Raw genomic sequence first — 288358 nt, forward strand, 5'->3', positions numbered from 1 at the left:
ATCTATCCTTCCGGTCTTATTTCTTTTTTTATAAGGCCATTCCCTCTACCTTTGCTCTTGACCATCCCTCCTGTGTCACCTGGGACCTTACTGCACCTGTGATTCCCCTTCTTCCCAAATTGGCAACTTCTCCATCTGTATTGGTTCCTTCTTCATATCATGATCGAGTTTGTTGTCTATCTTAAACAAACAAAGTCTGACCCTGACCTTGCATCTCCCTTCCTTTTCTTATCTTCTGAGCCTAGAATTCCTGCTTCTTCGCTTTTATCTCCACCTGCCACTCACTTACTTACGTAACACTTACAGTCTGGCTTCTATTCTCCCCTAGTCTATAAAAACCATTCTGGGAAAAGACCCTGACACTCTTCTCACAGTTAAACCTACTGCACTATTTGTTTGACTATATCATTCTTGACCTTGACCCAGTATTGCCCATTAATGGCCACCCACTTTGACCACCCCCTCCTCTATCTCCTCTCTTTGCTTCCCTCCTTGTTCTCCTCCTACCTCATCACCAGATTCTTCTCCTGTTCCTTGCTGACACTTCCCTGTTTACCCCTTAAGTGTTGTGTTTGCTATGTATATTTCCTCCTTGGGCCTCTCTTCACTTCATGCTGTCTCCTAGTGATCCCTTCTAATCAACTGGTGTCAACTTCCCAGTACCTGCTGACTTTCAAAATGTGTCCTAGCCCACCCTGCTCCTCTGGGTCTCAGCCCATCTACCTTCCCCTCAGGCATCTCAACTTGCTCTAAACTTAAGTCATCAGTTTTCTGCCAGAACATGCTCCTCCTCTGTATACCCTGTCTTGGTGAATGGCAATATCATCTGAAAACTTGGATGTCATCATCTATTCTTTTCGTTTTCTCACCCTGACACCCAATCAGTCACTAAGGCCTGTCAACTCTATTTCTCTAACATCTATTAGATCTGTCCTCTCCTCTCCATTCCCGCTGCTCCTGCCTCACAGTTCAGGCCTCATCATCTTTTATTTGACAAGGACAATTCAATTACCATCTGATTTCCTTGCCTTGATAGTGCCTCTGATTTTATACTGCTCTGCACTGTGGCCAGGTTTACCTTTCTAAGATACAAATATGATTTAAAACAAAAGCACAGACAAAACCTTCTGTGGCTGGCCATTGCCTACAGTGCTTGCCAAACTATAAAGGAGTGGTTCAGCAGAGCCACCTGGGGTGGTACAGGGAGAGGGGGTAGAAAGGGTAGTTAAGGACTTTGAATTTAAGATTCCCTCTTTCTGTCTCCTGCTCTGAGCCCAGTGTTGTGCTGCAAAATGTTTATCAGCCAGTTCTCAAAACAAAACAAAACAAAACAAAAAACCCTTATTTGTGGAGTTTACTGATTTCCATGGTGTAAATACTCCCACTACAGCCAATTTCCGAGTCCCTGGGTGATGCAATGGCTAAGTGCTTGGCTGCTAACTGAAAGGTTGGAGGTTCAAGTCCACCTAGAAGTGCCTTGGAAGAAAGGCCTGGTAATCTGTTTCTGAAAAGCAACCATTGAAAACCCTATGGCACACCTGTTACATACCAGGCTTCTTCATGGGCCAGGGATAACAATTAGGTTTTAACTCATGAAAACTCTGATAAACTGGTAATGGCTTTCTAGAGGGCTTCCAAGAGAAAGATTTTTAAACTGCCTCCAGGCTCAGGGCACAGAAACCAATTAGTAATGTCTGCCAGGGGCATAAGGCCCTGTAGTAGCTACATTACTACATATTTACTATCACCGTTATAGGTGATGACTTGAACAAAGGATTCCTAAAAAAAAAAAAGCAACCAGAAAATAGTTTGAAAACTTGTAGAACAAAGCCAGGGCTCATTATCCTGGAATACATGGTCCTCCACACTCTGGCTGGTGCCTAAATCTCAGAGGGTTGAAGAGGTGGGGATGGTGGTGCCTTATCTTTGGCTACTGTCCCACATGTTTTTAGGAGGGACCAGTCCTTGGAGAAGGACATCATGCTTGATAAAGTGGAGGGTCAGTGAAAAAGAGGAAGAGCTTCAATGAGATGGATTGACACTGTGGCTACAACAATGGGCTTAAACATAACAACAATTGTGAGGATAGCAGGACTGGGTAGTGTTTCATTCCGTGGTACACAGGTGTGCTATGAGTTGGAACCAAGTTGACGGCACCTAACAAAAACAACAACACTCCCACAATACTCTAAGGTTCAATCATATTAAAAAAGTGTGGGTCGCTGAAAATGCCATGCTTTTTCACATTGTACTTGTACTCACCACGGTAACACTGTTTGGTGTACGTATTTTCACTGTTTTTCCGTCTGGAGAATACTACTGTGTTAGTAATGGTCCCCAGAAAAATTTCTCTTGAGCTACCTTGACTTTTAAGCAAAAGTCACCTTTTAAAAAGGTTTTTCCCTTTTTCCTCTAGGTCACCGAACTCTTCCCTAGAAGAACGAAGTTGACTTTGTGACAAAGTGTTTTAAATAACGTAAGCTTTGTTGTTGTTTTTGTTAGCTGCCGTCAAGTCAGGCCTCCGACTCATGGCAATCCCATGTACAACAGAACAAAATACTGCCTGGTTCTGCGCCATCCCCCTGATCAGTTGGGGATTGGACCATTGCGATCTGTAGGGCTTGAATCGACAGGCTTTTGGAGGTAGATTACCAAGCCTTTCTTCCTAGTCTGTCTTAGTCTCGAAGCTCCTCTGAAACCTGTTCGTCATTATAGCACCAGGCAAGCCTCCACTGACAGATGAGTAGGAGCTACGCGTGAGGTGCACTGGCCAGGAATTGAACCCATTAAGAGGATGCAACTTTGTGAAGCCTCAATAGCTTACTTGCGGATGCCATGTGATCAGAGACTTTTCATGGTTATCTGCACAAATGTGCCTGGCTTGAGGATGTCTGGCTGCTCTTGGTACGAGCTAAGACATTGGCTCAAAGTGACACTGGCTCGACACAGTGCAAAGTGACACCTAACTAGCCCCATAAAAGGAGTACACTGGTCTTCTCTGAACACCTACACACATATAACAAAACTATGCTCTGCACCGTTTCTCCCTTATTCTGATCAGGAGAAGTGGACCCAAAGTTCCTTCTCTGCCAACACCTTGAGCTCCTATGATCAGCATGTGCTGCCCTTCCCGCACCCGAGCACTGGGGAGCCTTCCTTCCTTCCAACAGGATACGGGAGGAGTGATTAAAAAAAACAAAAAACAACCTATTGCTGTTGAGTCAATTCTGACTCATAGCAACCCTATAGGGCAGAGTAGAACTGCCCCATAGAGTTTCCAAGGAGTACCTGGTGGATGCGAACTGCTGACCTTTTGGTTAGCAGCCATAGCTCTTAACCACTACGCCACCAGGGTTTCATTGATAGTAAAGCTTGCTTTTGCTTTGCACATATTTGGCAAGTTTGGGTTCTTTGAGTAAGGAAGAAAAGAATGTGCCCTTAGATACGCCTTCTGAGCTAGGTTATTAGTTTTTAAGTAGACTATACCACTTATTTATCTTCATCTGTAAAATGGTGTTACTTACTTTTTATGCCTGTCATGTGGACATATGAGACATAAGATGATGTTTGTAAAGTACTTAGCACAGAGACTGACACACAGCGACTGACTGAAAATGGCAGTTGTAATAATAAAAAATAACCATTATTATCTTTCAAGATTTTGGCTCAACTCATACTATTCTCTTAATTAGAGTTGGTTCCTCCCTTCTTCAGGCATCTGCAGAGCCCTGCCTATTGATTTCTCCATACCAACAAACCAAACCCAATGCCTTTGAGTTGATTCTGACTCGTGGCAACTCGACGTGTTACAGTGTAGAACTGTTCCATAGGGTTTTCTTGTCTGTAATCCTTAGGAAAGCAGATCTCCAGGCCTCTCATCTATGGTGCTGGTGAGTAGATCTGAACCAGCAACCTTTAGGTTAGTAGTTGAGCTAAAAGTGTTTTTGTCACCCAAGGACCCAATTTCTCCATGAACCAAAAAATCAAACCCTTTGTCATCAAGTCAATTCCAACTCACAGCGACAGGTCTCCTAATTTCTCCATAGCGATTGTTAGTTATTTAAAGTAATAGCATTTGTTGAGAACTTACTACATGCCAAAAATGGCGCTAAGTATCATGTGTATAATTTCTTTCCATCCACATGATAACTATAAGACATGATAAAAACGGAGGTGCTGAGAGGTTAAGTAGCTCTCATTTCCAAGACTGCTTCTACCCTAAGAGCTAGGAGCTACTTGAAGTGAGGTATCTTTTTCTTCTTTATAGTTTTAGCACCTTTTACAATGTCTGACTTGTATAGGGTTGCTATGAGTCAGAAACAACTCGAGGACAGTGGGTTTGGTACAATGCCTGACATTATTCACGGATGATGAATAGACATTTTGAATGGACAGAACAGGTAGAAAGGAAGGTATTTTGTTACAAAGTCAACACAGTTCAAAGATTCATTGTTGTCGAAAACAGTCATTGAATTGCCCCCTCTCCCTTTCCCAACTCATAGCAATCTCATGCACAACAGAACAAAATGCTGCCCAGACCTGCAATATTCCCATGATAGGTTGTGATCCATAGTGGCTGGTTTTTTGGAAGTAGATCAGCAGGCCTTTCTTCCTAGTTTCTCTTAGTCTGCAAGCTCCACTGAAACCCGTTCAGCAACATAGCAACTTGCAAGCCTCTACTGACAGACAGGTGATGGCTACCCATGAAGTGGATTGGCCAGAATAGAACTGGGTCTCCAGCGTGGAAAGCAAAAATTCAACCACTGAACCACCAATGCCCCTGTTCAAAGACGAAGTGTGTTTTTATCTTTTAGAAGGATTGACACCTTGCTTTCCTGATGTCCTTCTACCCGCTCTTTTTAACACGGCCTCCATCATAGAGGTATCTAGTCTGTGGAAAGAGAACAAGAGCTGTGGTCTAGAAAGATGTAGCCATAATGTTTCCCTGGCCACTTCTGCTTCAGTGTGGGGGAAGCTTCTGCAAGCCCCACCTGGAATCAGCAAAGCCCCGGATGAGCACGGGCCTTACTGCGTATGGACTGTGGTGGGCTTCAGGAAGAGGCGATGCCGGCAGGAACTCAGTGCAAATTGAGGAGACGTCCAGGCTCTGCGAACAGAAGACGAGGTGGATTCGACGCTGACAGCAACCACAGGTGGTTGCACACATGGGTGTCCACTTTCCCATACAGAGAGCAGGCATCACAGTAAAGGGCTGCTCTTGCTAACAGGCTGACCCACCACCATGGTGATGCCCAGCAGCTGGCCGGCCTGGATGCCACTGTTCCCAGGTGCCACTGCCTCTGTTCCCTAAAGCAACAGCTTTTTTAGAAGTGTGACAGGATGGATTACTCCTTTCTGCACAAGATGCGTGTCATTGTCAACATCAAAAACTTCCCTGTTCTGCTCTGGCAGCAGCCATCTTTTGAATCGCGTGCTTCCAGGTCATCTCACTCACACAAAGCATTTAAACTTGTCTGACTTCAAAAAGCAAGGTAAGACAAGCCACGTCGAGCAGCAGAGCGCTCACCTAATGTGATTATTTCTCCTCTTTCTGGTGATAATAGACTTATGCAAAAGCGCCCTTGACCTAGTAAAGAGTTTTCTCTTCAGAATGAAATCTCTGCTCTCCCCTGACTCACAACCTCCCCCTCAACCCCCACCCCTTATTGCTCTCTAGACACTGACTCTGTAGAACATTCTTCCTTTCTGTACCATCCTGCAAACCAAGAGTTTCTTATCCTTAAAGTACAGCAAAACAATGGAAAATAGGACAAACTCATTTAGTAGGTAACTGATGAGGGATTAAAAAAAAAAAAAAAAAAACTTTCTTAATTTGTTCCAAAATAATTTTTCATTTTCTTCAGTGTGACTGCAGTCAGCTCGCATAGCTACATTTAACTTAATGTGTGAGTTTTTTTTTTTTAAAGCTGTCTCAGGACTCCCCCTTTCTCATTCCCAAGTTTTCTGGATCCTGGGAAGAGGTAGGCCCGTCACTGGGCACTAGCAGCAGTAACAGGAAACAGTTGCTTGTCAGTGACCAAAGTAGAGCCCTGAGAGCGAAGATCCAAAACGAAACAGTTTTCAAGAATCAACTGGCTCCAGGCACAGGGCGTGTACTTTATCGATGCACCGTCCCAGGTAGAATGTACCTGTACCTAAACACCTTGTAAGTGAGGCATTATTAAGCCTTTTTCGGGCTGGGAAAATGAGACCTAGAGGTTAGGCCACTTCTCCAAGTTTACGCCTGACTCAACTGAAGAGCCAGGACTCTCACCCAAAAATCAGTTGCTTTTTTTTCCAATCCTGCATTTCACACATGACCAATCCTCAGAGTTCACGGTCACCTCATAGGAAGACAATATTTGCCTAATGGGGGTGAGACAGGCTATTTGGTTTGGGTGTTAGGTAAAAGGCAAGAATAAAATGAGAACATTGAGGAGGGACTTTGGGAAATGCTTGGAATGGCTTAAGAGAGTAGTAGATTCTGTTGACTGTGGAACTTCTAACTGTCTTCTCTAAATACACGAATTAAGAAAGGGCATACATTCTAAAGGATGCTTTAGAAGGAACAATTCTTCTCAGGCTTCTGGGATTATGAACTCCTTGGCAGCAGGGTAGTAAGGCTGCCTCTGAGTCTCCATGCAGGAAGATACTTAAGCACGGAGTATCTTTGATAGCAATAAAACAATGAACTGCCATTATTCGGAGCTGTTCGGGTCCTGGGTGGTACCAAACTTTGGGACACATGGCCTAGTAAAGGATTTCTAAATTTATTGGTGAATTACTCAAGTGAAATTTATTTAAAACTATGAAAAGCATTTCATATTTATTATGCATTTTAGCCAAAAAACCCAAACCCATTGCCGTGGAGTCAATTCCAACTCATGGTGACCGTATAAGACAGAGTAGAACTACCCCATAGAGTTTTCAAAGAGTGCCTGGTGGATTTGAACTGCCGAACTTGGTTAGCAGCCGTAGCACTTAAGCACTACGCCACCAGAGTTTCTGTTACTCATTTACTCAACTAATTATTCAGTAGTTAATATGCAAAGCACTATTCTAAGCGCAGAGATTACAACTACAGTGAATGAGACTAATAAGTCCTATGGAGCTTTCATTCCAGCAGGAGTGATACACAATAAACAATAAATTAAATAGTAAGATAACTCCAGGTAGGAGTAAGTGCAAAAATATTAAATAAAAGAGGGTGATGGGATATGGAACCAGGGGGAGAAGAAAAGTAAATATCAGGAATATTTATTTTCAGGTGTAAATGGTAAGGAATCAGCCACTCCAAGAGCTGAGGGAAGAACTTTTCAGGCAGAGGAGAAAGCTGGTGGAGGAAGCTCTAAGTACAGCATTAGCTTATGTGTTGGAAGAAGAAGAAGGCCTGAGTGGCTGAGGTTGAGAGCGACATACACGGTGAGGTCAGAGGGTGGGGAGCCAGGTGATGGAAGTTCTGAAATTCATTTTGAACGTAAGGAGAAAAAATAGAAGTCTTTGAACTGAGGGAGGGGCAATGGGTACAAAAAAGACAAACCAAACCCACTGTCATTGAGTTGATTCCATCTAATAGCGATGCTGTAGCACAGTGGGAGCACAGGGTAGAACTGCCCCATAGGGTTTCCAAGGAGTGCCTGGTGGATTCGAACTGCTGACCTTTTGGTTAGCAGCGTAGCTCTTAACCACTGCTCCACCAGGGCTCCGTAGGTCCTCCAATTCTCCTTAATCTCCTTAATCCTCATCTGTACCAGTCTATGATCTCCGAGAATTAAAAAAAAAAAAGTTGCCGTGACGTCGACTCCGACTCATGGTGACCTCATGTATGTCAGAGTAGAACTGTGTTCCATACGGTTTAAATGGCTGATTTTTCGGAAGTAGATTGCCAGGCCTTTTTTCTGAGGCACTTCTGGGTGGACTCAAACCTCCCACCTTTCAGTTAGCAGCGGAGCACATTAACTGTTTCCATCACCCAAGAACTCCACAAAGAAAAAAAAAAAAGAGGGTCCATACTCAAGCTCTGACTAATGCTAACAATTAATTGTATTATAGAAAAGGACTGATGAAGGGTAACATGCAAATGCATAGTTAAAAAAGTAAAAGGAAAACTAGAAGACTCTTGTATCACAGAAGTCAAGAGAAGACAATGTTTCAACATGGAGACAAGGATCAACTGTGCCAAAACCTGCTGGGGGTTCAGTCAGACTAGCAGAAAATGTACTGTATTTATTGAGATCAATATAATGGTTCTTACAAAAGCATTTTCAGTAGAATGATGGGGGTCACAGTCAGATTGGGGTGCTTATGTACTGAATCAGGGATACAGAAATAAAATAGCGAATGCAGACAAGGGCAAAAAGTCTGATAGTGATGGGAAGGTGAGAGAAAGGAAAAAGATGTGGGGCTGACGAATACATTTGAAATGAGAAAAGAGTACCCCTTCTTTAATGCTTTTTTTTTTTTTTCTTAACTTATTAGCTAGACTTTTCCCACTATCTTGGACAAAGAAACACTGCAAAGATTTTTGCTTGAAGACAAGTAAAAGAAAAAGTTCAGTCGTTCCACATCTCAAGAAAGAGGAAAGCAAGGTTTACTTGGCTCTCTGGAGGCTCATTTAGGTTGCTAAAGAAAAGAGTAAATTCAGTCAGGAAGAAGACTGACTCCAATCATTCCTTAAACTGCGGAGTCATGATATTGTATGAAGTCACACACCCCAACCCCCACCAGGCAGCAGTCAGAAGACAGCAACAGAAAATATGCCTTTTTTCTTCATTTCAAAAACAAGAAAAGGGCTGGGATATTTTCCCCCCAAGCTTCAGGGATCTGTTAATTGGCTCCCCAGTAAAATTACAGAGAGCAGCCTGCCTGATCAGGATGGTAAATGACAGAGACAATCAGGTTTACCTTGTGATGTCCCCAGGGGACTTGCGGTTAGTTTAGTCTGAACTTATCATCAAATGCTCAGGTTCCTTTCTTCTCAGCAGGCAGTGGCTGGACGCATCCTGTGGTCTTTCAAACCTAATTAGTGTTAGGGTCTTTTCTCCCTGCCTCCCCCAGCAGCTTCTCATTCCTCTCACTGGCACCCCTCCCCTTCGCTCCCCAGGACCCCCTAAGCATGCAAATCAATAGGCTGAAGTAAGATGACTTAAGGAAGTCAGGCACTTTTGTTTCTTTCGTCTGGAAGAAACAGCTTTTAAATGTTAAGCTTTGGGTTATCCCTCCTCAGAAAATACACGATCACTAACTGAACTCCAGTTTCCTGGAACTCCTTTACAGTTTCAACGTACTCAGCTTTAAAAACAGCTTTAGGGTTTTATAATTAGAGGTGTTTGGACTGTCCCGTAGATCACAGATAGAATTTAGATGCCAAGAAGCTAAACGCTGTGGGAGACAGTTTTTATTAAAACCAAACTTCAGAACTTTTTATTTTCTGGAAACCGGTGTGTGTGTGTGCGTGTGTATGTGTGTGTGTTCCTTGAAAGCTGTGCTTCTCAACTTTAACGTGCCTATGAATCATTTACAGATTTTGTTAAAATACGGATTCTGACTTACTAAGTATGGAGCGGGGCCTGCTTCGAGGTGATGCAGTTGCTGCTGGCTTTGGGACGACACTTGGAACAGCAAATCTTAAAGAGATTTTCACGTTCTACTTCAGCTTCTTCGTCTTATTCTATTTGCCCCACTCCTCAATTCTGTCCAAATGCTGCTCTGCCAGTTGGAATAAAACACTACATTTGATAGAGGGCATTTTCCCTATTTCACCAAAAACAAAGGATCCGCTATTGAGTAAAGCAGATTCTTCATTTGTGTTCTGCTTTTTCTCTTTGGTTTCCTGTTCTTTCTCTAATTTATTTTTAATTTATCATTAGCTCATTCATTTTTAATTGTTCATCTATATCTGTGTATATATAGTTATAGTTCTAGGAAGTATATTATTTGCACTAATTTGCACTAATTTATATGTATTTTTTTTTTATATGTATACCACAAATACTACTATAGAACATTTCATTGCCATTTAAGTTTCATTATAGCCGTTATGGTTTTTTACTTTATTTTTAATTTGACTCATGATTGATTCAGTTTTATTGCTGTTGTTTATTTTAAAATATGTTTGTGAGGTTTGTTAGGTGAGGTCTGGGTATTTGTTATCAATTTATTTCATTGCAATGTGATTGGTATGGCATCATTAATTCATTGAGACTGATTTTGTTGACTACTGCATAGGGAATTAAAACATACAGAGGTGCTGGAAAAGAATGTGTGTATCTCCACACATCTCCATGAGATTGAGCTAGTTAACTGTGTAGCTCATATTAGTCTATGCTAGAACTAATTGTTTTTCTGCTTAACTATCAGTTTTAGAGAAACGTGTGTTAAAATCCCTCCCCATGATTGTGAACATCTCGATTTCGCTTTGCAATTTTGTCAGTTATAGTTTTATATATTTTAAGACCATGTTATCAGGTGCAGACAAGTTCATAAGTTGTTGTTGTTGTATTGGCCACTGAAGATTAGTATTATGATTACAAAGTGAAATTCTTTTTCTCAGTAATAATTTTTGCTTTAAAGTCTAATTTACCTGATGTTAATAGTCCCACACCACATTTATTGTGGTACATATTTGTTTAGTATCTTTATTTCCTTTCAGTTTCAAATTTTATAGACATTTATATTTTCTGTATATTTGCTATAAACAGCATATAACTATTTCTTAAATATAACCTGAAAAACTCTATCCTTTATCTAACAAGATTTATTTATTTATATTTATTGTAACATCTTATATTTGCATTATTGGCTTTTTATTTTGTGTTTTCTCTATATTATTCTTTTAATTTGATTTTCTGAAATAAATCCTGGCTCCTCATAGATTGATGAAAGACTTTGTAATTCCATTTTTTCCTTTTACTTATTAGCTTTCATCAACTGATTTATAAATCTTACATTCTTAAATATTTCTTTAGATTTTATTCTCAAAAAATGTTTACACCCATAATAGATTTAACAAATACTGAAGTTAATCAGTATCCCTACCGTTTTCCAGAATAAAACAACAATCTTAGAATAATTTTATTTCATCACCCCTCTTTCATGTTTCCTGTTATCACTATCTAATATGTTAGTTTCAACTTGTTAACTCTTCCCAAACTATTACTGTTATTATCAATAAAAAAAAAAACTTTTTTTTTTTTTTTTTTTTTTTACTTATTTATAATTATCTTAATAAAAAAATAAACAAAAAACAAACCCATTGTAGTCCATTCTGACTCACAATTTCCAATTATTTTCTTATCATTGCTTCTTATATTTTTCTTTATCTTTTTTGGATTGTTATCTTCCTATTAAAGTTTATTCTTTACAAGTTCTTTCACTAAGTGTGCAGTGTTCTTAATCTTTGTTAATCTCAAATAGTCTTTATTTTCACTCTTCAATGGTAATTTATATAGCATGTTTATTTTGGGACCTCCATTTCCTGATGTGGCACGGCTCAAAATGAGAATAGCTGCAAACATCCATTAATAATCAAATGTGGAATGTATGAAGTATGAATCTAGGAAAATTGAAAGTCATCAAAAATGAAATGGACCCTCTAAAAATTGATATCCTAGGCATTAATGAGCTGAAAAGGCCTGGTATTGGATATTTTGAATCTGACAATCATATGGTCTACTATGCTGGAAATGATGAATTGAGGAGGGATGGCATTGGATTCATTATCAAAGAGAACATTTCAAGATCTATCCTAAAATGCAATGATGTCAGTGATAGTATAATATCCATATGCCCACAAGGAAGACCAGTTAATATGACTATTTTTCAAATTTAAGCACCAGCCACTAATGCCAAAGATGAGGAAATTAAAGATTTTTATAAACTTTTGCAATCTGAAATCAAATATGTGATCAACATGCATTGATAATTACTGGTGATTAGAATGTGGAAATTGGAAACAAAGAAGAAGGATCTGTAGTTGGAAAATATGGCCTTGGTGATAGAAATGACACGGGAGATAGCATGATAGGATTTTGCAAAACTAATGACTTCTTCATTGCACATACCTTTTTTCAATAACATAAACGATAACTATACATGTGGACCTCGCCAGGGGGAATGCACAGGAATCAAATTGACATCTGTGGAGACAACGGAGATGCTAAATGAGTAAGAACAAGGCCAGGGGCTGGCTGTGGAACAGACCATCAATTGCTCATATGTGAGTTCAAACTGAAGCTGAAGAAAATTAGATCCAGTCCATGAGAGACAAAATGTGGCCTTAAGTATATCCCACCTGAATTTGGAGACCATCTCAAGAATAGATTTGACACATTGAACACTAATGACCAAAGACCAGACGAGTTGTTGGATGACATCAAGGACATCATACATGAAGAAGTCAAAAAGTCATTAAAAAGACAGGAAGGACAGATCAAAACGGATGTCAGAAAAAGACTCTGAAAGTTGCTCTTGAACGTCTAGTAGCTAAAGCAAAAGGAAGAAATGATGCAGTAAAAGAACAGAAGATTTCAAAGGGCAGCTTGAGAAGACAAAGTACAGTATTATAATGACGTGTGCAAAGACCTACATTTAGAAAAAAAGGGAAGAACATGCTTGGCATTTCTCAAGCTGAAAGAACTGAAGAAAAAATCCAAGCCTCAAGCTGCAATTCTGAAAGATTCTACAGGAAAAATATTGAACGATGCAGGAAGCATCACAAGAAGATGGAAGGAGTACACAGTCACTGTACCAAAAAGAAGTGGTTGACGTTTGGTTGACATTCAACCATTTCAGGAGGTAGCACAAGATCAAGAACCAATAGTACTGAAAGAAGAATTCCAAGCTGCACTGAAGGCAGTGGCAAAAAACAAAGCTCCAGGAATTGATCGAATACCATTTGAGATGTTTCAACAAACGGATGCAATGCCGGAAGTGCTCACTTGTCTGTTGAGAAATTTGGAAGACAGCTTCCTTGTCAACTGACTGGAAGAGATCCATATTTGTGCCTTCATGGATTGAACTGTGTGCCCCCAAAATATCTGTCAACTTGGCTAGATCATGATTCCCTTGCATGATCGTATGATTGTCTGCCATTTTATCTTCTGATGTGACTTCTCTAAGTGTTGTAAATTTTATCACTATGATGTAATAAGATGGGTTAGCGGCAGTTGTATTGATGAGGTCTACAAGATTAGATAATGTCTTAAGCCAATCTCTTTTGAGATATAGAAGAGAGAAGCAAGCAGAGAAACATGGGAACCTCACACCACCAAGAAAGCAGCACCTGGGAGCAGAGTACATTCTTTGGAACTGAGGTTCCTGCGCTGAGATAATCCCAGACCAAGGAAAGACTGATGACAAGGACCTTCCTCCAGAGCCAACAGACAGAGAAAGCCTTCCTCTGGAGCTGGAGCCCTGAACTTGGACTTCTAGCCTACTAGGCTGTGAGAAAATAAATTTCTCTTTGTTGAAGCCATCCGCTTGTGGTATTTCTGTTATAGCAGCACTAGATGACTATGACAGTGCCCATTCCAAAGAAGGGTGATCCATCAGAATGTGGAAATTATGGAATAATATCATTAATATCACACACAAGTAAAATTTTGCTGAAGATTATTCAAAAGTGGTTGCAGGAATTATTGACAGGGTTCAAACCAGATTCAGAACTTCAAACCAGATTCAGAACCTCAAGCCAGATTCGGAAGAGGAGGTGGAACAAGTAATACCATTGCTGATGTCAAATGAATCTTTGCTGGAAGCAGAGAATACCAGAAAGATGTTTACCTGTGTTTTATTGACTATGCAAAGGCATTCAACTGTGTGGATCACAACAAATTATGGATAACACTGCGAAGCATGGGAATTCCACAACACTTAATTGTGCTCATACGGAACCTGTACATAGAGCAAGAGATAGTTGTTCAAACAGAACAAGTGGATACTTTGTGGTTTAAAGTCAGAAAAGGTGTGCATCAGGGTTGTATCCTTTCCCCATCCTTACTCGATCTGAGGAAATAATCTGAGAAGCTCGACTATATGAAAAAGAACAGGGCATCAGCATTGGAGGAAGACTCATTAACAACCTGTGATATGCAGATGACACAACCTTGCTTGCTGAAAGTAAAGGGAACTTGAAGCACTTACTGAGGCACATCAAAAACTACAGCCTTCAGTATGGATTACACTTCAACATAAAGAAAATAAAAATCCTCACAACTGGACCAATAAGCAACATCACGATAAACAGAGTAAAGATTGAACTTGTCCAGGATTTCATTTTACTTGGATCCAAAATCAATGCCCATGGAAGCAGCCACAAAGAAAAAAAATCAAATGACGCATTGCATTGGGCAAACCTGCTGCAAAAGATCTCTTTAAAGTGTTGAAAAGCAAAGATAATCACTTTGAGGACTAAGGTGCTCCTGACCCAAGCCATAGTATTTTCGATTGTCTGGGTCATTCATATGCATGCGAAAGCTGGACAATGAATAAGTAAGAGAGAAGAAGAATTGATGCCTTTGAACTGTGCTGTGGGTCAAAAATATTGAATATAGCATGGACTTCCCAAAGAAGGAACAAATCTGCCTTGGATGCTAGAATGCTCCTTAGAAGCAAAGATTGCAAGACTTCGTCTCACATAATTTGGACATGGTTATCAAGAAGGACTGATCCTCATGCCTGGTAAAGCAGAGGGTCAGCAAAATCAGAAAGACCTTCAGCAAGATGGATTGACACAGTGGTTACAAAAATGGGCTCAAGCATAATCACGATTGTGAGGATGGCACAGGACCTGGCGGCATTTCGTTCTGTTGTACACAGGGACACTGAGTCGGAACTGACTCTGTGGCACCTAGCAACAATAATAACAAGCAAAGATAAAACTTTTTGCTCCTCTTTGTCAGTAGGAAGAGTCCGTCTATTGCCTCTTGCACACAGGGGCTGGTCTTTCTCAGGTCATGGTTAAATTGGCTCTCAGTTCTCATCTACATCTCCTGGCTCCACATAGCATTGTATCCCAATGACTGATGAAACGGTCTTACATGGGAGTTCTATACCTCTATTGAGAACTGATGGCACAGTGGTTAAGAGCTTGCCTGCTAACCCGCCAGCCATTCCTTGGAAGCCCTATGGAACAGTTCTACTCTGTCTTATTGGGTCACTGTGAGTTGAAATCGACTGTGTGGCAACAGGTAATGGGTGTATCTCTATCAGACATCCTCTCCGGCTATAACTTCTTTCTTGCTTCTGGATGGGACTTTCCATTTCTTTCAATAGCTACTACATATTTAATTTTTTGTTGCAGTTTACCTAACATTTCTGAGTGTGTGTTATAGGAAGAGAATCTATTTGAACTTAGTCATACTGCTGAAACCATAAGTTACAGAGTGACTTTGGAAAATACAAATCACATAACGTCACTTCATTAGTTAACGTTGTTAAAGGCTTTTCATTGCACTTAGAATAAAACGTAATCTGTTTCTCATGGCCTATAGAGCCCTTCCCGATCAGGTCTTGCCTGTCTTTCCAATCTCACCTCATGTAATTTTTCCTCTGGTGTATTTACTATGCGCTAACCCCGCAGGCTTCCCTTCTATTTTATGAATATGTCAAGTTCCCTTTCCTAAAATAATCTTTCCACAGGATCCTTCTCATCTTTCAATGGTCCCTGACAACTGCACTACCATTATTCTCAATCATGCCATCCTGTTTATTTCCTCCACGGTATTTGGCACAATCTATAATTATCTTTTTCATTTATTTATTCGTTTTCTGCCTCCTCCAACTACAGCGTATGTTCCATATGGACAGAAACTATGTCTTGGTCACTGTCTTATCCTCATCATCTACCACAGCGAATAAATATTTATGGAATAAATAAAGCTGGAAGAAATGTTCAGAATCTTCTAGTTCGACTTTCTCCTTTTCATAGACAGTAAAATGAGCTGAAAAACTAGCTGAGGAAGTTTTAAGAACTTGCCTAGGATCACAAATCTGTAAATATTTAGTGAGAGATGCAAAGTAAGCACTCGGGTTTCCTGATCGCCTGCCTTATGTTCTTTCTGGTGATCACTATACTGGTTACTGAAGACCTAGATCAGGAATTTGGCGAGTCTATTGATAGATTCCAGGGCACTTTATGATCTCTCTTCCACTTGTGAATTTTGTGGACTATATCCATACATATTTTTTTTTTCCCTGGGGAGGGGCCTGTAGCTTTTATCTAATTTTCTGAAGACTCAAAAGATTAAAAAAAAAAAAATCACTGGCCCACATATTGCTTGTTACTTGTTCAGTTCATTGTATGTTTTCTCTTGTCCTTTATAACAATTCTTCTATTAGTAAGTGTGGAATGGTCACTATGAATTAAGCACCCACTATATTGCCAAGAACGGACTTGAAGGCAACAGGTTTATATTGCCAAATATCTGATGTCATGACTCGTATTAAAATGTTGCCAACTATAGCTGAAGGATTTTGTTTAGAGTTACAGAATCCCCAGGTGCATGAGTTTGGGGGTACTCTGCCAATTTTATTTTTCAAGATTGATACTAAGAATGGCCTATAATAATTATATATACCCCAATATTTCTTTAGCCAGGTTTCTGGTACCCATTTCCCTAAAATATTGAAAAATGAAGTATTTATCATTTCAATTTCTCTGCTTTGTTGGAAATGAGGTCATCCATAGCATAAATTTTTACTCTGGAGGGTTAAGGTTGAGATGCTAAACAAATTGGTCAATATGGGTACAGTAATGGATTCATGGATTTTGAATATCTTTATATACTTTATTTTTCAGGAATATTTTGTTTCTATTAAGTCTGTTATGCGTATAAAGTGGGCTGGGGATAGGGAAGAGGAAATAGTACTAAATAACAATAATTTCTCATCTGTCTTTGTAGTAGACTATGGTGTATCTTCTCAGGCCATGCACCATCCTTCCTTCTCTGCAGAGGCACCCTATTCCTCAACCATCAATAGCTGGAAAGGTATGGCCTAAGTTGAGCCTGATACATAGCTTCTTTTAGAAATTAGGATTTGGGGTTCAGACATAGGCCATAAAATCTCCCGTGTGCCTATAACTTTATAAATTTGGAATTTTAGAAAAATATATTTTGCTATGCATATGGAAAACAATGGGCTCAAACATAGCAAGGATTGTGAGGATGGAGCAGGGGCAAGCAAATTTTCGTTCTGTTATACATAAGATCACTGAGTCTGAGCTGACTGCAAGGCATCTAACAACAACAGCAATGTATACGGAAAAACAGAGAAAGACAATCCGTAAAGAGATAGAAGGACGAAGACAACCTAAGTAAGCTTAAAAAAAGGGGGTGTTGTGGGTCCCTGACAACTTTCCTTACAATTACTCTTCTTCCCACATAGATTGAGTTGATTTCACTACAAACAAAGCTCAGCAAATACAACATTTTATTTCCTGTGGAGGAATGTTTTTGTTTTAGTTTTCATTCATTTCTTTTATCTGGCTGTTTGGGGGCACAATGTCTATGAGTGCTGGAGTCAAATAAACCAGGCTTGAATGTTAAGTCTATCACTTAGGAGCTATGTGCAATATTTGGGGTTTATTTTTTTATATAGAATAGTAATATTTTATTTATATATATATACACATATAACTATATATGTATTATATATAGTAGTAGTACAGTAATAGTCCCTGGAGAAGGACATCAAGCTTGGTAAAGTAGAGGTCAGTGAAAAAGAGGAAGACCCTCAATGAGATGGATTGGCACAGTAACTGCAGTAATGGGTTCAAATATAGCAATGATTGTGTCTTAGTGATCTTGTGCTGCTATAACAGAAATACCACAGGTGGATGGCTTTAACAAAGAGGAATTTATTCTCTCACAGTCTAGGAGACTCGAAGTCTGAATTCAGGGTGCCAGCTCTAGGGGAAGGCTTTCTCTGTCTGTTGGCTTTGGGGGAAGGTCCTTGTCATCAGTCTTTCCCAGTTGAGGAGCTTTTCAGTGCAGGGACCCCGGGTCCAAAGGATATGCTATCTTCCTGGCTCTTGTTTCTTGGTGGTACGAGGTCCCTGTGTCTCCCTGCTCACTTCCTTTTTATCTCAAAAGAGATTAACTCAATATATAACCTAATCCTGTAGATTGTGTCCTGCCTTATTAACATGGGAAGCACTAGTGGCGTAGTGATTAAGTGGTACAGCTGCTAACCAAATGGACAGCAGCTCGAATCCACCAGGCGCTCCTTGGAAACTCTATGGGGCAGTTTTACTCTGTCCTATGAGTTGGAATCAACGGCAATGGGTTTCGGGTTTCTCATTAATATAACTGCCTTATTAATAACATAGAGATTAGGATCTACAATACATAGGATAATTACATCAGATAACAGAATGGTGGACAATCACGCAATACTGGGAATCATGGCCTAGCCAAACTGACACACATTTTTGGGGGACACAATTCAATTCATTGTGTGAGGATGACGCAGGACCGGGAAGTGTTATGTTCTATTGTACATAGATAGGGCCAATATGAGTCAGAACAGACTTGATGGCACCTCACAACAATGACCTAGTAATATAATAGATATACTATACAATAGTTATACTAAAATTATATTTGTTATTTATCTGAAATTTTAATTTAATTGTGTGTCTACTATTTTATCTGGCAACTCTATCCATTTCACAGTTTCTTCCTTTGTAAAACTGGAATCAAACCCATTGCTGTTGGGTCAATGCTGACTCATAGTGACCCTACTGCACAGAGTAGAACTGCCCTAGGGTTTCCAAGGAATGGCTGGTGGATTTGAACTGCCCACCTTTTGGTTAGCAGCCAAATGCTTAACCACTATGCCACCAGGGCTCCAAAATTGGAATAATAATACCAAATTAATAAAGATGTTCAAAATGTCAAGGAGATCACAAAAATTATATCAAAGCATGTATAAGAGACACGGCTTATTTTCTTTTCTCTTCCCTTACACCTAATTGTATTCTACTGCACAAGAAGGCCTTTGATTAAAAAGGTCATCGTAAGAGCACCAATTGGGAGTGAATTCTCCCTCCAAGTGCTAAACTTTTGTGGACTATGTTAACAGAACACCTAAGTAAAACAACTTAATTGAAGATGACATTTTTAGAGCATAGGATTGGTTTATTTTGGAACATAGAACATGGGGAAATATTTTACACCGTTTATGTGCCATCTCTCTATTCTTGACCTAGGGAATTTGGAAGGTGATATATTTCAATCTACCTGTCTCCACCCAGGTACCCTGTATCAGGATACTCTCATATTCATTCTTATTAAATACGTACTTTTTTATAGAGCCCCAGGTGGCACAGTGATTAAGAGCTCGGCTGCTAACCAAAAGGTCAGCAGTTTGATCCACCAGGCACTCCTTGGAAACCCTATGGGGCAGTTCTACTGTGTCCCATATGGTCCCTTTGAGTCAGAATCGACTTGATAGCAGTGGGTTTGGTTTGTTTGTTTTATGTGCCGGGCGTATCTCTTGGTCCTAAACGCACCTAGACGTATACACACACACACACATACACACTTTCCAGATAAAACCAACATCTTCCCATCTGGTCTTTCTCAATTCCTACAGAAAGAGATGATGAAAGGAAATGTATGAGGAAAAAGAGAGAGGGTGACATATGCTAGTTTATGGTTTGCCTGCTCTCTGATAAAGAGTGTAAAAATTTTTATTTTGGAGACTGTTCACGTTCTGTCTCCTGGCTCTAGGTCATCCTCATTTTTATCTTGATTGCTTATCTTTCTTGACCTGGAATATATGAACCCACCATGTGGTGATGGACTTCTTTAACACAGTTCAAAGTAACATGTTCTTCACTCAATGGAAATGGACCAATGAACTTTGTTTTTGCAGAACCATTTATCATGTATTTATTGATCATGCCAGATCCAGTTGGGAGTGGATTAGGCTTTTGTCTCTAAGTGTGGGCTTGCTACTCAAGCACTAAGCAGTGGGCACCAAAATGACATGGCTCTATTTTATTTTTCTTCTTTGAAGTCCCCATCTCTGGAGACACCTTGTAAGTAGCGAGGTAGGTGCTTGCAGAGGACATTGGCAGTTCTAGTTTGGCACTGGAGGTTCAGAGACATCCTCCTGTATTATGTCCTTTATGTTTTCCCTTACATTTCCTTTCCCATTTTCACCTAGATGTATCTGGGATGACAGCTTATCACTCTGATATAACATTGTTTGGTTAGGTATAGAAAAGTTGTCCATGGCTGGATCCACAGGCGGCTCTGATAAGTGCCGGTAGTATGGTGCATTCATGTTAACTGGGTTAATCACTGGAGGTTCGTTTGAGTCTAGAATGTTTTCTTGTGTCAGTGGCTCTAGATTTACAGTTTCATATCGTTGTCGAGATGAAACAGCATCTTTGTCATAAAAGGAGGTGCTGAAAGGGATGGCACAAAAGACGAGATCCGAGGGCAGCAGTTTCAGATCTTTGGCTGGCCGGGTAATCACAAACCTGCAAGAGAAGCCAAGATGGGTTCTGAGCCACTGCAGCAGGAACAATGTGGCTATAGGTAATGGCCAAGATAAGGAATTTGTTCTGCTGGTCAAAGGAGGAAATGTTTTGGTTTTGTTTTGCTTTGTTGACTTCTGATTAATAGCAAATATCCATGTGCTTACTATTGATGAAGCCCATCAAGTGGCACAGTGCAAAAGGAAAGGTTCTAGGGTAGGAACTGGGGGGCGGGCTTCCACCCCTGCCTCACACCAGCCATCTCTGACCTTCTCAGTTTTTAATGGGAGAAGGGTAGTGTTGGGGGGCTGGCTTCCACCCCTGCCTCACACCAGCCATCTCTGACCTCAGTTTTTAATGGGAGAAGGGTAGTGTTGGGGGGCTGGCTTCCACCCCTGCCTCACACCAGCCATCTCTGACCTCAGTTTTTAATGGGAGAAGGGTAGTGTTGGGGGGCTGGCTTCCACCCCTGCCTCACACCAGCCATCTCTGACCTTCTCAGTTTTTAATGGGAGAAGGGTAAGGCTGTGGTTGAGACTAATTGATCACTAATGGCCTTTCTGACTCCAGGTTTCTTTAGTGTTAACAGCCACTGTGCTAATAAATTTAATTGGTTAAATACTGAGCACTTAGCCAAAGTTTGTCAAAACCAGAAGAATATATCACTCCAGATATTTTCATTCTGTCCCAGCCCTAGCCTAATGCTTATGCCTTCTCCTTTCATACAGAATATATCCTGGCTAATGGAGAAGAGGAAACCCTGGTGGCATAGTGGTTAAGTGCTATGGCTGCTAACCAAAGGGTCAGCAGTTCGAATCCACCAGGCGCTCCTTGGAAACTCTATAGGCAGATTTACTCTGGCCTATAGGGTTGCTATGAGTCGGAATCGACTCGATAGCACTGGGTTTGGTTTTGGGTTTAATGGAGAAGATATATATATAATGTCTGTGTGTGTGTGTGTGTGTATGTACACACGCATATACACACATATTATATATATATATAAACCCATTGCTGTTGACTTGGTTCTGACTCATAGCGACCTTATAAGGACAGAGTAGAACTGCACCCACAGGGTTTCCAAAAAGCGGCTGGTAGATTCAAACTGCTGACCTTTTACTTAGCAGCCGAACTCTCAACCACTGTGCCACCAGGGCTCACACACAGACACACAGACACACAGACACAGACACACAGATACACACATGGAGCTCTGGTGGCACTAACCAAAAAACAGGTGGTTTGAACCCATCAGCCACCCTGAGGGAGAAAAGACTTAGCCATCTGCTGCCATAAAGATTACAGCCTAGAAAACTATATGGGGCATTTCCACTCTGTCCTATAGGGTCACTATGAGTTGGAATCAACTCAACCGCACACAACAATAACAACTATATACATATATATATAATATATATATATATATATTTAACCAAAGTTCTATTTGAAACCCTGACTGATAAGCAAATAATGCATATCAATATGTCTTAAAGAACAGCCAGAACCTTCATGGAAAGACTGTGCGTAGAAGCAGGGTGCCTTACCACAATCCCGAGTACACAGCACATCATCAGGAAATGTGAGTTTAGCTAACACACCAGTGTGATTGTCAGAACATTGAGGCAAGATAACCTTTCATGACTTGGATTTTGCATTTCTTTACTGCTGCCCAAATGACCACCTCTTCTCTCCTAAATACCCATCTCAGCCAGTACTGACCATCTTTCACCGAATAATCCTCCCACTTTGGTTATCTTTCTCACTGAATCCTCTGTAACCCCTATTCTATTGTAAACAAGGTGTTCTACAATCGCAAACTCTCTTTAAAACAGAATCTCTTTTTACTTGTTTTTTTTTCTCTTGAGGATGTCATTTCCCCTGGGGCTCTCTTAAGTATGGTTTACAGGGTCTCTCCATGGGGCTGGTTTTCCTTGCATGGTGGAGGGATGGGACAGAGTTCAGGCAGAGATTAACCAGCATTATTAATGCTTTCCAATGCTGCTTCCAGAATATCACCCCCACTTCCCCTGCCCCATGGCTAATGCCCTACAGCCCTGTCAGCCTCCAACCAGCTTCTCAATGTCATCTACAGACTTCCATGTTTATATCGGTCTTTGGCACTTCAAACATCCTTTTGTTTCAAACTCTAGTGCCACATCATCTCAGGTGCCCTCAGGGTCCCTGTGGTTTATAATTCCAGCATCCGGACACAGTTCTTTGACTTCCACAACCCCATGATCTTTATCTCCAAACCACTTCCCTGGCCACATCCTGGATGTTGTCATTTCTTAACACTGTCCCATCTCTAAATTTTTAAACTGTAATAAACCACTTTCTGAACACAACTTTCCATCATTCTCTCTTATTCCCTTACTCTGAGTACATCTACTCTGTAACTTCATCAAGACTTCCAATCCTTTGTCCTTCCCCCTTACAAGATGGCATTGCTTCTATAAATCTACAATCTTCCATTCATCTCAGCAGTTAGTACGAACTTTTACGTCTTTATCAACTCCGTACAATACTTTCATCTTCTCTCTTAGCAATGGCTATGCCTGTACTTCCACTGAGAAATTCAGGTGTTAAATAAAAATTCCCTTAACTACACCCCTACCTATAGATATATCTGCCTTGGCATCCATTATTCTTTTCCTTTTCTCCTATGAGTAGAAAATTGTCTTTCTTTCTATTTAACACCACTCCATTTACAGTAGTTTGCCTTCCTCTCTCTTTCTCTTGGAATAGGTTCCATCAGCCTATTTCCACTCTATTTTTAATTCTTCCGTCTCTATGGAATCCAGTGTGAGGCTCTTAGTGTGGAACTCCATTTCTGTGGTGTCTCTAGACTGCACCCTCTTTCTGCCCCTCCTCCCCACCACAAACAATTTATCTTTCTCACTGTTGTCAAAATGATCTTTCTTCAAATGGAAATCTGAACATATTACTCCCAAGATTTATATGTGCAAAGCACAGAAGCTGGAAAAGAGGCATCCAATAAGTATTTACTCAATGAGTCCAGCGAAAACAGGTAAATTTCTTGAATACGGACAGTGGCTATCAACTTTTGAAAGTTGCACCGATATGAGTGCGAGGCAAGCTACCAAAGACCCATAACTTAAAATCTCAGTTTACATTTCATTTTTCACCAGTGGGGAGGAGCTCCATTTTCCTTGTGGTTAATTTTAATTGGACCCTAATCATCAGGCTTCTTGTGGTTTGTACCCATTCTTTCTTATTCCTATACCATTATCCACTTCCCCTGCACACCTCCTTGCAACTGTGGAACCCGATCTCTGGACTTCTCATTTACCGCGAATACAGTAAATTTCCTTATGCTTGGTTAGCACCTTCCCAACTAGCATACTTCCCTTTTGTGTTCTGGGTTGCGGTCCTCTTCATCTATCATGCGGTATAAGCCAAGGCACAGGATTCCGAAATTATTTAATGAGCCACAGAACACTTGCCCAAAGTAGTCTCTTGGCTGGGGAAAGAAGAGAAAAATATATGGCAGCTGGACACTTCAATCAAATATGAACAAGCATGTACTTGGAGTCATCGGATTTTTCTTGTAGGAGAAGTTGAGAAGATCAGAAAGCCATTTCCTAATATCTTCATGGTGGCAGTGTCCAGTGGCTTGGTGATTAGGTTTATGATTAGTCTTAAGACTCTAATCCCAGGAATTGTTTTTATTATTCTGGTCCTTTTAAGAGCCTCTGGTAGGTGTGGTGTGGTGTAGTGTTGTTCTTAACTATTGGTGTTTTGATAATCACTATGAACTAACAATTAGCAGTGGGTTGGAAAATTCTCTTTTCCAGGTACTTAATTAGTTGGGATGTTAAGTGATCTCCAGAGAGTCATCTTCTTATCCCACTCTAAAACAGATCACGGTCCTACCATTCCTCTTGGCCATGCTCTCAGGCGATAGCTAACAAGGTCAAAAGAAGCAGAAAAAAGGTTTAGTTAAGTCAAAAGAGAATAGTTTGTTCAGTGCTGTGATGCCTTGAGGTAGAAGACAAAGTGAGGACAAGACATGAATGGAGAGAGGAAGGAGAGGAATGTGGATCTTTACAGACTAGTCCACTTTCAATTCTGATGCCAGCAAGAAGTTACCATGGTAGTTCCCTAGGCTTATATGCACTCACGTGTCATTGTTAGCTGAGGAACCCAGGACCGAAATGCAAGGACCAGAACATACTGAAGGAGCTTTTGGATTTTTTTTTTTTGCACCTGGAATTCAAATGCGCAGAACACAGGGCTTGCCCTTTTTGGTAGTATAGGCTGAGACATAACCGGCGCACAGGCCTGGAAGAGCCTACTTCTTGTAAAAGTGGTTCTGCTGACGTCCTCCGAGTCAGCAAGATATTTCCTTGTAAAGGCCTTCCTCTCAACAATAACCCCGGGGAGCTGGATGGCATGTCAATCAAACTAAACCAAAAGACAACGCACTGACAACTAGCGTACCCCTTCCCAGTCTGGATTCTGCTCTGATCCCCAAATGCCCAGAGGCCCCACTGGAGTTTTTTGGAATTGTTGTCTTTTCTCCTGCCATAATCTACTGTTCACTAGTCCCCTGGGCTAAGAAAACTTAAATGTTTTCCACTGGCTAGCCCCGCTGGATTCTTTGACCCAAATACAGAATCATTCCACCTCATCTCAGCTGTCCTGATCAGGTTTCCTTAGCAGTTCAAGTACAGATAGAGTAGGCAGACCCTGGGTCAGAGTGACTTAAGCAGACCCCTGCTCTGCCCTGGTAAACTATATGGTCAGGAAAGCACTTGCTTCTCAGAACCTCAGCTGTTTGGTCTGTGAATTAATAGAATTAATAGCCATTCAAAACACTGGATTAAGTGAAAACAACAACAACAGTAACAAAAGCTAAAGCAGCAGAGCCAGCACAGGGAAAGTACTCAGTAAATACTAGCTATTACAATTATTATCAATAACCTTTGTCAAGGAACAAAGTCATTAGAGCTGATGCTTCCTGTAGGCTTCTCTCCGTGTCTGTAAGACAGGAATCATAGCAACTACTTTATCTAACTCCAGGGATTATCGTAAAAAAGTAAATATAGTACAAGTAAAAATGCATTGTAAATTGTAAAATACTATATGAATATGGAAACCCTGGTGGCGTAGCAGTTAAATGCCACAGCTGCTAACCAAGAAGTCGGCAGTTCAAATCCTCCAGGCACTCCTTGGAAACTCTATGGAGTAGTGGGTTTGGATTTCGGTATATGAATATACCCAACCCAAACCATTGCCATCAAGTCGATTCCGACTCATAGTGACCCAACAGGACTGAGTAGAACTGCCCCATAGGGTTTCCAAGGAACAGTGGTGGATTTGAACTCTCTAACTTTTGGTTAGCAGCCAAGCTCTTACCACAGTGCCACCAGGGTTCCGTATGAATATAAGATATTATTAATTTTTTATTTTTATTATTGTTATTATTTCTGTGCTATAGGCTATCCAGGAACCCAATTAGCCTGGACCATTTTCAGAAACCCACAAAGGTTAGGAAATGGAAATCTCTAGTATGACAAGAGTAGACTCACTTGAATCTCTGATAAAATGGTTTTGTTCAAGGAGAGAAGTTCCAGCTTACACCGAGCTCTTGCAGAAAAGAATGTAGCACAGCTGTCAGACGACTCATACTGCTTATCCTTATCCAACTGTTGTTCTAGCTGAGAACTTATTCCTCCTGTCACCAGCATCTGAAGTAATTCCAGGACACGATAGTTGTAGAAGGCCTGGAAAGCAAGGACAAGCCACATGCAAAGTCAGAGAGTCCTAAATTACGGAGGTGTGTACACTTGGAGATCCAGTGGGCACCATTCTTTGAAATCCACATGAGTGCTCAGATCAGTGTTTCTCATCATTATCATCATCAACTAAAAGCTGAAAGTTCAGGTAGGGTACTAGGTTAGGCAAAGCGCAAAGAAAACAGCACTTGCCCAGTTCCTGCCCCCTCGGAGCTTACATTATATGTGAGAAAAAAGAAAATGGGTAATAATACGTACCAAGGGCTCCTCCTTTCCAAAAACGACCAGAGAAGCACGTCAGGCCACAGGGACCCTAATAATTATCAGCAAATATTTAAAAATATATACTTCATGAGACATCTATAAAATTTTCCCTGGAGGACTACCGATAATACTGTCATCTATACTTGAATATTCTGGGTAAGAATCTACTTATTTTCTGTTTGATTGTGGCCTACTTGAGGACAGGTATTAAGTCTTATTGATATTTGGATATCCCATAGCTTGTATCATGCCCTTTGCAAATTTTAAGGGCTGGATGAATGAATGAATTTTTAGACTCTTTGGCAACAAAATGACACCAGAGGAGGAAATGGGGGTCAATTCTTATTTTGACACAAACTTGGGCCTGAACGATCCTAGTCATTTTTTTAAACTCTCTTTCCCCAGGATTTCTACCACATACAATTGTAGACTATGCATTGGCATACGAGGAAATACCATTGTAGCATATTACCCATTAGGTTTTCTGAAGTCTATTGAATTACGTAACATTTTTAATTTTCCACCCTATGTTTTGCCTAAATTTAGACTTTTACTCCAGTAGAAATGAGAATTTATGTGTTTATATAGTACTTACATAGAAATCAATGCTTTTGTTATTATTAAAAAAAAAAAAAATAGAAACAACTTCAATTGTTATTGTCCTAGAAAATCTGTCCTTCACTTTTTCCACCCCCAAATTTAGGGGATCATCTTCTGAGGACTGGAGAATTGTAATGACCTATTCAGTAGTCCCCCTGCCTTGGTTTTCTTCTCATTGCCAATCCATTGTCTACAAGGCTTCCAGAGTGATTCTCCAGAAACACACATCAGATCATGCCAGTTGCCTCCTCAAACCTCTAGCTCTGTACCTCTGCTGTAAAAGTAAGTCCAGACTCCTTACCATGACATTCAAGGCCCTCCTTATCTGACCCCAGCTCCCTTTCCAGGCTCTCTTTCTCCTCCATGAGTTTCTCACTGCAGTATACACTGGTCTGCTGGAAGTTGCTTCACGCCTTTGCTTTTGAACATCTGGGTTGCCTCTCATCAACTTGGTGAACTCCTTCCTGGAACTCCTCACCAGAATGAAGTTTTCCTTTCTTTGTCAGCTCATGGCCACTGGCTTTTATTCTATTTTATTCTTCTGTATTTTATAGTTAGTTATTTATATGAATCTTGGACAGTCACTTCCTAGCTGAGTGCCTTTTGGCAATTCATGTGTTCTTTCTCAGCAACAGTTTTATAATCTTAAAGTTGATATAAAAATCTCTACCTTCTGGCATTATTGGCAGGATTAAATGAAATATACAGCACAGATCACTAAATTCTATTCTCTTAACCATTGGCTCTCATGTACCTGGCTCACCTGGAGTGATTTTAACAAGTGCAGATATCTGGGACTCCAGACCTACTGGATCAGAATTCATGGATGGGAATGGGAACTGCAATTTTAAAAAGCACCCTAGGTAGTTCTGATGCTGAGGATCCTCACGTCACACTCTGAACATCGCTTCTTTAAATTATGGGTTCCTTTTGTTTTGTTTTTTCAGATGAGGGACTTGGTCTACGTACACTGTATGACCCCAGTCATGCTTTGAACAAGGCGGGTGTTCAAAAGTTGTAAGAATATTAACTTCAGTGAACAGCTGATTTAAAGCAAATAAACAAATACTGCCAGTAAAATGTAGAGGCCACTGGGACAAGTTGGCCTAAGAAATAATATAATCTATATAAAGTCAGAGAAAATGAAAATAATTTTTATAATGTTTTTCAGACTAAAAGATGACTTCAGTGCTGTCCCCACCCTCATCTCCAGACTGAAGGCTCTCATGAGTGATGCTCCCTTCCTTATTTCTCTTCTTTGTTCCGTCTCATCACCACCCAGAAGGGTGCTTAGGGAATGGAGGATGTAAATCCAGGTTGAGCCTCAATCCGTTTAAGAACATGAGGCCACGTTGTAGAGTAATCAAATATAATGCCGTTAGAATAATTCCCCACTGATTAAAGAAAGGGCGTAAATTCCAGGGTTATCCTGATGTTGATGGCTCTGGGGAAACATGTGCTTTACATATTTAACTGAGAGAGGCTTAGCTCTTGAACATATCACTTCTTTAGTTTTGACATCAAAAGCAGTACAATTCTATATTGGGGAAAATAATGGGATTTACATGTCATCCTTGCTCTGTGAGTTCATCTCCTATTCTTATTTTTTGGGGCATTGGCCTTATTTGTCTTTCTTTCCTTTCTCTCTCCTTCCTTCCTTCCTCCCTTCCTTCTTTTCTTTTCTTTCTTTCTTCCTTCGTCCCTCCCTCCCTTCCTTTTTGTCTTTTTTTTTTTTTTTTTTAAAGAAAATCTGCTTTTGAAATATTGTAGGATTCTAAACTTGGACAATGTTTCTAATATAATCATATTTATTAGAATTAGGAAGTTCAATGTCAGAAAATGTTGCAGCCCAAGGTGTTTTAAGTCTTAGCTACATTGATGTTTAAGGTCTCTCTCATGACCTAAAATGTTACCCAATTGTGCAGGTACTAACTCCCTAGCTGCTTGCTGCTTTTTATTCTGAGACTATCAAAAGGCCTTAAAACTAAATATTCTTTGAGAAATACTTTTAATTCAGAATGAGGCTATAATGTCAGAAAAATGCAACAAAACAGCCGAGTGACTTGAGTATGTCATGTAACTTTTGTGGGTCTTACTTTCCTCATAAACAAAGGCAAGTGGCTGGGGTGAATGTGCCCTGAGTTCATGTCCAGTTCCAGAGCTCTATTATTTTAAAGCCTTATGTGAATCCTGCTTAGGGGCTTTATTCTCTCTCCGTGTTTTAATTTTCATAGCACTGAAATGATAGAGGATTAAAAGTGGATAGAATTGTACCTGACAGGCATGCTTTGCCAACTGGGGCAAGACTTTACAGTGGAATGGCAGGGAATACTTGAAGCTATGGGGTCCCTGGGTGGCACAAATAGGTACGCACTCAACTACTGTTGGAAAAGGTTGGTGGTTTGAACTCACTCAGAGGCACCTCGGAAGACAGCCCTAGCGCGATCTGCTTCTGAAAGGTCACAATCTTGAAAACCTTATGGAGCAGTTCTACTCTGCATACATGGTGTCGCCATGAATTGGAGTCAACTTGACAGCAACTAACCAACTACTTGAAGCCATCCAAACCCGAGCAAACCAAACTCATTGCCGTTGAGTCTATTCTGACTCATAGAGACCCTGTCGGACAAAGTAGAACTGCCCCATAGGTTTTCTAAGGAGCAGTTAGTGGATTCGAACTACTGACCTTCTGGTTAGCAGCTGTGCTCTTAACCACTGTCCCATCAGGGCTTCACTTGAAGCCACAGTGCCAAAAATATCAGGAGATTTGAAGTAAAAACTCATTATATTGGAAAAAATGTCACTGTTATATCAGGGGATAGGGTGAAAATTTTGCAGAAAAATTTAAAACAAAAACCTCAGTATTTCTAAGCAGTGACAAGCTCACAGTGGGTCGTTGTAGGCTTGTCTGTCTTCTGGATTTACACAGTCATTCTCCTCTGTTTACGAAGGCGCTTTGGAGAAGGTGGAGAAATACACTTGAAGTAGGTTTCTGAGTACACATGAGAAGAAGGCGGTCCTTAAATATTAGGTCGGAAATATAGTTCACCAAGATTGAACTCGAGGCTGAAGTTCTCATCTTTTTTCAGAAACTGCTGAGGCATTACGTTAGCCCCTTTTCCCCTGAGGGAGCCTGTTTTGAATGCATCTTAGCCTTGCCCTTCTGTGTAGTATGGCCATTCAACTCCACAGCAACTAACATTTTGATCCTCATTATAACCTCTGAATGTGCCAGGCAAGAGTTCAGCTAGTGAGCAATGGGAGACAGATCCCTTGGGGCATTAAGCTGGGCAGGAGTTTGGAGCAGCCAAATCTGCTAGCTGTTCTCTGGGGAGGGAATTAAATTAACAGGACAAAAGGGACATGTAAATGGCGCAGAGGACTGATTCCTGCCTCCCTCACAGGATTCCTGACTGGAATGGGAAACCTACCTCAGAGTACAGAACAAGGATTCTGTCTCCTTTATTTTATGCCTCTCTCTGTTGGTCACAGTGGTATTCAAAATCTTCTTGCAAGAGAAGTCTATCTTCAAGACACATCTTACCCAGGAGCCTCATGGATGAAGGTAAGAGTAGAGCTGTTCTGATTGAGAGGAGAAGAGTACATGGTGGGCTGGGATACAATGGAGTGGGCACGTCCTCCTCTCTGCCCATGCCCACACCTCACAGCCCCCGAGCACTCTGAGATGAGTAAGGGTTCCTCTAGGCAAAGCTTGAAATTCACTGCACTGAAACAACACTGATGATCCTAGAAATAGATTTCTGGAGGGGCAATTGATTATGGTAAGGAGATCTGACTCTGCAATTAGAAATATGGGGATCTGAAAAAAACTCAACATGTATAAGCGGTGTGACCTTGAGCATATTAGTTACCCCTCTGTAAAAGCCTCTGTAAAATGAGGCTAATAACTGTGTTCTAATTGGGATGATAATTGGTTCTAATTGGTGGATCGGAAACCCTGTTGGCATAGTGGTTAAGTGCTACGGCTGCCAAACAAAGGGCTGGCAGCTTGAATCCGCCAGGTGCTCCTTGGAAACTCTATGGGGCAGTTCTACTCTGTCCTATAGGGTTGCTATGAGTCGGAATCGAGTCGACGGCATGGGTTTGGTTTTGTTTGGTTAATTGGTGGCTCAGTGGTTAAGAGCTCTGCTGCTAACTAACCAAAAGGTTGGCAGTTCAAATCCACCAGCAGCCACTTCTTGGAAACCCTATGGGGCAATTCTACTCTGCCCTATAAGGTCGCTATAAGTCGGAATTGACTAGACAGCAATGAGTTTTGAGTTCATTGGGTTGATAGAAGAATTAAGCAAGATAAGGTAGGCAATGCACTTAGCAAAGTCCGTAGCACAAGGTAAGTGCTTGAGAGGTGTTATCGTTGTTCCTATTACTGCCATTGCTATTCACATTAATGCTATCTTATAACAGAGCTTATCAGAAGCAGTTGCCTCAATGTCTCTGTGGCAAAGACTTGCAGGTGCTATCTGAGGAAAGAGAACTGTGATCGTTAGTGATGTCTGCCTCAGGCATACATTAGAAGGAATTATGACTGTGAGGTCTATAGCTGCCACCCTAACTTTAATGGGTGAGATTCTCCTATACATATGGAGAATAAAATGGAGTGTTCAAGAACATATTCTAGAGCTACCACAGTGGCCAAAATGTTTTTAGTGGAAAAGGTTAAATGTTACCTTCCTCTCTGAGGCTACTGTTTTCATGTCCACGTGATTGGTTGGCAAGGTCAGGAGGCCAGCCAAGATCAAACAGTGCATGGAAGAGAGGTGACAATGGAACAGGAGGCTAAGGCCTGACCCTTGGGTAAGAAGAGCATATTCCTTCTATGCAACTAGTATGGTAGGAAGGCACCCTCACTTTTACAAGGCCAAGTACAACCAATTCTACCAGGTCAGGCTGAAAGGGAAACATGAGTGGGCATCATTCACTGATTATTTTCAATGATCTGGTTCAGCATCCCGGGGTGGCACAAATGGTTTGTGCTGGGCTACTAACCAAAAGGTTGGTGGTTTGAATCCACCCAGTGGTGCTGGGGAAGGAAGGTCTGAAGATCTACTTCCATAAAAACTGCAGCCAAGAAAACCCTATGTGCAGTTGTACTCTGAAACACGTGGGGTCACCATTAGTTGGAAGAGACTCAATGGCAACAGGTTTGGTTTTTCATTTAGCTTTTTGTGGCCAGAGAAAAGATCAGGATTTTGGACTGAAGCTCTAGATAGTATTAAAGTGTGTTTGTTTTTCCATGCTGTATATTATTCAGGATTCAAATCCTGGGGCAAAAGGCCACTAGGTAGAGATTTAGAAATTCAAGCTGCAAGCCAGTCCCCTTAACATAAAGGATGTCTTTCACCCCAATCTCGGAGAGAGGGGTTCCTCTAAGCAAAGCCTAAAAATCACTGAGTTGGAAGTATACTAATGATCAAAGAAGTAGAGTTCTGGAAGGGCAACCTACACCCCACATTTAATTGACCAACCGCCAGTCCTGAGCTAAGCACTTACCAGAACTCCTTTAGGGCAAGCTAAAAGTCCCATATGGCTTGTGACCTCATGTGACTACCTCCTATATCAATCACAGTATGTGATTTTTTCCTCTCTCTCACAGGCTTTACCATAAGACCTCAGAAAAGAGCCCTGAGATTTTTACAGAGCTCATTTCATTTTCTAGCATGACCAGATGATCCTCTTCCATGGACTGAAGCCCATGGATACAATATCTGAAAGTAGCCCAAGGAGCCCCTGGGTGGTACCAACAATTAACACACCCAAAGTCACCTTGGAAAACAGGCCTAGTGATCTGCTTCCAAAAGGTCGCAGCCTTGAAAACCCTATGGAGCAGTTCTAATCTGTACACATGGTGACATCATGAGTCAGAATTGACTCAACAACAACCAACAACAATAACAAGCTTGGGAGCAACTGGTGGCCTTTAATAATCATTCCAAGTCACACTCATAGGCTGGTGATGAATTGGCACAGAGACTGTCAGCTGGTTCAGGACTCTTTTTGCCAAGTTTATGTGTCCTATGCTGGTTTATATTATGCACTCATCTGGTTTTATTTCTACTCTTCCTGTCCTTCTCTGCCTATCCTGTTCTTCTCACCAACTCTAAATCAAATCTCTGTGACTTTGTTCCTGCCTGTGTGGGCCAGGGGAGTTAAATTTAAGGCTCTGGTTTAATTTAAGGCTCAAAGCTGCCTGCCATCTAAAAATCTCTGAGGAGAACTGGGACCTTCAACCCCTCTAAAATGTATCCTGCAGATGGGTCAAGTTCATCTAAAGTTACCTTCTGCCTGACACTGCACTCATTAATTATAGGCAAGTTAATTGACATATCTGTGACAGAAAGTGATATAATACTTCCCCTGACAGAGCCACCTTCCCAGAAAAGTAACCTGACTTGACTCCCTCCAGTGAATCTCTGCTGATACAGCCAAGGTTGAATGCCGTAACCCTTTAGGAAATTTATAGTCTACTACCTACTTGTTTACTGTTCAACTCTCACTGCAGTCATGCTATCTCTCTGAGAATTCAACAGGGTTTACGAGAACTCCACCATGGCTTACGGAGCCATAGCCCAGGGCCACATAATTCCCTCAGTACCAAATAAGGCTGATGCCATGTGCCCAGTCATGCACCCCCAAAAGTGCAAACTAGGCATTTGAGGCACTCATACAACTCAGGAATGATGCCTTCTCTATAGGGCATTCTAGAAAGCAATAAGTTTATCAAACTCTGCTCTGAGCTTTGTGCATTTAAGCATCTATATATTGATATCCTGCTGTTTTGGAACCTTATCCTTAGAAAATTCGAGTACATGGAGCCTGTGAGATAGCGGGTTACAGGGATTTTCTTTGGAGGTATTCTCACAGTCATTCACAAATGGCTATGCACAGGTTTTGTGAGAGTATAAATTACATTCAATTCTCTTGAACACACCAGGTGTGCTCCCACCTCACTGCCTTTGTCCTTCTTCCCTGTGCCTGGAGTGTTTCTTCCCCAAGGATCTAAGTGTATACTCTCCTGAAGAACTTTACTCAGATATCACCTTCTCAGTGCTGCCTTCCCTGGCGTAGAACTCCTTCCTCAAATCCCTCCTGAAGCCTCCTATCTCCACATCTCCTTAAGTCTTGTAAGTATCTGACATACCTCCCATGTTACTTATCCATCATGTTTATTGTCAGTCTTCTTATGGTGCAATTAATAACTTTTGTGTGTGGCCTTTCTAGCCATGGTCTTGTAACTCCCTCCCAGGTGATTGGGCAGGATTGCGTGATAGGGTAATTGTGACCCACCAAGGGGATTGTTCAGTTTTGCTTTAAAACAGAGACTGTTACAGAGCTGAGAGGTGGAGCCCTCCACCACCAAGGAAGAAGAGACCAGCAGGAGAGACCTGGCAGCAGGAGACGGTGCAATGGGCTTTCCAGCCCACAGAGAGAGAACGCTGAGTGTCTTTGGGTAGAGGCTGAGGGCCAGGGAGAGGCGTGCCAGTGAGCACAGCTGGGGAGAGGCTATCCTGATGGAAGAAGTATATCCTGAGTGTTTCTGGACCTGAATCGTAGCTGCTACTTCCCTATTAAGGCCCATAATTGTGAGTAAGGCCTTTGAGTTCTGTATGGCCATTGTACTGATTATTGAATCCAGTAGAGAGTGCAGTGGGAGGGAGAGTTGGTGTCAGAACTGGTAGAGATGGCAGAGAAAGGAGGCGTGTCTGACCTCAACCTCATAGGAATCAGCCTTGGGCTGTTGATCTTGGTTCTCCTTCCCACTGCCCCCAAGCCGTTTTTACACACCTCCACTAGAATAAGCCCTGATTCATCACCACTGTGTCCCCAGCACCTAGAACCCCAGCATCTGTAACTGATACAGAGTAGGATCAATAGGTATTTGTCCAATGAATCAATTCTACTTATGAGAATCCTATAATCTCTGCAAGGGGTCTGCTTAGCAGTTAAAGAGGTGCTGAAAACCAGAGATCAATCATGTAGTCAAATGAGAGAGGGAACGTGCAGGGAGATTTGACTAAGCCCTGAACAAAACTCAAACCACCAAAGGCAAAAAAAACTTTTCCCTTGAGACCCCTGTGTCCCTCTGTGACTAACTTCTGACTGAGTGGCTGGGGAGATTCTATAAAGAACAGAAAGCATTATCTCCGAAGGTCTGCCGCCAAGGTGGTCAGGTGTGCCAAGATGGGGTAGAAGCAAAAGGCAGGTGCTCTGCCACTTACTCACACATTCCTCCTGGGGTGAGGTGTTTCAGCTCCCAGGAACTTAGGTTTTAATCTTGAAAAGGTAAAACTTTTGCTTCCCTCACCAAGTAGTTGTGAGAAAAGATGAAATAAGATAATGTATTTGAATGAGTTTTTTTGAAACACCCAATGCCGTGGAGTCGATTCCGACTCATAGCGACCCCATAGGACAGAGTAGAACTGCCCCACAGAGTTTCCAAGGAGCGCCTGGCAGATTCGAACTGCCGACCCTTTGGTTAGCAGCCATAGCACTTAACCACTTCGCCACCAGGGTTTCCTTTTTGAAACAACATCAACAAAATAGAGAATCTGGGATCGTCAGATGCTCTCTCCACCTCTCTAGCCCTAACCAACCCACTCTACCCTCTTGGGGTGCCTTGGTAATTGAGGCTCCTCGGCTCAGCTATACTTACCGTGGCCAGGAGGGAATCCAAGAAGCTACCTGAAAAGACAGCGCCTGTGGAAAAGGAAGTGCTGAGATGCAGGTTTGTTCCTGGAAGGCTTCCTTTCATTCCACCAAGCTGTTCAATAAAGCGAACGTTGGAAGGGTTTTCTGCAAGGCAAAGGAGGCAAAAAGAAAAGGTAAGCAGACAAGCTTAAGAATATAGGAACTGCTTTTTTTTTTTTTTTTTATATACAAGGAAACCCTGGCGGCCTAGTAGTTAAGAGCTATGGCTGCTAACCAAAAGGTCAGCAGTTCAAATCTACAAGGTGCTCCTTAGAAACCCTATGGAGCAGTTCTGCTCTGCTCTATAGGGTTGCTGTGAGCTGAAATCAACTCGAGAACAATTTTTTTTTTTTGGGTGGGGGTCCTCTAGGGATCTGACCCTACTTCAACACATTTTTTTTTTTCCTTTCCAAATATCTTCCTCCCCAAAACACATGTCTCCCTCTTGGATACATTTCATCATCAAGGGGACGTCCTTATACCTCAGGCTAGTATCCAGGTATATATAATAGAAAAATTATTATATACATTATATGATATATATTATTATATATGAACATTATATATAATATTTTTTACCTTCCAAACCAGGATACTTTTTTTTTACTGAATTCAAATATAAAATTTATTTCCCCAGAAAGTTAAGTATTTGTAAAAATTAAACAAATAGCTTTGGAAAAGCTTTTACTATGCTTCAGTGCTAACGGACTAAATGAAAATGTGAAAGCTACTTGTATTTCAAGCCATAAAAACTGAATACATCTTAAAATTATTTAGATGCAGTGTAGCCTTTTTGAAGTGACCATCTTAACTATAAAAATGGCTACCAAAGTGATGAGATCATCATGGCAGGTTTTCATGCTACCGTATTCGAGCATATTATTTATAAACCTTGCATATATTGCATAGGAGAAGCTCACGAAAAGTGGTTACGCTCAATTTCCCAAAGTCTGATCTTGAAGTCCTAAACATTTTTTATCCACATAAGCTTTAAGATATAGTCTTAATCGGGTGATTGAAGTAGTAGTACTTGAAGATATTTATAACACTTGTTATATTTTGTATATAAAATCTCAAGTTATAAACACTAAATAATTACACTGTTAAAATAGGCACAAGTATGGGCATACAGTCACCCCCATTATAGCCTTTTTTCATAGCACTCAGCTACAAACTGAAAGATTGGCAGTTCAATCCCACCCAGCAGCTCTGTGGGTGAAAGACCTGGAGATCTGCCCCCATAAATATTACAGTCTAGAAAACCCAATGGGGCAGTTCTTCTCTGTTACATGGGGTCTCTATGAGTCAAAATCGATTCTATGACACCTAACAACAACTTGGCTTGGTATTTTCTTGGGTTCCTAGAGCTATCTAGGCCCAGTATAAGTTAGATCAGTGCCTATCAAAATAGGCTCACCTATTGCAAAGCAGATCCTTACTCACCAGGTCTAAAGTGGAAACCCTGGTGACGTAGTAGAAATGAAAATGAGCTACAGCTGCTAACCAAAAGGTTGGCAGTTCAAATCCACCATGTGCTCCTTGGAAATCCGATGGCGGCAGTTCTATTCTGTCCTACAGGGTCACTACGAATCGGAATTGACTCGATGGCAATGGGTTAGATCTAAAGTGGGGCCTGAGAGTCTATGTTTCCAACAAGCTCTCGGATGCTGCTGTTTCATAGAGCACATTTTGTGTAGCAAGGGCTTAGAAGCCAGGGCTGCAGTGTCTAAATTATCTACTAGCATATCTATACTTGCTGAGGCTGTAACTCAGACCTCTGTGGGCAGCCTCTGAAACCAACACAACCAGTCTTTGCTGGGAGTGTGAGCAGGGCACTGACTGCCTTTGTTCCTATACTATCACTTCAAAGATGTTTGTGTAGAAAACAGCTCTGGAAGGTAGAGATAACAACTCCTACCAGAGCAAAAGACAGGCATGCTTACTGCCCATAATAAAAGATCCACAAAAGATCTCTTTAAAGCGTTAAAAAGCAAAGATGTTACTTTGAGGACTAAGGTGTCCCTGGCCCGAGCCATGGTGTTTTCAATCACCTCATATGCATGTGAAAACTGGACAATGAATAAGGAAGATGGAAGAAGAATTGATGCATTTGAATTATGGTGTTGGCAAAGAATCCCGAATATACCATGGAGCGCCAGAGAATGAACAATTCTGTCTTGGAGGACGTACAGCCAGAATGCTCCTTAGCAGCGAGGATGGTAAGACTTCATCTCATGTACTTTGGACATGTTATCAGGAGGGAGCAGCCCCTGGAGAAGGACATCAAGCTTGGTAAAGTTGAGGGTCAGCAAAAAAAGAGGAAGACCCTCAATGAGATGGATTGAAACAGTGGCTGCAATAATGGGCTCAAAAATACCTACTATTGTGAGGATGGCACAAGACAAGGCAGTGGTTCTTTCTATTGTACATAGGGTCACTATGAGTTGGAACTGACTTGATGGCATCTAACAACAACAACATAAAAAGCCCTGGTTTCCTAAGCTGAGGGGTTCTTTTTCTATAAAGCAACCCATTATGAGTGCTGGTGTCACTTGGCTTTCTTCGTATCACCCTGTGGGAATTGGGCTCAGGAAACCAGCAAAAAAATGATGATACTCTGGCTACTGTTATTGTTGTGAGTAATAAACTATCCTTTATCTATGACCCGGTGGTCCTTGTGTTTTCTGCCAGCATCTAAGAGACTGCGGCAGGATAACTTGCTAGTTTGCAAGTGGGATGAAATTTCAGGCACTTGTTAATTTTTGACAGTCCTATTAAAGATCAAAACAAATCAACTGGACACACAACTCAGAACACATTGCTTACTAAGATTGGCTTATTCCCTAATTCCTTAAGTCATTCCTTAGTAAATTTGGGGGAAATGGCATACCAGTGGTATTAGTGAATCATTTTCTTCCTACCGTAGAAATATGTTTATAAAACATGAGCAAGATATGACTAGTATCAACCCATATCCCCTATGTAATTACTTTTCTCTCCTTGCACTGCCACCCGTCAATACACACACACAAACATGCGCACAAACATACATACATCTCAGGAACCAATGTCCAAATCTTGCTGTGTTATCTCAAACCAGTGTCCTCAGCTTTCCTAGTCACTTTCCTGCAGGTCACCACACTTTCTGTTCCAAAGTGCTGCAGTCAGGCTTGCAGCTCCCATGTCAACGTGACCCTTCCTAGCCAGCCAGAGAAGAAACTGAGCAAGAGGGAGGAAGACTTGTTAGGCTAATCTGACAAGAGCCTCCTTGTTTAGAAGGTTGAACAAAGCCTATAATTCCCTTAAGAGTGAAGCTGGCTGATCTCCTTCCAGCCACTCTAACTTACAGTCTTCTTCTAATTTACATGCTTAGTGTATATACACCTTAGGAGATGCTTCAAATGGAGATAAAAAATGAAACAGAATAAAAAATTACAGCTGACAGCTTCAACGTGGTTATACATACGATGTCCTACTGGCCAGAATCCTGGGATCTGACACCTCCAACACTGAATGCGAAGACTCTCTGCTCCAGGATCCAGGGTAGCCAAGCTGTCTTCCCGTGTCTACACTGCAACTCCCAGATCACAAAGGGGCATCAACCAGTGATCCCTCCCCTGCTTCATTTCTAGGACTAAAAGTTTTGTTCATCTAGTTTGGTGTAAGTCCCACTTGGTTTTGTTGTTGCTGTTGCTGGTTGCTGTCTAGTCGATTCCAACTCATGGTGATCCCATGTGTGTAGAGTAGAACTGCTCCATAGAGTTTCCAAGGCTGTGACCTTTCAAAATCAGATCACCAGGCCTGTCTTCCAAGGTGCCCCTGGGTGGGATCAAACGGCCAGTCTTTCAGCTAGTACTTGAGTGCTTAACCGTTTGCGCCACCTAGGGGACTACTCTAAATCATAAAATCCCCACTAAGCATTTGGCTGTACTATGGAGTCTGGTCAAACCACACACCCAGAAACAGCTTAGAGATCATCTTTAAGTTGGTTTAAACTGTGTAGAGGCACATGTTCCTTTTCTTTGGTCTGCCCCCCTTTTCTCATCGACTACTGTCATATCTAATCCCAGTATGCCGCCTAGTACCCTGCCAACACCTCTTTAAAATGCATATAGACAGCCTTCTTGACCTTTCCCTACCCTGCTTTCTGCTCCCAACCAAAAACAAAAAAGAAAAACCAAACCCGTTGCTGTAGAGTCGATTCCAACTCATAGCAACCCTATAGGACAGAGTAGAGCTGCCCCACAGGGTTTTTGAGGAGCATCTGGTGGATTCAAACTGCCAGCCTTTTGGTTAGCAGCCAGACACTTAACCACTGCATCACCAGGGCCCCAGCTTTCTGCTCCTAAAAAAAAAATTTTTTTTTTTTTTTCTGCTCCTAGAGCCCCTTATATCTAGAAAAGCTTCAGGCAAGTTTATTTTCTATAAATTTTTGGCGAGAAGCAACACTTTATTGTACTATTTCTCCAAGAGGTATTTGCATTTTAGAAGATTAGCACCGAGGTTAGGATGAGGCAAGATAGACACCTTGGACACAAATATATTAGGACCCTGAGAGGGAATACCTCCTTAAATTTTACACCTAGGGGTACCTTACTTACTTATCTCACCCTAATGCTTGCCCAGGAAAGGCAGGTACCTGACCTAAGGACCCAAGATGAGGTAGACAACTTGGTATGGATAGATACTTTCTAACTGTCTGCAAGTCCATGTCTCTTTCCATGGGAGATACCTTTTAAATAAGCCTGACTCCGTTGCTGGTGTCCCTCTCCTAGTAACCGAACGAGTGGTGAGGGTACGTGTTATTCTAATACCCTGACACACGGATCTACCAAACTCTGCTAGATGATGTCACCAACCGGGTAAAAGCCCAATGGAACATCCAGCCAAGCACTTAATGCTCTGGGCCTCATTCTGGTTCCTCAGTCCTTTGACTGTGGATTCTAAAGAGAACTCTGGGATATCAACTTGTGTCACAAAGATTTCTTCCTTCAATTTTTCCCTTAGAACACAACTTACTCAATTCGGTTAGGATAGGGATTCTTCGGTATTTTGAAGTCTTACGAGCTTCAGTTGAGTCCTGTGGAAAACACTCTGTAGACACAGACAACAAAGGAGAGGAGAGATGAGAAATGCAAACAAAGTCTCTCGCAAAACTAAACAAGGATGTAAAAGCCCATCATGTAGCTTGGGACTTTACCTTAACAACATTTCTCTCATTCCTAAATCCTTTTCCATATTTAGAAAAAAAAAAAAAAGTATTTGGGCCTCCTCAGCATATCCTTTTGAGAAGCATGTGGTGTATGTGTGTGTGTAGCTTCTAAATGGCACTTCAAATGCATTCAGAAAAGGCAAAGCTCTCCCAGGAGTTGCTTATTGACGTCATAACTAAAATATGATTATTCTCCATGGAGTGGTAGTGCTCGGTAATGGCTCAGTCAGGCAGTGCCTCAAGCCACGTCAATTTGTAAAACTTTTTGGAAGCTGTAAATAAATAGGTGGGGCTGCTCCATGAATGCTTTTGGAGACACTGCAACTGGATTCTGGCTCCTGGTGCCACCTGTCTCTCTGACGTCCTCTCTGGGCTGAAGCACTGCTCATGGCATCTTGCTTCTCAATGAGACTGACTCCCTTCACTCCAATTAGTCTGACCCTATTTGTAATGTGCTGGGAATTCCTTAAAGGCCAGGATGGGGTGTTCCTTGGGGGCTTTGCCCTCTGTACTCAGTTTGTAGGCAGATTTTCCTCCTGCCTCAGAAGGTAAGCCACTTCATTCACCTCTACGAGCCTTAACTCCAAAAGGAAACTGATACACAGAACTGGCCTGCAACATAGTTTTCTAATGTGGGCAGCCATGAAGAGTTTCAAAGTGAAGGTTAACACCACAGTATTGGTTCCCACAGTAAACAAAAACTGCAAAGAAAGAAAAGGGAAGAGAGAGATGGAAAGCTTCAAAAACCCTGTTGCCGTCGAGTCGGTTCCGACTCATAGTGACCCTATAGGACAGAGTAGAACTGCCCCGTAGAGTTTCCAAGGAGCGACTGGTGGATTCAAACTGCCGACCTTTTGGTTAGCAGCCATAGCACTTAACCACTATGCCACCAGGGTTTCCATAGAAAGGTTATGGTCCCATAAAAACAAAAACAAAAGCAATGATTTCCTCAGAAGGTAAGCTTTAAAAGAGTCCCTCAGTGGTGCGAATGATCCAGGCGATCTACTTTCAAAAAATCAGCCATTGAAAACCTTGTGGAGCAGTTCTACTCTGACACTGAGCGGGTAGTCAGGAATTGGAATCAACTGGTTCACGACAATTATTCCATGTTTCAATGCCTCTCTCTAGAAGGGCTTTCCTTGAGAAAAACCAATGAAGAAGGTGAACTTTAAAAGTGTTGGTTACTTCTTGAACTTTTCTGAGAATGTTATGTAACAGGAAAAAAGTGAAAGTTAAAATTCTACTTGTAATTTTAAATTCCTTGCTGCCTTTGAAGAGGGTGAAATCTTTGAGGGCCCTCTGTTCACTGAGCTAGGTAATTAAAGGGGAGGATGGAAGGCGGAATGAATGGAGGTGAACAATGTGGGTAGACTGCCTGAGACATGGGCCAAGGGAGGGAGATGGGGAATTTGCAGCTGAGATAGCGGAAAGGATACAGAAAGCTCAACCCGGGATTTTTTTAGAGGGAATGCTGTCTGCTACAATATTTAACACCTCCTCCACCTCCCCAGGAAACCCTGGTGGCGTAGTGGTTAAGTGCTACGGCTGCTATCCAAAAGGCTGGCAGTTCAAATCCACCAGGCAGTCCTTGGAAACTCTAAGGAGCAGTTCTACTCTGTCCTGTAGGGTCGCTATGAGTTGGAATTGACTCGATGGCAACGGGTTTGGATTTTGGTTTGCCACCTCCCCAAGAAGTATTCAGTAAGATAGCTACTTCTTGTTATTGCAAAGTAAAGCTGAATATATATTTCTGATATCTACAAAAATTTCTGAGTCATATTTCAAGGTGAATACAGGGTAAAAACTGAAGCTCCATATGAAGAGCCCAACACATTTGGTTTAAAGTTACAACCAACAGTGACTTTAGTAAAACCCTTTAGTTTTATATGAGGAAACAGAAGCCCAAAGGGCCAGCCAATATCATAGAGCTATTTAAAATACAGTTGTATATAAAAGGCTAGAAACCAGATATTCTAATTCACCAATAAATCTTACTCACGATGGAATCAGAATACTTTAAACTGTTTATCCTAAAACATTTCTGGGATTTCCATAATGAAGGAAGAATTGGGGGAATTGAGATTCTATTTTACTCCTGGATCCATGCAGGGATATCTGCTTTAATGCCCTTCCTTCCTTCTCTCCTTCCTTTTTCCATTTCTCCCTCTCTTCCTCCTTCCACAAATATTTACAGTATTTACTCCATACTAGGATGTGACTAGTACCTGCCACAGTGGAGATTCCATTCTAGCTTATATACTACATGTTGGAAAGATAAATAATTTCGGATACTATGAAAACAAACAAAACCTTAGGGGTTAGTAATTAAAGTGGGGGAGGCGACTTTAGATGCAATTCAGAGAGAGGCTTCTCTGACTTTGGAAGGGAGTCCTGGGGGATGGAAAAAAGCTGTCTGTTAGGGAGAATGGGATAAGGCCCCTAGGCAGGAAAGATGGGTATAAACTTGATTAAGTCAGAGACAATTCAAACTCCTTACTGACCTGCATGGCCCTAGATAATTTTCTATAATTACCATGGGTCACCATTATAGGAGCCCTGGTGACAAAGTGGTTAAGAGTTCAGGCTGGTAGTTTGAATCCACCAGCGCTCCTTGGAAACCCTATGGGGCAGTTCTACTCTGTCCCATAGGGTTTCTATGAGTTGGAATCAATGGCACACAACAACAACACCATTATAGAAGAAGTCCTGGTAGCACAATGGTTAAGTGCTCAGCTGCTGACCGAAAGGTTGGCAGTTTGAATTCACCAGCTGCTCCACGGGAGAAAAGACCTGGTGATCTGCACCTGTAAAGATTACAGCCTAGGAAACCCTATGGGGCAGTTCTACCGTGTCCTATAGGGTCACTGTGAGTTGGAATTTACTCCACGTCACACAACGATATAGCAAGTACAACACCACTGCTGTTGTTGTTAGGTGCTGTCGAGTTGGCTTTGACACATAGTGACCCTACGTACAATAGAATGAAACACTGCCTGGTTCTGCACCATCCTCATGATCCATAATAGGGTTTAAAACATAATAGGGTTTAAAGTAGAGCATGGACATTATCCGATAAATATTTGCAAAATACCCCTCTGGCTGCTGTGAGCAGTAGACACAGTAGGGAGAAAAGGATTATGTAATTGTCACCTCAAATCTGTGAATTAAGTATAGTTATGACACCTTTGAGATGAAGAAACTGAAGCTGAGGGTTTGCGTATTTTGTCCAAGATGATATGGTTTATAAATGATAAAGAGGGTTTTACACCCTTATCAGCACCAGATTCAAAGCCTGTGCATTTTTCAGTATATTTACTTTTCAGCCCTATTAAAATATCCAAAATTTGACTGGCATTTTCAGTAAAACATTGAGCTCAGACTCCTTTAAAGGGGAAACCCCTCAAAGGGAAAATCCTGCTCTGAACCCCACTTTCTGCTTCCAATTCCCTGCTAATAAGGGGCTTAGGATATAGTGAGTTTCAGAGGCAAAGGCTTTAATTGGCTACATACACATCAATGCTGGCTGCAGCGACTGCTTAAATATCTGCTTCTGGCACTGGCTGAAGGACAGGACTGAATTCCTGCCTTACCTCCATCTTCCCTTGTGGAGCAATGGTTAATTTGAATATATGTCACATCATAGCCTGGGTATATTTTACTACTGTCAATATTTTTGCTACCTAATAGTATACAACACTATACCTGAAATCTTCCAGGCTGGCAGGGTGCTATTACAAAAGATTGCTTAATTGTAGATTACTACTGTACATTTAAATTTCAGTAGCATATTAAGTTGTCAGGCTTAATTACTGTTATATGTTTAGATTATGCCACAGATTATTTAGTTCAGTACCTAGGTTTGCCAACCTGCTCTCCTTGTGACTTGACAGAGCAGTAATTAGAACATTATTGAAAAATTAAAAATTTTCCATGGAGATGTCCAGGAGGCCTGCTGTTCTCACTGATTGCTTGAAGATTCCTCATGCTGTTGCCCCCAACCCTGAAAGTCCCTTGTGGAAACACCATGTGAAATAGTGGTCCTAGAATGGCTTAACATGTAAGTTCATTGTGACCGCGAAGATGTGGAAAAGCCCACTGATGCTGCAGAAGGCTCACAAGGTGTGCCACGGCAAGGTTTCTCAATCTCATTATTATTGACATTTTAGACTGGATAATTCTTTGTTGTATGGGCTGTCCTGTGCATTATATGATGTTAAGCAGCATTCTTGGCCTCTACCCACTAGATACCAATAGCATTTCCCCAACTGTGACAACTAAAAATATCTCCAGATATTGTCAAATGATCCCTGGGGTCAAAATTGGCTCTGGTTGAACCATTGTTCTAGGGGAAGAGAAAGAAAAATGCCCATCAGTTAGTCTCATGTTGGTGCTCAGTATTGATGATGTTATTGCCTACCTCCTGGCAAAGTTTCACTATACTTTATTCATAATCTCAATTCTTCGAAGTAGGTATTCCAATTTCCACAATTTAGGTAAGGTGCAAGAGGAACATTAATATGAAATAGAAAGAACCAAACAGGCTTCTGAGGATTGAGAATTTCTATGTACAGCCTACAAGTAGATTCCTATAATGCTAGAGTAATGGGTGGAGTTTCTGAGTGATGGACCTGTGCTATCCCATGCCTCATACCATACACAAAAACAAAATGAATTAAGGACTTAAATGTGCAGACTGAAACCATAAAATTCTTAGAAGAAAAAGCAGGGGCAACACTATCAGGCCTAGCTTTCAGCAATGGATTATCTAATATAACAACACAAGTTCAAACAGCAAAATGGGACTTCATAAAAATTAAAAAAAAAAACAAAAACTTTTTTTTCATCAAAAGACTTTACCAAAAAAGTGAAAAGACAAACTACCAACTGGGAGAATATCTTCGGAAACCATATATCTGACAAGAATCTAACAAACAAAATAAATATAAAACTTTGATAACTTGACAACAAAAAGACAAATAACCCAATCATAAAATGGTCAAGGGACTTGAATGTACATTTCAACAAAGAGGACATTTAAAGGCTACCAAACACATGAAAAGATGCTCAGCATCATTAGCCATCAAAGAGATGCAAATCAAAACCACAATGAAGTACCATTTCACTCCCGCTAGGATGGCTTAAATAAATAAAAAAAAAAAAAGCAGAAAATAAAAAACGTTGGCAAGGATGTGGGAAAATTGGGAACTTTAACCATTGCTGGTATTAATACAAAATGACACAATCCTTGTGGAAAATACTGTGGTGGTTCCTCAAAAAACTAAAAATAGAACTACCATATGACCCAGCAATTCCACTATTAGGTCTTTACCCAAAAGATTTGAAAGCAGAGACTCAATCAGAGACTTGTATACCAATATTCAGTGCAGCACTGTTCACCATAGCCCAAAGGTGGAAACAACCTAAATGCCCATCAGTGGATGCATGGATAAAGAAAATGTGGTACAAACGTACAATGGAATACTATTTGGCCAGTAGGAAAAATGAAGTCTTGATACATGCTATGATACGGATGGAGCTGGACGACATTATGCTGAGTGAAATAAGTCAATTACAAAAGGACAAACATTGTATGACCTCACTTATATAAAAAGACAAGAAAAGGCAAATGTAGAGAGAACAAAGTTTATTAGTGAACATTAAGGGAGGGAGGAAGGGGGGGTGGTTAACAGTGATGGAAATAACATGTTGATTAAGGGGTAGGGTGCATAACCAATTGTTGTAATTGCTGTCAGTAAGCTGTGTACCTATAAAAAGTTGAATTGGCAAAAGCTCTGTGATAGATATATTTACAACAGTCAAAAAAAAAAAAAAGAAAAAAAGAGTAGCTGCTGAGGCTGCTTACGTACAACAAAAAAACTCACGAAATTTGGTTTCTTAGTTTGGAGGTTTCATGGGACGCCCCCGTTAATTGGTCTAATAACATGTTTAGTGCTTCTGTTCTACCTCCTAGTTCAATGGATAGTGCCTAGGGTCTTGAAAGCTTACACGTGGCCATCCAAGGCACAACAGTTGGTCTCTATTCACCTGGAGCAACAAAGGAAGAAGGAAAGTCAGGAATATGAGGAGGACATGGAAGGTGTGGCTAATTGCCTCCATGAACAACTGCCTCCTTTGCCAGGAGGCCAGAAGAACTGGAGAGTGCCTGGCTACCACTACGGAACATCTTGCTCAAAGATTCGACAGAAGAATCCTGATGAAAACGGGGAAAATGCAGACCAGAATTTCAAATTATCATGAACTTCAGACTTCGTGGAGCTATGAAGGTTGGATAAATCCCTGAAACCATTGACCTGAGATAATCATTAAACCTTAGACCAAAAATATCGCCTGAAGTCTTCTTAAAACCAAACAATGGTTTAGCTTAACTAGTAAAAATTGTCTGCCTTGAGTGTTATGCTCTTTTTAGAATTATCTGTATGGGATCAAATTGACAAGAGCAACTCGAAAGATTAAATAGGAACCTTAGGGGCAGTGAATTTATGTTAATGGATGAGGAACAACTCAGAAAACGAGAATAAGAATGGTTATACAATTTGAATAATGTGATCAATGTCACTAAATGCTACATGTAGAAAGTTGAATTTGTGTATGTTTTGTTATGCATATTCTCAATAACAACAAAATAAATAAAATTATATGTTAAAAAATGTGCTCAAGATGTCACTTTACTGATGGTATGGCATCAGATAAGCAGACCTGACAACCTTTATTCAATGGGTCACTAGAGTCTTTCTGGACCTGTATTTTCCTGTCATATAAATGGATATGATGGCATCCATATAAGGAATGGTACGAGGCCAATACAATACATTTTTTTCTAAGCTTTCCTTTTTATCTTTGGGAAAGCACCTACTCTTCTTTCATTACGATTCAAATACTTTGGTATTCCTTTGTTTTCTCTTCCTTCTCACCAATTCCTTTTTCATCTCTTTTCTATATCCTTCTATCAAACTAGTCAGTTCCTGCTTTAAGGGCCACCTTCTGGCCTATAACTGAGTATCTGACACATCATACAAAATTAATATATTTTTGTTAAATGAATAAATAAATGAAAGCTGGAAGATTACTAGATACATAGGAAATTGGAATTTAGGTTTATATCTCTTAGCCCTTATAAGAGGTAAGATTTAAAAAACAATAATAGGCAACTTACCCAAGCCATGGCTTGTGATGTTGCCCAGTTTATTCCAGGCTCATATTGTGTGGGCATTTTAATTTGTATATTGATGATACTGGTGTTCTCACTGATTGTTTGACTGCTTCTTCTCTGCCCAATTATTGAGAATTATAAGCACACATAGAGCCCTGGTGGTGCAGAGGTTAAGAACTCGTCTGCTAACCAAATCTATCAGCCACAACAGGTTTGGTTTGGTTTTTGGTTAAGTGATACTAATTGTACTAGGCACTAAGAGAAATACAAACTAAAAAAAAATAAAGTAAAATATGATCTCTATCCTGAAGAGATTCTTGCTTCTTTCTCACCAGCTCTTTCCAATCTGAACCCGAAATATGACACTTTTATCCGATAGAAATTGGAGGGGGCCTTAGTGATAATCTCCTCAAATTTTGTATAAAGTTACGTGTTGCGTAACACCCGTTCGGGCAACATCCGACCATATATATGTCCACGGTCTGGCGTGCCCTTCTGGGGGATGCCCACAGCCCTACTCGGCAGGAAGCCAACCCTGCCACCCCCACCTGTGGGAACAGGAGCCCCTGCTGCTGGAAGGAGTGGATGCCCAATCCTGCTCCTGAGCACCCAAGGTCAGCAGGCATCATGAGCCCAGCTAAGTTGGGGACTTGGCTGGGCAGGGTCCCTGAGACCTCTCCTCTGCTGTCCCTGCCTCCCCTCCTCAAGCCTCCCCAAAGTGACCTTCGAGGGGCTGCCAGGCCGTGTGCTGGTTGAGGCCACACCGAGCGCTCACCTGAGGTGTCCACAGCAGGAGCTGCACAGGCTGCTTGCCACATGGCAACCCCCCTCCCATGCACCCTGGGAGCCCCATGCCCCACAGACCCAGGTGTTCACACAATGTCCAAATCACATAAAGTCCTATTTCACAGAACATATTGGGGATGTTAAACAATGCACGACTGTACTGAAAATGCTTTGAAGACCAAAAAATTGTACTTCATTTTCTCAACCATGAAACTAAGAATAGTAACTTGACCATGTTTAAGATCCAATGAGAATGGATTAATAATAACATCACTTATTGATTATTAAGGGTAATACCACTTGCTATGTTCACCATTTCATGAATAGCAACGATAACAATAGTACCTACAATACTGTGATTTTCCTTAAAATGGGAAAGCAGTATATGTCTATTCCATTTAAAGGATGGATATCATTTTTCATTTGACTTAGAATTCCAGGGACTTGGCACAGAGATTAAAAGCTATGGCTGCTAACCAAAAGGTGGCAGTTCAAATCCACCAGCTGCTCCTTGGAAGCCCTATGGGGCAATTCTACTCTGTCCTATAGGGTTGCTATGAGTCAGGATCAACTCAACAGTGATTTTTTTTTTTTCTTGGTAGGCTACTGCCATTACAGTAGTTGGAAAAGATCTTAGAATACATGTGGCTTAACCTTTCCTTCTCCCCAGAATTAAGGTGCTTCAGAGAGAAGTTAATTCCTCTTCTTTATCCCATTCTTCCCAGTTTTGTCCTGTCAGGGATGTTGTTCTCACCTGTCACTGAGGGTGTCTGGGCAGAGCAGCTAATCCGCAGGGACCCAACGTTGAGGGTGGTCATGATGGCCTCTGTGTCCACCAGAGTCTGGCTGCTTGAAGGCTTGTATGGTGGGGACAAGACAGCGCACATGGAACATTCCTCTATATTGGCCGCATGGAGGTCTCCAGAAAAGAGTGCAGATCCCTAATGAAAGAAAATGGGATAGAGGAGGGATAGCACTTATCAGATGGGAGGATTTTATGTCATGGCTCATGGGGGTGACTCTGTGGGTGATGTGATTTCTGCCCAAAACCTCTTCAGCTTCTACTGACTTGATTGTAAAGCTTAGTTTCCTGATATCTGACACAGTTAGCATTATCAATCATTAATATCTTAATCTGAATAAGTTTCACAGACTCTTTCCTCAGTAAGTCTGTATGAGTCAAAGGAGGGTGGGTGGAGAGGAGCCTATGTCCATTTAGAGGACTGAATGGGAGAAGAGAAACAGAGGAAGGGCAACAGTGGTGAAAAAAAATGTTCAGGGAAAGCAGAGGGTATGAATCTAAAGGCAAATTATTAATCCTCACACTTTTGCTAGTGGCTGACACCACTTGCACTATCTGGATTAACTAGTTCAGGGGCAGTTGCTTCTTTCCTTTGAGAGACAAATAGTGATAGATGTAGCCCTGCCTTCAGGAACCTTAAAAAAAAAAAAACAAAAACTTAGATCCTATTATTGGTAATTCCCAATACTAACTGGATCTGGAGACTTCTGGTCATTTTCTTTTTCTCCTTGCTCTGAACTGAAGCAAGAGAGTGGGGACAGGGAACTTTATGGTAGCATAAATAAATACAAAAAAATCAAATGCTTTGATGCATTTCATGATGCATACAATGGACTTTTCATCCAGGGAAATGGTAGTATAGGGTGGGATAGAGGCTTGTGAAGGTTTACTACAAATATGATTACTATAATACCACATATGCATAATTAATACATTTCTCAAAAGTGTAAATCTAATTCTTCCACTTTATACATCTATCGGGGAACATTATGTGCTCCATCAGAAAAACATTAACAAGAGCACATCGAACCAAACCCACTGCTGTTGAGTTTATTCCAACTCATAGCGACCCTATAGGACAGAGTAAAGCTGCCCCATAGGGCTTCCAAGGCTGTAAATCTTTACAGAAGCAGACTGTCACAACTTTCTCTCACAGAGCAGAGTGCTTTTAACAACTGTGCCACCAGGGATTCTGAAAGACCATAAAAACCCACTGCCGTCGAGTCGACTCCGACTCATAGTGACCCTATAGGACAGAGTAGAACTGCCCCATGGAGTTTCCAAGGAGCGCCTGGCAGATTCGAACTGCTGACCTTTTGGTTAGCAGCCATAGCACTTAGCCTTTACGCCACCAGGGTTTCCAAAGACCATAAAGAGTGACCTAAATTAAGGTTAGCCATGAAGTCAGAAAATGCTGCAGAGAAACTGTTATTTGTATAAATGCCATAACATATGGAGTTCCGAACATAGACTCAGGAGCTACAATGTCTGGATTTAAATCTAGCTCCATCACATAACAGTTGTGTGATCTCAGGCAAGTTACTTTACTCTCTCCATCCTTAAATTTTAACATATTTAATGTAATGACCAATAAGATTATTTTGAGGGTTAAATGAGTTAATATATTTAAGGTGCAGAGCTAACATGGTGCTATAGACAGAAGCACTGTGCCATCCCTTTGCAGCAAAGACCAAAAACAATTAGGTAAAACAGATACAAACATCAATCCTGGAACCCTAAGCATCAAATGAAGGGATAAAGAACTTGATCAAGCATTTACTGGAATAAGAAACTGACAGAGAACAGAGAATGAGGAGAGCTATGGAGTAGAGGTCTCTACCAGCTAACACAGCACAGATTTACCATCTTGGACTATAAGCATCAAGGAATAAGGGAAGACAACTTCATGGAGCTCCCAACAGGAGACAGAGCACCTCTTCTCTCTTCACATCACATCCTCTCCTGTCCCTCCTGCCTATCTGCACTGTGTACCGAGTGTTGCTCCCCCAAGCAGCACCAGTATGGATCTCCAGACCCACAGATCCTGTTCAGCACCACCCCCCAGCCCTACCCCAGCAGCCCCAGTTCATGCCACAAACAACCCACCCCTGCCCCTTCCACCCCGCTGAACATACCCTGCTGCACCGTAGCAGACCAACTGGCCCTGACCACCTAGACAAGGTGGTGAGGAGTATCATGCCCACAGATAAGCAAGCAACAAAACATGCCCAGCCGAGATGCTCAGACAAAACCAAATAAAACAAAACAAAACAAAAAGCAGGAACAAACAAATCTTCAATCAATAAACAAAGAAAATAATTCCTGAATGTTCCAGAGACAGCAGATAAAAAAATATTTAAAAAAAAAAGGGACAGGATGACTCCAGAAAGTGACCAAAATAAAACATTAGATGACCTTCTGGTAGAAGAAAAGGTACTGGAAACACCTGATAGGGAATTCAAAAGTCTAATATTCAAGATTCTCCAAGATATTAGGAAAAGGAAAATGCAGACAAAAATAAAGAAAAAGTACAGGGAAAACACAGATGAAGCAATGGAAGAATTCAGGAAAATAATATAGGAACAAAATGTCAAAATAAATAAACAACTAGAAACCATACCAAAAAGGCAATTAGAAATCCAATAGATAAACAGTAAGATCTCAGAAATGAACAGTGCAATAGGTTTTAGGACCAAATTTGAAAAAATGGAAGACAGGATCAGTAAAATTGAAGACAAATTCTTGGATACCACTTTGAGGAAAAATCAGAGAAAAGAATGAAGAAAACCTGAGAACGATGTGGAATACAATCAAGAACAAAAATCTGCACGTGACTGGAGTTCCAGAACAGGGGGAGAAAAAGGAAAACACAGAGAGGGTCATCGAAGATTTGCTGACAGAAAACTTCCCTAATATTATGAAAGATGAAAACCTGACCATTTAAGAAGCTCAGTGAATCTCATATAAGATAGGCCCCAAAAGAAAGTCACTAAAATATACCATAGTATGCTTGCCAAAACCAAAGACAAAGAAAAAATCCTGAGAGCAGCTCCAGAAAAATGAAAAGTCACATACAAAGGGGAAACAATAAGACTAAACTCTGATTACTTCCCAGAAACTATACAGGCAAGAAGGCAATGGAATAACATATATAAAATCTTGAAAGAAAAGAATTATTAACCAAGAATAATATATCCTGCAAAACTCCTGCTCAATTATCATGGCAAAATTAGGACATTTCCTGATAAGCAGAAAGTATGGGTAAAACCAGACCAAACTTCCAGGAGTTATTAAAGGGAGTCCGTTGATTAGAGAACAAACGACATCAGACAACAACCAGAATCTAGGACACAAGGACAACATCAGCCAGACACCAACCCAGGTAATGAACTCTCAAGGATAAAACAAACTAAAAGATTTACAACAGAGAACCAGAGAGGTCAATCTGTAAATAACAACAACGTCAGAACAATAAAAGAGGGAATAAATGGTGTAGGTATAGAACTTTCAAATAAAGAGGAAGTCAAGGCAATATTAAGTAATAAAAGACTGGTTTAAACTTAGGAAGATAGGGGTAAATTTCCAGGTTACCACAAAGAAAGTTAACAGACTTACTCGTCAAAATAAAGAAAAACAAACTCTCAGTAAACACAAAATTTACAGAAATGAAAAAAAAAACAAAAAAAAACCCACTAAAGGAATTCAGCACAGGAGAGTAAGAGGAACAAAGAAAATGTCAGCACCACAAAAAAAAAAAAAAAAATATTCCAATGACAGCAATAAATTCACACCTATCAAAAATTATACTGAATGTACAAGGCTTAAAAATGCACCCATAAAAACAAAGTGACAGAATGGATAAATAAATAGCACTCATCAATACGCTGTCTACAAGAGACACACCTCAGAAACAAAGGCATAAATACATTAAAAATCAAAGACATAAAAAAAAAAAATTCAAGCAAACAGCAACCAAAAAAGAACAATACTAATCTCAGATAAAACAGACTTTAAAGCAAAACCACACCATAAAAGACAAAGAAGGACATTACACAATGATTAAAGGGACAATCCACCAGGAGGACATTACCATAATAAATAGCTACACACCCAATGACAGGGCTCTAAAATACATAAAACAAACTCCAACAGCACTGAAAAGAAAAAGTGACACTTCCACAATAATAGTAGGAGACTTCAACACACTTCTTGGTTAAGGGCAGAACATCTAGAAAGAAACTCAACAAAGATACAGAAGATCTAAAGGCCACAATCAACCAACTTGACCTCATAGACATATACAGAACACTCCACCCAACAGCCGCAAAGTACACATTCTTTTTCAAAGCACATGGAACATTCTCCAGAACAGACCACACCTTAGGCCACAAAGCAACCCTGAAAAAAATCCAAAATACTGAGATAATACAAAGCATCTTCTCTTATCACAGCACATAAAAGTAAAAATAAATAACAGGAAAAGCAAGGGAAAAAAATCAAATACATGGAAACTGAATAACACCTTGCTTAAAAACCACTGGGTAACAAAAGAAATCAAGGATGGAATAAAAAAATTCTTAGAATCAAATAAGAATGAAAACACATCATACCAAAACCTTTGGGGTACAGCAAAGGCAGTTCTCAGAGGTCAATTTACAGCAATAGACACACACATCAAAAAGGAAGAAAGCGGCAAAATAAAAACATTAGCTACACAACTCAAACAAATAGAAAGAGAACAGCAAAAGAAGCCCCCAGCCACCAGAAGAAAGGAAATAATAAAGATCAGAGCAGAAAAAATTAAATAGAGAATAGGAAGACAACAGAAAGAACCAACAAAACCAAAAAGTTGGTTCTTTGAAAGAATCAACAAAATCGACAAACCATTGGCCAAATTGACAAAGAAAAACAGGAGAGGAAGCAAATAGCCCAAATGAGAAATGAAAAGAGGAACATTACAACAGGCCTAACTGAAATACAAAGGATCATAACAGAATACTATGAAAAACCATACTCCAACAATTTTGAAACCCTAAAGGAAATGGACAAATTTCTAGAAGCACACTACCTACCTAAACTAACACAAAACTGAGGTCAAAAATCTGAACAGACCCATAACACGCGAAGGAGTTGAAAAAGTAATAAAAATTTTCCAACAACAACAAAAAGAGCCCTGGCCCAGACAGCTTCACTGGAGAATTTTACCAAACATTCAGGGAAGAGCTCACACCAGTACTACTCAAACTATTTCAGAATTTAAAAAAGAAAGGGATGCGTCCAAATTCATTCTATGAAGCCAGCATAACCCTGATACCAAAACCAGGCAAAGACACCACAAAAAAAAGAAAATTACACACCAGTACTCTCATGAATACAGATGCAAAATTTCTCAATAAAATTCTACATCAGTAAAAATAGTAATAATAATACACCGTGACCAAGTGGGATTCACACCAGCTATGCAAGGATGATTCAACATAAGAAAATCAATCAACGTAATCCAACACATAAATAAATAAAAGAATCACATGATCATCTCAATCGATGCATAAAAGGCATTTGATGAAGTCTAACACCCATTCCTGATAAAAACTCTCAATAAGATAGGTATAGAAGGGAAATTCAACATAATAAAGGGTATCTACACAAAGCCAACAGTCAACATCACTGTCAATGGAGACAGGCTGAAAACATCCAAACTCCCTGAGGGACCAAACTACTGGGCTGAGGGCTGGGGACCATGGTCTGGGGGGTCACCTAGCTCAATTGGCATAACACAGTTTATAAAGAAAATGTTCTACACCCTACTTTGGTGAGTAGTGTCTGGGGTCTTAAAAGCTAGTCAGCAGTCATCTAAGATACTCCACAGGACCCAAAGAATAAAAACAAAGACACAAGGCAAAGATTAGGCCAAAGGACTAATGGACCACAACTAACACAGCCTTCACCAGGCTGAGTCCAGCACAACTAGATAGTGCCTCACTACTACGTCTGACTGCTCTGACAGGGATCACAGTACAGGGTCCCAGACAGAGCTGGAGAAAAATGCAGAACACAATTTTAACTCACAAAAAAAGACCAGACTTACTGGTCTGACGGGGACTGGAAAAACCCCAAGAGTATGGCCCCCGGGCACCGTTGTAACTCATTACTGAAGTCATTCCTGAGGTTCGCCCTTCAGCCAAAGATTAGACAGGCCCATAAAACAATAATACACATAGTTCAACCCAGTATACTCTGGTATGCACCGGGCACACTAGCCCAGGGGCAAGGACAAGAAGGCAGGAGGGCACAGGAAAGCAAGACGAATGGAAATGGGGAACCCAAGGTGGAGAACAGGAGAGTGTTGAGACGTTGTGGGGTTGGCAATCAATGTCACAAAACAATATGTGTATTAATTGTTTAATGAGAAACTAATTTGTTCTGTAAACCTTCATCTAAAGCACAATAAAAAAATGAGTTAATATATTCAAAATGTTGGGAATAGTTTCTGCTATGCAATAAGCACTATATAATTGCAAGCTATTATTATAATTATTACTACTACTACTGTTATTTGTTATCATTATAAATATTCACTATCCCTTATGGAACACTTACAGGCAAAATATATATCTGGGGAAAATTCCGGAGAAATCGCCATTCTCTCTGTAGGTAATCCAGGGACCCAATGAACACAATGTCCTTCAGCTCCTTCGGGGCATAGTTGCTAGCTCTCAAGGGCATTACAAAATTCCGAAGCCCCATCAGAGCTGAGTGGGCATCTCCAAAGACACATGCTACAACGTGGTTTCGAAAATCATGTTTTCTCTTGTCAGATCGTTTCTAAGCATAAGCAATTCAGAGTCAGGTACTTTTTAAGAAACAAAATGAAACAGTCCCTCAAAAAGCGTTCCCTCCCCCCTCATCCCAGCTCTTTTAGGTACATCCACAGCAGTACCTTCATAAGGTTAATATAATTTTGCAAATTGCTTACAAAAATAAAACTTACACATAAGTGGGATGATTATACCTTTCTGTGGAGTTTGTGATTATTTCACTTTTTTTTTTTTTAGATAGCTATTAGCTTGGATTGCTTCAATAAAATCTCAAATCAGCATCATTACTCAGGGTGTAAAATCATTGAACCAAATGGTGGAAATACCTCTTCTTTTCATTATATGCTTTTAGTCTTATATGTACAAGAGTAAGGTTCAGTGAAAGTTTTAGACATTACACATTCCATTACTAAACTTAAGTCTTCTAGTGAGCACTAGACATCAAGTTGGGCTACACGTTAGTAGATTTCATACATTAGTCTGGATTATATGAAATTGCCATTTTTGTGCATCAAAAATAGCTGAATATTGGCAATGTCATGTGGTTGAACCCAATACACTGAACCGATTCAATAGCTTCCTTCCAGAGCCACGGACACTCATCATGCAGTGTCTAAAAGAAATTGAAAGTAAGAAAAATTTTATTTGATCCCTAACATTTGATTCTGTCTCATACTATTACCAGTATTGCCAATTGTTAACATCTCGCCTACATGTCTAAGTTGAAAACAAATAATATATATGACCTAGATTTAGATTAGGTTTTCCCCACATTCATGGGTCCTCATAAAAACAATAAATGGACATGAAAAAAATGACATTCCTATAGAAAGCTTATTTAAAGCCTATCTTGGGTTTATTTTTAGGTAATGGGCCAGTGTCTCCTCTTAAGGCTCTGGGGTATAATAGGACAAGCAATGCACTTCAAACCAGAAGGCTTGATTTCCTCTTCTGGTTCTATCTATCAACTGTTAGCTAAATGATTTTGCACAAATCATGTAACCTCTCTGACTCTTAATTTATTTATGTTTACAAAGGTTAAAAAATATAATACAAGTTCATCTTGGTGTGGAAATGAAATAATACACGGAAAATGGAGCGCTTGGCTCATTAACAGTTGTTTAATAACTATTAATCAATTTGGAATCTTATCAAAGCTCCTAGACTTTCAAAATATGACACTTGAGAACTGGTAGGGAACAGGGGACATGTACTGAAGAGCCCTTCACGTAGGAGTGTGTCCTAGATTGCCGAGCACATGAGGATTCTGATTTCAAATGGATCTTTCATGCTTGCTCATGTCCATCCCTTGCTGGCATAAAAGACAAGCTTCTAAGAAATGGGGTTAATGACATCTATCAGGATAAAAAAAAAAAATAAGTAATATCTGACATCTAAACAATTACAGTTTGTCAAATTAGCATATACTGGGAAATACTTTTTTTTTTTTTCCCAAGGGGTTTCTTTCTATTAGGGGAAATAAAGATACTTGTCTAGAGAATTTTCCTAGAGAGTGATCTGAGTCTTAACCAAATCTATTAGATAATTGTCTCTAGCTAATTCGGTTAGTTTTAACTTGAATAATGAAGCCTCTGACAGTATTTAATGTAACATGCCTGAAGTCCGACAATTGCTCTTCTGAGGAGAACTAAACAACTAGAAACAAGATATATGGCATAGAGCATTAATGGGCACAGCTAAAGAGGCAATTTCTCTAAGGAGCTGAGGTACGAAACTATTTCCCAATTGAGAAAGATGGTGGCTTTGGGGGCAAAGGGAAGAGGCACTATTTATTCAAAGTAACTTAAACCTACCATTTGATCCTTCTGTAAACTAAACTAAGTACAAAGGCTCCCTGGATGGTGCAATCTGGCCATTTCTCCCCTAGGGTAGCAAGTCTGAAAATCCTTATGATTTCTAAGACTAGGAGGCCTTCTAAACTTATCAAAAGATTCAGTTGTTCTTCTGAACTATATTCCACATTAAGGATCATAAGGAAAATACCTAACTGCATGCTTAATAAATAAAAAGAAAATATAAATATGGTCTGATAAAACATCTATTATTTCCATTCCTTGGTCTCCTGGGTGCCTCAATCTGCAACCAGTTTCCCAAGGGTTCCAAAGATTTGCCTCTCACTGAAAACATCTTTGGCTTCCTGCTCAACGGATGTTTATTTTGCTTAGTTCAGAATAAGACTTAACTGCTAAAATGGTGAGTTTCAGCAACCCTATCTTTTTGTTGATATGACAGCTCTGACAATTTCATCCTCCTGATCAAATGGTTGATCGTGGTTTTACAAAAATTGCAACATAGTCTGTCAGGACACTGGCACTGAGCCACAAGGAGGTTGTCAGGGTGTGTGTGTGTGTGTGTAACAGAAAAAGTGAACTAAACTACTTTTGGAAAGCAAGAAAAAATACCAATTAATCATAGATAAAAACTATATAGGGTACATGCGGCATATGACTAATTGCCTTTATTAGTTAAATTTAGTAGCTACTACCTGCAAGGTAAACCACTGAGATTTATACCTGAGTTTTCATCTCTGGAAAATGAGAATAGATGGGGATCCAGAAAGCAGGTGTTAGACCCTGGATTAGGACACAAAGCTTTTTTCATTTTAGTTGCATGCATTTCAGCGGACTGAGTTTGTCTCCTTAAGAAAACAGAGACAGGGACAGGACTGAAATATCTATAAAGATTCACCCAGTTTGAATGTGGGTGAGTGTCTAAATGACATATTCTTGATTAATGTGTTAAATACAAGTGCAGTGTGTTAAATACAAGTACAGCCAGCTTTAAGAAAAAAAAAAAATGTTATAGAAAATCCAAACTTTGAAGCCAATAAATTAGGGTAATGCTTATTTACTTTAAAAAAGGAAAGGCTGCAGAATTCTTGTAAATAGTAGGTTTCCCTGGTGCATTTAAATTAATTAAATTCACTAGCAAGACTGCGAAATTTCAGGAGAACACCATTCTGGATAACTGAGTCAGCTAAACTGTTAAAAGACGGAAGAAGGAATTGAAGGTACCTACTTGTTTTAAACTCCCGCATGTTAGCCGCATACGTAGTCCTTATCAAAAGCCACATCTGTTATGGTTGGTTCATATGGTTGGTGGGGTATGTGTTTCTCTCTCAAAATTCACAGTGTGCATACAAAAGGTAAAGGGCATGTGCTTATGACTGAGGCAAGGATACCATTTTCCCTAAGAGATGCTTTATTTTCTTTTAGATTTCATGCAAGATCACCTACCAGAATCACTTTGTCCAAAGAGATTGCTTTGCACCAGTGAAACATGCCACTGCTATCCAGTCGGTCAGTTTTTTCGTCCTTTTCATATAGAAAAGTCCTGAACAGGGAGAACGGAGAGTTAGTCTGAGAACATTTGGGGTTCCAATGTTCCAAGCCAAGCCATGGAACGCCGAGGCTTGAGCCAAAAGTGGAAAATAACATAAGGAAAATGATCTTAGGCCTGAGAGTCCCCAGAATCATGGTTAGTGTCCAAAGGTACCAAGAGCTGAATGCCCAGACTCCATCATACCTGAAGATACACTAAATACTTCGGGAAAAACCACAGTGGTTTTTTCATTTTACCTTGGATTGTAGGTGCCTTGGAGGAGCCCTGGTGGCTCAGTGCTTAACGCGCTCAGCTGATAACCAAAAGGTTGGCAGTTTGAGCCCACCGGCTGCTCGGCAGAAGAAAGATGTGGCAGTCTACTTCTGTAAAGATTTACAGTGTTGGGAACCCAATGGGGGCAATTCTCCTTTGTCCTATAGAGTTACTACGGGCCGGAATGGATTTGATGGCAGTGGGCATATGTGCCTTGAAAGTAGTTCTTTATGCCCTTAATTTTGCTCTGTTTGCTTGGGAAGACCATGAAAGGTGTTTTGGGCACCTAAATACGGAATTTAAAAAGCTGTGAGAGACTGAGACATGGGAGATTTCTCTCTCTTTAGTCTTTTTTTTTTTTTTTTAACTCTTCTTTTATGGGGCCCTGTTGAAACATTTTTACTCATTTTTGATACTTTCCATTCTTTACAGCTTCTGTCACTGGCCTGCATTTGATCAGACTTTGCTCTTGTCTTGGTCTCAGTCTTGGCCACGCCCTCCGTTAGATCAGTCCACACTGTAGCTGGACACAAGTGCTTACTGCACAGTATGTTCAGTCACCAAAAGGTTTAAACAACCTCTTGAAATATCCCACTTACATCCTAGGGAATGCATACTTGCTTGTTAGAGAATATAGGAAACCCGTCTAGAATCACAGAAAGTTTAGAGTTGAAAAGGATCTATGTAAGTCAGGAGAATCCAGGCTGAGTCTGCAGAAACAACCTCAAAATCCCAGCGGCTTAACATAACACAGGTTATTTCTGACCTGCACTATCTACTTAACCCGTGTGAACAGATGACTCTGCTCCACACAGCCACTCAGAACCTTAGACGGGCAGAGGCTCTGCCACCTTATGACCACAACCCCCGGGGCATGCATCCTTCTCAGTCATCGAGGCAAGAGAAGAGAAAAGCTCAAGACTGGAGAATCAAGTATGGGTTTTTAACTGCCTTTCTCTAAAGCGACACACATCATCTCTGCTCACATTCTGCTGGCCAGGACAAGTCACATGGTTCCTGCTAACTTTATAGGGCCTGGGAGCATATCGTTGATAGTTGCCATCAAGGTGATTTCCACTCATGGTGATCCTATGTGTGTCAGAATAGAACGGCACCTCATAGGGTTTTCAAGGCAGTGACCTTTCAGAAGCAGATCGCCAGGCCTGTCTTCTGAGGTACCTCTGGGTGGGCTTCAACTGCCAATCTTTCAGCTAGTAATCTAGCACTTAACCTGTTGGGCCACCCAGGGGATCCCTGGGGAGCATAGGAACCATTAAAAAAATATTTGGTGAGTATGTCTTTCTCTGCCAGAGACTTTATATGTTATCCTTGTCATTTTACAGGTAAAGGTCAAAGAGTTAACAAATTGTGAAGCTGACACCTGAATATAATGCTGAGGTTGAGATTACTAGTGCTCACAATATCCAGTCTTCCTTTCCTTCCCACGCATATGGGCAGATAGGTGGGGCCACATGACTAGTTCTCTCCAGTGAAATATTGGACAGAAATAACAACTGAAGTAGTGAAAAGCACCTGGGTGATATTTCATACTCTCTCTTAACTGGCTATAGAGATTATCAGCCTGGGTACATGAGTGCCTATGTGGAGCAGAATGCCCTGCCTCCTTGGCCTATATTGGACATGTAACACGAATAAGAAATAAACCTTTTAGTGTTAAGGCACTGAGATTTCAGTACTGTTACCACAGCGTAAGCTCATCTTATCCCAGCTAACACAGATATAATTTCCAAAAACATTTTCCATGGAATATTAATGGGAGAAGCCTGGAGGAAATGTTTTCGGTGGTTAAATAAAGGTTGAGAAAAATAGTTCTTCTTTGAGATTGACACTGAACTTTAGCATAGGAAAGGTCTCGAAAGTCTTTAAGTAAAGACATTGTTTAAAATTTATATAATCCAGTGTTTTCTAAGCTTATTTGACCACAAAACTTTTATCTATCTCCCTATCTGCCTTTCTCTCTCTCTGTTTCTCTCTCTCTCATCTATCTGTTACTATCTATTATTATCCCCCAAAACACCTTTTGGGACATATTATACTATGTCACACTATAGGTTCGGTCTTGGTAATCAGTAGTTTATGACAGCACTCTCCCGTGAGATTTTACTATACATCTTGATAAAAATACACATCTATTACTTTCTTGTGCTGATGGGCTAGGGGTTTTCCTTGTCAATTAATATAGCTTGTTATTTAACATCTGGCCCAAAGACTCAGACATCAACATAATGACAATTTTCCTCTCCTCAACTAGGTGAGCTTCTAAGTTGCTGTCTTAGATCATGATTTACCAGATGAAGGTGCTTACTCAAACTTAGATTTAAGTGTCAGACTTAAACAAATGGGATAGTCAGAAGACTTAGGCAGAGAAGCAGGGTATGGAGGTTGGGGTGCTAGAGAGCTTTTTGGAAAAGTAAAAACATTTTAATGAGATTGGCCAAGACCTTGGTGCAATCTTTTATTTCTCCCCCCACTTAAGACCTACCTAGAAACTTAGCCACTTCCAGTCATTCACCAAGCCAGAAGATGTTGTGATGTAAGCCTCAAGGTTAGCTTGACTAAAATGGGTTACTTTGTCCACTCAAATTAACATGTTTTTTGGTGGTTTAAACATCCATAAGTTACAAGCCCCAACACAGACCTCCAAGAGCCCGTAGGTTCTCTTAATGGCACTAGATAGGACCATGGAGATGGCTTTATGCCAAGCTTGTTATAGCACCTCTCCAGGGAACACACCTAAGACCTTAGTCTGGTTTTGATTTTTAGGAGGATTTAAAGAATTGACTATGTTACTTGTTCATAGAACCTGGCTTTCCTCTGTGTTTAGCTTCCTAGACATTATCCCTCAGAGTTCTCAAAACATACGCTGATATAATACACCCAAGTTGGTGGTGACTGCCTTTCATGGGCACTTTGAACACAATTTGGAAATAGCCATCTTCCTTTAGAGAGGTGACTTCCTGCTCTCTGAACTCACATTCAAGTCCAAAACTGCTGCTACCACTTTTTCCCTTGTCTCCTTCTTCAGCTTTTCCTCCACTATCCCTCCTCTCCTCCTCTCCCCCAATGATGAATGAAGAGTCCTTGGTCCAGTGATTAAATGCTTTTTGGCAGATGGAATATGATCTTCTCACAAGCACATTTTAACTTGACTCAGACTAGCAAATCAATCACTGTACACTTTTCTATCATAATAAAAGCATGATCTATGTACACAAGCTGTCATAGACAACATCTTTCCTCATTCTGATGTTATGGAAAACAGATATGCCTTAGAGGAAACACCTGTTGGAGACCTGCATAAAAGAAAAGGCTGGAGGAGACCCACTTCATCATACAGGCATCCATCTGGTGTCCTTGCCAGAGCAAAACCTAATACAATTTAGATCATCATCCCTTAACTACAGCTCCCTTCTGCCATATGCTTTGAAAATGACATGATCCTTGGAGAAATACACCTTCCTAAAGAGACTAATAAATCATCTATGAGAATGCTTAGCACTAGCATTCTTAGAACTTGGAGCCAAAGAATAGAACATAAAGGCTGATGTTGTTGGAGAAAAAGGCAGCTACAGGGCACTCTCCAGGTCATTCAGGGCAAAAAGAAAATACACATCTTCCCAAGCAACGGAAGGCTCTTGGGAGAGGAGGCTTTGTGGGTGGAGGAGACTAGCAAGATTGTGGTGGAGGTTTTCTGGGTCATGTTTGGAATGACGGTGAGATTGGTTCATTAAGTCACAAGCTATGCTTCTATTTCCAGATCAACAGTGTGATACTCAGCCTGGGAGGATCTAGGGAGATATTGAACCTGGGGATGTCTTCAGTAAGGTCTCTCCATCTTCCTTCCACCTTTGGAAGTTGATAGGTAGAGTGTGTTGGGTGAGAACACCTTTTGCAGCCAGTTCACTTTTACAGAGCAGCCCTGAACAAAGTTTCAAGCTTTGTTTTCCAATGAGTACCTTTCTTCTGAAGACATCTTTGATCTACATGAAGCAAATGTCTTGTGAGCACAAGCTTGAAATGCTTCAGCTAGGGAAGACAGGCTCTTTCCCCTCTTCTTTCTGGAGTTACTCTGAAGAGAACTTTTATTCTCCCATGTTTATAGCAACTTCTCCTGTATGAGCTCTACTTTTTAAGGAAAAATATAAATGAAGAACTCTGTGCCTTTGGTTTTCAATGGCGGCATCTGGTTGGAGAGAGATTTAGACACGTAGGGAAACCTCAGTTTAGAAGGTGGAGCAGGTTTCGTAATGCCAGGTCAGGAAGCATGGTTGCCAAGAGTGTAAGTCTATCACTATTCCTTCCTTCAGTTTACTGATTTGGCTCAGATTATTCTTGAAGATGATCTGCCAGTGAATGAGATCTTCCGCTATTCACAATACCTACTATAAAGTTCAAAATGCACCTACATTTCTTTTTTCTTTTGCAGGCCTCATGTTTTGGATATGTTACACAATCCTAGTCTTGTGTCTATTCCATTTGGAGCCTCTTTAAAACTCCACAGGAGGTTTGCAAAGTCTTACCAGTGAGCTTTCTGACCTCAATGCAGAACAACATATATTTTGCTTAAGACTTAAGTTGAATAAAAATAACAAGTTTCATAAAGTCTTAGCAAGTAAAGACAAGTCCCCTGGCTGAGTACTAGGAAGGAAGGCAGGAATGTGTTTTGTGTCCAGGAGTTTCAGTACCCTTCTTGGTTTAATCTTTTTGAAAAATCCACTACACATGTCTCTTGAAAGTAGTAATCAAGTTCCTACCAAAAATGGAGGAAAACATCTTGTATCCCTGGACAACTTTGGTGCTGCTGGCCATTTTGTATCATGAAGGCTACAGCTGCCTTCTCTTCAGTGACTTTGTTATACTAACCAGTCTATTGAATCATACAGGACTTGGAAAGACTGAGTTATTGTCAATTCTGACTATCACTCTGTGTGTTCTGGGAAAGAGAAAACTACTCCAAAATTTGGGAATGAGCATCCCCACTCAAACCTGCTTTACAGTCCTTTTCTCCATTTTGCACATACTCATACACATGCGCACACACACACACACACACATACTCCTATATGCATACTGAAGTCAAATTTTAGAATTGAACCTGATCTCTATGGCCACATTATGATTTCACTTCTCTGAGTTTCACCTGGTTGGCATTTATTCATTTCAAAGTACTATTTTTTACCTTGGAGGGATATTTAAGATTTAAACAATTGAATAATTTTTACAGTCCACTCCCCACCAGGAACCTGGGCGTGAGAACGCTGAAAAGGATTCCTGTGAGCTCTGGGAAACTTGCAGGACCTGGCAACCAGTGGAAGAATCTGAGGTAGGTGGAGAAGACAAGGCACCTTTCCTGTTAGAAACATTTCTGCCATCACATCTTTTTTCCATGAGGAAGGGAAAGTATGTACCAGGCTCTGTGCTTTCCCTCCAGGTTGGCCAGATAGCCTTTCTGATGGTCTTTTGCTTAGTAACATGGCAGAAAACCTGCCATGAAATCTCATTAGATGTAACGTATGTCGACAGAAGCCTGGTTATCTCCAGAAACCAGGCCCTCGTGGCACTCATCTGGAAAAATCTTAGGAAACTGTTAGGGAAGGAGGGATAGTTACAATGACCAGCTCTTCTGATGTGGCTGGGATTGGGGTTTCCTGGCAGATGAGACTTTGAGTGCTGAAACAGGTCATTCTTCTACCAGAACACGGACACTAAAAATAAAATAAAAAACAAGTCCATTGCTGTCGAGTTGATTCCAACTCATAGTGACCCTATAGGACAGGGTAGATCTGCCCCATAGGATTTCCAAGGAGCGGCTGGTAGATTCAAACTGCCGACCTTTTGGTTAGCAGCCAAGCTCTTAACTACTGCACCACCAGGGCTCCCAATGGGAACATTACTCCCTGCTAATTTGAAAAGCACCTAGGGAAGTGGGGAGGGGAAAAGAAAGAATAAAACACTTGAAACACTACATCCCGAAAACCTTCCTTACTTTCACACTGTGCCCAGGAAACTTCCCGCACCTCTATGTTTTTAAACGAGCTTTGAAATTTTTTTTTTTTTTTTTTTTTTTTGCTGATACTTTGTGGAAGGACAGCTGGGTGATCATAACCTCCCATATTGTAAAACAACCAGTTTCTAGTGAATTGCATTTTCCAGCCTCCTTCTGGTTTCTGGTCTCTCCTGATTCTTTGCGTATTGAAAGTCTTCACAAAGTCATTGCGGAATTATAAACTTCAATAGTAAAGATTGTAGCCATGATAAAAACATCTGTAAATACCATTTTAAAAAATGTGTTAAAATTCAGGCTATCATTGTATTCAGTGCAATCTTATTTCGGTGTACATAGGAGAATGTAAATTGTGTTCTAAGGTAAACCAAATCAGCTGCAAAAAGAATGTTCTATATATATGCCTTTGAATTCTGCTTTGCAGATGTTTTCTATCAAATCCTTAGCCTCTGTTGTCAACATTTACTATCGAAAATCTCCACAAAGACATTTTCCTATCCTTGCTTAGAAGTTGGGCCTGAGGTCAGAGTGGCCCTAGCCCCGGTGAAGGGAAGAATAAGATGGTTTTTCCATTAGATGAACTGTGCTGAGCTCACATTTCAGCATCTCCCTGCTAAGCATTGCTTTACTTCTAATGAGCAGAAACTGACAGCTTTTCTTCAGAGCATTTTCCCTGAAAACATGGACGTAGACATCTCAGAACTTAAACTGTTAGCAGACACAAGATCAAGGAGAAAGATAAAACAACAATGTCCTTCTTCCTCACACATTCCCCAGATGAACCCCCATTTAAATCCCTTTATTCTTTATGGATATTGCATTTGGGATTTCCTACAATGTGAGGACAAAGGCAGCATGACCCGAGCAGCAGGCACCTTTAACAAAGCCCAAAGTCTACCCCTGAGCAGAAGTGCCTGTGGCTCAGGGCAAGCCCCAAACCCCATGGGAACAATTGCTGCAGGCAATCTTCTCAGCAGGCCACTCTCACCAGGTTGTATTTTCAGGTGCTCTTTCTAACACTCAGCTACCCCTCTCAACCCACAACACTTTCTATCAAAATGTGATAGGGAACATACAGGTTGATCTAAGTGAAAAGATTTTTTCCTCTTAGACAGTTTTCAGACACGGTCATTTCTATCCGATGGGCCAGGAACTGGACAATTAAGTCTGTCATTCTGTTGCTTTAAATCCTAAACTATGGTGCTGCAAATAAATGAAAATTTTCAGCAAAAGATTTTTTTCCTCTGACTTTTTTTTGGTGGCATATGGTGGTGGAGAGTAGAAACATGAAATATCAGAAAACTACCTCACTTTTCATTATATCAATACACCTCCCAAGGTTCTATGGGATTGAGTCAGGGTGAGAGATTAACGTGACATAAACACTTATGCAGTGAGATGAGAGGCTTGATGTAGGCAATTACTAACAATAATATCACCCTGAATAAATTAAGATTGGAAAAAATAGCAACCCTCAAATGTTACTGGTATGTATTTGTGTGTGCGTGTGTGTAAGACAGAGAAAGAGAGAGACCCATCCAACTGGAAGGTAAAAACTGTGCAGAGAAAAAAAAGAATAATTATAATTTCAGGATGCATGCATGAATACTATTGATTTTTTTCTACAAATGGGAAGTTATTTGTGAAGGCTTCTTATCCATATTCCTTAGTTTCTCTGAAATCCCTGTGACTGAATGTCGAGGCGGAAATAGTTATGAGTGTGCTGGTGATTACAGATTTGTGGAAACATTGGAAAAACGTAATGATGTGCTGAGGGCCACAGCCTTTTAAAATCCCCTCACATCTGGAAGCTATCACTGGAGGGAAGCTTGCTGAAGAAAGGCATCCTGAGTGTTATAACATTTTACTTAGCACCAGCGACCTGTCAAGAAGCAATGGAGATAATGGAGACGGAGGCCATTTGGGACGACTCATGGCATGGAGCCCCTGCCTCCTCCTGCTTGAAGTGTTACCTGATGGGTATTTTTAAAAAGTGGTGTGTCTTGATTAAAGGTGAAAAGTTAGAATTAAGGGTCTCTGTTGGGAAGAAAAAGTTGTGGTTAGTGTTCTTAATAGGGATGAAAAGTAAGAATCAGGGTTTTTAGTGGGAGGTAGAAGGGGAGTGTCAGGGTGAGATAGCCTTAACAAGGCAAGAACATCATGTGTACTCTTACCTAGATGTTCCCCATGCCTTAGCTGTTTTAGTTAAAGGTTTAAAAAAAAAAAAAACAGTTGCCTTCGAGTCGATTCTGACTCACAGCAACCCTATAGCACAGAGTAGAACTGCCCCATAGGGTTTCCAAGGGGCAACTGGTAGATTCAAACTGCAACTTTTGGTTAGCAGCCAAGTTCTTAATCACTGCGCCTCCTAATGGGAACAGAAGGGGGAAAGAAGTAGGATGTTTCTCTTGCTCTGTTCATCCATAGTTTGAAGTTGAGTTTCTGTAGGTCATCAAGTCCTTGACTTTCCTTATGTGTGACTATATAGGTGACATTAATACCTGGTTTTCTTAAAGTTGAACCTGTTGCATAAGAAACCATCTGAGTGTCCCACCACTTTCCCTCACTGCTTAATTAAGCTCCAGAGGGAACTTTTGGAAGTCATTTATTTCTTTTCCAATGTTTTTTACTTAGTTACAGCCATTTAGATTAGAGTGGTTGAGAGAGAGAAAAAGAGAGGTTAAGAGAGTAGAGGAAGAGAGAGTAAAAGAGAGACAATAATAATTCTACAGACTCTCTGGGAATTTTCCCATAATTAAAAAATGGCTACCAAATATAACTGTTGGTGATAAAATTCTTTCTTATGTCTAACTTAAATGTCTTCTGCATCATGTAACAATGGCGCATGCTAATGAATAGGTTTAAACGTTGATCTTTCTTGCTATGTCTCACACCTGGGACAGGGATCACCCCATGAGTCCATCACTAGCATACAGCAGGCAGAAGTGCATGCATATTCCTCCTCACTGTTCTGTGGACCAAATAAAAAATCCAAAATAGTGCACGATCAAGGTTCTGAGCCAGGTAGTTCTAGCTTTTATAGATTAAAATAAATTGTCTTCTGTATTTACTAGTTGCTGTTGAGTCGATTCCAGTTCATGGTAACCCCATATGTGTCAGAGTAGAGCTGTGATCTATAGTATTTTAATGGTTGATTTTTCAGAAGTAGATCACCAGGCCTTTCTTCCAATGTGCCCCTTGGTGGATTCAAACCTTCAGTCTTTCAGGTAACAAGTAGCCAAGCAGTTAACTACTTGTACCACTCAGGGACTCCTTTTCACACAGCGAGGTACTGCCAAATACTGACAGTGTGAAATGAATATATGATTCTAATTGACCATATTCATTATTTAGAAGCCATTTATAGAATTCTATTATATCCTTTTACATGTCTTTACATTCCTGACTAATCACTTCCAATTGAAGATTATGTGGAACTTTCTCAGTTGCACAGTTAAATGGATTATGAATTGTAGAAATTTCTTTTGGATTTGGATCAAGGTCTGAAAAATTGCTGCTGGAACTGTAGTTTGAGCTCATAAAATATATCCACTGCAAATTTGTGTGAAAAGAGAGATATCATTTTTTTGTTTTAACTTTTAGAAGCATGTCATTACTCCTGATTCAAACAGTGTTAGTTATCATTATGATGGCTTTGCTGTAAAATACATTTCTCATATATGCACTATTTTGTCTTTTAATATTATGCTAAGTTGATTAAGAAAAATTATTAAACCCAAAGCGAAATCTAAGTTTTGAAGTCATTCAGTGTTCAATAACATTGGTTAAGGAGAGTTCTCATTTAGAAAAAAATCAGTTTTGTCCCTAATCTCAAAAAATTTCATTAAAACTTTGCCAAGTTTAAAACTGCTAAGCCCCCAAACTTCTATGTGGTATGGCAAGTCAGGGTATTCAATACCTATTTTTGATAAAACTTCATGGAACTAACAATGGTGAAGTTCAAAAGAGCAAATGAAGTTCACCATTGACACTATTGGGTCAATAAATCATGATCTAGTCAAATATTTTTCACAAAGAACCTGATAGTGAGCAATACAATGAATAACCATAATTTTAAAGCACCTTACTTTTCACAAAATTTGTGAATTTGTCCAACTAGGCCCTTTTCTATGAGTCGGAATCAACTTGACGGCACTGGGTTTTGGGTAGGCTCTTTTCTGCTTCACATATATTTTTATCACCATCAATTTTAACACATCTTAGCAGATTCCACTTCAGATTATATAGAACTGGTGTTATCCAAACTTGTTTGAATATATTCTCATCTGTAGTTGTTCCATGCAGACTATTCAAAGAGGCTAATTATTCAGTTATTTCAAACAGCACTGATTCCTCAAATAAACAATAACTGAGCCATAGCAATAACATCTGTCAACTCATTAAAAGGCAAAGAAAACTATCAAAAATCAGTTGCATTATTTTTTTCATCTGGAGCTAAAGAGAAAGAAAGAAACTAAAGACTGAAAGAAGAAATTAGTATACAGAACTAATAGTCTATATGAACAATGACATCAGCTACCTTGAGACCAGAAGAACTAGGTGGTGCCTGGCTACCACTACCAACCATTGCGACGCATGACTCATTAGATGATCTCTGATAGAATGGGAAAAATGTGGAACAAAACTCAAATTTCTAAAAAAATGTCTAGACTTACTGGACTAATAAAGACTAGATGAACCCCTGAGACTATGGCCCTGAGATGCTCTTTATAGTTGGAACTCAAACCACTCTCAAAGGTCACCTTTCAGCCAAATGACAGATTGACCCATAAAATAAATAATATCACCGTGAGCATTGTGCTTCTCAAAATAATTGTCTAGATGAAACCAAGTAATAAAGATTTACCTTAGACCAAGGACGAGAAGGCAAGGTGGACAGGGAAGCTAGATTAATGGAAACTAAACAAACAAAATGGAAACAACTAGAATGCTGATATATTGTGAAGAACGTAACCAATGTCACTGAATGATACATACAGAAGCTGTTAATGAGAACCTAATTTCCTGTTTAAATGTTCAGAAAAAGCACAAAATATCACAAAAAAATCAATTGCATTCTTTTTAATTGACTATTGACATTGCTTCCAGTGTTCTCAACTTTTAAAGCAACTGTTTTTGTTGAAAGACTAATAATATTAAACAACTTTGTTTTCTCTGGACACATTTCTTTGACTACTGCAATCAAATGCAATTTAATTAACTCATCATCAGTAAGTGGCTTTTCTTTTCTGGCTAACAAATGAGCCACTCAGAAACATACTTTGGTTGCAAATTCTGTTATGATGATATATTATTTTTAATTTTTTTTTAATGATTGATTTACTTTGAGTTGGGAATATTATGATAAGTGCTTACATTGCAAATATTGTGATTAAGTCTAGTAATGTCAAATTATATTGCATTCTTTCAGCACAGTTATAATGTCATGGCAAAATAAACACAATAACTTGCCATTGCAAGCCATACAGAAACAGGGAGTGGACTGGATTTGGCCTGTGGGATGTAGTTTTCTGACCCCTGATCTAGAACACAGGCAAGAGCTTGACACCATTACAAATTGCATTTGAACAGTTCTGATATAACAAAGTCTCCTTGGCATTTATTAATGGTAAATTTTTGCACACATTACCTAAAATTTGATTTTTTGATTTGCAGATTAAAAATATAGTTGAAGAGAGGACTTGATACAGAGAGATAATCTTATATAAGCTCAAGCAACCCCTGAAATTTTAATATGAAGATGACAAACAAATATAAAAAATAGTCATAGATAGAAGCACTTCCAGAATGGCAGAGTAAAGACTTCTGAAAATCCAATCTTCATGAAAGTAATATGACCACTAGGTAAAAACTAAAAAGTTTTTCAGAACTCTGGGAGATGACCCGAGGCCTGCAACAATCTGAGGAACACTTATTTAAGAAAAATAGCAGAATCTTGGTAAAAACAGTAGGCTTTGTGGCATTATAACTTGCTTTATTCCCATCCTTCTCTGTCCCCATCTGCAGTAGCCTGGCAAAACAACAGTCTTGCAATCATGGTAGCTGTGAAATCCAGCAGCATAGCAGCCACAGGAGAGGGGTAGTACAGATGTGCATGTACCCAAAAAGGCTTATTCATAGAAAATTGTCATTATTTGACCTGTCTGGTAGCTCCCTGGAAACATCTACTCAAAGACTTGTCTTTATTTGACCTGACTCAGAGCTTGCTAAGTGTGAACAGCCTTTTTCCCTGCGGCATTTGTCAAAAATGATCAGAGGCAATTGTTTAATGCTTTTGAGACAAGGATAAAAGTTGTGGCAAAGAAGACGATAACCAACAAAACAACCTTAAAAGAAAAATCTGGAGAATTAGATGTCCACAGGGATCTTTGAGACCTTGATATATTACTTCTAGGAATCTAAAAAAACTTGTAACCTTGAAACCCTGTGCAAGCAGAAAATGAAGAATAAGGCACAGATGTAAACTGCTAGAGCACCAGCAGCATTTCTTCTTAACATGCAGACAGGCCCATGTGGCACAGGCGGAGAGACTTGTTGGCTCAAGGCATTTAAGAAAATATCTGTGTAATCATTAACTGATCACAAAGCTAAGCCAGCAAAGACTTCAGTGGCAACATGTGACAAAGAATACAGATTTTAAAAATTAGTTCAGAAAAGTCACTAAACAAACAGCAGGAATAGCAGTAACAACAACAAACAATAACAACAACAAATGAAAAATGGGGGAAGTTATTTCTAGAGTTGCCCCATCATATTATTAAAAATGTCTGGTTTTCAGCAAGAAATTACAAAACATGCAAAGAAACAGGAAAGCATGGCTTATACATACTCAAACCCCATTGCTGTCAGGTAGATTCCAACTCATAGCAACCCTAGAAGACAGAGTAAAACTGCCCCACAGAGTTTCCAAGGAGCATCTGTTGTGTTTGAACTGCCAACCTTCTGGTTAGCAGCCATAGAACTTAACCACTATGCCACCAGGGTTTCCAGGCTCATACATAAAACAAAAAAAAAAAAAAATTTTTTTTCATACATAGGGGGTACAAAAAAACAATAAAAACAGTCACTGAGAAGGCCCAGACATTGCATATACTAGACAAAGATTTTAAAACAGCTATTAAAAATATATACAAAGAGCTAAAGGAAACCATTTCTAAAGAATTAAAGAAAACAATGTCTCACTAAGAACAGAATATCAATAAAGAGAATATAAGAAAAAATCAAATAGAAATTCTGGTGTTGAAAAGTACAGTAATTGAAATAAAAAAAAATAAAAAATTACAGGAGAGGTTCCACAGCAAATTTGAGCTGGCAGAAAAAAATAAAAGAACTAGCAAATTTGAATATAGGTCAATGGAGGTTATCTGGCCCGAGAAACAGAAGGAAAAAAAAAAAGTAAGCAAATAGGAATAGAACCTCAGAGACCTGTGTGACGCCATAAAGTGTACCAACATACACATAATGGGAGTCCTAGAAACACAAGGGAGAACAGGGAAGAAAGATTATTTTTATGTTTTTTTTTAAAGCTTCCCAAATTTAATGAAAAACGTTGATCTACAGATTCAAGAAGCACAACAAACTCCAAGTAGGTACTCAAAAGAATTCACAAATTAACACATCATAATCAAAGTATTGAAGGCCAAAAACAAAAAACAGAGTCTTGAAAACAACAAGAGAGAAGCAACTTATCATGTACAAAGGACACTTAAGATTAACAGTTAACCTCATTAGAAACCATAAAGGCCAGAAGGCAGTGGGAGGAAATATTCAATGTTCTGAAAGAAAAAGACTGTCAGTCAAGAATTCTGTATCTAGCAAAAGTATGCATCAGCAAATATTCCAAGATAAACAAAACTTGACAGAATGGCCATTATCAGACTTTGACTATAAGAAAAGGAGTCCTTCAAACTGATGTGATAGGACAACAGACAGTAACTTGAATGCAAGTGAAGAAATAAAGATCACCAATAAAGTTAATTACCTAGGTAAATATAAAAGACAATATCTATGTATTTTGTTTTGATTTTAACTATCTTATGTAAAAAGTAAGTGTACAAAACAATAATTATAAAACTTTGTTGATTAGTTTATAATGTATAAAGATATAATTTGGGGTGGAAATGGCCTAAATGCCCACAAATGAATGAATGGATAGCCAGAGTGCGGTACATACGTACAGTGGAGTACTACTCAGCTGGAAGGAGAGGTGGGGTCATGACCAGAGGTGTAACTGAGGTATGGCAGGTAGGGCACATGCTCCGGGCACTGCTTGAGGAGGAGCGCTAATGAACAGTTTCTATTGGCCATCACAGTTTCCATTGCCGGTAGTGAGAGATCATTCAGCAAATTAAAACTAACTGCCATTTGTTGTTGTTGTTAGGTGCCGTCGAGTCGGTTCCGACTCATAGTGACCCTATGCACAACAGAACAAAACACTGCCCGGTCCTTGCAATCGTTGTTATGCATGAGCTCATTGTTGAAGCCACTGTGTCAATCCACTTCCTTGAGGGTCTTCCTCTTTTCCACTGACTCCTTCTCTAGGGACTGATCCCTCCTGACAACATATCCAAAGTACGTAAGATGCAGTCTCTCCATCCTTGCTTCTAAGAAGCATTCTGGTTGCACTTCTTACAAGGCAGACTTTTTTACTCTTTTGGCAGTCCATGGTATATTCATTCTTTGCCAACACCACAATTCAAAGGCGTCAATTCTTCTTTGGTCTTCCTTATTCATTGTCCAGCTTTCACATGCCTATAACGTGATTGAAAATACCATGGCTTCGGTCACCAGCACCTTAGTCTTCAAGGTGACATCTTTGCTTTTTAACACTTTGAAGAGGTCCTTTGCAGCAGATTTACCCAATGCAATGCGTCTTTTGATTTCTCGACTGCTGTTTCCATGGCTGTTGATTGTGGATCCAAGTAAAATGAAATCCTGGACAACTTCAATCTTTTCTCCATTTATCATGATGTTGCTCATTGGTCCAGTTGTGAGGATTTTTGTTTTATGTTGAGGTGTAATCCATACTGAAGGGTGTGGTCTTTGATCTTCATTAGCAAGTCCTTCAAGTCCTCTTTAGTTTCAGCAAGCAAGGTCATGTCATCTGCATAACACAGGTTGTTAATGAGTCTTCCTCCAATCCTGATGCCCCATTCTTCTTCATATAGTCCAGCTTCTCGGATTATTTGCTCAGCATACAGATTGAATAGGTATGGTGAAAGAATACAACCCTGACGCACACCTTTCCTGACTTTAAGCCAATCAGTATCCCCTTGTTCTGTCCGAACAACTGCCCCCTGATCTATGTAAATGTCCCTCATGAGCACAATTAAGTGTTCTGGAATTCCCATTCTTCGTAGTGTTATCCATAGTTTGTTATGATCCACACAGTCGAATGCCTTTGCATAGTCAATAAAACACAGGTTTTTTTTTTTTTTTTTTTTTTTTAAACATCCTTCTGGTATTCTCTGCTTTCAGCCAGGATCCATCTGACACCAGCAATGATATCCCTGGTTCCAAATCCTCTTCTGAAACCGGCCTGAATTTCTGGCAGTTCCCTGGCGATATACTGCTGCAGCCATTTTTGAATGATCTTCAGCAAAATTTTGCTTGCGTGTAATATTAATGATAGTGTTCTATAATTTCCGCATTCGGTTGGATCACCTTTCTTGGGAATAGGCATAAATATGGATCTGTCCCTGTCAGTTGGCCAGGAAGCTGTCTTCCATATTTCTTGGCATAGACAAGTGAGCACCTTCAGCACTGCATCTGTTTGTTGAAACATCTGCATTGATATTCCATCAATTCCTGGAGCCTTGTTCTCCGCCAATGCCTTCAGAGCAGCTTGGACTTCTTCCTTCAGTACCATCGGTTCCTTATCAAATGCCACCTCTTGAACTGGTTGAACATCGGCTAATTCTTTTTGGCATAATGACTCTGTGTATTCCTTCCATCTTCTTTTGATGCTTCCTGTGTCCTTTAATATTTTCCCCATAGAATGCTTCACTATTGCAACTCGAGGCCTCAATTTTTTCTTCAGTTCTTTCAGTTTGAGAAACACTGAGCATGTTCTTCTCTTTTGGTTTTCCACCTCCGGCTCTTTGCACGTGTCATTACAATACTTTGTCTTCTTGAGCTGCCCCTTGAAATCTTCCGTTCAGTTCTTTTACTTCATCAATTCTTCCTTTTGCTTTAGCTGGTCGGCGCTCAAGAGCAAGTTTCAGAGTCTCCTCTGACATCCATTTTGGTCTTTTCTTTCTTTCCTGTCTTTTAAGTGACCTCTTGCTTTCTTCATGGATGATGTCCTTGATGCCATTCCACAACTTGTCTGGTCTTCAGTCATTAGTGTTCAACATGTCAAATCTATTCTTGAGATGATCTCTAAATTAAGGTGGGTTATACTCAAGGTCGTACTTTGGCTCTCATTGACTTGTTCTAATTTTCTTCAGTTTCAGCTTGAACTTGCATACAAGCAATTGATAATCTGTTCCACAGTTGGCCCCTGGCCTTGTGCTGACTGATATTGAGCTTTTCCACCGTCTCCTTCCACAGATGTAGTCAATTTGATTTCTGTGTGCTCCATCTGGTGAGGTCCATGTGTATAGTCACTGTTTATGTTGGTGAAAGAAGGTATTTGCAATGAAGAAGTTGCTGGTCTTGAGAAATTCTCATTTGATGTCTGGCAATGTTCCTATCACCAAGGCCATATTTTCCAACTACTGATTCTTCTTCTTTGTTTCCAACTTTTGCATTCCAATTGCCAGTAATTATCAATGCATCTTGACTGCATATTTGATCAATTTCAGACTGCAGCAGCTGATAAAAATCTTCTCTTTCTTCATCTTTGGCCCTAGTGGTTGGTGTGTAAATTTGAATAATAGTCACATTAACTGGTCCTCCTTGTAGGCATATGGATATTATCCTATCACTGACAGTGTTGTACTTCAGGATAGATCTTGAAACATTCTTTTTGATGATGAATGCAACACCATTCCTCTTCGAGTTGTCATTCCCAGCATAGTAGACTATATGATTGTCTGATTCAAAATGGCCAATACCAGTCCATTTCAGCTCACTAATGCCTAGCATATCGATGTTTATGCATTCCATTTCATTTTTGACAATTTCCAATTTTCCTAGATTCATACTTCATACATTCCAGGTTCTGATTATTAATGGATATTTGCAGCTGTTTCTTCGAATGATAGAATTTTGCAAGACCAACGACTTCTTCATTGCAAATACCTTCTTTCATCAACATAAACGGCAACTATACACATGGACCTCACCAGATAGAACACACAGAAATCAAATTGATTACATCTGTGGAAAGAGATGATGGAAAAGCTCAATATCTTCAGTCAGAACAAGGCCATGGGCTGACTGTGGAACAGACCATCAATTGCTCATATGCAAGTTCAAGCTGAAACCGAAGAAAATCAGAGCAAGTCCACGAGAGCCAAAATATGACGAGTATATCCCACCTGAATTTAGAGACCATCTGAAGAATAGATTCGGCGCATTGAACACTAGTGACCGAAGACCAGACGAGTTGTGCAAGGACATCATCCCTGAAGAAAGCAAGAGGTCACTGAAAAGACAGGAAAGAAAGAAAAGACCAATATGGATGTCAGAGGAGACTCTGAAACTTGCCCTTGAGTGCCGACCAGCTAAAGCAAAAGGAAGAATTGATGAAGTAAAAGAACCGGACAGAAGATTTCAAAGGGCCTCTCGAGAAGACAAAGTAAAGTATTATAATGACATGTGCAAAAAGCTGGAGATGGAGAACCAAAAGGGAGGAACATGCTTGGCATTTCTCAAGCTGAAAGAACTGAAGAAAAAATTGAGGCCTCGAGTTGCAATAGTGAAGCATTCTATGGGGAAAATATTAAAGGACACAGGAAGCATCAAAAGAAGATGGAAGGAATACACAGAGTCATTATGCCAAAAAGAATTAGCCGATGTTCAACCAGTTCAAGAGGTGGCATTTGATAAGGAACCGATGGTACTGAAGGAAGAAGTCCAAGCTGCTCTGAAGGCATTGGCGGAGAACAAGGCTCCAGGAATTGATGGAATATCAATGCAGATGTTTCAACAAACAGATGCAGTGCTGAAGGTGCTCACTTGTCTATGCCAAGAAATATGGAAGACAGCTTCCTGGCCAACTGACAGGGACAGATCCATATTTATGCCTATTCCCAAGAAAGGTGATCCAACCGAATGCGGAAATTATAGAACACTATCATTAATATTACACGCAAGCAAAATTTTGCTGAAGATCATTCAAAAATGGCTGCAGCAGTATATCGCCAGGGAACTGCCAGAAATTCAGGCCGGTTTCAGAAGAGGATTTGGAACCAGGGATAACATTGCTGGTGTCAGATGGATCCTGGCTGAAAGCAGAGAATACCAGAAGGATGTTTAAAAAAAAAAAAACAAACCTGTGTTTTATTGACTATGCAAAGGCATTCGACTGTGTGGATCATAACAAACTATGGATAACACTACGAAGAATGGGAATTCCAGAACACTTAATTGTGCTCATGAGGGACATTTACATAGATCAGGGGGCAGTTGTTCGGACAGAACAAGGGGATACTGATTGGCTTAAAGTCAGGAAAGGTGTGCGTCAGGGTTGTATTCTTTCACCATACCTATTCAATCTGTATGCTGAGCAAATAATCCAAGAAGCTGGACTATATGAAGAAGAATGGGGCATCAGGATTGGAGGAAGACTCATTAACAACCTGTGTTATGCAGATGACATGACCTTGCTTGCTGAAACTAAAGAGGACTTGAAGGACTTGCTAATGAAGATCAAAGACCACACCCTTCAGTATGGATTACACCTCAACATAAAACAAAAATCCTCACAACTGGACCAATGAGCAACATCATGATAAACGGAGAAAAGATTGAAGTTGTCCAGGATTTCATTTTACTTGGATCCACAATCAACAGCTATGGAAGCAGCAGTCAAGAAATCCAAAGATCCATTGCATTGAGCAAATCTGCTGCAAAGGACCTCTTCAAAGTGTTAAAGAGCAAAGATGTCACCCTGTAGACTAGGGTGTGCCTGACCCAGGCCATGGTATTTTCAATCACATCATATGCATGTGAAAGCTGGACAATGAATAAAGAAGACCAAAGAAGAGTTGATGCCTTTGAATTGCGGTGTTGGCGAAGAATATTGAATATACCATGGACTGCCAAAAGAATGAACAAATATGTCTTGGAAGAAGTGCGGCCAGATTGCTCCTTAGAGGCAAGGATGGGAAGATTGCGTCTTACGTACTTTGGACATGTTGTCAGGAGGCGTCAGTCCCTGGAGAAGGACCTCAAGCTTGGCAGAGTACAGGGTCAGCAGAAAAGAGGAAGACCCTCAACAAGGTGGATTGACACAGTGGCTGCAACAATGATATCAAGCATAACAATGATTGTAAGGATGGTGCAGGACCAGGCAGTGTTTCGTTTTGTTGTGCATGGGGTCGCTATGAGTCAGAACCGACTCGACAGCACCTAACAACAACAACATGCCTAAGGTTATAATCCCATTTGGGCATGGGTTGTTGTTGTTATGCTAATAAGACAAATTAGTGTAGAGTATGTCTTGAGTCAATCTCTTTTGAGGTATATGAGAGATTAAATAAGCAAACAGAAAAGTAGAGATGGGGGAAATAAGTGTAGAGTATGTCTTGAGTCAATCTCTTTTGAGGTATATGAGAGATTAAATAAGCAAACAGAAAAGTAGAGATACCAAGCCACATGAAGATTGCCCAGGAGTAGAAGCTCAAAAGAGACATTTCTTAAGAGCCAACAGAGAAAGAAAGTCTTCCCCAGGGCCATCACCTGGAATTCAGACTTCTAGCCTCCTAAACTGTGAGGAAATATATTTCTGTTTGTTAAAACCACCTTTATGGTATTTCTGTTATAGCAGCACTAGATAACTAAGACAGTGTTGTTGTTTTCTTTCAACATTTTAAATATTTTACTTGGCTCTCTTGATTACATGGTTTCTGATGAGTTCACTGCAATTACTACCCATTTTTCTCTATACATACAGCAGTTATTTTCCTCTGGACTTTTTCCAGATTATCCCTTTGTCTTTTTTTTTTTTTTTTTGCAGTTTGAGTGTGATATGCCTAGTTGTAGATTTTTTGGTATTTATCCTGCTTGGTGTCCTCCAAGCTTCCTGGATCTGTGGTTTGGTGTATTTCATTAATTTTGGAAAGGTCTCAGCCATTATTAACTCAAGTATTCTATTTCATTCTCTTTATCTTCTCTTTCTGGTATTCTAGTTATGTATGTGTATGTTACACTATTTTTGAAATTGTCCTAATTTTTTTTGAATATTCTGTCCAGTTTTCTTCCTTCTTTTATATCAGTTTGTGGATTTTCTATTGATACATATTCAAGATCACTTAGTCTTTACTCAGTTCTGCCCAGTTTACTGGTGACTCCAACAATGGCATTTTTTTTTTTTTCATTTCTACTACAGTGTTTTTTTTTTTTTCTAGAATATCCTTTGCTCTTTACTTAGATTTTATTTCTCTCTGCTTACATTACCCACATGTTCTTGCATGTTATTTACTCTTACTGTTAGAGCTTTTACCATATTAAAGATCCTGAATTTAATTTTTCTGTCTGATCATTCCAAAATTGGTGTCATATCTGAAACTGGTTCTCATGCTTGCTTTGTGTATTCAAACTGTATTTTTTTTCCTTTCTTTTTAGCATTTCTTATAAAAATGAAACAAGATGTATTGGATAATATAAATTGAGGTTAACAGGTATTTGGGTGATGTTTTATGTTAAACTGACCAGGCGTTTTGCTGTGTTCAGCGTTTGTTGTAGCTGTAGTTTCCGGAGACTTCAAATTCCTTTCGTATCTTTGTTTTTGTTTCTCCTGTTGTCTTTGGATCCCTAAGAACTAGTTCTTAAATAGTCTGCACCTTGTAGCACTGTCAACAGTAATCTGATATTATACAAGAGCCCTGTTGATGTGGTGGCAAGGTATGCGGGGGTATTCTATAATCTTATATTTAAGTATAGTGTGGTAGTGGGCCTGTGTCTTGGGTTGTAACACTTGCAATTGTTTCTTAAGTGAGATAGGAAGGCTAGAGGGAGCTAGAGTAGGAGAATTGCCCCAGGTGGAATAAGATTTTACCCTGGAGAGTAAACCTTTGTTATGGAGAACCCTCTGGGTATAGTTCATAATGGCTACTCTTCCCCAGCCTCTGCCAGAGCCACTGGAGTGAATTTTTTTCTGGAGGGGGGAGGAGGGGCTCTTCACTGCAAAAACATGTTGGGGTTCCTGGAGGTAAAACTCCCCAAAATATAGGCCTCCATAAGACTGTCCTCGGGAGCTTTTTACTCTCATGCTAGTCCACACTCAGCCCCCAGCAATTCAAAAAATCAACCAAACCCACTGTCGTTGAGTCAATTCTGACTCATAGTGACCCTATGTGACAGAGTAGAGCTGCCTCATACGGTTTTCAAGGAGTGCCTGGTGGATTTGAACTGCTGATCTTTTGGTTAGCAGCTATAGTTCTTAACCACTACACCACCAAGGTTTCAACAAAAAGCACCATTTAAAGTGGTCCTATTGGTTTATTGGTTTGTGACTCCAGTGGCTTGTCCTTCAGGTAAGAGGATTTCTGCTGTTACTCTCCGGATTTGTTTCTCTCTCCAGATTTTGTGGTGGTGATATGCCCTGGAACCTCAGTTCTCTGAGGCCAAGAAAAGTATTTGATTTACAATTTGTTCAGTTTTGTCTTATTGTAAAGACAGGAATGACCTTCCAAGGTCTTTACACAATCAGAGCTAAATCTGAAATTCAGCAATGGCTTTCCTTATTCTCTATGTGCAAGCTTCAGAGACTGGTACTTCCATAGTCAGGCAGCTAAATTTTCAAATAACGATTCACATCTCAGCACATCCCATCTACCTGTTTAACCTGTGAACTCCTCTTTCAGTAATTAAATACACTTTCTTTATTGGTCATTATGATGTGATTTATGACATGTGTGTAATTGTCAGAATTACTGTGGGTAATTAAAATATGAAGTGAATGCTGCCAGAGGCTTCAGTCACTCTCTATGCCCTCATTAAAAATCGGAAGCTGACCAAATTATAAATAGACTGGTTTGCACAAGTTCCCAGAAAAACCTAATTATGAAACTTATCCTTATTCTATCAGAACTCACTCCATTAGTCATGCAAATTCTAAAAATGATTAAGTTATTTTATGTGCTAGAATTGCAGAATTAATAATAAAGAGTTAGATAGCAGTAATTAGACATTACTATGAAACTTTATATCAGGTTGCTCTGGGTCAAACTTGCATTTCTTATTAATCCCACTCTGTAACAAACACACCTTTAAGATAGTTCAGTGAATAGTTGAATGGTTTTAGCGAATTTATGATAACAGGGAAGAAGAGAATTTATAAACTCTGCATGAGGTATTATTGCCTTGGAACTGGTGAGAGGAAGAGATGGAAGGTCCTTGGGAAGATGATATAAAAGAAGAAGAGATAGGGGATAAGAGAGTCACAGGTATAGTTTGAGAGAATGGGTCTGGTTTTTGGGAGGAGGCTGCCGTGGCTCTGATTACGGTCTAGAAATCATTCCTAGTAAAGTAACGACTTTGAGAGATGGCAGAGGGAGAGCCTGACATTAAGGGATCTGGGGATGAAGGGATGGGTAATAGAGAAAGATAAACTCATGAAAATGAAGGGTTTTATAGGAGAGAAGGCAAGCATCTGGTTGCAGCATGGTGATTCAAACACCTACCTTTGACAAATGTAGGTAGAGGCCATTAAAGCTTGTGAGCGTGGGTGTATGTGGGTGTGTGTGCGTGTGTGTGTGTGATATTCTTTAGTTTTTCAAAGCAACACCCTAAAGGAAGCAGGAGAAATATTCTAATTCACATTTTACGATGATTAGGAATTAAGTGCCTTCATCCTTTTACTTCCATTGCCCTTACCTTCCAGGAACATTTGCAGAAGCCCCCTCCTCACAAAGATTAATAGATACATAAGCCCATAACTCTTAAATGTTTCATCTATCTATAAAAAATACATTTTGCTCAAAGTTCCAAGATGAGTAGCAATACATTTGGGCTCCAGACACCCAGACTTCGTAATCAGCCCATTATCTGTCTGTCTATAATATGCTGGTACTTTATAGAACTACAGGGTGCTTGGGTGGGGCAAGCAATTAACTCACTTGGACACTAACTGAAATGTTGGAGGTTCCAGTCCACCCAGAGGCTCCTTGGAAGAAAGGTCTGGCAATCTACCCCTGAGAAATGGGCCACTGAAAACCCTACGGAGCACAGTTCTACTTTGACACACGTGGGGTCTCCATGAGTCGGAGCTGACTCAACAGCAGATGGCTTTTACTGGTGTACAGAACTACTCAGAATGGGCATAGTGGTGGGTAGGGAACGTGAGGAGAAGCCACACATTCTTTCCCTCCTCACTTAAAAGTTGGTTGGCTTTTTAGTGGGTTAGTTCTCCTTCCTTCTCAAGTTGTGACAAAGCCTGTGGCCTTTGAGGAGCAGCTCGTGCAACAATTAGGCAGCTCCCTGGCCCCATCGGAGGGAGACAGCAGAAGACTCCCAGGGGCGTACCATGCTACAGCGTGTACAAAGCCCTGGAGACTTCTGCTTCTGCTTCCTTCACGAGGTGCTGAAAACCTCCATGGGGGCGCCTTTCATTCCTTTTCTGTAAACTCCAAGGACTCTGCTGAACGCTCCAGATAGCACGGAATTCTTTGTCCTCCCCCACAGGATGCTTGCACATTAGTCACTCACGCAGACTATTAAATTCTTTCTGCGTGTCTTTCTTCTTCTCCTGCCTTTTTATTTTGCACATTTCCCAGCTGTTTAGGAAGAGGGTTATATGACACATCCACCTCCAAACGTGGAGGCGTCTCGGCTAGAGGCACTCAGAGAAAAGGCATTGGAAAATTGCGTTTGTTTCTGGCTGGCGCCAAGTGCAGCCACCTCCTCTCTTGCTTGAAACCCAAACAGGGTGATTGCCAGTCAGGGATTCCAACCAGCTGGTGGAATTGGCCTGAACAATCTGACAAAAGGGATCCCTTTCCTCAACAGCAGCTTCCCCACCTCTTTCTCTCCCCTTTTTGCTCGAGAACACAGTTTTGCACTTGTCCTTCATACAAATAACTGCAGGGTGGGAATTATTCAGAAAGCTCATGTTCGACACCCCATCTGTTCATTTCTGACAGCAATATATAATGTAAGGCTATAAAAACTTGAAAAATAATGCAACATAAAAAGGGATTGACTCAGCTCCAAGAGGCCATAAATGGTAACAAATACCGCTGGATGATTTATTTCACGCTGTAATCTTTACAGTAAGTCATCTTTCAGACATTTCCTTGTGACAGGTTTTAATAATATTAATGCCCAGAGCAATCCAAATCATTGCCAATAGATGTATTTATCAAGCTGCCAATCCGAGTAAATGAAATTCTATAAGCAATAATGTAACATGTTTAAAGGAAGCTAATAAAACAAGTCAGCAGAGAAATATTACTTCCAAGTATTCTCTCCCTCTAATCCAGCCCTGCATGTTATACAGCCAAAATGCAAATCTTTCCATACTTGATTTATTGCTCCAAAAATACCAGTGACCTTTTCCCAAGCTTCTGTATATTCAGTCTCATACGTTCATAAAGCCTGCAGTGCATCCTCCCAGAGAAGCTGAACACTGGAGTGCTGAGCATTTATTGTTATGTTTGTCTTGCTTTTATGCCGTACTTGATTGGCGGCTGCAGCGAACAACATCTAAGTTTCTAAGCCTTATTAAAATGTAATGGATATCTGAGTCTAAATCCAGTGTCGCAGTGCCCACTTTTGGGAGGTCCTTCCAGGAGACCTGAGAAAGTGACCTGAGCCAAGTCTTGACAATGTACCCGTTACCAGGTAAATTGCATTCCAGAGAAAGCCAACTTGCGTTTCCCTTCAATCAGGTCTGCTTTCCTTTTATTAATTACGTGTTATTCATGCAGATCACAGGATGCCAGCTGCTAAAACATTTGGCATTTCAAATGCAGCTCAAGATCTGCCTCCTGCAGGAAGCCTTCCTTATTAATTTCACTAAGTTTCTGATCTCTAGCATAATTCCTGACCCTGCTCTCAACACAGTTTTCTAATTAAGGAATCTGTGAAAGCACAATGCATATCAAAGGCACTCACTAAATATTAGATGGAAATGTGTGGTGCATTTATTTATTCCATCCATTTTACAAATGATGCCTCATTTTTCTTGCATATCAGACACATATTCCTTGAGGTTCAATTTACCATTGAATGGACTCTTCAAGCATTCGCTACATGACTGTGTGCCCTATAGAGACAGGGCTATATATATATGACATAATATTTTTAAATGTATTTATTGTAATTATGGTTCTTGTTACTATCTGGAGTGAATCCTCTGGGGTGTCTACCAAGCCCATACTGCACCATTTTACTTTCATGAATAAGGCCCTGTCTTGGTTATCTAGTGCTGCTATAAGAGAAATACCACAAGTGGATGGCTTTCCCAAAGAGAAATTTATTCTCTCACAGTTTAGGAGGCTAGAGGTCTGAATTCAGGGTGCCAGCTCCAGGGGAAGACTTTCTCTCTCTGTCTGCTCTGGGGGAAGGTCCTTGTCATCAATCTTTCCTCGTCGAGGAGCTTCTCAGAACAGGGACCCCTGGTCCAGAGGACACGCTATTCTTCTGGTTCTGCTTTCTTGGTGGTATGAGGTCCTCCTGTGTTTCTGCTTGCTTCTCTCTTTTATATCTCAAAAGAGATTGACTCAAGATACAACCTTATCTTGTAGACTGAGTCCCTCCTCATTAACATAACTGCCGCTAATTCCACCTCATTAACATCATAGAGGTAGGATTTACAACATGTAGGAAGATCACATCAGATGACAAAATGGTGGACAATCACACAATAATAGGAATCAAGGACTAGCCAAGTTGACACACATTTTGGGGGGACACGGTTCAGTCCATAATAGGCCCCAGTGGTCAAGTTTGAGCTCTATAACTCCACCTTCCTGGATATGATTCGATGAACCACAGAAATCTGATCCAAGCTAAGCCAATTAGACACTCTCTTTGTGTATAATGAGAAACTGAGATACTGGAACGCCAATCACCTAGTTTGTAGCACTGGAGCTGGGACAGGTGCAGCCATCTTCTGCATCACAGAGAAGTTAAGAAAAAAAGAGAGCACTTCGTACAGGGTGAACCTAAGATGATGGATCACATCACTCAGCGGCAGAGTAAGGCTGAGAGAATGTTGCCTCAGTGCACACAGATTTCACACCTGAAGACCAGCATCACTTTCTTCTTTGTAGTTTGTCCTGATTCCTTATTAGAAATTCTCTTTTCTTTCCTTAGTTTAAACGGGTTTCTGTTATGTGGAATTAACTGAGTATCAATTATAGTATTTATGTTTTGTTAATAAATCACCTTCATAAAAGAGTATATGAAGGTCACATTTTTGTTTTAAAGGAGTTCATGATTCATAAGATGAAAAGCTGAATATCTTTTTGGATATTAATCAAATACAAAGTCCTTTGTTTCTTGGTAATCCTTTTTTTTTTTTTTTTTTTGAGTTTTGAGAACGATTTTACTAGACAAGGATGGGAAGGTAAGCACATTCTTGGCATATGCATAGACCATAAAAGGAGAAGAAAACTAGTGTGTATTTGGGAAGCTTAGAGGCTATAACATAACGTGGAGTTCAGAGGCCAGGGCTAGATGATGAAGTTAAGAATTTTGATCTCATGCCTAAGAGCACTGAAATGCCATTGAGGGAAGTGATATTTTATATTTTCAATTTTGATACAACACTCTAACGGTAGTAAAGGAATGAGTAAGAAAGGATAAAGGCAGATGTTGAGAGAATGATCCAGAGGCTTCTGCTGCAGTGTCTAGGGTGAGAAGATGGCAACTCAGACTGGGATTGGAATTGGAGATGGAAAAAGTGGAAAGATTCAAAACATTTAGGAGAAAAATAGAGAAAACATAAAAATGGATTGAATTTAGGGTAGAAACTTCTCTCACAGCTTACTCACTTGATTCTTTTAACCCTTAACCAGACTGCTAGTTCAGGTCTTAGTAGTTCATAGACCTGGCTAGGTTCACTGTTTTGTATTAGATCAGTGATTAGAATACAGTTTATTCTCTAACTTGCCATATTGAAACTGTTCCAGAACCTAGTCCCTTTTCCTACTTCTCTGCTTTTGCCTCTTCTCACTCCTTCTCTATATCAGTGACTCACACTCCATCATTAAAATCTAGCCTTGTACTCTGTGATTCTCTGTGCAACAATGAGGCAGGCAGGGGTTGTATTAGATTCTTAAAAAAACCAAACCCATTGCTGTCGAGTCGATTCCAACTCATAGCAACTCTATAGGACAGAGTAGAACTGCCCCATGGGGTTTCCAAGAAGCGGCTGGTAGATTCGAACTGCTAACCTTTTGGTTAGCAGACGAGCTGTTAACCACTACACCACCAGCATATTAGATTAGAGGTTAGGATACAGTTTGAAGAAACCTCCTTCTTCTATTCCCTGAAATTTGGCTTCCATGGTTACATTGTGAATTAGTTTTATATTTTCTCTACTCAACAGTATATTTTGATTTGATACTTACACTTAGGAACATGCTACGGCAAGGTTCAGGGGCTGAAACAGTAAAATGAAGAGCAAAGTAGGGGGAAAGGAAGAGAAAAAGAGAAGTTGGGGCCACGCCACCAATCTGAAGGTGGTGATGAGTGTATCTGGTGAGAGAGTGGTTGATTAGGAACTATTTTCATTTAGCCTCCCAGTAGAAGGTTCTAGATGGGAAGCTAGACCCTGAAAGACACTTTGGAAGGAGGAATAAAATCAACGTTGACAGAGATAATCATTTTATGAAGATTGTAAAAAATACATATATATATTTTTCATGTTCTTCTTCCTGGGTCAAAACAACTCTATGAAGACTTAGAGAAGTCATCTGACACAGGCCTTTGACTTTCAATGTCAAAGTCACCCAGAATGGTTTCTGTCTGTTTTCTTTTTTAATATGTTCACCTAAATCCCTACATATTATCTGTAAAAAAAAAAAAAAAAAAAAACGGAATCCATGTAGAGAGGTCAAGTCCTTATGCTACTGAGTTCATTGATTTTTTTGCCTACTTCAGAGGTTGCACTTAGGTGAGCTTACGGTATGCAAGAAAGAAATCAATTACTTCGACTAGGGTGTGGGGAGTCGTGGGCAGGGAGGTGCTAAGAAATGTTTCTGGAAGACAGCTTACAGGCTGAGCAGATATGTGACCTGGCCCCGCAAAGCCTTGCCAGCTGGCTTTCACCTCTGAGTCGTCTCTAAGTTCCTTACAACTGGTTTCCAATGCTGCTCCACAAAGAGTTTCTCAAAAGAATAATACAGAAACTGAGTGAGAAGAAAGGGAAATATTACCCATGGTCCCGGCAACTGAATACTTACACTGTGGGCAAATGCTAATACTAGGGCTATTTAGAAAGGTCCAAGAATACTCAGATTTATCTCCCCAAAAGTGTGAAATCCACACACCAGGTTTGGCTGATTCTTTCAATTGAAGCATATCTGGCTAGTCAGTCTAAAAACGTTTCTCAGAAATTATTTTTTTAAGAACTAGAACTTTTAATGTGTTCTTTACTTGTAATAAAATGAAAATATAAAGGTATCAATCATAATGAGCACATTCAATAAGTAAATAAAAAACTGAACTTTTTTTTGTTGGGAGCCATTTGTCTTGTTTTCAACAAGAAAAACAAGGTATCACAACAAAGCCATATCACTGGGTTAAGACCCTACTTTGAATCAGTCTGTGAAGTTTACCATTCTCCATCTCCATATGTTATTTTTCTACACTTTATTGTATGCATGTATGTCTGTAACATATGCATGTGTGTATGTATGTATGTACACACCCACACACGCACACACATGCATAAATAGGGAGTTCCTGGGTGGCGCAAATGGTTACACACTAAACTACTAACTGAAAGGTTGGTGGTTCAAACCCACCCAGAGGCTCCTCGGAAGTAAGGCCTGGCAATCTGCTTCTGAAAGGTCACAGCCTTGAAAACTCTACGGAGCAGTTCTACTCTGCACACGTGGCATCCTCATGAGCTGGAGTCGACTTGAGGGCAACTTACAATAACAACATATAAATACGATTTACTTTACTGATTAATTCTTACATGGCAACACCAAAACCTTTCCAAAAAGAGTAATTTATCCTCAAAATATGCACTAGTGATTCTACAAAATATGTATCAAAAATTTCTTTCATTATCTAAACTGAACATTTTAGGAGAGGTTTGAGACCGAAAATTGCAGCTTCTTTCACACTTAAAAACTTCTGTATAACTTTTTTTAAAACAGATTTTTCCCCACTGGCACCTTAAAAGCAGATATAATACTACCTAAATTTCATTATAAGGAAACCAGGAAGCAGTGAGGCATTAACCCGGCTTGCTAAAGACTGGAACTGGGATTAGAACCCTAGTCTCTGGAAGAGGAGTTGGAGCCTGCCCGAAACATAGAGGCCACGGCACAAGTGAGGGGTGAGCCCAGCGAGCCAAAGGTACCATGGCTTTGTCGTTTGCATGGGGAGAGCAAGTGGCTAGGATGTGGTGCCATTCTGTGAAATCTTGTCTGAGAGTAGACGTGTGCTCGGCCTGTGACCCAGGGAGTAGAGGAAACTCCAGATTTTAAAACAAAAAACAAACCAAGGGGTTATGTCTTATCTTTCCAGGAGCCCTGGTGGCGCAGCGGTCAAAGTGCTTGGCTGCTAATCTAAAGGTTGGTGGTTCGAACCCACCAGCCACTCCTTGAGAGAAAGAGGCAGGGCAGTCTGCTTCCACAAAGATTTACAGCCTCGGAAACCCTATGGGGCAGTTCTACTCTGTCCTATAGGCCCCCTATGAGTTGGAATTGACTTGACGGCAGTAGGTTTTCTTGTCTTTCCATGAAAACTCCTCATAGAATCCCATATAACAATCTATTCCTATAGAGCGTAAAGGAGTAACAGTTAGAAAATATATTTGATTTTCACACATTTTAAGGAATATGGCTATTGCTTAAAGAGAGGCGAGCTTGTAAATAAAAAAGAATGGTGACTGTTCGCCTTTTCCTGGGGCTTTGAGAAGAACAGAGCAGGTTTCTAGGGAGCCAGGTTATTTAGTTTACTTTTTAGCACTATCTGCAGCAATATTTCAGAGTGAAATAAGTAAAATATCTGTTCCTTTTCATTTGGCAGCAGCAAAGATCTCAGGGAAAAAAATAAATAAGAAATATGTAATCCCCACAGTGTAATCCCAGGGTATGGAAAGTCACTTCTCTTAAATACCTCCCTCTGGCGTAATTGACTTTTCATGTGCATTTTAATAATGATATTTCAGCAGGTTGCAAGAGAATTTCTTTTTTTTCTTCTGTTGTTGTTGTAAATTATGGTTTGGAAAAAAAGTGTTATAAATCTAATTACATTTTCACTTATATTAACAAGTCAGCACAATCTCGCCGCGTGTTTACCAAGCAATTCTAATATTTACAGCTGACCTAATTGGTTGTGGGGTAGAAGCAATGAACAATATTTTATAGTCCTGATAGCTGTGCACGCACGGCAGACAGCTGCTGAGTTGTAAAGCTACCCAGCAACCCTAAAGTTTTGCCTGCCTTGTGTTTGCCTGCATCACTCAGCTGTAGAACAGGATAAGGACAAGGGAGGGAAATGGAAGTGGGTTTTGAAAGGGAGAGGCGAGGAATTTGTTAAAGGTGCGTTTTCTTAACCCTCTCTTGGCAAGGAAGATTTTCCCAGTTATGGGGGGACTGTTATAGACTCAGGGGCCTGGGTGGTGCAGTGGTTAAGAGCTATGGCTGCTAACCAAAAGGTCAGCAGTTCAAATTCACCAGCTGCTCCTTGGAAACCGTATGGGGCAGTTCTACTCTGTTCTATAAGGTTGCTATCAGTCAGAATCGAATCACCAGCAATGGGTTTTTTGGTTTTCAGACTCAGAGGAGTCCCTGAGTGGTTAAAGCACTTGGCTGCTATCTGAAAAGTTGGAGGTTCAAGTTCACCCAGAGGTTCCTCAGAAGAAAGGCCTGACAATCTAACTCCAAAAAGTCAGCCGTTAGAAACCCAACGGAGCACGTTTTTCCTCTGACACACGTGGGGTCGCCATAAGTTGGAGCTGACTTGATGACTGATTTGTATTGTTTTATTTTATAGCCTCAAAACTAACTTGCTCTCAGCAGTTTAGATGAAAAGTTACAGATAATTGCATGAAAGCCAGTAATATATTTGGGAAATATCCCTTACATGAGACGCTGAATGAAGGAGGGCAATTATGATCGTTTCCTTCGATTTCACTACCAGAGCCAGTGTGGTCTTTAGGACCAAAGTACAGGTGTAACTAACCCAGGCTAGAAATTCTTATATTTTCATGTCCTTTGAGAAAGGACGGAGCTCTCGTGACACAGTGGTTAAGCATTTGGCTGCCACCAGCTAGCTGCTCCTTGGAAACCCTACGGGGCAGTTCTACTCTGTCCTATAGGGTTGCTATGAGACAGAATTGACTTGACAGCAAGGGGTTTGGTTTGGTTTTTGGTAGAGAAAGGGCTAAGAAAAAGGATCTACTATCCAGTGCAGAGCTATAGTTTCTAGCAACAAAGTTCTTGGGAAGCCTAAAGCTGAGTATAGCTCTCACATTTACTAAAGTTCAGCTACAGCTTTGCCACTCCTCAGATTTAAACAGAAATGACATTTATCTTTACGTCTTCTGTCTTTCCTACTCATACTATTGGTGTTAACACAAATGTGGAATGCTAATAAAATTTGGGCAGAAATCTACTTTTAGGTGACTATCCAGACCATAGGTTCAATTACTTTACGGGACACTCTTGTCTTCTGTGTGGTAATAATCACTGACGTTTATTTTGAGCACATACTCTTGCAAGGCACTATGCTAAAAGCATTCGTGTAACCTTCTCATCAGTGCTATGAGATTGGTGCTATCCGATTTACAGATGAGGCATCCGAAGCCACAGAATAGTAAGTGATTTGCTCCTGGTCACACAGCATGGGAGTCAGAGCTGAGATCTGACCCTAGACAGTTTACTCCAGGAGCACCCAGCTGAGCCCTCAGTATAGCCTCCTCCTCTAGCTCTCTCTTTGGAGCCTAAAAACCAATATAACATAGCAGGCAATGAGTTTTGAGATGTGGTTTCAGATGTACCTAGGAGGTTGTTGACTAAAATCATATCTCCCCTTCTGGTGGGGCCCTGGTGGCGCTGTGGTTGAGAGCTCGGCTGCTAACCAAGGGCTCAGCAGTTCAAATCCACCATTTGCTCCTTGGAAACCCAATGGAGAAGTTCTACGCTGCCCTGTGGGATAGCTGTGAGTCAGAACTGACTCAATGGCAGTGGGTCTCTTTTGTTTTCCCTTCTGGTCGATGCCTGAATTTCCTCATTTAGGACTTTGTTACTTAGCTGAAAGTGCTGGATCCTTGCTGAAAAACAAACTTCCCTGGAAGGGTTAATATTTTTAACTTCTGCTTGGCAGATGCTGATAGAGATAGTATATAGCTGGGGGACTCTGATCCTCTAAAAGATGCTGGCGAGGTATCACACAGGGCAAAGAGTAGAGAATGAAAGTCTGTAGCACTTAAATATCTCACCTTGCTTCCTAGAACCTATGTAAGTCTTCCCCTAGACATTAAATAGAATTATACTTACAGTGACTAGAGTTTGCTAATCCTCAAGTTGGTTCATCAGCTTGTTGTTGTTGTTGTTAGGTGCTGTCGAGTCAGTTCCAACTCATAGCCACCGTATGTACCACAGAAGAAACACTGCCCAGTCCTTCACCAGGCTCACAATCATTGTTATGCTTGAGCCCATTGTTGCAGCCACTGTGTCAATCCATCTCCTTGAGGGTTTTCCTCTTTTTTGCTGACCCTGTTTTTGCGTACTTTACCAAGCACAATGTCTTTCTCCAGGGACTGATCCCTCATGATAACATGTGCAAAGTATGTAAGACGCAGTCTCGCCATCCTTGCCTCTAAGGAGCATTCTGTTTGTATTTATTCCAAGACAGATGTGTTCTTTCTTTTGGCAGTCCATGGTATGTTCAATATTCTTCGCCAATACCACAATTCAAAGGCGTCGATTCTTCTTTGGTCTTCCTTATTCATTATGCAGCTTTCGCACACATACGATGTGACTAAAAATACCATGGCTTGGGTCAGGTGCACCTTAGTCTTCAAGGTGACGTCATTGCTTTTCAACACTTTAAAGAGGTCTTTTGCAGCAGATTTGCCAATGCAATCTGTCTTTTGATTTCTTGACTGATGCTTCCATGGCTGTTGATTGTGGATTCAGGTAAAATGAAATCCTTGACAACTGGACAATCTTTTCTCCATTGATCATGATGTTGCTTATTGGTTCGGTTGTGAGAATTTTTGTTTTATGTTGAGGTTTAATCCATACTGAAGGCTCTGGTCTTTGATCTTCATCAGTAAGTGCTTTAAGTCCTCTTCACTTTCAGCAAGCAAGGTTGTGTCATCTGCATAACACAGGTTGTTAATGAGTCTTCCTCCAATCCTGATACCCCGTTCTTCTTCATATAGTCCAGCTTCTTGGATTATTTGATCAGCATCCAGATTGAATAGGTAAGGTGAAGGAATACAACACTGACACACACCTGTCCTGACTTTAAACCACGAGGTATCCCCCTTGTTCTGTCTGAATAACTGCCTTTTGATCTACATACAGGTTCCTCATGAGCACAATTAAGTGTTCTGGAATTCGCATTCTTCACAGTGTTACCCACAATTTGTTATGATCCACAAAGTCAAATTCCTTTCATAGTCAATAAGACACAGGTAAACATCTTTCTGGTATTCTCTGCTTTCAGGCGGGATCCATCTGACATCAGCAATGACATTCCTGGTTCCAAGTCCTCTTCTGAATTTGGCCTGAATTTCTGGCAGTTCCCTGTCGATATACTGCTGCAGCTGCTTTTGAAAGATCTTCAGCAAAATTTTGCTTGTGTGTGGTATTAATGATATTGTTCTACAATTTCTGCATTTGGTTGGATCACCTTTCTTAGGAATAGGCATAAATACGGATCTCTTCCAGTCAGTTGGCCAGGTAGCTGTCTTCCAAATTTCTTGGCAAAGATGAGTGAGCACGTCTAGTGCTGCATCTGTTTGTTGAAACATCTTAATTGATATTCCATCAATTCCCGGAGCCTTGTTTTTCGCCAATGCCTTCAGTGCAGCTTGGACTTTTCCCTTCAGTGGCATTGGTTCCCGATCATGTGCTACCTCTTGAAATGGGTGAACATCAACCAATTCTTTTTGGTATAATGACTCTGTGTATTCCTTTTATATTCTTTTAACGCTTCCTGCGTCGTTTAATATTTTCCCTATAGAATCCTTCACTATTGCAACTCAGGGCTTGAATTTTTTCTTCAGTGCTTTCAGCTTGAGAAATGCTGAGCGTGTTCTTCCCTTTTGGCATTCTAGCTCCAGCTCTTTGCACATGCCATTATAATACTTTACTTTGTCTTCTCGAGCTGCCCTTTGAAATCTTCTGTTCAGTTCTTTTACTTCATCATTTCTTCCTTTTGCTTATCTGCTCGACGTTTGTTAACAAGTTTCAGCGTCTCTTCTGACATCCATTTTGGTCTTTTCTTTCTTTCCTGTCTTTTAAGTGACCTCTTGCTTTCTTCATGGATGATGTCCTTGATGCCATTCCACAACTTGTCTGGTCTTCAGTCATTAGGGTTCAACATGTCAAATCTATTCTTGAGATGATCTCTAAATTAAGGTGGGTTATACTCAAGGTCGTACTTTGGCTCTCATTGACTTGTTCTAATTTTCTTCAGTTTCAGCTTGAACTTGCATACAAGCAATTGATAATCTGTTCCACAGTTGGCCCCTGGCCTTGTGCTGACTGATATTGAGCTTTTCCATCGTCTCCTTCCACAGATGTAGTCAATTTGATTTCTGTGTGCTCCATCTGGTGAGGTCCATGTGTATGTTGGTGAAAGAAGGTATTTGCAATGAAGAAGTCGCTGGTCTTGAAAAATTCTCATTTGATGTCCGGCAATGTTCCTATCACCAAGGCCATATTTTCCAACTACTGATTCTTCTTCTTTGTTTCCAACTTTTGCATTCCAATTGCCAGTAATTATCAATGCATCTTGACTGCATATTTGATCAATTTCAGACTGCAGCAGCTGATAAAAATCTTCTCTTTCTTCATCTTTGGCCCTAGTGGTTGGTGTGTAAATTTGAATAATAGTCGTATTAACTGGTCTTCCTTGTAGGCATATGGATATTATCCTATCACTGACAGTGTTGTACTTCAGGATAGATCTTGAAATGTTCTTTTTGACAATGAATGCAATGCCATTCCTCTTCAAGCTGTCATTCCTGGCATAGTAGACCATATGATTGTGTAATTAAAAATGGCCAATACCAGTCCATTTCAGCTCACTAATGCCTAGGATATCAATGTTTATGTGTTCCATTTCATTTTTGATGATTTCCAATTTTCCTAGGTTTGTACTTCATACATTCCAGGTTCCGATTATTAATGGATGTTTGCAGGTGTTTTTTCTCATTTTGAGTTATGCCACATCAGCAAATGAAGGTCCCAAAAGCTTGACTCCATCCATGTCATTAAGGTCAACTCTACTTTGAGGAGGCAGCTCTTCCCCAGTTGTCTTTTGAGTGGCTTCCAACCTGAGGGGCTCATCTTTCAGCACTGTATCATACAATGTTCCACTGCTATTCATGAGATTTTCACTGGCTAATTCTTTTCAGAGGTAGACTGCCGGGTCCTTCTTCCTAGTCTGTCTTAGTCTGGAAGCTCGGCTGCAACCTGTCTGTCATGGGTGACCCTGCTGGTATGTGAATACTGGTGGCACAGCTTCCAGCATCACTGCAACTCACAAGCCCCCACAGTATGACAAGCTGACAGACATGCAGTTTTCATCAGCTAGGTCTTTTATATATAACTCTAGATAGATACAGTCTCATCCCTGCCTTTTAGGAGATGATAATTGAGATAAAGGATGCAAACATGTGAATACTAATTATTTAAAGCAAGTAAATATATACACTCAGTAAATTACCAGTCTTCTCACTTTACTTTTGATTTCTATATTATAAGGGCTGCTTCCCTATCTTACCACCCATCCAAATCAATGGAAATTCTCATACCCTTAATTCCTAGGAGAATCTGACTTCATTTTTCCTAAAGCCTGTCTACAGATTCACAAAGTGGTTTTAAAAAATGCCTTTGTCCCTGTTTTATTACATCTAGTTAAGCTAGTCAAACAGACAGGGTGAAGAAGACCAGAGTGATGGGAAGGATATGCTGAAATTTCCTTAGTCCTACTCTAATGCTTTTAGGAAGCCTGAAGCTATTTTGTCTATTTTTAAGTAATAATAATAAAATATTGTTTGTTAATCTAAAGAAGTCATTCATTGAATGCATATTTGATCAATTATTGTTCCATGTATATTACTTTGCTAGAGCTGTTACACACTGCTTCTCAGAAATCTCACTTTTGCCTATAGATACAAAATAAGAGCTAGAAAAAAGGAATTTAAAGAGTTTTTTTTTTTAAAGGAAAGTACCCATTCATGCTTTTCAAATTCTTCTTCCTCTATTCCCTGTCACTCTCTTTCATCTATCTCTTTCTTTTTCTCAATTTCTAACTCTATTTCTATCTCTGTCTATCTCTATCCCTATTCCATCCCCATCTCTATCCCTTTTTATGTTTACATGTCACCTTACTGTTTTCTTTGGTCTTTCTATTAAGAATTAATGAAGATACTTACTAAAATCCATGACAGATATACACCCCTGCTAATGAGTCCTGTGGACCCAAATAATACCATCCGTTGAGATGAAGAAGGCATCTTTAGGAATTCTGGACTCTTGGGTAGGAAACCATAAAAAGGGTAACGTAAGGCTATTTGGATTCTTGGAGAAAGGTAGATTCAGAAGACACAATGCAGTGTTAGTAAATGTGGATTTCTAGGACACGATTTGAAATGCTAAAGTAAGGATATACTCAATAAAGATATATGAATGAACGAATTAAACAGTGCTTCTGATTTGCTACCTCATAGTGAAAAAGAAATGTCTTTGCTTGCCTAGAAGGAAAGCAGTTTTAAAAGTTAAATATAAAAGGGAGAGGGAGAAAAAAAAAAAAAAAAACGCTGATATTTTTCTAATACCAGTAGAAAGTTCAGATTAAGATATTGAAAGGGAAGAACGGTGATTTGTATCCAATCCTCTCACATCTGGAGGGCGCCTGGAAGCTGGTGAATTCACCCAGTAGGAGTTTGGACATCACTGAGGCTGAAAGATGGTGCTTTCCTTGTCAGGTTCTTCTAGGGCACGGAATTCAATAAGGTATGTGGAACTGAGAGTAAAAGTGGAGGAGGTGCCCACCTTCCTTTCCTAAGCATACAATATGTGTGTGAATGGTGCGGTCACAGGGACAAATGTCTCAGGAGTCAGGCTTGCATACAATGATGTAGGGCTGGAGTGAGTGTGCCAGAAAAGACACATTATGGATTGAACTGTGTCCTCGGAAAATGGGTGTTGTAAATCCTAACCTTTACACCTGTGGTTAAATTCCATTTGGGAATGGGTTGTCTTTGTTATGTTAATGGGGCAGGATCAGTGTAGGGTGTGTTTTGAATCAGTCTTTTTTGAGATGTAAAAGAGATTAAACTAGCAAGCCTGAGAAGAAGTGGGAAGAGAGAGATACCACACCACATGAAGATTGCCCAGGAGCAGAAGTTCAGAAGAGACAAGTGCCTTCCTCTAGAACACAGAGAGAGAAAGGCTTCCCCTAGAGCTGCACCCTGAATTCAGACTTCTAGCCTTGTAAACTGTGAGTAAATAAATTTCTGCTTGTTAAAGCCACCCATTTGTGGTATTTCTGTAATAGCAGCACTAGATAACTAAGAAGCAAACCATTTCTCCCACTTGGTTGGATTTCCCCATGCCCTATGGTCAGTGCACTTCTTATACTACCAAGCTTTCAGCCTGACAGAGGATATCATGGCAGACTTTGTGGATGGACTGTACTTTGCTCAGAAGCTGAAGATTACCATGGGATCAGTGGTGGTGGAAGGCACTGGAGAGTAGCCCAGGAAGAAGTCAGAATTGCCATGAAAGTGAGCGTACTGGAGGGTGAATGGCAGGCTACAGGCAAAGTGGCTACACCAGTGGGAGGTAGTGCATTATGGGTCTTTACTGAAATCCCTGCTGATGTGCTCCATTGGACTGATGGCCTATGCACAGTGGGTGGGAGGCAGTGAATGCAGACTGGGGAGGTCGGGACCCACTCTACTCTCCCTGCAAAGGTAAAAGAAACTGGTTGCAAAAACATGGACATCTAAGAGCCAGGGAGATGAGGGCAGGGGGTGAATAGAAACAACAAATGACAATGACACCACGTTTTCCCGTGCTGTACTTTTTACTATGTATTATTGTTGCTGTTGTCAGGTGCCATCGAGTCAGTTCCGACTCATAGCAACCCTGTGTACAACAGAATGAAGCACTGCCCACTCCTGCACTACCCTCACAATCATGCTTGAGCCCATTGTTGTAGCCACTGTGTCAATCCAGTTCATTGTGGGTCTTCCTCTTTTTTGCTGACCCTCTAGTCTACCAACCATGATGTCCTTCTCCAGGGACTGGTCCCACCTGCTAACATGTCCAAAGTATGTGAGACAAAGTCTCGCCATCCTTGCTTCTAAGGAGCATTCTTGCTGTACTTCTTCCAATACAGATTTGTTTGTTCTCCTGGCATTCCATTGTATATTCAGTATTCTTTGCCAATATCATAATTCAAAGGCATCAATTCTTCTTTGGTCTTCCTTACTCATTGCCCAGCTTTCATATGCATATGAGGTGATTGAAAACACCATGGCTTGAGTCAGGCACACATCAGTCCTTAAGTGACATCTTTGTTTTTTTATACTTTAAAGAGGCCTTTTGCAGCAGATTTGCCCAGTGCAATGCGTCTTTTGATTTCTTGACTGATGCTTCCATGGCTGTTGATTGTGGATTGAAGTAAAATGAAATCCTTGACAACTTCAATGTTTTCTCCTTTTATCATAATGCTGCTTATTGGTCCAGTTGTGAGGATTTTTGTTTTCTTTATTTTGAGGTGTAATCCATACTGAAGGCTGTGGTCTTTGATCTTCATCAATAAGTGCTTTAAGTCCTCTTCACTTTCAGTAAGCAAGGTTGTGTTATCTGCATAACACAAGTTGTTGATGAGTCTTCCTCCAATCCTGATGCCCCATTCTTCTTCATATAGTCCAGATTCTCATACTACTTGCTCAGTATACAGATTGAATGTGTATGGTGAAAGGATACAACCCTGATGCACACCTTTCCTGACTAAACCATGCAGTATACCCTTGTTTGGTTCTAATGACTGCCTCCGGTCTACGTACAGGTTCCTCATGGGCACAATAAAGTGTTCTGGAATTCCCATTCTTCACAATATTATCCGTAATTTGTTATGATCCACACAGTCAAATGCCTTTGCATTACATGTTTACTACGTATGAGGTACTACATAAGAACTTAATATTTCTTCTCTCATTCAATTCTCAAAATATTTTAATTGTTTAGGTTCTTCTTCTTATCATCATCTTATAGATGAGAAAGCAAAGCTTAACAGTTAAAGAATCTAGGACTCATGCCTGCTATATGGGTTGCTGCTCATGACTGATATTTGTGGGGTACTTGGCCTTTAAAGAACTAAAGAGAAAATAATAATAATAATGACATGCATGGTCTCTGGTTTCTCTAAAATAACATGTGGAGTATGGAAATGAAGCTGATATTATAAATATGATCTCATTCACAGGGATCACTAAGACATAGTGGAGAGGGAAGCTATGTGGAAAAGTATTTAGATGTCAATACTGTCTTTAAGAAAACCCTGGTAGCGTAGTGGTTAAGTGCTATGGCTGCTAACCAAAAGGTTGGCAGTTGAAATCCACCAGGCGCTCTTTGGAATCTCTATGGGGGAGTTCTACTCTGTCCTACAGGGTCGCTACTGGGTTGCTATGAGTCGAAATCGACTCGATGGCAATGAGTTTTTTTGTTTTTGTTTTTGTCTTTAAGAGTTGAATTAAGGAGACTGCCACAGGGAGGATTTACCGGGAAGGGCTGATGTGTCCAATAAATGACAAACCCTTCTATTCAAAATGGTTTCCTCTCCTGACCTAGATCTGTTATACACTGCTTGAAACTTTCTGCTTCTCCTCCATTCACTGACTAAAATATTAACGAATATCTGCTTGAGCTTATAAACACCTTCTTTTAAAAATACCAGATGATTTAATGTGATATGGAATAATCAGTCATTTATACCATGATATAAATTTTTTTTAATAAATTAGTTGTATCTAAGTATTTTCTTTCTAATATTTAATTAAAATCAGTTTTACTGAACAAGTGAGTTTTGACAAAGAAGAGGCAGAGGATGGTAAACAATTGTGGAGCATGTGAAAGAAGGCAGAATCCTTCGAAATGAGAACCCTAAGAAATGTGAACATAGCAGGGAAATTGGTCGCTGAGGCAAACGGGCTCCAGGAGTGGATGAGATGCATTTTTTTTTCTCATAAAATTTTGCACAGAGCCAGCTTTACCCCCTGGAAAGGAAGAGGAAATACTCATCTTCTCACTCTTATGTTACAGGACCCCCTGTTTTAAGGACACAGAACTCAGGCAAACACAGCTAGCGTTTATTTATTTATTCATTCAACAAATATGTATTTAACCATCAATCTGTTAAATAGACTCTTGTGTGCTAGCCTGAGAACCTAACTGCTATTTATAACATTGCTTATTCTATGGAAAAAGACGCCAAGGATGCAAAATAAATGAAATATTGGACTATAACTTTTGTATAAGTTAAGGGCTGTCTGTATTGCTTCATGTACTAAGAATAGAAAATTATCATTTCTGGGCTTAATGGAAAACCCACTGGTGGCCTGAAGACTGTATCTTTAAAAGCATCAAACCTATTGTCAGCAAAACTATAAATAATACTATGCTGTTTTTGGTATGTGAATGCAATACTATTAACACACCAAAATTGGACCACAAACAGTACAAACCACACGTTTTACATTTTTTCCAGTAGTGCCTACTTGTCTCTATTAAGCCATCCAGTCTATTTTACCACCCTTTGTTGTTACCCAGCACATAAATTTGACAATTTGCTTGCTGGAATCATCTTTCCTCTGCAAAAAACCCCAACTATACTACTAAGTGGGAGCAGGGTCTGTCATTGATCCCATTAACACTCTCCTTAAATCAACTGAGCTAGCCAATCTCATTGATGAAATATCACAGAAATTCACCCACAAATGGCACTTATCTATTGAAGTGTATACCACCGTCTGAGACACTCAGCAGCATGGCCCTTTTTTTTTTTTTTAGCCCTGTAGTTCACTGTTTGATTCAAATGTGTAAAAACACCCAAACCAAACCCACTGCTGTCGAGTCGATTCTGACTCATAGCGACCCTATAAAGTGGTGAATTAGGCGTTACCTGTGGAGATGATCATGATCAGGGTGTGTTACTATCTCTGGGCCTTTTGGACTTCTGAAATATATTCAGGGATCCCCAACCAGTTAGAGCTGATGGGCCCAGTCTGTGGATAAGCCAGGCATTCCAAAGAATTGTGTCTCCTTTTAGGTGCCTGCTTTGGTTCATTCCTTTGTATATCATAAAAAATAGGCAAGGGGGAATTAAAGACAATGGGGGAAGATGCCAATAATGTAAATTATTATTATTTTTTATAGCTGTGCTAAAGAAAAATGGGAAAAGCCAGTGAAACTAAATGGCTGAAATTACATTTAAGGGATTTCTGTGGCTTTTGACTCTGCATAGCTTGTATATTCTCCAGTATCACAAAGAAGACATGGGAGAGAGTAAAGGAAAGCATAAACATGGTTGGGTCACTTCACGTGCCATCACATATGCTGTCTTCATATCCTCAAAACTATTTTCAGTTGTGTGTCTGTAATTTTGCCTTAAGATAAAAATGATGTACACATATATACAAATGCATGTGTAATGCCAAAAAGGCAAAAACGTGTTTAAGATGTTATTTCTTATAACGCTCTACCATGCATTTTCACCTCTAGTCAGGGTGACTAGTACATGGAAGGCTCCGCCTTACCTTCATACCTTGTCCGTTGTGTCACACCCTTTATAGGAGCTGGCATTCCTAATCTCTTCTACCTTCCCAAATCATCTAAAGTACACCCCCCACAGAAGCTTACCTGATCTCTCCGTCCTCATTGACCTCTTCTTCCTCTTATTTCCTCTGTATTCTCTGATTAGAGAGTAATCAATGTAGCACTTGAAGGAATGCTGCCTTATTTGGCCTCTGATTTATTTACATGGGTTAGTCTTATTTACCCATCTAGACTGCATGAGGGTTGAAATATGATTTCTAAATCCACAGAAGCATCAAACACAGTGCCTACTTAGCACATAGAAGGTAGTCAATAAATACCTATTAACCAACCATTCTAAAAGAAACAATTTATCTGCCAAACCCAAAGCTAGGCTGCAGCTCTTGTGCTGTGGGATAGAATGAGGCAAAATATGAATCCCTGAAATTCCACAGTGCCTCTCCTCCAAACGGTTCTCAGTCCCTTACCACTGGTTATCTCACTTGGTTCTATAAAATCCGGGAATGAAAGGCAAGGAAGGGCAGGAGGTTTCTTAGAAAGTACATGCATGACGTAGTGGCACCTTTGGGGGCTCAGACATCTGATGGTTGTCCCACCTGTGGGGGTGGTACAACAGAACCTCCATTAACCAGAGCCCCCTGCCCAGAACCCTCATTTACACAGAAGTATGTGTCTTCATGTTTTCTAAGAGGCAAATTATAGCAAAAATAGTATCAAGTCAAGGATTTATTTCAAAATCCACATCCTTGGAAGGCTCTTCAGTCACTGTATATACAGCCCAATTTTGAACACCTTCCTGGATATGAGAATTGATCACTGTAATAATCAGTAACATTTAATGAGCACTTACTATCTGCCAGGAATCAAGCTAAGTGCTTTAAATACCTGATCTCATTCATCTTTACAAAAAGCCTACGACATATTTATTACTGTTGTTCTCATTTATGACACCAAAAGTGAGATATCTAGAAATAGAGCAAACTGCCCAAGGTTACACACACCTAGGAGCCAGCATTTGAACTTACATTGTGTGATGCCAGACCATAATGGCTAGGATCTGCTGATAATAGAATATTTGCTCTTCGACAATCACAGCCATTAATCATTAAGTTGATCTTCCTGGTATATTATATCTACTAAGATTTGAAACGTTGGCAACAAACTACAGAGTTATTTTGAAGAACAGTCTGGAGTAGAACTTTGTGGTCAACTTTTTGTCTAAAATCAACTAAGGAGATTGCCCTTCATCTCCAAACCCACATTCTAGTTAATCAAACTTTTATCGGGCTGGTGAGCTCTGGAGAAAAGAGAGCCTGGGCACGAAGAGTTTTTCACTCCATTTTGCAGAAGACAATCTCATTGCCAATTTGTTGGAAAATGGAGGATGGATTGATAATAGGAAAAAAATTTTTTTTTTGGAATAATGGCCCTAATCCACATTTCTAGAGTTCCTGAAAGAAAACTGGGTAGATATGACTTTCAGTCACCTTTGGTTTTCCTGGGAAGAGGTGATTTCAGGAATGGTGGGGGAGGTATATTTGTTTAGCTTAATGATATGGGGGGAAGTAGGGATGAGTTCAGTTTGGTGAGGAACAATTCCATTGGTCAGTACAGGAGCTGTTAAAGCAGATATTCTGGTCTGAGTCAAATTTGTATTGCCCAGTGATTGCCAGGAAGCCACATGAGAGGAGAGTTCTCTGAAGCACTTACTTGCCGCTGAAGGTGGTGATCAAGCTTGACGGGCTCATGAGAAAGCATTCCTGTGTGGTACCAGAGGATGTTTCCCTTATGCTGCTTTTCACCGCCACCGATGCCCCTGCAATACCACGGCAACCTTAGTGAGCTGGCATGGCGTCTCTTCCTTTACAAGAGATTCTAAACTATCCTCAAGAATTCTGAGATGCTTCTAGGCCCATGACTAGGAAGAAGCTTGGGACCCTCATCTACAGACCCACTCTAAGAGGATGAATTGTGGAAAACACTTGAATTTCCTTCAGTATGAGAGTAGATGGAAAATGATTGTGAGATTTCAATTCCATATGTCATGCTTAAAATAAGTAACTATTGAGCTGCTGCCATGCCTTGCTAACCCAGCACTCTTCCGCTATCATCCAAGAGCGCAGCATCTCTGGAAGCTTTCTGCTACAGGCAGGAACTAGAGCCACACAAGGCTCTAAGAAAACATCAGGAGACAAGCTCCATTCTCCCCTCTGCAGAGACTGCTCAGGCTGCAATTCATTCTCCTTGGATCAAAAAAAAAAAAAAAAACACCCCATTGCCGTTGAGTTCATTCTGACTCATAGCGACCCTATAGAACAGAGTAGAACTGCCCCATAGAGTTTCCAAGGAGCACCTGGCAGATTCGAACTGCCGACCTCTTGGTTAGCTGCCGTAGCACTTAACCACTATGCCACCAGGGTTTCCTCTCCTTGGACAGCATCCCCTTTTATTTCATTTTTCCCCTCAAGGCTTTCCTTTTGGTTCAGTTTAAATTTTGAAGAGTCTTGACCTTACATGGGCTATGTCCCAAAACTTCTGAAAATTTCCAAATTAGAAAATAACAAACAAAAGCATATAATTTTCTCATCTGCAAAAACAGGGCTAATCCCATGAGGACAAATGCAAGAATGTTGGAAATTACAGCTTAAATGAGCAACAAGAAGTTGCTCTGAGATGGAATAAAGTGACACATGGGCCATTACTTATTCTTCCTGCATCTTTGTGTTGGTATTTGTCTTGGTCATCTAAAAAAAAAAAAAAAAAAACGTCATCTAGTGCTGCTAAAACAGAAATATCACAAGTGGATGGCTTTAACAAAGAGAAGTTTATTCCTTCACAGTAAAGTAGGCTAAAATCCAAATTCAGGGGCTCAGCTCCAGGGGAAGGCTTTCTCTCTCTGTCAGCCTTCTTGCCAATCTTCCCCTGGACTAGGAGCTTCCCTACACAGGGACCCCGTGTCCAAAGGAGGCGCTATGCTCCCGACACGGATTTCTTGGTGGTATGAGGTCCTCAACTCTCTGCTTGCTTCCCTTTCCTTGTACCTCTTGTAGGATAAAAGGCAGTGCAGGTCACACCCAGGGAAACTCCCTTTATACTGGATCAGGGATGTGACCTTAGTAAGGGTGTTACGATCCTACCCTAATCCTCTGACATAAAATTATGATCTCAAAATGGAGGACAACCACACAATACTGGGAATCATGGCCCAGCCAAATTGATATACGCATTTGGGGAGCATAATTTAATCCATGACAGTATTCAATCATGCTATTCTTCTGATCTCAGATTCAACCCAAGAGTCCATCTCACCCCAGTGGGCTAAGAAGCCATTGTCGATTAATAAGAATTGACACTTGTTACTGTGATACAAGATAACATTCGAAATGATGTTTTGGAAATTAAACACTTCTATTTCAACCTTGAGGGACTCTGTATTATATGCTTGTCTGAATATTATTGTTGAGTGATCAGAGATGGTGAGATTGAGAAGGAGCTACCAAGGAGATGGACAAAGGAGATAGTGATCACTGCAACTTCTCTTCCCCTACCCACCCAAGGACAAAAGAGGCTGGACCTTTCTTCCTGTCTCAAGTAGAATCATTTCTGTGCCTGGATTCAATAGGAAGCTCCTGTGGGACAAGCCTTTAAACCTACATATTATCTCATTTTTAACACTGACAGAAAGAAAAAAAAAATTGGTATCCTTATTCTTTTGATGCAATTCTTTCTGAATCATTCTAATCCATCAGAAACAGCAACTGAGTCAAAACATGCTTTTGGCAGAAGAGGGATAACCTTCGGATATATGATTTGTCTGTTTAAATCAGCAATAATTGCACCACACAGGTGTACTAAGAGCCAGACTTGGAATAAGACTGCTCCCTACCTGTAATCTCTAGAAGGCTTCACTTACATACAAGGCTTGTCAGGGATTTCAGGTTGACTGATGTTTCCTTATTTTGTGGTTACTTTTTGCCCTGGGGCAAATGGCTTGGGAAGGGAACATCTGAAGAAAAGTGAGTGAGGACTAGTTATGTTACCAACTGCCAGTCTTTAAAGGCTGCCAGTTTAGCACATGTGATGAAAGCTGAGTTCTGGAATGTAAAAGACAACACGCCCAAACTGGCTTAGGTGCAATGGAACTTTTGAGATGTCTGCTTTTCCCTAAGCCTAACTGTCCTGCCAACATTTGCCAGCTATTAAAACAAAAGGGGATGGGGAGGGGGAGCAAGTGAGTGAGATGAATGAACCTTGCTGTGTATGAACCTCTCAAAAGTTTTGCTAAAGCTATGACTCTTCCCTTGTGACCTTTTTAAGAAAATATTTTCTGAAAACACATTGAAGGTTTTTATAGTTTTGGGGGCTTTTATAATTATGGAAGTAAATGCATGGGTAAAGGTATGGGTGGGAAAAGCAGCTTACATGGGGACTGGTGAAGTTTCTGGCTGGGCTTTGGTTACCTTCGAAGGTCAAAGATGAACTGGCCCAGGTGATTTCTTTTGGTCCCTTCCAGCTCTAAATTCTATATTCTAATGACCTTCAAAGCCCAAGAGCGTTGCCATTGAGTCGATTCCTGTCGATTGTATTCCTTTAGGACAGAATAGAACTGCCCCATAGTGTTTTCAAGGAGCAGCTGGTGGATTGGAACTACCAACACTTTCGATTAGCAGCCGAGCTCTTAACTGCCACGTTACCAGGGTTCCCATGACCTTCAAAAGGGAAGTCTAAAAATGTTCTCTATACTTTTCCTCAATTTCAATGTTGGTAAAAAGCAGAGAATAAAAGAAAAATAGGAAGGCAGAGTTACCTTTCTCAAGGTGACAGATAAGTAACTGAAATTGCTCTGATTTCATTCTAAGAGAGTTTGATCATTTTTATTTATTTACTTTGTTATCTATCTGTCTGTAGCTGACAATGCTCACATATTAGTTTTTCGGATTTTAGGCAAGGAAAACTGGAATGGAGTTTTTGCCAGCACTGTCTTGCCATAGCATACAATGACTTCTTCACGGCAGAAGCGGATATCTGGATAAAGCATGGGACATCAAATACAACACGGAATCTGAGCCCTGTGAGTGACTGTAAAAATGAAATCCCTTCTATGTACGGTCAACATTTTATTATCTTTCTCTCTACTTCAGAAAGAGATTTCTTTGAAGGCAAGAGGCACCAGCAGTTTTTCTTTCCTGACACACTTGGTACTACCACATGTTAGAACATACCTCATATATAATTTCCATCTGGATAGCAATAATTCTATTTCCCTCAAGAAATCCTAAGAGTTCAAATGAGTGAAAATAATGGCTACATTATCAGATAATCCTGAAAAGCTAAATTGTTAGTTATTTGAAAAAATTACAAGTATTGTAGCACACCTCAAAAGTGATATTACATATTCTAGATAAGAATATGTTCTCAGGAGCTGAAGAAGTTCCAGGGCAACAAATCAAGCCAATAGCTTTGGCAAAAGTGGGGGTAACAACTATCCATCTATTAATTATTTTATCTATTCATTCATGACCAAAACTTTACTTCAAGAAAATTATTATGACCATGAAAAATGGTCTGGATTGGCATTAAAAAAGACCAGAGCCAGAGAAACCATCTGGGCAGCTATTGTAGTCACTGGGATGAGAAATAAGGAGGGCCAGAGCTGAGATTGGGATGTGACAAGGAGCAGAGGAAACAGAGATCCAAGGTCAGCTGGAGGATTAGAAGAACAGTATCAACTGTCATGAATATGGGAGTACAAGACATTTGTTTAGGGTCTTCGTGGACTTGTTACCAAGTTTCTTTCCTTTAAATTGGAATTCAGTGGACAAGTGGTTCTGGAGCCCTGCTGGGTATTTTCTGCTTTCTTTCCTACCTAAGGCCATTGGTATAAGAGGAGGGGCTGTGACAAAACTTCAGGACTGCTTAGGTAAGCTGTGCTGGGATGACAAGCAGGTGGTATAGTTACATTTCAGCTTCCTGGGTTTGGAATTTCCTTCCATATGGAACATTGGCTGGAGTGACTCCCTTCTGAAGAGATCAATTAATCTTGGATGTTTACAAAAAAAACTGATCCAGACCCAAACCTAAAGAAATGGTAAAGTAGGGTAAATTCAAGTTCAAACCCACCTATTCAACCCGTTTATCATTTCTTCCTGTACCTAACTTCTTTCACACCACTTTTCCAATTTCCTATTTATAATTTACCTTTCTTTTAGGTGTAAATCTGTCCCGGAATATTAGCATTTTAATGAAGATTCTAAAACAGTTCCCAGGGGTGAGGATTAGGGAGATGTGGACAGAGGAACTTCTCTAAGGGTCTTTTTCAAGTTGTCAGTTCTCTCTACTCTATTATACATAAAGATTCCTATGTACTCCTTCCTGCCTTGGTTTAAGACCACTATTCTAAAATCTTAGATCTTAGATGCTTTAATAGAATAATGGAGCTATTCCAGTGAAAAAGCAGACAGTAAAATACATTTGGGGCTGGAAAAGATTTTGTCCAATAACTTGTCTAATTTTGTTAACCAGTAGAATAATTATTTCTCCTATTCTGAAGGCTGGTCCTATTGACCTTCAGGGTGTGACTGGCAAACAAACGTAGAAGGTGTGTGTTATTTGAGTAAAATACAGTAATCAAATAGGACCATCAGATAGGTTTTCTCTACTAATTCATATTGGATCTGTATTTCATTGACGGAAAAAGTAATCATGAGATTCCTTTGAGTCTACATTCCCATGAGTAATAAGATAGTATATATACAGTACTTACTACATGCTAAGCAAGGAGCCCTGGTGGCACAGTGGTTAAAGCACTTGGCTGCTAACTGAAAGATCTGCAGTTCGAACCCACCAGCTGCTCCGTGGGAGAAAGATGTGGCAGTCTGCTTCCGTAAAGATTTACAGCCTTGGAAACCCTATGGGGCAGTTCTACTCTGTCCTATAGGGTTGCTGTAGGGTCGCCATGAGTTGGAACTGACTCGACAGCAGTGGGTTTACATACCTACTGGTCTTATTCTATTCATGCACTCAATTTGTATACTTTTTATGTACTAATATTCTTATTCAATTCTCTTAGGACCCCAGTGATCTAGGTAATATTATCATTGACATCTGACAGAAATATGAGGCTTAAATAATTTGCCACAGAGCTAAAATGTGACTGAGCCAGAATCTATGTTCTGAACCACTGCACTGGGCAACATCTCTAAAATAATAGACCATGAACTTAAGTGGAGAACCTCTGGTGTGATTCTGGCTTAGAAAAATGGAGGCAATCAAAGAGTGATTAGGAATTTCAGAACATTAATATTGAAAAGGGCCATAGAGATGGTCATCTCCTTTTTGGAGATAAGACTGAGATCCCAAAAGGTGATATGTTTCCCCTAAATCACAGTTAATCAGTGGCATAGCTGTAATCAGAATTCAAGTCATCTGAATTCTCATTGAGGCTACTAAGGGGAAGAAATTGGTGAGACCAAGCCAATTTAATAAGCTCATCAAAGAGATAATTATTTGAACGGAACAGACGGGGGATAGGTTCATCTGGGTCTGAAAACATGTGAAAAATTCTACCTGATTTTTTTTTCATCTGGTGCTAATCCAGAGTCGGTTAAGTTTTCTATTTAGTCGTTTAAGAACTACTAAACCCTCTTCGAAAGCTGATTCTCTGGAGAATTTCCAGATCTTATCATGACTTCAAATCTATAAGGCCAAACAGGCCCCTTCTAGAATAATATCCTCCTTGGAACACTTTCACTAGAACTAGCTCACAGATTCAACTCAAGTTTACACTTAGTTTTTTTTTTGTTCCCTAGCCACCAGCCCAGTGAGCATTTCATGGTGCTCTGCTGCCATCAACTGGCAAATTTAAGTCAAGAACACATCTGCTGCAAAAGACCCTTAAAGCATTACAAAGCAAAGGTGTCAGTCACCTTGAGGACTAAGGTACACCTGACCCAAGTCATGGCATTTTCAATCACCTCATGTGCATGTGAAAGCTGGACAATGAATAGGGAAGACCGAAGAAGAACTGACGCCTTTGAATTATGGTGTTGGCAAAGAATATTGAATATAGCATAAACTGTCAGAAGAACTAACAAGTCTGTCCTGAAAAAATACAGCCAGATTGCTCCCTGGAAGCGAGGGTGGCAAGACTTTGTCTCACGTACGTTGGGCATGTTATCAGGAGGGACCAGTCCCTGGAGAAGGATATCACGCTTGGTAAAGTAGAGGGTCAGTGAAAAAGAGGAAGACCCTCAATGAGATGGATTGACAAAGTGGCTGCAACAACGGCCTCAAACGTAATAATGATGGTGAGGATGGCACAGGACCAGGCAGTGTTTTGTCCTGTTGTAGGTAATGTCACTATGAGTTGGAACCAGCTTGATGACACCTGACAACAACAAGCCAAATACAGAAGCAGAGCCTTTTTCTTTATGTAAAAATATTTCCATCTTTATACTAGAGCAGCTTCCTGCTTTAAAATATTTATTTATAGTAGAATCCAATTCAAAAATATGCTAAATAAAGGAGTGATTATTTATTTATATAAATCACTTCTGTTTTGCAAAATGACTGACAGCATTGTACGTATGCATATTATATATAATTTATTTAGAGAAAGTTTGATTTGCTCACTGTGTTTACGGGGCTATGTCTACTTCATGAAACCAGGTTAAATTTGCATATAGGCTTGTATATATGTGTAGTTTGATGATACATTTTATGTATTACTTATTGCTTTCTTATTCCCATTTCCTTTAATGAGACTTTTCTCCTATGTAGTCAGCCTTACCTACCGCCTCAAGGAAGATTTATATTTTTATTGTATACAAGAAGGAAAATCAACTTTTAACTTTTGAATTCTAAAAGAGTTTTGAAGCCCATTTAAGAAATAATATTCTTCAGGTTCTAGAATTCAACTGGAAAAGCCTAGAGACAACAGGGATTTCAAGAAATTATATGTAATTTGACTAGTTTCTTGCCATGCCCGAATGTGTCTTGGATTGTTAAGAAGAAATTGAAAGATACAGAGAAAATAAAAATAGGTTTAACACAGAGCCTGAAGTTCCAGATGAAAATGGTAGCATGAGAAGCTCCAAGGACACACTTCTCAGAGAAAATTTAAAAAATAACATCATTTAAATTTTCTGGAAATTGTCCTAAGGGAATATAACAAATGGAAAACAAAAACATTTATTCAAGAAAATATCCTAAATCTCAGTAAGTCTGTGGAACCTGAGCCGTGATTTGCATCCTCCCTCTCAATCTCAAGGAATGTGATAAAACTTCCACAGTGTGGACACAAATACAGGACTCTGTTTCCCTCCATCTCCTTGTCAAGACTATAGTATTTCTTTAGGAGGGGCAGGAAACCAGTATTTCTCATCCTTCCCAGACCCACGTTGCAGAGAAGTTCCAGGTGAGTTCAGCGAAGAGGTCGGTTGTTCCCTTCCTTCCCATAACACCCCATTGTGGAGCAAAGGCTCTGCCCAGGCATGGTAGGCTGAGAACACTGAAGCTCCAGTTGACCTCACTTCCATTTGCTTCTAGGTCAGAGGTGCCATGCTGGGAGAGGCAAAACAAGAAGACCAGAGGCTCCTCCCCCTGCTCAGTACCCTGTGTGTAAATTAGGGATGTCACTCTGGGATAAATGGACCACTGTCCCTACCCTCTCCCCAGCTCTGGAGCAGTGGCTCAGAGATTTTGCTCAGGGGGAGAGCCTGCCTATAAGACCAAGGATCTCTGAGGCTCTCCCCAAGGGAAATGAATTTACTTGGAAGAGAGTGTGGGGAAGTTCCAGCCTAAGAGTGCTCTCAAAAATAATGAGATTCTGATGCTAAGCAAACAAGAGGAGGTTGGTAGCTCCAAGGGAGCAACAAGGTAAACCAGAGACCAATCAGTTTACCAGAGACAGTCACGAAAAAAGACAAAAAATGCCCTCCCAGATTCAGAAAAAATGTCAAGGACAGGATTAAAAACCTATCCCTGGAAAGGAACCCACATTTAATTGGATTGGAGCATGGAGCAATACATGTTTCAGGACAAGGTACAAAATAATACAGTAATCACCAGACAATTAATGGAGCCTAAATGCTGGGTATCATACCAACAGAGGCAGACATTTTAACAGAGAGGTAAGTGGGGTTGGGGGTAGCATGGTAACAGTTAAAGGGAACACTGCTAAATCCACTGTCATCCCAGTGGAGCTGTGTGCATGTCCAAGGCTCTACCCTCTGACACGTGACAGAGGCTTCACACTGAGGGGGGACCTGTTATTGTTAGGTGCCATGTCATTGAGTTGGTTCCAACTCATAGTGACCCTATGTACAACAGAACAAAACGCTGCCTGGTCTTGGAACATCCTCAAAATCATTGCTATGTTTGAGCTCACTGTTGCAGAATGAAACACTGTCTGGTCCTGCACCATCCTCACAATCGTGGTTATGCTTCAGCTCATCGTTGCAGCCACTGTGTTAATCCATCTTGTTGAGGGTCTTCCTCTTTTTCGCTGACCCTCTGCTTTATCAAGCATGATGTTCTTCTCCAGGGACTGGTTCCTCCTAATCACATTTCCAAAGTACGTGAGATGAAGTCTCACCATCCTCGCTTCTAGGAGCATTTTGGCTGTACTCCTTCCAAGACAGATTTGTTCGTTCTTCTGGCAGTCCATGGTATATTCAATATTCTTCACCAACACCACAATTCAAAGGTATCAATTCTTCTTTGGTCTTCTTTATTTATCCTCCAACTTTGGTATGCATACAAGGCGATTGGAAATATCATGGCTTGGGTTAGGCACACCTTAGTCCTCAAAGTGATTTCTTTTTTCAGATTGGTGATGGGTAGCTAAACAAGGAAAATCTGACAGTTTTATGATGTATGAGGGTAGAAAATGGTAGTGGTGCCTCTCCATTTGTATTCTTGGAGAGTCTAATAACAATGCAGGATAAGCGCAGAGGAAGATATGTGGCAGAATGTGTGTTTAAGCAGAAAAGGGCACCGAAGGTGTTCACTTGAGTTTCCACATCCTGACATACACGAGGGAGATTTGGAAGTCCCAACCAACCAAACCAAAACCCAAGTCGATTCCAACTAACGGCAACCCCATGGGGCAGGGCGGAACTGCCCCACAGGGTTTCCAAGGCTATAATCTTTATGGAAGCAGGCTGTCATATCTTTCTCCCTCAGAGCAGCTGGTGGGTTTGAACCATCGACCTTTCAGTGCTTAACCACTGAGCCACCAGGGCTCCTTCCCAACCAGCAGTGGGGCAAAATAAAAGGCAGAATGAGAAAATTAATGGTGCAGGAAAGGAGGGCTTTTCAGCCCTCAAGATTACAGGCTATGGCAGAGATGACAGATTTCAGGAACAGATGACAGAAGGTGACCCAAAACCAGCAGAAACATATTCATTGATAGCTGGTGATGCGGAGATCACGGAAGTTGACATGGACAGTCCAAAGGGAATGAGACACCTCAGTAGGGGTCAGTGAGGACTTCCATGAAAGGGTATCTTGCCCTTCAGTAGAAGAACAACCATGATGCTAAGCAAGTTTAAACAGCATTTAAATAGCAACCTGGGGAGAAGGATAGGAAAAGAACACTTAAGAGATAAGAAAAGTCCTGATAGAAAATTCAAACACTGAATTGACTGAGTTTAAATCTTGAAACACTGGGGGTTTGCCAAAAAAAAAAAAAAAAAAAAAAACACCCTGAATGTACCTGGCAAGAAACTAAGTTTAAACCAGAAGGGACTAAATTATCATGAACACTTGAAATTAAGTTTTTTTTTCCAGCTATTAAGTGGAAAGGGTTACTGGCAGACCCTTTTAGAGAAAATGGAGCCTGTGTGGTGTAGCGGCTAAGAGCTTGGCTGTTAACCAAAAAAGGTGGGCAGTTCGAATCAACCAGCTGCTCCATGGAAACCCTATGGGGTAGTTCTACTTCATTCTATAGGACTGCTGTGAGCGGTAATCAACTTGAGGGCAACGGGTTTGGTTGGGTTTAGAGAAAACAAGGGAAAGTTACATTTCTGCATCATTGTGTCAGAATGAGTACATTTTAAACTCCCTACAATCCATTAAGGAAGCAAGAGAGTACAAGGAGTAGTCCTGAGGTGGGGTTCTTAGTCAAATAAGCAGTCAGATACAGACTGAATTTTCAGAGTTTGGGAAAACCAGAGCCCTGGTGGCTCAATGGTTAAGAGCTCAGCTGCCAACCAAAAGGTCAGGAGTTCAAATCCAACAGCTGCTCCTTGGAAACTCTATGGGGGCAGTTCTACGTTGTCCTGCAGGGTTGCTATGAGTCAGATCGATTCCATGGCAACGGGTTTGGTTTGGGTTCTGGGAAAACTAGTTTGATGTAGTCAAAAAAGTAATGTGTTGAAAATCAGGATGCCTGGATTGAGTTTGGCAATCTTACCAACTGGCCATGTGACTTTGGACATTACTTAATCTCTTTTGGAACTCATTTGCCTGGCCTGCAAAAGAGTTGAACTAGATAATAAGTAAGGTTTCTCCTAGCTCTAAAAGACTGATTCTTGGGTTTTACGTGCCCAGTGGAGAAATGCCTGCTCTTTTTTTTGCCAAGTTCAAAGAGCCATTGTCTTTTAGGAGATAGAATCCTCTTCTCTTGCCTTGGCCCAGGTGCCTAGAAGCTGGGCTATGGACAGCTAGACATAAAGTGCAGTTACCTCTGATGTTATGTCGATGGCTCTTGGTTTTGCAGCCACATTTTCCAATTAGCTCAGGATTATTCACATCACTGTGACAGGTGGAACAGTAAAATAAGGCTCTGGACAATGAAAGCAAATCAAGAATGACTTATGTGAGGCTTAACACTAGGGAGGCATGGCGCTGACTAAGTCTGCCTGCCATCAAGTTGTATTTGCTTTAGTGCTTCCCCCCGCCCCATAAAGTAATAAAAAAGAAAATTACCTCTTGACTTCCTTTGCAGATTCAGCAATAAAGAACCCTATTGTGTTCTTACGAAGCTTAACTTGCGCAGATGGATTTAGTATCAGACCACTGGAAACAGAAAACAAAAATACAGTCATTTTTTCCTCTGATTTATGCGGCAACATTTGATGTTTCATACTGTCATTACCAGAGTTAATAGGAATCAATCTCCTTTTACTGCCAAACACAGTGGAAACTGTGAATTTGACTATATTTAATTCTTTGTTTGACTGCTGCTAAATAGACCCAGTGGAGTTAGGTAAGCACATGATTCCTGTGGTCCAGGCACGGCTGAGCTGAGGGTTAGTTTCTCCATGATTGTGTCATAAATCTGAGATGATCAAACTAACTCTGTGATACATGAAGCCTTGCTGCTTTAGGCTATGTAATACCAAACAGGCCAAAGGAAAGAGATCACACATTTGGTTGCCTTCCGGTTGTCCTGTCCTAGCAGTGTGTAATCCTTAGGGGCCTTGCCATTTAAAATTCTTAAATCTAAAAGTTCACTTCCCTTAGTAGCTATTTCCTGATTAGCCAGTTTGACTCACAAGTTCCTTTTGTTTGTCCATGCAATTTTTGACGTATATTTCTTTTCACTTCTTTTTTGTCTATCTTGATTGCAAGTGTCTTGAGAGAAGGAACCACATGAATTTTTCTTGTTACCTGAACATTTGGATTTTCTAATTTTCTTTTTTTTAATGGCTTGTGTGTTTGAAAATTTCACCCACGACACTCCTTGATGCAGCATTCCAGTATGACTTTTTGAGTTCCCCAGATTTTTCCCTGGGTTTTTTAGGGTCCCCTATCTTTATTCCCTTGAATTCAGATCTCATCTCCAGTGTGGTAAGGTCCTTTAATCCCATAACTCTCCTCACATCTTTTGTGCATGAGGAAAAATACTCTTTTGCAAATTTGAAATTCACGTTGGAAAGAGGTTATGTCTTAATTATAGCAAAGTTTATTCTGTTGGTTGGGAACCAAAGTAATCTTCAAATTTTGGAGGATTCTTACAAAAATAAAAGGGCTTGGACAACAGAAGCTCTTCCTGAAACTCTAGCCCCCTAACTTTGTGGCAAGAGTAGAAACATGCTGTATACCTGTGTTCAGGTAGATTATCACCTGGAACACTGGGTGGCATTTTCTGAGCACTCACTCACTGAGACTAATGAGTGGCATGATTGACTTTAACTCTGAAAAGGAAAGAACATGGGTTTGCCCCCCCTCCACCAAATATCCTTGGTTGACGTTCACTGACTAGTAATCATGTGCCTTGTTGTGTTTAACTTATGTCCTTTTTGCTTTTTTAAAAGGGGACAGTTCTCTGAGCTCATCTTATAAAGATACTGCCATGATAACATCCCCGGCTGCATTTGAGAGAAGCGTGAACTTCTGTTGAAGATTTTCCCAAATCAACATTACTGCTCAACCCCCTTCATGAATCATGGCTAGTAGCTCTGTACGGGCATCTACCACTGGACCACACTCATGATAATATTGGACTAGGGTCAGATTCAACTTCATCTCTTAGCAGGTGACGAACTGTTCTCTAAAACAAACCCTTATGATATTCCAGGGCCTTGGCAAGTCTTAAAGTGTATTCAAATATATCAATTAGAAGAAGAATTTTACAAAATGATAAAAAATAGGTTTTCATCAAATTTTTAATATACCCACCTAAAGACCCAGGATTAAGATATCCTATCTTTCTTCTATCTTTTTTTAATCTTTCTTCTATCAGTGTTGGTTGTGGTGGATTTAGTACAGCATGGTGGTCAGACACACAGTCTCTAGACCCTCACTGTTTGAGTTCAGATTCTGCCTCTGCCATTCAGGAGTGATGTAGGTTTTGGCAAATTATTTATCCTTTCTGGGCCTCAGCTTCCTCCTCTGTAAAATGGAACTAAATAATACTACCCAGGTCACAGCATTGTTGTGAGGATTCAAGAGTTACACGTAGGTGTCTGAATAATATTCCATTATAAAAGAATTGGTTGATGTTAACCATTCCAGGAGGTAGCATATGATCAAGAACCAATGGTATTGAAGGAAAAAGTCCAAGCTGCACCGAAGGCATTGGTGAAAAACAAGGCTCCACGAATTGACAGAATACCAAATGAGGTATTTCAACAAAGGGATGCAGCACTGGAGGGGCTCACTCACCTAAGCCAAGAAATTTGGAAGACCACTACCTGGCCAACTGACTGGAAGAGATCCATATTTGTGCCCTTTCCAAAGAAAGATGATCCAAGAGAATGCAGATATCATCAAACAATATCATTCATATCACCTACAAGTAAAATTTTACTGAAGATCATTCAAAAGTGGTTGGAGTAGTAAGTACATCAATAGGAAACTGCCAGAAATTCAAGCCAGATCCAGAAGAGGATGTGGAACAAGTGATATCATTGCTAATATCAGATGGATCTCGGATGAAAGCAGAGAATAACAGAAAGATGTGTCCAAAAAAAAAAAAAAAACAAACCCGTTGTTGTCAAGTTGATTCCGACTAATAGCAACCCTATAGGACAGAGGACTGCCCCAGAGGGTTTCCAAGGAGCAGCTGGTGGATTCAAACTGCCAACCTTTTGGTTAGCAACCAGGTTCTCAACCACTGTGCCACCAGGGCTCTGTGGTTTATTGACTATGCAAAGGCATTCGACTTTGTGTATCATAGAAAATTATGGATAACATTGCAAGGAATGGGAATTCCAGAATACTTAATTGTACTCACGAGGAACCTGAACATAGATAGGCAGTTGTTCGAACAGAACAAGGGGATACTGCCTGATTTAAAATCAGGAAAGGTGTGCATCAGAGTTGTATCCATTCACCATATTTACTCAATCTGTATGCTAAGCTGGACTATATGAAGAAGAATGCAACATTAAGATTGGAGGAAAACTCATAATAATCCAAGAAGGTGGACTATAGGAAGAATGCAGCATCAGGATTGGAGGGAGACTCATTAACAACCTGTGATATGCAGATAACACAACCTTGCTTGCTGAAAGTGAAGAGGACTTGAAGCCCTTACTGACGAATATCAAAGACTGCAGCCTTCAGTATGGATTATGCCTCAACATAAAGAAAAAGATTCTCACAACTGGACCAATAAGCAACATCATGATAAAAGGAGAAAATACCGAAGTTGTCAAGGACTTCATTTTACCTGGATTCACAATCAAGTCTATGGAAGCAGCAGTCGAGAAATCAAATGACATATTGCATTGGGCTAATCTGTTACAAAAGACCTCTTTAAGGTGTTACAAAGCAAAGATGTCACCTTGAGGACTAAGGTACACCTGACCAACACTGGTTATTTTCAGTCTCCTCATATCCATACAAAAGCTAGACGATGAATAAGGAAGGCTGAAGAAGAATTAATGCCTTTGAATTTTGGCGTTGGCCGAGAATACTGAATATACCATGGACTTCCAGAAGAATTAACAAATCTGTCTTGAAAGAAGTACAGCCAGAAATCTCCTTACTTACTCTGGACATGTTATCAAGAGGTACTAGTCCCTGGAGAAGGATATCATGCTGGGTAAAGTAGATGGTCCATGAAAAAGAGGAAGACTCTCAATGAGATGGATTGACACATTGATACAGTTGCTTCAACAATGGGCTCAAACACAGCAATGATTGCGAGGATGCCTCAGGACCAGGCAGTATTTTGTTCTGTTGTATGTAGGATCGCCATGAGTTGGGACTGACTTAAAGATACCTAACAACAACATATATATATATATATATATATATCAATTTGTTTACCCACTTATCCGTTAATGGACATTTGGGCTATTTCCACCTTTTGGCTATTAAGAATAATACTGCTATACACATTCATGTACAAGTTTTCATGCAGACATATGTTTTCATTTCCTTCGGGCATTTTCATAGGAGTGGAATTGCTGCATCATATGGTAATTCTATGTCTAACTTCTGAGAATCTGCCAAACCGTTTTCCACAGCAGCTGTACCATTTTACATTTCCTCCAGCAATGTTTGAGGATCATTTCTCCATATCCTCACCAACACTTGTGGTTTTTCATTTCTTGATTGAAGCTATCCTAGTGGGTATGAAGTAGTGTATCATAACAGAATATAATTCAGCTATAAAATGGAACAAAGTACTCATATATGTTACATCTTGGGTGAACTTTGTAAACACTACGCCAAATGAAAAACCAGACACAAAATTTTGCTTATTGTAGAATTCCTTTTGGAAACCCTGGTGGCATAGTGGTTAAGTGCTACAGCTGCTAACCAAGAGGTCGGCAGTTCAAATCCGCCAGGCGCTCCTTGGAAACTCTATGGGGCAGTTCTACTTTGTCCTATAGGGTCGCTATCAGTCGGAATCGACTCGACTGCAGTGGTTTGGTGGGTTATAATTCCTTTTATATGATACATCAAGAATAGGCAAATCAATAGAGACAGAAGACAGATGAGAGTTTACTAAGGTATGAGGCATGAAGGAAAAGAACACTGATTAGTGGATACTGGGTGTTTTTATGGGGTGATGAAAACGTTTTGAAACCAAAGAGAGCTGGTTATTGCATACCATTGTAATTCACTATATATTACTGAATTGTACACTTTAAAATGGTTAATTGTGTGTTATGTGAACTTCATCTCAACTAAAAAATTTAAATGGGAACAAAAGGAGTAAAAAATAAGAGTTAAAATATATAATGTAAATGTAATATGTAAAGAACCTATAGCAGTGTTGGTTGTAAAGTAATGATTATGGAGGAAATTGGAATTATCAATGTCTCTGCCAAATCAGGATTTGATTCCTTTTATTCACTCAAATTTTCAGCGAGAAAGAAGGTTAAGTCTATCTTGGAGGATATCTCTTTTCGTTGGGGGTTGATTTGTGTTTGGTGGTAAATAGCACTGAGACCACTTGAACTATGTGGGAATTAGTTGCTCAATAAACATATTTCTCGTTTGTGATGCCCCAACAGTCATCTTAATGAGTTTAGAGAAATCTAGGATATTAGCGTTAGAAAGCAGTCTAAGAGCAGCAGTAACCAAAAGAAACCAAACCAAACCCTTTGCTGTCAAGTAGATTCCGACTCATATCAACCCTATAGGACAGAGGAGAACTGCCCCTTAGAGTTTCCAAAGAGTGCCTGACGGATTCAAACTGCTGACCATTTGGTTAGCAGCCGTGGTACTTAACCACTATACCACCAGGGTTTCCCAGTAGGAACCAGTAGGTTCCCAATGCCAGTGAATTAACTGACTACATCTTGGGGACCTAAAAAAATCTCAGGCCCTACCATTAGAGATTTTGATTGTGCAAATTCAGAAATGGGGTTTTGAAATATTTATGACTTCAAAACTTTGCAAATAATTGATGCATAACCCAGGTTGTCAAAGTTTTAGGCTGGTCTGAAACTCAAACTGCCTAGTTTATGATTCTAGGACTTTCTGCTTTTCACCATGACTTGTTTCCAGTAGAAAGCCCATTTGTACAAGCATGTACAAATTCAGATGCTGAGACTTCCTTTAGCATGGCAATATTGTTAAATAGAATTTAGTCAACCAGGCAACCTAATTTGTTATTCTTTCCTTACTGACTTGCTTTTTACAGCACCACACTGATTTCTTCTCTCTAGAATATCTTCCACATCCTTTATTCTCTGTCACATCTATTCTTCTTTCCAATCACAGCAAACCTTTCATAAAAGTCATTCCTTGATAGTCGAGCTGATATTACTCAGAATGATTGAATTCTGAATGTTCCCCTATAATTCTGGAATTCCTGGCATTGTCAGTTTTAGAGCTGGAAGGCATTTTAGAGATCAATTAACATGACTTCCTCATTTTACAGATAATGAACAGTGAAGTTTAGGCAGATAATAAGGCTACACATATACCCATTGCCATCGAGTTGATTCTGACTCATAGCGACCCTATAGGACAGAGCAGAACTGCCCCATAGAGTTTCCAAGGAGCAGCTGGTGGATTCAAACTGCCAACCTTTTGGTTAGCAAGCAAACACTTAACCACTGGTGCCACCAGGGCTCTGATAACAGGGCTAGCGAATCATAATTAGGATTGGAATCTGGTCTCTTGACTAAAATACATGCTGAGTGTACATGAGTCAACATAATAATCTCTCTTGCTCACCATTCCATTTAAGCTCCAAGTTTGTCTCTTATTTTTCACCATCTTTCATCTCATATTATTATAGTTCTCTTTTTATTTTTATTTTTTATTCTTTTCTCCCAATTTTGTTTATGTACATTCAGTCTGTCCTGGGTTTTCTTTCTATTACTTGATAAGTTCTAATACTTCTCTTATAATCCATTATTGGAACTCAAGAAATATTGATGGTCTGATAAAATGTTACCTGTTTTTTTTATTTACCCTATCAATAGCAGATTTTGTCCAGCAGGTCAGTCAAATTCCAATTTTGCAGCTTAGTTTTTACAGTTAAAGTTTCTGGGATCATTTTTGCCAGGAAACAGTATCATAGTATTGTTTCTTGGTTAACATCTGATGATATCATTCAGAAGAACAGATGTGACAAGGTGATCACCTCTTCTCTTGGTAGGTCATGAGAGAGAATCGGAGCAGGGCTACAGGCACAAAGGCAAAGTGCCTATCCACTCATCCTAACTCCAATCATCTGAGACAGCATTGATACACCACAGTAGTGGGGGCAGTGGCTCCTGAGTGGCTGACTCAACAAATGGCACAGAGCTTACTTATGGCTTTAACTAAGGAAAGGCCTGAAACTAAAAATTCTCCTCAAAAAATTAAGAGATGAGAAGCCTCATTGATACCTGTGCATGGCAGACTTGTGTTCGATGGCAATCAGCATGAGGTTCATCTTCACAAAGCAGATCCTGGGAAGGAAGGCAAGTAGTTGTGAGGAGGGAGAAAACAGTAGGGTATAGTTCACAGGAATATGACTAACACTTTGTGCTCTGTGCCTGGGAGAAAACCAGCACCTTAGCAGAGGAAAGACATTTCAAATATGGAATTCACTTGTAGGTAAATCCATCCTGAGGTAATGATAACCCCTGTGCCATTTGGGATGGAGATAAAATTGTCCCACACAGACTGTAAACTTCTAGGTTGAGGGGACTCTGACATACTCATTCTTATATCTTCAGTGTTTGTCATGGAGTCTGGCCTAGAGTGAGCCCTCAAAGAACATTCTTGAAAGAATGCTGTTCCATGAAGAAAGAGGGAGAGAATTTCCCTTAACTTACAGTGAAACTTCAGGAAAAGTCATTTCTACAAAGTCATCAGAGAGACGTTGAGTCAGGATTTTGTGCTTCAAACCATTTAAGAAATGTTTTTGCCAGAGCTGTTTAGGAGTCACCTGAAATATACAATCATGTCACTCATGGACAGTCCATACCATTATTTAAGTCCTCATTACTAAAGAAATTGGCTTAGTGCTTGTGATCTAAATGCTCCCATTTTTGAAAGTGTTTAAAAAAAAAAAAAAAAGATAACCATAGAGACGGAGAATAATTCCTAAGACAGTTTTAAAAAGATCAGAAATAAAACAAGAGAACAAAATGGACTGTGGATCTGGGAGCTGAAGCAAGCCACTTAGGTTAGATCTAATCTAAGTTTAAGCTTAAGGCAATGTACCTAGAATCAACCAGAAATGTTTTTCATACTACAATTTCTCATCATATAAGCAATATAATTAAAACACAGGCATTGATCCAAAGCCTTTCCATCTGAGTATCCATAAGTTTTACAAATATTAAATCAATACTTGGCAAAACTTAGGTTATGGGATGGACTCCTTCCATTTTACAGATGCAGAAACTGAGAGCCAGGGAAGATAAAGCACCTATACTGAGAATAAATGGACATAAGACTCTGTAGTCCTGTCCCTGAAACCTAACTTTATTATGGAATCTAAAGTTCTAGAAGGAGCCCCTGGGTACCACAAACGGTTAAGTGCTTGACTACCAGCTGAAAGACTGGCGGTCCAAACCCAGCCAGAGGCTCCTCTGAAGATAGGCTGGCAACCTGCTTCCAAAAGGTCAGAGCCTTGAAAACCCCATGGAGCAGTTCTACTCAGCAACACGTGGGGTCACTGGGAGTGGGAATTGGCTCAACAGCAACTAACAGTACCACCGACAAAGAGCACCAGAACAGAGTATGGCATTCAAAACCCTGGCCGTGATTCAGAGTTTCGGATTTCTGAAGGTGGGACGCAAACTCCACTTCCAAAACAAAACTAGAAAAAAATTTCTTGTGACCACAAACTTTCCATCCCTGTATTCCAAAAGTCATCTTGTGTTGAATATTGACAGGTATAGCCACCACCCAGTGAGGAGCTTACAACTTTAAAAAAAAAAAAAAGAATGAAGATGGTTGTCTTAGTTGCCTAGTGCTGCTGTAAGAGAAATACCCCCAGTGGATGCCTTTAACAAAGAGAAATCCACTTCCTCACAGTACAGCTGGCTAAAAGTCCAAATTCAGGGTGTCAGCTCCAGGGGAAGGCTTTTTCTCTCTGTTGGCTCTGGAGGAAGGTCCTTCTGATCAATCTTTCCCTGGACTAGGAGCTTCTCTACACAGAAACCCCAGGTCCAAAGGATGCGCTACGCTCCCAGCACTGCTTGCTTGGTGGTATGAGGTCCCCCTGTCTATCTGCTTGCGTCTCTCTTTTATATCCCAAAAGAGAACAGCTTAAGAAGTAATCCGATCCTGTAGATTGAGTCCTGCCTCGTCAACACAACTGCTGCCCATCCCACCTCATTAACATCATAGAGGCAGGATTTACAACACATAGGAAAATCACAACAGATGATAAAATGTTGGACAATCACACAATACCAGAAGTCGTGCTCCAGCCAAATTGATACACACATTTTTGGGGGACACAATTCAATCCACGGCAATGGTTTTGCACCTCTTTCTTCCATATTTTCATGAAGGAGAATAAAGAGTTCTTATTCCATTTATTTTCTCCAGCTTTGGCGACTGAAATCATAACTAAAATAAGATACAATGCAGTCCTCTGCCGCTTTCTAAACATACGATACAGGCAAAGTCAATTTCCTTATAAGCTGTTTCCTAGATCACACCCAGTGATCAGCAGGTGAAGCTAAAAACATATTTGCTGTAGCAACTTCAAGGCCCACTCCCTAATGACTGATGGTTACTTCTTTTGATGTGCGTATAATATCTTTTCACATTCATAAAAAAATTACGGAAGAATTCTGTGTGTCCCAAAGTTAGTATTTTGTTTGCCAGATCATCTCCCACCTCTTTTGCTTTTCCTTAATAGTACCAAAGAAATAACAGGAAAAGATGCTAAGGGTTGTATTGAACAGAGCAAATGAAGTGCAAAGAGAGGCCAAGAAGGAAACGCAGTGCAGGACGTTCAGAAGTAAATGGAGAGGAATGTCACCTTCTGGAGAGGCTGTGGACAGTGCTTTCTGGAGTATTTCATGGGACTTAATATTTGGAAGGCCACACTTTTTGTGTCAATGTTTTATGGATTCTGCTCTGAACCTTAGCTTCTGACATCTGATATCCTAAGTTGAAAGGACTTTGTAATAGTGAAACAAGAACAAAAGAGATGCTATAGATGTTCAACCCAACGGCTCCTTTTAGCCCCTTATTTTGTCTCAAAGGTATCAAAGAACATGCAGTGGGGGATTACACCATACCAGGAGCATAGGGCTTAGATATGAGACTGTGGGAAGACAATTACAGCTCTGCTACTCACTAACTTTGTACACAAGCAAGCTAGTTAGCTTCACTGACCCACTGGTGGAATACTACTTTGCAATACTATTGAGAGGCAACATAATGTGTTTAAAAAGCATAGCACATAGTAGACACTCAATATAAGTGGTCACTTACTACATGGACTCTCCCTAACATAACCTGGAAAATGAGATTTTCATTATTTGTATCATTATTTCAAATTTTACTAATATATTTAGTATATTACTATTTTGTACTTAATTTATATTTAAATGTATGATTTCTCCATTAATAATATGACCTTTATCTATATTCCAACTTTCTTTAAATAACTCAGAAAGCTTCTAAATTTATGAATATGTTTATATTTATAACCCCCTGGACTGTCAGTAGGAAGCAGAGTTATGATTTCTACTGTGCAGATAAACACTCTCAGGCAAGAATGAGATAAATGACTTCTTCAAGATCAGTATCGTACCTGGAATTCCAATCTAGAGTTCTCAATTCCTTCCCACCTAAAGTAGATTTCAAATCTCATGTCTTGGGGTCTTCTTACCCTATTCAATTTTTTTTTCTTTCCTATTTCTGATCTTAACAGATGAGATAGGATAGAGGTATGACCCAACATCAACTTACAAGGTTACCTTTGTGTTGAGCTCAACAAATAGAGAGGTTAGGAAGGTGCACAAGCCTGGCACCAGGCAGCCTTGGGCAATAAATCCAAGCTTCAGTTCAGCAAAGCAGATGATGTTGTCCCCAGCTTTCCAGTTCCAGCTGGGGATCTTTGGCAGGTAAACCTGTTTCACGATGGAAAGCAGGCACAGCATTAGGAATAGACATGCCTCGAGAAAGCTCTTTCTGGATAGATGTCTTTCATATAATGTATCTTTCATTCTTCACTCCTGGGCGTGAAAGTAATGCCCACGTCAATGCAAGTGACAGGAACAAATTCAAATTCAGCATTTCAAAGTGGTTAGTGGTCAAATAGGAGTCCCTGGGCGGTGCAACTCTTAGTGACTCATATCGGATCACTATGAATCAGAATCAACTCAATGGCAACAGGTTTGGTTTTTTTGGTTTGGGTTGGGTGGTGCAAATGATTAAGTGCTTGACAATTAACCCAAAGGTTGGCAGTTTGAACCCACCCAGAAAGACATCAGAGGAAAGGCCTGGTGATCTGCTTCTGAAAGGTCGCAGCCATGAAAACCCTACGGATCAGTACTATGCTGCAACACATGGGGTCACCATGAGTCAGAATTGACTCCACGGCAGTGAGTTTGGGTTTTTTTTTTTTTTTTCTTTTGTTCATCTGTTTTTTTGTGGTCAAATGCTTCCACTTTTTAAAACAGATACAGCTAAAGCTGCAAAATCAGGTCAAATGTCTTAGACCCTTAGTTCTTCCCTAAATTCACATTCTTAAGTGATTAACAATTTTAATGTGATTCCAAATTTCACCTACAATTGGCAAAAAACTGCTCATTTAGGCACATTAGAAAGTAATAAGGTTCATCTAGCTTCATGGAATATGCAAGGAGGAGGCTGGTGGCTAGATTATTAACAATACCTTGTTATGGGATTGAAGTATCTGTATGATGACTCTGGTCTTAGGGGAATAGTTCTTGATAGAGAGCACCCTACATAAATAAGAAATATGCTCATCAGTGATGTGTCATAGCCAAATGGCTCTGCAATGTAATTCCATTCAGAGTTAAATTAATGTGTGAGTAACTAGAGGAAAACTTAGCATACCCTCAAGTTCACTGTTAGTTGTTTTCTACAAATAGTGTGCACGATGGTGTGCTATTATTTTAGTGACTTAGGAAAGGAGAGCTATGGAAAGGTCAGGTCTTGGAATTAGGAGACTGTGGTCTTTTGGGAACAGGTCTTTAGGAGGAAATAAACAGTTTCATATGATTTAGACTTTAAGCTCAGACATGTTAGTTACAGGGGAAAAAAAATTGTATTCCTGTCTATAAGCTCGAAGTAACTCACAGACTAATTCAACTTTCTCATTTTACAAATTAAGACACTGAGATCTAGCTCATGTTTACTATAGGATGCATGGCCCAAGTTCTGAGCTCTTCCTTGCTGTTTGTAGGGTCATCTTCAGCTCTAAGCTGTTTCTTACTGTTTGTAGCGTCACCTTCCACTCTGTGGACTTATTTTTCTCTGAGAACCAGAAGTTCAGCTGGATTAGGCACGTCATTGCCATCACAATCATAGTTTGAGTTTCTGTCACCACGGTCAATTTCCTGCTCATAGACAGTCCACGATTAAAGACGGTGACACTAACTCTAGCCTTCTTGAACACATTTGCCAATGGTCACAAGCGCAGCATACTGAACCGTGCATAATTTGTCATCAGAATTACTGGCAGACAAAACCCTAATAAGTAAAGTCTACTAATTAAACTCACATTTTTTAGGGGGAAAACATTATCATTCCCATGATCTTAGTTATAATGGCACTATATGAACAGTGATAAGTTATTTGAATGCTTGCTTTTTAAATTCAGGTAGCTAGCATCCATGTAAAACCTCAGGGAAGTATGTGAAGAAGAGCATATACATGCAAGATATTCTATTTTCACCTTCTTTTTGATCCACCTGCACGATCTCTGAGGGCAAAAACATAGGCAAGCATCTGGATTATGATAAACCTGGATGGCACAAATGGTTTACACTCACCTAATAGCCCAAAGGTTGGCAGTTGCACCCATGCAATAGTGCCACAAAAGAAAGGCCTGGCTATCTGCTTGCATAAGGATTAAAAAACTCATTGCTGTTGAGTTGATTCTGCCTTACAGTCACCTTATAGGACAGAGTGGAGCCCTGGTGGTGCAGTGGTTAAGGGTTTGGCTGCTAACTAAAAGGTTAGCAGTTAGAATGCATCAGCCACTACTTGGAAACCCTATGGGCTTGGAAACCCTATGGGGCAGTTCTACTCTGTCCTATAGGGTCGTTGAGTCAGAACTGACTTGATGGCAATGGGTTGGGTTTTTGGTTTATATGACAGAGTAGAACTTCCCCCACAGAGTTTTCAAGGCTATAAATATTCATGGAAGCAGATACGGCCACATCATTCTCCCGCAGAGCCAGTGTAGGGTTCTAACTGCTGACCTTTTGGTTAGCAGCCAAGTGCTTAACCACTGTGCCACTAGAACTCCTTCTGTAATGATTACGGCCAAGAAAACCCTATGGGGCAGTTCTACTCTGTAATGCATAGGTTGCCATGAGTTAGAATCAACATGAGGTTAGCGGGCTTGGGCTCTTTTTTGGTTTTGTGCTGTGATAGATGACATCTCCTTTTGTTTAGTCCTTTGTGCTGGACTTTGTATTAAAAGAGGTAGGAAAAAAATCAGCATTGGAAAATATAAAACACAGTGCTGGCTTCTTACCTCATGATGTTTGAAGTGTCTTCAGCATACGAATCACTGCACAAAGGGTTGGCTATAATCAGGCATGCTTCTGCATATTCCACCTACTCTTCAAGATTAAACAGCAGCCATCATGTTAATCACATGAGAAATGCTCGGATGTTCCCTTATGGGTTGTCTTATGGTTTGGTCATAAAATTGCCAACAAGGACGAGAACATGGATATAGACCCAGAGCACACTTGGGAAGGAGTGGTGACAAGGATGCCTTTACATCAGGTGCAGAATCCTGCAAACGCTGCCAGGGCTGCAGCTGACAGTCCAAGGGACAGGGACTTTAACGTCGATGTAAGATTGCTTTAAAAATCTTACATTAATGTAAGAAGTACAAAGCCTTTATATTTTTCCTACCATCCATCACCACCAATTTGCACCTGGTGATGAGCAATACGACCTGATTAAGCATCTACATGTATATTTATTTGCCTCTCAGGACAGCAGAGCATGGGGAAGATGGGATTCTGCTTGGCCCAATAAAGAGTCATTCAATATTTGCAGATTCTGAAAATGATCAAAGATGCTCTTTTAGTACCAAGTTGCAGGGGAGAGATAGATTATGCTGGGTCTGTCATTTTCTGCTTCAATTCTTTATGCTAACTCTATAGATTTCTGCTTTAAAGTGAAACCTCTTGGTTTACACGATTCTGTAAAACCAAAACATGACAGGAAGCTGGCTTTGATCTTAAAGCAAAGATGTCTAGAGGGTTGGATCTTGTTCATCATTTGTAGTTCTAACCCTAATGGGATTTCTGCTCTTTTCCTTCATGCTGCTCCTACCATTACGCATATCAGTGTACTTGGGAGGAGGAGTTGGGCTACTAGAAATCTGCCTTTGGTAAGAATTCTATTTAGATGGTAAGATCAAACGTACTTTTACTATCTTGAATTTTTTCAGATCTCCTAGACCAATAAAATAAATCTTTTCTAGATAAATGCAGAATTTAGTGAAAGAAATAATTTAAAGATAAGCATAGGTAAAGAGTCATCAACATAGGGAAACAGTGGAGTCTGCTTGAATATTTTTCAAGGAGTATTTGAGGGTCGAGGTATTGGTGGTTCAGTGGTAGAATTCTCACCTCTCATGTGGGACCTGGTGGGTTCCATTCTGGTCATTGTGCCTCATGCACAGCCACCACTCATCTGTCAGTCTGCCTTTCTGTGGTGACTTGCATGTTGCTATGATGCTGGAAGCTATGCCTCCAGTGTTTTAAATAGCAGTAGGGTTATTCATGGCAAATGGGTTTCTGCAGAGCTTTCTGACTAAAAAAGGCCTGGTAACCTACTTCTAAGATCAGTGAATGGAAATCCTATGGATCACAACTGTCTGAGCTGTAACCAGTCATGAGGATGGCACCATACCAGGCATCAGGTTGTTTCATTGTTCCGGGGCCACCATGAGTCAGAGCCAATTTGATGGCAACTAACAACTAGCAACAAGAACATATGAGGGTCAATTATTACATTTCCTTTATAACCAATTTTGAAAGTTGAGAAGTCACCCCCCCCCCCCATCTTACCGATAAGTAGTAATATCTTTCGACAGGGCAATACAGTCTATCATTTTAATTGTTCCAGCTTGGGGAAGCTACAAGGAGAAAAAGAACTAGATCTTACCGCAACCCGCCTCAGATCCTCCCACTTAAGTGCAGATCCAAAAACAAAACTTGTATAGGCCATGTAGCACTTAAATATGGTTTCCAGTTCCAAAGAAGGAGGGTTCCTGGGCAAAACAGCATAGTGGCAAAGATGAGAAAAAAATGATTAATTTTGATTATAGATATCTTTATACTTACAGGACAGAGTGAGAGGAATGTAATATGCATTTCTATACTTAATGCCTACCACTTGCCTGTCAGTTTATCATACTGTGGTGGCTTGCATGTTGCTGTGATGCTAGAAGTTATGCCACTGGTATTTCAAATACCAATAGGGTTACCCATGTTAGACAGGTTTAAGTGGAGCTTCCAGACTGGGACAGACCAGGAAGAAGGACCTGGTGATCTACTTCCAAAAAAAATTGGACAGTGAATATATAGAGAGTGGCAGAACATTGTCTGATATAGTGCCAGAAGATAAGCCCCTCAGGATGGAATGCAGGCACTCAATATATGACTAGGAAATAGAGTCCACCTTAAATACGTGGATGGACTAAAACTTTCAGGACCTACATTTGCTGATGTGGCATGATTCAAAATGAGAAGAAACCGCTGCAAAAATCCATTAGTAACTGGAACATGAAATGTACAAAGTATGAATCAAGGAAAATTGGAAGTTGTCAAAAATGAAATAGAATGCTTGAAGACCAATATCCTAGACATTAGTGAGCTGAAATGGACTGGTATTGGCCATTTTTAATAGTAAAATCATATGGCCTACTATGCCAGGAATGACAGATTGAGCAGGAATGGCATTGTATTCACTGTCAAAAAGAACACTCAATGCTTCGAAAGCCAGCATAGCAGGGGCAGGGGTTTGGGGACCATGGTTTCAGGGGACATCTAAGTCAATTGGAATAATAAAATCTATTAAGAAAATATTCTGCATCCCACTTTGGAGGGTGGCATCTGGGGTCTTAAACATTAGCAAGCGGCCATCTAAGATGCATCAATGAGTCTCAACCCACCTGGATCAAAGGAGAATGAAGAACACCAAGGACACAAGGTAATTACGAGCCCAAGAGACAGAAAGGGCCACATGAACCACAGACTACATCATCCTGAGACCAGAAGAACTAGATACTGCCAAGCTACAACCGATGACTGCCCTGACAGGGAACACAACAGAGAGCCCCTGAGGGAGCAGGAGAGCAGTGGGATGCAGACCCCAAATTCTCATAAGACCAGACTTAATGGTCTGACTGAGACTAGAAGGACCCCGGTGGTCATGGCCCCCAGACCTTCTGTTGGCCCAGGACAGGAACCATTCCCAAAGCCAACTCTTCAGACATGGATTGGACTGGATAATGGGTTGGAGAGGGATGCTGGTGAAGAGTGAGCTTCTTGGATCAGGTGGACACTTGAGACTATGTTGGCATCTCCTGCCTGGAGGGGAGATGAGAGGGTAGAGAGGGTTAGAAGCTGACAAAATGGACATGAAAAGAGAGAGTGGAAGGAGGGAGTGGGCTGTCTTATTAGGGGGAGAGTAATTGGGAGTATGTAGCAAGATGTATATAAGTTTTTGTGTGAGAGAATGACTTGATTTGTAAACTTTTACTTAAAGCACAATAAAAATTATATATATATAAAAAAAAAGAACATTCAAGATCTACCCTGAAGTATGACACTGACAGTGACAGGATAATTATCCACATGCCTACAAGGAAGTCTTATTCAAATTCAGGCACCAAATACTAATGACAAAAATGAAGAAATTGAAGATTTTTACCAACTTCTGCAGTCTGAAATTGATCAAACGTGCAATCAAGATGCATTAATAATTACTGATGATTGGAACTTGAAAGTTAGAAACAAAGAAGAAGGATCCCTAGATGGAAAATATGGCCTTGGCAATAGAAACAATGCTGGAGATTCCATGATACAATTTTGCGAGACCATTGACTTATGCATTGGAAACACCTTTTTTTCAACAACATAAACAACATGGACCTCGACAGATGGAATACACAAGAATCAAATTGACTACATCTGTGGAAAGAGACTATGGAAAAGCTCAATATCATCAGTCAGAACAAGGCCAGGGGCTGACTGCAGAAAAGACCATCAATTAACCAAAAAAATCAAACCAGTTGCCATCAAGTTGATTCTAACTTATAGGGACCCTGTAGGACAGAGGAGAACTACCCCATAGGGTTTCCAAGGAGTGGCTGGAGGATTCAAACTGCTGACCTTTTGGTTAACAGCTGAGCTCTTAACCACTGTGCCATGCAAATTCAAGTTGAAGCTGATGAAAATTAAAACAAGTCCACAAGAGCCAACGTACCAACTTGAGTATATCCCACCTGAATTTAGAGACCACCTCAAGAATAGATACGATGCATTAAACAGTAATGACTATAGAGCAGACCGGTTGTGGGATGACATTAAGGACATCATACATGAAGAAAGAAAAAGGTCATTAAAAAGACAGGAAAGAAAGAAAAGACCAAAATGGATGTCAGAAGAGACTCTGAACCTTACTCTTGAATGTAAAGTAGCTAAAGGGAAAGGAAGAAATGTAGAGTAAAAGAGCTGAACAGATGATTTTACAAGGCAGCTTGAGAAGACGAAGTATTATAATGAAATGCGCAAAGACTTCGAGTTAGAAAACCAAAAGGAAAGAACACGGTCTGCATTTCTCAAGCTGAAAGAACTGAAGGAAAAATTCAAGCCTTGAGTTACAACATAGGATTCCATGAGCAAAATATTGAATGACTCAGGAAACATCAAAAGAAGATGGAAGGAATCACCTAGAACCTAGATGGAAGGAATACACAGAGTATTTTCCTGATAACAGCATTTTGAATTTCTTTTGGGAAATCATCCATCCCCCATTACCAACCCATATAGTTAGGTGATCTTAACTTCACTAGCCAAATTACAGGGATGGGCCCGTAGCTCAGACTTAATTGATGACAGTATCATAGCCTCTTGGACACAGCAACTGGTTCAAGGACAAGCATGTGATCCAACCAGTACCAACGGCAGGCAATAGGAGGAGGTTCTCTAGGATTGTTGAGAGAGAGGGATGCTTTCTTCTCAGCTGGTCTTAGAGCAGTAAAGTCCACAATCTGAAAATGTTGGGATTGCATGCCTGACTAGGCATTTCAAACTTAACATTTCCTAAAAATCTTTCACTCTCCCTCCTCACCATCAATACCAGCACTCCAAACCTTGTCCTCCCTTAGTCATTCCTGTTTCAAAAAATGATAACAGCTCCTTTCGGTTGCTTAGGCCCCAAACTTCAGAGATCAGTAGAGTCACTAGGGTTGGCGTCACCCAAGTGGTAACTCATGGTGTCACTCCTCTGCCCCATCTTTGCCTGGGTGGGCAGGCCATCCGGCAAACCTCTCCCTGAGGGATGGAATGGTCCAGCCCCACCCCGCCCCCAATCAGGGCCAGCACCCCTCCCAGGCCCAACCCCTGGGGCTTCCCATAGCTCTTCCCCTTTCCTATGGGCTAAGATGGAGACCCTCTTACCACGGTCCAGCCACCCGCACCCTGATTGGTGAGTGATGGTTGACTGCACTGGGTGATGGTTGACACCAACCCTAGTAACACCACTGTCTTGGCAGCCTCTCTTCCAGCGGTGCTGGCCCGCCAACTGCTGCTGCCATGTCCATGGACCCTGGGGTCATTTGGGTGTCACCCCTCTAAGAGTGTCAGGCGGTGCATTCTGCACCCTCTGCAACCCCCTAATGACACCACTGTTAAAGATACCCATGACTTTTTCTCTGACATACCACATCCAATCCATCAGAGGATCCTGTTACCTTCAGAGTATGTCCAAGATCTCTTCTCCCACCTTCCCAGTTACTACTCCGACCTAAGCCACCATCTTCCCCCCCCGGAACACTGCAATGATCTTCTACCTGGCCTCCCTCCTTTTAGCCTCCCCACTACAATCTATTCACAACAGGGTAGCCCAGAGCTGAACCAGTAGAACTTTTGACTTTCTCCCTTGAGTTCAGCCTCACCGGTAACCCATTGCTGTCGAGGTGATTCCAACTAATAGTGACACTACAGGACAGGGTAGAACTGCCCGATAGGGTTTCCAAGGAGCAGCTGATGGATTTGAGTTGTCAACCTTTCACTTAGCAGCCAAGCTCTTAAACACTGCACCACCAAGGCTCCACGTTCAACCTAGGAAAATCGCAGCTAATCATTCCTTTTCCCACAAAATATTTCCTGATTTGGGGGACAATATTGGAGCCATTATTCCTTGTGGTAGCATGTGATGCAACTGGAGTTAGACTCACAAGGACACATCAACTGGGCCCTGAGGTATAAAGACAATAGCCAGGACAATCTTGGAAAACATCTTTTAGGAAAACTTTCATATAAACGAATCATAAACAGAACACAAAAGACCCACGTACTTCCCACTCTTATCTTTTTTTATTAGCCTTTAGTGAATGGTAAGATTCATTGCATCAATGAAGACCCTCCTGACTGTTGTTACTGAAAGTTGTGCCAGTGATTACTAAGAAAGATAATTCAAAATGCAGAATCACTGTGATTTGGCAGTTTTTAGCCAGCTGTGAAAAGATGAAGCTTTCGATGGTTTTGCCCATTTGTAATGTCAATATACACTGATGACGCTATGATATTCTTTGGTCTCAGACAGACTTGGCTCTGGCAGCATTCTTGTCCATTTTCCCACTCTTGTCAATTCTGTAATATTCTTTAGACTTAGACAGACATGGCTCTAGCAGCATGCTTGTCCATTTTCCCACTTTTGCCTTATATGCTGAATAAAACTTGCTTTTTGCTTTACCAAACTTTGTGATATTTTTACCCTAGAACCCTCCTCAGTTCAGGTCTTCAGCCTTAGCACCCTAGCTAAATGCCAGTTTTGGAAGATATTTCTTAACACTGTAATTCACCAGCCCTGGAGTTTGAAGGAGTGGAATGGGGGTGGGGAGAGCAACTGCCCAAGTCTGAACAGTTTCCATCTTTTTTCTCAGCTCTTCACCCTCACAGGGCTTCTGACCATCCTGGTTTTACTCCAGAACCTACCTGAACCATAAATCTGAGGAGATACAAGATGTTAACTTTGAATAGGGTTTTGATAGTTGAAATGGGAGAAACAGAATTCGAGTTATTTAGGAGACAAAATTGATGGTATTGACGATGACATACATTGAGGGAAAGAAGAGTACCAAACATAATGCCTAGTTTTCTGTTTTAAGGAACTGCACTGATGAGGTGCCATTTACTGGGATATAAAATGCTGATTGCTTTCCTTGTTTTATTTTTGTTTGTATGTCTTGTCTTATAAGATGGAAACAGGGACAGAAGACCACAAGATCACTTTTGAAAATATTGAGTATGACAGGCCTTGGGAACACTATGGGAGAAATACCTAGCAATCAGTTCAGTTGATGTGGAGCCACAGAGAAAGTCTGGTGCAGGATACAAGTTTTGGGGTCATAAGGGTATAAATGTAATTGACAATATTCTAGATGAAATACTTTCAACATTTTGCACAATTTAAAAATTCTCATTCATTGCCTTGGCAAGTATATATAATAAACTAGTTCATGAAATGGAATACATAAACATCAATATCCTAGGCATTAGTGAGCTGAAATAGACTGGTATTGGCGATTTTTATTCAGACAATCATATGGTCTACTATGCCGGGAATGATAACTTGAAGAGGAATGGCATTGAATTCATCAACAAAAAGGACATTTCACAACGCTGTCAGTGAAAGGATAATATCCATATGCCTACCAGAAAGACCAGCTTAATAAAACAAATTTTCAAATTTATGCACCAAGCACTAAGGCTGCAGATGAAGAAATTGAAGATTTTTACCACCTTCTGCAATCCGAAATTGACTGAACATACAATCAGGATGCATTGATAATTAATGGTGAATGGAATGCAAAAATTGGAAACAAAGAAGAAGGATCGGTAGCTGGAAAATATAGCCTTGGTGATAGAAATGAAGCCGGAGATCACATGACAGAATTTTGCAACACCAACGACTTCTTCATTCAAATCCCTTTTTTCACCAACAAAAACAGTAACTATACACATGGACCTCATCAGATGGAATACACAGGAATCAAATCAACTACGTCTGTGTAAAGAGACAATGGAAAAGCTCAGTATCATCAGTCAGAACAAGGCCAGGGGCCAAATGCAGAACAGACCATCAATTGCTCATGTACAAGTTCAAGTTGAAACTGAAGAAAATTAGAACAAATTGAAGAGCGCCAAAGTACAACCTTGAGTATATCCCACCTGGATTTAGAGATCATCTCAAGAATAGATTTGATGCATTGAACACTGATGACCGAAGACCAGAGGAGTTGTGGAATGACCTCAAGGACGTCATCTATGAAGAAAGCAAGAGGTTCTTAAAAAGACACAAAAGAAAGAAAAGACCAAAATGGATGTCAGAAGAGACTCTGAAACTTGCTAACAAACATCGAGCAGCTAAAGCAAAAGGAGGAAATGATGAAGTAAAATCTGAACAGAAGATTTCAAAGGGCGGCTTGAGAAAACAATGTAAAGTATTATAATGACATGTGCAAAGAGCTGAAGATAGAAAACCAAAAGGGAAGAACACGCTCGGCATTTCTCAAACTGAAAGAACTGACGGAAAAATTCAAGCCTTGAGTTGCAATAGTGAAGGATTCCATGGGGAAAATATTAAACGACACAGGAAGCATCAAAAGGAGATGGAAGGAACACACAGAGTCACTATACCATAAAGAATTCGTCAACGTTGAATCATTTCAAGAGGTACCATATGATCAGGAACCGATGGTACTGAAGGAAGAAGTACAAGCTGCACTTGAAGGCATTAGCAAAAAACATGGATCTCTTCCATATTTATGCCTATTCTCAAGAAAGGTGATCTAATTGAATGTGGAAATTATTGAACAATATCATTAATATTGCACACAAGTAAAATTTTGTTGAAGATCATTTAAAAGCGGCTGCAGCAGTATATCAACAGAGAACTTCCAGAAATTCAGGCCGGATTCAGAAAAGGACGTGGAACCAGGGCTATCATTGCTGATGTCAGATGGATCCTGACTGAAAGCAGAGAATACCAGAAAGATGTTTTCCTGACTATGCAAAGGCATTTGACTTTGTGGATCACAACAAATTATGGATAACATTGAAAAAAAAAATTTTTTTTTTTTTTTTAATTTATTGAGAAGAACGGGAATTCCAGAATACTTAGTTGTGCTCGTGAGGAACCTGTACATAGATCTGGGGGCAGTTGTTCGAACAGAATAAGGGGATACTGTATGGTTTAAAGTCAGTAAAGGTGTGCATCAGGGTTGTATCCTTTCACCATACCTATTCAATCTGTGTTGCTAAGGAAATAATCTGAGAAGCTGGACTGTATGAAGAAGAAAGGGACATCAGGATTGGAGGAAGACTCAGTGACAACCTGTGTTATGCAGATGGCACAACCTTGCTTACTGAAAGTGAAGAGGACTTGAAGCACTTACTGATGAAGATCAAAACCAGAGCCTTCAGTATAGATTACACCTCAACATAAAGAAAACAAAAATCCACACAACTGGACCAATAAGCAACATCATGATAAACGGAGAAAAGATTGAAGTTGTCAAGGATATCATTTTACTTGGATCCACAATCAATAGCCATGGAAGTAGGAGTCAAGAAATCAAAAGATGCATTGTCACTGGGCAAATCTGCTGCAAAGGACCTCTGTAAAGTGTTGAAAAGCAAAGACGTCATCTAGAAGAATAAGATGCGCCTGACCAAGCCATGGCATTTTCAATCTCATCATATGCATGTGAGAGCTGGAAAATGAATAAGGAAGACTGAAGAATTGATACCTTTGAATTGTGGTGTTGGTGAGGAATATTGAATAAACCACGGACTGCCAAAAGAATGAACAAATCTGTCTTGGAAGAAGTACAACCAGAATACTCCTTAGAAACAATGATTACAAGACTATGTCTTACATACTTTGGACATTTTATCAGCAGGGATCAGTCCCTGGAGAAGGATATCATGCTTGGTAAAGTACAGGGTCAGCGAAGAAGAGGAAGACCTTCATTGAGATGGATTGAGTGGCTGCAACAATGGGCTCAACCATGACGCTGATTGTGAGCACGGTGCAGGACTGGGCAGTGTTTCATTCCCTAGTACACAGGGTTGTTATGAGTCAGAACCGACTCAATGGCAGCTAACAACAACACTAGCTCATGGAAATGCAGCAGGAGATAAAATATGTTACTTTCCATATTTCTAATGATTTCCTCTTTTTCTCAATTGTATTATAATTAATAGCTTCTTATCACTAGTTTCAGCACTTTGTTTTTTTACTATTTTTTAAATAACGTATTAAACCCTGGTGGTGTAGTGGTTAAGCACTACGGCTGCCAACCAAAGGGTCGGCAGTTCCAATCCACCAGGCACTCCTTGGAAACTCTATGGGGTGGTTCTACCCTGTCTTATAGGGTCGCTATGAGTCGGAATCGACTTGACGGCACTGGGTTCTGGGTATTCAAATAATAATAATAAATGTACTGTGAGTTGCCATGCTACAAACTGCTGAAAAGACAGAGACGGCAAAACACTGAAACAGAACTGTCCTGTGTTCATGAATAGCACATGGAAATAGCTCAAAATATTTATTGGTTATCTAGCAAAAGACCCAAATTTATGGTGGGTTCAGCATGTCATAACATAAAGTACAAATTGTAGAACTGTAAAATGAAGAAAGTTGAGTTGATCCCATATACAATCCTGTAAAAGGCCCAAATTTCATTTCAAATCAGACTGACTTATTCGATGAATGATGTTTGGAAAACTGATTAACCTTTTTTTTGGGGGGGGGGGGTGGATAGAAGTTAGTTCTCTGCACATCACACAAAATCAATCACAAAGAGCTTAAATACTAAAAATTAGGATATTAAAACAAGAAAATGTGAGGCGGGGCCAAGATAGTGGAATAGCCAGCTGCTTCCGGTGATCCCTCTTACAACAAAGACCTGAAAAATCAAGTGAAACTATTATATTTATGACAGCTAGGAGGCCTGAACATCAAAGGCATAGTTAGAAAACAGACTGAGAGGCAGGGGGAGAGAGAGACAGTTCAAAAGCGGAGAGGAGCTGCCGGACCTGAATTGCTGGGATCCCTCAGGCACCACTACCAGGAGCGGCTGCAGCAGGGCTGGTGGTAGTGTTCGGCCGCAGTTTCCTCAGGGAGAAGCAGCCGGCTGCACAGCCTACTCACACCTCCAGAACAAGAGAAGTATAGTGCCCTCAGCAAAAGCTAAGTACTTGGATATATTTTACCTCACCCCCCACCCCCAAGGTGGCTTCAGTGGCTGTTGATTTCCCTGGGCCTGAGATAGGCCCAGTTGAGCGGCCTGAGCCATGCTCCTGGACTTGGAGAAGGAATAAATTCACAACAGGGGGAAAAGATAATTTGCCAGCTCCACTAATCTGGGGAGCTCAGGGCAGAAGTGGCTCCTGTCCAGGCAAAACAGTCCATGGACTTTGAATAACTTTTCCCCCTGCATGGACTTGTGTGGGCCTATTTCAGGAGAATAGGCCCTTGTTGGCAGACTGCAACTGTTTAAGCTGTGCAGTAGAGAGGTGGGTGTTTGATATTTGACACCACTTTGCCTATTAAACAGGGTCTTCACCTATCCACATCAGGAGCCTAAGGACTGGTGGCTCCACTCAGATCACCCAGCCACCCATGACAGGGGTCCAGGGATAACTGGTACCTCCCAGTCCTTACAACCAAAAGCATTGGGTGCCCATAGTCCATCTGCAGAACCTGCCCTCCTGAACACTCTACGGAACAGGGATGTACTTTCCTCAGAGACACTCAGGGGATGATTCTTAGCCCCATCCCTTGCTCAGAGCGTGACCCCCTGCTGCAACCAGATACCAGTACCTACACCAAACACCTATGCCCCTCTAAGACTGTAGGACAAAGCCTGTACTACACACTTGATGACCAGCTACCTGGACACCTGAGCTGAATTCTCACAAGAAGAATGAATGGACTCCTAGACTGATACACCTGATAACAGCTCTAGCCATCTGGTGACAGGATGTCAGAACTCCAAAGGTGAAAATAATCAAGCTAGCTCACTCAAGCAACCCATTTGGGCATATCAAAACAAAACAAAGCAAGAAAATAGGATACAGTAAGCAAACATAAAATAAACTAATATAAGAACTTATAGATGGCATGGAGACAACAGTCAATATCAAACCACATAAAAAACCAGACCATGATCACTTCAGCAAGATCTCAAAACAGAGAATCAAAGGATCTTCTGGATGAACGTGCCTTTCTGGAATTACCAGAAGCAGAATTCAGAAGATCAGTATACAGAGCTCTTCAAGACAACAGAATGGAGATCAGGTAATATGCAGAACAAGCCAAGGAACACACAGATAAACAGGTGAAGAAATTAAAAAGGCTATTCAAGAACAAAATGAAAAGTTTAATAAGCTGCAAGAACCCATACAGAGACAGCAATCAGAAATTCAGAAGATTAACAATATAGTTACAGAATCAGACAACTCAACAGAAAATCAGAGGAGCAGAATTGAGCAAGTGGAAGGCAGAATTGGTGATCTTGAAGATAAAACACTTGGCACCAACATATCTGAAGAAAAGTCAGATAAAAGAATTAAAAAAAATGAAGAAACCTTAAGAATCGTGTGGGACTATATCAAGAGAAATAACCTATGAGTAACTGGAGTACCAGAACAGGGAGGGATAACAGAAAATACAGACAGAATTGTTGAAGATTTTTTTGGCAGAAAACTTCCCTGATGTCATGAAAGATAAGAAGATATCAATCCAAGATGCTCACAGAACTCCACATAAAGTAGATTTTAAAAAGGAAAGTCACCAAAATGTATTATAATCAAACTTCCCAAAAGCAAAGATAAAGAAAGAATTTTAAGAGGAGCTAGGGATAAATGAAGTCACCTACACAGGAGAGTCAATAAGAATAAACTCGGACTACTCGGCAGAAACCATGCAGGCAAGAAGGCAATGGGATGACTTATATAAAGCATTGAAGGAAAAAAACTGCCAGACAAGAATCGTATATCCAGCAAAACTGTCTCTCACATATGAAGGTGAAATTAGGACATTTACAGACAAACAGAAGTTCAGGGAATTCATAAAAACCAAACCAAAACTACAAGAAATACTAAACAGAGTTCTTTGGTTAGAAAATCAATAATATCAGGTATCAACCCAAGGCTAGAACACTGGACAGAGCAATCAGATGTTAACCCAGACAGGGAAATCACAAAAAACAAATCAAGATAAAAAAACGCTCAAAACAGGGAAACAGCGATGTCATCATGTAAAAGAAGACAACATTGAAATAATAAAGAGGGACTAAGAAATGTAGTTATAGGTCTTTCATATGGAGAGGAAGACAAGGCGATATAAAGAAATAAAAGTTAGGTTTACACTCCACAAAGGAGACTACCTATCCTACTCACTGAAATAAAATACAAGAAAAAAATAGAGACTCAGCAGAAACAAAATCAAGGACAACAAAGAAGAAGAAAATACAATATATAAAGAAAAACTACACAACACAAAAAATTAAGTGGGAAAAAGAAACTGTCATCACATAAAAAAAGACATCAAAATGAGAGCACTAAACTCATACCTATGCATAATTACGCTGAATGTTAATGGACTAAATGCACTGATAAAGAAACAGAGAGTGGCAGAATGGATAAACAAATCATGATCCGTCTATACGCTGCCTACAAGAGACACAACTCAGACTTAGAGACACAAACAAACTAAAACTCAAAGGATGGAAAAAATATATCAAGCAAACGATAATCAAAAAAGAGCAGGAGTGGTAATATTAATTTCTGACAAAATAGACTTTAAAGTTAAATCCACCACAAAGGATAAGGAAAGACACTATATAATGATTAAAGAGACAATATACCAGGAGGATATAATCATATGAAATATTTATGCACCCAATGACAGGGCTACAAGATATATAAAACAAACTCTATCAGCATTGAAAAGTAAGATAGACAGCTCCACAATTATAGCAGGAGGCTTCAACATACCACTTTCGGTGAAGGACAGGACATCTGGAAAGAAGCTCAATAAAGACACAGAAGATCTAAATGCCGCAATCAACCAACTTAACCTCATAGACAAATAGAGAACACTCCACCCAATGGCGGCCAAGTATACTTTCTTTTCTAGCGCACATGGAACATTCTCTAGAAAAGATCACATATTAGGGCATAAAGCAAGCCTTAGCAGAATCCAAAACATTGAAATATTACAAAGCATCTTCTCTGGCCATAAGGCCATAAAAGTAGAAATCAATAACAGAAAAAGGAGGGAAAAGAAATCAAACACTTGGAAACTGAACAATACCCTGCTTAAAAAGGACTGGATTATAGAAGACATTAAGGATGGAATAAAGAAATTCAGAGAATCCAAAGAGAATGAAAACACTTCCTATCAGAACCTTTGGGACACAGCGAAAGCAGTGCTCAGAGGTCAATTTATATCGATAAATGCACACATACAAAAAGAAGAAAGGGCCAAAATCAGAGAATAATACCTAGGACCTGAATAAATAGAGAGCAACAAAAGAAACCTTCATGCACTAGAAGAAAGGAAATAACAAAAATTAGAGCAAAACTAAATGAAATAGAAAACAGAAAAACAATTGAACGTTAACAAGACCAAAAGCTGGTTCTTTGAAAAAAATAACAAAATTGATAAACCACTGGCCAAACTGACAAAAGAAAAACAGGAGAGGAAGCAAATAATCCGAATAAGAAATGAGATGGGTGATATCAAAACAGACCCAACTGAAATTAAAAGAATCATATCAGATTACTATGAAAAATTGTATTCTAACAAATTTGAAAACCTAGAAGAAATAGATGAATTCCTAGAAATACACTACCTACCTAAACTAACACAAATAGAGGTAGAACAACTAAATAGACCCATACCAAAAGAAGAGATTGAAAAGGTAATCAAAAAACTCCCAACAACAAAAAAAGCCCTGGCCCAGATGGCTTCACTCCAGAGTTCGATCAGACTTTCGGAAAAGAATTAACACCACTGCTACTAAAGGTATTCAGAACATAGAAAAGGATGGAATACTCCCAAACTCATTCTAGGAAGCCAGCATATTCCTGATACCAAAACCAGGTAAAGACACCATAAAAAAGGAAAATTACAGACTTATATTCCTCATGAACTTAGATGCAAAAATCCTCAACAAAATTCTAGCCAATAGAATTCAATAATATATCAAAAAAATAATTCACCATGACCAAGTGGGATTCATACCAAGTACGCAGGGATGGTTCAACATCAGAAAAACAATTAATGTAATCCATCATATAAATAAAACCAAAGACACGAGCCACGATTTTATTAATTGATGCAGAAAAGGCATATGACAAAGCTCAATACCCATTCATGATAAAAACTCTCAGCAAAATAGGAATGGAAGGAAAATTCCTCAACATAATAAAGGGCATTTATACAAAGCCAACAGCCAACATCATCCTAAATGGAGAGTGTCTGAAAGCATTCCCCTTGAGATTGGGAACCAGACAAGGAAGCCCTTTATCACTGCTCTCATTCAACATTGTGTTGGAGGTCCTAGCCAGAGCAATTAGGCTAGATAAAGAAATAAAGGGCATCCAGATTGGTAAGGAAGAAGTAAAACTACCTCTATTTGCAGATGACGTGATCTTATACACAGAAAACCCTAAAAAATCCTCAAGAAAACTACCGAAACTAATAGAAGAATTCAGCAGAATATCAGGATACAAGATAAACATAAAAAAAAAATCACTTGGATTCCTCTACACCAACAAAGAGAATGTCGAAGAGGAAATCACCAAATCAATACCACTTACAGTAGCCCACAAGGAGACAAAATACTTAACGAATAAATCTTACCAGAGATGAAAAAGACCTATACATAGAAAACTATAAGACACTACTGCAAGAAACCAAAAGAGACCTACAAAAGTGGAAAAACATACCTTGCTCACGGATAGGAAGAATTAACATTGTAAAAATGTCTATCCTACCAAAAGCCATCTATACATACAATGCAATTCCAATCCAAATTCCAATGACATTTTTTAATGAGATGGAGAAACAAATCACCAACTTCATATGGAAGGGAAAGAGGCCCTGGATAAGTAAAGCATTACTGAAAATGAAGAACTAAGTGGGAGGCCTCACTCTACCTGATTTCAGAACCTATTATACTGCCCACAGTAGTCAAAACAGCCTGGTACTGGTACAACAACAGATATATAGACCAATGGAACAGATTTGAGAATCCAGACATAAATCCATCCACATATGAGCAGCTAATATTTGACAAAGGCCCAAAGTCAGTTAAGGGGGAAAAGACAGTCTTTTTAAAGAAATGGTGCTGGCAGAACTGGATATCCATTTGCAAAAAAGTGAAACAAGGCCCATACCTCACACCATGCACAAAAACTAACTCAAAATGGATCAAAGACCTAAATATAAAACCTAAAACTATAAAGATCATGGAAGAAAAAATAAGAGCCCTAATACATGGCATAAACAGTGTACAAAACATTACTAACAATGCAGAAGAGAAACCAGCTAACTGGGAGCTCTTAAAAATCAAACACCTATGCTCATCCAAAGACTTCACCAAAAGAGTAAAAATATTACCTACAGACTGGGAAAACGTTTTTAGCCATGACATTTCTCATCAGCGCCTGATCTCTAAAATCCGTATGATACTGCAAAAACTCAACTACAAAAAGACAAATAACCCAATTAAAAAATGGGCAAAGGATATGAACATGCACTTCACTAAAGAAGACATTCAGGTAGCTAAGAGATACATGAGGAAATGCTCAGGATCATTAGCCGTTAGAGAAACGCAAATCAAAACTTCAATGAGATCCTATCTCACTCTAACAAGGCTGGCATTAATCAAAAAAAAACGCAAAATAATAAATGTTGGAGATGTTGTGGAGAGACTGGAACACTTATACACTGCTGGTGGGAATGTAAAATGGTACAACCACTTTGGAAATCCATTTAGCACTTCCTCAAAGAAATAGAACTACCATACAATCCTGCAATCCCACTCCTTGGAATATATCCTAGAGAAATAAGAGCCTTTACACGAACAGCTATATGCACGCCCATGTTCATTGCAGCACTGTTTACAATAGCAAAAAGACGGAAGCAACCAAGGTGCCCATCAACGAATGAATGGATAAATAAATTATGGTATATTCACGTAATGGAATATTACACATCAATAAAGAACAATGATGAATCCATGAAACATTTCATAACATGGAGGAATCTGGAAGGCTTTATGCTGAGTGAAATTAGTCAGCTGCAAGAGGACAAATATTGTATAAGACCGCTATTACAAGAACTTGAGAAATAGTTTAAACAGAGAAGAAACTATTATTTGATGGTTACGAGAGCGGGGAGGGAGGGAGGGAGGGAGGGGGGGAGGGGGTATTCACTAATTAGATAGTAGGTAAGAACTATTTTAGGTGATGGGAAAGTTAAGACACAATACAGGAGAGGTCACCACAACTAGACTAAACCAAAAGCAAAGAAGTTTTCTGAATAAACTGAACGCTTCGAAGGCCAGTGTAGCAGGGGCAGGACTTTGGGGGGCACGGTTTCAGGAGACATCTAAGTCAATTGGCATAATAAAATCTATTAAGAAAATATTCTGCATCCCACTTTGGAGGGTGGCATCTGGGGTCTTAAACGTTAGCCAGTGGCCATCTCAGATGCATCAATTGGTCTCAACCCACCTGGAGCAAAGGACAATGAAGAACACCAAAGACACAAGGTAATTATGAGCCTAAGAGGCAGAAAGGGCCACATAAACCAGAGACTACATTAGCCTGAGACCAGAAGAACTAGAAGGTGCCCGGCTACAACCGATGACTGTCCTGTCAGGGAACACAACAGAGAACCCCTGAGGGAGCAGGAGAGCAGTGGGATGGAGACCCCAAATTCTCGTAAAAAGACCAGACTTAATGGTCTGCCTGAGACTAGAATGACCCTGGAAGTCATGGTCCCCAGACCTTCTGTTATCCCAAGACAGGAACCATTCCCAAAGCCAACTCTTCAGACAGGGACTGAACTGGACTATGGGATAGACAATGATACTGGTAAAGAATGAGCTTCTTGAATCAAGTAGACCCATGAGACTATGCTGCCATCTCCTGTCTGAAGGGGAGATGAGAGGGTAGAGGGGGTCAGAAGCTGGTCGAATGGACACAAAAAGACTGAGTGGAGGGAAGGAGTGTGCTGTCTCATTAGGGGGAGAGCAATTAGGAGTATATAGCAAGGGGTTTATAAATTTTTGTATGAGAGTCCGACTTGATTTGTAAACTTTCAATTAAAGCACAATAAAAATTAAAAAAAAAAAACATGAAAATGCTAGACTAATATTTATTTAATTCTAGAACAGAGATCCCTAAGAACATCAGAAAAGCAACAGATCAAAAAGAGTTGATGGATTCAAGTACATGCAAATTAAATGCATCTATCTGTATTAAAATAAAAGCACAAACAAAATTAAAAAACAAACAAGGAGGAAAAATATTTTCAGCCTAAAGGGCTAATATCAAAATATATTCAGAGTGCTTGTAACTCAATAAAGCAACAGATGACCATCCTAATAGTAAAGAGAATTAAAGCAATTAAGATGAATTTCAAAAGGAAAGCAAAGAGTCAAAACATACAAAAATTGCTCAATCTTAAAAGTAGTCAAAATTGCAAACTGAAAAACAAAAGAACAAGAAACGATTTTGCCTCCCCCTCCATTGCTGTCGAGTCGATTCCGACTGATAGCGACCCTAGAGGACAGGGCAGAACTGCCCCGTGGAGTTTCCAAGGAGTGCCTCGTGGATTTGAGCTGCAACCTTTTGGTTAGCCCCAGTAGCACTTAACCACTACACCACCAGGATTTCCCCCATTTTGCCTACTTAAGATCTTTTTTTTTTTTTAATTAAATATGTGTTTCCTAGCAGTTGACAAAATATTTGACTTGGCTGCTGCTAGTGGAAAGGTAACCTGCAAAGGACAAAACATCATCAACAGCAATCCTTTCTGCATCTATCTGAAATGAATGCTTTCAATTCTGAGAATTAATGGGTAGAATAATAACTGTGAAGTACAACAGGTTTGTGCACAAATTATGGGCATACATAATAATAACAAATGTACCACCATTTGCCATTGAATCGATGGTGACCCCATGTGTGTCAGAGTGTTTTTGTGCTCCTCAGGGTTTTCAATGGCTGATTTTTGGGAAGGAGATTGGCAGGCCTTTCTTGTGAGGTGCCTCTAGGTGGACTAAAACCTCCAATCTTTTCGTTAGCAGCCAAGTGTAATAACTGCTGGCACCACCCAGGGACTCTGATAATAAGTGTAGAATAATTTAAAGGCTAAATGATGGGGAATCCCTTAAATAATCTCAGTACATATGCAGAAAAACATCTGGGAAAATATATTCCAAAATATTTGCAGAGGTTACCCTTGGTCATTAGGTTGCTTTTTTTTTTTTCCTTTTTGCTTATTAGGGTTTCCTAAATTTTCTATGAATGTTACAAGAGTAATCTTTTTCATTAGAAATATTCACACACATTTCAAGCATTAATTTAGAACCCATGAGCCACTTACTCTCCCAGAAAAACGATTTCCGTGCTGATTTCTTCCAAATTATGGCGGAGGAAATTGCTCAGAAAAGCACTCACACTGTCGACAGTGATGTTTCCACAAACCACAATGAACCTAGGCGGCAAGAACAGGTGAAGCAGAAGATCTCAGGAACAGAGGTTAGCTTTCTGTCAAGATTTAGAGATGGGCACTTAGCTTAAACCTAGTTTTAAATAAATTTGGTATTTGAATCATGCAGACATAGAAAACAGAAATATTACAGCCTGCATCTCCAATATATAAAACAAACACCAGATTCCTGTAGTCTCTATTCAATCTCAAGAAGGGTATAACTCCAAACATTTGAATGACATACAGCTTTATTTGTGTCAGGAATACAACAATAACTACCATTGCTAGATTTTACATATTTACTTATAACAAACCTGGATGTGTATGGTATCGCTTAAGTCTTCACTTGTTTCCTGATTCACTGATATATCCTGGCTGCTGAAAAACTGAGGCTCAGAATGGTTAATTGATTTTCCTATAGTCAAATACCATGGCCTAAGTGGCACTATATTCTAGGTTATTTTTTGTTTGCTTTCCAAATCTAAATTGTCTACACCAGCGGCCCCCAAGTTGACTCCGACTCATGGCGGCCCCATGTGTGTCAGAGTAGAACTGTGCTCTGCCGAGTTTTCAGTGGATGACTTTTTCAGATAAGTGGTCCCAAAAAGTGAGTCCAATGGAGAGGCAACAAGGAGAGGTGCAAAATCTATGCGTGTAGCTTTTATGGTAAAAATAGCTGCCAATTTCTTTAGGATTAATATATTTTAAGAAGCTTTTCCCCTATTAGTCCTTTAATTAAACTGAAAACAATTTTAGCTTAAATTAAGGGCAAACTTTCCAGATGTTATTAGCTGATTTAGCATGTGTCCCATATGCCTTTCTTGGGATAACTGGATCAGAGTTTGGCTTATTTAGTTTATTTCATGGACTTTTATTATTATTACTTTCTCATCATTGGCTGCTAACCAAATGGAACTGGAGGTTCGAGTTTACCCAGAGGAGCCTCCAAAGAAAGGCCTGGCAATCTACTTCCAAAAAATCAGCTATTGAAAACCCTACATAAAAAAAAAAAAAAACAAAAAAAAACATAGCACAGTTCTATTCTCACACACACGGGGTTGCCATGAGCGGAATCAACTCAATGGCAACTGGGTCATAAACCCATGGCCGTCGAGTCGATTCCAACTCATAGTGACCCTATAGGACAGAGCAGAACTGCCCCATAGGATTTTCAAGGAGTTGCTGGTGAATTCGAATGGTTGAGCTTTTGGTTAGCAGCGGAGCTCTTAACCACTGCATCACCAGGGCTCCAACCGGCTCACACTCCTAGGCTAATTATAGTTTTCACCCAACTGCATGAGAAGATCACCCAAAGTGAGCTTATCTAAATTGTGCCTCTTTCATGTATAACAGACAGGGACTAAATTAAACAGAACGATATCAAATTTAAGATCTCTAATCCATTCTCAGATGTGACAAAGTACAATGGAAACTGAGGTAACATGAATCTACAGAGAAGCAGGGTCAAATCAGCTCCAACTCGTTTCCCTCCTGGGAACAAATGGCTGTGGCGCCAACAGGGTAGGTGATCTAGCAAGCGTTGTAAAAGAGGGCATAGACATTGCTTCTCACTGTAGCAAACCTCCGCCTTTAACTGAGGCCCAGATCATTTAGGGAGGTTTTGGCTATGGCAACTGAATCGAATTATTTCAAATTTGAACTGTTGCTTTGATTTGATGCATTATATAGCTATAAGTCAATCACATGATGAAAATGAGTAAGACAATTAGTAGTAAGAGAACAGTTAGCGATGGGGACCACAGAAGTATTGCCACATCCAGTAATACTAATTGACAATGGATACAATATTACCTGTCATTTTAGATGACTTAACTGCTCTTATTCATAAGATATAAATATAGCAGCTGTATCAAGTACCAGGAAACACTGGTGGTGTAGTGGTTAAGTGCTATAGCTGCTAACCAGAAGGTCAGCAGTTGGAATCCACCAGGTGCTCCCTGGAAACTCTAAAGGGTAGTTCTACCCTGTCCCATACGGTCGCCATGAGTTGGAATCGACCCGACGGTAACAGGTTTAGTTTAGGTTGGTTTTCTCAAGTACCAAATATCTTCTTATGGATTTTATTCTAGCACAGCCCTCTCTAATTAATGAAGACCCTTGTCAAAATTTTCACCTTTGGTTCCATAGCTAGATAAGGCAATAATATCAGGTGTTTAGAATGAGACAGAATCTCTCAAACTAGAAATTACACGTGAAAAAATACTTACTTCTTCCCTTTGACCACTTCATAGGAATTGGTGTATTTCCTCTTGTTAGCAAAAAGTTCCACAATTTCAGGGACGTATTTTGCAAACAGTATCTAAAATAATCAGCAAACAAGACCTTAGCTCTCATTATTTTGAAGAATACTCCAAAATTCTACGATTATGAAGAAAGAGAAGTTATGTAAAATTTTCTCTCCTCTAAGAGGGACATGACTATGACCTGTATTTTAAAAGGAAGAACATATTTCTTTTTCTTCAGTCTTTGGATTTAGCTCAAATTTCATAAATGCTTTTCAGCTTTCCAAATGATGAAAGCAAAGACTAGCAGTAAGACAGCTCCCCTACCTGCTTTGCTCCTTTCTTCAATTCTAACTCCCCCGCAGACTTCTTGACTTTATATTATTATGGGACCATAAGGAGTAGAGGGGGATTAAGGTGAAATGGTTGAAATGAGGGTTACGAATGGCAGAGTATTAGAAAGGTAGTGTGAAGAACTGTTACGGTCTTTAAGAAACTAAGATTAAAGTCAGCAAAAGAAAAGAAGGCTTCCTTGGTGCCTGCTACACTCTCAAACCAAGCATAGATGTTCACTCGTCTAATGTAAGATACTGGTTTGGTGAGAGCTAGCTCATTTGGGCTGGAAGGAACAGAACTTCCTTTAGGTGAAATCTCAGATGTCCTTTCTCTTTAGAATGAAGACTTTAATCTCATGGTCCAAAGATAAAGGAAAACAGGGTTGCTCAAATCTATTTGCAGGTTTATAAGGACTGTCTGCTCTTGTTTGTCTACCATCCTTTATCCCCAGCAGCCAAGCAGTTACATAATGTGCTCTAGGGAACGCAGTTTAGAAAACATTAGATCTATGTAGCTTTTGTTTTTATTTAACACTTGATCTGAATAATGCAACATTCGCTCTCCAAAATAAATTGCTTTATTTCCAACCACTAAGCAAATTTTTAATTTATTTATGTAGCACAGTGGTTAAGAGCTACAGCTGCTAAACCAAAAGGTCAGCAGTTCAAATCCACCAGGTGCTCCTTGGAAACCCTATGGGGCAATTCTACTCTGTCCTATATGGTTGCTACGAGTCGGAATCGACTTGACGGTAATCAGTTTTTTTGTTTGTTTGTTTGTTTCATTCAAAACAAGATTAAAAACACTCTTCACCAAACTCGCAAGGGTGAAGAAGATGATGAAGGTCCGTCCCAGGGATGTCCGGGCTACCACATCTCCAAAGCCAACAGTTGATGTTGTTGCCACGACTAGGTAAATTGATTCAAAGTAAGATAAATTCTGTGAATTTCTAACTTTGAGCCAAGGATCACCAGAATTTTCCACCTGTCCAAAGAAAGAAGACACGGGAAACATCTTTGAATGAAATACAAGGGGAGGTTTTTTTTAAAAAAGGCTATGCATTGGATTCATTTTCCTTACTTCAACTCAAATGAAATAGTCAGTGATTCTCAGGCTGTTGTGAAGAGTTTGCAAATTGTGGGTAGTGGCTGTGAAGCCTTGGGTTCCTTAATTGTGATTAGTGATGAATGTGAGGGGCATGCATTTTGATTCCAGCCTTTGGAAGACTCCACAGGGGAATGGCTGTCCATACCTCTTTCTTTTCATGTGGGTGCATCGTTACTTCCTGGAGTCACAAGACACCAAGACTCAGGTCGAGTAATTATTATTCATTATCAGTTTTTGCTAGGTCAGGATTATTACTACATAAAAAAAAAGACACACTGAAATAGCATTTAACTTCAGTGAGCTCAAGTATATGAATGCTGGTGTCTGAGGAAAAGTAAATGAATAAGCAAACAAGCTTTCCAAGTTATCACCCACCCCCAACCAAAAATTTTTGAGTGACTTAAAAAAAAAAAAACTCTGAAAAATATTTTGCTCTGATTTTTACCTCTGAGTCATCACATTTTAGAAAACTAAACTTACCAGATTATCTTTTTATGATATTAAATACATGGAGTAATTTAGGCAATTGTAAAATCTATATCTACTTTTTTTTTATATCTACACTTTTCCTTTGTTTTCCTATTTTTAGAAAATTTCCCCCCCAAGTTTACATATTTCCCAGATCTTTTCCATTTCTATTCACAAAAGATGATAAAATGCTAAAGATTCCTGAGCAAAGTAGAAGGGTTTTTTCCTGACTATTTTGCATTTTTGCCTTTTTTTAAAAAATTTTTTTGTTGTTAAGAACTGAAGTGGAAAAGAGAAATCATATACTTTGCACAGATATTTGACCACATTTTAATAGTGATGTGTCAAATGCTGGTTTTTTCTTAAATTTGGTAAGTAGGTTAAGAATGTGGGCTCCTATAGGACCCCACTCCAAAATAAGAAGAGATGGTATGCCTATATAACCGTTATGCCTGGTAGTAGACTTTGCTGGAAAGTCTACTAATCTTCTTTCTCTGACCTCTGGAGTCTTCACTAAAACTCCATATTGTCATTTATAATATCTCAGCACAGGGTTTCAATCATATCCTGGCATAAAAAAATATTGTATATTCTGTGATCACCACCATTACTTTTTATCATGGCGTCCCCATTCTCGAGTTCTTAATATTGATTCACCGCCTGTGTGGCTGAATTTTATCATCAAGATACGTTTTCAAAAGGCTCATGGGTATTATTTCCCCTTGCATGCTTAAAACGACTGGATAGGTTACACTTTCTTTCAAGCAAACATTGCACATATTGCTCTGTCATTTCTGGCATTGATTTATGCTGCAGAGAAACCTGAGGCTAGTTCATTTAACTTGATTTGCTGTTGCTGGCTTCTCTCCTTATCCCTGAGGTTCAGTAACTGCTTCAGACCATAGCTGGAGTTCACAGTTTAGGGTCATTTTTCCTGGGATGCTGAATGCTCTTTAATCTACAGAGTCAAGACTTTATTTTATAACACTTTTCTGGTACCATTTATGGTTTTCTCTTCTTCAGGAAGACTAATTTTGTAGTATGTTGAATCAATATTGTCCATTTTCATGTTTCGCCTTTAAAATCATTTCGGTATCTTTCTTCTTTTCCATTACAGTGTTTTTTTCCCTCCATCCTGTCCACAATGTTTTTGACCATTTTGTATGTCACATTTATTATATTTTTAGTTCTCCCTAATGTGTTTTTTGAAGGAACATCCTGGTTGTATTTCTTCTAAATTAAATTTGTTTGTTTCTCTGGCAGTCCAACAAACCAAAACACCAAACCTGTTGCTGTCGAGTTGAATCCAACTCCTGGAGACCCCATGAGCTTTAGAATAGAACTGTGCTCCACAGGGTTTTCTTGGCTGTAATCTTATAGAAGCCGATTGCCAGATCTCTCTTCTGCTGCACTGATGGGTGAATTTGAACACCAACTTTTCGGTTAGTAGCCAAGAGCAAACCATTTGTGCCACACAGGGACTCCCTGACAGTCCAGGTATATTCAGTATTCTTTGCCAACACCTTAAGAGTGGCAGGATTCAACTCATTTTGGCCACATCGGGAAAGATCAATTGTTGAAAAAAAAAGACATCATATTTTGTAGAGGGCCAGTGAAAATGAGGGAAACCCTTAGTGAGATGAATTGCATGATAGTCATAAAAATGGGCCCAAACATATCAATCATCATGAAGAGGGCACTGAACCATGCAACCTTTTGTTCTGTTATACACAAGGTCACCATGAGTCAGTCACCTCAATGGCAGCCAACAGCAACAATGTGATTTTCGGCTCTGTCATACCTTTTTTCTGCTGTCTTTCAGCTTATTTTCAACTCTTGCTATACTGTTTAACAATCTCTTTTTTAAAGCTTTGCATATCTTATTTCAATTACCATTTTCAGGTTTTTTGTTTTTTTTTTTTTAAGCCTTATACGTATTGTTTCAAACATTAACTTTTCCTTTGCTACTTGGGTATATTATCTTGTAATGGTTCTTTTAACTATTGCATTCTGTAACTGTTTCTATACTGCTGTCTCTCTGCTGTCTACCACAAGCCTTGTTATTTTGGCAGAATTTAAGCATTTGATTCCTTTCTGGTTAATACTCATCTTTGAGTGGTGTCATCTTGAAGCTGAAGGACAGTGTAGGACGGGAAGGCAATAAGTTGGGTTAATCATAGCTTTGACTTTGGTTTGTCATTTCAAATAGCTCTCATCAAATCTGTTGTTTTCTTCACTCTGGGGTATAGCTCTTATGGGTTTAACATTCCAGGAGCAGATATGGCTTACAGTGGAGGCCCCTAAGCTGTCTGGTTGCTTCTCCCTCTTTCTCTGCACTTGTCCTTGCAGGCTGTCTCCTTGCCTGGGAGACTCAGTGCCCAACAGGGGCACACAGTCACATGACTAGAGCTGCCAAGCAAGAGGCTTTAATGACTCAGGGAGGGTGCTGGTGGAGACAGTGTCCAACCTAAGAGCATGCTATTTACAGGGAGCAGCTATTCTCCATCTAGGTCTATTGGTGCCTTGGCAGAGCAGGGTTGTCAGAAACTTCTATTTTTCCAAACAACCCAGAAATCCAGATATTTATCTGAACTCTCCACAAAAGCCAACAACGAATTTAAACAGAAATTAGAAAACAGAAAATAAAAACATAATTACGTCAAATAAAATATGCCTGTAGACCACCTTCAGGGCCCTTCACTGGAACTGCTGTTGAAGGCAAAAAGCATACCCTGTCATCATGGTTTCCCCTTCAGCATTCTCTTGTCCACCATTCTATGATGTTCCGGCAGGTCTGTACAGGGACACTGACTGCCTCTCCCATGGTAGGCCCGTTCCCCTAGGTCCAATCCTCCAGAATCAGGGATCCACCTTTACTGCTGTGACATGTCTTTTCAGGGAAATCTCTCTTCTGCTTCAGTGCTGATGAAGTATGAGACTGGTTTTAGATTTCCTGAAGGTTCATAGTTTGCATTGGGCATTTGACATTTTTTCTCACAGAGTTGAAGATGGTAAGCTTTTAATTTTTTCTTTTTTGTTGTTATTACTTTTAATTAATTTTGAGAGAAGCAATCCAATAAAAATGACTTCCACTATATTTTTTACTTTATTTTTCTCAAAAGTCTCCACACACTTTTAACATCCTACTTCAATACTTCCATTTCTGTATCTTCTAATGACTTCTCAACTGTCCTCAGGCAATAAAATCCAGGAGTGTCTCTCCTATTGTCATAATCCATTTACTAGATTCTTGATTATGTGGGATAAGAACCAGCCTCTCTTGTAGGCAAAGGAGGGCAGCTATGTATATACAGATTGTTTTCTGGAGAACCAAGGGATGCTCAAGGCTCCCCTTCACAATTTAGCAGCTCCTCACCCACAACCCCTTATTGTTCATAAGTCTGAAATCCTCCAGTCAGCTTTATTACTTTGACTTAAGACTTTTTAGTCTTTGTTAAAATGCTAGAACCCATATGGATATATACGCTTTATCTATTGCTTACACCTTTGAAGGGTTAGCTTCTTAAGTCTTTCCCTAAGAGCAGGTTTTAAAGTTCGAAGGGGGAACATAGGTACCTTGAGTTTAGCAGATACATATTTGTGAGAAATATGAGGGTGGGGAAAACCCAGAAAGGAGAAATACGAAGATAAACCTCTCATTGGCTTTTCGTGATAGAGATAGGTACTCAGAAGTTTCAACTTCATTTTTCAAAGAAAGGGCATTGGCGCTGACTAGGAATAACAGGGATTGTGATGAGATGCTTACCAGGTGAATGAATCCTGCAGCAGTGAACCACATACTAAGAATTATGGATAACAGTTTGGAAAACTTCACGGAGTTACTAGAGGAAGAAAGACAAAGAGCAGTTGGGCCTCCTCATACAGGTTTCAGAACAACACGAACACCTCTCTCTGAGGTCTGGCTACTCAAAGTGTGCTTTGTGGGCCAGCAGTATTGGCGTCACCTGAGAGGATGTGACGAATGCAGAATTCCACACCCTACCGCTGATGTATCGACTATGCATTTGCATTTTCACAAGCTCCTCAGCTGGATTCATATACACATTAGAGTGTGAGAAGCACAGTCCCCAAACTCACCAAGTGAAACATTTGTTTGAGAAATTTGGATTTTCACTAAAAAAAAAAAAAAATTATATATATATTTTTTAATAACATGCTGGCACAGTGGATAACTGTTTGGCTGCTAACCAAAAGGCCAGCAGTTTGAATCGACCAGCTGCTCCTTGGAAACTCTATGGGGCAGTTCTACTCTGTCCTATAGCGTTGCGGCATGTCGAAACTGACTCGAGGCAAAGCGTTTGGTTTTCTTTTTGGCTTATCTAAATTATTTATAAAATAATTTAATAGATGGTCACATTGTCTAAGGTAATAGTACAAAATGCATTATCCTAGGAATCCAGGGAGTGGGCTTGCAAAATGAAATTTTGAGTAGATCACAGAAATGTAGAGTCATATTGTTAACCTCATAAGAGGATCACTGAGTGAAGAGGATCAGAAAAGCTTTCACCTCCTAAGTAAAGCCACAGAGTTTAGCTGAAGTCTCCCTTTCCCATCTCGACTTTTCCACGAAGCATACACACTTAGCAGTGAAATCCTCCTGGCCTGCAATGTTCTATGCTTCCAGTCAGAACACAGAGGCATGGGGATTAAAACTCTGAAAGTGTTGCTACCAAAAGGTACTTTGGATTTCTTTCTTTCTTTTTTTTTAATGTTTAAAACAAAAAAACAAACCCATTGCTGTCAAGTCCATTCCAACTTATTGTGACCCTACAGGACAGAGCAGAACTGCCCTGTAGGGTTTCCAAGGAGCAGCTGGTGGATTCGAACTGCTGCTGATCTTTTGGTTAGCAGCTGACTTCTTAACCATTGCCCCACGAGGACTCAATAAACCCACTGCTGTTGAGCTGATTCCGACTCATAGCAACCCTATAGGACAGAATAGAACTGCTCCATAGAGTTTCCAAAGAGCGCCTGGAGGATTCGAACTGCCAGCCTGGTTATGGTTAGCAGCCATAGCACTTAACCACTACACCACCAGGGTTTCCAGGGCTGCACAGATGGCTCTATTTCTGTAAGCAGTAGTTCACCACTGTTACCAAGCAACTCATGTTCAGAGTTAAAGGAGGTGCCTCACATTTCTAACCCTGAAGAAATGCTTATTTTACCTAGCCAGGAGAGACAAGATTCATAAAAAGCAAACGTGTAGAACAAAGCCTCTGGATTGCTTTGATTTGTTTTGTGAGCTCACAATTAACTCCTAAATGAATTTACGGATTGTAGCTTTACAAAACAGAGAAATAACAAACTCTTCAAAATGACTGCAAACCTTTCATCCAGTGTGCTGTGTAATATAATGGGATAAACTGAGTGAACAATATCTTGGGAGCTTGGGGATTTTGTGAGTTTTGCACTGAAATTCTGAAGGGAAATAGTTAAGTTTAAAGCTTAACCAACAATTTCATTTTCTATGAGTTTGAACCAACTCGATGGCAATGGGTTTTTTTTTTTTTTTTTTTCGGTTTAACGTAAACTAGTTAAGTAGGCAGTTCTTCAGGCAGGGCTAGTGTTTACCTGGTCTTGATGGCCTGTAGAATTTGCAAGATTTGTGGGAGTTCTAGCAGCCTCAGTGCTCTTAGGAACCTTAGACCTGCAAAGCAATTGAAAGGAAAAAGATGCCCAAAAACGACAGTCACTCCTGGGAGTAGTTTGAAGTATAATAAAATTGGGATTCCTCGCACTCTTTTTCTCCCTAAAATGCTCAAACATAATATCTTATAATGTTGTGGGTTTATGAGCATGGGCCCTGGTTCAAATCCTGGCCTGGACACTTAGTAGCTGTTGTAATCCAAGGCATAATCTATTTCCTCATCTGTAGAACAGGAATTATAACAGTACTCACCCCATAGAGTCGAAGCATTAACAGAAAGCACATAGAAGTGGGTTTCACATATAATAAGCACTATGTGCATTTTCTCCTATTTAACTCATGTTTAAAATTGAGAGCAAATTTTCCATAAACAACTTAAACCCTCTACCACAGAACCTCTATGACATCCTCTTCAACGTTGGTGTTTTTTTTTTTTTTACTTTATGTATTCTGATGATAATGACAGCAAGTAATAGAATTGGGCCTTTTATTATAGATAACAAATAATAATATAAAATTACATAAAAACAGATAAAAGCTCCAGAATGCCCATACAGTGTCAATGCATCTACCTTAAGGACAGAGTAACTAATTAAGTGAAATAAATCTCTAACGTGCCACAGCAAATATGGATATGACAGTTTATAGCTTTTAAGGACCAAAGGAGGCTTTTTATCTCCTCCACCTGTATAAGCATCCCAGCATAAAGGTGAACCTGGAAGATAAGATGCTGGGGCCATAACCTCTCAGGCTGAGGATACAACCATCCCATAAACTACTGAACACCTATTGTGCATCAGATACGTTACTAGGTGCTGAGGTTGAAAAAACGGTTTCTACAAATATACTACAAAGCCATGTAAACACAGTAAGGGTTTTTTTTTTTTTTTTTTTAATGAAAGGCAGGCATTAAAGAAAAATGAAGAATATTTTTGAATGTGAAATGGTGAGATTTTTTTTTTTTTTCTTTTAACTGCTACTGACTCCCACAGTGCACTTACCCAGCCAATTACTCTTCAAATAATAAGAAATGAAGGTTGGTGGGATGGTAAAGATGTCTACAATCGAATTCATCTCCAACCAGAACTTGATCTTGTCATCGGCTGCCAAAAACTGTGAGATAGAAACAGAAGACCTGAAATTCTGTTACCCTCATGAATTTTAAAGTAAACACAAGGGATGGCATTACTCAACTACATTTCATTTGTCAACTGAAGTTTGCTCTCATTCTAACACAGACTGGCAGGTAAGTAGGTAGATAGGTACATAGATAGATAGATAGACATGCAGATACACACACATATTATATGTAGATATAGAGAGATTCAGCAGCCCTGGTAGCACGGTGGTTAAGAGGTTAGCTGCTAACCAAAAGGTCAACAGTTCAAATCCACCAGCCATTCTTTGGAAACCCTATGGGGCAATTCTACTCTGTCCTATAGGGTCGCTATGAGTCGGAATCCACTCAACGGCAACAGTGTTTTTTTTTTTTTAATCTATCTATATCTATACATATATCTATAATGTATAATAAATATACATTCATCTATAATATATAATAAATAACTGCATATACCTATAATATATAATAAATATATATTAAAATACCATCTCATAAATATTTTGGATAAATACACTGAAATCTAGATCTGGGATAATATTTAACAAACGCTTGATTGTAGCCCTGAAAAACCATTTAATAAATGTAATAAAAACGAAACAAGGACAAAAGCATTTATCACAGTAGTATGGCACATCTGCTTACCCGTGGAGCCAATGACATCTTCGTGGGCTTATTAGTACAGCTCTGCTAGATTGTGATCACTAGTAAAACTTGGTGGTAGGTGGGAAACCAATATGGTGTACATTGGGACAAGTTGATGGTATTTAATAAAAGAATCATTTTAGTTTGTGTTTGAATTTTTGGTCTGGTTTACAGTTAGAAGTGCAGGAGAGAGAGAGTTTTTATGTGTCATTATATATTTAGCAATCTGGGGCACAGACCTTGTATCTTTACAGCCTGAAAAATACAGGCAGGTTGTATAACTAAGTCACATACAGATCTCTTTTTCTCAGACCTGTAAAGTTTGTGTCTTCACTTCCATTTTCGATAGGTACTTACTCTCAGCCCAAAATAGAAGCTAAAGAAACCATTGAAAAGCAAATCAATAGGAATGGTTTTGTCTTCATATGAAGAACAACTTCCAACAGGGCTGGAAAAGAAACAAGGACAGTTTGCAAAGATGAACATTTTATAAGCTGTGTCTATATAGGGCCAAATAAAGGAAAAGGGTAGGCAATTTTCTATTTATTCACCATAAATGGTCAATCCAGACATGTAAGTTCAGATCTAAAGAAAATTGCTTTTCTTTTGGGAGTGGAAGTATGTACATAACACCATGGGACTGAAAATAACAGGGAAATTACTCAGTCTTCCTTTCATGGAGTTCACTAGTTCTGTTTCCATGTTATCAGTGAGGATTCTGAGCAATAGAGACTACGTGGCTCTCCTTGGTCTATAAGACCATCTATTCAGCCCGAACATTTTGGCTTCTGTACCCTTCTGATACAAAGCTGATCTAGGTCCCTGGGTAATGTAAATGATTAAGTGCTTGGCTAATAACTAAAAGGTTGGTGGTTTGAATTCACCCAGAGGTGTCTCGGAAGAAAGGTGGGATGATCTATTTCCAAGAGGTCACAGCCATTGAAAACCCTATGGAGCACAGTTCTACTCTAACACACATGGGGTTGCCATGAGTTGGAATCAACTCAACATCAACTTTTTTTTTTAAGGTCAACTGGACTGGTTTGAACAAAATTCAAGAAGTATTTCCTAAAAGATCTGTTAGGAATTCACAAAACAAAGACTACTTGTTTCCCTAGGTTCCTAAAGTTGCCTTACTTTTGTGGTCTTGTAGTCCCAAATTTACTTCAGCTAGAAATCCAAAATGATTTCCAGAAGGTTGGCATGGAGATAAGATTAGATTGGGCTGTGGCCAAGAAACTGCCTTAACCTTGGGATAGAAGAAGAGAATGGGTTTGGAGTAGAGAAGACAACAACAATCTCCTTCATCCCAGATGAATTCTGGTATTTTCCCTTTCTGGAGACCAGCCAAAGTTGTTTAAAACCTATGGGAACCCTGAACCCATTGTAGCACATCTGTTTCAACATTTAAGGAATCCAAAGGCATAGAAAGCCTTCAGAAGTGGCCCAAGTGAGGAGCCACCAGCTGGAGGCTTGGAGTTCCAGAGTCTCTGGAGTAGATCTGTGCAGGACACTCCATCCTCCAGCAAAGCAGGATAACAGGATGCACGCGAAACTCATGCCTTTCTTGTGGAGCTGGGTTTAGTGCTTCTTGGGGGCAACTAAACACTTAACGTTTATGAGCTTTTTTTTTTTTTTTTTTTTGATGAAAATATGTTAAGCATTATTCCTCAGGAAAAAATTCCAAATTAGCTGGGCAACCTACTGATATAGCAGACATGGGTAAACTGGGGATTTTACTCACTCAGAAGAGTTGATGAAATAGATTATAAGAGATCCGATACTTAGTACAAAGACAAGGATAACCTAAAAAAAATAAAAGAAACAAATGTTCAAATCTATTTTATTGACCTGGAACGCAAGTGAATAAACAAACCAACCAAATTACGTTTTCTCTTTTTTACCTTGCTTACATACGTGTGGCCATTTCTTCACATAGTCATTCATTTAGTCAGGAAAAATTGACTGGACCTTTGCTGGGTCTCCAATAAAGGAACACGTACCCATTTTACTTACCTAACTCCCAACTCCCACATACTTCAGAATAAACAATTTGTCCCTCCGGCTGCTCCTAGAGCTTTTTGATCTCAGAAAATCCTACTACTTGTTCATTCATCCACTTATAAAACATCTATTAAGTGCTCAATATGTTATACACTTCAATACATTCTAGAAAGCGAGGCCTATAAGACATAGACCCTGGACTCGAACTGCCCATGATATTGTAGTTGGGTCAGAATTTTGAAAGGTGGGAAAGTGCTGTAAATGAGAAGTAGAAAATGAGCGCTTTTAACTCTAATGGATCGGGTCTGTGAAACAAGCGGTGTTTGTGGACTGCAATCAGAACAGAGTCCGTTTCAAGCCCTCCAGGCCTTTAGTTCTTTTCCTCTCCCTGGATGAAATCTTTGGCAGACTGTGTGATTTTTCAGGCCAACTTTAAGTAATAAAAATTCCTCCAGTAATTTCCAGCTTCTAAATCTTCCCTGTTTTTAATATGTTCGATCCAATGTAGTTCTCATGCTAAAACTGAGTTTTTTATTTACAATTAAAGCTTCTCTCCTTTCAGGTGTCCCTTGGGCAGACTCCTTGTATTGGGAAAAGACACAGTTTCTTCTCTGTTAACCCGTTTTGGCTTTTTTATTCCTACTTGCTCACTGACTAGGCTCCCTCTAGCTTCTCCAGAGTTGGAGGTCAGAGCGTGGGAGTGAACAGAAAAGCAAGGTAAGAGCAGGAAATGTCTTCCTTGACCTGTGATCATTGATGATGCACTTATCCGGGGGATTTCTGGGCATGGAAGATGTTTAATATTTAATTTCATGTGTTGCTTCACTGCTCTTTGGAGATCCAGTTCAATTCATTTTCAAATTCAGCAAGTATTTCTTTAGTTCTTATCATAATCCAATGAGGGACAATGACGGTTCAGTGGTAGAATTCTAGCCCTCCAAGTGGGAGACCCTGTTTCGTTCTTGACCAACAGACCCCACACGCAGCCATGACACACCTGTCAGTGGATGCGTTCATCTTGCTATGATACTGACCAACTTTCAGCAGAGTTTTCAGACTAAGACAGACTAAGAAGGAAGACCTGGTAATCTACTTCTGGAAATTTAGCTAATGAAAACCCTACGGATCACAAAGGTCTGATCCACAATCAAGAGTAGGAAGCATTTCCTTCTGTTATTCATGGCATCTCCATGAGTCCGGGGGGATTCTATGGAAGCTGACAACAACAACATGATCCAAATCCTGTTCTAGTACTTGGGATTCATTGGTGAACAAAAATGGAACTTACAATCTAGACAACAAATAAAGACAGTTAATGATGTAAATAGGAGTCCTTGGGTAGCTCAGCTGCTAACTGAAAGGCTGGTGGTTCGAGTCCATTCAGAAATGACTCCGAAGAAAGGCCTGGCAACCTACTTCTGAAAATTAGCCACTGAAAGTCCTACAGGGTTCTACTCTGACACACATGATGTATCCATGAGTCAAAATCTACTTCATGGCAACTGGTTTGGCTTTTTGTTTTTTTTGTTTTTTGGTTTAATACGTAAACAATATAGTATGTTAGGAGATACGTGCTAGGAAAATAATGTAGAGCAAAGTGATGCGGGTCAGAAATACAAGGGTTGAGGGCAAAGAGGTGTCTGTCTTAATAGTATTTAATTGCCGAAGGTCCGTTCTGTGGTTCCCTAAACTGGGTGAAGGCGTATTCTTCGCTGGCTACTCACAACTCCTTCCTCAAGGTTCTACCTTCTGCTGCAACTCTGACCCCTTCAGATGCCTAGAAAGCAGGTTATAGAAGCCTCTCACTGGTTGCCTGACCGGATCCGTGCGAGAATTCAAGCATTCTCTGCCTCAAGGAACAACAGAAGAGCAGATTCTCTTCAGAACAGCAACTCCTCTAGCCCAGAGCAGCCAACCAGACAGTCGCTTGTCAGAAATGAACCAGACAGCCATCCTCCACGTCCCCAAAGTTTCAAAAGATGCAAATTAAAATCCTCGAGTGGTATCTTTGAAGCCTCTTTCCTTAGGCTTCAGATGAAAGTACTCCCATACCTCTGCTACGACAACGCTTGTTCCAAAAATTTTCTTCTATTTCCAACTCATACCTAATTTACGGAAGAGTCTAAGAATTTCAACTGGTTTTCTTCCGCTTGCTTTCTAAGTGGCGATCTTGCACCTCACTAAGAAATACTGGCATTTTTAGGGGGGCTTTCAGTTCCTACTATAGGTTCCATTTTAACATCTACATTAAGTTTTGCAGGAACTATTAGTAAATTTCATTGTTTCCTGGTATTTCAGTTAGAGAAACGTAATCTGAAACTCAGGAGAGATTTTGGGAAAGTACTTTTTTATTGGTATAATGTCAGTATATCAACAATTATAGTTTTCATGACATCTTGTTTCTTTTCTTTACATTTAATTATACATTTTTTTCTCTTTTAAAAAATCCTGCAATAGATTCTTTAAATATATCACATATTAACAGACTTCTGGAAAGATGACGGCATGTTACATGTTTATAGTCCCCAAAACCAAGGAAATGAACAAAAAATAAATAAAAGAAGAAAATTTTATCTTTATTAAAACTAAGAACAATCCCCACCTCATACCACAAGCCCAAATAATATCATCCAGGTATAATACATAACAAACAGCAATATTTATACCAAACCAAATGAAGGCACTAATAGCAAACAGCTTGTTAACACTGTTCAGTAAGTCAGGTAAATTATCTGTAAATTTTCCTTGTATTAGAACAGAAAAATCTGAAAGTGCTGACTGTTTTGGGAGGGTTAGACAGCTCTTTGCCTTATCCCTAGAGGTTACAGACTGAAGATGGAGCCATATAACCCAAAGGAGCCTAAAGGAAAAACTGAGGCCAAGCAGTCACTGAAGGGAAATCTCATGGTTAGCAGCAATACTTCTTTTTTTTTTTTTTTCCTCTAAGAACCCTGGAAAATAGTAAAAGGAAAGTTAACTGGTAAATCTGAGACCTCATCCAGAGAGAGCCTTATATGTGGAGTGGATGACCATAGCATTGACCCCATGTTTGTCTCTGTGGGAAAGCACACCCTAGATTGGGACTTAGATTTCCAGTGTGTATCTGGAAATCTAAGTCCCACTCTAGTGTGCTTCTGTGGCAAACCACACACTAGATTGGGACTTAGTGGATAACTGTGGTGGCAAACAGCCACCACAAAATGTAAAAGGGGACACTATGAATATTCTAGCTCTTCATTTATGAATACTAGCAGGCTTGGGCTTGGCTAGCAGACAATATAAAATTGCCAGTTACATGAGAATTGTAAGAAAACAGCAGGATCAGGCAGAGAAAATAGATACAATGATCTCTAATGAAAGAGTTAACACAAAATATATGACTAAACATTTAAAAATTGACAGAAAGGTCCAGAAGAACTAGATGGTGCCAGGCTACAACTGATGACTGCCCTGACAGGGGACACAACAGAGAACCCCAGAAGGAGCAGACAAGTAGTGGGATACAGACCCCAAATTCTTGTAAAAAGACCGGACTTAATGGTCTGACTGAGACTAGAAGGACCCTGGTGGTCATGGCCCCCAGACCTTCCGTTAGCCCAGGACAGGAACCATGCCCAAAGCCAACTCTTCAGACAGGGATTGGACTTGACAATGGGATAGAAAAAGATGCAGCTGAAGAATGAGCTTCTTGGATCAAATAGACTCTTGAGACTATGTTGGCATCTCCTGTCTGGAGGGGAGACAAGAGAGCAGAGCAGGTTAGAAGCTGGAGGAATGGACACAAAAAGAGAGAGTGGAGGGAAGGAGTGGGCTGTCTCATCGGGGGAGAGCAATTAGGAGTATATAGCAAGGTGTATATAAATTTTTGTTTGAGAGACTGACTTGATTTGTAAAGTTTCACTTAAAGCACAATAAAAATTAAAAAATAGGAAAAACATTTAAAAATTGCAGTGAGTGTTCCTAGTTAGATCTGAGAGGCTATCACCCAATTAAAGGAACGCAGCCTACAATCAGAAGGAACAATAAGGGAACAAGACAGAGCTTTTGTGACTGGCAGGAATGGGGTTGACAAAATTAAGAACTCAATAGAGGTACTGAATAGTAGAATGGATATTGATGAAAGAGAAATAGAACAAATAAAGGAATTTTCCAAGACCACTAAGCAAAAGATAGAGGTGGAAATTATGATAGACAACATTAGGGTGGTTAGATCCAAGAGATAAAATTATAATTGGCATTCTAGTAAGATGAAACAACGTTTTAAATAATAGCTAAAGAAAATAGCAAGAAATACTTCCCTGAGCTGAAGACAGTCTAGATTGAAAATGCCCACCAAGAGTTGTCTGAAGGGACATTAAAAGAATAGATACATGAACACATATGGTGGTGAAATTTCAGGTTTTGAAAAAGAAAATGCTACATTTTTCTATATTGAGGTTAAAAAAAAAAAAAAGACAGGTTATCTACACATTAAAGAGAATAAGACTGACTTTGTAACTCTCGCTTCTAACCCGTATCAGTCAATATCTATCAGGGAAAGCAGAAACCACGTCAGTCACTTTAACAGAGAGAATGAATTCTAAAGTTCTGTCAAACAGGATTGGAAAGGCAGAGAAGGAATATGGAGGTCACAAAGAGGTAGTAACTGCCAGAAACTATACCCCCAATGGCTGGGGGAATCAACAAACAGAGGTTAGGATTATCAAAACTTAGCAGTTTGAAAAGTAGTGCCCTTTGGAGCTGGGAATCAGACCTTGAATGAGGGATGTCATCATGACTGGTGTGGGTACCGCTGAGGAGATGCTGTAAGCCTTGTTCTGGAGTGTTGAAAAAACACTGGGCACAAAACCGCCTGCTGCTACTAGAGTGAAAAGCTGTTGATTAGGTGAGACTGAAAAGAATATACAGAACACAAAAGGAGCAAGTCTCTTTCCCTCTTGTGGAGTGACTGACCATAGCATTAACCCCATGTTTGTCTTTGTGGGAAAGCACACACTAGATTGGGACTTAGATTTCCACAGTGACTGTGAGCCAGCTGGCAAAAGAAAAATGTGTTTTCTGAGTCCTGACCCCACATCAAATCAGAGGGTAAAAGGCTGGCTTTGGAGCTGAGAGACAATAACAAGCAGGTAGCATAGAACTACAAGACACTGGGACAGCATTTACAGAGATTTGAGGAGAAAGGATTATAAGCCAAGAATTCAAACCCAACCAAATTGCTCACCTGGGAGACCAAGGCAAAATATGATTTTGGACATTCGAGGATTCAGAAAGTATACAACACATACTTCCCCTTACAGATGAATTTGGGAGGTATTTACACCAAGAGAAAATAAAGAAGAAAAAAATTTGGAAAGGGAAAATGTGTTTTATATATATAAATGATGCATAATGAAACTGGTAAAATTTGGAGTTAACTTTAAATAATTGTGCTTAATTTAATTTTTACTTTAAAGCAGTATTAAGAAGAAACATTACCAGATGTATGACATAATAATAACAAAAAAACACAGCCACAATCTGAATATTCAGATTATCTCAACAATGTCTGGAAGGAGGGAGGGATGGTGTGGAGGAAAAATATTAAAGGTCTCATGCAAGAGGAAGAGATAGATATAAAAAATACAGAGATATATAGGTGGTCCCCGACTTACGATGCATTCAAGTTACCATGAACAGCGCTTACAAACCTCTGGTTTTTGTACATCTTCAATCATTAGTAATATGTACAACATACAATGTTGTAGCTTGTAATTTGCTGATGTTGTCATTTTTAGATGTTCACTTGCAGATGTTAAAAGATCTGATTTATAAAGATACTGATAATTAAAAAAAGCAGTAACAATAAATCTAAAAAAAAAAAAAGATATTTGACTTAAGTCAGAATCAGAACCGATTTAGGATGGTGTTGTCAGACCGAAACTCTGTCATAAGTTGGGGGACTACCTGTACAGTGAAATATGGGGTTGAAAATTCGTTCTGATTCTGATTTATCTAATACCTATGATATTCTACTAAATGTAGAATTATTCAAATACGCAAAAAAAAATAAGTATATAAATCTAAGCAAGAAATGTAAATATCAGTGAATGTTCACTGCTTACTGTGCACTGAGCAGTTTACATGTATTATTATATAATTCTCCCTACATCACTTTTAAGGAGATTATTGTCATAATCCCCATTCTAAAAATGAATGAAATCCAAATTTAGAAAAATTAATTTGCTCAAGATGACACGGTAGAAAGCAGAGGAACCAATGTTTAAACACACATCTCTCAAAATTCCAAACTTGATGCTCACAGTCACCGTGTAATTCTGCCTCTCAAGTAATACAAGGAACAAAGACTACGATGGAGCTCCTAGGTTAGTACCCAACATCCATTCTCCTTCCTTTACTAACGTGTCTCCTATCTACTTGTTTAAGCCGCTGATGATTATATATTCTCTTATGCAACAAAACCCAACCTCTAAATACTACAAAGATCAATAAAATGGTCACCATAAATGAGAACGCCTACATTTCCCGAGTAAATTAAGAAATTAAAGGATTCTTAAATTACATAAAAAGCAAAAATCCAGCTGTGTGACATTTACAGGAAGCACACTTAAGAGGAAATAAGACAGAACAGTTAAAAGAGAGCTGGGCGAGGACATACCAATGAAGTGAAAATAAAAAGAAAGTACAAGAGTCAACGTTACATGCTAAATATTCTATTCTAAAAAATTCCAGTAAAGAACATTAGATGTGACAAAATGGAGGTTTCATATTGATAAAAGGCACAATCAACCATGAAGATAAAATAGGTAACTTTGTACACTAAATGACATCATATGTGAGTACATAGTTCCAAATCTGCTGGAAATTCAAGAAGCATTCAATGAAACCAGAATAATTACAAATGAGGATTTGGACATACCCTTTTCAAGTAGTCAGCCAGTAAGAGTTGTTGTTGTTGTTCTTAGTTGCCATCTAGTCAATTCCCACTCGTGATGACCTCATCTCTGCAGAGTAGAACTGCTCCATAGGGTTTTCAAGGCTGTGATTGTTCAGAAACAGATTGCCCGTCTGTCTTCCGAGGCATCTCTGGCAAGTAGTCAAGCACTTAAACTGTTTGCACTGCTCAGAGACTCTAGCCAATAATTAAGAATACAGAAAGTACGTATAACATAGTTAGTGTTGCTTACATATCAAAGACTCAGACAGACTAGGAAAAATTGCCTGGTGATCTACTTTCTAAAATCAGCCAATGAAAACTCTATGGATCACAATAGAATATTGTCTGATACAGTGCTGGAAGATAAGCTCCCTAGGGCGGAAGGCACTACAAGGTGTCTGCAACAATGAACTCAAATACGCCAGAGATTGTGGAGATGGCACGAGACCAGCCAACGTTTTGTTCTGTTGTACATAGGGTTGCCATGAGTCAGGAAACCCTGGTGGCCTAGTGGTTAAGTGATACGGCTGCTAACAAAAAGTTCAGCAGTTTCAATCCACCAGGCACTCCTTGGAAACCCCGTGGGGGCAGTTCTACTCTGTCCTATAGGGTCGCTATGAGTCAGAATCCACTCCACGGCATTGGGTTTATGTATATGTATATATATATGTATATATATATACACACACACATATATATGCACATTTTTTTTTTTTTATACAGCCCTGGCGGTGCAGCGGTTAAGAGCTACCTCGAGCTACCGAAAACATTGGCAGTTCGAATCCACCAGCTGCCCCTTGGGAACCCTATGGGGCAGTTCTACTCTGTCCTATAGGGTCGCTGTGAGTCGGAATTGGCTCGACGACAGCAGGTTTTTTTTTTTTTTTTGGTATGCACATATATACACGTATAAATTAATGAAATATATAATATCAATTTTACATACACACATTCAGGTATATATGTGTGTACGCATATAGAATTTATAAACAGAGGTAATGTTTTATGATATCAGTTAAATATGCAAATCTCCAATAAGGCTAAACAAGACAAAAATGGAGGAACTTGACCCATCACAACATGGGAAGAAGGACGTTAATTAGAAGTAGAGAGAGGGAAATGGTTCCCTGTAACCAAAGGCGGAGCTTAATCTATGATCAGTCAGGGAGACCTTCAAAGTGACATTCTCTATAAGGGTTCCTTTTCCTTGGAAAACGTCATGTGGCTTTGGAAAAATAAAATCATTTAAAACTAAAGTGGCTGTATTATTTACTGTCCCAAAACATACACTTTTAAGAACAAAAGATGCTGTTAATGATTACACCAGGACAATGGGCAAAACCCTGAGTTTATGATCACCTTACTTGTAATAATGTCATGCTGATTCAGTAATTACTGCTAAACAACTCTAACAAATAGTAATAGAATGGATAAACGGGGTAACAGATTTGAAATATCAAGGTAGATGTAAGGAACTAAAAGAGAATCTAAATTTCTTGAGACTATAAGGCTCTAAATATTATTTTAGATGCTTCTTCTGAGTTATTATTGTTAAGACAATGTGATGAAAACAACTTAAATATATTAAAAAATTGATAATTACTAAGCAAAAAAAGTAAAAATTTCTAGGAAAGGCATCTAATAGATAATTTTTTTTTCAATTAATATATATATGTAGATATTACTTATTGCTAGAATGAGCCATGGTTCCACATCAACATTAGTCATTTTTTGTTTATAGATACAAGCACCAACATACTTTGTTTGCAACTAGATTAATAACAGTTATTACATTTAGCTGATTATATATGCTAAGCATATATGGTATGTTTTACACATGCTAACTTGTGTAATCATCACCCATATTAACCATTTAATCATCAAAAGAAACTACCTGAAGATAGCATTTTTCATCACCATCTTATAAATATTACATTTCATATGTTGCCTTCTTTATCTCCATGTATCATTTCCTCACTTATAAAAAGGAGGTGATACTAAGACCTCACTTTTGGAAAGCAGATCGTGAAAGCATGTTCAGAAAGAAGAACTGGCATTAGTCTTCAGGTGGATCCATTTTAGGAAATAGCACCTATGGAAGCTATTGTACCTATGAAAGCACCCTGTACCTGCAATCCTTAGGAAGTCTGCTGGTACTTCTTCCCCCACCCTCCTGGGGGGGTGGTGAGGGGTGTATCCTGACTTGAAGATGGGATCAATGGATTAACCTGAATTTGGATCTAACTTTGCCTCCAGTTGGCTCCATCAGCCATTCACTTTACTACTATCCACAGAGAACTGCCACAAGGAGTAACACATTTTATTATTTCAAAATTTCAAGTTTATAGATACAACTTATGGGAGGAGAAGAGTTGTCTTTAGTGGCCTAAAGTCCTAAAGAAAATATAACTGACAATGTTGTTGCTGAGAATTTACAAGGTTTGAAGGAAAACGCTGGTAGCACTGGTTGCCTCTGGGGATAGAAGCTAATTTAAGGAAGACATTTATTTATTTATTTACTATGTACAGGAAACATACAACCACAATGCTCCTTTGAACCGAGGATGTTCAGACTTTGATTGGCTTACTTTGGACACAACATCAAGAAAACCAATCACTAGAAAAGGGCATCACGTTTGGTAGAGGGTCATCAGAAAGGAAGGAACCACTCATTGAGATGAGGGGATGCAAAAGCTGTAACTACGAACTCAAACATACCAATGAGTCAGAGCCAATTTGATGGCAACTAATGACAACACCAACAACACTGATACTTTTTGAATTTTGTACCATGTGCATCCATCACCAATTCAAAAACATAAACAATGTGCTCATCCACAAATAATTAGTGTGATCCTTGTGTAGCATTTCCTACCATTCTTCCTATTCATATTATAAAGATCTCTAAACTATGATATATTCTCATACTATATGCCAAAATAAATTCCTGATGATGTATTAACTGTAAAAAATGAAAAGAAATATAAAAAAAAGATGAATATACAGCTCATCTCAAAATGATGGAAGAGGGTTTTTCCATGCATAAACAAGAGATGTAAATTATGAAGAGACTGATCTTTTCTCACGTGTTTTTTGGTTTTCTTTTTTCCCTAGAAATAGCATCACTTTAGAAAAATGAACAAAAATCTGCAAAAACATCTTTAGGATACTTATTTATTTTCACCACGTAAGGTTTGAAATATTCTTTCCAAATGAATAGTTATGCCTCTATTGCTCACCATTTAGTTGCCCGGTATACTAAGGTTGACAACTGTAGCTGTCCCTAAGGACTTATTTATTTATTTACAGAAAGGATTACACATTTGCAGAGAGGATTTAAGGCAGAGTATAAAGATGCATAAAATGCTAGATTATCTACAAACATAGAGGCCAGAGAAGACAGAAACAGCATTCGACATAAAATGGTGCCTAGTCAGGATCAGGAGCCCTCTTGGCACAGTGGTTAAGAGTTCGGCTGGTAAACAAAAGGTCAGTAGTTAGAATCCACCAGTTGTTCCTTGGAAACCATACGGGGTTGTTCTGCTCTGTCCTATAGGTTTGCGATGAGTTGGAATTGACTTGATGGCAGCAGGTTTTGTTTTGTTTTGTTTTTAGGAGGCTAAAATAGGTATACTTGCCTTAAGTTAAAAATAAGCCAAGTCTGACTGAGACTAGAGGACCTCCAGAAGTCATGGCCCCCAGGAAAAACAAAACAAAACAAAAAAAACCTGCTTCCATCGAGTTGATTCCAACTCATAGCAACCCTATAGGACAGAGTAGAACTGTCCCACAGAGTTTTCAAGTAGCGCCTGGTGGATTCAAACTGCGGACCTTTTGGTTAGCAGCCGTAGCTCTTAATCACTATGCCACCAGGGTTTCCGTGGCCCCAGACTCTCTGTTAATCCAGAACTAAATTCATTCCCGAAGCCAACACTTCAGACAAAAATTGGACTATAAAACATAAAATAATACTCGTGAAAAATGTGCTTCTTAGTTCAAGTAGATACATGAGACTAAATGGGCAGCTCCTGCCCAGAGCCGAGAAGACAGAAAGGGACAGGAGCTGGCTGAATGAATACAGGAAATCCAGGGTGGAAAGGAGGAGTGTGCTGTCACGTTATAGGGAGAGCAACTAGGGTCACATAACAATGTGTGTATAAATTTTTGTATGAGAAACTAACTTGAGCTGTAAACTTTCACCTAAAGCACAGTAAAAAAAAAAAAAAAGAAAGAAAAAAAGAAAGAAACACTAAAAAAAAATAATTAATTAAATAAGCCGAAAGTTTGGTTCTAAATGTTCCAGCCAAAGAGCAACAGAGAATCATGGTCAGTTACACAATTCATAACATCCAAACACAAACAAACAAACAAATCGGTAGCTCTGGAATAGGACCATATTTGGAACAAAAAAGATTCTCTGCAGGTTCTTATAAAAACATACATTGTGATGAACTAAAACAACAAACCCACAGATGCTACAGAGTTGATCAATGCCATGTCATGTTCTAATCTAGAAGAATATGTATTAGGCATCTTGTTCCCAAGAGAATCTTTTCTTCCAGTTGACTGTTGTACTTATCTTCTTCCTCTGACTTCTCTTTTATTTTGTCTTCTTTTTATCCTTTTCCTCCTTCTCCTCCTCCTCCTCTTTCTCCTCTACTCTTTCTTATTCTCTTTACACTGATTGGTTGGTCATGTATTGTTGTTGTTATTGTTAGATGCTGTCGAGTCGCTTATGACTCATAGCAACCCCAGGTACAACAGAACAAACTGTCCAAAGTATGAGAGATGAAGTCTCATCATTCTTGCTTGTAAGGAACATTCTGGCTGTATAGTAAGTCCCCAGGTTACAAACATCTGACTTACAGATGACTTACACTTGTCCTTAATTGTTACGTCAATTTGCTCTCACTTTGAAATGACTGAACCAATTTCTACTAGCAACATTAGTAACAATCACCTTCACGTGCTGCATGTGCAGGTTTTAAATCACTGAAAAGGCTTCACACCTTTTCTTGCACTTGTTATTGTTAGGCACCATCGAGTAGGTTCTGACACATAGCGATCCTGTCTGTGCACAACAGAACGAAACATTGCCTAGTCTTGCACCATCCTTACAATTGTTGTTATGCTTGAGTCCACTGTTGCAGCCACTGTGTCAACCCATCTCATTGAGGGTCTTCTTTTTTGTTGACGCTGTACTTTACCAAGCATGATATCCTTCTCCAGGGTCTGGTCTCACCTGACAACACGTCCAAAGTATGTAAGATGTAGTCTCGCTACCCTTGCTTCTGAGGAGCATTCTGGTTATACTTCTTCCAAGACAGTTTGTTCCTTCTCTTGGCAGTCCACGATATATTCAATACTCTTCACCAACACCACAATTCAGAGGTGTCAATTCTTTTTTTGTCTTCTTTATTCATTGTCCAGCTTCTGCATGCATATGATGCTATTGAAAATACCATGGCTTGGGTCAGGCGCACCTTAGACTTATTTACCTTACGCTAAAGTAAGGTAAATAACTTCATGCACCTGTTCCAACTTCCATACAAATTCAACTTAAACACACACTTAGGAATGGATCTTGTTTGTAACCCAAGGACTGCCTGTACTTCTTCTAAGGCAGATTTGTTCATGTCTTCATTTGTTCATTTGGTCCATGGTATAGTCAATATTCTTTGCCAACACCATAATTACAAGGCTTCAATTCTTCTTCAATCTTCCTTATTCATTGTCCAGCTTTTGCATGCGTATGAGGAAATTGAGAAAATACCATGGCTTGGGTCAGGCATACCTAAGTTCTCAAAGTGACATCTTTGCTTTTTAACACTTTAAATAGGTCTTTTGGAACGGATTTTCCCAGTGCGATGTGCCATTTGATTTACTGACTGATGCTTCCATGGGTGTTGATTGTGGATCCAAGTAAAATGAAATCCTTGACAACTTTTGACAATTTCAATCTTTTCTCCATTTATCATGATGTTGCTCACTGGTCCGATTGTGAGGATTTTTGTTTTCTTTACGGTGAGGGGTGTAAACTGAAGGCCATGGTCTTTGATCTTCATCTGTAAGTGCTTTAAGCCCTCTTTGCTTTCAGCAAGCAAGGTTGTGTCATCTGCATATTATTAATGACACTTCCTCCAATTCTGATTCCATCTTCTTCTTCATATAGTCAAATTTCTAGGGTTATTTGCTCAGCATGCACATTGAATAAATATGGCAAAACGATACAACCTTGACGAAGATCTCTCCTGATTTTAAACCATGCAGTATCCCCTTGTACTGTTCTGCCTCTTGGTCTGTGTACAGGTTCCGCATAAACACAATTAAGTGTTCTGGAATTCCCATTTTTTGCAATATTATCCATGAATTATTTTCAGCAAAATTTTACTTCTGTGTAATATTAATGATAGTCTTAGTTATCTAGTTCTGCTGTAACAGAAATACCACAAGTTGATGGCTTTAACAAAAAGAAATTTATTCTCACACAGTTTATGAGGCTAGAAGTCCAAAGTTAGGGCAGCGGCTCTAAGGGAAGGCTTTCTCTCTCTGTCACTTCTGGGGGAAGGCCTTTGTCATCAATCTTCCCCTGGTCTAGGAGCTTCTGAGCGCAGGGACCCCGGGTTTGAAGGACACATTGTTCTCCTGGATCTTGTTTCTTCATGGTATGATGTCTCCCTGTCTCTCTGCTTGCTTCTTTTCTATCTCAAAAAGAGATTGATTTAAGATACAACCTAATCTTGTAGACTGAGTCCTGTTCATTAACATCATTAAAAAAAAAAAACCCGTTGCCATCGAGTCAATTCTGACTCATAGAGGCCCTACAGGACAGGGTAGAACTATCCCATAGGGTTTCCAAGGAGCGCCTGGTGGATTCAAACTGCCAACTTTTGGGTTAACAGCCGTACCTCTTAGAGGTAGGATTTACAACACATAAAAAAATCATACCAAATGACAATATGGTAGACAATCACACAATACTGGGAATCATGGCCTAACCAAGTTGACACATATTTTGGGGGGACAAAATTCAATCCATGAGAATGACATTCTTCAATAATTTTTGCATTCTGTTGGATCACCTTTCTTTGGAACGGGCATAAATATGGATCTCTTCCAGTTGGCTGGCCAAGTAGCTGTCTTCCAAATTTCTTGGCGTAGATGAGTGAGTGCTTCTAGCCCTGCATCTGTTTGGTCATGTATACTACCCCAAAGTAATAAGGGGATTCATTAGTCTGTAGATTTCTTTTTTTTTTTTTTGGTTTGCTATCTTTGTTGCTTTTAATAAAGATATTCTACATTCACTGAAAATAAATACTAAATGCTCTCTTTTATTTTCTAATGATCCAGGACTATTATTAGCATTAGAGATATCTAGTCCGGGTGGATTGCATATTGAAATCATCTAAGCCTCCCATAGTGAGAAGAGGGAGAGGTATGGTGATGACAACTTCTCTATTTCTACTAGATATTTGGTATGTTTGAGTTGTCCTTCTTTTAAGATCAGTTTTCGTAATTTATACTGTCTTAAGGAATCATTCACATATTTAAATTTAATAGTGTACACATCTTTTTATTTTCTTTTTATCTATACTTAAATTCTCATTCCAATGTCTTATTTCATATATCTGCGCCTGTCCCTTGTTTTCCTTGTTTAGGCTAGCTAACAATTTTTCAAATTGTTTCAAATAATCACTTATTTTAAAATTCATTAATTTCCAACTTTATCTTTGTTAATTTATTGTGCTTAGATTTAATCTGTTTTTCTCTAGCTCTTTGTGTTTCATATTTGATTGATCTTAATCATTTCTTATTTATCAAAATACATATTTAACTCAGAGCAACTATAGTCTCAAACCATAGGTGCAAGGGATATATGGTATTTTCATTTTCTTTACCTTCATATATACTGTAATTTCTATTTTGATTTCTCTTTAAGAGTCATTTAAAAGAGAGATAACTAAAAAAAAATTTAGCTGTAAGGGTTGCTTTTTATTTTTTTTATTTTTCTATTCTGGGTTTAATCATTTATCTCATTTTACTGCGCCGAGTTCAGTTAATGTTATGTGTACTTTGTATATTTCTATTTGGGATTTTTTTTGCGGCCACTATATGCTGAGTTTTTACTAATAGTCCATAGACACGTGTAAGTTTAATTTTTAGTTTCAGGGTATGGAGTTTGATCATTTCAAACACTTCCTCTTATTAATTAATCTGCTTTGGTCTTCTTTATGCTTATTATCTTTTTTTTTCTATTTATTATGTCCTGATCTGAAGTAAGTGATCTAAAATCTCCCACTACCAATGTTTTTTCTTTTTTCTATTTCTCATAATTTTTATGCATTATTTTAAAGTTATATTTTTCATACAGCAATACTCATGATATATATCGGTTGAGATTACATTTATTCTTACAAGAGTTAGTTGGCTTCATGTGATATGGTTGTTGTTGTGTGCCACTGAGCCAATTCTCATTTAGTATTATTTGCCCTGAATTCAAGTTTATCTAATATTCAAATTGTGCTCCCAATTTTTATTCATTTGCTTGATATGCCTTTAACAATCTTTTTTTATTTTCACTCTTCAGTGGCTTTTGAATTTTAAAACATAATCAGACCCTATTTACCTAATGCTTAAAATTCCTCAATGGCTTACCTTTGCGTTGGAATGCAATTATTCCATTAGAATAACCCAGCTCCTTAATATAAAGTGCAAGGGTTTGCACTATTCTCTAGACTTTTCTCACACCTCCCTCTCCCTTGCCCTCCAAGCCCTATCGTTCTTGCAGTAACCTGAGTTCTTCATCTCCACAAGGCTATTTCCACTATCTGGAACCCTGTTCCCTATGCTCTTCAGTTACTATAATCTTCCAGTTCTTTATTATGTCTTGGATCAAATCTCACCTTTTCAGAGAGGTCTTCTCTGATCTCTGGAGTTAACACTGCAACCTCCCCCGACCCCCCCCCAAAAATAACCCTCAAACACATCACCTATGTTTCCCTCATAGCATTGATCTCTTCTGAATTTATCTTATTTATGTGCACACTTATCCCTGCGCCACTAGTGCAGAACTGATGCAGCTCTCTGCTCCGTAAGTACACGACTCTGCCTGTATTTTAACCATGGGATCGTTAGTGCCTGAAAGGGTGTCTGCCTTGCATGTAGTGGGCAAACGATACACATTTTTTTGAAGGAAGGAAGGCGATCTCTGAGTCGTTTTGTTCTCTTATCACCCTTTCATAAAATACTTGCTTGAGGTCCCTCAATTATCTTACAACGCTGGGATATTTATTTTAATCTAAACTTTACTTCATGCCTCCTGGTGTTTGAGCTATACAATCATCTGCTGTAACAGGTTAAAAGAACAATTCTTTTGACTTCAACATACTTTCGATTGGTGTGTAATCAAAGCGTATCCCTCCCTCACGCCCTCTTTAGAGATGCAATGCTATACGGATGATACAATGTTATACGCATGTTATAAGACTACCTGGATGGTATAAGCTCACTTCTGCCTTAACCAATGCTCTTTAGCACTTTATTCCCAATTTTATCCTCACACAATCAACAACGTGAGTGCAACATCTGAAGAAATCCAAACAGAGACATTCTTAATACAAAAAGAATCACAGTATCTTTCTCAAAAGAAGACATGGCCACAGGGACTTCAAGAGAAGAGACAAAAACTTTAAAAGGCAGAAAAAAGGAGAGGCACATTCCCAGAAGATAGAACAGTCCCTGCAGCTTTGATGAAAACATTTTTACTTACATATTTGCAAGCTTTCAAAATTAATTGATAAGCCGCCTGGATGGCACAAACAGTTAAACACTTGACTACTAGGCTAAAGGTTGGTGGTTAGAACCCACGAAGGGGTGCCGTGGAAGACAGGCCTGGAGATCTGCAAACCCAATGGAGCAGTTCTACCTTGCACACGTGAGGTCGCCGTGAATCGGAATCAACTCCACAGTAACAAAAGCAAAAATTAATGGTATGCAGAATTAAATAACATTTGCTAGAACAGAGCAATGTCTTTGATAGTTACAAAAAGCAGAAGCAGAGGGTAATTTTGAGATCAAATACACCTACTTCCACCACACCACCATATGATGGCAGCAAACCCCAAATTATGGATTCCATTTTTTTTTATGTTTCAAATTCAGCTATATTACTGAAATAATGATCAGTGCAATATTAATTTGTGGGACACCTGCTATTTTCCAACAGTGAGATACAAATATTGTCCTGAGAGTCTGCTCTCTCAAGGAACTCACAGTGCAGAGGAGGTGACAGGCATATGCCCAGATAATTTTCATAACATCTGACAAGTGTTCAGGGGCTTTTACAGAAGCTTAGGTAAGGAGCTCTTAGCCTAATTTGGGGTTAAGGTGAGATTTCCCTGAGGAGATGATGACTGAACTGTTTTAATCAGCCCCAATTACGTAGATCAAAACAGGAAGTAAAATGACAAATATCATAAAGGGGCGTTACAGATTGAATTGAGTGCCCCCTTCTCCCAAATATGTGTTGGAATTCTCACCCCTGTGCCTGTGACTGGAAACCCTGATGGTGGAGTGGTAAAGGGCTACGGCTGCTCACCAAAAGTTCCGCAGTTCGAGTCCACCAGCTGCTCCTTGGAAACCCTATGGGGCAGTTCTATTTTATCCCATATGGCCACTAAGAGTTGGCATTGACTTGATGGCAACGGCTTTGGGTTTTTTTTTTTTTGTTGCTACCTGCGGATGGAATCTCATTAGGGTTGCTATGAGTTAGAGTCAACTCTAAGGCAACAGGTTTTGGTTTTGGTGGATGTGATCTCGTTTGGGAATAGAGCTTTCTTTGTTATGCTAATGAAGCCATATCACTGCAGGGTGTTTCCTAAACCTAATCATTTTTGAGTGATAAAAAGAGCAGATTAGACATAGAAACAAGCATATACAGGGGGAAGACAAACTACCTGATGATAAGACAGAGGCAGATGACTCTACAAGCCCAGGAACTCCAAGGACTGCCAGCTACTAGAAGCTAAAATAGACAAAGAAGGACTTTCCCTCAGAGCCATCCTCTGAATCTGGACCTGAACCATGAGAGAATAAAGTTCTATTCTTTCAAGTCACCTCTTTGTGGTATTTCTACTAAGGCAAGGGACAAAAAGGCTAGTTTATATTTTTAAAAAAGGGGTGGGAGAGCTAATAGAATCAAAGGTGAGGAAAAAAGTTACACACTTCTGGACAGATTAATTCATTCAACATCTTTTTTTTTATGTGCTGAGCCCTGGTGGTGCAGTGGTTAACAGCTCAGCTGCTAACCAAAGGTCGGCAGTTCGAACCCACCAGCTGCTCCTTAGGAACTCTATGGGGCAGTTCTACTCTGTCCTACAGGGCTGCTATGAGTTGGAAATGACTTGACAGCACCTAACAACAACAACAGATGTGCGGAGCATCCATCTAAGTACAGGGAGAACTAAATACACAAAATTTCTACCCTAATAAAGCTTACCCTCTAGTGACAATAACTATGTAATAGAATATCAAGTAATTGTATTTGCTCTAAAGAAAAACAAAGCAGGATAACTGATGGGAAGTGGTAGATGGAGGAGATGGGGCTTAGTGATATTTCAGGTAAGGTCGCCAGAGAACATCAGGTGATTACTTGGGAGATAATATGATATATATGTACTGGCTATAACCACACTCATGGCTAAAGTTAGCAAGCCAACAAGCAAAATTCACTTACTAGCACTCGCCCCACGGAAGTCTGTGCCGAAAGCAACATTTGTATATGATCACGAAAGACTCCTTTGAAGGAGTGTCCTCTTGACTGTTTATTTTTGAAGATTTTTTGGATGAGTAGTTCCTATAAACAACAGAAATGAATTCAGAGAGTGAGCTGGACGGCAGAGGAAGAAATGTCTCATTTGTGTGAATGGAGCCTGTTGCTGCAGTATCAGCCAGGAATTGCTCCACCTTGTTTAATCCAAGGAACCCTGAAGTTGTTTATTCAATATTCTGTAAAATGAATTTTACTGGGTTTGTGTTTTACCGTGTGGCTTTAAAATTTTGAACTCTGTGGTTGTCATCTTCATCACCCTTTCCTCATGTAGTCTTAGCTCCGGATCCTTTAAACTGACATTACAGGAATAATCAGGATTGTGCCGCCTTCTGCTCTGGGCATATGAGTCTTAACATCTTCTACCAAGATGTAATGGCAAAGAAAAAAGGTCACAAACTGATTTTTAGATGATTACTTAAGTCTCAGAGCCCTGGTGGTTCAGTGATCAAGAATTCAGCTGCTAACCAAAAGGTCGGCGGTTCAAATCCATTAGCCACTCCTTGAAAACCCTATGGGGTAGTTCTACTCTGTCCTATAGGGACTCTATGAGTCAGAATCGACATGATGGTAAGTGGTTTGCTTTGGTTTTACTTAAGTATCTTCTTTGTTAAGAAAGAAATTAAAAGAAGATTTCATTAATTTTATGTTGCTTTTAATTCCTTATCTGGCATCATTATTTCCTGAAATTATAACATTCCCACATTTACAAAATGCCTTTACTTACATTTTTGAAATTTATAATAAATCCATGAGGTAGACAAAGTAGGCGTGATTCAATCCACGCCCAGCAGAGCTGCAAAAGAAAGTCCTGACAACCTGCTTCCCTTAAGGTTATACTCAAGAAAACCCTATGTAGCAGTACTACTCTATAACACATGGGGTTGTCATGAGTCAGAATGGGCTCGAGGGCAACTAACAACAACAACATATACACAAGGAAGTTAAGACACAGAGACATTAAATGCCTTGCCCAAAATCAGACCATAAGGAAAAGCCCACTGGCACCCATGTCTGTTGATATAGTCCTGAACCGACACTGAGAAAGACTGACTACTCCAAGCTGACGGAAGCCCTCTGACTTTTGAAAAAGTTCATTTAATATGAAACCAGCGTTTTGAAATGACTTAATTTTTTCACCCATATTTTGTGAACGGTAAAATGGGAAGTCTCTCAAATGACTCTTTGATAGAGTTCATATCCTGATCAATGATTTGCTCTTTAATATATGTGACTCATCAGATGCATTCCTGAGATGTCTGAGAATTGATTTTTTAAATATTCGATATGACGTTAATATGAAGCACTCATTTGAATTTCATTATAAAATTGGAAGTGCCGTCTGTGAAAAAAAAAGTGGCCCTAAGGTGTAATAAAATGGTATTTATGAATACAATAAATCTTTTTAAAGATATACATTTAAGGGGAAATTATAACTCTTCAAATAATTTCTAAGGTAACTTTTCACTGTAGCTAGATTTATGACATTTTTGCATTTGGTCAATCTTCCCAAACAAAAATATAAAACACATACATATATATATAATATATACATAATATATAAAAAACAAAAATATAGCAATCTCAATTTAATTCAATATAACAAATTATTGAGAAGTCACTCAACTCTACCAAACTCTTCAGGATTTGAAAGCAGAATAGGATAGAATAAGAAAAACGCTTCTTCACATTTTATAATGTTTGCTTGCTGTTTGAAATTAAAAGGTACATCTAGACTCAATTAAAAGGTAGCCAATCCCTCAATTTTTATGCTACTACTTAAAGCCTTTATTCTAGAAATAATCATTAATACATCGAACTCATTTAGCAACAAAATCTATGAGCTTCAATACTGGGTATTTTTAAAATACAGAAACCTGAGTTCCGTGTTGTCAATAACCCCAAGAAGTGAACTGGTTGTTACAAATTCTGTTCCCTTATTTCAAAGTTTAGCATTGAAAGAAATGTTCTAAGTAAGTTTTCAATATTAATTATAATAAACCTCAAGTAAAATTTGTTCTGCTATGAGGATTACTCTGATCCATCAGAGAAAGAAACGAAGTTTGGAAAACAAAAATGGAGACAAAGCACCACTGTACACAGGGCATAAGAATGCTCTTTGCCTTCGACCACTGGTAATAGAAGGACCAGGGTGCAGCATTTGAAAATTTTACTTCACGTCCTTAAGCAAAGTCTTAGCTGGGTAAGAGATCATTATTCCTGAAAGATGGCAGAGTAGCCAGACACTTCCAGTGGCCCCTCTTATAAAAAATACCCCCAAAAAACCAACTGAATCAATTACGTACGACAATCTAGGAGCCCTGAACATCAAAGACAAAGTTTAGGAATCGGACTGAGCCACAAGGGAAGGGAGAGATGGTTTGAAAGCAGTGAGGAGTTGCCAGACCTGACCCAGTGGGAACCAGCTATCCGCAGGTCAGATCCGCTGGCGCAGTCAAGGTGAGACAAGCAGTGGTGTTCAGGATTCATTTTCCACATTGGGAGAGAGCGAGTGGTAGAGATTTCGCTCACACTTCCAGAATGAGCAAAAAACAATGCTCTCAGCAAAAGATAAGTACATGTGTCTAATCTACCTCAAGGGCCAAGAAACACCCCTTTGGAAGAGACTTGCTCCCATTTAACTGGCCCTTCCCTGCTCTGCACTGGGTCCTGAGCCAGCTTTAGTGGGCCAGAAGTAGGACCTGTCGTGCACCCTGAGCCATTGTTCCGGCCTTAGAGAAGGAACAAATTAACATATGGGGGAAAAAATAATCTGCCGGCTCCCCTAAGCTGGGAACTCAGTGCAGAAACACCTCCTTTGCCTAGGGATGGGCATAAACAGACCACAGACTTTGAATGCCTTTCACCCCTACATAGACCTGTGTGGGCCCATTTCAACAGCATAGGCCCTCATTAGCACAGTACAATAGGGTATATATATGAAGTCTAACTTCAACTGTTTCAGCTAAGACTGAGGACTGGTGGCTCCACCCATGCCACCTAGCCACCCATGACAGGGGTCCAAGAAGAAGTGCTGCCTCTCAGTCCTTAGAGCCAACAGCACTGGGTGCCCATACTCTGGCTGCAAAACCCACCCACCTAGGTACTGTAGGGAACAGGGATATGCTTTCCTCACAGACGCTCAGGGACAGTTGTCAGCCCCCTGCCTTGCTCAGCGCATGACCCCCTACCCAAGCCAGGTACCTGTGCCTAAACCAATCACCCCTGCTCATCTAAGACGGTAAGTAAGAGCCTGCACCACACAATTGATGACTAACTACCTGGATACCTGAGCCGAATTCATACAAGAAAAATAAACAGACTCCTGGGCTCATATACCTAGCAACAGCTCTAACCACTTGGTGACAGGATGTTAGAGCTTCAAAGCCACCAATAATCAAACTAGTTCACTCAAACAGCCTATCTGGGCATATGAAAACAAGAAACTAGGACAGAGTAAGCAAACATGAAATAAATAAACACGATAAATTATTGATGGCTAAAAAAAAAAAAATTTTTTTTTTTTTTTTAGGAGACAACAGTCAATATCAAATTATGTAAAGAGGCAGACCATGATAACTTCAGCAAGCTCCCAAAGCAAAGAATCAAGAAATCTTCCAGATGAAGATAATTTCTTGGAATTACCAGAGGCAGAATACAGAAGATTAATACACAAAACTCTTCAAGAGATCGGGAAGGAGATCAGGCAAAATGCAGAACAAGCCAAGGAATGCACAGACATAGCATTAGAGGAACTTAAGAAGATTAAAGAATAATGACAAATTTAATACAGTGCAAGAATCCATAGAAAGCACACAGAAATTCAGAAGATTAACAATAAACTTTCAGAATTAGACAACTCAGTAGAAAGTCATGGAGCAGAATTGAGGCAATGGAAGTCAGAATTAGTGAGACTGAAGATAAAGCACATGACACCAACATATTTGAGAAAAAATCAGACAAAAGAATTAAAAAAAAAAAAGAAACCCTAAGAATTATGTAGGACCCTATCAAGAGAAATAACCTATGAGTGATTGGAGTTCCAGAACGGGGCGGGGGGGCGGATAACAGAAAATAACAGACAGAATCACTGAAGATTTGTTGGCAGAAAACTTTCCTAATATCATGAAAGATGAGATGATATCTATCCAAGGTGCTCATCAAACCCCACACAAGGTAGATCCCAAAAGAAAGTCACCAAGGCATACTATAATCAAACTTGCCAAAACCAAAGATAGAGAATTTTAAGAGCAGCTAGGGATAAACGAAAGGTCACCACAAAGGAGAGTCAATACGATAGGCTCAGACTACTCAGTAGAAACCATGTGAGCAGGAAGGCAATGAGATGACCCATATAAAGCCTTGAAGGAAAAAGAAAACAAACTGCCAGCCAAGAATCATATATCCAGCAAAGCTGTCTCTTAAATATGAAGGTGAAATTGGGACATTTCCAGATAAACAGAAGGTTAGGGAATTTGCAAAAACCAAACCAAAATTACAAGAAATACTAAACGGAATTCTCTGGTTAGAAAATCTATAACATCAGATAAAACCCAAGACTAGAACACAGGACAGAGCAACAAGATATCAACCCAGATAGGTAAATCACAACAATAAATCAAAGTTAAAATGCTCAAAACAGGGAAATAGAGATGTCATTATGCAAAAGATGACAACATTAAATAAAAAAAGAGTAAAATGTAATTATAGGTCTTTCATATGGACAGGAAGTCAAGGCAATAAAAAGAAATAAAAGTTTGGTTTAAACTTAGAAAAATAGGGGTAAATATTAAGGTAACCACAAAGGAAACTAACAATCCTAAACATCAAAATAAAAAACGAGAAAAATATAAAGATTCAGCAAATACAAAAGTAACAACAATGAAAAAGAGGAAATTACAATATATAAAGAAAAATAACTCAGCACAGAAAATTAAGTGGAAAGAAGAAACTGTCAACAACATTAAAAAAAAGCCATCAAAATGACAGCACTAAACTCACACCTATCAATAATTATACTGAATGTAAATAGACTAAATGCACTAATAAAGACACAGAGAGTGGCAGAATGGATGAAAAAAACCACAATCCGTCTATATGCTGCCTACAAGAGACACACCTTCGACTGAGAGACAAAAACAAACTAAAATTCAAAGGATGGAAAAATATATATCAAGCAAACAACAATCAAAAAAGAGCAGGAGTGGCAATATTAGTTTCTGACAAAATAGACTGTAAAGTAAAATCTACCACAAAAGATAAAGAAGGACACTATTTAATGATTAAAGGGTCAATATACTGCAAGGATATAACCATAATAAATATTTAAGAACCCAATGATAGGGCTTCAAGATACATAAAACAAACTCTAACAGCACTGAAAAGTGAGATAGTCAGCCCCACAACACACTACTTTCGGTGAAAAACAGAACATCCAGAAATAAGCTCAATAAAGACACGGAAGAGGTAAATGCCACAATCACCCAACTTGACCTCACAGACATCTACAAAACACTCCACTCAACAGCAGTCAAGTATACTTTCTTTCCCAACGCACGTGGAACATTCTCCAGAATAAACCACGTATTGGGTCATAAAGCAAGCCTTAACCAAATCCAAAACATAGAAATATTACAAAGCATCTTTTCTAATCATAAAGCCACAAAAGTAGATATCAATAACAGAAAAAGCAAGGAAAAAAAAAAAATCATACACGTGTAAACTGAACAACACCTTGCTCAAAAACTACTGGGTTATAGAAGAAATTAAGGCTGGAATGAAGAAATAAATAGAATCGAATGAGAATGAAAACACTTCCTACTGAAACCTTTGGGACACAGCAAAAGCAGTGCTCAGAGGTCAATTTATAGCAATAAATGCACATATCCAAAAATAAGAACGGGCCAAAATCAAAGAATTAGCCCTACAACTCAAACAAATAGAAAGAGAGCAGCAAAAGAAGCCCTCAGATGCCAGAAGAAAGCAAAAAATAAAAATTAGAGCAGAATTAAATGAAATAGAGAACAGAAAAACAATTGAAAGAATTAACAAGACCAAAAGCTGGTTCTCTGAAAAGATCAACAAAATTGATAAGCCATTGGCCAAACTGACAAAAGAAAAACAGGAGAGGAAGCATATAACCCATATAAGAAATGAGATGGGCAATATGAGAACAGACCCAACTGAAATTAAAAGAATCATAACAGAATACTTTTAAAAATTGTACTCTAACAAATTTGAAAACCTAGAGGAAACGGACGCTACCATAGAAACACACTACCTACCTAAACTAACACAAACAGAGGTAGAACAACCAAATAAACATATAACAAAGGAAAAGATTAAAAGGTAATTAACTCCCCCCCTCCCCCCAAAAAAAGCCCTGGCCCTCATGGCTTCACTGGAGAATTCTACCAAACTTTCAGAAAAAAGTTAACACCACTACTACTAAAGGTATTTCAGAGCATAGAAGAGGCTGGAATATGCCTAAACTCAGTCTAGGAGGCCAGCATAACCCTGATACCAAAACTAGGTAAAGACATCACACACACAAAAAAAGTTATAGACCAATATCCCCCATGAACTCAGAGACAAAAGCCTCGTCAAAACTCTAGACAATAGAATTCAACAACGTATCAAAAAAATAACTCACCATGACCAAGTGGGATCCATACCAGATATGCAGGGATGGTTTAACATTAGAAAAACAATCAATGTAATGCATCACATAAATAAAACAAAAGCAAGAACAACATGATCTTATCAATTGATGCAGAAAAGGCATTTGACAAAGTCTAACACCCACACGTGATAAGAAAAAACTCTTAGCAAAATAGGAATAGAAGGAAAATTCCTCAACATAATAAAGGACATTTATACAAAGCCAACAGCCAACATCATCCTAAAAGGACAGAGTCTGGAAGGATTCCCCTTTAGAATGGAAGCCAGACAAGGATGCCTTTTATCACCAGTCTTATTCAACATTGTGCTGAAGGGCCTCGCCAGAGCAACAAGGCTAGAAAAAGAAACGAAGAGCATCCAAATTGGTAAGGAAGAAGTAAAAGTATCTCTGTTTGCAGACGATATGATCTTATACACAGAAAACCCTAAAGAGTCCACAAGAAAACTACTGGAACTAACAGAAGAGTTCAGCAGAGTATCAGGATACAAGATAAGCATGCAAAAATAAGTTGGATTCCTCTACACCAACGAAGAGAACATTGAAGAGGAAATCACGAAATCGATGCCACTTACAAAAAAAACAGTAGCCCCCAAAAAGATAAAATACTTAGGAATAGATCTAACCAGAGACGTAAAAGACCTATACAAAGAAAACTACAAGACACTACTGCAAGAAACCAAAAATAAGTGGAAAAACATGCTTTGCTTATGGATAGGAAGACTCACCATTGTAAAAATGTCTTTATACCCAAAGTGATCTGTAGATACAATGCAATCCCGATCCAAACACCAATGGCATTTTTTTAATGAGATGGAGAAACAAATCACCAACTTCATATGGAAGCAAAAGAGGCCCTGGATAAGTAAAGCATTACTGAAAAAAGAAGGACAAAGTGGGAGGCCTCACACCACTGACTGCAGAACCTATTATACTGCCACAGTAGTCAAAACAGCCTGGTACTGGTACAACTACAGATACATAGACCAGTGGAACAGAATTGAGAATCCAGACATAAATTCATCCACCTATGAGTACCTGATATTTGACAAAGGCCCAAAGTCCATTAAATGGGAAAAAGACAGTGTCTTTAACAAGTGGTGCCTGCATAACTGGATATCCATCTGCAAAAAAATGAAACAAAACCCATACCTCACACCATGCACAAAAACTAACTCAACATGGATCAAAGACCTAAATATAAAATCTAAAACAATAAAGATCATGGAAGAAAAAATAAGGACAATGCTAGGAGCCCTAATACATGGCATAAACAGTATACAAAACATTGCTAATAATGCACAAACACCGGAACAGAAATTAGATAAATGGGAGCTCCTAAAAATCAAACACCTATGCTCATCCAAAGACTTCACCAAAAGAGTAAAAACATTACCTACAGACTGGGAAAACGTTTTTAGCCATGACATTTCTCATCAGTGTCTGATCTCTAAAATCTACATGATACTGCAAAAACTTCAACTACAAAAAGGCAACCCAATTAAAAAATGGACAAAGGATATGAACAGGCACTTCACCAAAGATGACATTCAGGCGGCTAACAGACACATGAGGAAATGCTCACGATCATTAGCCATTAGAAAAATGCAAATCGAAACTACAATGAGACACCATCTCTCCCCAACAAGGTTGGCATTAATCCAAAAAATAATAATAATAAATGTTGGAGAGGTTGTGGAGAGACTGGAACACTTATACACTGATGGTGGGAATGTAAAATGGTACAACCACTTTGGAAAAGCTAGAAATAGAACTATCATACTATCCAGCAATCCCACTCCTTGGAATATATCCTAGACAAATAAGAGCCCTCACACAAATAGATATATACACACCCATGTTCACTGCAGCACTGTTTACAATAGCAAACAGATGGAAACAACCAAGGTGCCCATCAACAAATGAATGGATAAACAAATGATGGTATAGTCACACAACGGAATACTACGCAATGATAAAAAACAATGATAAATTTGTGAAACACCATGGAGGAATCTGGAAGGCGTTATGCTGAGTGAAATTAATCAGTTGTAAAAGGACAAATATTGTATGAGAACTATTATAAGAACTCAAGAAAAGGTTTAAACATAGAAGAAAACATTCTTTGATGTTTACAAGGGTGGGGAGGGAGGAAAGGGGTATTCACTAATTAGATAGTAGTCGAGAATAATTTTAGGTGAAGAGAAGGAGAACACAGGGGAAGTCAGCACCACTGGACTAAACCAAAAGCTAAGATGTTTCCTGAACACAGCCAAATACTTTGAGGGACAGAGTAGCAGGGATGAGGGTGTGGGGACCATGGTTTCCGGGAATATCTAGGTCAACTGGCATAACAAAGTATATTAAGAAAATGTTCTGCATCCCACTTTGTTGAGTGGCATCTGGGGTCTTGAAACCTAGCAAGCGGCCATCTAAGGTCCATCAATTGGTCTCATCCCACCTAGAGCAAAGGAGAATGAAGAACACCAAAGACATAAAGGAAAATAGGAGCTCAAGAGACAGAAAGGGCCACATAAACCAGAGACTCCATCAGGCTGCGACCAGAAGAACTAGATGGTGCCCGGCTACCACAAATGACTGTCCTGACAGGGAACACAACAGAGAATCCCTGATGGAGCAGGAGAAAAGTGGGATGCAGACCTTAAATTCTAGTAAAATGACCAGACTTACTGGTCTGACTGAGATTGGAGGGACCCCGGAAGACATGGCCCCCGGACTCTCTGTTAGCCCAAAACTAAAACCATTCCTGAAGCCAACTCTTCAGACAAAGATTAGACTGGACTATAAGACATAAAATGATACTGGTGAGGAGTGTACTTCTTAGCTTACACATGAGACTATGCGGGCAGCTCCTGTCTGGAGGTGAGATGAGAAGGCAAAGGGGGACAGGAGCTGGTTGAATGTACATGGGAAATACAGGGTGGAGAGAAGGAGTGTGCCATCACATTGTAGGGAGAGCAACTAGGGTAACATAACAATGTACATATAAGTTTTTGAATGAGAAACTGACTTGAATTGTAAACTTTTACTTGAAGCACAATTTTTAAAAAAGAGGTCATTATTCCCATCATCATCATTTGTCAGCTGTCATTCCATAGCACCACCCGTTGCAAAGCTGGTTTGAAGCAAGAACAGTGTGTAACTTTGGATGACATGTGCATGCGTGTAGGTATCTGTGTGCAGGCATGTGCAACCCTATGTCTTGTGTCAACATGATACACAAAAGGCAGTGTAGGTATGTGAGCGCATATGCATCTAGCATGAAAGATTTAGGGAAGTGAAGTTGAAGTTAATGTCTTGACCCTTTCGGCCTCCCTCCTAGTACCTAGTACCTAACACAATTATTATTCTAAAAATCAAAATAGAGGCATAGACATCGTGTTCATGGACATTCTCTTTGGGACAGTGACCTTTTCCAGAGCTAACATTCCTCATTCCTCATTATCCACACAAGACATTGTTCCTCCAAGTGGGGGTGAGAGAGGAGGCTTTCCATGGAGGCCTGGGATCCCCTGTTTACCACCAAAGCTGGTTCAGTCCTGTCCCAAGACTCCAATCAGAATGGAACTCTGTTAGGCCACGAAAATTGAGTGAAGCCTCAACGGTCTTCTAAGCACAAACGCACGCCAAACCTGTCTCTGATCTTCATATAGTGGAATTCCAAATAAGGAAACTGACCAATAGAATTCTTCTTCCCTTGCTGTTTTGATATTTATTAAAGCCCGTACAGATTAGCCTGGAAAGGTATAAGATGAGGAGTCCGAAGACGAAGGTCACACAGGAGGAGAGAATAAATGCTACTTGGACCTCCCTTGTACAGGGCATTTTCTCTATTCTTTTCCCAATTTCCTTCCGTGGCTTAGCTCGGAACACAAGAAATGGAATGGCTAGGCTTTTGTGATGTCATGACCACACGGTAATGATTCCAGGAATTAGAGTTGCTTGCATTACAGTGTCCTAACACCAGCTGTACTGACCTGTGGTCCAGGAACAAGGGTCTGCTAACTCCAGTAGGGCCAACTCACAGGTTTCATATTGTGAACAGAGATAGTAGACGAGGGCCCACTGCATGTTTAACCGGAAGAGAGAATTTTAAAACTGATTGTTACTTCCTCTCTCTGCGGCCTTGAGGAAATCACATCCTTGGTGGCTATGGTCAAGGTCCCTGGGTGGCACAAAGCATTTGTGCTTAATTACTAAAGGTTCAACCCCACCCAGCAGCTCTGAAGAAAGGCCTGGCAATCTGCTTCCATAAAGATTACAGCCCAGAAAACCCTATGGAGCAGTTCTACTCTGTCACACATGGGGTCACCATGGGTTAGAATCACCTTGACATCAAGTTTTGTATTTTTTTGTTATTTATTTATTTTGGTGGCTATGGTCAGCTGGCTATCTCTTTGTTTCATTCAGTCAAACAATCGCAAAACAATAATTTTAAGTGAAATGATAACCAACCATCTGTGTGCCAATGAGTTGTTGCATCACCTGAGAAGATGCCACATTCTCAGTAACCTTGGAAGGACACAGATGAGAGAAGTACATCATGATTTTGTTTTAATCCTTTAAATAAGAAATACTAGAGGTTGCCGGTACTGAAGAAGGCAATCTTACTAGCGCAATTGTTGGTCAATTGTTGCTGGAGCCTATGAATCTGTTCCCCTTATCTCTTGTTTATAGGACCTCCCCTTTTCTTGCTTTTATTCCTGCCCTTTGGTCCAGGAGAGGCAGAGTTCAGAAGGAGAGCGATTTATTTTCTCTGATGTTTTCAAAGGTATGAGAAATGTCATGCCTTTCAGTGTGTGTGGGTGGCAGGCAAAATGTCAGAGACATTGGCCACCTAGCTCACCCCAGTTATTACAAAGATGACCTGACATGAGGTGATGGGACCCAGGAGAAATTGTTGTCCTTGACTTTGCTCTGGGTGGCAGACTGTTTATAAAAGATAACTACAACATTTCCTAGAGTGGCCGCCAGAGTTATACTTCCTTCCTTTAAGCTTACCTATCATTTCTACAAAATTCTGTCACTGAGCACACTAACTAGCATGGGACTGTACTGTAAAGAACTCTGGTCTAAGAGTTCAGAGCCCTGAGTTCCAGCTGCAGTTCTTCTATTAAGTTACTGTGTGATGTCTAACAAGACACCACTTTTCACAGTCTTTTGTTTAAGTTAAAAACAAAACAAAGCAAAAAAAAAAAGCTGGTGAGTTGATTCAGACTCATGGCAACCCCATGTGTCTCAGAGTAGAACTGTGCTCCATAGAGTTTGTTTGTTTTAAATATTTTACTGAGTTTTTGGTGAAAGTTTACACAGCAAATTAGGTTCCCATTTGACAATTTCAGCACAACGTGTGGACATTCTCTTTGTGTTCCATTTATTCCATTTCTAGTACTCTAGTTTCCCTGCCGCCTTATCTTCTCATCTTTGCTTTTAAGTAATTGTTGACCTTTTGGTCTCATGCTGATATTTTTTAAGTAGAGCACCAATATCATGGGTAATATCCTTTATTTTGTGTGCCACTCTATTTCGCTCAAGGGTGGTCTCAGGATAGGCTTGGTTCTAGATTTAAAGAGTGTCTCAGGGCCATAGTCTCAGGGAGTCCTCTGTTCCTCACTTTGGCTATATATATACATATATACATATACATATACATATACATATACATATACATATACATATACATATACATATACATATACATATACATATACATATACATATACATATACATATACATATACATATACATATACATATACATATACATATACATATATATATAATCTATCTATCTATCTATATAGCATTCCAGTTTGTCCGGCTTTATATCTATATCATGTATATCTACATCTACATCTATATCTGTATATATATGAGTTTGGCTCCACAATTTTCTCCCATTCTATCTCGGACCATCTACTGTGGCCCCGGTCAGAACGATCATGGTGGTAGTTGGGCACCATCTAGTTCTTCTGATCTCAGGGTAGATGAGGTTGTGGTTCGCATAGACTTGTTTCTTCTCTGTGCTTTTGGTTACCTTCTTACTCTTTTGCTCCTGGCTTGCAGAGACCTATAGTTGTGTCTGAGATGGCCACTTGGAAGCTTTTAAGATCCCAGATGCTACCCGCTTCACTACGATGCAGGTCATGATTTTTGTAAACTATGTTATGCCAGTTGACTGAGTTGTCCCATGAGACCATGGTCCTAAGCTTTCAAACCCGGAAGTCCAATCTTGGAAAGGTGTTTGATTATGTCTGTGGAATATCCATATTTGTGTCTTCAATGAATATATGTGCCTGAGCCCACATATTCGTATTTGCACTTTTCTCTTCACACTCTATGTACACACCTGTACCTACCTGTATACGAATATGCCTACACCCATTCATATGTGCTCATTCATTTTTATTTTGGTCGTGCTGAGCCCTCTGCAGCCACATTCGGTGTCACTCTTCCCATCACACAGACACACAAAAAACAAGTCTCTATGATCTAAACCAGACTTTCCCCTCTACCTATGTCTCCCTGGTAACCACCAATGAACACTGGTTTATACATGTCTATTCTTATCTCCTTATAGAAGAGAGATGATACAATATTTGACCTTTTTATGCACGACTTATTTCACTTAACATTATGCCCTCCAGGTTCATCCATGTTATAATGTTTCACGACCTCATCGTTCTTTACGGTTTCATAGTATTCCATAATATATATTACCACAATTTGCTTAACCATTTATCCACTGACAGGCACTTTAGTTGTTTCCATTTTATTTGCTATTGTGAATAAAGGAGGAATAAACATAGATGTGCATATGTCTGTTCATGTCAATATATTTTTAGGTCTCTAGAAACCCTGGTGACATAGTGGTTAAGTGCTAGGGCTGCTGACCAAGAGGTCGGCAGTTCAAATCCGCCAGGCGCTTCTTAAACTCTATGGGGCAGTTCTACTCTGTCCTAGAGGGTCGCTATGAGTCGGAATCCACTCCAAGGCAGTGGGGCTTTTTTAAGGGTATATATGGAAACCCTGGTGGCATAGTGGCTAAGAGCTACAGCTGCTAACCAAAAGGTCAGCAGCTGGAATCCACAGGCGCTCCTGGAAACCCTATGGGCAGTTCTACCCCTTGCTATAGGGTCGCTCTGAGTCAGAACCTACCCCACGGCAACGAGTTTGGTTTATTTATTAATTTTTTTTTTTTTTTTTTTACGGTATATATGTTATAGTAGAAGCCCTGGTGGCCTAGTGGTTAAGAGCTTGGCTGCTAACCGAAAGGTCACCAGATCAAATCCACCAGCCGCTCCTTGGAAACCCTGTGAGGGTAGTTCTACTCTGTCCTGTAGGGTCACCATGAGTTGGAATGGACTTGATGGCAATGGGTTTGGTTTTTTATTTTTAGGGTACATACGGGGCCCTGGCGGCGCAGTGGTTAAGAACTCAGCTGCTAACCAAAAGGTAGGGAGTTTGAATCCACCAGGCGCTGCTTGGAAAACCTATGGAGCAGTTCTACTCTGTTCTACAGGGTTCCACTGAGTCAGGACCTACACAGCGGCTGTGGTCTTCGTGTCTCTTCCTCAGAACCACTAGGGGGCACTCTTACCCTTAGGTTTTTTTCAGCGAAGCTTCAGGAGTTCCGGTTGCTTGATTTCTGGAATTAATACGCCTGGGCGGAAGGGGTGGAGTTTAGCTGGTCGCAGATGCTGATGTAAGCAGTGGGCCTCGACTTTCCTTAGGCAAAGGTGGAACGCTCTGTCTGTCTGTCCCTGCACGGGTGCATCTGTACAGGCTCTCTGGCTGCATCCCACTGTGGGCAGGTTCCAGCCATTTTCCTCTGTGTCAGGCCGAAGTATTCCTCTGGCCCGGCTGCCCTTGCAGTTCCTCCCGGTCCTAGTGCCCGTCTGTCTGACGGCGTAGTGAGGTTTTGTAGCGCTACGTTCTCCCTTCGCCCGGTCCCAGTTGTGCAGCCCATGATTTGTACCACCTTAAAAAATCAGCCACAGCCGATTTGCACCACCTTGAAAGAATCTGGCTACAGTTTCCTCAAATTAGCTCCCTTTCCTTATTCCCTCCTTGGGGTGTTGCCCAGCCTCCTCCCAAAATGGTTGCGACGAGTGAGGGCTCTAGATGTTAGCAGGTGGGTTCTCCCAGGTTCTGTGCGGTTCCCGCTCTTCCTCTCAGCTGCCATTTGGAGTTTCGAGATCTCAAGTCTGCTTCTTTTTATTCATTATTCAGTGGGTTAGTGGCTGGGGGAGTAAATGGCAGCATCCACTCACTTCGCCATCTTGCTGCATCCCCTCCATAGGGTTTTCCATGCTGATTTTTGGGAAGTAGATTGCCAGGCTTTTCTTCCAAGGTGCCTCTGAGTGCCATCAACGTTTCTGTTATCGGCAAAGAGTGTAAATTGTTTGCACCACCCAGGGGTTCCATATTGAAAAAAATACTTAATATAATTATTCTGGGGATTCAATAGGGTAGTGAGTATATTTTGAAATATGTAAAACTCAGTACAAAAACAGTACCATTAGCCATTTCAGTTTCTTTTATGAATGGCATTGATTATGAAGCAAGGAGGGGGAAGAGAAGAATGAAAGAAAAGAAGAAGGAATTGTTTTTTGCATACACATGCGCAAAAGCCCACGGCCATTTGTAACATAAGATCAGAGTTTCCAAATCAAAGTCCTTCCACGTAATTTACTTAGCTTGCTGACTTTTTATATGTAGTTATTAAGCTATCATCATCATCAGAGTTCTCTCGTTGTCCTAACTTTATTATTTAGTACTTCCAAGTATTACTGCTTCTTTCCGAGATGTTGTCAGGGTAACTTCTTCTCAGAGATTGTCTCACGAGAATAAAAACAGATTCAATTCAATTAAAATGCCCAGGTAGTTGTTGCCTCTGATAGTCTGTTTTCGTGTTGATAATGTTATTAGCTCCTGTGGGGAAGTTAAAAAAAAAAAAAAATGTGGATGGTTTCCAAGTCAGGCTCTCCAAACTCATCTTGAGCTAGGGTGACCAGTCTTCCTGGTTTTCCCTGGGATAAACCTCATTCCTGGGCAAAGCAGGATGTTTGGTCTTCTTGTGCTCCACAGCTTCTCTTCAACTGTGTTCTAGCCACTCTGCCTCCTCCTCGTTACCGGACCGTGCAGAGCCCTTCCTTTCTTCAGTCCTCTTCAAGGCACTGTTCTCTCTGCCTAGAACACTCACCCATGCTTTAAGATTGCTGTTCTGTCATCCATCAGATCTCCCTCTAAAGGTCACTTCCTCAGGACCATCCTGTGGAAGGGAGGCCCTCATCACATACCTCCGTTATTCTCTGTGGCGTTCTGACCTTTCCTCCATGGCACTTTACAAAAGTCACCATAATTTGTAATTATACGTTCTTTGTTGCCTAGTTTATTCTCTGTCTCCCTGCACAAGACTGTAGTCACCACAAAGGCAGGGACCATACCTGTTTTCTTCACCACCAGGTATCCTGTGTCTATTATACCCAGCACATGTCTGGCAAATCATATGAATTTAATCAATATCTGGTGACTGGATGCACAAATAATGGATTCTCGAAAATATGGTTGAGTGAATGAAATACTGAATCTACATGGACCTTCAACCAAGTTATCTTCTCTACTCGTCATCTCCCTGCCTCTTGGTACAAACTGTTTTCATCAAGGAAGTATACCATCCACAGTGTGTGTGTGTGTGTGTATATATATATATATACTGTGTGTAGCAACTTTTATGTGTAGGCGTTGGAGTACAATGGCCAACAAAACAAACCTAGTCCAGACTCTCATAGAAGATTATAGTCAACAAAGGAGGACATTTACAATTAGAAACTCCAACAAGTGTGCTGAAGAAAACTTCCATGGTAGGAGATGGAACCTAGTCTAAATGAGAAGTGAGGGGCCAGGAAGGCGTCCCTGAGTATGTCACATTTGAAGCTGAGGTCTGAAGGATGAGACACTACTGAGGCCAGGACCACTGATGGGATTGGGGACCCTGGGGAATAAGCATTATAGGCCAAGAAAATATTATAGGCAAGGATGGGAAGGAGAATGGCACTTCGGAAGAACAGAAAAGAAAATGGTTGGACGGAATGCAATAATCAAGATAAGACTGGCTATACAGGAAGGGAACCACATTTTACAAGTCCTTGTGTTGTATTTTAAGATTTTTTTTTAGGGAAAAAGCAAAAAACACTTTGTCCTAAAAACAAAAGGGAACTGGGAAGCTCTAAAGAGTGATATTAAGTGACTGAATTTTGGGTAAAAAAAAAGTATCACTGTGGGTTCTAGGCAGAGAAGACATTGGGATGTTTAGAGTGAGGCAGGTAGGGAGGACCATTCAGATGCTATTGATGAGTCCAGGGGAGATGTGGTAGAGGATGGAGAGAAGTGAGTGCAGCAGTGACATTCGGGCGGTAATGTCAGCACGTAGGAGGTCAGAGCCAGGAGGAGTCAGAGTTGACCCTGGGTTTTTGGTCGGAGCATCTAGGTGGTTGTTAGAGCTACTCACTAGTATGCCTTTAAAGCTAGAGCTAAGAAGACTATGCTACTAAATTTGTTTTTTATTTCAGATGACTTTTTTAATATGTCAGTGATTTGATTAGAATAAAAACTTCACTTTGTACACATCCAGTTTACCTCTGGGCACTCAAATATCCAGGAAGAATTATGCTTTATAATGAGATTGAACAGGTGCTTCATTTTAAAAACTTTGTGCAAAGTGCTGTATCTGAGTAAGCAAAGTAAGAAGTGCGTTTTTTTTAAATTGTACTTTAGATGAAGGTTTACAGAACAAACTAGTTTCTCATCAAACAGTACACACATTGTTCTATGGCATTGGTTAACAACTCCACAGCATGTCCACACTCCGTTCTCAACCCTGGGTTCCCGATTACCAGCTTTCCTGTTCCCTCCTGCTTTCCAGTCCCTGCCCCAGGGCTGATGCGCCCCTTTAGTCTCTTTTATTTTTCCCATGGGCCTGTTCAATCTTTGGCTAAAGGGTGAACCTCAGGAGCAACCTCATTACTGAGCTGAAAGGGTGTCCGGGGGCCATAGTCTCAGGGTGTTTCCAGTCTCTGTCAAGCCAGCAAGTCTGGCCTTTCTTTTTGAGTGAAAATTTTGTTTTGCACTTTTCTCCAGCTCTGTTCGGGACCCTCTATTGTGATTCCTATCAGAGCAGTCGGTGGTGGTAGCCGGGTACCATCTAGCTGTACTGGACTCAGTCTGGTAGAGGCTGTGGTAGATGTGGTCCATTAGTCCTTTGGACTAATCTTTCCCTTGTATCTTTAGTTTTCTTCATTCTTCCTTGCTCCCGAAGGGGTAGGACCAATGGAGTATCCTAGATGGACACTCACAGGCTTTTAAGACCCCAAACACTACTCACCAAAGTACACCGTTAGAACATATTTTTTATAAACTATGCTATATGAGGTAGATGTTCCCCAAGACCATGGTAGAAGTGTATTTTTAGTGTATATTTTCATGTGTGTATATGTGTGTGTGTTTGTGGTGCTTCCAGAAGTAATAAATTGTTAATATTGCTTTTCAAGGGCCTAATCCCCTCCGTTGCATTTAATGCTAGAACCCTACCATTTTTTGTTTCCACTGGCAGAAGGTTTATTTTATACCCTGAAGAACATCCACACCATCAGTCAGAACCAGGTCTAAAATGAAGGATGAAGATAGTTGAACGTCACTGGGAACTCACATTAAGGTGAAGCATATTACACCAAGCCATTTCTGGAGTAAACAGCTCCTTGCTTATTTAATGTATCACTTTGGACATGCTACTTAAAGAGCCCCAGTCTCTGAAGGTGTTTACATGAAACTAGTCCACCTACAGGAGTCCCTGGGTGGTACAAAGGGTTAACTTCTCATCTGCTAACCAAAAGGTTGGCAGTTCAATGCCATCCAGAGGCACCTCAGAAGAAAGGCCTGCTGATCTACTTCCAAAAAATCAGCCCTTAAAAATCCTGTAAAGCACAGTTCTGCTCTCACACGCATAGGGTTGCCATGAGTTGCAGTCAACTCTATGACAACGAGTTGGTAGGTTGTTTTATTCCACTTACCAGGGCTTTACTGTTCACCTCCCTAAGGTTTCATTTTTGGTTTAGTTCCTCTCAGTTTCATGGAATAGGAGATAGAGTATATCTTCATCTAGAGAAGGTTTACTTTTGAGGCAATATGATTTAATCCATAATCTGTTTAGATCTGTGATCTATTAAAACTCACCCTTGTAGATAGATACTGAATTTTTTTTCTTTACCGTATGTTCATTCTAAGTTCAAGAATTTCCACTGTCATAGGAATTTTAACCCAATAGCAGAAAGTTTATGCTGCTTCGACGTGACTGTGGCTCTGATTTTAGAAACTGTGATAGTTAAAGTTGCGTGTGAACTTGGCTGGTCCCTGATTCTCAGTGGTTTGGCAGTTACGATGTAGTTTGGCAGCTGTGTAATGGTAGAACCACCTCCATAATGATTTCTGGTATAATGTAATCACCTCTGTGATGAGATCTGCTCTGAGCAGCTAATCAGTTGAAAGGGAGTTTCACTGGGGGTGTGGCCTGCATCTAATATATGTGGACTTCCTGGCAAAGCTCACTGGCTTTTGCTGGCCCTGACCCTCATCTGACTTCTGGTTCTTGGGACTTGAGCTAGCAGCTTATCTGCCGATCTTGGAATTCATCAGCCCCTGCAGACGTGAGTTAGAAGCCACCAGCCTAATCCATAGACTTGAGACTTCTTTTTGATGATGAAGTCAATGCCATGCCTCTTAATTTTGTCATTCCCAGCATAGTATGCCATATGATTGCCTGATTCAGAATGACCAATACCAGTCCATTTCAGCTCACTAATGTCTAGGATATTGATCTTTATGCATACCATTTCATTTTGGATGATTTCCAATTTTCCTGGGTTCATACTTCATACATTCTACTTTGCTGTTATTAATGGATGTTTGCTGCTGTTTTTTCTCACTTTGAGTCATGCCACATCAGCAAATGAAGGTCCCGAAAGCTTGCTTGCATCCACATCATCAAGGTCAACTCTACCTTGAGGAGGCAACCTCCCCAGTCATATTTTGTGTGCCTTCCAACCTGATGGCCTCATCTTCTGGCACTGTATCAGACTATGTTCCATTGCTATTCATAAGGTTTTTACTGGTTAATTTTTTCAGAAGTAGATTGCCAGATCCTTCTTCCTAGTCTGTCTTTGTCTGGAAGCTCAGCTGAAACCTGTCCACTGTGGGTGGCCCTGCTGGTATTTGAAATATCAGTGGCATTGCTTCCAGATTATGGCAACACGCAAGCCACCACAGTATGACAAACTGATAGACGTGTGGTGTGTAGGCTTCACTAGTTTTGCTTTTGTAGGGAACTCAGTGTAAGATAGAAGCTAACAGCTCAGAAGGGCTGATACTATAAACAGTGTAGCTGCGTTTAAAATCTACACAGAAACCTTGAGTTTCGTCTTTATTGTCAAATGGTTGGGATACTTCTGGACTATCAGCCTTCAGACAGTTGTCTTAAGCTCCTGAATCATCATTTTCTCGTCAGTGAAATGAGGGGGCTGGACTGGTCTTTGAGATCCCTCTCAGCTTTTGACACACTGCAAATCTTTGATTCTGTAGTCTGAAATCATTCTTCCAAAAGACCGTAAACATCTCCCTCTATCCTTGTGTCTGACCTCATTCCCCAAATGGGTTCTTAGGAAAAAAAAAAAAAAAACAGAAAGGAAGAAGCAACATTTGTTGTTTTAATTGACGGAGCACCCTCTTTGATAAATTAACTTGGAATCCAGTTTGATTTCTTTTCAGATCTCATGAAATTACTTTTCTTCATAGAGGGAACACGGCTACCTTGGCTGCTGTTTCTGAATTCACATTGGAATCCAAAGCCTCTTTCCCTGTGTAATCTGACTATAAATGTGCTGCTTTACAGAGACCGCCTCCCCCTCTCTTTATCCAGTATTCCACTCCTTCTCACTTACTTGCTTTCCATAGCTCTCCAGGGTTGGGCCTCACTTTGCAAATGGTGCACGTGTGTCCAACGTATATAAAGTACATGGGGGATTACTTGCGTGAATGGCTAAATACCAAGTGAAGACTTGTCTCACTTTTTGTAATTTTCTGATCCCTGCTTCCTCATTATTGTACTAAATGTTTGCAGGTTAAAAAAAAAAAACATTGCCATCAAGTCAATAGCAACGCTGTAGGACAGAGCAGAACTGCCCCATAGGGTTTCCAAGGAGCAACTGGTGGATTCAAACTGCCAACCTTTTGATTAGAAGCCGTAGCTCCTCACCACTGCACTGCCAGGGCTCTTTTGCGTGTCCAAAAAACCCCAAACCAAAACCTACTGCCTTGGAGTTGATTCCGACTCATAGGTATAGCACAAGTGTAACAACCAAAAAGTTAAGACATGAGCCTTCTCCATGTGGCCAGTAGATGGAAGTATTTCATAGGGAATTAGCGAAGAGCAAGTTTCCTACTTTTTTTGTCGTTGTTGCCGTTATAAAAATAAAAGACCCCCCCCCTCCCCGAAGAGAAGTAGAAAGGAAAAAATGAGAAAAAGAGGAGAGGGCAGAGAGGACAGCCCGGTCTATAAAACACGGGCCTTCCAAACTCTTTCAAACTCACCCAGATCCCTTTTGCTGTTCAGGTTCTGTTTATCCCTCTGTGACTCTGCCCGCTTTGAAAGACTAAAAGGATAAACTAAACTCCTGATAATTCTGGAGTTTTTTTTTTTTTTTTAAATATAATCTTTATGGATCCTGGAGCGTCCTAACAATCTTTTCACGTGAATGAATAATGCAATCAGCCTTCTTCAGCAATCAGGCCAGCTGAGCATCAAGCTGGTGATTTCCTCAGAATGCGTAATGGCCACCAGCAGAATGGTGTTGGGGAGACGGTAGCCTAGGCTGGCTGCTGGCAGCGCCAACCAGCAATTTGGGTCGTGATTCCAATGCAAGGATTATGCCGTATCCTTTGTGCTTTCTCCGCTGCTGCTCTCTGGAATTACTGGTTTACCATGGAGAGGCTACTGCGAATCATGGAGCCTTGTCCTAGTGCTGGCTGCATTATCCCGCTGGGCGCTGTGTGTGTGTGTATTCCAAATTCCTAATTACAATTAACTGTGCGTTTGAGCCTCTGGGTCATCCTGGCCAATTTGAAGCTTCAGTTGAAAAGCTGAGTTGTCACCAATGGCACAGGAGATGAAAGCTGTCTGCTTTGCATCAGCCCCTGTTGAATTGGCATGTTTGCGCCAGCATGCATCTCCAAACCTGTCTCCTTGCAAGCTTTGGCAGGAGATGAAAGGACTGGCCTACCACTCTCCAGCTTTGGTTTGGGGACAGCCCAGCTGTTCCCTAATTATCTCAAGAGGAAGCCTAAAACTCCGTAGATACAAAATGATAACTTTCTTAAAAAAAATTTATCTTAATCCACATTATCAGGCATAGATTAACCAGTAAACACAGTACGCACCAGCTGGCATTGAGCAAGGTACACACAGGCTAAATGTACATACTTGCTGATCTTTGGTGAAAAATTTCATGTGGGTTTCATTGCAGATTGAGTAGGTACGGTGAAAGGATACAATCCTGATACACACCTTTCTTAACTTTAAACCATGCAGTACACCCTTGTTCTGTTTGAACGACTGCCTCTTGGTTTAAGTACGGGTTCCTCATGAACACAATTTAGTGTTCTGGAATTTCCATTCTTCGTAATGTTATCCATAATTTGGTATGCTCCATACAGTCGAATACCTTAGCATAGTCAATAAAACACAGCTAAACATTTTTCTGATTACAGCCTTGAAAACCTTATGGGGCAGTTCTACTCTGTCACACCGAGTCACTTTGAGTCGGAAATGACTCCGTGGCACCAAATAATGACATCTATGGTTAGTAGTTATTATGGGGAAACCCTGGTGGCATAGTGATTAAGTGCTACGGCTGCTAACCAAAAGGTCAGCAGTTCGAATCTGCCAGGCGCTCCTTGGAAACTGTATGGGGCAGTTCTACTCTGTCCTATAGGGTCACTGTGAGTCCTATAGGGTCGGAATCAACTCAACGGCAACGGGTTTGGTTTGGTTTTGGTTTAGTCATCATGGACTAATAGTAAGCTTATTTGGTAAAATCTTTGAGCCTACTGAGTGTTATAAAATATCTTTTCATCTCACTTCTGACAAGCATTAAACTGATGGGAGGAAAAAAAATGTTACTACCAAAAGAAAAGGATCAAATTCTCTCTGGCCAAGGGACATAGTGAAAGGAGAAAGGGTAGCCATTTTGTGGCAAGATTTTATTTGCTTATTCAGAAATCCAAACTCCATGGGCTGGCTATCTCTGAGTGAGCGACCCCACTTCCGCTTCTCATGGATGATGGCCTATAATCAGTGGTGCCCAGCGCCCAGTCCCTGCCCGCAAGTCTCCCGCCAGTTTTTCCATCAACGCAAAGGTTGCGCTTTGGAAATCTTGCCACAAGGGAGCAACGTTGACTAACTTTTGTTCTGAGATTTTTTTTTAAGCCAAAGTTGGGTTCTTTTACTCTGGAATAAGCCCCAATAAACCGTTCAGAAATCACACTTTTGTAGTTTCTGCTCAAAGTCGGGAGAAAGGAATGGAATCCTGAGAAACTGTATGAGATCAAGGGGAGCCCTTGACCTTGACCATCTCAGTTTGCAGATGCTGTGGCTCACCTCAATGTGGTTGGAAAGGCAGATGTTGGGGTAGTGCACATGAATCTCACTAGTTTGGCTGGGAAGGGTTGCTCTGGATACTGTTCCCTTCTGGGTTTTTATATGCCAGAGTCCTGTAACTTGTTTTGGAAAGTCAATTCTTGCCCTGAATCGTCATCCTTGGCATAAGTAATGAAAAGCCAAGTTAATAAATTACTTTGTTACATCTTCATGCAAAATGTCCCCTTCCGTGAGCTTCCCTGCCTAACAAAAGTGGTCTCAGTCACAGACAGGGAAGGCCCGTCACGGAAATCAAAAAAGAGCAGACAAGTCTTAAGATTTTGACAATGCAAGATAGTTAATCTGACTATGCAAGATAAACCACAGAAAGGTGGAAGGAATTTAGCCATTGTTCCCCAGAAAAACAGGACTGCGGTTAGAAAGATGGCTTGGGACTTTGTTTCTTGGCTTTGGGAATCCTTCCTAACCTCTTTTCCAGGTAGAAGTTGAGCTTCAGGGAGCTCTTTTGGTTTCCAGACTCCTCTCTCTAGACCTGCCACACACAGGTTGTCATTTTCACTTGTCCCATACGTTTCTCACTGCAGGAGTGAGACAGCAGTTGGCAACAGAGATGCCAAGAGTCTAGTACCCCAATGTGGCTGAATGCCACCCAGATAACCATGTCATTAACCTCTCTAGTGGGGGGAAACAGCGTGCCTGGGAGGAAGACATGCCCAGCCTGCTGCCCTGGTTGCTGAGAGTTTCTGGTTTGAAAAACACACATTTCTATCTAATGGGCAATCTGTCACTGCTCTCTAATAGAAATCACCTGCTCCTCGAATAATCACTAAAAAAAATAGACAGCACACAATAGCTCGACTTCTCTCGGCTTTAATGGTTCCTGGCTGAGTCAAGTAGCTGAAATAAAAACAAGCCAGACCAACCACTGGTCATTGTGTAGCAACACATTACTCAAAGGGAAATCATGGTTTCCACAAACTATGACTCCTCCATTGGAGAGTCAAGAGGTCCTTTGTGGCCAGGGGACAGTCTTCTCCACCCTCAACTGAGTCTCGACTTTGCTACTTAAACCAGTTTTGGAAAAATACGTAGTCCCCTGGGAGATAAAATACCTACCCTGTCTGGCTCACAGATCACATGGGGGTCAAGTTAGATACTGTTTAGAAAGCACTTTCTAAATTGAAAGTATTGAGCCCTCAGTGGGATAACACTTTGGACACTTGATAATAATAGCTGTCATTTATTGAGCATAGGGTACTGTCATGGATTGAATTGTGTCCCTTCAAAATATGTATCAATTTGGCTAGGCCATGATTTCCAGTATTGTGTGGTTATCCTCCGTTTCGTGACCTGATGTAATTTTCCTATGTGTTTTAATTCCTAATCTCTGTCTGTGTTTAATGAGGCAAGATTAGGTTATGTTAAAAAGGATTAGGGTAGGATGCAACACCCTTACTCAGGTCACAGCCCTGATCTGATGTAAGGTGAGTTTCCCTGGGGTGTGGCCTGCATCATCCTTTATCTTATAAGAGATGAAAGGAGGGAGAAGCAAGTAGAGGGATAGGGACCTCATGCCACCAAGAAAGCAGCCCTGGGAGCTGAGCATGTCCTTTGGACCCAGGGTCTCTGTGCTGAGAAGATCCTAGACCAGGGAAAGATTGATGACAAGAATCTTTCTATGGAACCGACAGAGAGAGAAAGCCTTCTCTGGGAGCTGATGCCTTGAATTCAGATTTCTAGCCTCCTAGACTGTGAGACGATACATTTCCGTCTGTTAAAGCCTCCATGGCACTGGGTTTAGACTGTGAGACAATACATTTCTGTCTGTTAAAGCCATCCACTTGCAGCATTTCAACAGAAGCAGCACTTGGTAACTAAGACAAGTAGTCTATTAAACACCTTATGCAGATTGTTTCACTAAATCACACAAAAGCACTGTATAGTAGATATAAATTTCCCCACTTCAGGGATAAAAAAGTTGAGAACCAGAAAAAAAAAAAAACAGCAATTTGCCCAGGGTCTTCAAGCTACTAAGTGGTGATTTCGATTTAAAATTCAGCCTAGGTGACTTCAAAATCAGTGCCCTAACCATTAAGCCCCCCACATGTCTGTCAGTTTGTTGTACTGTGGGGGCTTGCGTGTTGCTGTGATGCTGGAAGCTATGCCACTGGTATTCAGACACCAACAGGGTCACCCATGGCTGACGGGTTTCAGCTGAGCTTCCAGACTAAAACAGACTAGGAAGAAGGACCCAGCAGTCTACCTATGAAAAGAATTAACCAGTGAAAATCTTATGTATAGAAGCAGAACACTGTCTGATATAGTGCCAAAAGATGAGTCCCCCAGGTTGGAAGGCACTTAAAATATGACTGGAGAAGAGCTGCCTCCTCAGATTAGGGTAAATCTAAATGATGTGGATGGAGTCAAGCTTTTGGGACCTTCATTTGTTGATGTGGCATGACTCAAAATGAGAAGAAACAGCTGCAAACATTCATTAATAATCAGAACCTGGAATGTACAAAGTATGAACCTAGGAAAATTGGAAATCATCAAAAACGAAATGGAACGCATAAAGATCTATATCCCAGGCATTAGTGAGCTGAAACGGACTGGTATTGGCCATTTTGAATTGGACAATTCACGTGGTCTACTATGCCAGAAATGACAACTTGAAGAGGGATGGCATTACATTCATTTTCAAAAAGAACATTTCAAGATCTATCCTGAAATACAACCCTGTCAGTGATACGATAATATCCATATGCCTACAACAAAGACCAGTTGATATGACTATTATTCAAGTTTACGCACCAACCACTAAGGCCAAAGATGAAGAAATTGAAGATTTTTACCAGCTTCTGCAGTCTGAAATGATCAAATAAACAATCAGGATGCAGTGATAATTACTAGTGATTGGAATTTGAAAGTTGGAAACAAAGAAGAAGGATCGGTAGTTGGAAAATATGGCCTTGGTGATAGAAACGATGCCAGAGATTACATGATAGAATTTTGCAAGACCAATGACTTATTCATTGCAAATACCTTTTTTTCACCAACATAAACAGTGACTATACACATAGACCTCGCCAGATGGAATACATAGGAATCAGGTCGACTACATCTGTGGAAAGAGATGATGGAAAAGCTCAGTATCATCAGTCAGAATAAGGCTAGGAGCCAACTGTGGAACACACCATCAACTGCTCATACACAAGTTCCAGTTGAAGCTGAAGAAAATTGGAACAAGTCCACGGGAACCAAAGTATGACCTTGAGTATATCCCACCTGAATTTAGAGACCATCTCAAGAACAGATTTGACATGTTGAATGCTGATGACCAAAGAACAAACAAGTTGTGGAATGATATCAAGGACATCATACCTGAAGAAAGCAAGAGGTCATTAAAAAGACAAGAAAAGACCAAAATGGATGTCAGAAGAGACTCCGAAACTTGTTCTTGAACGTCGAATAGCTAAAAGCAAAAGGAAGAAATGATGAAGTAAAAGAATGGTACAGAAGATTTCAATGGGCGGCTCAAGAAGAAAGTAAAGTATTATAATGTGCAAAGAGCTGGACACAGAAATCCAAAAGAGAAGAACATGCTTGGCATTTCTCAAGCTGAAAGAACTGAAGAAAAAAATCAAGCCTCAAGTTGTAATAGTGAAGGATTCCATGGGGAAAATAATGAATGAAGCAGGAAGCATCAAAAGAAGATTGAAAGAATGTACAGAGTCATTATACCAAAAAGATGTTGAACCATTTCAAGAGGTAACATATGCTCAGAAATCAATGGTACTGAAGGAAGAAGTCCAAGCTACACTGAAGGCGTTGGCGAAAACAAGGCTCCAGGAATTGACAGAATATCAGTTGAGATGTTTCAAGAAATGGATGCAGCGTTGGAGGTGCTCACTCGTCTATGCCAGGAGATTTGGAAGACGTCTACCTGGCTAACTGACTGGAAGAGATCCATATCTACGCCTATACCCAAGAAAAGAGATCCAATTGAACGCAGAAATTATTGAACAATATCATAAGCAAGTAAAATTTGCTGAAGATCATTCAAAGAGGCTGCGGCAGTATATCAACAGGGAACTGCCAGAAATTCAGGCCAGATTCAGAAGAGGATGTGGGACCAGGGATATCATTGCTGATGTCAGATGGATCCTGGCTGAAGGCAGAGAATAGCAGAAAGATATTTACCTGTGTTTTATTGAGTTTGCAAAGGTGTTTGACTTTCTGGATCGTAACAAATTTTTGATAACATTGTGAAGAATGGTAATTCCATAACACTTAATTGTGCTCATGAGGAACCTGTACCTAGATCAAGAGGCAGTTGATCAGACAGAACAAGGGGATACTGATGGGTTTAAAGTCAGTAAAGGTGTGCATCAGTGTTGTATCCTTTCACCGTATCTATTCAAACTGTATGCTGAGCAAATAATTTGGGAACTTGGACTGTGTGAAGAATGGGGCATCAGAATTGGAGGAAGACTCATTAACAACCTGTGTTATGCAGATGACACAACCTTGTTTGCTGAAAGTGAAGAGGACTTGAAGCGCTTACTGATGAAGATCAAAGACCACAGCCTTCAGTATGGATTACACCTCAACTTAAAGAAAACAAAAATCCTCACAACTGGATCAATAAGCAACATCATGATAAACAGAGAAAATATTGAAGTTGTCAAGGATTTCATTTTACTTGAATCCACAGTCAAGAGCCATGGAAGCAGCAGTCAAGAAATCAAAAGACACATTGCACTGGGCAGATTTGCTGAGAAAGACCTTTTGAAAGTGTTGAAAAGCAAAGATGTCACTTTGAAGAATAAGGTGCTCCTGACCCAAACCATGGTATTTTCAATGGCATCAGATGCATGCAAAAGCTGGACAATGAATAAGGAAGACTGAAGAAGAATTGATGCCTTTGAATTGTGGTGTTGGTGAAGAATGCCAAATATACCATGGACTGCCAAAAGAATGAACGAATCTGTCTTGGAAGAAGAACTACCAGAATGCTTCTTAGAAGCAAGGATGGTCAGACTACATCTTACAGACTTTGGACATGTTATCAGGAGGGATCAATCCCTGGAGAAGGTGGTAAAGTACAGGGTCAGCAAAGAAGAGGAAGACCCTCAATGAAATGGATTGACACAGTGGCTGCAACAATGGGCTCAAGCATAACAACGATTGTGAGCCTGGTGCAAGACCGGGCGGTGTTTTGTTCTGTAATACATAGGGTTGCTTTGAGTCAGAACCAACTCGACAGCACCTAATAACAACAAACAACCATTAAGCAATACTGTGTCACAGGCTGGCCTGTTGTAAGCTACTGTCTTCATCTTGGGCAGTGAAATGTTCAACATCTGAGGCTGCTACCCTGCAGAGAGGTTAAATTTCCTTCCTCCTTCCAGTCCCACGGCTCATTACAAAGGGGCACTCGATGCTAATGAAGGAGCTTTAATAAAGCTGTATATAAGTACACTGATTGCCTCCATCACTCTGATTTGGAAATAGTGTTGCATCTAAGGGGAGGTCTTGAGTCTAAGGAGAAAAAAGGGGCCAAGGATGCAGAAAAGAGAAGGCAGAGCACACTGGAGGAGGAGGCAGCCACCACACCTAATGAGCAGCACTTTGCAGCCAGCACGGAGAGGCCAGCTGTCCTAAGGAGCAGTCAGACTAGGAGGCCATGGTGCTTTGAAGGAGCTGCTGTCCCCTAGGAGACTGGGAGGAGTGAACTCTGGGATGCGGGGCCAAGGTCACCTAGAAGTACAACCGTTTGAGGTGTTAACTCTGGAGACTGTGTTCCGAACATAAAAATAGCTGCAGAGTTCTGAAATGCACAGGAAAGGGGATATGACCTATAATTCGTAAATTGCCTTTGAGTGCTCGATGTGCACATCTGAGATTAGGTTAACACTTCCGTCTATATATTTTTAAGATGCAAATTCCTTGGTTAGGGCTGGGTTGGCGGTGAGGCTTAAATTCTTGTGGACAGCTTTTATTTTGACAAAGCGACACAGCAGTAAACTGAGATGTGTACATCTTTTTGTATTCTCCATAGCATCTTGCAAAATCTGTTCACATTGTAAAAAATGAGTTTAGTGGGGGGTGATAGTTGTTGAGAGACATCCAACACATGAACCAGTGGGAAATGAAGACAGAGCATTTAGTACTTAATTATAACCTCAGGGGGTACAGCCCTAAAGAGGGAAATGAGATCAGGTAGAGTTGTTAAGAAGGAGACAGGAATAAAAACCAGTAGAATCTGGAGGAAGACAAGAAGAGAGAAAGTAATTCCAGATGAGAAAATTTCATGAAATGCAAGGATGAACATACGTGTAAAGGACAGAAGGGAGGAGAAATAACGTCTTTGGAATATAGCCATTTACAACATCTTTACAAGTGAAAATAATTCTGGATGGTGGGTGTTAGACAAATTAACTCGTCTAAGTTATCTTGTCTAAGATCCCAGCTGTAATCAGGGTAGAACTCCCAACCCTTTGATCCCAAAGCATGGATTCTTTTCTTTAAATCCTGTCTCCTTTCAATTTCAGCACTTGATTCTTTAGAAGAGAAATGAGATTAGAAAGAGAGAGAGAGGAAGTTAGGAAAGAAGGATGTACAAATTCAGAAGAAAATCCAGATGATGGTATTTATCCGATCTGGTGTGGGAAAATACTTTCTGAGAATAAAGAAATCACAAGAGGAAAATGGATTTGTTTGATGACATGGAAATTATTGTCGTATAGTTTATAGACAGGAGCCCTGGTGGTGCAGTAGTTAAAGAGCTGACTGCTAACCAAAAGGTGGGCAGTTCAAATCCATCAGCAGCTCCTTGGAAACCCTAGGGGGCAGTTCTGCTCTGCCGTATAGGGTCGCTGTGAGTCAGAACTGACTTGATGGTAACGGGTTTAGTTGTTTTGGTTTTAGTTTATAGACATCTTAAAATTAAAACCAAGCCATGTATTTACTAACTAATAATTGGTCCAAATTTTGAAACTTCTTATAAATAACATAGAATTGATAAAAAAAAAAACACTAAACATTATTGGAAAAATGAAAAGGAACGTGAACATTCATGAACATTCAGTAATGAAGGCAAAAAAAAACTAATATTTAGCATCAACCTGAAAATTCACGTGAAAGGGATTTTTGTTTATGAAAATAGCAAACTTAAAAATCTAAATATTCATTTTTTTCAAGAGTGCAGCTAAGCGTGTTACCTCATATACTGCTGTTGAAAATGTAAAAATGTAAGCATATCAAAAATATTTGTTTCCTTTGACTCAATACTTGATTTTTAGGTATCCATCCTTAGGAAATAATCAGAACTTGACCAAAAAAAAAAAAAAACTGCATAAATATAATTTTTTTTTTTATTAAAAAAAAAAGCAAAGTTCCTAAACATTCAAAGCAAAGAATAAAGACATCCATTGGTGATTATTATCACTCATTGTGTGGAAATTAACACAAAATAACATTCAGTTAAAAAAAAAAGTCAGCAACATTCAATGTGCAATTTTATCTCAATAATATTTAATTAAATATATATTCTTATAAAAAATGACTGTGAAGAAATATAATGCAGGGTTATTTGCTGTTTTACAGGTTTTTTTCCTCATATCAAATATTGCCCATATTCTCTGTAACAAATATATACCACTTCATATTAAATATTTTAAAGAAAATAATCAACAAACTTAATAGCTGTTCCTTATTAAATAAGCAGGGACTCTAGCAGCCTGGAATTGGATGATGGTGGTAGAAACAGAAGAGTGGATGGATTTGAGAGATATTTAGGAGGTGAAATTGTGAGGACTTGATCCCGGACTAGATATGGGAATGCTGGTAGGGCACATTGGTACTTATTGTGTGAAATCCAATTGAAAATTATTGATTAGGCTTAATTAGTTATTACCAGCTGGTGAGTTTTATCATAATCATCGAAAAAAAATTAAAAATGTTTCTTTAACCAAAGCAAATTAATGCCAGGAAATGTTCAGGAGTAAATCTAAATCGAAGCAGTCAGCTTATTCAGTCTCAAATATGTATGTAACAATGCAGGGAGCCCATCTCTCTGTCACCGATTAGAAGTCTGGGCTTCCCACAGCTTTGGGCCACAAGCTAGATCCTCTTTTAGTCCTCAGCATGACACGGCCAGCTATGTCTTGACACACAAGTCTAAGGGTTCTGAGCTGACCTGATACTTCCCAGGAAAGGAGAGAACATTACTATTAGAGTGTTCATCTGTATTTTATTTTATCCAAGTGACAGTGGAAACTGATTCTCAACTCTCCATTTACAATGCCATTTTCTGCTTCCATTCCATGTATTAGATGACACATTTCTCTGTGTTCACTATTGAAAAGACCAGCTAGATCACAGTACATTTTAATCTTGTAAAGTAGAGCAAAGCATTTGGGATAATGTAGGAAATCAAAGGTTTGGTTGCTTAATGTGACGGGGTGCCCCATTAGCGCAGGTTTTAGCCTTTGCTTCCTTTAGTCCCACTAATGATCTGGGCCTGCTACATCTGCACAGCTTTTGTCAGATAATCAAACAGGTGGCTACTGAGCAACTATTTATGTTCAACATTGTGCTGGCTATGGGGCTTAAGAGCACAAATCAGGATGATTTTTTGTTTGTTTGTTTTTAAGACTTTTGTTAGAATCAAAGACCAAAGGAAAACAAAATAACAGAGTAGATTCTTGGCACTTGTAGATAACAAAGTTTCAGTTATTTAGGAACATATGAAAACCCCAAATCAATTGCCGTCAAGTCGATTCTGACTCATGGTGACCCCACGTGTTACAGAGTAGAACTGCTCCGAAGAGTTTTCTTGGCTGTCGTCTTTACAGAAGCAGATGACCAGGCCTTGCTTTCATGGTGCAGCTGGGTGGGTTCACACCGCCAACTTTTAGGTTAATAGATGGGAGCAAACTGTTTGCACCACCAGGGACCCGTAGGAACATATAGTAATTAGTAATTTTGTAAGGCTCATGAATCGGAGAGCCCCTGGGTGGTGCACGGAAACCCTGGTGGCGTAGTGGTCAAGAGTTCGGCTGCTAACCAAAATGTCAGCAGTTCATATCCACCAGGTGCTGCTTGGAAACACTATAGGGCAGTTCCACTCTGTCCTATAGGGCCGCTATGAGTTGGAATTGACTCAAGAGCAACGGGTTTTTGGGTGGTGCAAACCGTTAATGAGTTTAGCTGCTAACTGAAAGGTTGGAAGTTCCAGCCCACCCAGAGGCACCACAGGAGAAAGACCTGACGATCTACTTCCGAAAAATCAGCCATTGAAAAAAACCCTGTGGAGCACAGTTCTACTCTGACACACGCGGGGTTGCCTTGAGTCGAAATCAAACCCACAGCAACTGATTTTGGTGTGGTTTCGTGAATTCGAACTAAATGTTCTAAAATGGGCTAACGTTCTAAGTTGCTTAGTAGGTGAATTTAGTTGACTGCTGAGCATCGAAATCTCAACTCAATTTTCTACTCCTGAGCGCATTGCTGTACAGTTGATTCTGACTCACAGCAACTCTATAGGACAGAGTAGAACCGCCCTGTAGCATGTCCAAGGAAGGGCTGGTGGATTCGAACTGCTGACCTTTTAGTTAGCAGCCGAGCTCTTAACCACTAGCATGTAGTGCAGTGCATATTCCCTACCTCCCCTGCTAAGCACTGCATATTCACTACCTACCCTGACTGAATTTTGTTTGTTAAAAAAAAAAGAGATTATTTGAAAAATGGCCTTGAGAAGAAAGCCAACAACTAACTAGGTTAGGGAAGAAAGTTAAGTGGCTTCAAAAGTTAACATTTCTCAGGCAGAAAAATAAAATTTAGGAGTCGAATGGTGAGTTGGACTCAAATCTATGACATATTCTACAGAGAAACAGGAGTAAACAGTCTGTGAAACTCTTTCAGCATTTGCTTCCACCAGAATTTATTTTAATAGCTGTATAAAAGGCTTTAGTACTGAATGGATAGACTCATTAATTGTCTAAGGGGGTGACTTAAAAGTTTTAAGTTACACTTTATGGCATTTTATGGAGAAAATGATATGGGATGGTGGTATTTTCAAATTGGTTAACTTGAGAAAGCCAAGGAATATTTCCCTCGCAAATGCATATTTCTTAAAAGTGTCGATATGCGACAGATAAGAACAAAAGTGTTTAGAAGAGAAAGGATGCAGTATAGGAAAAAAAAAAAAAAATCCTGTTAGCTCAGTCAGATATGGATTTGGAGATAATGACAGTTTGACCTAGGACTCATTATGGGTTGGTAAGGGCAATACTAATGAGAAAAGAGAGAGAAAGCTCCTAAAAATGCATAGTGTGAGTGAGGAAATTCTGGGAAGAATGAACAGGGAGTTGAGGGACTAGAATTCTGAGCCTAATTCCGTTCCTAACTAATTTTGGGGGTAACTTGTGTGTCCTGTATGATCCTTAGTTTCTTTTCTGAACCTTAATTTTCTCTCCACAAAATGATTTCAGGGCCTGGGTGTTGCCTGAGGTACTTTTCAGTTCAGTGATTTTATGGGCTGTAGATAATGTACCATACAGCTTTGCATCCTTATTTGTTTTTTGTCCTTCTATTGAACATTAAATATTGAATATTTTCTGTGCCATTAAAATGACTTTACAACGGTGTTTTAATGACTATGTAATGTTTAGTATATTTTTTGTAATTTACATAGGTATTTCCTAGGTAGGTTGTTTTCAACACTTTTTATTACAAAAATACTGCAAGAAACATCTTTGACTGTATGTGCTTCCATTTCTTGTGATTTCCTTGGGTCGATTCCTGCAAGTGAAATTACTGTGTCAAAGACTATGGGCGTTTTTAAGTTTTATATTTGCTGTCAAATCCCTTCTTAGACAGAAGTGTTGTTTTTACTCTTACTGGTGCTCCTGTCTCCTCTCCCTTTCACCCACACAATTGTTTAAAAATTTTCATATATTGGTTCAGTTGATAATTTGAAGTTTTTTACTGTTTTAATTTTTATTTCCTCTTTCATTTTTTAAATTGAACTTTTGTACATGTAGGTTTATACATTAGTCACAATTCTTCACTAGTAAATTATAGCTATCCTTGGACATTTTTTCTGTTGTAAAGCTAGTCCTGTTTTTTTTTTTTCTTTTCTCTCAGTTTTAATGACATATTTCATATTAAAAATAATACCCTTTAGCTCTTTTACTGGTAACCCACAGGTGTTCTGGCCTCACCTATCAGCGGTTACAAATACAATTGACCTTCATTACTTGCAGATTCTGTACTTGAGAATTTGCCTACTCACTAAAATTTATTTATAACCCCCAAACTGATACTTGCAATGCATTTGGGATCCTTTGCAGACATACGCAGAGTGGCAAAAAATTTGCATTGCCCAATGTCCTTGTTCTCACCTGAGGTTGAACAAGGTGATGCTCTCACTTCTTGTTTCAGCTCTAATCTTATAAACAAGTGTTCTTTTTGCAGTCTATATAGTGCCATGTTTCTCACTTTTTTGGTGATTTTCATCAGTGATTTTGCTGTTTAAAATGGCTCCCAAGTATCCTGGTAAAATGCTGTCTAGTGTTCCTAAGTGCAAGAAGGCTGTGTTGTGCGTTATGGAAAAAATAGATGTGTTAGATAAGCTTCATTCAAGCCTGAGTTATAGTGCTGTTGGCCATAAGTTCAATGTTAAAGAATCAATAATTTATATTAAATGAGATGTTTTTAAACAGAAACATACATAAAATGAGGTTAGATATTCATTGGTTGATGAAAATGTTGTGACCAGAGGCTCACAGGAACCTAACCCTGTATTTGCTCTAGAGCAATGGTTTAATATTTGTTAATTCAGTGATCACAGCGACTTTATACAACATAATACCATGAATAACAAGAATTAATTGGATATTAAATTTGCAGGGATTTCACAAGTCTTAGTGTTCAGAGCCTTCACTCTCTGACCAAGCGTTTCTGGGGTCCCTCTCACCACATTATCTTCCATGGGAACTTGGTTAGAGAAGGAGGAGGTACTCATAGGAAAATCAGACATCAGTATCTTTCTGTGATGACTGCTGCTTCTGTCACAGAGTTCTTGACAACCAACTGGAGACTATTCTCCATGTTCCTGAGCAAACTTGAGGGCCTTTCTCTCTGACTGGCCAACAGGTAGGCTACTGCGTGTCTCCTGACCAGATGTTCAGGAAGGATTTTCTACTCCAGAATTGTCGGGTTCCAGAAGCAGAGTTAACTTGATTAAGCCACAGGCCTCACCTTCTAGGCGGCAGAGGCACCCCAAGGGTTCAGGTGGAGCTGAGGCAGGAGATGGCCAGGCTGGCTTCTCACTTTCCTTGGACCCAGCCCTCTGACTAACCTCTGCTTTCTTCCAGGCATGCTCCTCGATCTTCTTCATTCTGACCCGTCCATCAGTCAGATGTCTAGACACATTTGAACCTTGGTTGTGTTCAAAATTCACGTTTTCTCTTTCAGACTGGCTCCTAGATCCTTGTAAGTGAAAAGCTGATTTGAGCATTTCCTCTGTCTCCCTGAAGGTTCTGTGACAGTTGGACAGCTTGGTGGTGGGGGTAGGGAAGTGGGGGCCTGACCCCTCCTGAGCATGTGAAGGATTGGACTCCAGGGGGCGCTGTGACCTGATGCCATCAGAGGACTCACGTGTCTGTCTAGTCTCTACCCAAATACAGCTACACATCGTGCGTACTTTTTCCAAGTTTGTTTCTGATGTTTTGCAACATACAAAAATTTATATTTTTATGTAGTTTAGTTTTTTTTTTTTCTTCGTGATTTGTTCCACTGTCATTCTACATTGCAAATGCCTCAGTAGTCAGAAATCTAACCTTCATCTGGAAGAGATTCTGTATGTGTGAAAAGTTTCAAAGAGGAAAAGAACTTTCTTACCAGCTCCTACAAAGTATATCAAATCACAGTCATTAGAACCGGTTGGCTCCAAATGTTTTCAAGTGACAGATTACAAAACCAACCTTACCTTAGGATGTAATATGTAAAGAGAAAACATTGCATGTTAGTGAGGAGGAAGCATATTATTCTATCAGTAGTGTTGAGAACATGGACTATTGAATAAAATATCAAGGTAGAACTTCTTTAACTATGAAGTTGCTGTTGTCGGGTGCCATCACCTCAACTCCAATGCTTAGCAATCCCATGTGACAGAGTAGAACTGCCCCATAGAGTTTCCTTGGCTGTGATCTTTATAGAAGCCGATTGTCAGGTCTTTCTCCTGCAGAGCTGCTTGGTGGGCTCGAACTGCCAATCTTTTGGTTAGCATCAGAGCACTTAACTGTTGCATTGCCAGGGCTCTTCTAAGTTTGAAGTAGGTATATAGTTATTTCAACCTATTTTCAGATAGGCAATTTTCCTTAAAATGTCAAACACTGTTCTAGATGCTAAGGATATATCTGTGAAATAGGCAGATAAAGACCCTGACTTACTCTAGTGAAGAGAAACACACACTAAATGAATGAATAAGTAAATTAATAAAAGTTTCAGATTGTATGTGCTGTGAAGGTAATGAACTCAGTAATGAACTCAGTAATGACCTCCGTAAGAAATGGCAAGCAGGCGGAGTGACTTGAGATAAGGTGGTCATTGAAGGCTGAGAAGAGACTTTAAGAATTGACTCTTAGTAAAGGAATAGGACAGAGCAAGAAACCTGTAGATGACAGCAATGGGGAGGGTTAGTAACATCTCTGGTATAGCCTGACGGGCTGGGCATTGGTTGAGCTGCGGTGTTGCAGGAGAAAGCGGGAGGATGTAGAAAAGGAAATAGGAGGAAGGAAAATACTCATACTGCCTCACGGCCAGCCGGCTGGCCGTGTAGCCTGGAGGAGTAAGAGAGGGAAATAAAAGGTCTCCAGCAGAGAGAGTTTAGGGAATATGGAGTCCTTTGGGGAGAGTCAGATTTCAGTAAAGGCAAAGTCATGAAAAGTGGGAGGAAGATTTCTAGGATGAGTGGACTCAAATGGCACAGTGGGTACTTTGCAGGGACAGGAAGGGGTGGGGGAAGGTACCAGACTATAAGATGGTCCAAGCAGTAGGGGACCAAGAGAGTAGGTGGAAGCAAAGGGATGAGTGTACAGATAACACCTAAGGTAGGCAAGGTTGTGGAGCATTGTGTTCTGATCATCTCCAAGAAAAAAAAGAACAATTAATTCAAGCTACAGTTCCCAGGAATTAACTGAATGATACGGAGTGATTATCCTCTTCTGCTCCTTTGGATGGTATGTGAATCACAATATTGACTGGGATTAGTACCTACGGAGAGGTGACTGGCTGAAAGATTCTCACTGGGGCAAGAGGCCAGGGTTGGCCTTTGGGTAATTACTGTTTCAGTCAGTTTCTACTATAATGAACAGTCAGGGATGCAGAAATTGTTTCATAAGACAAACTTACAGACGTGGATACCACCAGTTCCAGGTAAAACTTTCTCAGCAATGGAAAGGAGGCTTCTCACCCTTAGGGTGTCATTTCTACTACAAACTGAACCAAGCTCATTGCAGTCGGGTCGAGTCTGACTCATAGCAATATTACAGGACAGAGTAGAACTGCCCCAATAGGGTTTCCAAGGAGCGGCTGGTGGATTCGAACTGCTGAACTTTTGGTTAGCAGACATAGCTCTTAACCGCTGTGCCACCAGGGCTCCACTGTCATTTCAACTAAGGAGTTGTAAAGAAGAAATTTATAAGCCAGTATGTGGGCAGCAATTATTTGGTGAAGAATTGCAAGTCCTAAGAAATTTTATCCAACTTCTCAACAGTGCTGGAAATCGTGTGGATCTTTATCAGAGTTTTAGGTGCAAAGAGCAGAAACTGACACTGAGAAGCAAAAAAAAAAAAAACAGAAAATTATTAGAGAATATGGAGTAGCTCACAGTAGCTTGAGTAACTGTGAGTGCTGGAGTGCTAAAGCCTAGAGACCATGTAACTAAAGCAAGAGCCAAAATTCTGCGACAGATTTGGTCTGGTGGGATACTAACACCATGGTTACTTGTGGTAGGCAGAATGAATCCCCAAAGATATCCACACCCAAATCCCCAGAACCAGTGAATATGTTACTTTACATGGCAAGAGGGGCTTTGCAAGTATAATTAAGGTTGTGGACCTTAGGAGAGGGAGAGTGGCCTGGATTATCCAGGTGGGCCCAGTCTAATCACATGAGCCCTAAAGCAGAGAACTTTCTCTGACTGGAAGCAGAAGAGATGCGACAGAGGGAGAAATTGGAGAGATCTGAGGCACGAGAAGGAAGCTGCACCATTGCTCGTTTGAAGATGGAGGTGGCAACATGGTAAGGACTACAGGGGGCCTTAAGGATCTGAGAGGCGAAAATGGGCAGCTCAACCTAAAACCACAAGGAACTGAATTCTACCCACAACCTGAATGACTTTGGAAGTGAATTGTCAAACATACCCAAGACAAGCCAAGGCCAAGGCCTGAATGTTTCAAATGGTAAAGATACAATGAGCCCCTTTGAGATTCAGACAGTTTATTACTTACTTAGACAGTAAAAGGAGGGTTTGCCAAACATGCCAGCTCCGCATAGTTTTTGTACTCCATGCCAGAAAGGATAACACTAAAACAGAAGGGGCTAGATGACTGTAATGGGGGTTGTAGGATATCCCGCTGCCAAAGAGCCAATTCTAGACTCATCTGAGCAGTCTTATATTCTGCAGGTCTATTTTAATGGGAGGCGGAGATAGCCCCATATCCCCCATGTACCTCATCAGAACCTACATCAGAGGTGGTTAGGTGGAATTTTAAAGACTTTATTTCACAGTTCACATTCCGTAGAGGTGGCTACAGAAAGTGCCTCTAATATCATAACCTGATTAGGCACTGGAGGGCTCGTTAATTAACATAAGGCATATTAAAAATATGCTGTTGGAGAAATAGATGGTGTTCAATATATGTTGGCTGGGAAGATTTGTACACAGAACTGCCCTTGTATGATAAATATGCTGACAATCCCAGCAGAAGAGTACTTTTTGAATAGAACCTTAGGTCCATAACTACTTATTCTTTGGTTCCCTCACTTTGTAGAGAATTCTTTGCTCTAATCAGACTAGAATGTAGCAGTTTTAGCTGTCAGAATGTTTGTTGCAGTTGCCTCAGGGTGAGCCTTTAATGCAAGGGGTTCGTGGAGTGCCTAGAGAGAACAGAGGGGATGATGGAGAGTGGGGACTTCGCCACATTTACAAGATCTCATTGTTTGCATGTTTTTGTGCCTGCTTTCTAATAGAAGTGCTCCTGCTTTTTTTTTTTTTTTTTTGGTAACGTATCATCTGAAAATGACATCGTAGAGGAAACAACTGACCCCCACCCATCACTAATCATCGGAGGCAACTAATATTCACCAAATATTAGTTGTTAGTTGCCGTACAATAGGCTTCGACTCATGATGAACTTATGTATCACGGAATGAAACTTTGCCCAGTCCTGCACCATCTTCATGATCTTCAATGTGTTTTGTGTTTGAGCCCATTGTTGAGGCCATTGTGTAAATCCATCTCATTGAGAGTTTCCCTCGTTTTTGCTGACCTTCTACTTTACCAAGCATGACGTCCTTTTCTAGCAATTGGTTGTGTCTAAAGTAAACAAGATGAAATCTCATCATTCTAGCTTCTAAGGGACATTCCAGTTTTATTTCTTCTAAGACTGATACATTCATTGTTTTGGCAATCCATAGTATATTCAATATTTTCACCAACACTGACAAACGTGAATTGCTAAATTGACTAAGATCGGTTCTTGGCAGATATCATTATGGTGAATAAAGTATTCACTGGATCCACAGTTAGGGATAGTAGAAGGTATATGGTGGGCAGGAATTAATTTTCTGGGAGGCCTCTGGGAAGTTACACTGGTATGTAGGAATATATTAGCTTGTGTCACTCTGGATGGTGGCTGCCAGCAAGTGACTTGAGGTAGACAAGTTGGCACAGCTCTCCATAAGATGCTGAATCCGTGTCCCCAACTCTCAGCCCCCTAACACCTGCAACATCCTAGAAGTGCCACATGAAGCTGAATTGTCTTTCATTCCTCCAGGTGCTGCAACCATGCTGCATCTGAACAGAAATGGAGAGAATGCCCATCTCCCTGGCTCTGTTGACTTTCTCATTTACAACAACATCATTCCCCAAATGGCAACCATTGGCTGTGACTTTAGAGAAGGCATTGCTTTCCAATTTTTTATACTTCCCACTTGCCCCTTCGTTCTGTTGGTATTTGAATTTATGATCTTTATTTTGGGGCCTCAGTTGAAGGGTATATATATGAAAGAGCCCAAACTAATTTTTAGAAGACAACTTACTCTACTGAAAATACCCTATCATAAAATCTTGACTTTAATTTTATCTTGTCCAGGGGTTCCCGAAAATATGGTCACAGGCCAGCATCTGGATGGTTGCAAGAAATTATCAGGGGAAGTTTTCTGAATTTGGATTATCAGGCCCCAACCTTGGAGCTGTTGGTTCACTGGATCTGGATGGAGTCTACTCTATTCTCTTCGTTAAAACATCTTTGGTAATTCTTGTGCACAAGTATATTGGGAACAACTGGTGTCCTCCAACTGTTCTTACGTTGGGGCGAGGGAGGGCTAGAGAGCCAAAGAAGCACATTGATGAGTGCAGCTTGACTGCTTGACGGGTCCCAGAATACTGCAAGTAGAATTAAATTTATTGATGTTCCTTAATTTATTTTTTGGTCTGCCAGACTAGACTGGCACATTGAATGACAAGAGAAAGGTGGCTAATGCCAAAATTCAGAGGAAAAAGCAGGTCTTTTTTATGTTCTCTTTTTCACTCCAATCTATTCTCTGATGAGTATAAGCATCTCTGTCCCACACACCCCCTTGGTTCCTAGGCTTTTTTCAGTTTTTCAAAACCCTTGGCAGGGAATAGGGAATTAAGTGATTCTTGGGTTTCATGTGTTTCTGATTTTTACCCATCTGCTTTTTACCTTAATCTCCTCTGTCTATGGATATTCTTGGAGATCCTTGCTCAATATCAAAAATGATACTTAGTAAATACTTAAGATCTAGACTTTTATGCTCATCAGTTTTTCTCATGTCTTCATCAGTATTTTTCACTGGATTTTGTTCTCCACTTAAATGTATAAAACCCCAGTGCTGTCGAGTATATATATGCGTGTATATATATATAAATGGAATCCCTGGTGGCGTAGTGGTTAAGTGCTACAGCTGTTAACCAAGAGACTGGCAGTTCAAATCCTCCAGGCGCTCCTTGGAAACTCTATGGGGCAGTTCTACTCTGTCCTATAGGGTCGCTATGAGTCAGAATCGACTCGAGGGCAGTGGGGTTTTTTTGGTATGTATATATATAAACATAAATATATATATATATATAGTTGTTTTTGTTAGGTGCCATTGAGTTGGTTCCAACTCCTAGCAACCCTCTGAACAACAAAATGAAACACTGCTTGGTCCTGTGCCATACTCGTAAGAGTTGCTATGTTTGAGCCCATTGCCATTGTTGCAGCCATTATGTCAATCCATCTTGGTGAGGGTCGTCCTCTTTTTCACTGACCCTCTATCTTTCCAAGGATGATGTCCTTCTCCAGAGACTGGTTCCTCCTGATAACATGTCCAAAGTATTTGAGATGAAGTCTCGCCATCTTCGCTTCCAAACCAAGACAGACTTACTCATTCTTCTGGCAGTCCATGGTACATTCAATATTTTTCGCCAACACCATAATTCAAAGGCACCAATTCTTCTTCCATCTTCCTTATTTATCGTCCAGCTTTGGCATGCATATGAGGCAATTGAAAACACCGTGGCTTGGGTCAGGCACACCTTAGTTCTCAAAGTGACTTCTTTGCTTTTCAACACTTTAAAGAGGTCTTTTGTGGCAGATTTGCCCAGTTCAGTATATCATTTGATTTCTTGACTGCTGCTTCCATGGGTGTTGATTGTGGATCCAAGTTAAAAATATATATGTGTGTGTATGTGCGTGTGTGTGTATTACTCAGCAGTGGTGTATGGAGGTAGATGAAAGAAATTAGGAGCTTCATATTGGAGTCCATGATCCTTGTGGCTTTGGGAATTTGGTCAGTGTGTCTGTGAAGAAATCACCTCACTCAATAGTTTTACCTAAAGCCTTAAAAAGTGAAGCACCAATATCCCAACAGACACAGGAAAGCAATAATGTTCTGGTATGTGAGGTTAATCAAAGGGAAAATTGCGTGGTGAGACTAAGTAGCTACCCATTGCTGGAAGACAGATGCTGTTTCCATGCATATGAACTAATGGCAAAAGAGGCAAATTCTCCTGAATTATAATGAGTTCTTTTTCTGTATAAATATTTCAAAACTGAAGTTTGATAAAATAGAGGCAGGAGTGGAGCTTAACTTTTTTGTCTTTGCTGAATGCTGCCGACGCAAAAGCAACCCTGGTTGAATAAAATACAGGATTCAGAACATCCATGAAAAAGTCATGCATGTGCTCAAGTTTTCTCTTCTCTCTTCCTGCCTCCTCCTGCCTGTCTGTTCCCTTATTTTTACTTCATTCCTTGTATTATTTAGCTTTCTCTGTGCAAAACACTACATCAAACTTAGTGGCTTAAAGCAATAGCCATTTATTTACCTTGCAGTTCTGTGAGTAAGCAGTTGGAGCTAGGCTCAGCTGGACAGTTCTTTTGCTCTCAGCTGGGCTCACTGAGGCATCTGTGGTCAAACTCTGGTCAGCCAGTAGGCTCTACTTCTGAGGGTTGGCTGCCTGTTTGCTGAGATAACAAAGACAACTGAGCAAATATCTCTCAATACACAGCAGGCTGGTCTGGGTTGGTTCACATGGAGGCTGAGAGGGCTCTGAGACAGTAGAAGCATGCAAAGCCTCCTGAGGACCAGGCTCAGAACTGGAATAATGTCACTTGTGCTGCATTCAGTGGTTAAAGCAAGACACAGCCCACATGTAAAGGCTATAGATTCTCTTTATGAGTAGACCTACAAAGACGCATTGCAAACAGACATGGATTAAGGGTGGGGTAGAAGATTATGGCTGTTTTTATAATCTGTCCCCTCCCTCTTGATGTTTTTGTGACATACAATCATTTCGGTATCTGTATGTGTAGGTGCTAGAGGAGTGGTGATACCCCAAAACCAAAACCCAACCCTTTGCTGTCGAGTTGATTCTGACTCATAGTCACCCTATAGAACAGAGTACAATTGCCCCATAGAATTTCCAAGGAGCACCTGGTGGATTCCAACTGCTGACCTTTTGGTTAGCAGCTATAGCGCTTAACCACTATGCCACCAGAATTTCCATGGGGAGTGGTGATGTAGTTTTTAATACAGTAACAGTATTTTTTGCTCCTATCACCACTCCCTCAGGAACAGAAACAGGTGATAGAAGCAAAAAATACTGTTACTGTATTAAAAACTACATTACCTGTATCTATATATATACCTCTGTTGTTGTTAGGTGCCATCAAATTGGTTCCCACCCATAGCAACCCCATGCTCAACAGAACGAAACACTACCCATTTCTGCACCATCCTCACAATCCTTGCTCTGTTTGAGTGCATTGTTGCAGCCACTGTGTTAAGCCAGCTCATTAAGGGTCTTCCTCTTTTTTGCTGACCCTCCACTTTACCAAGCATGATGTACTCCTCCAGGGACTGGTCCCTCCTGATCACATGTCCAAAGTAAGTGAGACAAAGTTTAACTATCCTCCTTTCTAAGAAGCATTCTGGCTATACATCTTCCAAGGCAGATTTGTTTCTTCTTGTTGCAGTCCATTCAATATTCTTCATCGACACCATAATTCAAAGGCATCAATTCTTTTTCAGTCTTTCTTATTCATTGTCCAGTTTCCTCATGCATATAAGGTGATTGAAAATACCTTAGTCCTCAAGGTGACATCTTTGCTTTTCAACACTTTAAAGAGGTCTTTTGCAGCAGATTTGGCCAATGCAATGTGTCCTTTGATTTCTCGATTGCTGCTTCCATGAGTGTTGTGGATCCAAGTAAAATGAAATCCTTGACAACTTCAATCTTTTCTCTGTTTATCATGATTTTGCTTATTGATCCAATTGTGAGGATTTTTTGAAGTTGAGGTGTAATCTGTACTGAAGGCTGTGGTCTTTGATCTTCATCAGCAAGTGCTTCAAGTCCTCTTCACTTTGAGCAAGCAAGGTTGTGTCATCTGCATAACTCAAGTTGTTAATAAGTCTTCCTCCAATCCTGATGCCCCCTTCTTCTTCTTACAGCCCAGTTTCTCAGATTATTTGCTCAGCATATAGACTGAATAGGTATGGTGAAAGGATACAACCCTGACACACACCTTTCCTGACTTTAAACCACACAGAATCCCCTTGTTCTGCCCGAACAACTGCCTCTTGATCTATGTACAGGTTCTGCTCATAAGTGTTCTGGAATTCCCATTCTTTGCAATGTTATCCATAATATGCTATGATCCACAGAGTCAAATGCCTTTGCATAGTTAATAAAACATAGGTAAACATCTTTCTACTATTATCTGTTTTCAGCCAAGATTCATCTGACATCAGCCAAGATATCCCTCCTTCTATATCCTCTTCTGAATCTGGCCTGAATTTCTGGTAGTTCCTTGTTGATGTATGCTGCAAACATTTTTGCATTATATTCAGCATAATTTTACTTGCACGTGATATTAGTCATGTTGTTCAATAATTTCTGCATTCCATTGGATCACCTTTCTTTGGAATGGGCACGAATATGAATCTCTTTCCGATGGTTGACCAGGTAGCTGTCTTCCAAATTTCTCAGCATAGACAAGCGAGTGCTTCCAGCATTGCATCCATTTGTTGAAACATTTCAATTGGTATCCATCAATTCCTGGAGTCTTGTTCTTTCCAATGCCTTGAATATAGCTTGGACTTCTTCCTTCAGTACCATAAGTTTTTTATCATATGCTACCTCCTGAAATGTTTGAACATCGACCAGTTGTTTTTAGTACAGTGACTCTGTGCATTCTTTCCACCTTTTGACACTTCCTGTGTCATTCAATTTTTTGCCCATAGAATCCTTCAATATTGCGACTCGAGGTTTGAATTTTTTCTTCAGTTCCTTCAGCTTGAGAAATGTCCAGTGTAGTCTTCCCTTTTGGTTTTCTAACTCCAGGTCTTTGCACATTTCATTTAAATACTTTGCCTTCTTGTGTCATCCTTTGAAACCTTTTGTTCAGCTCTTTTATTTCATCATTTCTTCCTTTTCCTTTAGCTATTCTACATTCATGGGCAAGTTTAAGAGTCTCTTCTGACATCTATTTTGGTCTTTTCTTTCTTTCCTGTCTTTTTAATGACGTTTTGCTTTCTCCACGTACGATGTCTTTGATGTCATTCCATGACTCCTCTGGTCTTCAGTCATTAGTGTCCAATGTGTCAAATCTATTCTGAAGATGATCTCTAAATTCAGGTGGGATATGCTCAAGGTCATACTTTGGCTCTCTTACACTTGTTTTAATTTTCTTCAGCTTCAACTTGAACTTGCATATGAGCAATTGATGGTCTGTTCTGCAGTTGGCCCCTGGTGGAATACCAGTGGCATAGCTTCTAACATCACAGTAACACGCAAGCCACCACAGTAGGAAAAAACTGACAGACAAGTATGGATATATACCTATGGTTAGATATATATATATATTTGAGTATTATTATGGACTCCTGAAATTGTACATATTCAATATGTTTCAAGTGAAATAAATTTACTATTTATTGTATTGGTCAAATTGTTTCCTTTCACCCGGGTCTTGAGTCATTTTGACAGAACTCCATTGGTTTTTGAATACCTTTTTGCTTCCTAGCACAGAAAGATGTCCCAATACCTTGTGCTTTCCCTACAATACCTGGAGACAGTTATTTTTTGAAAAAGAAAAGTTCCATTTAGTGGAAAATGGTAATTGTAAAACAAATCATGGATACAAGGGGCACTCAGTGTTGCTTGAATATTATTGTTTTTCACCCTTTTTGGTACACATTTTTAAAAATGAGTGCATCTGTTGATCCTGCTTGTATGATAATTCTACAGATTTCGTTAAAATCAGAATAAACTCTGAATTATAATCAAGAAAATACCAGTTTAATGAAACAAAAAACCCAAGACTAGCTCCTAATTTGGCAACTATTCTGAGATTGAGATTGATTTCTTCCAAACAGGACAACATCCAGAATAAACAAAAAATCACATTTTACATGAGAACTCAAGCCTCAGTCTCTTCTGTTTTGCAGCTAAGAACGAAAGACAAATGAGAATTAAATCCATTCAAAGTATGCATGAACATGGAAAGTTTTCTCATGGTACTTTATTTTAAAGAGGATAAAGCACATTACGAGTGACTTACATTTGTCAGCTTTATCTGAGAGGAATGATTTTCAACATTTCAACCTATTCTTACTAATGTTTTTGAAGAGAAAGACTTTTTTCTCCTTTAGCATAGTAACTAATCTCCTTGGTCTAAAGTCTTGCCACAATACCACAGATATCTGTAGAATCTTAGATTAAGTTAAACAATGGAAAGAGCCATTTCTTAAATAAGATTATATACAGCGTTGTGACTGAATATATTATTTTACAAGTTTAAACTTTACTTCGTGTTTCTGATATGCCACGTACATTTTCTTACTACCGATGGAGTCTTGAATTGTAAAGTGGAATACAGAAAAGATCTAGAATCCAGGAGGCTGAAGTTGCAGCTATGGACTTTTTCCCCAACTGCAAAAGCACCACCTTTCCCATTTTCAGCCCCTTAGGACTTTGGAGTACCTACAGAATCCCTTGGAGCTTCAGAGGAAGGAGATTGGCCAAGTTCCATGTAATATGTTTCCTTTAAGTCGGAATTGCAGGGAGCTTGGGAGATCTTGTTTCCACCCTTGGGAACAGGTTCAGCTTGTCAAGAGTCTCTAGGGAGTGACTTGAAGTCCCAACAGCCCTGCCTATTGCTCCATGGTATTTTATTCACTAGACAATTGTTCCTTAGAATTAAGAAATTTTATTTCCCACGTTTCCTTGTTAAATTTAACACCTCTCGTAAGAATTAATTTACCAACCTAGTACTAACACATTGTTAATGAATTACAAAACTGTGTTCTTGGGAGGTATAGAACAGAGATAAAAAACAAAGCAGAGAAAGGTATCTGAGTGGAGGAGCCTACCTCAGCATCTCACAAGGGCCCAGGCACCAGTAACCCCCACACAGAGCCCTTGGGGAATGGAGTGAGCAGCTCATAAAAAAAAAAAGAGCAGCTCATGGAGGGATGGAAACTTTCCAAAGACAAATTGGACCCACCTGTGGCCTTATTTGTGTAGCTGTATGCAGTCATATTGGGGTGAAGTGGTTGGGTACTGAATGGCTTTTTCCTATTACCATATAAATCAGGGCGAGAAACCATCAGCCTAGGAGACAAAAGGGCCCTTAACTTAATTTAATTTCCCTCTGGGGTTAAGTGAATATGGTCATTGTTGCTTAATACTACGGATAATTTTCTTCTAATTCACTACTGCGGGCCTTTTTTTCAGGTTAAGAGTAGAAAACAATGGAAGAACTATGAACAGCTATTTATGTAATAATATCACATTTTGAAAAACTAGTAGTAGGTAAAAGAAATGTCGAGATTCTGGGCTCAAGTGGATCTAAGCTTCTCTCTCTCCTGGCCTCTCTGCTGTTCCCTTGCCTAAGCCCAGCTGTCCCTTTTCACCTCACTCCTCTCCATGCCAGCTGTGTCCCCATACCTGGAGAGCAACAGGTTTTTCTGTAGTTGGAGTTTAGGCCTGTTTGAGCCCTAACTCTGACTCATTCTAAATGTGTAACTTTTTAGAAAATCTCAATCTCTCTGAGAGGCAGGGTCTCTGTCTAGGAAACTGATGCAAGCTTAGCTCTTAGGTTGTGGTGACACCAGAATACAGAACCTAATACCTGGACAGTGTTGTCAATGATAAGGTCAACTGTTACTACTTTCTCACATGTTCCTGCTTTCCCGAATTGAAATATATTACAGTGTTTACTGGATGTATCTTGAACAATGCTCTACTACCTCAAAAATGTATAAATCAGGTAAAAGTGTAAGCAATGAAGACTAAAATGTTATATTTTACACCATGTGATCTTTATATGTTTTTCTGTGATCTCCCTTCCTCCCCCCCCTCTTTTTTTTTTGGCTTTAAACAAAAATTTCCTTATCGCAGACACAGAGGTTTATTGGTTTTTCACTTGAAGATTTAATAATAAAAAAAAATGTTTGGCCCTTGGTTTGGAGCTCCCATTCTGTCATTGCATTGATTTGCCAAAAAGGTATTGACGTTGTTCAAAATTGTTACAATATGGGGCTATGTCCTCTGCTTTGAATAGGTTGCTGCTGCAGAACTGTTGAGCTAGCCTAGAAAACTTTACAGCCACCTCCATAAAGCTGTCAGCAATGAGAACTGAGAGAGTTTAAGCTCAGGAAATGTGAACCATATTGCTATCCACTACAGTATTCTGAACCCTGATGAGAACTTGTCTCTTAAATACCCAGATCAATAGGACTGATATGAGGAAATAAAAGCTTATGCTTTATATCAGCGAATGGGACTTGTTCTCCCTTGGATGTTAAGTAATACCCATTCACATTGATCAGGTTGATAAATGGAAGCTTCCAAGTTAGCCTAGGAAGAGGCTGGGCAAGAACTGTGAGTGTTGATGTTTCCAACAGTTCTTAATACACGTGTACCTTAGAGTTTTTTCATTCGAACTTACTGCATTTAGCTTTGCTTTTTCTGCCAAAAGAAATTGCTACAATTTACCAATATTCATGCGATAATGAGATAAATAGCATTAGGCTAATCCCCTTCAGACTCGGGATCTTATGAAGCGTCAAATATATAGCAAAGATAGCTAATTCCCTTCCACCAAAGTCTGGACTTCTCTTCTTCCATCAATAGAGAGCACCGAATTTTAGCTGAGCACATTGAAGTCCAGAATAAAAGACTATATTCCCAACCTTTTTTTCCAACTAAAAGTTACAAAAGGATGAGTTTTTACCAGGAAGGTATAAATGGAAATTTGTAGAACTTATGGATGGGCGTCTTGAAGATTATTGTCTCAACTGGGTCAGGAATCCTTTGTGCTCTTCTACCATTCTTTCTCCTCTTGGCCTCACCATTTTCATGCACACCACAAGGTATCCTTGAAAAAGAGAAATAGGCTGAAGATAGTGGAATAGAAAGACAGGAACTCAGATTCTTCATGGTACCATGGAGCTCTCTCTCAGCCTGGGGCTGCCAATTCAGGACTTCCTCCATGTAAGAGAGAAATACATTCCTTTCTTGTTTAAGCCACTTTTTGTTGTTGTTGTTGTTATATGTAGGCCATTCCTAAATTTTAAATATAAGCATAAGAAGAAATAATGCCATGCTGAGCAATATTCAAGCCTCAAGGAAGAGGAAAACTCTTAAAAATTTAATATTTTGGTCATCATGTATGTTTTGCATTAATTTTTATTTTTAAAAATACGTTTTAAAATCAACTAATATAATTTATTATGCCAAGAAACTAAAGAAGAAAAATCATATGATCATACTGATAAATGTAGAAAAAACATTTTGGACAATACAACACCCATTCATGATAAAAACCCTCAGAAAACTACGAAGAGAACTTTCTCAACTTGATAAAGAATATCTACAGAAAATTTAGAGATGCATCATACTTAATTGTGAGAAACTAGATTTTTTTTCTAAGATGGGGAACGAAACAAGAATGTCCCCTCCCACCAGTCCTATTCAAGGGCATACTGAAAGTTCTAACTAATGTCATAAAACAAGAAAAAGAAATAAAAATGTATACTGATTGGGAAGGAAGAAATAAAACTGTCTTTGTTTACAGATATTATGATTGTCTACTTAGAAAATACCAAGGAATCAACAAAAAAAATCTACTGGAACTAGTAAGTGATTATAGTAAATTATAGGATGTAAGGTTAATATACAGAAGTCAATTTCTTTCCTATATACCAGCAACGAATAACTGGAATTTGAAATAAAAAATTCAACATCATTAAAAAAAAAAATCATTACATCAGTATAAAAAATAAATACTTAGATATAAATCTAAGAAAATATGTACAAGATCTATATGAGGAAAACTATAAAACTGATGTATAGAATCAAAGAAGAGCTAAATAAATGAAGAGACATTTCATGTTCATGGATAAAAAGACTCAAAATTATTAATATATTGATTTTTTCCAACTTGGTCTATAGATAAAATGCTGTCCCAATCAGAATCACAGCAAGTTTTTTTGTGGATATCAACAAACTGATTCTAAAATATATACAGAAATTCAAAAGACCAAGAATAACCAACACAATACTGAAGATTAAAATTGAACGACTGATGCTAACCAACTTCAAAACTTACTATAAAGCTAGAGTGATAAAGACAGTGTGGTATTTGTGAAAGAATAGACAGATCAATGTAATAGAACAGGTAGCTTAGAAACGCATACAGATACAATCAACTGATCTTTGACAAAGGGGCAAAGGCATTTCAGTGGAGAATGGGTGGTCTTTTCAACAAATGGTGCTGGAACAACTGGGATCCTCATTAAAAACAAAAACAAAATGAATCTGGATAGACCTTCTATCTCTCACAAAAATTAACTCACAGTGGATCATATACCTAAATGGAAAATGCAACACTATAAAACTTTTGGAAGAAAACATAGGAGAAAATCTAGGTGACCCTTGGTTTCACAATGAGTTTTTAGATGTAACATTAAAAATATAATCATTGGAAAGAAAGAAAAAATATGATGAGTTGAACTAAAATTAAAACTTTCTGTCCTATCAGAGACACTGGCAAGAGAGTGAAAAGACAAGCCACAGACTTTATGAGGCATGTATTTTACAAAATACATGCCTCATAAAGACCTTCTACCCAAAATACACAAAGAACCCTTAAAACTCAACAATAGGCAAACAAACATCCCAAATAAAAATGGGCAAAAGATCTGAACAGATACCTCACCAAAGAAGATACACTGATACCAAATAAGCATATGAAATGATGTTCAACATCATGGCATTAGGGAACTGCAAATTAAAACAATATTAGAATGGCTAAAATTCAAAACACCGAGCGCATCAAATGCTGACAAAGATGTTGAGCAACAGGGATTCTCATTCATGGCTGCTGGGAATGTAGAATGGTACTGCTGCTTTGGAAGACAGTCTGGCCATTTCTTAGAAAGATAGACATAAGCTTACCATACTTCTACATATTTCCACAAGTGAGTTGAAAATTTATTTCCAGACAGAAGTCTTCAAACAAATGTTTATGGCAACATAAGTGCCAAAAATTAGAACCAAGACGTTCTTTGATAGTTGAATGGATAAACAAACGTGACAGCACTGGGTTTGTTTGTGTTTTTTTTTTTTAGTACAGCTATGTAGTATTATTCAGCAGTAAAAAGCAATGAGCTCTTTCTGTTTATGGTGATAGGAAATTTGGCATGCATTAAGAGTAACGGGATGTCACTGAGCTTTACACCCGAAAAATGTTGAGTTGGCAAATGTTGTATTAAATATATTTTTACAAAAAAAAAAAAAAAAAACAGCTGTCGATGCTGCTTATACACAACCAAACACCTCACAGGATTTTTATTTTCTTGGTTTGGAGGTTTAGTGTTATATTTCATGGGACATCCCAGTCAATTGGCCTAATATCGTTTTTTTGGTGCTTCTGTCCTATTGCCTGGTTTGTTGCGTGGAAGAAGTGGAATGTGTGTCCGGTTGCCTCCATGAACAATGACCTCCTATGCTGTGAGTGTAGAAGAACTCAATGGTACCTGGCTACCATTACTGAACATTTTGATCAAAGATTCCATAGAAGAATCCTGATCAAAAGGGGGAGGAAATATGGGACAGAATTTCAATTTCTCAATGGAATCTAGACTTTCTGGACCCATTGAGGCTGGCGAAACCCTGAAATTATTGCCCTGAAATAATCTTTAAACCTTAAATCTCAAACCAGAACTATCCCCTGAAGCCTTCTCTGAACCAAAATAATTAGTTAAGTATGCTTGCCTTAAAAAAAAAAAAAAAAAAAAGGTGCTATTTAAAAAAATTATCTATGTGGGATCAAATTGACAACAGCAACCCGAAAGGTTAGATGAGAGGCTTAAGGGGCAGTGAATTTATGTTAATGATGGTAGACTAGTTGGGAAAACTATGGTGAGAGCGATTACACAACTTGAAGAATGTTATCAGTGTCACTGAGTCATACATGTAGAAATTGTTGAAATGGTTTATTTTTTGTTGTGTCTATTTTTACAAAAAAATACAATAGATCAAATATAAAAGTAAATAAAAATATACGTAAAATAATGGTACAGGAAAAAAAAAAAAAGCAATGATCTAACAAGCCACGAAAAGACATATGTGGTTGTCCTCCATTTTGTGATTGTAATTTTATGTTGAGAGGATTAGGGTGGAATTGTAACACCACCCTTACTCAGATCACCTCCCTGATCCAAGGTAAAGGGAGTTTCCCTGGGGGCCTGGCCTGTATCACCTTTTATCTCTTAAGAGATAAAAGGAAAGGAAAGCAAGCAGAGAGTTGGGGACCTCGTACCACCAAAAAAGCAGCACCAGGAGCAGAGCGCATCCTTTGGACATGGGACCCCTGTGCCTGAGAAGCTCCTCGACTAGAGGAAGATTGAAGACAAGGACCTTCTTCCAAAGCCAACAGAGAGAGAAAGCCTTCCCCTAGAGCTGACGCCCTGAATTTGGACTTCTAACCTACTAGACCATGGGAAAATAAATTTCTCTTGTTAAAGCCATCCTCTTGCTGTATTTCTGTTATGGCAGCACTAGATGTCTAAGACAAGGATCTAATCTATGATTGAGTCACAGTGATCAGAATAACTATTGACCTAAAATCCTTTCCTTCCATTTTAACTTCTTCTTAACTCACTGGTACTCAAGTTTGACTGCATACAATCATCACCTGAGGAGCTCTTAAAATGCTCATGTTTGGAGCCGTCTTCCCAATGTACCTGGGCAACATGACCTACTTATTTCACTAACAGAGCCCTGGTGGCACAGTGGTTAAGAGCTTGGCTGCCAACCTAAAGGTCAACAGTTCGAATCCACCAGGTGCTCCTTGGAAACCCTGTGGGGCAGTTCTACTCTGTCCTGCAGGATCACTATGAGTCGGGATTGACTCAGTGACAATGAGTGTCTCATTAACAGGAGTTGAAATAACAGTGGCCCCCCCAAAAGGGTGGGAGGTGGGAGAGATGGCTGAAAAATGACAACAGATTTCACTGCTGTAACTCATGGGGAGCCATTGGATATTTTTGAACAGGGAGTAGAATCTGGTGACAGTGGTGTTTTTAAGAGATTAATGTGCACGATGAGAGCAGAAGGGACAATAGGAGGGACAGAAAAGGGGATTGGATCTTTTAACCAATGCAAATGTTTGTTGCTATTTGTCTGAATAGTTTAAAGAATTAGAGGTTGAAATCAGAAGTGCTCAAATGAGCTGAAAGAAGTCTTCTGATCAAATATGAACTCCGTGAGTATAGAGCTTGGGGCTGTCTTATTTACAGCTGTGTCTCCTGAGTCTATGTCAGTTCTGGCACCCAGTAGTTATGCAGTGAAAGTCATTGAATAAATGAAAGTTGAACTGATCTGATTAAAACAATGCCGGAGAACTTCTGGGTTGTGTTTGTAATATGAGAGTTTGGTAAACCTAAAGAAGTTGAAAATCCCACACATTTAGGCTTTCTCTAATACCAGTTTGATTAGATAGTTAAATGGAAGATATGTTTGAGGACATAGATTCTTTTAATTTTAAGTGGAGTTTCTTACCCTGAATCTGATGCTTATTATTACAGAAAGTTAGAAACTATTTGTATTAACAATTAAAACTAATATTTTCAGCAAAAAGCTACATTTTTGTGTCATCACCATCTTTAGATTAAAACTACTTGCTCAGAAATAGTCATTTAATTTTCAGGGTCTGATCCTGGATCAAGTCAGAGTGACCCAAATAATTACTGACCTAAAACCTCCTCCCTCCATTTGCCACCCAGGTATCACCTGAGGAGCTCTTAAAATGGGCTTGCCCAAAGTCACTCTCAGATATCAAGTATAATTTGGTTTGGCCATAAGTATTTTTTATAAGTCATCCAATAATTGTAATATGCAGCCATAATTTAGGAAAATTGCCTGGTAACTTCATCTCCTGATATCTCACTGCACCACTTCACACACCAAAACTTCACCACACTTTTCTGCATTCTCAGAAATCACCAAGGGCTTCTACAGTTTTGTGACCTTGATAGTGTCCTTTTCCGCCTCAACTTCTCCCAGTGAATTCAGACTTGTGTTTGTGCTGCAGTTCAAGTCCATCTCCTCTGTAATATCTACCTTCTTCCCATAGCTAATGCTGGCAGAATCAGTTCCTCCCCATTTGGTGTTTCCACAGCCAACGGTTGATTTACTTACCATTGTTTATTTTACTGTCCCTCTGGATTGTGACCTTTCTGAGGGCAGAAAATATATGTAATTAATAAATCTGTGTTTGCACCAAAACTATTTGAGATTGCGATATAAAAGGATTTCTGTTATATTGAAGTTCCATCCAATTTTCTAAAATCACCTTTATATGTGTTATATATATCAGGGCACAAAAACTGAAAACTGAGAGTCCTATTATCTTGTTTGGGTGATCTCTTAATTTCTCTGAGCTTTAGTTCATCATCTTTAAAATAAAGGAGTTATGCTGGTTGGTTTGTAAGTCCTCATTAATTTTGAAAGCAGTTCATACTTCCTAGAATTATATAATTATCAAATAGTCTAATGGGTGGGAAGGAAAAATATGCCTTTTTATTTGTAAACTATTGATGTAATAAATCTGTGTTAACCTCCTGAATGTGTATTTTCATGAACTGGAATTTTCTCTGAAGCCTAGAATATTAGGAAATTTGCTGACCGGCCAATTCCTCAATAAGTGTCAATCACCAAATGGATGTCCACCAAATGCCAGGATCCTGACAGCTGGGTTGATATTGCAGGTGTCGACCTCACTTATTGATCACTCATCATTAAGCTGCAGTAGCATTAACATATGCTGAGGTCATGCTAATAGTGTTTGTTTTACAAGTGACATTGATTTACCCTTCGTTACTCCAGAAAGATGACTGCTAGGTGAAATGAAACTAATTTCTGGGGGCCACATTATTATTTTTCCTAAGCACACACACAGTCCTTAACATAAAATAGAAAATTGCCAGTTTGGGATAATATCGTATAGCAGTTATTGAGTATCTTCTATATGCACTGTGTTTTTATTATCTCATACATATATTTTAATACTCATTAATATGGCAAGGTAGGTTAATTTTTAAATTTTATTTGACAAAGTTCAAATATTTAGAAAAGTAGAATGCATAATATAATGAATGTCATCTGCATTTAATAATTGCTAAGATTTTGTCACTGCTTTAGATGTATAATGGAATTGAACAATTAAATACATGGATGCCAAGTGGTTGGAGTCAGGTTTTTCACTTTTGGAGTAGGAGTTTACAAATAAGCAAGGCGAGGAATTTACAATAATCGTTGTGGTAATGGGAGCCCTGGTGGCACAGTAGTTAAGAGCTTGGCTGTTAACCAAAAGGTTGGCAGTTCAAATCCACCAGTCACTGGTTAGAAACCCTGTTGGGCAGTTCTGCTGTGTCCTACAGCATCACTATGAGCCAGAATCAAGTTGACAGCAGTGGGTTTGGTTTTGGTTTTATGCGGTAATGGGTTGGAGTTGGAGCCAACAATATGAATTAATGGCTAGTTTACTATAGATATAGATGGTTACGGATAGAAATATTTATAGATGTATGTATATACATGGGTTAGTATACACGCATATATTTTCTTGCTTTGTCAGCTAAGAGGGTCTAGAGGCAATGACACCCCCGTAGCAATGGGTACATCTACCACCCAGATCTTGGTTTGTAATACCAGTTTCCAGTGAAAGGAACCAGGGTTCCTTGAAGAAATGGTTAATTCTAGAACTGGGGCAGGAAACATAAAAATGAGCCTGGATCATCTTACAGTACCAAAAAAGTAAGTGCAAACAAAAACAATTCTGACATTGGTGGAGATACGTCAAAGGGGGACAAGAGCCAACTGAATGAGCTGCCAATGGCCAAAGCTGGAACAATTTGAGAAGGAAAATAAATGAAATAGAATCAGATTATAATTCAAAGTATGAACTAAATATCCATGAGTTCATGCTAATAAAAATAAACGATTGAAAAAATAATTGAGAAAGAAGAGACAAATTCCCTGTTCAGGAGATTTCCAAATAATTTGTGTGATTGTTCTTTCCTCAGGAAGTAGAGCATACCTCCCCACTCTTTAAGTATGGACTGCTCATAGTGACTTTCTTCCAAGGAGTACAGTATGGAAAAGGGAAAGAAGAGTAATTCTACAATGAAGAAACCTGACAGAAACTGCCACGGTTGGGTGATCAAAATCAACATCAACAGTGGTATGTCATGTTGATAGTATGTAGCCTTGATATGATGTGATTAAAATGACACTCTATGGTCTTCCTTCTCGTAACCCATAAAGTCCATCTAATCATGAGAAAAACATCAGACAAATTACATTAGAGGGTTTATAAAATATCTGACCAATATTCTTCAAAACTCTCAAGAGTTTTGAAAATCTGAGAAATTGCTACAGTCTAGAGGATCCTAAGGAGGCATGACAACTAAAAGTAATGTGATATCCTGGTTGAGACTTTGAAATACAAAAAGGACATTAGGTGAAAACTAGGGAAATCTGAATACAGTACGGACTTCAGTTAATAGTAATATATCAACATTGGTTAATTCATTGTAACAAGTGTAATGTAAACTGCTAATAATAAGGAAAACTGGGCATGGGCATTTGGGAAATCTTTATACTAACTTCACAACTTTTCCATAAATGTAAAACTATTCTAAAAACAACAATGTCTACGTAAAAAAAAAAAAAAAAAGAGGAGACTTGGCTAGTTATTTTGTAGCATTTTTTCAAATCAACATCTGGGTTTTTCTTATTGTTTCCTTGTGATGTTGTTGAACATATTCAATTATTTCCTAATTTTTTAAAAGTTATTTCCTAACTGGAAGTTAGCTCTAAAAGATTTGATTAGATCCAGGTTAAAATTTTTTGGCAAAAATTATTCACAGATGGTGGCGTGCACATCCTTGTGTAGCACATGTGCAGGCCCATCCGTGGCTCCTTATCCCACTACTCATGATGGGATTGATCATTGGGATAGGAGGTAGGCATTATTATCTATTAACTTTATTTGACGTTCAGCGATAACTGAGATACAGAAAGTTTAATTGACGTCCTCACATTATTAGAGATCACAGCTAATAAATGGTAAAAGCAGGATTTGAACCTAGGTTAATCTGACTCAAAACCCTTATCCTTAACTACTGTATCACACCATACTCCTTCTGAAATAACATATGAGACAATATTCATCCCGAAAACCCATTAAAGAGTGAAACTTGACATTATCTTCACGTCACCACTGATGACTTGGCAGGCATATTCAGTGCTGCTGGCGTTAAAGGAGAGAGAGAAATGTGACCGGGAACAGTTAGGAAAGGCTTCTTTGAGGAGATGAATCTCATAGGGTACTGGTAGATGGGAAGAAGAAGGTATATCAATTCAGAATGGAGACTGTCATTGAAGAAAAAGCTGGGTGGTTATTTATTGTGTTATTTACTTTGCTGAGTAGTTAGTTACTTAACTCTGAAGGGCATATTACTCCATCTGTCAAGATAATGCCTTCTACTGGTGTCATAACAACCTAAGGACAAGCCAATGGGAAATTCAATACTTTTCCCAGGCATAGTCCCAGAAAAAAGAACTGTGACAGAGTAGAGTAGGAAATGTATTTGATATTAGAGAATTTGGAAAAATGCCCTGGCTCTACCAATTGTCTCTTAGGAATTTGAGCAAGCCCCACTTATGTATAAATTAGAATGATAATAAAAAACCCATTGTGGTCGAGTTGATTCTGACTCATGGCAACTCTAAGGACAGAATAGAATCACCTCATAGGGTTTCCAAGGAGCAGCTGATGGATTCAAACTAACAACCTTTTGGTTAGTAGCCGAGCTCTAAACCACTATGCCACTGGGGCTCCACAGAATGAAAATAATAACTATTATAGTTTGGGTTCCCTAGGAACAAACCTTGTGAAGGATATTTAAATGCCAAGTCTTATTTGGAAGTAATTCTTCGGAGACATATCTTCCAAGAAGTTAAAAAAAAAAGAAGAAGACATTATTGGGCAGAGAGAGAAACTACCTTCAATGTGGCTGCACCAAAGGGCTCAGCTGACCTTACAGAGAGCTCTAGTGCTGGATTGCCTCTTCAAAAGTATGCTAAATCTAGACAAGAGAGCTGGGTATCTACTGTTTTATATCAAGGCAAGGGACCAGGTCTTTATATCTGTACATCAGTCAGTCATTGCCTAAAGGCCACCCCCAGGGAAGGGGCATGATCTCTCACAAAGCAGATCCCTGTGGTGGAAGGCAAGTCGAGCAAGAGACACAGCTATGCATAGTTAGCACCTGATAAGCCCAGTTCTGAGACATAGGTGCATCGACCTCAAAAATGAGATCCAGAAAAAAAAAAAAAAAACCTACGATCCACTCCTTTTTTGATCAAATCTACTTGCTTCATATGGTAAGTTTACTAATCTAGCAATACCTTTTCCACACATGCCTTAGCCCTACTGAAGTAGTTGGACTAAAGCCATAACTGATACTCACCAGCCCCTTTCTTCTCAACCCACTCTAGATTCAACTCCCACTCGGCTAGCCCCTCCATTGGTTTAGGTGGATTGCTTAGTGGGGTGATGCAGACCCTTATCCCTCAGGGGTCTAGACCCAGGGTCACTGGAGTAGATGCTATGGTATATAGCCCAGATTGCCTTTTTAGTACTAAGGCATTCATTCCTCCAGCTGTCATAAATATTGGCTGCTGATGAAATTTCCCTTAGTCAAAGGGAGTTGCTTCACATAAAGTATGCCCCCTCTCTAGTGACATCCTATAAGTTCAATGCCTAATTAATGTGGGAATATAAAGACCTGGTCCCTTGCATTGATTGGGGACAATTCCGAAGAGATATCCTAGTTCCAGTGCTACCTGTAGGAATATCTAAGGGGTCTGTTGCAATTCATCACAGTACAACATCTCCCTCTGCCCAATCATATGTTCTTCATTCCAACTTCTAAAATAAACCTTATTCAGCAAAATATCTGCCTCAGAATCTGTCTCCCAGGTAACCTGACTTAAAACAGTTGATGATAGAATTATCTCTGAGAAGTAGGCTCTAAAACGAGATTTTGGAGAAACTGGATAGCCAACAGGCTGGCTGGAAAAGAGGACCTACCACTAGTGGTGGGTGGAGTACTGAGAGTGCTCAAGCCCTGTAGCAGTGCAAATATTTTAACATTAACTGATGATGAACTAGGATAAGGTACAGAAGGAAGGAAATGCATTGGCAGGTGCACTATCTCAGGAGTTTGAAAAGGTACAGTGGAAATCAGAATTACAAGACCTTTGGAATCAGACATATGTTGTTGGGACACATTGATGCTTTGGGTAAAGACAATGAAAGATTGAGGACGATTAATTACCAAATTAATATGAAGGGCTAAAGGCAGAGGTTCTCCTTTGTAGCATATAAAACCCATTGCCGTCGAGTCGATTCTGACTCATAGCAACCCTGTAGGACAGAGTAGAACTACCCCATAGAGTCTCCAAGTAGCAGCTGGTGGATTCGAACTTCTGACCTTTTGGTTAGCAACCAAGCTCATAAAGAAACTCTGAATTCCTACAGCAGGAGAGCAGGGAAAATTGAGGATTAGGGTGAACACTTAATTATAAGGGTGCCAAAGTTCTAGACGTGGTTGATTTCTCAGCCCTAGCAAAGCTGGCATACCAAGGTCAGGGTCCTGATTGGGAAGAAATAAGATGCTGAGCCTTGGGTTGGCACATCTGAGTTGTTGCAATTGAAAATCATGAATCTTCAGATTATCTTGAATCCCTTGGATTACTGAAGTGACTCACTCCCCCAAGTTGAAGACTGTTGTTGTTTTTGTTAGGTGCTGTCAAGCCGGTTCCGACTCATAGCAACCCTATGTACTATAGAACAAAACAATGCCCAGTCCTGCACCATGCCCACAATCGTTATTATTCTTGAGCCCATTGTTGCAGCCACTGTGTCAATCTATCTCATTGGGGGTCTTCCTCTTCTTCACTGACCCTGCACTTTACCAAGCATGATGTCCTTCTCCAGGGACTGATCCCTCCTGATAACGTGTCCGAAGTATGTAAGACTAGTTGAAGACTAGTGCTCCACATTTGTTTGGACACTGTGCAGAGACCTTTGCAAGGATCATGAGACTATGTCTTACATACTTTGGACATGTCTAATCTTTGTCTGAAGAGTTGGCTTCGGGAATGGTTTTAGTTTTGGACTAACAGAGTTCGGGGGTCATGACCTCTGGGGTCCATAGGGTTTTTGATGGCTGATTTTTTTGGAAGTAGATCACCAGATCTTTCTTCCATCTTAATTTGTACAAATAAATAAATCAAGAATAGATGATGAGGCTGAGGAAAGTTTCCCCAGTATAAAGTCAGTATTCCTGCTCAGTTTCTAGACACATGTCAGTTTGAAGGCCCAGGATTCATTAATAGAGGTTGGTCACAATGAAGAAGGAGTCTGTAACACCCTGGCAAGAATACACCATAGTTATAGTGATTCCCCTAGTCTTTCCCAGAAAGACCAGCTGCCATTTACTCAGGTAACCATACACTAGGGAAAGACAAATACATCTTTCAAGAAATGTTGGATACAGGATCCAAGCTGATGTTGTTGCCTAGAACATAGGTATCATGCTTGCTACCCCCGCTGGAGTGGGGATAGATGGAATTTAGATAATACAAGGAATCTTGACCTAGGTCTGGCTCACAGCGGGTGCACTCAGTCCGTAAACCTACTCATCATGTGTAAAAGTATGGGATTATGCTGACTTCAGAACCCAAAAAGATGTAACAGGCATTGTGTTTTCTTCTTAGTGATTGGAGGTGGCAGATGCAATGTTTCTTTTACTTTGGAAGATATATTCTAGCATATTTGAACCACCAAACTCCTACCAGTTTTACTAATACCGTAGGCCTTTGAGTGTTCAATGGAGCCCTAGTGGTGCAGTGGTTAAGAGCTTGGCTGCTAACCAAAAGTTCAGCAGTTTGAATCCACCAGCTGCTCCTTGGAAATCCTATGGGGCAGTTCTACTCTGTCCTGTGGGGTCGCTATGAGTCAGAATTGACTCGACAGCAATGGGTTTGTTTTTTTGGTTTTTGTAGAGTGGTCATAGGGTTTATCTTTTATCCTCTGCGGTGCATTGTTGCCAAAGCCTCCAAGGTACTTGCCATTTTTTGCTCGCTTTAATAAATTATTAGCATTATATCATCAATATAGTAGGCCACTGTAATGTGAAAAGACCAGACAGTCCAGGGTTTTTTGGAAAGCAATAACAGGCAAAACTAAATGTATACTGTGGCCAGTCAGTCCCAGATGAGTGAGAACTGCTTCTAACTCCTTCCTTCCTTCCTTCCTTCCTTCCTTCCTTCCTTCCTTCCTTCCTTCCTTCCTTCCTTCCTTCCTTCCTTCCTTCCTTCCTTCCTTCCTTCCTTCCTTCCTTCCTTCCTTCCTTCCTTCCTTCCTTCCTTCCTTCCTTCCTTCCTTCCTTCCTTCCTTCCTTCCTTCCTTCCTTCCTTCCTTCCTTCCTTCCTTCCTTCCTTCCTTCCTTCCTTCCTTCCTTCCTTCCTTCCTTCCTTCCTTCCTTCCTTCCTTCCTTCCTTCCTTCCTTCCTTCCCTCCTTCCCTCCTTCCCTCCCTCCCTCCCTTCCTCCTTCCCTTCCTCCTTGTCTCCCTCCCTCCCTTCCTTGTCTCCCTCCCTCCCTCCTTTTCTTTCTTTTGATAGTGATTCAAAAAGAATGCATTTGCCAGGTCAGTGATGTGAATGCTCCTAGGAGGTGGCCACAGGCCATCCCCTTGAAGAAGGTAAAATCTTACTTGTGGCAGTTCCCTGAAGCCAAGGGCAATTAGAACACAGTAAATATTATAAGAACTAATCACTACTATCTTATTGAGAATTAAAGTAAGTAAAATAAGTAAAAACTAGAAAGCATTATTAAGATTTTAATATTATTGCATTTAATTACTAGACTGGAAGGAAAAATATATTAAGTAATATATATTTTAGAAAGTCCTGGTATTCCTGTTAGTGGCCTCTTATTTCATGAAGCGAATCAGGAACTCAGGAATTTTAGTAAGCTCTCCTCTCTCTCTCTCTCTCCCTCTCTGTCTATATATATATATGCACCCGCTGTCAAGTCAGTTGAGTCCGCTCCCTGCATATGTATATATAGTGCATATATATATTTATATATAAATGTATTTATATATATATTTATACTATATATATGTATATATGGAGCTCTGGTGGCGCAGTGGTTAAGAACTTGGCGGCTAACCAAAAGATTGGCAGTTCAAATCCACCAGCTGCTCCTTGGAACCCCTGTGGGGCAGTTCTACTCTGTCCTGTAGGGTCGCTATTAGTCAGAATCGACTTGTTGGCAACAGGTTTGTTTGTTATACTTGCTCAGTGTGTGTGGTATCAGTTAATTTTGCCTTGTCACTTTAAGGGAGTTCTCACTAGGCTCTGGGAACCAGTTTGCAGATAGGAATAGCCTTGTCTGTACACAGAAGCCTGACACTTTCCACTGGGGGTTGTGGGGAGACTATCACCAGTAAGAATTCAACATAAGGGACCCAACAGACTTTTGCAGCTACAAGGAGCAGAAGCCAGAATGAAGGCTTGTCTGTGATAGTGCTCCAGCAAGGACTAAATCCAGTAACACATGTATTGATTGACCTCTCTCCTTCAGCGGGTGCAGTTTGAGTGGTACAGGTTAGAAACAGCTTGATGTCTTCCCTCTGCCTTCCACAATGCAGGCAAGCTCTTTTAGCCTTTGAACACATTCCTGAGGGGAGAGCTGCTCGTCTTGAAGACAACTTATCACAGACTTCACTTTGGTGAAAGAATAAAATCTCAGCCTGTCCTTCTTTTCTCCATACTTTGTGATCTAAACATTGAAGAGAGAGCTCACAGCCTCTCTAGATCTTGGTTCCACTATTTTAAAAGAGGAAGTTACAGTCAATGGTAATTGTGAACACTTTTAGCTCTGAAATTGTTCTGGAGGTCCTGAGATCACCTTTCTGTACCCGTTGTTGTTAGGTGCCATCAAGTCAGTTTCAACTCATAGTGACCCTATGCACAACAGAATGAAACACTGCCTGGTTTTGCACCATTCTCACAGTCATTGCTATATTTGAGCCCATTGTTGCAGCCACTGAGTCAGTCCATCTCATTGAGGGTCTTCCTCTTTTTCACTGACCCTCTACTTTACCAAGCATAATGTCCTTCTCCAGGGACTGATCCCTCCTGACAACATGTCCAAAGTATGTGAGATGCAGTCTTGCCATTCTTGCTGTACTTAGAATGTCCTAAAATTGGTTTTCACTAGCATGAGTCAACATATTCCACATTCTCCTGTTTTTAAGTGAAATAATTTTATTTTTGTTCTTACTGTTTATAAATGAAATACACTGAATTAGGGGAACTGAATTTCTATTGTTCTTGCTTTTGTTAGCTCCCATTGAGTCAGCTCCTGACTCACAGAGATGCCATGCACAGTGGAACAAAACAGATTGTGGGGCAGAGGCAGAATTATTGGTTGTAATTAGGGACTGGGGAAAGTCCCTACTTCCCCCAACTCTTTTGTGAACCCATTGCCATTGAGTTGATTCAGACTCATAGTGACCCTATAGGACAGAGAAGAACTGCCCAGGGGGTTTCTAAGGGGCAGCAGGTGAATTGGAACTGCTAAGCTTTTGGTTAGCAGCTGAGCTCTTAACCACTGCACCACCAGGGCACCTCTTTTGTAAAAGGAAGTTGAAAAAGCTACGCTGGAAGTTACTAGAATCTGTGACTTATACGAGGTTGCATCTCTAGGGAGGGAAGTGGAGGACACGAGCAAAGACCTGACCTGAGCCAATTCATCCACTGTTAGATCTGTGCTGTGCTCAGAACATCCTGGGCTGGGAACCTGGAAGAGACTGGAGAGAGAACAGATACCACAACCAGACAGGAGGCATATGTGAAGAGAAAACGGAAAATTATCCCTTACATATATGGCTGCAAATCAAAATTACAAAACACAGGTAGACAAATCATGCCAAGAAAAATCGACCAATGTCAATAATCAGAACATAAACTTTTTCTAAACCCAATGCCGTCAAGCAGATTCCAACTCATAGCGACACAGTAAGACAGAGTAAAACTGCCCCTCATGGTTCCCAAGGCTGTAATTTTCATGAAAGCAGACTACTACATCTCTCTCCCTGGTGGGTCCCGACCGCTGACCTTTAGGTTAGCAGCCACTTAACCACTGAGTTACCAGGGCTCCTTTTAAACTTTCTCTAGATGAGATTAGATTAACAAAACGTTCTGAGAAAAATATCTATAAAATGTTTGAATCACCAGGGAGATAAATATATAAGAACTATTCATAGAAAAGAAAAAAGTACAGAAATCAAACAAGAACAGCTGGAAAATGAAAAAGAAGCAATTGGAAATGTTGGAATTAAAAATGTAATTGCTGAAATAAATATTTTAAAGACATAAACTCTAGAGTGAACACAGTTATATAACTAGAAAATTCAAAGGGAGTATTGAGGAAATTAGGTAGGATATCACCGACAGAGATTATTTATTTATTTATTGTGCTTTAGGTGAAAGTTTACAAATCAAGTCAGTCTCTCGTGCAAAAAGTTATACACACCTTGCTTTGCACTCCCAGCTGCTCTTCTCCTAATGAGACAGCACATTCCTCCTCTCCACCCTGTATTTCCTGTGTCCCTTCAAACAACTTCTATTTGCCTCTTCTTTCTCATCTCACCACCAGTTAGGAGCTGCATAGTCTCAAGTGTCCACTTGAGCCAAGAAGCTCGCTCGTCACCAGTATCATTGTCTATCTTACAGTCCAGTCCAATCCCTGTCTGTAGAGTTGGCTTCGGGAATGGTTTCAATCTTGGGCTAACAAAGGATCTGGGGCCAATGACTGTCAGGATCCCTCCAGTCTCAGTCAGACAATTAAGCCTGGTCTTTTTACAAAAGTTTGAGATCTGCATCCCACTGTTCTTCTGCTCCATCAGGGATTCTTGACAGAGGTTTTTTTTTTTTTAATATATATGAGAGAGTAATTAGGAAATATGGAGCAGTTTTTGAGACACCAGCGTATATTTAAAAGGATTTTAATAATAAGAGGATAGGAGGGCTTCCTGAGAAACCGTATTTGAAGACAAAATAGTGAAGAATTTTCTAGAATCAAAATAAGATTCAAGTTTCAATAGAAATTGTACTCTCTACAACGATAAAAAAAAATGTAAAAATAATCAATATTTAGGCACATTGCAGTGAAATTGCAGACCACCCAGGATAAAGAGGAAACTAAAAAGCTACCAGAATATTGAATGAAAGGAGAGAAAATTGACTCTCACCTTCATGGGGTTGGAAGGACTCTTGGCTGTTTTTGTCGTTTAATCCTAGTTTTCATAAAGAAGTGAAACTAAACTATATTGTTTAGAGATATATCAGAATACAACTATCATAAATATCAAGATATTGGTTACTTCTAAAGGAAAGAGAAAGGGTTACGATAGGAAAGCTGTACATTGTAAACTTCTGTGATGCTGCTGATATTCTAGGTCTTGACCCCGATAGTAGTTACATGGGTGTTCACTTTTTAATTACTCCTTAAATAACTTATAAATGCTTTATACCCCTTTCTGTATGTGTCATACATCAAAAAAAATTTAAATATGGAAGTAAAACAAAACAAAACAAAAATTAGTAGCAATGAAAGATTTCTAACTAAGAATAAAAAAGTAGACTGACAGTAGATTTCTCAACAGTAAGTGGCAGAAGAGAGTGAAGTAATACCCTTATACCAAAAAAAATTAAAAAAACAAACCCACTGCCATAGAGCTGATTCTGACTCATAGCAACACTACAGGACAGAGTAGAACTGCCCCATAGAGTTTCCAAGGAGCCCTTGGTGGATTCAAACTGCCGACTTCTTGGTCAGCAGCTGTAGTTCTTAACAACTACGCCACCAGTGTTTTCAATATCCTTGCAGTTCTAAGGAAACATAACTAAAACTTAAAATTCTATACCCACCTAAACTATCATTCAAAAAATTAAGAGGCAGAATATACTTTGAGATAGACAAACATTAAGGATGTTAAGCATTCATAAACTCAATCTGAAAGATATTTTAAAAAGAATACTTATGAGGAAAAGTGCACATCGAGGGAGAGAGTGGGACAAAAGAAATCACAGTAGCAAAGACATTAATAAAATTATGGTCATAAATTTAGCTAACTGGTAAAAAGAACTATTAATTAATAAAAAATGAGCAGTAAAATCTCTAAACAACTAGAAAGATGCAGGAGAGAGAGTTATTTGATTGAAAGGTACTTAAAGTGTGCTTGGGTCCTTGCCTTTTTCAGAAGGAGCCCAGAGATGTCTAATAAATGTAGACTTTGTTAGGAAAATTATAGTTAACTATGTATATTAAAATAATAACTATTCATTGTAGAAAATTTGGAAAGTAAATAGATCACCCAGAGAGATAACCACTATCAATATTGTCATGTAATTCCTTTATAAATCTGTGTGTATGTGTGTGTATATATATATATACCAGAAACACATTTGGTCCAAATGTCAGCTGTACTTTGCTCTGCCATCACTCAGAAATCTTTCTCTCTCATTGTTTGAGTTCTAACATTTCTCCCTCTAGTCTTTGTGAAACTTGGAGATTCCCTGCTTACAGAACCCAGTTAATTACTTGATTTTCACAAGAAACTTCCTTACATGAAAATATTGTGATCTGAAGATTGGAGTAGATGTGGGGGTGATCAGGAAGAGGTCATAACAAAGAATACAAGGTCTCTCATTTCCTGGATCACTTGCATGCTCTCCGCCCACTCTCTGCCTCTCTTTCCTCTTCTTTCCCTTACCCATGTCTCATGCAGCAAAATGCTGCCCTCATCCAGGTTCCTCAGAATAAAGATTTCTAATGCCAAGAACTTAAATGTGCATTTTTAAAGCAGATGCATTGGCCTTCCTATAATACAATATTTTTTCACTTTTTTTACATTTTTGTACCCCCCTTTTTTTTTTTTACTTAGTACATTAAAAACCTAAAAAAACCTGTTGCCATTAGGGATAATCTTATTTGAAAGTGTAATTTTTGTCATTGGCCTCATAATATTGAATAAATGTACCACATTTTATTTTATTCCTCACCAGTATGTATAACTTTCTGAAGGACATATTAGCTGTGTTCTCTCCCTAGAACAAAATTCATGTTCTCACATCCAGTAACCTTACTTCTAAGGCTTCTGTCAAATATTGAATGCTTTCTCTTTTCAAGGAGGGATTCGTAAGGATCTAATTCAGCAGTGGGTAAACTTATATCTCTGTTTCTGAAAAGTAGTTAGTCCAACAGTAAAAATGAGCAGCTCTCTAAAAGTCATACTCCTGAGGCAACTATATATAAGGGATGAAAAAAATAATTAATGGAATCTCCTATGTCCACTCGAAATGCTAGAGTTCACTTCAAATTGGAATTCTGTTATCATCCCATAGGTCTTAAAAGTGCTCGGTTTGTTATTGTCAGTGCACACCCTCGAATTCACCTAAACCTATGTGCTATACAGAGTTGGTGAGAAATATGAGTCCTGTCTCTGAGCAGCTTAATATAAAGGATAAATCTGAAGTAGATTCATCCAGAACCTCACAGCTACATGTCTACTCCCAGGAAAAAAAAAAAAAAAAAAAAAACAAAGAACCGTAGGATAGTTTTTATGAGCCTTGTGGCCCAAAATTCATTTTATGCTTCATCTGGAAAGGATGATAAACAATCTTGTCAACAAGTAAATACAAACCACTTCAGGAACTTTATGTAAACTCCGATTATATAATGTCAGCAAAGCTTAAAAAAACAAACTCCCCATTCCATGAAACATTTGGCTTATGATTAGAAAACGGATTGACTTTCCAATATGAGTTGTAAATACTAGAGTTGACTAACAGCTCTCTACTTTGTTCCCTCTTAAATTTCCCCCTGCCCCCCACCCCGCACACACACAGTCAGATTACCATGGAAGTTGTAATAAAATTTGTAGCTGGTGCTTCATTCACATTTCAATATTATTTTGTTACTATTCAAACCAGTGAATAGAAAACAAATTTACATTATGGTAGGAGCCCAGGCAGATGCTATCCATAATGTTAACTACTTGTCATATGTGGAGACATATTTTCTCTCCCTTGGGAATAGGATTTCTCATTTCTCTTTACAGTAGAGCAGTAACATTTATTGACTTTCAGCAAAAGCTACAAGGCATTCAGTGGATGATAGGTTTTCTCAGAATTGAGTTTTACAGTTTATAGTTTCTCTTGCTGGCCTCATCTCTGCCTTTAGCCTAGGTGTCAGAGATTATCTCTGGCAGGGGCTATGGATAGTGGAGAGAGGTTAAATCATGCAACTGTAATCTCCTCTTTCTTGTCACAACCCACAGGGACCCCATATCAAAGCCTTGGATACCCTTAAAAAAATTCCCCAGGAGAGGGGGAGAGGAGGAAGTGGTTAAATGTACCAGGAACCAAGCAATGGAAAATTGACAGGTGGAGTCAAACCTGATAGAACTTACATTCCTGAACCTTATTACGTGAAGTCAGCTTTAAACCCAGGTAACAGTTTTTAGAATTTCCAGAAAATGCTCTTACTGATACCTTCTGAATTTTCATTACCTGTTCTCCATATTGGGGACTTTGTTGTGCAGTGGTTAAGGGCTATGGCTGTTAATCAAAAGGTAGGCAGTTTGAATCCATTAGGCACTCCCTGGAAACCGTATGGGCCAGTCCTCTCTGTCCTATTGGATCACCATGAGTCGGAATCAACTCGTCAACAAAGGGTTTTTTTTTTTTTTAAATTCTCTTCTCCATATTAATTCCTCTTACTGACTACCTCTCTGAGGTTTAAACAAAAACAAAAAAACCTTTTGAAGTAGTTATTAAAAGTTTTAAAGTTTTTAAGAGCTAATTTTCAGTGTCAGTTTGTTGTACTGTAGCAGCTTGTGTGTTGCTGTGACACTAGAAGCTATGCCACCAGTATTTCAAATACCAGCAGAATTATTCATGGTGGACAGGTTTCAGCTGAGCTTCCAGACTAAGACAGGCTAGGAAGAAAGACCTAGTGATCTAGATTTTAAAAAACTGGCCAGAGAAAACCTTATAAATAGCAGTGGAACGTTGTCTGATATGGTGCCAAAGATGAGCCTCTCAGGTTGCAAGGCACTAAATACAACTGGGGAGGAGCTGCCTCCTCAAAGTAGAGTGGACTTTAATGACATGGATGGAATGACGCTTTTGGGACTTTCATTTGCTGATGTGACATAACTCAAAATGAGAAGAAACAGCTGCAAACATCTATTAATAATAGGAACATGGAATGTATGAAGTATAAACCTAGGCAAATTGGAAGTTGTCAAAAATGAAACAGAATGCTTGAAGGTAGATATCCTAAGCATTAATGAGCTGAAATGGACTCTTATTGGCCGTTTTGAATTGGACAGTCATATTTGGAATTGACTCCATGGCACTGGGTTTTTTATGGTCTACTATGTCTGGAATGACAAATTGAGAAGGAATGGCCACATATTTGTTGTCGAAAAGAACATTTCAAGATCTATCCTGAAGTACAGCACTGTCCGTGATAGGATAATAGCCACATGTGTACAAAGAAGATCAGTTAATATGACTATTATTCAAATTTACCTACCAATCACTAAGGCCAAAGATGAAGAAATTGAAGATTTTAACCAATTTTTGTAGTCTGAAGTTGATTAAACATGTAATCAAGATGCATTGATAATTAATGGTGATTGGAATGCCAAAGTTGGAAACAAAGAAGGATCAGTAGTTGGAAAATAGGGCCTTGGTGATAGACACAACACAAGAGATCGAATGATAGAATTTTGCAAGATCAATGACTTATTTATTGCAAATAATTTTTTTCAACAAGATAAATGGCGACTATACACATGGACCTTGCCAGATGGAATACACAAGAATCAAACTGACTACATCTGTGGAAAGAAATGATGGAAAAGCTCAATATTATCAATCAAAGCAAGGCCAGGGGCCAACTGCAAAACAGACCACCACTTGCTCATAAGCAAGTTCAAGTTGAAGCTGAAGAAAATTAAAATAAGTCCACAAAGCCAAAGTATGACCTTGAGTATATCCCACCTGAATTTAGAGACCATCTCAAGAACAGATGTGACACATTGAGCACTAATGACTGAAGATCAGACGAGGTGGGATGGCATGAAGGACATCATCCATGAAGAAAGTAAAAGGTCATTAAAAACACAAGAAAGAAAGGAAAGACCAAAATGGATGCCAGAAGAAACTCTGAAACTTGATTTTGAATGTAGAGCAGCTAAAGCTGATGGAAGAAATGATGAAGCAAAACAACTGAACAGAATATTTCTAAGGGCAGCCTGAGAAGACAAAGTATTATAATGAAATGTGCAAAGACCTAGAGATAAAAGACCAAAAGGAAAGAACACTCTCAGCATTTCTCAAGTTCAAAGAGCTGAAGAAAAAATTCAAGCCTCAGTTGCAATTTTGAAGGATTCTATGGGCAAAATATTGAACGACACAGGAAGCATCAAAAGAAGATGAAAGGAATACACAGCATTACTGTGCCAAAAAGAATTGGTCGACAATCAGTCATTTCAGGAGGTAGCATATGATCAAGAACCAATCATACTCACAGAAGAAGTCCAAGCTGCGCTGAAGGCATTGGTGAAAAACAAGGATAGAGGAATTGACGGAATACCAATTTAGATGTTTCAACAAATGAATGCAGTGCTGAAGGTGGTTGCTTGTCTATGCCTAGAAATTTGGAAGACAGCTACCTGGCCAACCGACTGGAAGAGATCTATATTTGTGCCCTTAGCAAAGAAAGGTGATCCAACAGAATGTTGAAATTATCAAACGATATAATTAATACCACTTGCATGTAAAACTATGTTGAAGAAAACTCAAAAACGGTTGCAGCAGTGCATTGACAGGGAACTGCCAGAAATTCAAGCTGGATTCAGAAGAGGATGCAGGATGAGGGATATCATTGCTGATGTCAGATGGATCTTGGCTGAAAGCAGAGAATACCAGAAAGAGGTTTACCTGTGTTTTATTGACTATGCAAAGGCATTCGACTGTGTGGATAACATCGGGAAGAATGGGGATTCCAGAACGCTTAATTGTGCTCATGCCAAGAGACAGTCACTCAAACAGAAAAAGGGGATGCTGTGTGGTTTAAAATCAGGAAAGATGTGCGTCAGAGTTGTATCCTTTCCTTTTACTTATTCAATCTGTATGCTGAACAAATAACCTGAGAAGCTGGACTATATGAGAACGTGACATCAGGACTAGAGGTAGACTAATTAACAGCCTGTGTATGCAGATAACACAACCTTGCTTGCTGAAAGTGAAGAGGACTTGAAGTTCTTCCTGATGAAGATCAAAGACTACATCCTTCAGCATGGATTACACCTCAACATAAAGAAAACAAACATCCTCACAATTGGGCCAATAAGTAACATCGTGTTAAACAGAGAAAAGATTGAAGTTGTCAAGGATTTCATTTTACTTGGATCCACAGTCAACACCCATGGAAGCAGCAGTCAAGAAATTAAACAACACATTTCATTGGGCAAATCTGCTGCAAAAGACCTCTTTACCCAGTGCCATCGAGTCGATTCCAACTCATAGCGACCCTATAGGACAGAGTAGAGCTACTTTAAAGTGTTAAAAAGCAAAGATATCACTTTGAGGACTAAGGTGCACCTGACAAGTGTTTTCAGTGTCCTCATAAGCCAAAGGTGGATTATTAATAAGGAAGGTCAAAGAAGAATTGATGCATTTGAATTGTGGTGTTGACCAAGAATATTAAATATACCATGGACTGCCAGAAGAATGAACAAATCTGTCTCGGAAAAAGTATAGCTAGAATGCTCCTTAGAAGCAAAGATGGCAAGCCTTTGTTTCCTGTATTTTGGATGAGTTTTCAGGAGGAATCAGTCCCTGGAGAGGGACATCATGCTTGTTAAAGCAGAGGAAAAAAGGACCCTAAACAAGATCAGTTGACACAGTAGCTTCGATAATTGGCTCAAACATAGCAAAGATCATGAGGACGGTGCAGTACTGAACAGTGTTTCATTCTGTGGGATCACTATGCTTTGGAACCAACTCACCAGCACCTTGAAACAACAACATGTCTCTAAACACACACACAAAAACACATACTTAAAAAAAAAAAAGCTTTATTGAAGTATAATAGACACAGTGAACTGCACATACTACAAGTGTAGAATTTAATAAACTCTGACACCCGTTAAACCTTTGCTACAATCTAGATGGAAACCCTGGTGGCATAGTGGTTAATAGCTATGGCTGCTAACCAAAAGAAGGCAGTTTGAATCCACCAGGCACTCTTTGGAAACCCTATGGGGCAGTTCTACTCTGTCCTATAGGGTCACCATGAGTTGCAATTGACTCAACAACAGCAGGTTTCGTTTTGGGTTTTTTTTTTTTTTTTTTTGGTACAATCTAGATATTAAATGTTTATCACCTTCAAAAGTTTCCTCATGTCCCTTTGTAATTCCTCTTTCCTACCTCTTCTATTTTTTTTTTTACCTCTTCCCACCTGCCATTCTTGTCTCTGTGTAACAACTGATCTGCTTTATGTCACTATAGATTAGTTTGAATTTTCTAGAATTTTTTATAAGCTAAGTCATAGAGTATCTAATAACTCTGGAGTGGGATCTGGCTTATTTTACTCAGCATAATTATTTAGAGATTCATCTATGTTGTTGAGTATATCTGTAGTCCATTTTTTTTCACAAGGGTAGTATTCCATTATATGGACATAATGCCCTTTGTTTATGGGTTCATCTTTTGATGGACATTTGGGTTGTTTACAGTTTTTTGGTTATTAAAATAAAGCTTCTATGAACATTTGTATACAAATCTTTTTGTAGACAAATGTTTTTACTGCAATAAATACTTAAGGAGTCAAATAATTGGGTCATACAGCAGGTGTATGTTTACCAGTTTAAGAAACTGCCAAATTGTTTCACAAAGTAGTTGTACAATTTTACTTTTCCACCAGCGGTGCCTGAGAGTTTCAATTACTCTGCAACACTGTCAGCACTTGCTGTTGTCTGTCTTTTTTATTTGAGCCACTCTAATATGTGTGTTGTGCTTAATCATTGTAGTTTTAATTTGCATTCCTCTAAAGACGAAAGATTTTGGGTATGTTTTCATGTGCTTATTTCCCATTGATATATCTTCCTTCGTGAGGCATCTGCTGAGATCTTTTGCCCCCTTTGGGGTGATTAACTGGTGTATACTTGTTGAATGTAAAGTGCCCAGAGGGCTCTGAAAAATAAGCAAATGCACCTTAATCATTACCAATTACTTATGCCAAGGATTCTGAACACCAGCTTCCTTTCTCCAGGTTAATATGGCCATAATTTACCCTTTTAATCTTAAAGTACAGGGTAATGGCTGATATATTTCATAAAATACACAACAACATTTCCTTGTTAGTCTTCCCTTAAGATGTGACCTTTGCTGTGGAAAAATATTTACTGGAGAGAAAAGCTTTTGTTGTAATATGCCTGAGCTCAAAAGTTGGTTCTATTGCATGCCAGTTGTGTCACTTTGGGCAAATTACTCATGCCTCTGGGTCTTAGTTTCCTCCTCTATACAGCTGGAGCTGAAGGATGTTGTGGTGGAGAGATCCCCCTTACAGAACTGTCATGAGCATAAAAGATGCTAAGGAAAGGCAAACAACCAGGATCATGCGGGACCTATTTTATTTTTCATTCTTTTGCCTTTTTATTTTTTCACTCTGTAACTTGAGTGGGAGGAGTACTGGGGTGGTGTAAATGGCTAATGTGCTTAGCTGCTAATGGAAAGTATGAGTCTCCAGTCTACCCAGAGGTGCCTTGAAAGAAAGTCCCAGAAATCTATTTCCAAAAAAATCAGCCACTGAAAACTCTACAGAGCACAGTTCTACTTTGACACAGATGGGAATACCAGGAGTCAGAATCAACTCAAGAAAGACTGGTGACTAGTAACTTGAGTAGGAGACAAGTCGTAGTTGTGTTTGGAGCTTGAGAGAACACATATAGTGAGATTCTTTGGAGGGCTCTTTTAAAGGCTTTAAGTACATGTCTGTGTAATTATACACATGAGAAAATTAAAATTCTGCTATCTAAAACTATAGGTTATCAATGAGAAAAATGTGCAGACACTGTCTGTGTGCCAGACATAGTATAAACTAGTACAGGAAATATATAAAATAGGATATCTTCCTTTAAGTATTTAAAGCCTACCCAGAGACCCTGAATATGTGCCCATCTTTCTTCTCCCTTAGCACTTAAGGTCACATGAAATCTTCAGTAGGAGACGGAGCTTCGTCTGGCTGGTGCTGAATGGCCTTGATCTTTTCATCAAAGTAGGAGATGATTACTGTTTGATTATTTTTTGCCACAGTTGGGTGAGAGTGAGCTGGGAAGTTGCCCTTTGAGGATGCTTAACAGTTCTAAGGCATTTGTAATGTATTTAAATCTGTTCCAAAGTTCCTTGTGTTAGACTGTGTTATTTGCTCATAATTATTTATTCATTCTTTAGGCTTGGTTTCTGTCTGGTTAGAATACTCTTCTGTATTCCGTTGACTTTGGGCTTAGTTGTGTGACTTACTTGGAACAATGACACATAGGCGGTGGTGAGATTGTGTCAGCTGTAAGTAAACACTTTAAAAGGAATCACGTGTTTCTGCTCCCCACCTTGAGATTCTGCCATCTACCGTGGCAACAGTATACCCCAAATGGTGGCTGCTGCTTGAGCCTGGTTCCCAGAATGAAAAGATTGTGGAGCAGATCAAAACCCAGACTATGGTCTGGAGCCAAGCGCATCCAAGCCCAGATGAGCTCAGCAGATCGGCAGCCAGTGGATGGGCCCATGAACAAGAAATAACCATACATGTTATAAACTGCTGAGATTTTGGGGTTGTTTGTTGCCACAGCAAAAGCTGACAAATGTATATATTTAGCAAAAAAAAAAAAAAAAATTTTTTTTTTTTTTATTACTTTATGTTTATCCTCTGCTTACTGTTGGATTTTGAACACAATTGCTGGAAATAAGCCATCGTTCACTGAGTTCAGAATCGCCATCCATTTAGATTCTTTACATCTTGGGTTTTAAGCTGAACTTAAAAGGCTTCAGTGTAATTTGCTCCTACAGATTCGGGTCCTCTTAAATCCACAAAGGTCTGGAAATTAAAGGAATAAATAAGTAGTATACCCGTGGGGGCAAAATCCACTGCAGACTTGGCAAAATCCATCATGTCTGAAAAATACGTCCCTTGAGCACCTCAGTCCAAATGCCAGTGGCTTCCTCCATCCCTGGTTGGTAGTTCATTATATTCAGGACTTATCAAAAATGCAGCCAACCTGCAATTCAAACCTGCTCACACAGAGGCAGGGTTCCTGGTAGGGGAGGCCTCACAGAACTTAGTCATCTCTTGAGTAACAATGGCCAGTTACGGATAACAGCTCTAAAAAGGAAAAAAGGAAGCTGGAAGTGAAGTATATGTTGAAGAAAAGTATATCAGAAAGAGATAAGAAGATAAGAAAAAGAGAAAAAATGTATATACATATCCTAAAAAAAAAAAACCCAAAAAACAACTGCAGTTTGCCCTGTAGAAATTCAGCTTGGTATGTGTGTGCAGTAAAATACTTCAAAGTCCAGAGAATCAAAGCGAGGGAGGTGTTAGTCTGCAGTAAGTGGGGAACAGACAGCTTTTCTGCGGCTAGGCTACGGCGTTGGGGGCAGGCGCTGGCTTGGACCACAGATGGGGAGAGAGTTAACTAGAGCAGCTTCTGAAATCCTTCCTCAGTGTTGCCTGTGTGGGCTTTTGTTGTTGTGTTTTCCCCTTGTTCTTTGTGTTTTTCTGGCTATCAGGCAGATGCAAACTGAGGGCTTGAAAGCAAAGAGGACTGTTGTCAAGTCGACAGGAAAACAAGCACAGCAAAGTCTCACCCGTTGATCTAGGCTCCTTGCCATTGATCTTTTTCTTTTCTTTTTTTTCACTACCCTAGGAATCATAATGGTTAATGAACCACCTGTAATATCAAGAATATGAAATATATTTACCTCCTGTATCATCCCTAATTATGGTTTTTATTGACTTGCTTTTGGGTAGCTGGGCCCAGGCCTGCAAGTTGGGGGTGGGGTGGGGGGGAAGGCTGCTTTATTTCAAAGGCAAATACAAAGCTATTGACAAATTCAGGAGACTTTGGTCTATAAATAGCCCAATTTCAATATACCCAGCTTAATAACCTTCTCTTTGAAACCCATTATGTCCTTTAATGTGATGCAACATTTTAGTTATTTTATTTTTAATATTTATAATGGGTGTTGGTGAACTTAATTTTCAACTGGTTTCCACCTGAGCTATCAGCATTCCAAATTTCCCTATCTGTTTTGGAATTTGGATCCCTGTAATAGTTGCTGGAGCTTACTGAGTAAGCTTGGATGGATCAAGTTATTATCTATTACAAAATGCTCCTTTTGGCTGAACTCTTTGAATGATAATTTAGAAAAGTACATAGTTACAACTGGAATGGAAACAAAGTGTGTTTGAAAAAAAATGCCTTTGAAAAGTAAACTATACTAATCAAGGGTATTGCATCTTATTGGGCATCTTTAATTATTGGGCATCAGTTAAAGAGACGTTTTCTTCTGGAAGGCTGAGGTACTGCATGTAGCTAGTTTATTATTGTAACAACGGGCTCCTGCTTGTACTTTATTTTTACATTCCTTCTTTTTTTTTTTTTTTCCTTTAGAAACCTGGAATTGGTGGGGAAAAGGTCCAGAGGAGTTTGGACCCCAGGTTAGGACTATTTTTAGAACATTACAATTCCATGGGCAGTGCTGGAGAACATGCATCCTGTAAAGCTATCCCTCCCTATACACACACCTTTACACACGCACACACACACACACTCTTAAGAGTATAATTTCCCAAGTTGAACCAATGCCTAGGAATAAAAAGTGGGTAAGGTTCCTCCGTGGTGCAAACAGTTTGCTATCGGCTGGTAACCGAAAGGTGGCCAGTTCGGACCCACCCAGCGGCACTTTGGAAGAAGGTCCTGGCGATCTACGTCCATGAAGATTACAGCCAAGAAACCTCTACGGAACAGTTCTAATCTGTAATACGGGGGTCGCCATGAGTCAGAATTGACCCTATAGCAACTGTTTTTTGTTTTTTTTCCAGTGTTGGCTAGTCTGTTAAGGAGCTGCACGTATGGGAGATTTTCATATCGTCTGACATTTCCCAAACGTGAGAGAGGGGTGGCTGTGGAAAAGCAGCGCTCGTCAAGCTACCACACAGCCAGATGAAAAGCAATGATAAGCAAATGAAAGTTCTCCCAGGGCGCTACCAAACCCTGCTTCCGCCTCTTCCTCCCGTGGCAAGCGCAGATCATTAGTGTTGGTAATGTCCTCTAAATCTGCTTGGAGAAAGTGACAAGTCTAATTTGTTACTGACAGACCGATGCTGGGAGTGTGTTTAAAATGCATCGCTCTTGCTCCTGGACCCTTTGAATTGCTGGGCGGTTTCTGTAAGGTAGGCTTGGTATTTGGTTAAAGACTATCTGTGATTTCATCCATCTCCTCAGCAGCCCCCCAGGGGAAAGACCTGCCACTTCAGCTCCCCGCCCCCGTTTCAGCCGGGTAATAGCCCCTGCCAGCCGCTCTGGAGGTGCTGTGATTGGAGATTAAGGACTGGGGGAGGGATTCTTTAAGCAATTAATAATCAATAGCTTTCAGCCTAACAAATAATTGTGACACGTCTGGATAAGATTAAACTCGTTCTTGAAGACATATGGACGTGGCAATGATGCTGGTTTTCATTTACCAGAAAATGTACTCAGGGCACCATTTTGATAGGTATTAGAGTGACTTTAAATTAAACGTGGTAGAATTTAATAACATAATGCAAATGAGGCCTGTGAGGAATGAGGATGAGTTAGCCTCATGAAGGAAAAGCTTAAATCATGCCCTATGACCTGAATTTATTATAAAGTGATTTTTACATGGAAAAGAATGATAGTCTGATCCCAATGCCAGCTACATTCAGAACATGGAAATAGATTTTAAATGCCATATATATTTAGACTATACACAGGGCAGGCTTCCTCCATAGTGCAGATATTTAGTTTATGTGAGAAGTCACAAAGGGAAAGGATTCAAGAGTAGGCCTGCTATTTATCCCTATTCTGTGGCCATCAAGTTTAGCTAGAGTTAGGGATACCCAGTCTTTGGAAGCCATTCCTGCAATTCTAGGAATATTAGAACTGGAAGTGAATTCTCAAAAATGTCAAAGAAACAAGTATCCACTGTGATATCATATGGGCCACAATTTAAAGCAAAGTTTATCTTCATCTTTGATTTTATATTTGTTTCCCTTTTAATTGAACACCAAGTGGTTTTCTTACTTAGTTTTAGACATTTGGTCTTTATTAAAAACCAGTATACAGTTGCCATTAGTTGATTCTGACTCAGGGTGACCCCCTGTGTATCAGAGTAGAACTGTGCTTCATAGGGTTTTCAATGGCTGATTTTTTTCAGAAGTAGATCACCAGGCCTTTTTTTCCAAGGTGACTCTGGGTGGACTCGAACCCTCAACCTTTCAGTTAGCAGCCAAGGACTTAACCATTTGCCCCACCCAGGTACTCCTAGGCTTTTTTGCTATCTAGTAACTCCCCCTTCAGTCTGATCCAAAAACCTGTGTGCCATGGGAATGGAATATAAACCAGAAATAAGTGAGCCCCTATTAATGTACCAGGCACTTTGCTAAGCATTGTACATACATTATCTCACTTAATCCTCTAAACCTATGAGGTATTTGCATCAATGACTCCATTTTAGATAAGGAAACTAAGGTTCTAAAGATCACACAGATTCAGAATTTCAGGAATATGGGGAATAAAACGAGTGGAAGATAGTGTAGAAAAATTACAGCCACATAAATCCAGTGAATGTTTGAGACAGAACTGATTTGGAGTTAGATACAACAGGGTATTCATTTATTTATTCTAAATACCAAAGAGAAATAAGGAATAGTCCCCATCCATGAAAGCTGAGAGTTATGAAAACAACAGTCTCTATCTCGGGAGAGGCCATGCAGAGTGGAATAAAGGAAGGTGTCCCAAAGGAGAGAATGTCTGAACTGGGTCAGGATTATGAGTGGGAGCATGCCAGAGCAATTCCAGGGCAGAGGCTTGACTAGGCATAAAGGGGTGGAGGTCCAGAGAGCTTGGCATGTTTGTGGAATGATAAGAAGAGCAGTATGGCTGGAACACAGGTCGTGTCTGTTTGGCCAAGGGGAGGTGTGGGTAGGGTAAGGGAGGAGCCTAAAGGGCAGGAAATGAGGCTGGGAGGTTAGATTGGAGCCAGATACTAAAATGGTCTGTGGTGTTGTTACCTTGAGATCACCTAGCAAATCCTTAGCAGTACATTCTTTACTTCCATCTTTGAGATTGTGTAACCAGAGTCCCCAGGGACTACTTCATTTCACTTTTACCTCCACTGGGTCCAGCAACCTTGGCTTTTCTTGAATGCAGAAGCTTGTTGGTGGCGTAAGACCAAGGGACTGGTTTATTTAGCTACCATTCAGCTACCATGCTGGAAAAATTCCTTCTGGGCTTGGTACTCAGGTCAAGACTCTTGTCTCATGCCCCTTTCTTTTCAGTGCTCCTCAATGTCTAGAAGCAGTAGATCCACCACTAGCCTATACTGTGTTTGTGTAAACTGTAAAAGACTGGGCTCCCTTCCCGCTACTAGTGACCTCCACACTGACCCCTGGCGTGGGTCACAGAGGTGTTTTGTACAAAGAATGTGCCTTCATCTAGGCAAACACAATCACTCACGGGGCACAGAACTACTGGGTTCCTGCTGGATTTCAGCTCCTACTCACTCTACTGGGCATGGCATCTTTGTGCAGATCTCTAAGTGCCCGTATAACCATGCTTTATAGGCCCAATTACCAAGGTCCAGATAAACAGCACTATGTGATGGTTCACACTGACTCAGAATATAGTGAGCTCCTGTCCTGGGAAGGAACTTCAAGCAAAGGCTGAATCACCCATCACCTGTTAGCAATTGTTATGGATCAAACTGTGTCCCCCCGCAAAAAGACGTGTTGAAGTCCTAATCCCTCTACCTGTGAATGCGACCTTGTTTGGGGAGATAAGGGTTGAGTCATACTGAAGTAGGATGAGTCCTAGTCCTAGTGCATTCTGAATGGTGTTTATAAAAGGGGTGAACAGGCACAGAGGAGGAAGACACCATGTGAAGATACATCTCCAAGCTAAGGAACTCCAAGAAATTCTTGGGGTCACTAAAAGATGCAAGAGACAAGGAAGGATTTTACCCTGAAGTGAACAGAGTGCATACCTTGACCGTGGCCTGAATTAGGATTTCTAGCCTCCAGAACTCTGAGGAAATAAATTTCTGTGCTGTAAAGCCACCCACTATGTGGTATTATGGCAGCTCTAGAAAACCAAGACAGCAATATCACAAGGAGGATTCCCATGATGGGTAGAACATTGAAGTGACCTCTCAGATCCTTCTCGACCTGGAAATCCTGGCTCATAATGACCCAGAGCACTTTGGCAGGTACGTGGCCTGTTAACACTTCATTAAAGTCCCGTGAGTTTATGTGATGGGTCAATGCAGGCTGCTCCTGAAGCAGATGGAAAGGACATGTTGTTTAATGGTAATTAGTCCCTTGGATATCAGTGCTCACTTCCTATATCACTTTTTGGAGGTCAGTCTGTCAGGATGAGAAGGAAGGACTTTTCACATATGAGTTATTTTATAGCTTCGCATTTTTTTTTTTTTTTTTGACTATAAGAGGACCATCTTCAGCTCCTTAGCCTATCTCCAAATTACCAAATAAGTAGAGGCAGGGATTCAGGTTTGGGTATAACTTTGCATCTGCTGTTAACTATTTGTGTGACCCTAAGTAAGTCACACTGCTCCTCTGAATCTCAAATTACACATCTGTAAAATGAAGAGATTTGAGGGAAATTCTTCAAGTTCCCTGTGGCCTCTAGTCTTCTTATTCCATATCACATAGTGAGGATAGGCCTGATACCCCCTTCTCCTCTGCCCAAGGCATCGTCCTACACAGGGGACTGGCCCCAAAGCCACTCACAAATCTCAGGAAGTGGAGAAGGCGCTCCTCCCCAGGGGGCCTCCTAGGAACGTGGCACACTGGTGGTCTCTCCATTCAGGCCTTGTCTCAAACATGACACATACAGCAGTTCAGTGAGTGAAAAGAAAGCTCATCACCCCTTAAAAACCCATTGCCATCGTGTCTACTGCAACTCACGGTGACCCCATGTGTGTCAGAACAACTGTGCTCCATAGAGTTTTCAATGGCTGGTTTTTCGGAAGTAGATTGCCAGACCTTTCTTCCGAAGTACCTCTGGGTGTACTCCAACCCCTAACTTTGGGTAGCAGTCAAGAGCGTTAACCATTTGCACCACCCAGGAACTCCTGCTGCCCCTTAAAAGGTCTTAAAAAGTCATTTAGGTTGTCATTGCTTTGCTTTGATTTAAAACAAAGACCAAAAATCAGTTATGGCCCTCAGGAGGTTTCAGTAAAGGCATATTCAAATCATTTGCTGCTACATCTGTTATATATTAGCCTTCACACATTGCCCTGTATAACAATACAGCAAGGTGTTCTCCACTCAGAGGACTTTACTACAGAGAATTCCCATCAGTCGTGTTGTTACACGCTTCGTGTCGGCTCCATCACAGATGCGTCTTTCTTAGTGCATTCTGCACGCTCAGTATTCTGCTGCAGACTGCAAATCACTCCAGGTAAGTGGAGAGATGTTCATTTTCCAGAATAAGGATAGGTGTAGGTACACTATAAGGAAAGGATATTTATAGTCATGGAGCAAATGTGTGTGACCGTACATATTAATCACAGCATTATTCAAGTAATTCTTCTAGAGATGAGGACATACACTGCCTACCAGTCATTTAAAGTTCATTAGGGTGGAAAATACTTAGATAAACCAAAAGTGGAATTCTAGTAAATGCGACATTGATTCTTTAAATTATTCTCCTATTTACCTACTTTCTGAGCTTTGCAGCTTTCAACAGACAAAATATGTACTGCAAATGGCTAAGAAAGATAAGTTGAACAAAAGATGCTTCCAATTCATATTTTCAGGAGTCAGCATTAGACTCTCTAATTTCAGTCTTCTACAAAGTCATGTCAGAAGGGCAAGAGTGGGGAAAGAGGACAAGAGAAGGCGTTTGTCGTGGATTGAATTATGTCTCCCCAAAATATGTGTCAACTTGGTTAGGCCATGATTCCCAGGATTGTGTGGTTGTCCTCCATTTTGTGATTTTCCTGTGTTATAAGTCATAATCTCTGCTGTGGTTAGAGAAGATTAGGGTGGAATGTAACACCCTTGCTCGGGTCACGTCCCTGAGCAATGTAAAGGGAGTTTCCCTGGGGTGTGGCCTGCACCACCTTTTATGTTACAAGAGATAAAAGGAGATGAAAGCAAGCGGAGAGAGGGGACGTCATAACACCAAGAAAGCAGTGCCAGGAGCAGAGCACATCCTTTGGACCCGGGGTTCCTATTTGGAAAAGCTCCTAGTCCAGGAGAAGGTTGATGACAAGGACCTTCCTCCAGAGCTGGCACAGAGAGAAAGCCTTCCCCTGGAGCTGAAGCCCTGAATTTGGACCTCTAGGCTACTTTACTGTGAGGAAGTAAATTTCTCTTTGTTAAAGCCACCCACTTGTGGTGTTTCTGTTATAGCAGCTCTAGATGCCTAAGTCAGTGTTGATACTGGCTTCCTCTTCTCCAGCAGCACACAGGGCAAGCACGCAGTCTGTGTTGAATCATGGGGCAGGAGCTGTTCCAAAGTCGTCTTCTTCATTCCTGACTTTTTATCTTTATAATCTCATTTATTGTTTAAAGGCAACTCTTCAGGATCTTATGGATGGCCAGTAATTGAAGTGCAATCCCTTAAATACTATAATTTTAGTGTGGTAGCTTACCTGAGAGATGGTCTAGGCCAGAAGTCGACAAACTTATTCTGCTAAGAGCCAGACACTAAATATTTTAGGCTTAGTGTGCCATGTGGTCCAACTGTTGCAATTACTCAGCACTGTAGTGTGAAACCAGCCATGGACAATGCGTAAATGAATAAGCTGCCTTCCACTGAAATTTTGTTTACAAAAACAGATGTCAGGTAGGATTTGGCCTGAGGGTTGTAGTTTGCTGATCCCTGGTCGAGGTGAATGGGAGTTTCTCAAACTTTATTGTGTATTGAAGTTGAAGGGATTGATAAAGCCCAGATAGTCAGCCCCACCCCCAGAATGTCTGATGCAGTAGGTCTGGTTGGGCCCTGAGATTTGCATTCTAACAAGCTCTCCGGACATGTAAATGCTCATGACCGTGGACCACGCTTTGGGCAGTGCTGGTGTAGGTCTCCCTCCTGAGGAAACTGTTGCTTATAGGTTATGTGATGGGCCCATGGTCTCACAGAAACTTGAGAGTAAAGTTAGAATAGATTGGACTAGACCAGGTTCTTTGACCTTTCTTTCAAGTTTTTGCAGTTGAATAATCTCCCCATATCTAAGTACATTTGAAATTTGAAATTTCCTGCTTTAATTGGGTGTCAAATTTGCTATGAACAGCAGAAAACACACTATCTGAGGGATTCCTGGGGAAAAAGAATGTTGCTGTTGCTGTTAGGTGCCATCGAGTCAGTCCCCATGTACCACCGAACCAAATACTGCCCGGTCCTGAGCCGTCCTCACAATCGGTATGTTTAAGCTCATTGTTGCAGCCACTATGTTATTCCATCTCATTGAGGGTCTTCCTCTTTTTCACTGACCCTGTACTTTACCGAGCATGATGTCCTTCTCCAGGGACTGACCCTCCTGACAAAGTGTCCAAAGTATGTGAGATGTAGTCTCACCATCCTTGCTTCTAAAGAGTATTCTGGTTGTACTTCTTCCAGGACAGATTTGTTTGTCCTACTGGCAGCCCATGGCACACTCAGTATTCTTCTCCAACACCAAAATTCAAAGGTGTCAATTCTTCTTTCGTCTTCTTTATTCATCATCCAGCTTTCACATGCATATGAGGCGATTGAAAACTCTATGGCTCGGGTCAGGTGCACCTTAGTCTTCAAGGTGACATCTTTGTTTTTCAACACTTTAAAGAGGTCTTTTGCAGATTTGCCCAATGCAGTGGGTCTTTTGATTTCTTGACTGCTGCTTCCGTGGGTGTTGATTGTGGATCCAAGTAACATGAAATCCTTGACAACTTCAATCTTTTCCCCATTTATCATGATGTTGCTTATTGGTCCAGTTGTGAGGATTTTCATTTTCTTTATGTTGAGGTGTAATCCATACTGAAGGTGTGGTCTTTGATCTTCATCTGTAACTGCTTCAAAGTCCTCTTCACTTTCAGCAAGCAAGGTTGTGTCATCTGCATAATGCAGGTTGTTAATGAGTCTTTCTTTAAACCTGATGCTGAGTTCTGCTTCATATAGTCCAGCTTCTCAGATTATTTGCTCAGCATACAGATTTAATAGGTATGGTGAAAGGACTCAACCCTGACACACACTTTTCCTGACTTTAAACCATGCAGTATTCCCTTGTTTTGTTCAAGTGACAGCCTGTTGATCTATGTACAGGTTCCTTGTGAGCATAATTAAGTATTCTGAAATTCCCAGTCTTCAGAATGTTATCCATAATTAGTTATGATTCACACAGTTGAATGCCTTTGCATAGTCAATAAAACACAGGTAGACATCTTTCTGTTATTCCCTTCTTTCAGCCAGAATCCATCTGACATCAGCAATGCTATCCCTGGTTCCACATCTTCTTCTGAATCCGTCTTGAATTTCTGGCAGTTCCCTGTTGATAAACTGCTGCAATCGCTTTTGAATGATCTTCAGCAAAATTTTACTTACATGTGATATAATGATATTGTTCGATAATTTCCACATTCAGTGGGATCACCCTTCTTGGGAATAGGCATAAATATATATCTCTTCCAGTCAGTTGGCCAAATAACTGTCTTCCAAATTTCTTAGCATAGATGTGTGAGTATTACCAGCGCTGCATGTAGTTGTTGAAACATCTCAATTGGTATTCTGTCAATTTCTGGAGCCTTGTTTTTTGCCAATGCTTTCAATACAGCTCGGACTTCTTCCTTCAGTACCGTTGGTTCCTACTCATATGGTATCTCCTGAAATGGTTGACCAATCCTGTTTGGTGTGGTGGCTCTGTGTATTCTTTCCATCTTCTTTTGATGCTTCCTGAGTCATTTAATATTTTCCCCATAGAATTCTTCAATATTGCAACTCCAGGTTTGAGGTTTTTCTTCAGTTCTTCCCTTTTGGATTTCCATGTCCAGGTCTTTGTCATTATAATACTTCGTCTTCTGGAGTAGCCCTTTAAAATCTTCTGTTCAACTTGGGAAAAAGAATAGAGCTGTGGTAAGAGCAGTATATGCCAAATCCTCTTCTTTAGCACTTGGAACCTTGGGCAAATCACTGAGCTTCAATTTTTTTACTGGTCAAACTTGTGGAAAATAAATAAGAAAATGGGGCTAATATCTGCCACAACTCCTTCCTAGTGTGTCTTTAGTTTGAATGAGCTTTTGAAGGTGAAAAGATATTGAACTGTAGAGTTGAAAGCTAGAGCTTTGATAACAATGGGAGAAGGCTACAATCCCAGAGGGGCTGGTAGACTGACAGTTTACTAACACTGGGACTCAGTTACTGGACCTTGAGATGAAGGACAAAGGGGCTTAATTGATGCTTTTTTTTCACTCTTAACCTCAAGTTCTTTAATTTCTCTCTAATGGAACGAGGTTGCCTAGCTGGACCTGAAGCTCACAGACAGGCTCAGAGCAGAGATTGAGCTGTGTCTCTGTGGCTTTAGTCCTCAAGGAGGCATTCCAGCTGTCCAGGTTGGATTGGTTCCGTGAGCAAAGTGCTTAGGTAAAAATGGAAGGGAGACTGATAAATATATGTACAATTCACAATGAAATAAAAAATGCTTCAAGCCCAGAGCCAGTGAAAATTCTGAATTTTTATCAATGGCTTAAGCTCAATGCCTTTCAAAGACTAAATTTATTCAAGATTACTTAAAATGTTAGTTCTGCTAAAGCTTTTGAAATATGGAATTGAACATTTCTAACTGCACTTGAAATATAAAATAAGCTGGACCAAGATAGAAACTGTGGCACTGGAAAGTTGTTGGTATGGCCATCCTTCCTCCACATGCAATTCAAAACTTCAAAATAATTATACCAGCATGTAAAATAAAAATAAGGAATTACAATAAAGATGTGATTTTTTCCAAAGATGACCCCTTTAATGCTTTTTTTTTTTTTTGAAATATCATTATTAAATATAAAACCCTTTCAAAATTTTTTTGGTGGTCTTGCTTTGCTGGTGTCCTTTGGGTTTTTTTTGGGTATGCTTTCTCTGCCTTTTGGGAAACTCAGAACTGATTGAACACAGAATGATATGTCCCTAGAAAAGTAGGATCTTTCTCATTCTCTAGGTTGGGAAAGAGAATGAAGGCTTAGAGTCAACAAATACCTGGAGAGTCAGAATGGAGGTAAGAATGTCTGTAGAAGAAGAGGTTAGGCAGTGGCTGACAGTCAGTCGCTCTGCATATCTGAACACAGAAAACAGATGAGAACTGCTTAGTAGCTCTGTGGCTGCACCATTCTCAGCGCAAGGTTCATCATCGCAGTGTTGCAGCAAGTAATTGACAAGACCAGTAGGTTTTTCTTCAGGAAAGATGGTGGGAATGGAAGAACAACAGATGTATTTCTGCTCAGTTGTTAGATGTAAAGAGTCAGCAGCAAGCTTAAGATGAACAAAACTGATAGTATACTTCTCATCCTTCGTGGGAACAAATACAGAGATCAAAATCTGGCAGCCAGGCTGTTTTGTCTCACTTTCCATCTTTGGCTGTAGCGGCGTGCTAGCCGCAATAGACCTCTCAGGATCAGAGCTAGGGTGGGGTAGGGATGAATGATCTTTTTTCTTCTTATCTTCTAACTGCCTTCTTTAGTCTCCAAACCAAAAGCTCCAAGGTTTGTTGCTGCTGGGATTCTTAGGGGTGAGTGGCCTGGGAGAGAAGTAGGGGTAAGACTGTCTCGAAGGTATGGAAAAGGGATGTGATTGTGTGCCATGGAGTCTATTCCGACTCACAGCAACCCTATATGACGAGGTAGAACAGTCCCATAGGGTTTGCTAAGCTGTAATCTTTGAGAGAGTAGGTCACCAGGCCTTTTCGCCAACGGAGCCGCTGGTGGGCTCAAACTGCCTACTTTTCAATTAGCAGTGGAGCGCATAACCATTGCACCACCAGCGTTCCTCGGAAAGGGGGCAGATGGGGCTAAAGAATAGAGATCAAAGTAAAAATAAAAATCATAAAAATAAAATAGGAAAGCATAGTTGCATAACCAAAAAAGAAAGAAAAAGGAGGAACCAGAAAATGAATAAAATAAAATCCTCCAAAGATAAATAGCAAGAATAAAGTAGCAGAGAGCTAGAAATTCGCGAGAAAATAAGATGAAAATAAATGAATAATAGGATGCTAGTAAAAACCCTGGTGGTGTAGTGGTTAAGTGCTATGGCTGCTAACCAAAGGGTTGGCAGTTCGAATCCACCAGGCGCTCCTTGGAAACTCTATGGGGCAGTTCTACCCTGTCCTGTAGAGTCGCTATGAGTCGGAATCGACTCGACGGCACTGGATTGGGTACTGGGTTAGTAAGACAGGGAGAAAAGTGAGAGGGAGAACAAGGGATATGGTGGTATTTCTGTGAGAAAGAAGAAATGACGTCTAGAAGGCTAAGATGCAGAAAACAGAATACATTAAGAAAGTAAGTGGTAGGTTTTATACAACTTTTGAATGGTTAAATGAGCTTCCTTACCTTGGAATTTCCAAAGCACTGACCCCAAGGAAAGCCTCATAGTTATTTTTTGTGCTACTCAGTTTATTTGGAAGAGTCAATGTTTTGGTCAAATCATCTTGATTATATATAAGAAGAAATTTCAAAGGAAAGGTAACAGTGGAGTAAAATGCCCTGAGATTCTTATTTCTAAATCAGTGGGTTTATCCATAGTTGAACAGGTAATTAAGAATTCCGTTAATGGTGGTGTTAATCTGGCTTTTTTGTGTTCGTATTGACAACTGTCCCAAACAGAAGCGTAGATGATGTTTGCTCAATAATATGTCACAGAAACTGCGGAAGATGTCTGATATGTGAGACTTGAAGTCAAGTGCTGAGAAGGGGAAAATGTGTTGCAGATTTTTTGCAGTTGTTCTCAGATCAAATTAGGGTGTTGAAAAATTGTACAGTATGCTCAATGGTGCATATGAGATGAAGAGACAGTTCAGTGGCTTTGTAATCTGAATAAAAAAATAATCATGGAGACATGCTTCTGTAGGGTGTAATTCACAAGTTCAGAACTGTCAGTGGTGGAGATAATGGCAAGGGAGCTAAATCATTTCACCTTTTCAATAATTTTCATGTGACTTTACATATAAAACAACCTGGACAATAGATCATCCTGGTTCCTTATTGGTCACCGTGAGTCAGAATCCATTTAGTGGAAACAGGTCTGGTTTTTTATCGAGTAAGTACTAGGTCCTCCATTTTCTCTGCATCTTTTTTATCAACTAATACATGTTCTATACACATGAAATCCTTGCAGCTTTGATGAATGAAAGAAAATATCCAAAGAAACATAGAACCTCAGAGCATAGTACAAGGTCAAGGACCATTTAGTTTACATTCTTTATTTTACATTACCAGAAAGGTGATCTAAACACCCTGCTGCAGACAGTGGTAGACCAAGACTGGGACACAGTTCTTCCGACTTCCAGGTTCCCAGACTCTTGAGATCTTGGAAAAAAGATTCTGGATGTTCTAGCCAACATTCCTGCCTAGTATTAGGAAACAAAAGTAAACCTTTGAGTAGACTGCATCACTGTATAAACCAACAGTTGCCGTGAAGTCAGTTCCATCTTATGGCGACCCCTTGTGTGCAGAGTAGAAGTGCTCCATAGGGTTTTGAAGGCTGTGACCTTTCAGAAGCAGATTGCCAGGCTTTTCTTCTGATGCATCTCTGGGTGGGTTCGAACCACCAACCTTTTGGTTAAGTTGAGCCTGTGACTGTTTTTGCCACCCACGAATTCACCGTATAGAAATTTTATTTAGAGATAAAGGTAGGACATTATAGAATACACCAAACATGCTGCAAATCTACTTTGGGGGTTATCATTCCTTCATTTATTCAATATGTACTTATTGAGCACCTACTATGGGCCAAGCGCTGGGAATACAGTAGAGAGTACAATAGTCAAAACTCTCTGCCCTCATGGGACTTACATTCTAGTAGGGGGAGAGAACCACAAACAAGAAAAAATGTGAAAATTCAAATATAATAGTGATATTGAGAAAAATAAATTATGAGCTGGGGAGTGTGGAGGGGTTGGGAAGGGTACAATTTAGAGCTGGGTGATCCGAATAAGCCTCGCAGATAAAATGAGGTTTTTACCATAAAGCAGGCAGTGAGCAGTACAGATAACTGTGGCAGAAGCGCTCCAGGTAGAAGGACTAGCCAGTTCTGGCGGACTGCTGGGGTCTTCCCAAATGTTCATCATTTCAGAAATGAAATTATCTGCATTAGTTGTCAATATTTATCAAGTGGGATGTCTTAGTTTCTTACTGCTACTGTAACAGAAGTACTTTAAAAAAACTTTATTTTCTCACAGTTTAGGAGGCTAGAAGTTCAAATTCAGGGCACCGACTCTAGAGACAGGCTATCTCTCTGTTATCTCTGGGGTAGGTCCTTGTCTCAGCTTCTCTAGCCCTAGCGTTCCTTGGTTCCGTGGCAGTTACCTTGAGACATCCACATCCATGTTTCCCCCTTTTGTGCTTACTTGCTTCTCTCTGTGCCTAACCTGTTTTTTTTTTTTTTTTTTTAACATCTCGAAGTCAATAGGCCTTAAGATATTCTTTTAAGCAAATAATTTTTAAAAAGTCATTAGGTTTGAGACAAGCCCCACACTGATACGGCCTCATTAAGTTAACAAAGGGAACCCTATTCCCAAGTGCGATTATATCCACAGTAAAGGTTTTTTTTTAAAGGTTTAGGAGTCCTACATATATTTTGAGGGGACACAATTCAGTTCATAACAGGGGGTTATGAACTGAATTGTGTCCCCTCAAAATATATGTAGGACTCCTAAACCTTTAAATAACACTTGCCCTCTTCCGTCTGTAAGGTGAGCACATTCTGAGGAGGTAAACATGCTTTTGTATTTTATTTATGTTTCTATGTCCAAACCGGCTTAGGAGAGTGGATACATTTAACGAACTGGTTGTTTGAAGATGGCGAGGGAGAATCTTTGTTGTATTCAGTCAATAGGTGGTTGTTTTCTCTCACATCAGCTTTTGTCTGTGGACACAGCATGGTTGTATTAAAGAGTCTAAACTGGGATACTACTTTCTGACAAAAATATGATGGATATGATGGGTTTATTCAGTATGTCACAGCCAGAAGCATAACGCATCTGAGGAAATGAATATTTTACATTTCTAGGTCTCGGGAGACTGTGAATTCTACCCACTGAAGATGATACTTTAGACATGTTTAGTGTAAATGCAAAACATACTAAAGAGTGGCGTGTCAGCAGGGTTTGCAAGGACTCTTTAGCTTAAAACGTGTACCTAAGAATTGGTCTTTCCCCAACATTCAGTGCTTCTACTCTGCCATCCTTTACAATAATTTGATATGTGAAAAATTGAAAACCCAGTGCAGCTGCATTTGAAAAGGAAACACAAAGAGCTTCTGCTTCATATACATACACACTTGCTTCTTGCTTCCTGTACATTAAAATACATTTTGTATTTTTGATTTATTTTGCACATTCTGTATGATTCATTTTGCACATATCCAATTTACCTGCCACTTATTAACACTCAGCTATTGAAAATAGTGAAGCGCGTCTGCTCCTGAGGCTGTGGTACACATAAATGCATGAGGGTTATTGGATACCCTTCGAGTGGTTAAATATCCGTGAGACCAGGTGAGAGAGGAGTATTGAAGATAAAAGAGGTGGTAGGGCTGGGAGATAAGCAGCAGTTCCTGAAGGTTCCTGGAAATGTTTTTGACCACTCTGGAGTATGAGAGAGTAGTGATTTGATCAGCATACTCTATTCTTGAGATGCCTGGAAGTAAGTGTCTTAGTCACCTAGTACTGCTATACCGGAAATACCACCAGTGGATGGCTTTAACAAAGAGAAATTTATTCTCTCACAGTCTAATAGGTTACAAGTCCAAATCAGAGCGTCGGCTCCAGGGGACGGCTTTCTCTCTCTGTTGGTTCTGGAGGAAGGTCCTTGTCCTCAATCTTCCCTGGTTGAGGAGCTTCTCAGGTGCAGGGACCCCAAGTCCCAAGGAAGTGCTCTGCTCCTGGTGCTTCTTTCTTGGTGGTATGATGTCCCAACTTTCTGCTTGCTTCCCTTTCCTTTTATCTCTTGAGAGATAAAAGGTGGTGGAGGCAACACCCCAGGGAAACTCCCTTTACCTTGGATCAGGGAGGTGACCTGAGTAAGGGTGGTGTTCCAATCCCACCCTAATCCTCTCAACGTAAAATTATAATCACAAAATGGAGGACGACCACACATGGCCTAACCAATTTGACTCACATTTTGAGGGGGACGTAATTCAATCCATGACCGGAGGACCCACATGAGACCCACCCCCAAAGTTGCTTTTTTTCTGATCACTAGACAGTGACCCAGCTTCTTAAGCATTTTCACCATTTGCTTAAGAAAGAACTTCTGTTTCCAATCCAGAGGTGTTTTGTGTAGAGGCAATACGGTATAGATGGTCTGGCATCAGATATGTGGATTCAGATCTTAACTCTACGTTTAATTTCTCTGTGACTTTGACTCTCTGTGCCCCCAGCCTCCTCTGGTTCTCCCTTAGGATTATTTTATGTTTAAATGGTATCACATACATAAAGTGCTTAGAATAGTGTCTGCACAGTGTAAAGATTCAAATACATTAGATATTATGTTTCAGTGGTTACTGGAATAATAATTGGGTATTGGAAATATGATACCAAACCTTAAATCATTGCTTAAGATTCATTCTGATAAAGAGCACAAGGTTTGTAATTAGGCAGACCTGAGGTCTAGTCACAGCTCCGCTTCTTACTAGACTGTGTGACCAAGTAAGTTCTTCATCTTTTTTGAGCTTCAGTTTCCTCATTTGTAAAGTGGAGGTACCAATGTTTTCCTAGCAGGGATGTTGCAAAGATTAAATGCTGATGCTCTGTAAGGAATGGAATTCCTTGCATTTACCTTATGGATTTTTAAGGTCATATCAGATTTTTATTGTATATAATTGTGATGTCGTTGTTGTTAGGTGCCATTGAGTCAGTTCCGACTTATAGCAACACTGTGTACAACAGAACAAAACACTGCCCATGCTTGAGCCATCCTCATGATCATTATTATGCTTGCACCCATTGTTGCAGCCACTGTGTCAGTCTATCTCATTGGGGGGTCTTCCTCTTTTTCGCTGACCATTCAGTTTATCAAGTATGAGTTCCTTCTCCAGGGCTGGTTCCTCCTGATAACATGTCTAAAGTATGTGAGATAAAGACTTGTCATCCTTGCTTCTAAGGAGCATTCTGGCTGTAAGTCTTCCATGACAAACTTGCTCCTTCTTTTGGCAATCCATGATATATTCAATATTCTTCACCAACACCACAACTCAATGGCATCAATTCTTCAGTTTTCCATATTCATTGTCCAGATTTCACAAGCATATGAGGCGACTGACAACACCATGGCTTCCGTCAGATGCACCTTAGTCCTTAAAGTGACATCTTTGCTTTTTAACACTTTAAAGAGGCCTTTTGCAACAGATTTGTCCAATGCAATGCATTGTTTGATTTCTTGACTGTTGCTTCCGTGGCCATTGATTGTGAATCCAAGCAAAATGAAATCCTTGACAGCTTCAGTCTCTTCTCAGTTTATCATGATGTTGCTTATTGGTCCAGTTGTGAGGATTTTTGTTTTCTTTTTGTTGAGGCATGATTCATCCTGAAGGCTGTAGTCTTTGATATTCAATAGTAAGTGCTTCAAGTCCTCTTCACCTTCGGCAATCAAGGTTGTATCATCTGCATAACACAGGTTGTTAATGAGTCTTTCAGCAATTCTGATGCCCTGTTCTTCTTCATACAGTCCAGCTTCTTGGACTATTTGCTCAGCATACAAATTTAATAGGTATGGCGAAAGGGTTGATGCACACCTTTCCTGACTTTAAACTATGCAGTATTCCCTTATTATGTTCGAATGACTGCCTCTTGATCTATGTACAAGTTCCTCATGAACACAATTAAGTGTTCTGAAATTCCTATTCTTTGCAACATTATCCATAATTTGTTATGATCCACACAATTGAATGCCTTTGCTAGTCAATAAAACACAGATAAACATCTTTCTGGTATTCTCTGCTTTCAGCCAGGATCCATCTGACATCATCAATAGTACCCATCATTCCACCTCCTCTGTCTAATCCAGCTTGAATTTCTGGCAGTTTCCTGTCCACATACTGCTGCAACTGCTTTTGAATGATCTTCAACAAAATTTTATTTGTGTGTGATATTAATGATATTGTTTGATAATTTCCACTTTCGATTCGATCACTTTTCTTTGGGATAGGCATAAATATTCATTTCTTCCAGGTGGTTGGCCAGGTAGATGTCTTCCAAATTTCTTGGCATAATTGAGTGAGTATTACCAGCACTGCGTCCATTTGTTGAAACATCTGAGCTGGTATTCCGTCAATTCCTGGTGACTTTTTTCTTTTAAATTATGGTACCAATAGTCAGATCATCCCGTATAAGAGTTGGCTGCTAACCAAAAGATCGGCAGTTCGAATCTACCAGCCACTCCTTTGAAACCCTACAGAGCAATTCTACTCTGTTCTATAGAGTTGCTGTGAGTCAGAACCTATTCAATGGCAACGGATTTTATATCAAGACCTATATAAAATTTTTGGAAACTGTAAAACTTTGAAGCTGGGAATTTAGTAGCAGCAAAAACTGTGGAAATCATCTAGTTCAATATTTTTATTTTATAAGCAAATACACCAAAACCAAGAAAAGGCAAGTGACTAGTTAGTGGCAGATCTAAGGCCACAGGTCTCTGACTTCCATATCAGCACTATTACAGTTTTCTCTGTAGCTAGTAGTTATTTTCTTAGACAAGCCTTCTGACACAGCTTAGGTGGTTTATTACACTTACATACCATTTAATCTAAAACTGAAGACCTTTGTATTTTCAATTGCAAATATTTTCACCCCTGATTTCTTCATCTCCAGTGGCTATAAATTTAAGAATATTAAGTATCCTTTATAATAAATATTTTAATTTTCAGGCACATGTTTTAGTGACACATTCCTATGTGTCTCCTGCTAGGTTTGGGTGGCATGTGATAGATCAGAGGAGTGATTGGACAAGGAATTACTGTACAGGGCCCATTTTCCACTGGCAGGAAAATTGAGGATCAATGTTTCTTTTATTGAATGGCAAATACCATGGGAGTTTTTTTTTTTTTCCTTACCTGTGGTTAAGAGCTATGGCTGTTAACCAAAAGGTCGGAAGTTTGAATCCTCCAGCTGCTCCTTGGAAATCCCATGGGGCAGTTCTACTCTGTCCTATAGGGTCATTACGAGCCAGAATCGACTCAACAGCAACAGGTTTGTTTTTTTTTGGTTTATTTCCAGAGCCAAGATGAGAGAATAGGTTATGAATTGTGACCGCAGATATTTGCATTGAATGCATAGATCCTGGTGCTGAAATAAGTGGTAAAATATAGGAATATATTCAGTTGATGGAAACCGTGGTGGTGTAGTGGTTAAGAGTTTGGCTGCTAACCAAAAGTTCGTCAGTTTGAATCCACCAGGTGCTCCTTGGAAACCGTTTGGGGCAGTTCTACTCTGTCCTGTAGGGTTGCTATGAGTCAGAATTGACTCGATGGCAATGGATTTGGTTTGGGTTATTCAGTTCATTGACTGGCTATTTTGTTTCTATAGTACCTGTATGTTTATTTAAACAATAAGTCTATATTTGAGACCAACAACTGCTCATTTCTATCAATTTAGTGAGAAAAAAAGGCAAAACATTAGTTAGTGTGATAGTTCCCCTTGTCCCTCTCTCTCCAATAGATAGATTTTATTTTATTTTAAGACATCTAATGTAGTAGACAATTGTGTATTTTAGTCAACATCATACGTGAATGGTAATCAAAAATCTGGTGTGAATGTTAGTTCTCTTAAAGTCTCCATGACTTATGAATCTACCTATCTTACAGGTGTGTTGAGAAACTGTATATTTGAATCAGTGAATTGTTAAAACATAGTGAATATTCAAGGTAGTTGTATATTTTCTCCAATCCTCTCAGTATAATAATGCAAAGATGAGCCATGCATACCACAATCATAAGCTATTGAACGTAAATGTCCTTATTATACTTTCACTTGACAAAAATTTATTAAGTCCTTATTATATGCCAAGCAGTGTGTAATATATTGTATTCAATGTCAGGCATATTTCCATATGTAGTATCATCAAAAAGGAAACTGAGAAAGGAGAAGAGAAGGCAAATGGAGATATTATTTAACTACATGATTATAATAAAATATGTAAGCATGTTGCCTATTGTGATGGTTAAGATTATGTGTCAACTTGGCTGGGCCATTATTCTCAGTGTTTTGGTAGTCGTGTGATGTTGTGGTCACTTCCCTGTTAAGATGTGCTATGTGATCACCCCCATGATGGAATCTACTGTGAGTACCCAATCGGTTAAAAGGGAGTTTCCTTGGATGTGTGGCCTACATTGAGTGTGGGCAGACATTCAGGCAGGGCCCAGGGCTTTTGCTCGTTCTGGATCCTGCAGCTGGCTCCTATTCATCTGACCTCCAGTTCTTGGAACTTCGGCTAGCAGCTTACCTTCAGTCTTGCCTGCCGATCTTGGGATTGGTCAGCCTTCACAGCATGTGACCAACAGCTCTGCTCTCCGACCTACCGATCTTGGGTTCATCAGCCCCTGTGGCTATGTGGATCAGGAGAAGCCTCTTTTCTGACCAATGGACTTGGGATGTTACAGCCTCTACAACCATGCGAGCCATTTCCTTCATATAAATCTCTCTATGTATATTTATAAGCTTTACGGGTTTTGCTTCTCTAGAGAACCCAGCCTAAGACACATGCAAATTCATTTTCTTCTGTCCTGTTTCAAGATATGAAAAGGGATTGGAATTCTGAAGGAAGTAATTTCATGCTTTGCTCCTGATTCTTAAATGGCATAAGGTGAATTAGGCTCCTCTTGAAATGAGTATATAGCTCACCAGAAAAACAAACAAACAGCAACAAAGACTCCTAATCAGAAAAGTCTATAAAGCCATAGAATTGTTTGTGGAAAAGTTTAGAAGCCCCATTTCTGGAGTCCTTTAAAGGGAAAATTGTCAGAGTGGTAGTGCATTATTTTAAATAACCTAGGCTGAGATTCTGCCCAGCTCTTTGTTCTATGGAGAACCTAGTGCATTTTCAGGGTTTAATAAATGTTGAATTATAAGAAACAATCTTACATAGCCTCTGGGTATGGACTCCTAGTCCTATAAGACTTTTCCAACTCTAATTTTCATGATTTGCTGCTGCATAGGGAATAGTCATGAATTCAACAAGATCTATAAATGCAAAGTATTTTGTAGTCTCAATATGTCAAAGATAAGATTTCATTGAAAGTAGCATTATAATGAAGACTATCGAGTAGCTCTAAAATGTGGATCTAAGGACATGGATATAGAACCTTATATAGAGAGCATTATATGAAGTGCTAACCTGGGTTAATTTTAAGGTGAGATTGATTGGAAAATAAGATGAAATGGAAAAGCGAAGATCATTACCCTCCAAAATGAAAGCTGCTAGAGGATTTATGGGGGAACAAAAAAAGAAAGGACCAGAAGTAGTGAATTAGATAAAAGTTCAGTATATATCAAATTGGTCATTTGGTGCTAATACGTTTCTGAAATAATCCTGCTTTAGACAGTAAACAAAGGAGCATAGTGTGTATATATGGAGGTAAGATGTGAGGTGTGAATGTGCAGGGGCAAGGTGGGGAGTCAGAGAAATTGGAGTAGGGGTGAGGTCAGAGCATCTTTTGGATTAATGTAGTCGTAACATAACTGAGGCAAAGACAGAGCAGGTCATAAATTGCTTCAAGGGAATCAGAGGGCAACAGGGGGCCTGAGCAGAGTCTCTGAATAATAGTTTTAGAGCATCTGCTGTGCAATATGGTTTGAACCTTTTGAAGCCCCATTGTATAACTCACTTGTCACTTGGCTTGAGGACGAGATGACAGATCTGCCAGGAATAATCAGAAAGGCTTTTTTTTTTTTTTTCAGGGAAGGGTATAAGCCAGCTGTTCTTGCTGTAGATATTTCAACAAATGAATTGTTCTTAGCATTCTGCATTTACCTAGGATTTTCATATTTTGTGTATAATATGTTAAGGAAAAATATCTTCCTAATACCTAAAAAAGTGCTCTGTAGAAACAGGATGGAACCTGGCAGATAGATTTACTTAGTTAGCACGAAGTCATTTTAAAGATTAAGAAACACCTTGCTTTATTTCCTGTGATATGCTTCATTATCTTCCCTCTGAGTTGCCCTTCACCTCATGAAATGAATGCAGGAACCCGACCTTTTCAAACTGCGCAGAGAATAAGATTGCTAAGGCACCACTTATGAGAAAATCCAGGATTTGGCAAAATGGAATTTGCACCTGAGCTCTCCTCCTTCAATATATCAATCCCCCCCACACATGTATTCTCTCTCTCTCTTTTACACACATACTCCATCTTCTACATGAGTGAGCCGTTTGTGTTTAGAGTTTCCCAAAGATCTTTGCTTCATTGCCGTAGCACTCATCTCCCTGCCTCTTATAGTCTCTCCATTCTTCAATAAATTGGGTAGATTTTCTAAAATTGACACCTGATTATGTTACTCATTTCCTTAAAAAATTTTTATGGCTACCCCTTGCCTGAAGTCTAGACACTGTAGCATGAATTTTTTTTTAAGTTACATTTTTTTTATTGCACTTTAGATAAAAGTTTGCAAAGCAAACTAGTTTCTCATTTAAAAATTAATACACATATTGATTTGTGACATTGGTTTCCAACCCCATGACAGGTCAGTACTCTCCTGTTCTCTACCTTGGGTTCCCCATTACCAGCTTTCATATTCCCTCCTGCCTTCTTGTCCTTGTCCCTGGGCCGGTGTGCCCATTTAGTCTTTTTTTTAATGGGCCTGTCTAATCTTTGGTGGAAACCCTAGTGGAGTAGGGGTTAAATGCTATGGCTGCTAACCAGAAGGTCAGCAGTGGTCCTTGGAAACTCTGTGGGGAAGTTGTACTCTGTCCTACAGGGTCGCTATGAGTAGGAATCAACACGATGGCAATGGGTTTGGTTTTCAGTGGTTTTAACTTTTGACTGAAGGGTGGACCTCAGGAGCGACTTCATTACTCAGCTGTAAGGGTGTCCAGGGACATACTCTTGGGGTTTCTCCAGTCTCTGTCAGACCGGTAAGCCTGGTCTTTTATTTGTGAGTTAGAATTTTGTTTTACATTTTTCTCCAGCTCTGTCTGGGACCCTCTGTTGTGATCAGAGCAGTTGGTGGTAGGAGCTGGGCACCATCTAGTTTTGCTGGACTCAGTCTAGCTTTGAGGCTGTGGTACTTTCGGTCCATTAGTCCTTTGGACTAATCTTTCCTTTGCGTCTTTGGTTTTCTTCATTCCCCCTTGAATAGCATGGTTTTGAAGCCAGATTTCTACCGACCTTTTCAGTCTCATCACCTTCCACTGCCTTGTGTCAGCTTAATGATCCAGCTTCATGGGTTGGCCTGACATTCCTGAACACGCCATGCTTTTCCTTGTCATTCTTGCCTTGTGACTGCTGCTTCCCCTGCCCAGAATTTCATAAATTTTCCCCACCTCTCTTTTCTATGAGATTAAATCCTACTCATCTGTTCAGTTGTCACCTCTTCTAGGAAGTCTCACTGAAAATTAGAGTTAGTGATTCCCTTCTGTATGCAACCGAATATTTTCTTCACCCCTAGCTTTTGTGCTTACCAATTCAGTGCAACGATGTTTTGCTATTTTTGGTGGTGATTTTTCTCTCAAGGTGTGAACTAATTAAGTCAAGAAATATGGCTTACTCTTGGAATCCCCAGGGCCTAGCAAAGCCCTTGCTCGTGAAGGCATTTGCTGAATATTTATTGATTGAGCATAGTCCCCACCAAAGACTTGGGGCTTACGCTTGAGAGTTTCTGTTACATTTTATGTTTTCCCTTTTTAACATTTATTCTCTCCTATCAGTCCCAGACATCCTGTTAAAAACAGTAACCTAGTTGCACATCTATGTCATCAATACCAAATCTTGTCATCAGTCAATTTAGATGACTCATGCTTCAAATAGTGCTAACTAGTACCTTCATTGCTGAAGCTAAATTCTCCACTGTTTGCCTGATTTTAGTTCCCTTTTTATACGTCTTAAATACCAGCTATCTTGGGACTTTAAGATGCTTTCTTCTTTATTCTCTGGCGGTCATTCATTAAGAATTCTTTACTGATGGCCAAGCACACTGCCAAGTGCTAGGGATATAATAGACTTCTGTCTTCGTCAAGCTTAGAGTCTAGATGAGGGGTAGAAAAAGTAAACAGGCAATGACAATGCAATGGGATGATTGCCCATATAAAGACATTATAGGAGGGGAGCTATGAGAACACATGGGTGGGAGATCTACCAAGGCTTAGGAAATTTGTAAAAACTTCCCTGCAGGAAGTAATGTATGCACTGATATTTGAAGACTGATTTAGTGTTAGTCAGGTGAAGAACTAGGAGAAGACCATTCCAGGTAGAGGCAACAGCAGCACATGGAAAGGGCATAGCACAGGGAGAATATATACACTCAGGCACTAGGTTGCTGGGTATGTGTATAATAGCAATAAAAGCTTTAAAAGCTAAGCAATACTGTGTACTGTCTGATAAGCTATGTTGAAGTAGTTTGAATTTTACCAAGAACAAATGAGAAGCAACTGTAGTGAATTAAAATGTAGGCTTAAATTCCATATTAGATTACTTTGCCTAAAGTAGAGAGAATGAGTTAGAGAAGATGCAACTGAATGCTGGGAGACCAGCTAGGAGGCCACTACAGTCACTCACATGATAGGTGAGAAGGACTAAACTAACAAGTGGAAGTGGGAAAGAATGAAAATGGAAAGATAGAAGAAATATTCAGAAGTCTAACGGTTCTCCCATTACTGAGTCAACATGGGGGAGGGAGGAGGAGAGAAATAGGAATGGTGAGGATTCTGGAGCCAAGGATAATGCCCAGGTTTCTGTCTCGGGTGACTGTGCAGATCGTAGTAGTGATTCCTTGGTAACAAAAAATTCAGGACCAGGCTTTAGGGAATATGATGAAATAGGCTTTGGACATTTTGAAATTGAGTTGCTTATGGGAAATGCAAATGAGGATACATACATTGGTCTACTGCCCAGGGTTGAAAGAAACATTTAAGAGGCATTAGCACATGGATGGGAGCCCTGACGGTGCAGTGGTTAAGAGCTCAAGCTGCTAACCAAAAGGTCAGCAGTTTTAATCCACAAGCCACTCCTTGGAAACCCTATGGGGCAGCTCTACTTTGTCCTATAGAGTCACTGTGAGTCGAAATTGATTCGATGGTAATGGGTATGGGTTTTTTGTTCTTTTTTTTTTTGAGCACCTGGTTGTAATTGAAATCATGAGAGTGTCTGAGTTCACCAAATAAGACAGAACACTAAGAAGAAAAGAGAATCTAGGACAGAGCCACTGAAATGGAGAAAGAAAGAGAGATCCTCAAAGAAGACCTATCAGAGGCAGAAGGGCAACCAGAAATGTTTGAGATCATGGAATGGAAGAGATGTTCATGATTCCTGGAAGACAGAAGTGACCAACAGTGTCAAATGCTGCTAAGATATCAAATGATGTAAGAACTGAGATATGTCCATTCCATTTAATCCCAAGGAGGACTTTGGTTTCAGTGGAATGATGAGGATGAAAATCAGATAGGAGTGGGTTTAGCTGTGAATGGGGGTAAGGAAATGGAGATAGTGAGTAATACAATGTTTCTGAGACATTCTGTTGTGAAAAAGAAAGACAGAAGACAATTGTTGGTTTTCACAAGTTTCCTTGCTCAGGGACCGTTTCCATTTCTAACCACTTTCATTCTTTCACCTGAACATTCTTTACATTTTTGTAGCTATTTAAGTCACCAATTTTTAAAAACCACAAATCCATCCAGCCTGGGGATCTAGGGATGGGGGTGAAGGTTTCCTCACAAGGCCCCCAAGGCACCTTTTCAGATGTGTTCAAGTGTTTTTTTAGTAATACTATTGTGTTTTTTTAAATCTCATAAATAATTCTGATACATTAAAAAATAGATTAACGCTGAGCCACTCTGATTTAAATAAGTTTGGAGGGCCTGGAACCCCAAACTCATATTCCCTACCTGGCTTTCAGAGGAGACCCCTCACGGACATTTCTAAAAAACCCTAGGGATCCAGGGAACTCATGTCAAAAATCACACCCCTACATCTGCGGTCTTAAACGCTAACAAGTGGCCATCTAAGATGCATCAATGGGTCTCAACCCACCTGGAACAAGGAAGAACGAAGAACACCAAGGCACAAAATAATTATGAGCCTAAGAGACAAAAGAGACCACATAAACCAGAGATTACATCAGCCTGAGACCAGAAGAGCTAGATGGTACCTGGTCACAACCGATGACTGCCCTAACAGGGAACTCAACAGAGAAACCCTGAAGGAGCAGGAGAACAGTGGGATGCAGACCCCAAATTCTCATAAAAAGACCAGACTTAATGGTCAGACTGGGACTGGAGGAACCCCGGAGGCCATGGACCCCAGACCTTCTGTTACACCCGGGCAGGAACCATTCCCAAAGCCAACTTTTCAGACAGGGATTGGACTGGAATAGGGGATGGAAAATGAGACTGGTGAAGAGCAAGCTTCTTGGATCAAGTCAGCACATGAGTCTATGTTGGCATCTCCTGTCTGGAGGGTAGACAAGAGGGCAGAGGTGGCCAGAAGCTACCCGAATGTACATGAGGAGAGAGAGGGAAGGGAAGTACTGTGCTGTCTCATCAGAGGGAGAGCAATTAGGAGTGTATAGCAAGATGTATGTAAATTTTTGTATGAGAGACTGACCTGATTTGTAAACTTTCACTTAAAGCACAATAAAAATTAATTAAAAAAATCCACACCCCTATTTGTACATAGGTAGGTTGGACTAAAAGAGACTATCAGCCTCATGAGGTTTCCCCCACAGCATTTTGCCAGACAGGTACTGAGAAATTCTACTTACTGTCAGCCCATGTCCTGGGACAGAACAAAACGGATTCTTAAAATAAAGAAGACCTTAGTGAAGGCCTGATTCAGCCAAACACCATTTAAATGGCATCCTGATCTACAAAATATTATGTAATAAATAGGTAAGCAATTAATTTTCTCACCAGATTTTTCTGCTCTGTTCTATCCCATTCATTACCCTATAGAAACTTTGAAACAAGGCTAAGAAATAGGAGAATGGTAAAGGTGTGGAGCTGCCAGAATTTCTATGAACTTTTCAGTGTATTGCCTCCCAGCTTCCCTGAGGATGCTGAAGCATGCCAGTAAATGAGGTCTAAATGGCATCTCTGTTTTACAAAGTACAAGCTATGTGGGGTCTTATAGAAAAAACAGTGGAAAATAACAGATATTTGTGCAGTACAGAATACATGAAAAAGCTGCCCATAGCGGTTAGAGCCGAGTATTCAGCTGCTGGCTATATGTAACTGTTGGCTGGTGATAGAGCAAATCAGTCTTCTAAATGCATGAGTGCAGGCATGAGTAAAAAGAAAGATAGAAAATCCACACTGAGTGGGAATAATACCACGTATCATGTCCTTAAATAGTTTATACCCTTCCTGGCAAGGTAGAAAAACCTAGAACGAAAAAGAGAAGAAAATGTATCACATTACTCCTCAGTAACTTTTCAATATAGGTATTATTATTCTCATAGATGAAGAAACTGATGTTCAGAGTAACTGAGTGACAGGTCCCAAGTCAAAGAGCTGGTAAGAGGAGAAGCTAGGATTTTCCCCACATCATTTTCCAAATGTTCTCGTTACAATATTAAGTTTGAAAATCAACATTCTTCAAGACTGCAAAAATAATACTCACCGTGAGTGGAACACAGGGCTGCCCTTTTTTATGTTTACTCTTCGAAGGACAAGGCATACAAATAGTATTTTTCATGATTCACTCTATAGAAACTTGGGTCAGTTTAGGAGTTATATTTTTATAATGAAATCTTAGCTAGTGAGCAGAAAGACCAGGATGGTGGTCACAAAGTAAAATATGAGCTGTTAACAAGCAGGGTACCCTCAACACATTCAACTCCAAGCTAAAGGTTCCAATCTTACTGCCAGCCGTTCCACCACGAGATATTTTTAAGTCTTGAATTTTCATCTTTCATCCCTTTTAAAGATGAAAAAGTCCCTTGGAGGATTCAGGTCATTAATCCTTTGTTCAAAAAAAAAAAAAAAATTTTTTTTTTTTTCCCAACTCAGTTATCTGCAATCTTTTATTGGGTGTTGTGTGTTAGCAGAATTAGCCAAGGCCAAGAGCTCTACTTTCATTTCTTGCAGTGACAGCAGATGGGGGTGTGGAAGGCAGCCCTTTTACCATTAATTTTTAAAGAACAAAAACTCACATGTGAGAAATTTATTAAAACACCTGGTTCTGTTACCATGGCAAATTTGGAGCGGCTCCCTCCTTCCTTACACATTTCCTCTTCAAGTTCTCCTATATACCTATTCCCCTGAAAGAGCACTCTCAGTGACTATTTTAATCGGATTTTCTTAGGGTAAAAATGTTGGAAGTTGGTTCCGCATGTACCAAATGCCTGAGGAAGGAATGCCTCTGGTCCCCCATTACCTCACAAATGTAGATTTCTGTTTCGTCACTGCCTCCTCAGCCCTGACTGCTGTCCAAGGTTCTGATACACTGTGCTTGGAACCAACAAACCAAACCCACTGTCTTCTAGTCAATTCTGGCTCAGCAATTTTAAACACTCCAGGGAAGTCTGTCTTAACTGCCACTCAGATGAGATTAACTGTTCTAGTCTAAGTTCCTTCTGTTGCAATATCTTTCCATTGGACGTTTTTCTTGAATTGAGATTGGTATATGCTTTCCTTTTAAGAAGGCTTTTCTTTCCTTTACATTGAGTGATCTTCTCTGGGTGATTTAACAATGTCTGGAGACATTTTTGGTTGCTGCAGTTGGAAGAATGTCTGCTACTGGCACCTAATGGGTAGAGGCCAGGGATGCTGATAAAATATCTTACAATGCACAAGACAGCCCCTACAACAAAGTATTATCCAGTCTAAAATGTCAGTAGTGCCAAGGTTGAGAAACCTTGCTTTAAATGAATCTCCAGAGTACAGGGCATTACTGCTGTCCCATTGCTGCTGTGGTAGGTTAGCTGTCTTCTGCTGTCAGACAGGAAGTCTTCTTTAAAAAGAAGCATTGTGGTTGAGACTCAAACATTCAGTCAGAAAGCCATGGATTTTACTCTCATATCTGCCATTTTAGCTCTACGATTTTTAGATGTTGTTGTTAGGTGCCATTGAGTCGGTTCTGACTCATAGCGACTCTATGCACAACAGAACGAAACACTGCCTGGTCCTGAGCCATCCTTACAATTGTTGTTATACTTGAGCTCATTGTTGCAGCCACTGTGTCAATCCACCTCATTGAGGGTCTCCCTCTTTTCCGCTGACCCTGTACTCTGCTAAGCATGATGTCCTTCTCCAGGGACTGATCCCTCCTGACAATATGTCCAAGGTATGTAAGATGCAGTCTCACCATCCTTGCTTCTAAGGAGCATTCTGGTTGTATTTCTTCTAAGACAGATTTGTTCGTTCTTTTGGCAGTCCCTGGTATAATCAATATTCTTCACCAACACCACAATTCAAAGGTGTCAATTCTTCTTCGGTCTTTCTTATTCATTGTCCAGCTTTCACATGCATATGATGTGATTGAAAATACCATGGCTTGGGTCAGGAGCATCTTAGTCTTCAAGGTGACACCTTTGTTCTTCAACACTTTAAAGAGGTTCTTTGCAGCAGATTTGCCCAATGCAATGTGTCTTTTGATTTCTTGACTGCTACTTCCATGGCTGTTGATTGTGGATCCAAGTAAAACAAAACCCTTGACAACTTCAATCTTTTCTCTGTTTATCATGATGTTGCTCATTGGTCCAGTTGTGAGGATTTTTGTTTTCTTTATGTTGAGGTGTAATCCATACTGAAGGCTGTGGTCTTTGATCTTCAGTAGTAAGTGCTTCAAGTCCTCTTCACTTTCAGCAAGCAAGGTTGTATCACCTGCATAACGCAGGCTGTTAATGAGTCTTCCTCCAATCCTGATGTCCTGTTCTTCTTCATATAGTCCAGCTTCTTGCCTTATTTGCTCAGCATACAGATTGAATAGGTATGGTGAAAGAATACAACCCTGACGCACACCTTTCCTGACTTTAAACCAATCAGTATCCCCTTGTTCTGTCTGAACAGCTGCCTCTTCACCTATGTACGGGTTCCTCATGAGCACAATTAAATGTTCTGGATGACTTTTAGATAAGTTACATAAATTCTTTTTGATGCAGATTTCTCATCTGTAAAATTAGCAATAGTGAAACCCCATTTGGGTTGCTGTGAAGAATCAGCAAATGCACACAAAATGCTTGGCATATATCCTAGCAAACATGAGCATATGTTAGCCATGATGATCGTTATTCTCCAGCGGCGATAACTTTATCAACTCTCAATTCAATACACTCAGATCAGACAGGCCTAAGTTTACACATAAACCAGAGCCAGGCCCATAAACTGACTGATGCCATTTCATTTTGTTTTTAAGCATTAACTATTTCTTAGCCCACTGCTGCCACCACGAGCTCTTTCTGTTGTAAAAGAGAAATGTAAGGGTTGAGAATGTCATTCCCAACACAGTTAATTAGTAAAGTTCATTCATTTATTCATCACACTGGCCTGGACTGGGGGCAGAGGAAAAGTAAGAATGAGAGAATTGGGTGTTAAAGTAAAACAAAGATAGCTAAGGCTGGATTTCTGAAAGACTCTCAAGGGTATGACCTAGCATTGTGAAACTAAGACATGGACACAGAGAAACTTGATTCAAGGCAGAAAATGAGAAAGTATCAGAGAGGCAAGGCCAAAGTTCAGAGAGCCCTGTGGCATCTACAAGGAGGAGAGGTCACCTCTGGGTGAGGAAAGCTTTGAGAAGGTGGTGACATTTGGGCTGGGCCTTAAAGGAAAAGAATGATTGTGGTAATCAGGGATATAAGGGAGTCTAAAAAAAAAAAAAATTTTTTTTTTTTAATCCAGATAGAGGGGCCCTGGTGTTGTAGTGGTTAAGAACTCACCTGCTAACCAAAAAGTCGGCAGTTCAAATCTACCAGCCACTCCTTGGAAACCCTATGGGGCAGTTCTACTCTGTCCTGTAGGGTCACATGAGTCAGAATTGACTCAATGGCAACAGGTTTTTTTTCTGTTTGTTTGTTTTTTAAATCCAGATAGAGAGGATGGCCTGAAAATTAATTACACAGAGGCAAGAAATCATGGGGTTATATGGATGATGTGATTTAGTTTGATATGGCAAGCATATCAATTATTTGTGATGAGATAAGCCTTTAATTATAGATGGGCATTGGATTATGGAATTCCTGGCCTTCCCCAGTCAGACAATGACCCTGCAAGGAATTACTAGCATAGGAGTAGGTAGGCATTGCCTACTACAATAGAATA

The 288358-nt window shown here is 39.9% G+C and overlaps 1 protein-coding gene across 1 annotated transcript; it reads right to left on the reverse strand.

The window, feature by feature from the left end:
• Nucleotides 1-20085: 20085 nt before the first annotated feature.
• On the reverse strand, nucleotides 20086-191037 carry KCNU1 (potassium calcium-activated channel subfamily U member 1). The gene is given in 27 exon segments (XM_049865508.1): nucleotides 20086-20491; nucleotides 23845-23969; nucleotides 26041-26235; nucleotides 35783-35922; nucleotides 40837-40911; nucleotides 49741-49927; nucleotides 56389-56613; nucleotides 59864-59960; nucleotides 107513-107615; nucleotides 115277-115377; nucleotides 115521-115610; nucleotides 122339-122401; nucleotides 122771-122883; nucleotides 125885-126037; nucleotides 126805-126874; nucleotides 128638-128720; nucleotides 130290-130395; nucleotides 148050-148160; nucleotides 150386-150477; nucleotides 151550-151720; nucleotides 156078-156153; nucleotides 157904-157979; nucleotides 158981-159092; nucleotides 160102-160192; nucleotides 161489-161550; nucleotides 180420-180539; nucleotides 190891-191037. Coding segments are annotated over 27 exon segments (3390 nt in total).
• Nucleotides 191038-288358: the final 97321 nt, after the last annotated feature.

Source organism: Elephas maximus, chromosome 22 (assembly GCF_024166365.1).
Source record: "Elephas maximus indicus isolate mEleMax1 chromosome 22, mEleMax1 primary haplotype, whole genome shotgun sequence".
Taxonomy (NCBI): Eukaryota; Metazoa; Chordata; class Mammalia; order Proboscidea; family Elephantidae; genus Elephas; species Elephas maximus.